Source organism: Anolis carolinensis, chromosome 2 (genome assembly GCF_035594765.1).
Source record: "Anolis carolinensis isolate JA03-04 chromosome 2, rAnoCar3.1.pri, whole genome shotgun sequence".
NCBI classification, from domain to species: domain Eukaryota; kingdom Metazoa; phylum Chordata; class Lepidosauria; order Squamata; family Dactyloidae; genus Anolis; species Anolis carolinensis.
In genome coordinates this window covers 219,150,898-219,420,645 of record NC_085842.1, presented here as the reverse complement: position 1 = coordinate 219,420,645, position 269,748 = coordinate 219,150,898, and the positions used below count along the sequence as shown (strand labels likewise).

Sequence of the window (269,748 nt, the reverse complement as noted above, 5' to 3'; positions counted from 1 at the left end):
GAAAATAATAACTTTATTTTTGTATCCCGCCCCATTTCCCGGAGGGACTTGGGGCGGCTCACATGGGGACGAAGCCTCATAAAATACAGTATCAATAAATTTAAAACAAGAACACATAAAACAAGCATGTAAAATAAGCATAGAAACAAACATAAGTAATCAAACGTTACTTCTTAGCACTTTAATCCCTTCCTACCTTACTTTATCCCATATTATCCCAGTTGACTCTCTGACACTTGTTTATGCACTTCATTAAAGCTTTGGATATTGTGTTTTATATGCCCGACCCCTTTTATCTCCAGTGGCTGATGCTGTATTATTACTCATTTGATATGATTTTATATGTTTTATTGTATTTTTAAAATGTTTAAATTGTTTATTTTATTTGATTTATGTTATTACTGTTTTTGTTTTGATATTCGTTGTAATTGCCTTATTTTGTTTTGTTTTGGGCATCGCCCATGTTAGCAGCCCCGAGTCCCTTCAGGGAGATGGTGGCGGGATACAAAAATAAAGTATTATTATTATTATTATTATTATTATTATTAATGAACAGTAGAAAAGCACTGTTAGAGAATTTGATGGGGTCAGGCAATAAAATATATAATCTATATATATAAAAGAGTGATGGCATCACGGCAATTCACAAAACAACAAAAGTACAGGCCCCCCAACCTCAAAATTTGACAACACAACCCATCATCCACGCCTCAAGGTTGATACAACAAAAAGAAAAGAAAAATAAAGTCCTAATTAGAGGGAGAGCAATAATTTTTTTTTATCCAATTGCTGCCAGCTTAGAGGGCTAATCTCTGCCCACTTGGTTGCCTAGCAACCAAGGGACAGCCAGATTTCAGTTAGGGGACAGGCAGATTTAGGCCTCACTTAGACTTCTTCCACAGATTATCTAATTTGCACTGGATTATATGGCAGTGTAGACTCAAGGCCCTTCTACACAGCTATATAACCCATTTATAATCTTATATTATCTGCTTTGCACTGGATTATCTTGACTCCACACTACCATATAATCCACTTCAGTGTGCATTTTATACAGCTGTGAAGGCGGGAAGGTAACACCGCTCCATGCAGTCATCCCACATGACCTTGGAGGAGTCTACGGACAACGCCGGCTCTTCGGCTTAGAAATGGAGATGAGCACCAACCCCCAGAGTCAGACATGACTGGACTTAATGTCTGGGGAAAACCTTTACCCTTGACCTTAACTACCACCAATTCCTCAATACTTTATTTCCCATACCACCAGACTTCGCCACAGCAACGCGTGGCCGGGCACAGCTAGTCTATATATATAAAAGGGTAATGAAATTTCGGCCTAGGACAAAACAACAAAACTACACATCCCAGAAACACTAAACTTGGCAGCACAACCCCTCATCCATGCCTCTACGTTCATACAACAAAAAGCTCCAGCTACTCCAGAAAACGGCCAGGCTTTGAGACTACAAGGTTATTCACTGCTATTCCACCTGGCCAACATAGGATTCCCATAAGCCACAGCAACGCGTGGCCAGGCAAAGCTAGTATATATATATATATATATATATATATATATAGGAAAAGGTAAAGGTTTCCCCTGATGTTAAGTTCAGTCATGTCCGACTCTGGGGGTTGGTGCTCATCTCCATTTCTAAGCCGAAGAGCCAGCGTTGTCCATAGACACCTCCAAGGTCATGTGGCCGGCATGACTGCATGGAGTGCCGTTACCTTTCCACTGGAGTGGTACCTATTGATCAACTCACATTTGCATGTTTTCAAACTGCTAAGTTGGCAGCTGGAGCTAACAGCGGGCGCTCACGCCACTTCCTGGATTCGAACCTGCAACCTTTCAGTCTGCAAGTTCAGCAGCTCAGCGCTTTTAACACACTGCGCCACCGGCGGCTCAAATAATATATATATGTGCAATCATTTCAATCTCTGGAGCTGAAAATCCCACAATATCTGCTTTGAACTGGAATATATGGTAGTGTGGGCTCGTTACCCCAGTTTAAATTAGATACTGGATTTTCTCCCTTGATATTCTGGGTTATATGGCTGTGTGGAAGGACCCTAAGTCCACACTGCCATGTATTCCCATTCAAAGCAGCAAATGGGATTTTATTCAGCTGTGTGAAAGGGGTCTTGGATTTCGGATTTGGAAGCTCTGGCTTCTTCCACACTACCCCTATGAGCCCTTCCACACAGCCCTATATCCCAGAATATCAGTTTTGTTGACTATTCTAAAGCCTTTGTGTGGTCACGAAGAGTCGGAAGCGACTAAACGAATGAACAACAACAAGGCAGCAAGTCCCTCATTATCGACTCAGATAACCCAGTTCAAAGCAGATATTGTGAGATTTTCTGCCTTGATATTTTGGGTTATATGGCTGTGTGGAAGGGCCTAGGGATATAGGGCCCTTCCATACAGCCCACTGGCCACCCTAAGTGTCGCACTCTGTCTCCCATATCATGGAAGTTTCTGACCGTGAAATGGGTCCTATCTGTCTGCCGTCATATGCAGTGGAGTCCACCAGGGTGGTGGAGTAACGGGAATGGGGAGAGAATCTCACCTCCTGCCTTTTCAAGGCACTCCATCGTCAATGGTGATGGGGTGCCTTGGAAAGGCAGGAGATTCCCCATCATCAATGGTGAACAGATATGAGGGCAGGGGAAAGAGGAACTATTCCCAGAAGTCGTGAAATGGAAATTGGACCTTGGCTAATGCAGGGGAAGCCTGCATTAAGGAAACCTAAAAAAAAAGGTAAAGGTTTCCCCTGATGTTAAGTCCAATTGTATCTGACTCTGGGGGTTGGTGCTCATCTCCATTTCTAAGCCAAAGAGCCAGTGTTGTCCGTAGACACCTCCAAGGTCATGTGGCTGGCATAACTGCATGGGATGCCATTACCTTCCTTGCTGGAGCGGTACCTATTGATCTATTCACATTTGCATGTTTTCGAACTGCTAGGTTGGCAGAAGCTGGAGCTAACAGCGGCCGCTCACTCCGCTCCCAGAATTTGAACCTCGGATCTTTCGGTCTGCAAGTTCAGCAGCTCAGCACTTTAACACACTGAGCCACCAAGCCTTGCATTAAACACAGATTAGCCCCATGCTGTGTCTGTCCACCACAGGGCTGATCCACCTCTATACTGACCCAAGTAATCAGTGTAGATGGGGCCTTTGCTACACGTCAAATAGAACACAGCACATTATATGTAGCTATGCAGCTCTTGGTGGTTTGTTTGGGATGCAGATCAATTCCAAAATGATTACTGCAAAGCAGATAAATTCCTGTTCTTATTTCACTGTTCAGAGTAGCAAAGTTAAATCAAATATTATTTATATTTACATATCTATGTGTCATCGGTGAGTGTAGCACTTTACAAAATGTCAGGTCCTCTATGGGAGTTCCTAGTTAAAATTCAAGGCAAGGAATGCAAGAGGTAAGAGAGGGAATGAAAGCAGGAGTAAATGGGAGTGATGTGTATTTTTTTTCCTATTGTGTATAGTTAAAAAGCCAGCATGGTACAGTGGTGTGAATGTTGGATTAGTACTCTGGGAAATCCAGATTTCAAATCTCTGGTCATCTATTGGGTGGCACAGTTCTTCAGCCTTTGGGGAAGGCAATAGCAGATTGCCTCTGAATAAATGTTATCAAGATATCTGACAGAAGGCATATAGCAACAATAATAACAAAGTGACAAAGGACTCTTGCCACACACCCTGGACTCTCCACAGATATATTTTTTTTTTTCTTTCCTTGCCTAGTTTATCCATGCCTCACAGCCTCTGAGGATGCCTGCCATAGATGTGGGCAAAACGTCAGGAGAGAATACTTCCGGAACATGGCCAGACAGCCCGAAAGACATACAACAACCCTGTGATCCCGGCCATGAAAGCCTTCGACAACACAATAATAATTATATTAATGTGGTGGTGTAAAAACTAGTATGGGGGCTGCAGTCCAGATATTATTGGACTACAACTCCGAACAGCCACAAACAGTGGCATGAAGTTGCAGTTTAACAACATCTGGAGAGACATATGATTCCCACCTCAGTGCTAAATAATAGAGAAATAGAAAATACGTGTTTTTATGGGAAGGCAGCATCATGGAGATAGTCTGCAAAGCAATTCCCAGCCTGAGGCACAACAAAGGCTGAGTTTCGGAAGCAGGAAGTACTACAGTCCTATACATTTTTTTCATATCAAGAGTGACTTGAGAAACTGCAAATCGCTTCTGGTGTGAGAGAATTGGCCGTTTGCAAGGACACCTGGATGTTTTTGATGTTTTTATCATCCTTGTGGGAGGCTTCTCTCATATCCCGGCATGGAACTGGAGCTGATAAAGGGAGCTCATCTGCGCTCTCCCCGGGGATGGATTCGAACCGGCAATCTTAGGTCAGCAACCCAACCTTCAAATCATCAGTCCTGCCGGCACAAGAGTTGAACCCACTGCACCATTGGGGGCTCCAGTCCTGTACATAAAATCATAGGAATAAGCCTCGTTTTATTCAATTAGACTTTCTTCTGAGAAAACATATGATACATAAAATGTGTTATGAAAGATAAAACACTCATAGACTTGCTCCTAAGCAGGGACTGTAGGACTCAATGCGAATAACTGCAGGCTTTGAAGGTAGAAAGTCTTGTCCATTTTAGTTTTACATCTTTCTTCCTCCCCAAACTCCCATCTTTCCAGTTCCCAACTGTCCCTCTCACAATCACGCTTACCAACTTTCAGAAGAACCCACCCAGATTTCTAGTTCTGTGTATTCCAAAACCCTTCCTAGGAATCTATTCATTCTATTCAACAAAACATTCATAAGCCAAAAAAAGGGGCCTTGTGTAGTACATTAACATTACGTGGAGTCACAAATGCATCCATACATGTGCACCTGCAAAGAAAACTAGGCAAATCCTCCTGAATTAAACTTAGGCCCTTTCCACACCACTGAATAAAATCCAACATTATCTGTTTTGAAGTGGAATATCTGGCAGTATGGACTCAAATAACCTAGTTCAAAGCAGATAATGTGGGATTTTCTGCCTTGATATTCTGAGTTATATGGATGCGTGGAAGGGCCCTGGTTTATCTGAGTCCACACTACCATATAATCCAGTTCAATGTGAATTTTATACAGCTGTTTGGAAGGGGCGTGAAATAGAATTGCATGCTACTTTCCCTATCAGTTCTTTATTCTCTCAGATCTCCTTTTATGATTCCCCTTTTATGTGTTTGGGTGTTGATCGAATTCCATGGTTTTCTTTCCCCTCATTCCCTCCAGCTAACATCCTTATGTGCCGGGAAACACCTTGAATCCCTACATCAGGAGGAAAGCAGAATGAAAATAAAGTAAATAAATACTGGGTCACTCATAATTGAGAGCCCCTAGTGGCGCAGTGTGTTAAAGCGCTGAGCTGCTGAACTTGCAGACCGAAAGGTCGTAGGTTTGAATCCAGGGAGCGGAGTGAGCACCCGCTGTTAGCTCCAGCTTCTGCCAACCTAGCAGTTCGAAAACATGCAAATGTGATTAGATCAATAGGTACTGCTCTGGCGGGAAGGTAACGGCGCTCCATGCAGCCATGCCGGCCACATGACCTGGGAGGTGTCTATGGACAACGCCGGCTCTTCAACTTAGAAATGGAGATGAGCACCAACACCCAGAGTCGGACACGACTGGACTTAATGCCAGGGGAAATCTTTACCTTTACATGATTGAGAAGGCACTCCAAAAAGGCTACCACCCAATAACCATGCTCCTACTGGGTTTTTTAATCTAATGATTCTATCTTTATATTGCTGCTACAGTCCCCCCACCTATGAAGTTGACTGAATTTTATTGGTGTTTGTTTGATACTATTACTGTTGTTTTAACTTTTATTTTATTACCTTATTACGTTTTAACCTGTGTATATTATCTTAATTGTATCTGTGTTGTTACTTCTGTAACATTGTGAGCTGCCCCGAGTCCCCGCGGGGAGATGATGGCGGGGTATAAATAAAGTTTTATTATTATTATTACTGATTTTTCCCAATTCCAAGACTGCTGATGCTGGGCAGGAAACAGGGGGAAAATCTTTACCTTCCCTTTTTTATATGCACTGCAAATGCTCTTGCTCCTGTCACTCAAAAACACATGATTTTCCAAAGAGAGGGAGGAAGGTGTTTCGAGAAGGTGTGTGTATCAGAAGTGTAATTTAGGAATCCACATATGTCTTGCATTTCTTGAAAGGCAGGCAGGGAGATGAGTTATTTTTGAAACATTGTTCACACAAAAATAACAAAGATTTCCATTTTTCCATTAATATTTTGACTTATTTTCAAGATGAGCCATCATAAGCCCATGCATATATGTGCACAGAGAGAGACACAGTTTATGCTATTCTATATTATTTTGTTTTCAAGGTGTTGGAGGAGCCGTTTTTGTTCTCATTTTCCATGTTGCTATGGGTTATGCTCTTTACGTTCTCTCATTTTCTGGCCAGAGGGCTTGACCTTTTGTCATTAAAAAGCAAATCAGCATAGATGCATACACATTTTCTGGAACAGAACTGTTCCACCACTGATGTTTCTTTTCCACTACCTCCCAGTAATATAAATCATTTAACCATACAAGACACTATACTAGCTTCTGTTCAAAGCAGTTCCACCAAGCTAATTATATTAGTCAGTGATGCCACAATGTTTGAAAATCCCAAATTCCACACGTATGCAATGCTTTTATTAGGATCAATGACAACTTTCAATCAGGTTAGGTGGTACACACAGCAGGAGAAGAAGCAAAACATCAAAAAATTAAGCCAGATGTTGTTTCCAGGAGGTCTGCATTTTAAACCTGGTTTCTCAAGATGGAGATTGTAAATGGAAAGAATTAAGATGCTTCCAGATGGAGAGCTCATAACACTAGCAATCAGAAGGCAATGTGCAGCTGTTCTATCTTTTCTTCTTTAATGGATTTTCTGTGTTAAGGGGAAAAAAACCCTATGGAAATAATGGGAAAACACAGGAGGTTTACAAATAGAAGAGGGTGATGTCTGTAAATCATCACCACCACCACATTTCAGTGAATGAGGCAGGGAAATGATCGGATAAAAAAGCAACATATTTAGTCATTGTTAGTGCATTTATTCCAAGAGCTCCGAATTAATGAGGTCCAAATAACAAAGTAACCAGCAGTTAATTACTTTTATTACCAATGAGAATGAAGTTACATTTCAGTAGTAATGCAATGAGAGGGAATGAAGTTAATTTTAATGGTGTGTTGAGTAATTGTTTCCATTTTACAATTATTTTAAAGGACATTTTATAGTCATTCTAACAGGAATTTTTAAAGATTTGTGCCATTGTCTTATAATCCCATTTTTAAAAAAATTAAGCATGTAACAAGAAGTTACAAGTTATTTATTTAATGTCAAAAGCACTGCATAATAAATAAGTTTAAAACTGATAAAATAAAGAGATCACAGTTCTCAGTCTCTGAGTCCCCAGATGTTTTGGCCTTCAACTCCCAGAAATCCTAACAGCTGGTAAACTGGCTGAGTTTTCTGGGAGTTGTAGGCAAAACAGCTGGGGACCCACAGGTTGAAAACCACTGAACTAAATACTTTTAGATCAGAAACAGGCAACAGTGACTTCATCGTCTGTAGCTTGAAACAGTTCTTCTATGCATGAGGCAGGGCATTGTGGACAATGCCCAGTGTTGGTTTAAGACATCCTGTCATTAATCTACATTATTAAGTTTCTGCAGGATGTTATTGCATGCAGTTACTTTGTGCTTGGCGTTCGCACAGTGTTTCCTAAATGTTAGTGTTCGATCTAAGGTGACGACGAGATATTAAGGGTAAGAACATGTTCAAACGTTGCTGTACAGTTACAAGTAATGAATAACGTAACAAGTTGGTTTTGTAACAGCATAAGGACCGCCTGTTACTTCCTAGACACCACAACAAATAGAAATGAATTATTTTTCACATATAAATATCCAAGCTCTGACTATACATAAGATTCTGGAACAATTTTTTTAAAAATGCCAGTTCCATATTTCTGGAAGGTTTAAATCCAAGCCTGTTTCTCTCAGCCTGCTTTCAGGGAAAGCACATTATAGGACAACATGAAGAAGATAACTGGCAAACCTATCTGATTTGCACTCAACTGTGTTTGGTAGGGCTTATGCTTAGCTTCCTTCCTGCTTTGTTTTGTTTTACCTCTGAAGGTTCATTGTCTTCAAATGAGATGTTTGAATCTGTAGTTCAAACATAACACCAATCACCCAAATCCATTAAAAAAAACCCAAGCAGAGGCAATAGTGGGTTTAACTTAAAACATCTGGTGATGCTGGAGAGCATGGATTCCAAACCATATACAGTAGAGTCTCACTTATCCAACACTCGCTTATCCAACGTTCTGGATTATCCAACGCATTTTTGTAGTCAATGTTTTCAATATATCGTGATATTTTGGTGCTAAATTAATAAATACAGTAATTACTATGTAGTATTACTGCGTATTGAACTACTTTTTCTGCCAAATTTGTTGTCTAACATGATGTTTTGGTGCTTCATTTGTAAAATTATAACCTATTTTGATGTTTGATAGGCTTTTCCCTAATGCCTCCTTATTATCCAACATATTCACTTATCCAACATTCTGCCGGCCCGTTTATGTTGGATAAGTGAGACTCCACTGTACTTGGAGATGTATATTTACTTTCCACCAGCCTATGACCAAAAGGTTGGGCAGGAATGGGGAATATTTGGTGTTACCAAAATAATTTTTATATCTGTGTTTCCCAAACTTCAGTCTTTCGGATATGTCGAACCTGCCTCCCAATATTTCCATTGGACAAGCTAGCTGGGATTTCTGGGAACTGATGTCCAAAAAAGTCCTCACAAGTCCTTATCATTGGCTGTACTCATCAGTGGGATCTGTTCTACACAGTCCTACCATATTCACTGACATTATCCACCCCCCCCATGATATCCCACTATTAGTAGTTTAGAAAAATTATCTGCCAGAGAGTTCAAATACCTTTCTGCAGAAAAGTCTTAGGCCCCTTCCACACAGCTGAAAAAATCCCACATTTTCTGCTTTGAACAGGAATATATGGCAGTAGGGACTCAGATAACCTAGTTCAAATCAGAACTGGGATTTTCTGCCTTGATATTCTGGGTTATATAGCTGTGTGGAAGATCCCTAAGTCTATCTACAAACTAAAAAAAAATATCCTAGGATTCCATAAGAGAGAATTACATAAGTTAAACTGGTATGGGATGGATGTTACTATACAAGGCAGATATAGATAAAGATTTGGGAAGTCCTAAGTATCCAATCCAATCCAATCATTTTCAAATCATAATGAGACTTGAATACCAATTAGGTAGCCAGCAAAAATTAACTTACCATGTACAGTAGAGTCTCACTTATCCAACATTCACTTATCCAACGTTCTGGATTATCCAACGCAATTTGCCTCCCGCCCTGATCCACAGGTGTTTCTCTAGGCAGCAAGGACTGAACTTTTTATGAATTTAATTTCCGACAATGTTGCTATTGTAAGTTCATTTTATGCAATTCTATCTTTATTTCTAGTCAATTTGTTGGTGGCCAATGTTTTTAAGTCAATATTTTCAAAATATTGCAATGTTTTGGTGCTAAATTCATAAATACAGTAATTACTACATAACATTACCGTGTTTTGGACTGCTTTTTCTGTCGATTTGTTGTCAAACATGATGTTTTGGTGCTTAATTTGTAAAATCATAACATAATTTGACGTTTAATAGGCTTTTCCTTACTCCTTCCTTATTATCCAACATTTTGCCAGCCCGTTTATGTTGGGTAAATGAGACTTTACTGTATATACATGTATAAGTCAAGGGCAGAATTATGGATTTTGCTATAGACCATGAATAAATTCAATGGAGAGGAGAAAATGCTAGTGTCTTCTCGGGAGGAAGCCACCTTTGGCCACCACTGTTTTCCCATGCAGATATTCAGAAAAGCCAGAAGTAGTATCATGGCGGACACACAGTAGTTCTTTTAGGTTCTCCTGGCTCTTGCCTTTGCCTTTCTACTTAGAGAAGGGAGTGGTTCCTTTTTTATAAGGGTTAACATAAAGTAGTCACATACACCCATGGATAAGTCAACCCACTTTTTTGGGTTAATTTTTGTACTAAAAAACATAGACTTATACATGTCTGGAAAGTATTCAAGCAACCTCCCCTTCTTCACTTGGAGTTCATATGGATTTTTCACAGCTTGATCCTGCCCTGTTCCTTTCCACTAACTGGCTTATGGCTTATTAATGGGACTTATGAGTATACAGCCAGGCTGAAACACATTGAGCAAGTGTTTTATCAGGCCATATGGCACAATAACTCAATCAAACCTACCAGAAATGCACCTGAATCATAACAAGAAGACAGAGTGGTATTATTATCGCCATTCTATAAATATAGAGCAGTTGGAAATATATAAAAGCCAGATGATAAGATGACTGAATCTTTTTACACTCATCCTAAATAGAACAGATTTGCATGTGAGGGCTGAATCATGGAGAAGAAGCCTTAAGTGCTAATAGCAAGTGGCTTCATCTCTCCAGAATTAGCTCTAACACCTTTCATAAGACTGAGTGCGTCTTCCCCAAGCATCCTCTTTAAAATATATGCACTTATTTTGTATGCTTGTAATAAATGTAAAGTGTGTAACTAAAGAGGTAGATGTAGGCTGAGACCATATGGGTAAATTAATTCGTCCTTACCTTGATCCCGGCGCAGTTGGAACACACGGTGTTTCGACATTTTAGATGCTTATGCTTCAGTATTTTAAAAGTTTTTTAAAGCTTCATGCTGTTTGTAGATAAAGATGTGCCTTACACCTCAAATCAGGATCAGAGTGCTATGGGAAGGCAGTTGAAGAGTAGGATAGGCTGGTGGATGGTTACCTAAATCCAGCAAGTATGATGTCGCTACTTTTATATATATATTCAATGCTAGGAAGTGGATGTGGGGCAGAGAGAAGGGAGGTCATGCACATTTCCCTCATCAGTCATTCATACCCAGTTGGGACGATGGGAAGGGAATCAGAAATGGGGCAGGAAGAGCATGTATGTTGCTGGCATCAGTCAGTCATACTTGAATGCGAGGAAAGGGGCTTGGATCGCAGAGATGCCAAAGCTGTAAAATGTAAGACATATCTTTTCTGATACAGATAAATCTACAATTTTTTTCCTTTCAAAGTATATCTGTAGTTGACCAGCCAGCCACAGAGGTGATGTCTCAAGGGCACCTGTCAGAGTGCTGTGTAATGTCTGTTTGAATTTTTGAAATCGCATGAGAATCAATGTAGCTAACATTCCTTTTTTTTAAAACAGAGAAGTAAAATGGGTGCTCCTTTAGTGGGTCATTTCCTGGGGCGGGGAGAATCACACTGTGGCACATCTCTGATCCTGTGTTTATGGGAAAGATAAGTACTACCAGTAAAAAACTCCTGCTAAAAAAAGAAACCAAGAAGATTTCTATTTATTTATATTTATTTACTAGCTGTACCTAGCCACGTGTTGCTGTCGCCCAGTCTGGTTCAATAGGAAAGAAAGGATAGATAAAGAGTAGGTTTCAGATATATGTGATTGCACAATGTTTGTGGGTAGACAATATTTATGGTGATCACATTGTCTATGCAGATATGGAGAATGTCTGGTTTGGCGACTCTGGAACACGGAACATATTACTGTTGTACTTGGGCCAGGGGGCAATAATACTACTACTAGTAAAACTGCTAGCAGGAGGAAAAGGGCTAATAGTGAGCAGGTGTTTGATGAGGAACAGCAAGCAAAGCGGGTCCGGGAAATACTTACGGCTCCTTCTGAGGATGTAACGTTTGAAGGGTTCTCTAGTGATGAGGAGTCAATGCTGGGAGAAGATGGGTTAACAGAGAGTAGAGGAACTAAAAGGTCAACTCGGGAGCAAGAGTCAGATGAGGAAGGGAAAGGAAGAAGATCCGGGATCTGCTCACTGCTCCCACAAAAGATGAAACATTTGAAGGTTTTTCTGGGAATGAGATGCAAACTGCTGCAGATTGGACTCAAGTAAATGTGTGTGCAGAGCCAGTTCCTGGGAATGCATCGGGGGATTGGCAAACTACTGATACACCAGGGACATGGGGAGATCTAAGTCTTGAACAAAGAAGGACTGGCGGGATGATGGGCGAGGTTCACGTATGAGATCAAGATCAGCTGCGGATAATGATGGCAGGGCGAAGGCCTCATCATTGTCGGATAACGATGTGTAAGTTAAAAGTGGAGTTGGAAGTACAGACTCCTTGCAGAAAGCAAGGTGTCGTTTGACATTGGGTTGTCACTGCCTGTTCTCCTGTTGGGCTTGGGTCCTGGCTGTACAGCTTCGTGTTCCTGGATTTGGTTTGGCTCTTGACGACGGCTTCGCCAGTTCCTGGCTTGGTGTTTCCTGGCTCCCCCTTCGACTCCTGAATTCGGCATCGCTACTCCCGGTTGGCTCTCCTTCGGTTCCTGAATTCGGCTTGGCTCCTGGCGACGGCATCGCTACTCCCAGTTGGCTCTCCTTCTGGTTCCTGAATTTGGCTTGGCTCCTGGCGACGGCATCGCTACTCCCGGTTGGCTCTCCTTCTGGTTCCTGAATTTGGCTTGGCTCCTGGCGACGGCATCGCTACTCCCGGTTGGCTCTCCTTCTGGTTCCTGAATTTGGCTTGGCTCCTGGTGACGGCATCGCTACTCCCGGTTGGCTCTCCTTTTGGTTCCTGAATTCGGCTTGGCTCCTGGCAACGGCATCGTTACTCCCGGTTGGCTCTTCTTTTAGTTCCTGAATTTGACTTGGCTCTAGGCGACGGCATTGCTACTCCCGGTTGGCTCTCCTTTTGGTTCCTGAATTTGGCTTGGCTCCTGACGATGGCATCGCTACTCCCGGTTGGCTTTCCTTCTGGTTCCTGAATTCGGCTTGGCTTTTGATGGTGACTTCGCTACTCCCGGTTGGCTCTTCTTTGGTTTCTGGATTAGGCTTGGCTTTTGGACAACAGTGTCACCTGCTCTCGCCACGGGTGTGCGTTTGGCCCTCTCCTGGCTTTATGTGCTGTAGTTTGGCGTGACTATAGTTTCAGTGAACTCTTGGCTGGGGTTGAGCTGGATTATCAAGCAGGATAGTCCGGATTATTTTTTGTTCCTGCATTTTTGCCTTTTCTTGAAGCAAAGACATTTACTTTTACCAGGAACACTGAAGTTAAGTGTTCCTAGGTTCAGAATATCATTTAATAAACCTTTGTTATCTTTACTCATTGTGTGTGGCCCTTTAAGAGGAGTCTGTGTCTTGACATTACTGTCCGTGTGATAAGCAATCCGTGTCCTGATGTAAACCGTAGAATTGTAAAGATTGCCTCTGAATGTAAATATAGATATATGGATGGATGGATATACAGTGTTTCCTCACTTATTGCGGGGGTTAGGTTCCAGGACCACCCGCAACAAGTGAAAATACGCGAAGTAGGGATGCTATGTATTTATACATTATTTTAGTAGTTATACACTGTTTTAAGTTTTTATCAACCAATCGTGTGTTGCTAAATTGCCTCCTTCTCCTCCCATTGCCGCTTGGGCTCCTTTTCTCTCTCTTCAGCTTCTCCTTCCTCCTTTCCTTAGGCTGTAAATTGTAATTTTTTTATGACTTATAATAGTCTTCTAGAGTTTATTAAAAAACCGCGAAACAGCGAATCTGCAAAAAGCGAACCGCGAAGTAGTGAGGAACACTGTAGATCTCTTTCTCTGCCCTCCCCTTGGGGAGAATGACAGGGGGTGTGGCTTACTTGTTGGCCACGCCCCCTGTTATTTTCCTGCTGGATCAGAGGCCATAGGCTCCTCCCAGGGAGCGGCCCTAGTGCCTCCTCCTCCCTATTATTGAAAATCTGGCTGCCAGTATTAAAAAACTCTAAAGTCAGGACAGTAAATAAAGAATACCACTCAAAATCAGAGGAAATCCAGACATGAAAAATCAGGGCCAGCTAACACCTCCCAGCAAAGGATTCTCCCAGGCAGGAAGAAGCCAGGCTTTGAAGCTGGCCAATTGCAACATTCACACTTGGCTCAGCAGAAAAAAGTTCTTTCTTCCACAGATATATAAAGGGAAGTCTCCCACAGGATGGTAAAACATCTGGGTGTCCCCTGGGCAATGTCCTTACAGACAGCCAATTCTCTCACACCAGAAGTGACTTGCAGTTTCTCAAGCGCTCCTGAGACAAAAAAAAAATAGACTACTAAAAACCTGTCACAAATCTTACTATCTGGCATTCTGAGATTGACAGGATCCAAAGTTCTAAGAACTAATACAGTATGCTGCTTCTAATTCAATTCAGTCTCTAGCAAAGACATGCCTGTTGGTGACAAGCAAATGCTATTACTTTAATTTATTTGTTATTGCTTAATTTCCTTGTCTTATCTAGGACAACGCCATTTGTTTCAGCCTCGCAAGAGAAAAGTTGCACATAACCCAAATGAGACACCGAAAACCTGAGTGCCATCCTTCTTGCCCAGACAGTATCATCATAATACATTATTAGCCATCGCGAGGTTCTATCATTCCACTCTGGGAGAGTTATGGTTGTGGCACTGAGTGAGGATGTAAGACTACAGGCTGAGCACGACTTGCTACAAATCTCTCACAAAGCCCTTGCAATAAATCTCTGATATAAAAGTCATTTTTTAAAATAAAAAGAGGCGAAAAAGATGACACTAAAGGGAACTGTCATTTGTTTTCTTAGGGAAGAGGGGACAAGCAGCTGCAAAGGGACAGAATGTGCCACTTCATGCTCTTCACGCGGCAGAAGGAAGCATTCATCACCGCAAATACTGCGTTCTCAGTGGAGGCAAAGCAACATCCAGTCTCCTCCTTGCCCACAGACCTGTGAAATAAATGGTTTCCCTCCCCACAATCATTTCTTTTCCTTTTATTAGCTACACCGGAGACCATAAGGGGCATTTCTACTGCTGAGAAGTTACACACACTCTCTCCCTTACGGACTTCATCCAGGAAATTCCTGTCAGTGACACCTCCTTAGAAGTCACTTTGGGGAAGAACTCATCAATCTTTTTCTCCCTCCAACAGGAGAAAGGCAAGCAGGTTCTGCTGTGCTAAGACAACCCCTGGCTATTCTAACACGGTGTTGAGTACAACGATACAAAGAATCTGAGGAGTAATCTGAAGGTGTATTGAGAAGAGCAAAGAAATGGGAGAAAAGCCTCATGGGCACAGCAATGTAACTCCCTGACAGCTCACCCATTATAGAACAATTTATCAGGAAGGCATTATGCCCATACTTAGCGAGACACAACAGACAGACCAATAAGAGAAATGTGGATGGATGGTGCAGGGTGGTTAAGTGCATGCAACTGGCTGCATTTCCTCCCATCTGTTTCCTTAATACAGCCTCCAGCTAAACACTTGACGGAGCATAAAAGAGAAGTGTTTGTTTTTTAATGACTGAATATACTCGAGTATAAGCCTAGCTTTTCAGCCCTTTTTTAAGACTGAAAAATCCCCCCTTGGCTTATACTTGGGTGAGAGTCCTCAGCCTCACCCGAGTATAAGCCAAGGGGTCTTATACTCATCTTATACTCGAGAATATATGGTACATTTATTATTTTTCTCTATTATTATTGGTATTATTACATTTATTATTTTTCTCTATTATTGTTGCTACTATTACATTTATTTTACTCTATTTTATTATTATTAATAATAGATTTATTATTTCACTCTGGTATTATTATTATTATTATTATTATTATTATTTTACTTTATTATTACATGTATTATTTTCCTGTATTTATTATTTTATTGTATGACACAGCAAACAAGATAGATATGCTGGATTTCGTTTCACAAAACCACAAGTCGAACACTTACCAAGGGTATTATTGTATTATTGTATTATTTTACTCTATTATTATTAAAAGGATACATAAGCACATTTACATTGAAGTAGATGAGAATAATGATTTGATCAGAGTTGGACAGTCTTATCTTAAATTTGAGCTTCATGTAAATATTCAAAAACATTTAACCCACTGATGCCTCAATTAATGTAATTTTATTGGTATTTATTTTTTCTGAAATTTACCACCCTTGGCTTATACTGGAGTCAAAATTTCCCATTTTTTGTGGTAAAATTAGGTGCCTCGGCTTATATTCGGGTCGGCTTATACTCGAGTATATACGGTACTATTCTTAGTGACCCTGGTGGCTAGGATATTCTGGTAGTCCAAAAAGTATTGTTTCCATTACTTATTTTTCAGGTATCAAGTCCACCCATATTTGTATTTTAGAACTGTTGGTTCATTTCAATAATATATCTCAAGTTTGGACATAATTTAATTCTATTAGTTCATCCCAACTACAGCAGAATGATTGGATCAATTGCTGAAGCATGAGCCAACACATAGGTAAATCTAATCAATGGATCTGCTGTAATTGGGAGTAATAATAGGATGTCTTTGCGATATGGACAAACTGTCACAATGTTGCATGCCCCTGGGTCCATAAATCTATTGACTTGTTTCAGGATTACTCCTGACATTCCTCTGATAGTTTTATCCAGTGTTGTCCTTTGGTAGCCAACAACACGTAGAATCGTTTTTGGGTTTTTTTCCCCCTTTACTGGTTTCACAAGAAGCCAGCATGATGTAGTGCAGTGTTTCACAAACTGTGTTCCTCCAGGTGTTTTGGACTTCCAGAAATTCCAGTCAGCTTACCAACTGTTAGGAATTGTGGAAGCTGAAGTCCAAAACATTTGGCGGAGCACAGTTTGAGACACACTAGACCTCGTCACATGAGGCTAAAATTGGCAGCATGTGCTGATCTAGCCCTGGTCACCCATGGAACTAACTGACTCCCATCATATGACGTCATGCCAACTCTGTGGGTGAAAGGGGGCGGAGTCGGCATGCTGTCACAGCAACATGTGAGTCTTCCTGCATTGTTATTGACTTTAATGGGGGGAAGCCGCATGCATCCATGTGTGCACCACTCTTCCCCCCATGGGATCTACAGCAGGAGAGCTGGGAGATGTGGGGCATGGGGCGGTGGTTTCCCCATGCCTTACAGTGAAGCGAAGGTGGTTTGATGTAGTGGTTTGAGCATTGAGCTATGATTCTGAAAACCAAGATTCAGTTCTTCGCTCTCCTATTGAAACTCACTATTGCCAGAAGGATGCACTCCACATGGCCAATTACATATATGCCATAATTGATCACATCACCCATTCACACCGCACTACAATGTTCTTTATGAAATATGTATTCTAACAGTTTTTTCTACTTTTAACAGGTCATCCCTCTTTCCCTTTCTACTTTTTCTTACTGTACTTGGATGCTGCAACCAGGTAGTTTACTCTTGGTGTTAAATTCACTGGAGAAGTGAGAAATGATGCAGACCTGAGTTCCTTTCTCTGAGGACTTTCTCCCACACTACTCTCCCACCTCCGTTTCTAAATACAGTAGAGTCTCACTTATCCAAGCTAAACGGGCCGGCAGAAGCTTGGATAAGTGAATATCTTGGATAATAAGGAGGGATTAAGGAAAAGCCTGTTAAACATCAAATTAGGTTATAATTTTACAAATTAAGTACCAAAACATCATGTTATACAACAAATTTGACAGAAAAAGTAGTACATTACGCAGTAATGTTATGTTGTAATTACTGTATTTACGAATTTAGCACCAAAATATCATGATATATTGAAAACATGGACTACAAAAATGGCTTGGATTATCCAGAGGCTCGGATAAGCGAGGCTTGGATGAGTGAGACTCTACTGTACATATGATCTCATCATATGAGCTAATTTTTCTGTGGGACACCACTTGCTCTCCTCTTTTCCACGGAGACCATTACATGACGTACATCAACTTCCAGTGGGGCTCTGTGGCAAAAGGGGAGAGCAAATGGTGTACACCACTGTGGCGGCAACATGGGAGGTTTCCGATGTCGTCTTTCAACAATGGGTGGCGGAAACAGATGGTGAACAATTCCCCCTTGTGGGATAGGGCCAGCAGTAAGTCAGGCAATGCGGGGCAATGGGTTATCCATGCTCCTCACTGGGACCTCACAGATTCACCACGATGCATGTTGAATCCCTACCTTAATGTGATGAGGTCCTTATAATCTCTTACCCAGGGGAAAGCCAAGAATGGGCAACTTGGAAGTCCCTGAACAGATTGAGAAGTGGAGTGGACAGATCAAAAAATAACATGGCAAAATTGCACTCCCTGGAAGAATCCTCCACCTTGTGTGATTGTGGAGCAGAACAAACAACCCAGCACCTGTATGCTTGCCCACAATGCTCTGCCACATGCACAGAGGAAGAACTGCTTAAAGCTACAGACCATGCGGTCGCTGTTGCCCATTTTTGGCCTAAAATTATTTAGGTGCTTGTGTTCCCTCTATTTGTTTGCAATTCTCACACTCCTCCAAACCCTGAATTCCAAACGGGCAGCTCGATCTAAGGAACGTGTTTTGTCAAGGTCAGCCTGCTCGTTAGTTTACTGAGCCTCATTATCAGACTGAGAACTGTCCTCCTTTCCCAAGTCAATTTGCACCTGGCTGGTTTCAGTATCATCAACATCATTTCTTGCTGTGGGAAAATGAATTCGCCCTCTCTGTTCCTCATCTTCTACAACAGGGACATTTTGAACCTGATTTTGAACCTGAATCCCATCATCCTCATCAGAGTCAATCTGAGATTCCAGCTGAGTCACAACAGTCAGAGATCATCTTCTGAACTCGGGAATTGGGGTATAACTGGAAAAAACACCTAAAAACACATGGGATAGGAGCTGTCAAATTAGCCTTGGTTGAATCGCTTCAGTGACGTGGAGTAAGGGGAGTTCCTCTGGGTGGTCCCCTATTGAGCATGGACATTTGTCTCCCCAAATCCAGCTTCATGAGCCTGGCATGATAACTTTTTAAAAATTAATGTATTCATTCAAAACTACTAACTTCTAGGACTTCTGCAATGTAGAGAACTGAGAAGCCCGGTATTCTCAGAGCGCTGTCTCTTTAAATTAGTGTCTCTGTTGATAAATCTGAAAATAGATTGTTTTGGGAGAAAAAGCAAGAAAAAAACAACATGTGATAAGAAATGACTAACGGAACTATGTGCTTTGTAACACTACAGGACTAAACGCTATGGTAACATAATTCCCCCACACACACACACACACACACGGGATAGAGTCCTCAGTCTTCCTCCATCCTTTTTCATTCATTCCTCTTCTCCTCTGACTACAAGAATTGTAGGAGGACAGGCAGAATAGAGAACCAGTAGGAAAACAGTGACTATCTGCCTTCAGCTTGGCAAAAGTTTATTGGTATTTATTTATTTATTTGCAGCATTTATATCCCGCCCTTCTCACCCCGAAGGGGACTCAGGGCGGATCACATTACATATATAGGCAAACATTCAATGCCTTTTTAACATAGAACAAAGACAAGACAAACATAGGCTCCGAGCGGACCTCGAACTCATGACCTCCTGGTCAGAGTGATTCATTGCAGTGATTCATTGCAGCTGCTCTCCAGCCTGCGCCACAGCCCGAGCCTTTAACAGTGTCTGCTCTTCTTGTTGGTTTCTATCAAAAGAAGTGAAACATCCAGAACAAAGTATTGTTCTTGTTCTCTAAATTCAGGAATCAGATGATACTGAATGAAATGATGGGTAATTTTTAATAGACAAGTGTATTTAGCATGCTAAAGATAATGGCAGTGTGAACACCATACTAATGAGACAGTGTGGATTTTGCTGAAAATATAAAAAGGTTCAAAGATAAATCAATATTTATAGATTTTTGAATAGGCGTCACAAATGGTTCAACATGAGAGAGAGGAAAAATTAGTGGTCGGAATCTTACCATGGCTGGGTGACCAGGGCCACAGCTTGGGTCCTTTTTAGTTTTAATTTTATTAAAGAGTATACTGAACTAATGTGATGACTCATGGGCCTTGTAGTCCTGTTCCTAGTACTATTGTGGCAGACGAAGAGGAAAACATGGGGTTTTCGCCGGTTCAGCAAGAGCCGGAGTCTCTTCACCTGCAGGATGTTGATGTTTGCCCTCAAGAATTCAGCCAAACAGGCCTTGGGCAGAACTCCCCCCCGTTTTCCAGGAGGGAAAATTATTCTAAAGACAGGGGAGTCAGGGAGGCTAATCGGAGAAGCCTGAGAATCGCTGCCAAACAAATGGCTGATTAGGTCTGCTTCCCTTGGGAAATTCTAAGGAGTCATGCATCTGGACAGAGTTGGGTTTCGCTTCTTGTTCTCTAGGGAAAGAGTTCTGTTGGCGGGAAAACGAGACCCAATATAGGTGTTTGGCGCGAGGGATTCTTTGCGGAGTCAATTGATCAGCTTGAGGAGAGAGATCGTGTGTGGACTTTGTAATCCCAGTTCCTTGCTTCCCGGATCAAGCTTCAAGCCTTGCCCTGTCTCACGGTTTTACCACGGACTCTGTTTCATGCTTCATGTTTGCCTCGTCTTCAGTCACGGATCTAGCCAAGAATCAAGTTTATTTCCAGCCTTGTTGTCAAGCTTCATTGGACTTTAAAGACTCTGTTATTTCCCCACACTATTGCTTGGCAAAGTGTGTGTTTCGGTCAAGTGGATTAAAACTTTGAACTCTAATATCTTATATTGGACAATACATTTCTGGACTATATTTGACCTCATCTGAAAGGTCTGCTTCTGAACTATATTCTTCACTTGTTTTTATTGATTTTATATATTTCTTAAATAAAGATATTAGATAGAGACTGGCCTCTGTGTAAGGTTATTGGTGCTCTGCAGCCAGGGTCCTGACAACTAAATAGGAAACATATTATATGCAACAGAGAATGCATAAAATACAACACCTATACACAACATGAACAACATAAAAGAAGGCATGATCATCAAGTTTGCAGACGACACCAAACTAGGAAAGATAGCTAATACTCCAGAAAACAGGAGCAGAATTCAAAACTATCTTAACAGATTAGAGAAATGGGACAAAACTAACAAAATGAAGTTCACCAGGGACAAATGCAAGATACTCCACTTAGGCAGAGAAAAGGAAACGCAAAAAATACAGAATGAGAGACACTTGGCTTGACAGCAATACGTGTGAAATAGATCTTCGAGTCCTCGGGGACAGGAAGGTGGACATGACCCAACAATGTCATGCGGCAACTAAAAAAAGCTAATGGATTTCGGCCTGCATAAATAGGAATATGGTGTCTAGATCCACGGAAGTCATGCTTACCTCTATTCTGCCTTGATCAGACCACACCTGGAATACTATGCCCAATTCTGGGTACCACAATTGAAGGGAGATGTTGACAAGCTGGAAGGTGTCCAGAGGAGGGCGACTGAAATGATCAAGGGTCTGGAGAACAAGCCCTATGAGGAGTGGCTTAAAGAGCTGGGCATGTAAAAGAGAAGGCTGAGAGGAGACGTGATGGCCATGTATAAATATGTGAGGGGAAGTCATAGGGAGGAGGGAGCAAGCTTGTTTTCTGCTGCCCTGGAGACTAGGACACGGAACAATGGCTTCAAACTACAGGAAAGGAAATTCCACCTGAACATTAGGAAGAACTTCCTCACTGTGAGGGCTGTTCAGCAGTGGAACTCTGTGCCCCAGAGTGTGGTGGAGGCTCCTTCTTTGGAGGCTTTTAAACAGAGGCTGGATTGCTATCTGTCGGGGTTGCTTTGAATACGATTTCCCTGCTTCTTGGCAGAGGTTCGGACTGGATGGCCCATGAGGTCTCTTTCAGCTCTATGATTCTATTATATTACTTCCAGCTTTTTTCTCGGCAGCTATTAACACATACGAGAATTTAACCTCTCCCTTGATACCTCTACTTCTTACATGTCTCCTGAAATTCAAATACTTAAATTGTCAAATTCTATTATTATCAGTTCACCCTCTTTTGCAGAAAAAAGTCTATAAAAGGTGTCAAAACCTTTAAAAAGAAACTATTGTTTTCCTTGAGTTATCCATCTCAGCCAAGTCCACCAGTTTCCACAAGCATTGTTCTTTTACTGGTATTTTTACATTCTTCCACTTCTGGGCAAATAAACAATAGCCTGGATCCTGATCTATTTTGGACACACACATGCAGAGAATCCCAAATGCAATCCTTGAAATCTCCAGTTAAGTCGGAGTGGGAAATTGCTATTCACACCCTTTCCTCCACTATGCTCCCATTCTTCCCCCTCAACATTTCATGACTTAAAAATATTTTGGTAAAAATATGCTCCCATCGTTATATATAAATGCATACATTTTTACTGGAATCCAAGGTTAAATTCCCATAGAATCATAGAGTTGGAAGTGATCTCGTGGGCCATTCAGTCTAACCCCCTGCCAAGAAGCAGGAAAATTGAATTCAAAGCACCCCCAATAGATGGCCATCCAGCCTCTGTTTTAAGCCTCTGTTTGATTTCAATAAAATGTTGCACACATTCACTCAATGAAAGGAGAACTTCAAGGAATCAGATATGTGGAGGTTAGAATATATACACTGATCCAATATGTCTTTACTAGAACAGGATTAATTCCGATTATGTTTAATGTAATATCTCCACACCTGCAAGCAGAGGGTTGAATATGTGGATGGATGCATACACCCACTGAATGTCCAAGTAAAAATACCAACACTACACTCGCCAGACAAGGATGCCAACAAAATGTCCACCAATCTGTCCTGCCCTCCAACCACTCCTCTCCCAGTTCCACTCTGATCCCAATTACCAAAAATTGTAGAGTTAAAAGGGTTTTCAAAGCCCTCTGGCATCTCCAATAAGTGCTTTCACTTAGCAACTGGAAGAGCAAGTTCAACTAAGACTGGGATCAAGGCAAAGACAAATTATTCTGCAGTGTGCATTCATCGTGAGTTTTACTACAAACGTAGAATTGTCATGCTCCGTGCAGAATTTTGAAGATCTCAGGCATTTAACGTTTTGGTCATTTATTGTTGTTTATGTATATTTCAATTAACGGGCCCCAGATGACACAACGGATTAAACAGCTGAGCTGCTGAACTTGCTGACTGAAAGGATGGTGGTTCGAATGTGGGGGGTGGGGTGAGCTTCCACTGTTAGCCCAGCTTCTGCCAACCTAGCAGTTTGAAAACATCCAGATGTGAGTAGATGAATAGGTACTGCTCCGGCGGGAAGGTAACGCCGCTCCATGCAGTCATGCCGGCCACATGACCTTGGAGGTGTCTTTGGACAACGCTGGCTCTTCGGCTTAGAAATAGAAATGAGCATCAACTCCCAGAGTTGGACACGACTAGACTTCATGTCAGGAGAAACCTTTACTTTTAGTTTGACTATGTTTTAATTAAGTAGAACGTGGTCATTTTTTTTTCATTTTCAAGCAGACCTAACTCTTTTGGGTCATAGCTCTATTTAGTACAAAGCAGGCACAATCCAGGCTAAATTAAGCGTTCTTAGATCTAGTTGTTCTCAATGAGAGAAATGTCAGGATGTGCTTAAGACTACAGTTGCTTAGCTTAATTCAGGAATATTTCATTTATTTCCACAGAGCACACACTTGGGCAGATATTCCTATGGTTTCACAGCATGGCACTGGGAAGCATTCAGACTGGAATGGATTGTACTTCTTGTATTGGTTGAGCATCCTGAATCCAGAATTCCAAAATTCCAAATGTTTTAAAGTCTGAAACCTTTTGCTACCAGTTGCCTGCTTCCAGCTTTGAGGGAGCACCTGCTGGTTCATTCACAATATAGCAGCTGGTGGGCTTCCTTGAGATCTCCTGTAAAATAGTGTATTACCCCACCCCAAAATATAAAGTCTCTTGTATCCACAGGCTCTCAGATATTCAGTCTCTCTCCAGCCTCTTATCTCATACACAACACAAGTACAAAATGAACAATCATGGTGAGGCTGGAGAGAGATGCAAAACTGGGGAGAAAGTGAGGATCTGTGAAATAGCCGGATCCAAGCATAGTGGTCAGTGTGAATCTACACCTCCCACCATTTCACATATCTTTGCATCCCTCTCTAGCTTCATCAGACTTGAGTCCAATCTTCAAGATTGTGTATATGCAAATATTCCAAAATCTGGAGTGGAGGGTGTAGCGGATTGATGATGATAAATGGAAGCTCTTACATGTGCCCACGATCCAGAATCACTCACAGAACAATAACATGCCACCCAGATTTGCAGAACAAAAAAATACAGGAATTTTACTGATTCCAAAAGCTCAAAAAAGTAGTATTTATAATTGTCGTTCTGATCACTTACAGAAGTCTACAGTCATAAATAGTTCTTTCTCAGTCCACAAATCTGCTTCAAAGAAGAATACAGTCCTGGTTCTTCTCCCTCTTTCCTCAGCAGCAAACAGACCTCAAAATAGCAAGGCATCTCTCTGAATACACTGCTCTCTGCACTAGCAGTACTCAGTCAGCAATTGAAAACTTGTTCAAACTGGTTCTACAGCAGCAGAACAGAAACAGTATCAAATCAATCCCCAAGTCTTTGCTGGCTCAGCCAATTGGCTTCATGCACTTCATTTTCTAGTTAACACACACAGCACAGTGCCTTTGCAAACCATGACAGAGGGCATATCAAATCTAAAGCACTTTGGAATTTGGAAACCTGGGCATTTTGGATAAGGAATACTTCAGCTGTAATTTTTGGCCACCTTGTGATAGCACTCCGAATGATATGAAAGAGCACCAGAACCACTGCACAAACAATGACCCTTTATGTTTTGGAGAGATTTATATGTCAATGCCATGCTGCCAGCCATCAATCCAACAAGCTTTCAACAAAATGAAAAGAATGGTTTTGTGCTCCTCGCCACTCTGCTTGGAATGCTTCCAGAAGCATGATTGCAGAAACAAATCATTTTAGCCTAGACATTTGGGTTTCCATAAAGATTTCCAACTGCCACTGTCTTCTTGGTTTCCCTATGACAGCAGGCACAGCTGTGCCCTCTCCACCTTCGTGTTTTTCTCCCCACAGGACTCTCAGTAACGAACAGCAGAAGACAATACAAATGCATTCACAGCACGGGTGTGAGAACCAAAAGGGAGGCAGAGCATAAATTTCCATCAGCTGCAGATGATGTTCATCTAGTGCTCAGCTTGGATGACTTCACTGGCACTTTAATAAATTGTCAGACCGAGGCGGGGTGGCAGCGGCTAGTGAGGAGTTCGGCTTCCAGGAATTGGAGGTTCCTGCCTGGCTCATAATTCTTCTTACTTCTGGAAATCTTGGACACACAACCTCTTATTCTTTAGATCATTTTTAATTCCGAAAATGGCTGTCAGCAATTGATACATTGGTCTTGCTGGGAGTTGAGGAATGTACAGCTACACAGGCACAAACAACTACGTGCCTGCAGGAGAAGCCAGACACAGACCAAAGACAGACAGATTGGAGTTGTCTGATGTGCTCCTTTTTGCATTGTCTGATTTGTTGCCACAGATATGATCAGCGCTGACTTCATTTCCACTTTGCCTCTCCGTTTGACAGTCTTTTGTCTGTAGTTGAGCCAACAGACTCCATCCTTCTCTCAATACCAGACAGGTGGTTTCGGCAATACGTTCCCTTTATTTGAGGCAATATTTGACTCTGACTCCAAGCAGCCTGCTCCTATACAAAGTCAGCAACTCTCCATTTTGAAAGTGCCCTTATGTTCTCCGACAATATACTGTGAGAGGGCCAAAGTTAGCCTGTGTAGTTATGTCCTCATTGTAGCCTGTCTGGTGTCAGGCATCACAAGCAGATGTTGGACAGGCATCACAAGCAAATGTTAGACACAAACCCAAAGCGTGCTCACCAATGCATCTTCTTCATCCTGGGAAAAAAATCACAAGTGGAGTGCTGCAGGGTTCCATCCTGGGCCCGGTTCTGTTCAACATCTTTATTAATGGCTTAGATGAAGGGCTAGAAGGCACGATAATCAAGTTTGCAGATGACCAGGCCTATAGCGGGGGGGGGGGGGGGGGGGGGCGGGTTAGGGGTTCAACCCCCCCCCCCCCGAAATTTTTCAGGTTATAAAAAAAACCCTGGTTTACTCATTAATTTTAACTGGTTAACCAAATCCCCATGCTAAATCTATGAGACGCAAAACATTAAGAGTCCCTCCAGGCACTATCTCGAGCAGATATTGACAGGTTTGTAGTGGGGGTGGGGGGTGCTAGGGGTTCACACCCCCCCCCCCCCCGAAATTTTCAAAAACTCCCCCGAAATTTTTTTCTGGCTACGGCCCTGCAGATGACACCAAACTGGGAGGAATAGCTAACATTTCAGAAGACAGGAGCAGAAGGTAAAATGATCTTGACAGACTAGAGAGATGGGCTGAAACTAACAAAATGAAGTTCAACAGGGACAAATATGAGATATTTCACTTCGGCAGAAAAATGGAATGCAAAGATACAGAATGGGTGATGCCTGGCTTGACAGCAGTACGTGTGAAAAAGACCTTGGAGTCCTGATGGACAACAAGTTAAACATGAGCCAACAATGTGATGCAGCAGCAAAAAAAGCCAATGGGATTTTGGCCTGCATCAATAGGAATATAGTGTCTAGATCCAGGGAAGTCATGCTACCCCTCTATTCTGCCTTGGTCAGACCACATCTGGAATTCGGGGCACCGCAATTGAAAGGAGATGTTGACAAGCTGGATGTTGACAAGTCCAGAGTAGGGCAACTAAAATGATAAAGGGTCTGGAGAACAAGCCCTATGAGAAGCAGCTTAAAGAGCTGGGCACGTTTAACCTGGAGAAGAGAAGGCTGAGAGGAGGCATGATAGCCATGTATAAATATTTGAGGGGAAATGATAGGGAGGAGGGAGACAGCTTGTTTTCTGCTGCCCTGGAGACTAGGACGCAGAACAATGGCTTCAAACTACAGGAAAGGAGATTCCACCTGAACATCAGGAAGAACTTCCTCACTGTGAGAGCTGTTCGGCAGAGGAATTCTCTGCCCCAGAGTGTGGTGGAGGCTCCTTCTTTGGAGGCGTTTAAGCAAAAGCTGGATCTGTTTGGGATGGAAGAAGATCCAACCAGTCCATAGTTCAGGAATAATGCCCGGCTGCTCACTGGAGGGAAGGATATTAGAGGCAAAGATGAAGTACTTTGGTCACATCATGAGAAGATAGGAAAGCTTAGAGAAGAGAATGATGCTGGGGGAAAAGGAAGGAAAAAGGAAGAGGAGCTGACCAAGGGCAAGATGGATGGATGATATACTTGAAGTGACTGGCTTGACCTTGAAGGAACTGGAGGTGGGGACGGCCAAAAGAGAGCTCTGGCGTGGGCTGGTCCATGAGGTCACGAAGAGTCGGAAGCAACTGAATAAATAAACAACAACTATGGAAATATCTTTCTTGAACCAAATTGGAACAGGACATAAACAATAGAACTGGAGAACCACATGTCCATTTTTGTACATTTTGAGAAGGTTTGGAAAAATGATCCTTTTGGGCTGTAATTCTCAAACTTTTCAAGCATCATGGTCAATTGATGGGGTTCTTGGGAAGTGTACTCTTTAGAAGCCCACTTCTTCAAGCTAAGATTCTGAGTACATTCTTATAACTTAGCTAGCATATTGACTTCACTTTTCCATAGCTACTGACATTTGGAGTTCTTTCTGGCACTGCAAATAAACTTCTGCTCTCAGTGGAGTTTCAACCAATCCATACTGATAAAAACATAGCGAACAGCCTTATAACAAGTCCTGTCATTTCTCTGTCTAAATAACGATGATTTACACCAGAGGTAAGCAAGGCAAAGATCAAATATATTGATTAAAACTCCCACAGTTGCAGATCTGTAGGCTGGGACTCTAGAGACTTTTAGTTTGAAACATCTGGTGCAGTCATAGGTTGTGTCCTCCTGGTAAATACTGATTGACAGAAGGTCTCCAGGATTTCACATCAGGGAATTTTATATCCGCAGCCAGGAAACAGAAGGGACTGATCTGAAACTTTTTGCATTCAAAGCCCGTGTTTCACCCTTAAACTACAGACCTTTCCTTGAAGTAATGTATCTCAAAATACTAGGCTTGTACAATCCAGGTAAGCTGTGATTCGTATCAGTACTGGATTTCAATGGGGGTCCTGATCCGTTTTTTGGGAGGCTCCCAAATTTGGGAGGACAGAAATCCGTTTTTGATCTGAAAACTCAAAATATTTGTTTTCTTTCGGGTCCATTGGTGGCAATAGGGGGGACTTCCCACAGGTTCCCCTTCCCATCATCATGTTTGTCCTTCATTAAGTCCTGGATTAAAAGCATTAAAGTTAAGATATCACTCTTTCTGCAATCCTTCTGTTTGTAAAGGAAACTCGGTTTAATGCTTCATTAAAGCCGTTTCAATTCTAGAGGAGACAGGAGCTGCAGGCGGGCACATTCTCGCCCTGCAGCAGGCAGTTTTCCAAGGCATTTTAAGGAGGCTCTCACTTCCCAGGGAAGGAAGAGGGACCGACCTGGAGGTATCCTACCCTGGGCTTCCTTTAAAAAGTGCTCACTTCTCTTTTGATTTGGAGACGCTGAACTGGTGCCTTTTCCCCCCTTGCGCCTTTCCTTCTAGCGGCTACTTCCCTTCTAGCACTCCATATGTAACCGAAAGCAGCCGGTTTTCGACAACCAGTTCTTTTGCGACTGATAAAAAAAATGTTGGTGAAGCCCATGCTGTTACTGGCTTCCAAACCAACCCAACCAAGCGAACAAATCAAAGGTATATGTCCATAACGAATCTGTGCACAAGCCTACAAAATACAGTTCGGCCTGTATTTTAAAAATACATTTTTTATTCAAAAAGCTGACCTTAGTTTTGCTCTTTGATATAAGAGACAGCATTTTTCTATGCCAGTAATGGGGCTTGAGCTTCCACAGATTTTGATAACCATGGTCAATCCTGGAACCAAGCCAAGTCAGATATTAAGAATCTACTGTATACACACCACATTTCCCAAGTCAACCTGGTTTCATTTCTGACAAGGCAAGCATATGGTACAACTACGTATCTATGTTTTTATGGCTGTTACAAATTTTTCTTAAAAGAAAAATTTCAAATCTTCAGCGAACCCCACTTTTCTTTTACTTTGTGCTTGCTTGCTTGCTTGCTTGCCTTCTTCTTCTTCTTCTTCTTCTTCTTCTTCTTCTTCTTCTTCTTCTTCTTCTTCTTCTTCTTCTTCTTTGCTGACAGCTTCTTAAAAGTGTGTCAGCGTTTGGCTCCAGGCATTTTTATCACATGCAAAACAAAAATGGGGCCACACTGGGAAACATGCACAACAGGTGTTCCTTTTCAAAAAGATGATAATTAGCCTCAGCTCAGATCAAAACGCAGCCAACAGTGCCAAGAGCTATGACTATTCTGCTGCTCTAGACACTTTTTCTTTGGTAGCTACATCCACATCCAAGCTTTTCCCACAAGAAGCTACAGTTAGGAATGAAGAAAGTTAAAGAGACAGTAAATCAGGGATGGGAAAACTGGATAGGACTCGATTGCAATCTGGGATATACAGCTGTTTCGACCAAAAAAATAGTCAAAATGACTATATCCCAGGATCTGGCAGTGTGGACTCCTATAATCCAGTTTAAAGCAGAAAATATGGGGTTAGATCCTGGGATATAAGGCCTGTCTGGAAGGGCCCTCAGTAGTTTTAATAGTAACTGTAGCGAATTGATGATGATAAATGGAAGCTCATACGTATGCCCACGATCCAGAGTCACCCAATAACATGCCACTCAGGTTTACAGAACAAAATACAGGAACTTTACTGATTCCAACAGAACAGAAACAGTATAAAATTAATCCCCAGATTTTTGCAGGCTCTGCCAATCGGCTTCATGCACTTCATTTTCCAGTTATCACACACAGCACAGTGCCTTTGCAAACCATGACAGTAATGGCTATGTGAAATTGTTTCTCACAATTTAAACTGGATCTACACTGCCCTATATCCCAGGATTTGATTCCGGATTAACCACTTGTCCCAGATAAGTAGAATAATCATACAGTTCAGTTCAAAGCAGATAATTTGGGAACATATCCTATGCTGGAATATAGGGCAGTGTAGATTCAGCCTTCGTCCCATGAAATCATTTAAATGATTCAGCAACACATTTAATTATAAGACCCACTGTTCTCAGTGGGGCCCATTGCTGATTTTACATGCACTGAACTATAATGTTAATGCCCTATTGTTAAACCAAAGCTTTCCTAACATTTCATGGTGGTGACACACTTTTTAGACGCACATCATTTTGCAAGTACAGTAGAGTCTCGCTTATCCAATTATAGAATAATGGAATAAACGGGCCGGCAGAATCCACACTATATTATTTGAACTGGATTATTTATTTATTTATTTATTTATTTATTTATTTACAGTATTTATATTCCGCCCTTCTCACCCCGAAGGGGACTCAGGGCGGATCACATTATGTACATATAGGGCAAACATTCAATGCCCATAAACACATCGAACCGAGACAGAGACAACAGACAGACAGACGCAGAGGCAATTTAACCTTCTCCTGAGGGGATGTTCGATTCTGGCCACAGGGGGGAGCAGCTGCTTCATCATCCACTCTGATGGCACTTCCTCACTTCCTGATTCCAACGTTGTAAATTAGTTAAACTTGCCTCCCCACTTTTATAAGTGGTACCTTATTACCTACTTGATAGATGCAACTATCTTTTGGGTTGCTACCGTCACGGGCTGGCCTCGAACTCATAACCTCAGGGTCAGAGTGATTTATTGCAGCAGCTGTTTACCAGCCTGCGCCACAGCCCAGCCCGGTCATTATTCTTTCAGGTATGACACCCAGTGTAGACATGAGTCTACACTGCCATATAATTCAGATTATCAAAGAAGATAATGTTGATTTTATATGGCAGTGTAGAAGAGGCCTCAATCATGATGGCAACCATTTTTAATCTGGATAAATTCAGAATTACTGCCACCATGAATAATAGCTGCCTTTTTTGAATTTACACAAATTCAAAAAGCATCTCAGAACAGGGATTTCAGAAGAAAAAATAAACTAGTGGTGACTCCAACCCGCTTCCTCTGCCAAGAAATTTCACTTCACCCTTGGAGTCTAGGCAAAGCAAAGGTGATTTGTTGAGGTTAAGTGGGTGAGAACTAGAATGGTCATAACGCCAAGAACCAGGCATGTGGCCGAGGGGGGGGGGGGGGCTTGAGGGGCTGGTCTGCGAGAAGGCCTTACATTTATTATTTAAACTGTTATGTTTATTCATATCATGATCTGATCACCATGCTCACTATATCCCATATGCATGGGGGCATTGGGATAATGATACAAAAGGTTTGCTAGGGTAGATCCTCCCTCACTCAGACTCAGCCCCCCCCCCCCCCCCCCCCAAAAATCAAAATCCTGGCTACAGGCCTGCCAAGAACCGAATCCACAGTGGCATGTCTTTTCTCTTTTCTAAAACAGTATTCTATACTTTTTGCCAACTGATATGAAATAATAACTCAGCCAGTATAAAGGGTCATCACCTGCCAATTCTGGCATATCAAGCAGATGCTAAAAGTCAATTACACTGGGCTTTGGAAAGCTGGCAATCAACATTGCAGGCATGTCAGAATGAAAAAGGTGAGGGAAGATGTGGTTGATCTATTCCTAAAGCCCTTGTTCGCAGATGAAGCTTTGCTGACAAAAGAATACAGCGCTTCATCCTTGGAAGACATCATTAAGTGCTTTTTGTTTTGTTTTGCTGTCTTCACCACAGTATCTCCATCTGGGCCTTGTATGTGTCAGATCCAGCGTTTCTGTGGTCATTGTTCTTTCAGGTATGACACCTAGGAAATTTTAAAGGGCATCAGAGCCGCAAGCATATCTGCTGCCAAGTCTCACAATATTTATTTTTTCTGACTTGAATGAATTCATGGGAGGGAGGGAAATAATGCAAAGCACGTCCTGCATTCTGCTTGAAATGCATGAGTCAGAGTTCTCTGTGAGGATTCAAAAAGAGGAAAAATTGAGCAAATATCTAAATGTGACAACATCACGGCCCACGTTTGACTTTATTGTCGCTTTCGGTGTCTCTGCATATTATTCCTTCCAGCCCCTTTCCCTAGCGTAAAAGCAACTGAAGATAGTCAACATTTGCTTTGCGGGAGCAAAAAACATGCCCTGCTGCTTGCAGAAGAGTCAACATTAAGGAGATGCAGTTGTGTATGTTTCTTTCCAAATAATATGCAGTGTTTGGCACTGAAGAACCTGTAGAACAGATAATAGAGGAGGTGCAATAACCAGAACTCTAAAACAAGTGGGACTGAGGATGCTACTCATACAGGAGTAGGAATCATGCCACCATTTCAGGCTGCGGGACCCCGTTTTATAGAGGCAAAGTGATCCGTGATCCTGATCCATTGAAAATAGGCTTTTTAAATAGAGTAAATGAAAACATATTGAAAATAAAAATTTCAATATAACATAATTCAAAATAATGTTAACTTAGGGCCCTTCTACACTACCATATAATCTAGATCAGTGGTTCCCAATCTTTTTTTGGCCAGGGACCACTTAAACAAGGACTGCTTTGACCAAGGATCACTCTCCAACATTAGTACCAAAAGGGTTATGAATCGATTTTTGGTCAACTTTAGATTCGGTTTGGTTATTTGGGGTGCTGATTCAGAAAATTGCATTGGATAGACCACATCAGCTCTATTTTCTGATACAGAGCATACGCCATCCAGTAGTCACCATCTGCTCGCCCACAGAAACCTATATTTAATAATCTAGAGCTGATGTGGTTTATCAAATGCAATTTTCTGAATCAGCACCCCCAAATAACCCCAGAAACAGGCCTAAAAACAAAGACACCAAGGTGCCTCCACTTCCAGACGCCACATGGAACAGCTCCACTCAGGCGAAGGGAGGAGGAGGAGAAGCAGCAGTCAGGAGGCTTGTTGTCATGGCTTTTCTTGCGTAGTCAGCCTCTCCCCTCCCGACATCCCCGTTGCCTCGGCACTATAAGAGGGTTTTGCAAGAGCAATAGCTCTCATTGCAACGGTGTAGTAATGGTGAGTCCATGGACCATATTTCAGTTCTTGGGGACCACTGGTGGTCCACAGACCACAGGTTGGAAACCACTGATCTAGAATATCAAGGCAGATAATCCATATTATCACCTTTGAACAGGATTGTGTCTACACTGCCATATAATCCAAAGCAGATAATCTGGTTTTTATTCAGCTGTGTAGAAAGGGCCTTACAACATATTTAATGCAATGATTGAAATTGCCCCTAGTTCCCATGTCTCAGAGTGTTGCTCTGAGACATGGGGCAGTTAACAAAGAATGCCCCCAGGCAGAAAGTAGCTAGTAGATATAGCCATTCAATGCAAATTAGGGTGATTAATTGCAACATTTACGCTGGCCTCCAACTGGCAAGAGTTCTTCCCTCACCCTGGACTTCCCACAGATATATATAAACCTTTCTTGCTTAGTTTCTCCATACCTCACAACCTCTGAGGATGCCTGCCATAGATGTGGGCGAAACGTCAGGAGAGAATACTTCTAGAACATGGCCATACAGCAACCCTGTGATCCCGGCCATGAAAGCCTTCGACAACACATAGTAACAGAGTGGTTATTTTATTTTATTTATCGTGTCAGAAGTGAACTGAGGAGACAGTTGTATTTAAAAACACAAACAAAGTTAAAAACTTGGCATTATACTAGATTTCCTTTGACCAGAAGCTGGCCACTTGGAGTGCCTCTGGTGTTGCTATAAAGAAGGTCCCCATTGTGCATGTGGCAGGGCTCAGACTGCATTGTAGTAGGTGGTCTGTGGTTTGCTCTTTTCCACACTCACATGCTGTGGACTCCACTTTGTGGCCCCATTTCTCAAGATTGACTCTGCATCTCGTGGTACCAGAGCAAAGTCTGTTCAGTGCTTTCCAAGTTGCCCAGTCTTCTGTGTGCCCAGGAGGGAGTTTCTCATCGGGTATCAGTTACTATTTGGTAAAAAGTGTGGTAAAAACAGAATTAAAAATACAATAAATACACTAAAAGTATTTATATTTTATATTTTCACTTTCTCGGGAGGTGGTTGTACCCCCAATCTCTGCAAAAGTTAGGGGCTGGTTATTATATGCATAATGGCATGTCTTGGAGATCTGAGCCATATCTAAATGTTAAATTTATTATATTTCATATGCACCTAATGCAGATAGCCTGAAGGTAATTTAACATAAAAGAAAAGAAGAGGTGCCAATTTTCAAAATGGTTAAAAATCAAAATCATTTTTGTACAATCTACCTTGTTCTGAAGCTTGAATTATTGCAGTTTTTTATTTAGTCCAACCTGGACTGATTCTAGCACAGTGTCCCTCAAACTGTTTTAGATCCCCACCCCCAAAATACATCCTCGGTACTACCTTAAGGTGAAATCAGAATGTTTCCAATAGAAACGAGAGCATATTTATTCTTATTTGTGACTATTTTAAATTGATGTATATGCCAGACAGCAGGCTCCTTGGGTTCTGTCTACAGCAACAATTACAATTCCTCCAGAGTACCCATTTGGTCTCCCAAAATAACTCAACTGATCAAATTACCTGGCTTTTCCCACAAATTATTGTTCAGAATCAAAACTGTCACATACTGAAATGGAACTTAAAAAATAAGTTCAGAGAGATGTTCTGTACTGTGTGATTTATCTTCAATGGGCAATATTAAATGTGTTCCCTGATAAATAATGAGAGTTTCATCACAGCCAGAAAAACAAATTTTGATGATTTGTCCAGGCTTGCGTACAGAAAAGCTTTTATTTTGTGAAGATACCAATAATTGCTTTCTGCTGCATTAGGTGAGCACTGCAACTGTAATGTCACTTTCGGTTTAAGAAGCTGTTATGAAAGAAACGCGATCATTGGTGAAAAACTTTGCAAACAATAACAAAGAGATCATGCACAGAGTGCCTTGGCTGCTGAAAAATGGAGACAAAAATATGTTTACCTCCACATTGTTGACTGCAAGCGGAATATGTAATATGTAATTATGTGAAGCTTTCCAGCTTCTGTTTTGGTCTTAAACTCATCTCTGGCTCGTTCTGTTACTGCCGCAATTATCTTTGTGCAATTATGTAGCATTTTGTCTTTTGGTTATGGTTGATGATAGAAACAAATAATTGCAGAGAACAACTGAAATAAAAATGAAAAATATCAGGGAGTGAGTCCCACTGATCTCAGTAGGGCTTCTGAATCAAATGTGTATATTTTCAGGCTGCAGCTATGCCAAATATATGCATTTGTCATGGAGGTGCAGGCATTTAACATTTGTTTTCCCTTATTAATAATCATAGGAATTAAAGGAAACATATAAAATAATGGTGAAACTACATTTGGGGTAGAGTCCTATGCATGGGAGTTGCCATATGAAAGGCCATAGAATTTGGCACTCATTTCTACCATGTCAGTAGAATCCCATTCATCGTACCAGCTACAAAAATCTCAATAAAATGGCTAAAATGTGGCAAGAGCATTAGACATCAAAAAGGAGCAGTACATTCATACAGTATGCTCTAGTCCTGAAGCACAATTTGGAAAGTTACTACAGGTTGAGCTTTCCTTGTGCAGAAACCTGAAGTTCAAAATACTCCAAAAACAAAAACTTGTTGCCCTCAGATGCCCTTTCCACTTTTTAATGATGCTGCATGTTGGCATGAGTGCCCTGGACACAGACCATCAAGGCACACACAGAGCAACTCCATTATCCAACCCAAAAAGAGTCAAAGAGATGCAAAAGTAATTAAAAATATAGATACAGTGTTCCCTCACTACTTCGTGGTTCACTTTTCGCGGATTCGCTGTTTTTCGGTTTTTCAATAAGCTCTAAAAGGCTATTATAAATCATAAAAAATTACAATTTACAGCCTAAGGAAGGGAGGAGGGAGAAGCCGAAGGGAGAGAAAAGGAGCCCAAGCGGCAACGGGAGGAGAAGGAGGCAATTTATCAACACACGATTGGTTGATAAAGACTTAAAATAGTGTATAACTACTAAAATAATATACAAATATTAAAATAAATATAGTGTCCCTCCTTTGTGGATTTTCACTTATTGCGGGTGGTCCTGAAACCTAACCCCAGCGATAAGTGAGGGAATACTGTATACCCATATTTACTCGGATATAATGTATTATTGAATGAAATAAGCACCTCAGTTTTGAAGGTTGTGCATTACAAAAAAATGATTTGTTGTCAAATGCAATGCGAGGTGGTGATGGCCACAAACAGCTGGCTTTTTTGCACCACCATTAGCTTTCCACCAGCCCAGTGGTTCTCAATCTGGGGTCCCCAGATGTTTTTGGCCTACAACTCCCAGAAATCGCAGCCGGTTTACCAGCTGTTAGGATTTCTGAGAGTTGAAGGCCAAAAACACCTGGGCACCAACCTTTTTGCGGCCACCATCAGCTTCTCGGCAGCATTTTTGTGGCTACCCCCAGCTTCCCACCAGCCTCTTTGTGACCACCACCAGTTTCCCATCAACCTTTTTGCTGCCACTATCAACTTCCACCAGTATTTTTGTGTCCACCAGCAACTTCTTGCCAGCAGCCTCTTCACAGCCACCACCAGCTTCCCACCAGCCTGTTTGTGGCCACCACCAGTTTCCCATCAATTTTTTCGTGGCCACCATCAACTACCCACCAGCCTCTTCGTAGCCACCACCAGCTTCCCACCAGCTTTTTCATGGTCACCATTGCTTCTCCCTCTTCTTTCTTCTGCTGGGATCTAGGTGTGTGATTATAACAGGCCATCGAATCTAAGCACCCCAATTCTAGAGATGTAATTTAGACAAAAAAAAAAAAGACAAGACTCAAATAAATATGGTACTATAAACAGAATCAAGTTATTTCTCATTAAGTTACTGCTGGAAAGTGTCTTAGATATTTGTTGCCAACTGCTGTCAAGTTGATTTCAAATTATAGTGACACCCCACCCCCCTTAACTCCAGACTAATTTATTTGTCTTTTCACAGTATTTGTAGAACTCTCTCCCAGTTCCACATTCAAATGAGTCATTTTCTGCAATCCAACCTTCACAATCATAAATGGGAAACAAGATAGAATGGATAATTGAAACTTTAGTATTCAATATGATATATCTCGTAAGCTTCAGAATTTTGTCTAGTTTTTTCATTGCTGCCCCTTTTTAGTCCTATTCTTCTCATTTCTGGACTACAATCACCATTTTGAGAAAGAACTGAGCCAAACTATGGAAAATCTCAAACTATTTCAACGCCTTCTTGATCTATTTCAGAGTTTCTCAAACTGTGCTCCTCCAGATGTTTTGGACTTCAGCTCCCACCATTCCTAAAAGCTGATAAATTGGCTTAGATTTCTGGGAGCTGAAGTGCAAAACACCCAGAGGAGCAGAGTTTGAGAATTGTTGGGTCTTTTTTATGTAAATAATCTGTGGCCATTATTTTTAAATATTCAACTGTGAACCTGCTTTTGGTGTCATCTACATAACTTTAACTGTTGATGTTTCTTCCCCCAAATTTCACACCTTTTTCCTATGAGCTAATCTTACTTTTTGAGAGTCCCTGGTGGCGCAGTGGGTTAAACTGCTGAGCTGCTGAACTTCCTGACTGAAAGCTTGGCAATTCAAATCCGGAAAACAGGGTGAGCTCCCACTGTTAGCCCCAGCTTCTGCCAACCTACCAGTTCAAAAACATGCAAATATGAGTAGATCAATAGGTACCGCTCCGGCAAGAAGGTAACACCACTCCATGTAGTCATGCCAGCTACATGACCTTGGAGGTGTCTACGGACAACGCCGGCTCTTTGACTTAGAAATTGAGATGAGCACCAACCCCCAGAGTCAGACATGACTTAGACTTAATTTCAGGGGGAAACCTTTACCTTTATCTAATCCTACTTTATATACAATATGATCAGAATAGAGGTTAAACAAGTAGGGTGATATGCTTTACATTAAAAAAAAATACTAATTGCAGTTTACTGATTACTTCCAGGAAGATGAGGAGCATTTATTAGAGCTATCATGGTCTGAAATAAATTCTTCCACTGCAGAGATTTATAGACTGGCATTACTTTGAGATGCAGAGCTCCTGGCACTACCAGTCAAAAGATATTGGACACTTCTTCTATCTCTTTCTCCTTAATAGATGTGCTGAGGTTGCATTTTTAAAAAGCAAGCAATGGCTGTGGGGAAAAGACGTGGGAATAGAAATAGGAGATGACACTACCTGTGAATAAGTAAGTATGGTTGCAAAGAAGCTTCGACTGGAAGCACTTGGATTGAGAATTGCTATTCAAAATGATTTGTGTAAGTCGGACTTCTGCAAAAATGCACTGGATTTAACAAACCTTTCCCTATACACCTGGAGGTTACCTTTGATTTAATTCTTGGAGCTGTTCTGCTTTTTCCATCCGCATCCCACCTCTCTATACCTTTCTTATCTCCATTTTTTAATTTGTTTATTAACGGAGTTATACCCTGACAGATGTTCAGCCAGCTGGTCAGGAAGAGGACTTTCTAAAATCCCTGCAGTTGAGACCCTTGCTGCCAGTTCAGGACTTTCTCACTGTTTTGGAGGAGAGCCTACCTGGCATGTCAGGCTGCTGAGATAAAAACTGTTGCTTCTGATATAATAAGAATGAATCTGCAAATTCTACACGTTTTGGATTGGGTTAGTGACTGTGTGCGCCTAAACTGTAGATTTAATGCAGTTTTACACCACTTTAATTGCCATGGCTAAATGCTATGGAATCCTGGGATTTGTGGCTTTACAAGGTCTTTAGATTTCTCTGCCAAATAGTTCTGGTGCCTCACCAAACTACAACTCCCATGATTCCAGAACATTGAGCCATGGCACATAAAGTGGCATAAGACATCATTAATTTTTCAGTGTAAATGTATCTTCTGATTTTAGTGGGATAGTGATCACTCTGTAAAAGTTAAAAGAGTTGTCCAAGGTGCAGAATTTAGTTCTGGCACAATGTTCAGCACCTTGGATAGTTCTTCTAACATTCCAGCCAGGCCGCAGTGAATTTAACATTCCATAGGTAAAGGTAAAGGTTTTCCCCTGACATTAAGTCCAGTCATGTCTGACTCTGGGGGTTGGTGCTCATCTCCATTTCTTAGCTGAAGAGCCGGTGTTGTCCATAGACACCTCCAAGGTCATGTGGCCAGCATGACTGCATGGAGCGTTGTTACCTTCCTGCTTGAGCGGTACCTATCCATCTATTCACATTTGCATGTTTTCGAACTGCTAGGGTGGCAGAAGCTGGGGCTAACAGCAGGAGCTCACCCCCACTCCCTGGATTTGAACTGCTGACCTTTCGGTCAGCAAGTTCAGCATCTCAGAGGTTTAACCCGTTGCACCACTGAGGGATAATAATAATAATGATGATAATAATTTTTATTTATTACCTGCCTCTCCTGTTGATAAATCTATATATATATAAATGTTCTGACCATTTCTGCCTTAAAGTAAACAGCGAAACTAAACACCCAAAACCCATGAAACCTGGCCACAAAAGACATGGTCATCCCCACTGTGTTTAGACATCAAAAAACCAAGAAAAATAAAGTCCTAATAAAAGGGAAAGGATTAATTGTTTTTTCCCATTGCTGCCTGTTAGAAGGCTAAGCCCACTTTGTCTCCTAGCAACCCACTCAGCCATTTAATGGCGCCCAGGGCCATTTCAATCAGGCCTCTTCCACACTGCCTATAAAATACAGATTATTTGATTTGAACTGGATTATATGGCAGTGTAGACTGAAGGCCCTTCCACACAGCTATATTACCCATTTATAATCTTATATTATCTACTTTGAACTGGATTATCTTGAGTTCACACTGCCATATAATCCACTTCAGTGTACATTTTATACAGCTGTGTAGAAGGAGTCTCATATAATCCAGTTCTAAGCAGATAATATAAGATTATAAATATACAGTAGAGTCTCACTTATCCAACATAAACACCCCGGCAGAACGTTGAATAAGTGAATATGTTGGATAATAAGACAGGATTAAGGAAAAATCTATTAAACGTCAAATTACATTATGATTTTACAAATTAAGCACCAAAACATCATGTTATACAACAAATTTGACAGAAAAGTAGTTCAATTCACGTACAGCCGGCCCGTTTATGTTGGATAAGTGAGGCTCTACTGTAGTTCAATATGCAGTAATGCTACATAGTAATTACTGTATTTACGAATTTAGTACCAAAACATCACAATGTATTGAAAACATTGACTACAGAAACATTGACTACTAAAAGGCAGACTGTGTTGGATAATCCAGAACATTGGATAAGCGAATGTTGGATAAAGGAGACACTACTGTTATATGAAATAATTACTGTGGTATAATAATACAAAATAATATAATCTTTAAAACCAGGAGAGTAAATAAAGAGCAACACTCTGAAAGCAGGGAAATTGGGAATTCCAGAAAGAAAACAATCAGGGCCAACTAACACTTCCCAACAAAGATTCTCCCAGGCAGGAAGCAAACAGGCTTTGAAGTTGCAAGGCCATTAAATGCTAATCAAGGTGGCTAATTGCAGCATTCATACCTGCCACACTGAGACTATTAATTGCTATTCAAACTGGCGAACCAAGGATTCTGAAAGTAGAAAGCGGCCAGGCTTGCAAGCAGCAAGGTTATTCAGTGCTATTCAACCTGGCCAACCAAGATTTCCCCTAGATAGAAAACCTCCAAGCTCTGAAGCCACGAGACTACTTTATTTCATTCAACCTGGCCTAGCAAAGATGTCCTATGTAGAAAGCAGCCAGGCTTTTAAGCTGCAAGATTATTCAGTGCAGTTCAAGCTGGCTAAACAAGGATTCCCCTACTAAGGAAGGAGCCAGGCTTCAAAGTGGTTCTTTGATTGAGGGTACTACTCCAGATACTTCAGAAACTGCCAGGCTTTGAGGTTGCAAGGCTATTCACTGCTATTCCACCTGGCCAACAAATGATTCCCATAAGCCACAGCAACGTGTTGCCGGGCAAAGCTAGTTGCATATAAAACCCCCCACAAAATATTTAAAAACACAGATACAGTAGAGTCTCACTTATCCAAGCTAAACGGGCCGGCAGAAGCTTGGATAAGCGAATATCTTGGATAATAAGGAGGGATTAAGGAAAAGCCTATTAAACATCAAATTAGATTATAATTTTACAAATTAAGCACCAAAACTTCATGTTATACAACAAATTTGACAGAAAAAGCAATCCAATACACAGTAACGTTATATAGTAATTACTGTATTTACGAATTTAGCACCAAAATATCACGATATATTGAAAACATTGACTACAAAAATGGCTTGGATTATCCAGAGGCTTGGAAAAGCCAGGCTTGGATAAGTGAGACTTTACTGTACAAAATTGACATATAGTAGCAATAGAACGTAAATTGCAACTTCTGATTGAAAGTTAGCTGGGTAGGGCTACCAGAAGAGATGGGTTTTCAATTGCATTTAAAATTCCAACAGTTCATTTAGTTGTTGGAGCTCTTCTGGCAGGTCATTCCACAGTCGTGGGGAGGCCCCTGGGTAACTGTTGCCATCAGGTTTGTAGCATGCGTGCACATACAAATAAAATATTGTAGAAGTATTGCAGGAGTATGTTCTACATACATATTTTAAACTTGCATACCTCCATTCCTCTCCTGTGCCCTGGAAAGAAATGCCTATTTCTGTAGCAGATTCAAAGAATCCTGCTGTCCCTAAGACCCAGGAGTTTTGTCACAAACCTGTTTCATGTTTGCTTTGGGTCTGGCACATTTTTAAACTTTGACGCTGACCAGGTGTGACTGCATGGCCACACAAATCATGCCCCTGTTCCTCGCAGCACAGGAGGAATGGCCAGCTCTGTTTAACTACAGACTTGCAAAGCCCACTCCTGGGAATTGAGCTGTCGAGAATCTGAGCCATCCTGACAGAGATCAATGGCAGAGAAAAGCTTCTAAGACAGCATCCATCCTGTTAACATATTGTTGCAGAATGAGAGGAAAGTAAGCCCTTTGGCCTGAATTCCACACGGCTCATACCCTCGAGGGAGGGAAAGGAGGGTATAGCAAACTGGTAAATGGGAATCATGTTCCCCTCCCAAATGCTGTTATATATCAACTTCTGATATTCTCTAACATGCTAGCTAGGGATGTGGGGAGTTCTAGTCCAATAATTTCTGGAGAGGCACAAAACACCTACTCCTGATAAATGGTTCTGCATGTTCACTGCCTAAGATGCAACAATAACCCCTTCCCTCCCTTAAAGCCTTGTTGTTGTTGTTGTTGTTGTTGTTGTTGTTGTTGTTGTTGTTGTTGTTGTGTCATCAAGACATTTCAGACATACGGCATTCCTAAGATGAACTTATCATGGAGTTTCTGGGGCTGAGAGTGTACTCCAGAAGACAGCAGCAGAATTCAAAAAGATCTTAACAGACTAGAGAGATGGGCCAAAACTAACAAAATGAAGTTCAAGAGGGACAAATGCAAAATACTCCACTTCGGCAGAAAAAAATGAAATGCAAAGATACAGAATGGGGGGGGCGCATGACTCGACAACAGTTCGGGTGAAAAAGACCTTGGAGTCCTCATGGACAACAAGTTAAACATGAGCCAATGTGATGCAGCAGCTAAAAAAGCCAATGGGATTTTTGCCTGCATAAATAGGAATATAGTGTCTAGATCCAGGTGAGTCATGCTACCCCTCTATTCTGCCCTGTTCAGACCACACCTGGAATCTCACTGTGCCCAATTCTGAGCACCGCAATTGAAGGGAGATGCCGACAAACTGAAATGCGTCCAGAGAAGGATGACTAAAATGATCAAGGGTCTGGAGAACAAGCCCTATGAGGAGCAGCTTAAAGAACTGGGCATGTTTAGCCTGCAAAAGAGAAGGCTGAGAGGAGACATGATGAGGGCCATGTATAAATATGTGAGGGGAAGTCATAGGGAGGAGGGAGCAAGCTTGTTTTCTGCTGACCTGGAGACTAGGATGCGGAACAATGGCTTCAAACTACAGGAAAGAAAGGAGATTCCACCGGAACATTAGGAAGAAGTTTCTCACTGTGAGAGCTGTTCAGCAGTGGAACTCTCTGCTGTGGAATGTGTTGGAGGCTCCTTCTTTAGAGGCTTTTAAGCAGAGGCTGGATGGCCATCTGTTGCTTTGAATGCGATTTTCCTGCTTCTTGGCAGGGGATTGGGCTGGATGGCCCACGAGGTCTCTTCCAACTTTATGATTCTATGACCCAAGGGGTTTCCAAGGCTGAGCTGGGAATTGAACTCTTGTCTCTGGATTATTAGTTTCAAACTCAAACCACTACATTACATTGCATCACTGACGAAGTAACGGTATTATTGTAGGTTTATTTTACCCTGAAGATAGAGACATGTGACAGCGAGCTTTTTCTTTTTTTCTTGCCTTAGGTGCCAATATCATTTGATTGTTTAGGGGTATTAAATAAAGCCATGGTATACAGAATCCAGGGAGTGGGGCAAGCTCCTGCTGTTAGCCCCAGCTTCTGCCAACCTAGCAGTTTGAAAACATGCCAATGTGAGTAGATCAATAGGTACTGCTCCGGCGGGAAGGTAACAGCACTCCATGCAGTCATGCCGGCCACCTGACCTTGGAGGTGTCTACGGACAATGCTGACTCTTGGGCTTAGAAGTGGAGATGAGCACCAAACCCCAAAGTCAAATACGACTAGACTTAATGTCAGGGGAAAACCTTTACCTATACAGTACCCCAAATTAACCAGGTTATATTGGCACCTGAGGCAGAAATTCCAACAGGCTCCTCTTTCTATCTCCCATGTAGAAAACAACCTACAGTAATAATGAATTAAGACCAAATTATTTGCTACCTTTTCCTGATACACAAAATCTGCCTCACCCTACCTAATGGGTGAGGTTGAATAGCAAGGAAATGTTCTTTCCAGTGTAGAGGTGAAAGGAAGGAGAGCGCAAGTTGTCAAAAGCTTAACGTCTTTTCCCACTTTTTCTCCACCAAGTGAAAACCTCATCTGCTATATTTCTGCCTAGCAAGCTGCTCTTAAAAGAGCCAGGAAAAGAATTGAGGAAAAGAGCGTCAATGCTATTAATAGTCTATATGTTATAAATCTGCTTTCTAATTATAAACTTCAGATGGAAGGAGGAGCTCGGCTCAGATTCAGTATGCACTTTTTTTAAAAGGCAGTAATTTCGCTGTCTGTATCAGATTCACTTCACTTTCTGTCCCTGTGAGAACTGGACTTTGAAAAAAATGGCTTGTTATGGAAACAAGGATTGGTGAGAAACCTCCAGTGGAGACCCCTTTCCCCCATGATAACTCTTTCAGGAGTGAATTTCCCTTCCAAGGAATAGATTTCTCTCACTTTCTGTTGGCTCACCCTTCTGAGTCTGAGAGTGCCTTGGACCGCAAGAAGATCCAACCAGTTCATCCTCCAGGAAATAATGCCCGCCTGCTCACTGGAGTAAAGGATATTAGAGGCAAAGATGAAGTATTTTGGCCACATCATGAGAAGACAGGAAAGCTTGGAAAAGATCATGATGCTGGGGAAATGGAAGGAAAAACGAAGAGGGGCCGAACAAGGGCAAGATGGATGGACGGTATCCTTGAAGTGACTGGTTTGTCCTTGAAGGATCTGGGGGTAGTGACGGCCGACAGGGAGCTCTGGCCTGGACTGGTCCATGAGGTCACGAAGAGTCGGAAGCGACTGAACAAATAAACAACAACAAAGCAGGGCAGTTGATGTCTGGGGCTCTAACAGGTCTCTCATTCAGAGGATTGCCATAAGTTGACATGACAGCACATAAAAACAAACTTCCACATGTATTAATTTATTGTTACATTTCTGTTTCCCAGATCTGGAACTATACAGGATCCTGAACAACTATCTCAACTACATTCAAACAGGGAAACAAAAACTTAAGACCAGATCAATTTGCATTCACCATCTCCTACGTAGGTTCGCTCCTAACTATCTCTACTGTGGGGACAGAGAACCTGTGGCTGATGCTGCAGCAAATAAATAAATATCTTTATTTATAACTCGCCCTGTCTCCCCAGGGGACTCGACAAAGGATGGCAAACATTCAATGCCACAAAACAATATAAAATGAACAAATAGCCCCATGAATAAAACATCTATAACAAATGATAACAACTACTCACAAAGTTTAAATAATTAAATAAAACATATACGTGTATTAAAACTACAAAGTAACAAAACCTAATCAGTTTAAAAACAATTGAAACAGTTAAATTAACCTTTGCTATATACTTTATCTGCCGCCAGCATGCCAGAATAAGGTGCCATGGACCTGAATATACTGCACAAGACTTATCTAACCTGAAATGATTTATTTAATATATTGGGTTTATGGTTCCTGTCCCCTTGATCAGGTTGTGTAAGTATTATTGATTGCTTATTGATTGCTATTTAATTGTACAGTTTTACCTTGTTTAAATGTGTTATTATGCTGTAATGTAATGTATTTGTTGTTTTATGATTGGAAACCGCCCTGACTCCCATTCGGGAGATTTATTTATTTACAGTATTTATATTCCACCCTTCTCATTCCGAAGGGGACTTAGGGCGGATCACATTACACATACAAGGCAAACATTCAATGCCTTAACATAGAACAAAGACAAGAAAAACGCGGGGCTCCGAGCTGGCCTCGAACTCATGACCTCTTGGTCAGAGTGATTTGTTGCAGCTGGCTGCAGCTGGTTGCTCAACAGCCTGTGCCACAGATAGGGCAGTATATAAATAAAGTTTTTTTAAAATTATTATTATTATTATTATTATTATTATTATTATTATTATTATTATTATTATTTTCTATTCAAGGTTGTAAAATATAATATTCCAATCCAATGGTTCTCAACCTGTGGGTCCCCAGATGTTTTGGCCATCAACTCCTAGAAATCCTAATAGCTGGTAAACTGGCTGCAGTTTCTGGAAGTTGTAGACCAAAACACATGGAGACCCACAGGTTGAGAACCACGGTTCTAATCCTTCTCCTCTTCGTAAGCTAAAGAGCAAAAATATGTTTTAAGCGGTTTTTTTTAAATGAGAGAAGGGAAGGGGCTGTTTTTATTTCTTTAGGGAGGGAGTTCCAGAGGCAAGGTGGGGGGATCACAGAAAAGGCTCCCTCTCTCGTTCTCCCCTTGGGTGGGACTGAGAGCAGGGCCTCTTCTGCTGATCTCAGTACCTGGACCAGCTTATATAAGGAGATACGGTTATTCAAACGGTCTGGGTCCAAACCGTTTAGGGCTTTATAGGTAATTGAGGAGAGCCCAATTTTGGGTGGATAACACACACCTGGGATCCTGTATCCCTCCAACCTTGTTTTTGTTGGTTCACAATAGTGATAGGCTCAAAATAATCTTCAGAAAAATCATCGGATAAAATAAATAAACATTGTTTCTCCCTAGGGACTGTTTCAGTACTGCTTAGCAACTTAATATCACTATTAACAGTATTTTCTTTGGGCTCTTTATTCATAAAGAAGGATGTTTTATCTCTTCTTAAAAGAGGACATTGGTATTTTAGATTATCAGACTTCCCACACTGATAGCACCTTGCTTTTACCTCAGGTTTGGTCTGATTAATTACCTCAGGCCTCCTGTAGTCAGTGTTTTCTATGGCAGGCGTCTTTTTGTATTGTGTGTGTGTTTGATAATTATAAAATGGCGGTCTATTCTGCCTTCTCTCCACTAGACCCTCGTCCTTCTTAAATCCTTCCCTCAGAGTGATTAATTGATCTGCTTCATCGGCAGTTGATGGCTTTCTGTCTTGAACTAACCACCGATAATCTGAGGGCACTAATTGAAACAGTTGTTCCAACTTAATTAATTCCCTCAGCTGTTGAAAAGTTTCCACTTCTGAGGTTCTGAGCCAACTATCAAATAATTGGGCTTGTTTTGAGGCTACTTCTGAGAAGCTTTGGTGCTTTTCTTTCCTCAGAGATCTGAATTTTAAACGATAAAACTCAGGTGTGAGTTGCAATTTCTGTTGTACCTGCTTTTTAAAGAAATTATAATCTCGGTGTGACTCTTCAGGTACATTTCCATATATTTCTAACAATTTCCCACAAATCTGGGGTCTTAAATAAAGCATCCATTTTCCCTCATCAATTTCAAAATCTCTGCAGCACCTCTCAAAAGAAATCAAAAACTTTTCCACATCATCATCTTTATTAAACTTTGGGAATCTCTTCAGAAGTAGAACAGACGCTTCAGTCCTACCATTCCCTTCTTGGTTAATAATGTGCAGTTGAGACAGTGCCAATCTCTCTTTTTCCAATTCCAATTCCCTCATTCTCAACTCTCTCTCCTTTTCCTCAGTCTGATTGGCTTTCTGTAATTCCATTCGTTTCAGTTGTATTTCTTTATCCTTCTCTAGTTGCCATCGTTTTTCCTCCCATTCTCTCTCTCTTTGCTTATCCTCCAATTCTAATTTTCTCAATTCAATCTTATATTTAAGGGTTTCCCTTGTCTCAGGGGTTTGCTCAGAGTCCGAACTATCTCCTTGGAATTCACTAGCCTCTCCTGCTAACTTCTTCTGTAGTCTAGTAGCCATTTTTCTTAGATTTTACCTCACGATTTCTTACTATGCGGTCTCAAGGCACTTAGTTTGAGATGTTAAACGTATCCCGCCGCTTGGCACCAATTGAGGAGAGCCCAATTTGTGGTACTCAACTCAGGCAGGGGGAAATCCTTTTTTTATCCTACCACTGCCTCCAATTGAGGAGATGTGCGCACGTGTGAGAGGGAGGGATGGAGGATGTGTGAATGTATGATAGGGAAGATTTAGTGGATAAGGAAGGATAACAGAACTGATGGGTTTAAATGAGTAAAGATGGTAACTTATATAGAAAAGTACGGTAACTTATATAGATAGGTACGGTAACTGCCACCAACGTGAGGTAACAGGCTTACAGAGAGGCAAGGAGACTTATCTTTATGAACAATAACAAAATGCAAGTTTATTTTGGTACATAAGCGTGTGTGGTTTCAATCAGTAAACGTTCCGGATCTTAAGTTACAATGCCGTCTTGTTTGAATGGATATTTCTTAAATAACTTCTCTTAAAACAGTATACTAAACTCCCGGTCAACTTATATTCCCAGCCTTTCCCCTGAGTGACCATAAGCTGCCGTCCTTAGCTGATTTCCCCAGCTCCTAATCTTTCCAAAACCTAACCGCAACTGTCCTTTTTAAACCCTCACAGCAACTGAACTTTTAAAAGGGAAATATGCTCCAACTGTCATCTTAGCCACGCCCCTTTTCTCCCAAGGGAAGCTGTGTTACCATGGCAACCTACCAAATGCTGCTTCCAGCTAGTTTCCATGTTAGGCTTTTCCTTGCTAATAAATAACTCCCTTTTCCCTTAACAAACAAATAAATAAAATCATATCAATAATCTCTGTTTAACACAAAACTTCTCTACAGTAATAATGAGCACGTTGTATTTAGCTCGGAAGCAGACCGGCAGCCAATGGAGCTGCCACAACTTGGGGGTTGTTCTCTTCATGTATGGCGCTACAATTAGTAATATGGCCACCTATCTCTGAAATGAACTATTTTCAAAGGCAGCCCCACGTAGAGAGTGTTGCAGTAGTCCAGACAGATGTAACTACCCTGTTTTCCTCAAAACAAGACAGGGTCTTATATTAATTTTTGCTCCAAAGATGCATTAGGGCTTATTTTTAGAGGCAGTCTTAAAGTTGACTTTTTAAATGAACTACAGTAGAGTCTCACTTATCCAACATTCTGGATTATCCAATGCATTTTTGTAATCAATGTTTTCAATACATTGTGATATTTTGGTGCTAAAGTCGTAAATACAATAATTACTACGTAGCATTACTGCATATTGAACTACTTTTTCTGTCAAATTTGTTGTATAACATGATGTTTTGGTGCTTAATTTGTAAAACCATAACCTAATTTGATGTTTAATAGGCTTCTCCTTAATCTCTCCTTATTATCCAACATATTCACTTATCCAACGTTCTGCCGGCCCGTTTATGTTAGATAAGTGAGACTCTACTGTATATCTAGGGATTATTTTTGAAATAAGTCTTATATTTCAGGCATTCTCAGAAATGCTGAAAAATCATCATAGGTATTATTTTCAGGTTAGGTCTTATTTTGGGGGAAACAGGGTAAGGCATGGACTACTGTGGCTAGATGGGGCTCCTCAAGGTATTGGTGCAGCTAACGCACATTTTAATTGTGCGAAGGTGCTCCTGACCACCTCCGACACCTGAGGTTCCAGGGTCAGCAATGAATCCAGTACCACCCCCAAGCTGCAAACCTGTGTCTTCAGGGGGAGTGTAACTCTATCTAACGCAGGCTGCAACCCTATGCCCTGATCTGGCTTCCGACTGACCAAGAGTACCTCTGTCTTGTCTGGATTTGATTTCAACTTGCTAGCACTCATCCAGTCCATTACTGATGACAGGGCTAACAAATCCCATAACCTCAACCACTGCCGATGCTGGTTGTGGCTGATGGGATCTGGAGCCCAGAGTCATCAAAAGATGATCTTTTGGAGGTGCAAAAGCACTAGTAGGACTGGGAAAACACTAAGAACTGAAACAGCTGAAATTGACAAATGTTATTGGTTCAGCTTGAGACATCTTCTGATGTTTGATGGCTCTTTGTCTACAATCAACCCTCTCTCCATTGGTACTGCCAATGGTGATAAACATAACACTATGTTTAATAACTGTCGCACCACAGGTTAGCTTCACCTTGCTATATACACCAAATTCCACACAGGTTGAAGTCTTTTTAGTTTATTAGAAATTAGAAGATAAAAGGTTCTTTAAAAGCAAAAGTAAAGTTCCAAAAATTGGTTACAAAATAAAGCCATAGAGAATAAATCCAGAAATCACAAGGAAAAAACAAGGTTCCAATAGAGCATGACAAAGTCCCAAAAACATGAACACAAAAGCTTCAAGGTAATCCAGGAAAACGAGAGCTTGCTTCGTGGCTGAACAAAAGTTGCTTTGACAAAGGTTTGTCTCCAAACACATTGCTTTAATACCCTTTGCAAAGCATGAAAGCATTTCTTTGGCCTCTAGCCTCCCTTTTGTTTGCAATTCTCACACTCCTCCGAACCCTGAATTCAAAACCATCAGCTCAATCTAAGGAACCTGTTTCGTCAAGGTCAGCCTGCTCGTTAGTTTTCTGAGCCTTATTATCAGACTGAGAACTGTCCTCCTTATCCAAGTCCATTTGCACCTGGCTAGTTTCAGTATCAACATCATTCCTTGCTGTGGGAAAATGAACTACTTGCACTCCCTGTTCCTCATCTTCTACAACAGGGACATTTTGAACCTGAATCCCATCATCCTCTTCAGAGTCAATCTGAGGTTCTATCTGAGTCACAATAACTAACAACTTAATGATGACACCAATGCCACACACACACACTATTTAATGCCTGGACCCAGCTGTTTTCACACCATCAGTAGCAGAGCTGGAAAAATCTTGTTTTTGGAGACAAGCTCCTAGAATCTCTTTGCCAGTTGGGAAACTGGCCATGCAGGCTCAGGCATTCTGGGAATAGCCCAAAAAACAATGTCCTCTGCTCTGAGCTGTAATGTAGGTAGCCACTGCCAGCCATTGCTCTGATTTCTTTTCAGAAAACACAGAGGTCTGTTGGCTGTGAGATTTTGGTATATTGACACTAGCTCTCGACCGTAATGCTTCTGCAGAAGGACATGCCATGCACCTTTGTTCTTAGACTGTAGGGCTGAGAGAAATCTTGCTTTGTGAAGTCTCCGCTGACATTGAATTGTTCTGGCAAATGTAGTGCTGCTCTTCTGTAAATCGGTAGCAGGCCAGAGTGGCAGTATTTATAACTCTCTTTTGCTTTCCAAACACTCACTGAAACAGCGCTTATTTAAGGTCCTTGTAAATTTGAAGAGACCTGCAGAAAATTACATTAGGCGGTGCTCACCTTGTTCATCTCATTGGGGGGGACGGGAAACCAGTATTTATGTCAGTGTGTGTGTTTTGTATATATATCTTTGATAACTGGGTTGATGTCAATCTTTAAGCAGCTGGAAACATTAGAAACATCCCAGGTGCTCTGCATTTGGACTTCATACCAATTTCTGTTCATAGCTGTTTTGTGTCAGAATCAAAACATGGGAAAGTGACCTCCTCACATTACAACTCCAACTGATCATGTTAATTGGAAATTCTGGAAATCATAAATAAAAAAAGCAAACCTTTGAAAGTGTTAGCCAGCATTGTGTGTCTCCTTCAATGAAATGTTGCCACTTTTGAATTTGACTACTGAAATGTTTTCCAAAATTCATTCCCCCCCCCCCCCCAAGAAAAAATCCAATTTTGAAAACAATTGAAATATATCCCAAGATTTGACTGGAAAAATTGAAATATTTCTCAAAAATTTGATTTTTCTGACCCAAGAGGTTTGGAAGAAACCCACCCCAGTCATTTTTTTTCCCAAAAAACCAAAATATTTCCCAAAATTTGATTTTTCTGACCCAAAAGGTTTGGAAGAAACCAATTTTCTCCCCCCACCCCAGTCATTTTTTTCCCCAAAAAACCAAAATATTTCCCAAAATTTGATTTAAAAAACTAAATATTCCCCAATCGTCCCCCCAAATGCCACCCCCACACCAAAAAAACTGAAATATTTTAAAAAGAATTATTTGTCAGGTTTGGAAAAAACTCATTTTTAACAGAAACCTCCCCCACCCCAATTGTAATCTTTCCCAAAATTGATTTTCAAAACCAAAATATTTCCCAAAATGTGATTTTTCTGACCTGGGTGTGTGTGTGTGTATGTAAAAAAACTCATTTTTAAAAACAAAATGCCCCATTTTTTTCAAAAACAGAAATCTTTCCCAAAATTTGATTTTCAATAAGAGAGAAGAGAGCAAGGCACTAAATAACAATCATTCCTAGAAGAATATTATACACTGAAGGCACTGAATAGAGTTGATAGCTAGAGAAGAGTGTCATGCACTGAAAAGCATTTACTTCTAGAAGAGTATTATGTACTGAATACAGTGAATAGCGGGTCTCAAAACAATTTAAACATTTATTTAGAATGAAAACCAATAATAATAATAATAATAATAATAATAATAATAATAATAATAATAATAATAATACTTTATCCTGCCCTATCTCGAGGGGACTCAAGGCGGGTTACAACAAATATCAGCAAACATTCAATGCCGTAAGAAGCTGAACAAAAACAAAAATAATCAAGCCCCCCAAAATCTCTAAAACAAATCCACATCTACATCAAAAATAATAACACATTATCAAAAATTAAACGGTAAACATAATAAATGTACGATTTCAGAACTAAGAATTAGGGAGACAAAACAGGAATCTAAACAAAACAAGATAAAGTTTAACATTTAAAAAAATAATTTACATAAAAATTTTAAATATTTAAAAAAAATTAAAATAAGTTTAAAATAAAAAGTTTTTTTAGCAAACTTTAAATAAAGTAGGCTAGCCATTTAAATAGGGATGTCTGTCTACTGGTCAGAGCAAATGAGGGAGGAGACCAGCCTGGTCTTCTGTAGTAGGAGGTTCCTGAGGGTGGGAGCAGCCACGGAGGAGGTCTTATTCCTCCTATAGTCACCATACGAGCTTGTGATTGTGGTGCTACCAAAGCATGTTCATATTGGGAGATCCAATCTGGAAAAATATCACTGGCTGTTGAGTTACAGGCACATGCCTGTTTTGCTGTTAGCGCAAAGGCATGGCTGTTCCAGCTACATTGGGAAAACCACTATAAACAATCCTTTGGATTTGTGCTCAGAAATGGTGGACATGGTGTGTCAGGGATTTCCCTCATTACAGGAACTTCAATCCTGAGACTATTTTTTTCCTATTCCAAAACATCCAATTGTCCCTCCTACACCACCTGTTGGCAGATGATGATTATTCATTTTCCAAAAGAGAGGACATGACTGCGTAAGTTCCTTAAAAAAAGGAAAGAATAGAGTGAATAATGCAAAGACAGGAAATTTAGATAGGGTTAAAAAAAGCAGTAATAGATGTCAAGTTTATTATGTTCAAGGAACAGAAAGAACGTTTCTTCTCACTGTATGCGAGGCTCACAAACAAGTGGTGGTTTTGAATTTGCACTACACATTTAGCAATTTATTTATTTCATCACTTTTAAATTTATTTATTATGCAATGCTTTTGACACGAAATAAATAAAGCAATTACTGTGGCAAGATTTTATTCAGAAGGGTTTGCCATTGCCACCTTCTTAGGATGCTGACAGAGTTCATTTGCCCAATATGTTTCCACGGCTGAGCCAAATATGATGCAGAACTTTGTCAGGACTTGAGAAACTGCATGTCGCTTCTGGTGTGAAAAAATTGTAAGGACATTGCCCAGGGGACACCTAGATGTTTTGATGTTTTTACCATCCTTGTGGGATGCTTCTCTCATATCCCTGCATGGAGTTGGAGCTGATAGAGGGAGCTCATTCCAACTGAGCCATCATCTTAAAAAAAGTGGACCCTTCTACACTGTCATTTAAAATCCAGATTATCTACTTTGAACTGGATTATATGGTAATGTAGATTCATATAATCCAGTTCAAAGTAAATAATGTGGAGTATCTGCTTTGATAATCTAGATTATATGGCAGTGTAGGAGCCAGAAAGAGAGACAGAAAGAAAACATATTCATACATTTCTTGCATTGTTTAATTGGATTTGAGGATTGGTACAAAATCACTTACAGGAATGACCTAGCATGGAGTTGGGTGTATAAATCTCTTGCATGTTTCTGGAAAGCTGTAAGAAAGATCTTTTACTCCAAAAAGCCCCACTGGCTCTTGTACTATAAGTTCTTAGAGTCTTTGTTTCATCTAAAATATGCTGGAGATTCAAGCTAACTTTGCTTTCTCGCACTGAGCAGAGCACCAGCTGGAAGTCCTTTTGCTTCATCGACACGGCTCTTGTGAATCTGGAAGGCAGGGGTCACCCAACGGCCACATGAACACTGCTCACCGTGCCAGTGAAAGGACCCTAACTTGGATGTACACTTTGGGCACAGAAGCTGTAAAGGATAAGAATAATTAGGCAAAATCATAATTTCTCATCATTTTGCTGGTTAGTTCAAATCAATACAAAGCCTACAGTTTATTCTTCTGAAACAATTCCATACAAAAATCCGAATACAGTAGAGTCTTGCTTATCCAACATAAACGGGCTGGCAGAACATTGGATAAGCGAAAATGTTGGATAATAAGGAGGGATTAAGTAAAAGCCTATCAAATGTCAAAGTACGTTATGATTTTACAAATTAATACAGAACGTTGGATGAGCGAAGATTGGATAAGTGAGACTCTAGTGTACTTTATATGGGATAAAATAATATTAAGTCATTAAGTTATCAGATTAAAACAGCAAAAAAGCTATAGCAATTGAAACCATGTACTCTTCAAGAACAAATATAACTGGGCTCAAAATTCTTCATTTACTACAAAGGTATGATTTAGCTCCGTTTCTAAGGAAGGCGACTGTTGGCGCCAATTGGGTCTCTATAATTGGAGCTACGACAGAAAAAGCCTACTCCTCTGTCTCGATGTGATGCATAATTCCTACTAGTAAGACATGAAGCAGGGCTTCCTCTGTAGATTTCTTGGGCAGGTATAAATATCACTGTCCCAAACTGTTTAGGGCTTTGAATGTTACCACCAGCCCTTTGAATTCAGACTGGAAGTGAACTAGCAGCCAGTACTTTATACTTTAAGACTAGTGTCATGCATTGTTGATGTCTAATATGTTATTATTTGAGTTATGGTTTGTTTATTTGCTTTTTTGGTCGCTTTTTACGGCATTGAATGTTTGCTTCTGTATGCTCTGAACCGCCCTGAGTCCCCATTGGGGAGATAGGGCAGGATAGAAATAAAGTTTTTATTATTATTATTATTATTACTACTATTATTATTATCATCATCATCATCATCATCATCATTATATAAAACGCAGTCAACCAAATCTGTTGGTGCATTAAACGTAGGTTTTGAGTCACCAACAAAGCCTCCCCCCCCTCCCGCCCAGAGTTGGAAGTTCAAAACACCTGGAGGGCTGAAGTTTGCCCATGCTTGGGCGACATTCTCCATTCTATCTCTGGCCCAACTGAACATACAAACCCTCAAAACTGGTGCTACAGTGGCTGGATCTCTTCAGAGACAAGGAAGGGATTATGACAATCCCTTTTCTTGAGTTCTCGAATTTGGATTGGAATTGCACTGAATACTGGGATGTACAAAGCTGGCTCATGTCAAATCCACCCAGGTCATTCACATATTTAGGAGTGAAGTCAGTTCATCTGCATGCTTTCCAGTAGCTTTTGCTGAACGTGTTGTGAGCAAAGAGGAAACTAATACCACACACATTGTGGAATGTGAGGTCACAGGTATTAAAGGGATGAAGGGCAGAAAAAACTTAACTGATGGAGGCAGAAGGACCTGTAGCTAATGTGTCTGGATATTTATTATTTTGTTGGGAAAAAAATCACTAACTACTCCTTCACCAAGGGCAATTTGTGAATCTCTTCAAAGAGAAGTTCAGGGTACTACAGCTGGGCATTGAGACCATTCAACACATCAGAGAACATAAAGATGTTCTGGATAAAATACAAAGAGAAATCTTTATTTTGTTTAGCAATGGAATCTTACTGGTTCTGCATGATCGCTTTCTATAAATAGCCAAAGGAGTGTAACAAAAATGAGAGTGAACATTTGCTCTTTCCTGGCCCAAGGGGTGGGACCGGGCCCAATGGTTTTAAGTTATAGATAGGAAGATTGCACTTGAACATTAAGAGGAACCTCTTGATACTAAGAGTTGTTCAACAACGGAAACAATTATTTGAAGAGATGGCGGAGTCTCATTTCTCTAGATGTCTCCCAAAAGAGGACATCCAGGAGTGGGACTCAATAGCATATGGGGCATTTCTAATACCAGTAGTGGATTCTGTTATTCCTGTCATTTCAACCCTTTGTTACTATAAGGGGGGCACACTTAGTCTAATCACGTTAGACCAGAAGCTGTGGTCTAACCCTCTATAAAATACATCTTTCTTTACTGTTCAGTCTTCAGCAATGAAATAATACTTTGACACATTCAAAGTATTAAGAACAACTGTTTTCCTCACCTGTCCTTCAATCACTCCTAAAAGCATTGGCTCCATCCATTGTAGAGGTTCAATGAAGTAAGAAGTACAACCGGGTCTGCTGTTACAGTGAAAAGGGGCAGGCTCTGAAAACCTTTTGTGAGCAAAAGCTGCCAGTCCTGTGCCTTCATCATGAGGTAGGATGTTTGAGCTTTGAAAGAGGAGACGCCTATTTTCCAGAAGAAAAGACAAGAAAATGACTTGGATTTTTTTTTAGCAGCATTGCAACAGCAACAATCTCAGCTAACTAAGTTGAGCTGCAAGTTTTCTTGCATTCTTCACAATTAAAAATATACAGTAGAGTCGCACTTATCCAACATAAATGGGCCGGCAGAACATTGGATAGGTGAACATGTTGGATAATAAGGAGGGATTAAGGCAAAGCCTATTAAACATCATATTACATTATGGTTTTACAAATTAAGCACCAAAACTTGTTTTACAACAAATTGACAGAAAAAGCAGTTCAATACATGGTAATGTTATGTAGTACAGTAAAGTCTCGCTTATCCAACGTAAACGGGCCGGCAGAACGTTGGATAAGCGAATATGTTGGATAATAAGGAGAGATTAAGAAAAAGCCTGTTAAACATCAAAATAGGTTATGATTTTACAAATTAAGCACCAAAACATCATGTTATACAACAAATTTGGCAGAAAAAGTAGTTCATTACACATTAATGCTATGTAGTAATTACTGTATTTACGAATTTAGCACCAAAATATCACAACGCATTGAAAACATTGACTACAAAAAAGCGTTGGATAATCCAGAACGTTGGATAAGTGAGACTCTACTGTAATTACTGTATTTACGAATTTAGTACCAAAATATCGCAATGTATTGAATTGACTACAAAAACATTGACTACTAAAAGGCAGACTGCGTTGGATAATACAGAACGTTGGATGAGTGAAGGTTGGATAAGTGAGACTCTACTGTATTAAGATTAATGTTACTACAAAGCAAACACTGCATTTCACTGAATGTAAAGTGCATTTTTTTCCTGTTTAAGGGACTTAAAAAATGGGATGTACTTTAGAGTAAATCAGATTGGTCATTTTTTTTAAACTGCATTACATGCAACAGAGGAGGAAGGGCTAAAGCACCAAACGGCTCCAGGTATTTTTGTTTAAAATACTGTCACCCCTCAGAGAGAGGAGGAAGAAGAGGAGGAAGGGTCACAGAGCCAATAGCCTTTCCAGGCTCCAACCATTTTGTCTCAGTCAGTTTATTGTTTGGGTGAGTGCTGCTTCCTGCTTCCGCTGCCTCTCCAACAGATCCAACTTAGACTTAGTAAAATAGATTCATGAAGACAATATGGCTTCCAGGTTGCTTCACACTCCCTACTCATCCCACAGGAAAGAATGCACTTTAAGACACATTAAAACAAAAACATGATATTTTGCATGCAAAGGAAATTCTAAAAGATATTCATTTTTTTTACAAAATTGAAGCTTCAAAAATTGGGTGTTGCCTTACATTTGATGGTGCTTTAGATTTGGTGAAAAGCAATTTAAGGCATGTTTCTTATCAAAAGCCACCACATAACAAGTGTAGAGTAAACTGAAGTTTTACTATGAGGAACTGATTTTTTTCTGAATTACAAAGCAGAAATTTTTCCTATTTCCTTCTTTTGTAAATAAATTATTTTGCTATGCCACATTCAAAAGTTCTCCAGTGTATGACTACCAATAGAAATAGTTGTTTACAAGTAGCATATGGAGAAAGGCATGCAGCCTGAATGGTCATTTGGACCTTAATTAATTGCAGCTTAGTTAGATGAGATTGCGATGTCAGACTTGTTCTTTTAATACATATAAATACATTTATATCAGATATCAGCCTATCGGCCGCATCAGAACATTTGACAATCACATTTAACACATACAACATACAACCCACATAACAACCAAAGTCAAAATAAACAAGCTGTCAACAAGGGGTCAAGATCCTGAACCATCACCACTACAATTTACACCAATCGACTCCAAATACGCAGTTCTTAGCTGAGTTGCTTTGACTGGTTCTATCCTTGAAGGGTATATTTATCCACATGAACACTATATTATAATTATATTTAAAAACAAACTGTATGCACAATATTATCTGAACACTTATTCCCAAGCCATTTCAATTGTGAATCCCTTGAGAATTTAGAAAAATGCTGCAATGAACTCTGATTGCTCGGGACTAAGCAGAATATAAATCTAATAGATATATTTGAAACTCCATACCGGCACTTCCGACATTTGTAAGTAAGTTCACAATTTGTCGCCTGCTCAATGTTGTTTGGATCAATTGCAAAAATTTCTTTTGGAAGGTCCTGTGATTCTGAAAGGAGAAACAACATTAAATGTATGAAACAGTAAAGAAGCATCATGGCATTTTTAAAACACTGTTTCGCTTAAAATGCAGAATAAATGCAGACACTCTTTTATAATGATCCCAGGAAAGCTTGGAATCAAATTCAGCATTTTTGGAAAGAAAACACAAACTATTTAGCATTTCATAAGATTCTTACTGGAATCTCCAAAATAGAATTGCTAACTTTAAAAAAGATTCTTAAGGAATTCCAATTTTATTTATTAAATATTCAAATTTTATTTTATCCTTTATGGGAATACTGAAAGAGGCATAATTATGTTAAAATGACATCTGTTCATTAGGGGAAAAATCAGGATAGTCATATAATTTCTTTATTAGCATATTATTCCTTTATTTGCTACTTCTCTGCTGTATTGAACACTTATTTATTTACAGCATTTATATTCTGCCCTTCTCACCCCAAGGGGGATTCCAAACATTCAATGCTGTTATACACAGGCAGGACAGTACATTTCCCATCTTCGGCGTCCTGGAGGTTGTGCCCAAGGGGGGGGGGTGTGCTATCGCTCCATCCTCCACGTCGAGAGGCGGGTAAGAAATAAAATTATTATTATTATTTAATAAATTTTTATTTGTAATTTTACCTTTAATAATCTGCAACATGGACTTTGCCCTTTTCACAGCAATGGTACATCATTTGTTTCTTTCCTGGTAAGTCACCACGACTCAGTAGCTATTAACATATGTGAAGATAGGATTTTTGCTCCACTTTACACTCACATACACAGGCTATCATTCACAATCTTAATGCCTATCCCCTCATCTTGGAAGGATTCTTCAGGTGCCCCTCCCTGTCTCTATTTATTATAACCATCCTAAAACAGTTCAAGTTGTGAACAAAACAGATCACTGTGTTGTTGAAGGCTTTCATGGCCGGAATCACTGGGTTGCTGTGAGTTTTCCGGGCTGTATGGCCATGTTCCAGAAGCAGTCTTTCCTGCCGTTTTGCCCACATCTATGGCAGGCATCCTCAGAGGTTATGAGGTCTGTTGCAAACTAGGCAAGTGGGGTTTATCTATCCGTGGAATAATGTCTAGCATGGGAGAAAGAACTCTTGTCTGTTTGAGGCAAGTTTGAATGTTGCAACTGGCCACCTTGATTAGCACTGAATGGCCTTGCAGCTTCAAAGTCTGGCCACTTCCTGCCTGAGGGAATACTTTCTTGGGAGGTGTTAAATGGCCCTGACTGTTTCATGCCTGGAATTCCCCTGTTTTCTGAGTGTTGTTCTTTATTTACTGATAAATAACAGATCACCTTCCTGTTCGCTGCTAAAGTCATGTTTTTAGAGGGTAAGGGAAGAATTATTTACTGGCAAGTTTTTCACTGAAAATTATTTTGTATCACAACTGACAAAACATAGCACAAAACAAAGTACTTTTATTTAATATATTCCAACTTGCTTACCAGAGTATCTTTCCGTAAGGCTCTGCAAATTATACTGTTTGTAAACAGCACTGGTTACATCAACCTCACACCCCATTTTTTCATAGAGTTTCAGTTGCCACTCAAAGCCTTCATTCATTCTGGAAAATAAAAAAAATCAAAGACTCGTTCCTACATCACTTACACTCATTTACTCAGGAAGAAAGAAAGAAATTTAATAAGGGGGAAGAACGCACTTTGCATCAGGTTTGATGGCCCTAATAAAGGTGTAGGCTTCTTCAAAGGGGAGATTATTGGCCTTCATTAAATAGGCAGTCACAACAGCCACACTTCGACTGACTCCAGCATGACTGAAAAAGAAAAGTGGACAGAATGAAATACTGTCACATACAGAAAATGGGGCATCTCATTCTCTTTTTAAAGTAAAGAGTAATAAAGAGTGGGAAAACCACAAATGCATCTTATGTTTCGAATACCTAAGTCCCAATTGATTTGCAGAATTCACTGTTTACAAAAGAAAAGCAAGCCAGGTTTTTTGATTGATACTAAGACACAGATAAGAAAGAAATGAACAAAATCTGGCTAGCAGTATTTAAAAACTCTAAAATCAGAAAAGTAAATAAAGAACAAGATTCAGAAAACGGGGATTCCGGACATGAATCAATCACGGGCAGCTAACCAGCCTGTGCCACAACAGTGAATTCTCTTTTTAAAGTAAAGAGTAATAAAGAGTGGGAAAACCACAAATGCATCTTATGTTTCGAATACCTAAGTCCAAATTGATTTACAGAATTCACTGTTTACAAAAGAAAAGCAAGTCAGGTTTTTTCATGGTACTAAGACACAGATAAGAAAGAAATGAACAAAATCTGGCTAGCAGTATTTAAAAACTCTAAAATCAGAAAAGTAAATAAAGAACAACATTCAGAAAAACAGGAGGATTCCGGACATGAATCAATCACGGGCAGCTAACACCTCAGAACAAAGGATTCCCCCAGGCAGGAATGAAGCTGGCAAAGCCATTAATGCTATTTAAGGTGATTAATTACAAATGAGGGTGTTCAGGGGGAAACTAATAGATCTGATTTTGATTTATACTGGTCAGTTTTTATCAAATATGTTCTAGAAAGTGCAAAAGGAAAACAATACAATCTTACTGGTCAAGAATTTTGGATATGACATTTGTTTAATGGTTGATTTATGAATTCTATGGTAAAGGAAAGGATACCTGTTCAGGCCTTAGTGGTGGGGTTATATGTCCGTAAAATGTTCGTTGTTTTCGTGTTTTGTTTCATTGTATGTTGTTAATGTATGTAAATAAAAATTATTATATTGAGAGAGAGAAAAGGTGATTAATTACAATACTCACACCGCCAAGAGACAAGAGTTCTTTCTCCCAACCCTGGACCTTCCACAGATATATAAACTTCCCTTGATTAGTTTTCCAATAGACCTCACAATCTCTGAGGATGCCTGCCACAGATGTGGGCGAAACGTCAGGAGAGAATGCTTCTGGGACATGGCCATACACCTCGGAAATGCACAACAACCCAGTGACTCCGGCCATGAAAGCCTTCAACAACACAACACAACACATTAGAATGAGTATGAGTGGATCTCATTGCCTTGGAGGGTGGTGGAGGCTTCTAAATAGAGGCTGGATGGCCATCTGTGTGTGTGGATTGTGTGTTCCTGCATGGAAGAGGGCTGGCCCTGGGGGTTCCGTCCAACTCTGTGATTCTAGGGCAGGCATGGGCAAACCTCGGCCCTCCAGGTGTTTTGGCCTTTAACTCCCAGCCGTAGGAGTTAGTCCAAAACACACAGAGGGCCGAGGTTTGGCCCTGCCTGCCCTCGGAGCTGAGCTTCCCCCGCTCCTCACCATTGCTCACCATTGGACCAGAATGGCGCCCTCCTTCGCGCGGATTCTGTCGATGAAGGCGGCGGCCTGGTCCAAGCGGCTCAGCAGGTCGCAGCCGGGCTGGTCGAGGGCCTCCAAATGCAGCACGTCCTCCAGCCCCACTTCCCCGGGGGGCTCCGAGTCCACAGACAAGAGGGCCGTGATCCCCGGAGGCCTCTCCGCCGCCTTCCCACGCCCCGCAGGGCCCAGGTACAGCCCTGGAAGGACCTCCACCGTCGCCATGGCCTACGCTGCCTCCTGCTTCTTTGCCTGAGAATGTGGCAAGGCTTCACTTCCGGGTTTGTCTGCATGACCCCGCCCACTGCCTCTCCCTTAACCCTTTCCTATACTTTGCTATAGGAGCCTGCGGTGCCCTAGGGGATAAAAGCCTTGTGACTTGAAGGTTGGGTTGCTGACCTGAAGCTCTGCCAGCTTCGAATCCCACCCGGGGATGAGCTCCCTCTATCAGCTCCAGCTCCATGCGGGGACACAAGAGAAGCCTCCCATAAGGATGGTAAAACATCAAAACATCCGGGCAGACGGCCAATTCTCTCACTCCAGAAGCAACTCAGGTTGCTCCTGACACGAAAAAAAAAATTCTTTGCTATGGCACATGGCAAACGCAGAGGAATTGATCAGCAACTGAACTTAATTAGGTTTGGGGAGAATTCACTGTTGTGGCGCAGGCTGGTGAGTAGCCTGCTGCAATAAATCACTCTGACCATGAGGTCATGAGTTCGAGGCCAGCCTGTGGCGGGGTGAGCACCCGTCAATTAAAAAATAAATAAATAAATAAATAGCCCCTGCTCGTTGCTGACCTAGCAACCCGAAAGATAGTTGCATCTATCAAGTAGGAAATAAGGTAAGGTAAAGGTAAAGGTTTCCCCTGACATTAAGTCCAGTCGTGTCCGACTCTGGGGGTTGGTGTTCATCTCCATTTCTAAGCCAAAGAGCCGGCGTTGTCCGTAGACACCTCCAAGGTCATGTGGCCGGCATGACTGCATGGAACGCCGTTACCTTCCCGCCTGAGCGGTACCTATTGATCTACTCACATTTGCATGTTTTCGAACTGGTAGGTTGGCAGAAGCTGGGGCTAACAGTGGGAGCTCACCCTGCTTCCCGGGATTCGAATTGCCAACCTTTCGGTCAGGAAGTTCAGCAGCTCAGCGGTTTAACCCACTGCGCCATCAGGGGCCCAAAACAGTATTACAGTATTACAGTAGAGTCTCACTTATCCAACATAAACGGGCTGGCAGAACATTGGATAAGCGAATATATTGGATAATGAGAGATTAAGGAAAAGCCTATTAAACGTCAAATTAACTTATGATTTTACAAATTAAGCACCAAAACATCATGTTTAACAACAAATTAGACAGGAAGAGTACAGTAGAGTCTCACTTACCCAACATTCGCTTATCCAACGTTCTGGATTATTCAACACAGTTTGCCTCCTGCCCTGATCCGCATCTGTTTATGGATTTAATTTCCAACAATGTTTCTATTGTAAGTTCATTTTATGCAATTCTATATTTGTAGTCAATTTGCTAGTAGCCAATTTTTTTTGGTCAATGTTTTCAATATATTTCGATATTTTGGTGCTAAATTCATAAATACAGTAATTACTACATAACATTACTGTGTTTTGGACTGCCTTTTTCTGCTGATTTGTTGTAAAGCATTGTTTTTGGTGCTTAATTTGTAAAATCATAACATAATTTGACGTTTAATAGGCTTTTCCTTAATCCCTCCTTATTATCCAACATTTTCGCTCATCCAGCATTCTGCCGGCCCGTTTTATGTTGGATAAGTGAAACTCTACTGGAGTTCAATATGCAGTAATGCTATGTAGTAATTACTGTATTTACGAATTTAGTACCAAATCATCACAATGTATTGGAAACATTGACTACAGAAACATTGACTACTAAAAGGCAGACTGCGTTGGATAATCCAGAACGTTGGATAAGTGAATATTGGATAAGTGAGACTCTACTGTACATCAGTAAAAACAGTAACACAATAAAATCACTATATAATAATTCATCTTATAAAAATTAAAATAATTTAAAACATAGACAGTAGTCCCAATCACTAGTCAAGCACCATAGGACATGGGCCATTTTAAGTGGAAATGGCAATCTGAAAGTGCATGATTTATAGAAGTTGTAGGTAGTGGGATTTATAGTTCACCTGCAATCTAAGAACACTCTGAACCCCACCAATGATGGATCTGGAGCTAACCTGGCACACAGAACACCTGTGACCAACAAAAAATACTGGAGGGGTTGTTGTTAGCTTTCTGGACTGTATGGCCATGTTCTTCTGGAACATGGCCATACAGCCCAGAAAGTTCACAACAATCCTGTGATTCTGGTCATGAAAACCTTCGACAACACAATACTGGAAGGCTTTGGAGGGATTTATAGAAGTTGTAGTTCACCTACATACAGAGCGCACTATGAACCCAAACCATGATGGATCTGGACAAAACTTGGCATGCATACCCGATATTCCCAAATTTTTATACTGGTGGGTTTTGAGGGGAATTGGCCTGGACATTTTGGAGTTGTAAGTACTGGGATTTATAGTTCACCTGCAATTTTTTTTAGTGAAACTTTTGAGAAACTTCAAGTCACTTCTGGTGTGAGAGAATTAGCTGCCTGCTAGGACATTGCACAGAGGACGCCCAGATGTTTGATGTTTTACCAACTTGTGGGAAGCTTCCCTCATGTCCTCACATGGGAAGCTGGAGCTGACAGATGGGAGCTCACCCCACTCTTCAGATTCGAACCACCAACCTTTGGGTCGGCAGCTCTACCGGCACAAGAGTTTAACCCATTGCACCACCGGGGCTCCTGCCTGCAATAAAAGGGCACTCTGAACTCCACAAAAGATGGAATTGGACCAAATTTGCACGCGGAGCCCCCATGACCAACAAAAAATAGTGGAGGTCTTTGGGGGAGATTCACCTTGATTTGGGGGAATTGTAGTTCACCTATATCCAGAGAGCACTGTGAACCCAAACGCTGATGGATCTGGACCAAGCATGGCACACATACCTGATATGTTGGAATTTGATTACTGGAGGGGTTTGGAGGAAAATGGCCTTTATTTCTGGGAGTTGTACTTCACCTACAGCCAGAGAAACTGTGACCCTGCCTCACCAGTGATGGAACTGGATCAAACTAGGACAAGGCAGTTTGAAACAATAGGTACACCTACACTGTCAAATAGTTTGACACCACTTTAATTTCCATGGCTCAATGCTGTGGAATCTTGGAATATGTAGTTTCATATCATGGACCAGTGGTTGCCAACCTTTGGTTCTCCAGTTGTTTTGGACTTCAACTCCCAAAAATCACAGCAAACTTACCAGCTATTAGGAATTGTGGGAGCTGGTCCAAAACACCTGGAGGACCAAGGGTTGGGAACCACTGTCATAGGTGCTTACTCATGGCTCAGTACGATCATTTTCCAAGAGTAGTGTCTTGGGAGTGTGTCTGAAAGTGTTCTGTATCTGCATGGTCTTTAGCAAAGAGGACATAAATTTCCAGATAGAAGGCGGTTATGATGTTCCTCTCAACAAGTTTCTCCCTTTCTCCCTTTTTGTGCCTCTTCAAAATCCACAGCACTGTTAATAACAGCTGACTTCCAGTTAAAATGCTCCAGGGCCAAGCCTTCCCAATTCCTGTTCATTCCACATTTTTTTAGGTTAGCTTCATGCCCAACTTAAATCTCTTTTGCTATCCACTGACATTCTGTTTTCTGTTCTTAAGTTGAGTGTAAAGTTGGGAGATAGTGATCGGGCATTCAGACAATGTGGCCAGTCCAGCAAAGTTGATGGTGGAGGATCATCACTTCAATGCTGGCTGGGTCTTGGCTTTTTTCAGAATGTTGACATTTGTCCGCCTGCCTTCCCAAGAGATTTACAGGATTTTTCGGAGACAACACAGATGGAATCTTTCCAGATGTTGAGAGTGAGGTTTCTAAATGGCAATGCAATGGGATTGGGTGGTGTCTGCTGGCACTCTGGTTTTCTCGGTGTTATGAGAGAGGATAAGCTTTTCATATGGTTCTGCAAAGGTGTTAAAATGGCTTGCAGGTCTTCCTCTGAATGAGCACATACTACATTATCATCAGCATATTGGAGTTCTCTAACAGACGTTGTTGTAACCTTACTTTTGGCTGTCAGGCTGTTAAAGTTACAAAGCTTGCCATCTATCGGATATGTGATTTCTACACCAGTGGGAAGCTTCCCATCAACAAAGTATAGAATCATAGCGATGAAGATAGAAAATAAGATTGGGGCAACAATGCATCCCTGTTTGACACTTGATTCCACCTTAAATGTGTCAGTTTGATAGCCACTGTTTAATACTGTTGCCATCATGTCATCATGGAGGAGCCACAGGATGTTCACAAACTTATCAGGGCATCCAATTTTCAGGAGGATGGTCCAGAAACCATTACAGTCCATGGTGTCAAAGGTCTTTGAAAGAATCTTAAGAATGGGAAGGGGCTGCAAGGATAATTTAGTCCCACCCAACTTTGCAATATAGCTCCCGAAAGAGTGTTTAAAAGTTCTAATGTTCTGCAAATAAAATTATGAACTCATTTAAGAATAAAGGTGGGCAACTGCGCAAAGGACTGCAACCATTTGTTTTCCGATTAATTATTATTATTAATAATAATAATAATAAATGTATTACCTGCCTCTCCCTGCACAGTGGGTCATAGTATCATGGTGTTCCTGATTTTATACATCATCACTCCCAGCTGCTATGTTGGTCACTTTTCTTTCTTTGCTGTTTTTGGGAATATGGAGGAATAAGGGAAGCAGATCACTGCATTTTTGGAAGTTTTGGGAGAGTTTGACTGAGGTTGGGTAAAAAGACGACCAATGAAAAATGAGGTGGGGACTATGGGATGCTTATTGAGGAACGCGAGGGCTGCGTATGGCCTGCACTTTGCCCATCCCTATTTTAGAACATAAAAATTTGTTTTTTAAAACCAGTATTTCATCAGTTGTTTTCCCTTACCAGCTAGAAATCACGACAAGGTGAAAAGGAAATAAAAACAAGAGACATCAGTGATATTTGCTTCAATTTTACAATTTAGCAGGAAAGCAGCAGCACTCTTGCATCTTTCATCATCCAGCAAAAAAAGGCAGAGCACCACATCCAAAACTAAGGAGAATTTACAAAGCTGACATTTATAGTTGTTTTAGAATTTTAAAGAGTACTTCATCCAATCTGTAGATATTTCTACAGTGAATTCTTCATAATGTAGCAGCAATAGTAAAGGATTCCATGTTTAAATCTGATATAACACTGTTGCATGGAAACCGAATCTTCTTCCAAACTGGTCTAAAGTGGATGGGAGCAGAGGACACTCACGGTCAGATTAAAATATGTCCAATGGGCCTTTTGAAAAAAATAGTTTTAATGTGTGCAATACAAAAATTGCTGTCATATACACCTAGCAAGTTTTCTATGTGATATATCTGAAACAGTTCATTTGGATTTAGTTTACTGATTGCTTATATTCTTCCAGATTTCTCCTTGTAAAAAAATAACAGAGGCAGGATTGCCCACTTTCTGATATCTGAAAATGAATCAGACCACCATGGTGCATATAGGATTGGCATGTAGCATGTCATAGAGAGTTCGGAAACCAAATGGAATGGCAGGGCTGCATAATCAGAGGTCTGGAGAAGATGGGTAAGAGTAGTATGATCCATTTTCCTGCAAAGATACAAAAGATGAATTGATGCAGTATACACACAAAAACAAATAATCCTTTCAATCTTGTTAAATGAAAATCTTTTCCACAGCCACTATTTATGTAACAAAATCTGAATTTTTTCCTGTTCTTAATTTGAAAATGTTATTTCCTGTTTAACTGTGCGGTACTTACTTTGAAAGTAGTTGTTATACTGCAGAAACTTTATTTTTGTGGCTGCCACAAACTATGTTGAATTGGTTGAGTCTATGAGATATTCATTGAAAAACTATAACAACATGTGCTGTAGGATGTCCCATGTTTTTATGTTAGAACCAATTAGGAAATGACAATTATAACCCAGGAACAAAAACTGTGTTACATAGTGATATCTGATTGGTAGGCAAAGCATGGCTGTGAGCTGTGTATGCCTGCCAGAGCTGTTTTTGTGGTACCCTAGAGCCACCAGGGCTCCAAACACATTTTTGAAAAACTCCTCAAAAAGATTATTTCTCCCATAATGACCCACAATGCCCTCGTGGGGGTCAGGAAGGTCCCAAAACATGGTAAGAATGCCATGTCCCCTAGAGCAGGGCTCCTTAAACATTTGCACTCAGGACCCTTCTTGGCCAGATAAAATCTTTATGTGACTCTGGGTGTATATGTATATAAAATAAGTATTAAAAATCATGTTTTTTCTGATAACAAATCAGCATTTGCAAGGCTTGCTAAACAGGCTAATTTTCGTTTTTATGAAGAATAGTTGAAGCATCTTCTGCAGAGTCCACTGTAAACCCTGCACAACAGACTTGCATAAATGTCTAAAACATTTGAGGTGATGTTTAGTTTAAAAACTGAGCTAGGGGGACTCAATTTGGTGTCTGGATACAAAGTTTAAGAACCATTGCATTAGAGGGCATCTGTTGTTGTTGTTATTTTTGTGGGAGTTATTCAGTGGGGGATGTGGCTCTCTAGCCTTCCCCAGTTGCTCACTCAAGCTCTCTCTGCCTGATCCAATAGCAGGACTTTGAATGATAGTGCAATTATGATGGAAAAGAAGTGCCATCCACCTAACCCCATCTCAATGTGTGCTGGAGAACAATGACGTTTTCCATACAGAGCAGTGCAAAAATAATCTTGATCCCAATTCAGATTACAGAGCATGAGAATTGGGATCAAGGTGGCACATTAATCATTGTCCTTGGCCAACGTGTCATCTTGAGTTCAATGACAATGTGAAATTGTGTTTAAATCAGTGATTCTTAAACTATGGCTCACAGATCCCTGGGGACTGTCTGTAATATTCTTACAGGGCTAATGTGTGAAATCAAGGGCACATGGGGCAAATCTGGCCCGCCATGTCATTTTGTGTGGCTCTCGATGCTGGACTACAACTCTTGTACTGATGGACTACAGCAGCCCAGAAACCACACAACATCCCAACTCCTGTATTCCTCATCCTTAGACATCATGGCTACAATGGATGGGAATTGTGATACAGTAACATCTCAAAGGCTGAAGTTTGTTCTGTTAAGTCAGAATAGTGGGATTTGAATTTAGGCTTATGGATATGACGTCAAACTTTAAAATGTTCTTTATCCTTTCCCCAACCTGTTGTGCTGTAATTCCCATTATTCCCAGTCCAGAGGGGGTATATTAAAAAGTGATATGAGTGGCCGGGGAACCCAAACTGGGTTGCCAGTCTGCTGCATCAAAAGATATTTAAAAGATGTCTGTGGTAAACAAAGGTTTAAGAATCACTGGTTTAGATAATGTAGCTTTACTAAGAAAATATGAATACACCCTTTTGGTAAGAAGAAGTACTTTCATACCAACACAAATAGAATCACTTTAAAGCAACTTTCCAATCAAGGCACATTCTATAATAATTCTATAATCTGTCCAAGCAAAGGGAAGGAAAGCCACTTTTATACCTGCTTTATGGAACTAATGAGATACAGTTTAGAAAGAACAGACATTTTTATTTTGAAAGTACCTACCCTGGTATCATATTCAAGAACAAATGGAGGGAAGTCAATCTGTTCAGGGGGAATGGCTGTGAACAACTGTTGCAGGTTTTCCACATGGTGGACTTTGTCTTTTAGACTTGAAATAGTAAATGTTGTAAAAAACCATGTTGAAACCTAACGCAAAAACAAACAGGAAATTAACATTAATACAAAATCTAACTGAAGACATTTGTCCAGAGGACATTCAATTCATTTGCCCGATAATCCATTTAAGAAGTTAAAATTGTACATTCAGAATGTAGACTGCTAGTTTTTAAGTCTGTCTTATGCCCCAAGAATGATGTAATCTATCAGTATTGATGTACATTGTGCTTTATAATTTTGAAGGCAAAAATTGGTATGTGTTTCTCCTCAAAACAAATGTAATTTAAAGTAGATACCAATCTAAAATTGAAATTTAAAAAAACATTTTTATTGAATTTTTTAACATAAAAAGATTAGAAGATTGAAATGTAATAATAAAAGAAAGAAGGGGAAGGGAAAAGGGAAAGAAAGAAGAGAGAGGGAAGGAAAAAGAAGAAAAGTGTACGTATTGAAACAAGAAAAAATAGAGATAAAAATAAAAATTAGAATCATAGAATCATAGAATCATAGAATAGTAGAGTTGGAAGAGACCTCATGGGCCATCTAGTCCAACCCCCCGCTAAGAAGCAGGAAATTGCATTCAAAGCACCCCCGACAGATGGCCATCCAGCCTCTGCTTAAAAGCTTCCAAAGAAGGAGCCTCCACCACAGTCCGGGGGAGAGAGTTCCACTGCCGAACAGCCCTCACAGTGAGGAAGTTCTTCCTGATGTTCAGGTGGAATCTCCTTTCCTGTAGTTTGAAGCCATTGTTCCGTGTCCTAGTCTGCAGGGCAGCAGAAAATAAGCTTGCTCCCTCCTCCCTATGACTTCCCCTCACATATTTGTACATGGCTATCATGTCTCCTCTCAGCCTTCTCTTCTGCAGGCTAAACATGCCCAGCTCTTTAAGCCTCTCCTCATAGGGCTTGTTCTCCAGACCCTTAATCATTTTAGTCGCCCTCCTCTGGACGCTTTCCAGCTTGTCAGCATCTCCCTTCATCTACGGTGCCCAAAATTGGACACAGTATTCCAGGTGTGGTCTGACCAAGGCAGAATAGAGGGGGAGCATGACTTCCCTGGATCTAGACGTTATTCCCCTATTGATGCAGGCCAAAATCCCATTGGCTTTTTTAGCTGCCGCATCACATTGTAGGCTCATGTTTAACTTGTTGTCCACGAGGACTCAAAGATCTTTTTCGCACACACTGCTGTCAAGCCAGGCGTCCCCCATTCTGTATCTTTGATTTCCATTTTTTCTGCCGAAGTGAAGTATCTTGCATTTGTCCCTGTTGAACTTCATTTTGTTAGTTTCGGCCCATCTCTCTAGTTTGTCAAGATCGTTTTGAATTCTGCTCCTGTCAAATTGTTGGATTTCCTTCTAGTCCTTTGTGGTTTAATTCTTTTATTCCTTCCAGACCTTCAAAGAATGTTTATAGTCCCCCTACTCCCTTTCCTTTATCAAATGTTTTTACTGTTAATAATTTCTCTCTTCCATTTTTGAGGTATTCCTCCATTAGTTCCCAGTTTGTTTGTTTTATGGGATTACCCAAATTCTTTGTTATTAAAGAAGTCAATTTATCCATATCTTTAATCTCCATCAATTTATCTCTCCATTGATCTATCTCTGGTGTCTCCTCTGATTTCCAGTATTTTGCATAAATGATCCTGGGAGCAGTAATCATATACATGAATAGAATGTCTTTATTCAGGTCTACGGACAACTCCTTATCAATTATTCCTAATAGGTAATATTTCAGCTTTTTTGGAAATTTCATTTTAAGAATTTTTAGGCATTCTTTGTGTATTATTTTCCAATAACTAGTAGCTTTTTTTCAAGACCACCACATGTGGAAAAAACTCCCGTTGTGGTTATGGCATTTCCAACAATTCTTTTCTACCTTTTTGTACATCCTACCTAATTTCTTTGGCGTCATGTACCAAATTGAAAATTATGGGAGAATAAGGAATGAATTGCAGAAAGGTTGTTATTTTATTCCTATCATAGGATGCACTGTTAAATTAATACCGTTTTGACACTACTTCAACCTTGTTACTGTCTACCCATTACTTAGTATCTTGCTATAGAACTAGCTCACACTATTAAATAAAAATGCACCAGAGTTTAAGTAATGTTTTGCAAAGGTTTTGGGACCCCACATGTTTACTACTACTTCCAAAAATGTAGATTTTCCATCTGTGGATGGCACACTTCACCTTTGAGCGAAATGTTGGATGGACAAAGTACAAGGCCTTCAGATTTCTTTTGTACCTAGGTTAATAAAAATAAATAAAATTTAAAACAATCATTTGCACAAACATATATTAACAATCTTGCACTGTATTCCAGATCAGAAAGTACACTTGTTTCAATATTCAGCTTACCAATGAAAGTGCAGGATTGCCCTGAATAATTTCTCTATGTACACTTTTAACTCAAGCAGTGAATTGTGAAGTCTCATGACTTTTACTAACTTCCAGAATTTCTTCTTAATGTGCTACAAGGGAGTATCACATAGGTAAAATAGGCAAGCTCCCAGTACCATTGATTTTTCCGTTCATTTGTATGATTTCCACAGAGACATCTTCCTGGACTGGTATTCAATCAATGTTAAACCTCATATTTCCTGATTTATTTCATTTAAAAATATATATTCAGAAAAGCGCGCACACACACACACTGAGATATATATAGAGACACACACACAGAGAGAGATACACAAAATAATAGAACATACAAACATGTTCCTTATTTCTTTTAGAAGTGCAGATTCTCTGTGTTTTCCCTACGCACATAGGAAACAGGGGAGAATACTTTAAGATACTCTAAAGAATACTTACTTGAAATCGACAATGTCAAAAAGTTTCTTCAGAAAATCAGAGTCTAAATGATTGTAGGCATTAGTGAGGGTATGGAAATACACAATGACATATTCTTTTACAACGATGTGGTCCATCACATGGATGAAGTATAAGAGAGCCTAAGACAGAAAAGAATCACAATGTCAGATATATTGTTCAGCCAGCAACTGTGTCAATAACTTGTTTTATTCTAGAAGTAAAGAAGTAGGCACTTGATTTCCTTAAGAAAATGTTCAATAGTTTAAGTTTTACCAGAAAAGGTAACAAACTTATTTTCCTTTGTCAATGAAAATAGCAGCAGTCAGTGTGGTATACTGGACAAAAAGAAACGCTTTTGTACAATTAAGAATTTCTGCTGAAAATTTAAATTTGTTTCTCACCTTTTCCATGTCTATAATAGTTACAGGAATATTTCTTCCAACCACTGCCATCACTGTACGGCCACAGTTATCAACACCTATAGACAGAATGAGCAAGGCATTTTATAAGAAACTGTTACCCAGTCTTCAATTTGAATTGCTTGTGAGTTTCAGCTTTTCAACTACATATATTCCCAATATTCAGATTGAGGGAAACATTTTTTAAAGTAGGGAGTAGTGAATAGTTATAAACATGTTTATACACATTGACACCTTAGAATATTTTTAGTAGCCTTCTACCACACAAACATTATCTGGATTAAGAAAAAGTAAATTCTTTTAAACTATGTTCAATCTTAGGAAAAGATTTTAAAAATACATCGCTTCTAAAATTATGACGTGGATTTTTAAATTCCTGTTTTACAGTAAAGGTATGAAAATGGGTGGGAATCATTTGCTCCTCAGATAATGGTGGGCTAAAATTCCAATAGTTGAGAATATATGGATGGCTGAATGATTAACTCTTCTGCATTAAAACAACTACCAACTTGGCAACAGGTAGGGACCACAATTAAAATTGCCAACATTTATTCAGATCGCAGATAGGTTTCCATAGCATTGAGCTACGGGAGTTAGGGTGGTGTCAAATTGCACCTCTCCTACACTGAGAACACACTCTAAGATAGAGAGCAACAGATTCAAAAATGAGATTCCACCTAAATCCTAAATTCCTAAGAGAAACAGCATAGAGTATATTCAAGAAGATATCCAGCATTAGGAATTACATGACCCCAAAACGAATTGCAGAGTATTTTAAATTCCCTAGACATGGCACATCTAGCTAACAGGTAGTGCTTCTTGATGAACAACAACAAACATTATTTCATTAACAGCTACATTTAAAATAAAAAAGAGGAATGCAAAAGTTCATTTTCAGCAAGACTCCTATTTTTTGAACAGTTTTATTCCCCTCAAATATTTATATGAAGAAAATATTTCCCATCAGTGTTCCTTACATGTTAAGTTGGCATAGACTTTTCATCAAAATGTATTTATCAGTAAAGAAGTTAATAGGACTTATTTGAACTTACCCGTTTGGTATAAAGCTTTAAGAGAAGCAATATCAGACAAGTCTTCAGCTCTTGCTCGACAAAGCCAGCGGTTGTAACTAGAAGGTAGTCACATATGGTTTCAGAACTTTCAAATTACTCTAATGCCATGGTTAATAAATATTAGCATCAAAAGCATCCATACATCCAGCTTCATTTCTCACATAACACACATTGTCATCACATAATCAGAAAGGAAAATATAAATGATTCAGAAGTTTAAAAATTCAGTAAAAAAACAACATAGCTTGCTACTCATCCACATGGATTTTTGAAATAAATATTTATATTCCATGTTCTAAAAAATGCTAGCACAAAATGCCATCTTGTTACACTAGATTGAAACCAATGAATTGGAAAATAAAGACCCATTTTGCAATAGCCTCACTTTCTCTGATGCTGTTTTTGTAACGCTGCCTCCGAAAGCTGGCCTTGTAGGATGAGACGTCTTTGTTTATCGACATCTCCCTCCATGCGAGCAAAAGCATGGGAACCAATAAAGGATAAGTCTGCTTCCAGTCCTTCTTCATCTGAATTATCTATTTTTAAAAAGTGGGGGGAAGAGAAAATAAAAAACTGTGAGACTAACGAACTTGCTGCCTTTAAGAAAGACCTGAAAACATGGCTCTTCCATTGTGCCTTTGGAGAGTAATCACTACATAAATCCCTTTGCTGCTCTCCTTCAATATTTGTCCTCCAGATTGCACCGCCACTTTATGACCCTGTCCTCTGTGGTTTTTACTCCTACCTCCTTTCTCATCCCCAGTTTTAACCTAGTGTTCATGTGGCCCGCCCTTGGTTTTATTGTTCTTTTGATCTTGTTTAATGTAGTGTATATTTTCTTTTATTGTGTTGTTTAATGTGTTATGATTTGTTGTTGTATTATATTTTGTTTATATTGTATTGTTCTGGGCATGGCCCCATGTAAGCTGCCCCGAGTCCCCATTGGGGAGATGGTGGCGGGGTATAAATAAAGTTTATTTATTATTATTATTATTATTATTATTATAATATTATTATTAAGAGCCATAAGATTAAATCTAGTATAAGAAAATTATGAGACCTTTACAAAGCAGCTAAGAAGGTACAAATGTAAGTTCAAAAGGAATCTTGGGAAACCTAGCCTATTCTGCCTATGTAGAAATTTTAGATCTAGGTAGTTTCTCTTCTTTCAGGGCCGTAATATATCGTTTCCAAATACACAATCCTCTTATTCATCAGAATTAATCAGTTTTGCATTGTTATAAGAGAGGAGGATTTAAAAAACCAAGAAGTTAGGAGCCCTGCATACAGAGCATCCTCTTCCCTTAATAAAAAGATATTCAGAAACCCAGCTTTTCAGGTAAACCACATTATTTATTTATTTATTTATTTTATTTATGTACCGCTCTTCTCCCCCAAGGGGACCCAGAGCGGTCTTACATAATGGCAAGATTACTGCCACATATAATACAAAATATAGTAAAAACCAACAATCATAAACACTCTTAAAAACCAATATCATACCCAATTAAAGTAGTAAAACACTGTGTGACCGTTACAACAGGGCCAGTAGCATTGGGCCAAACGTCAGAGCCAGTCTGTATTCAACTTCACATTAATCCAGTGAATACATCAGGTTATATCAACTCGTATCCTAGAATGGGCCAAAAGCTTGGGCCCACATCCAGGTCTTCAGCTGCTTCCTAAAAGACATGAGTGAGGGGGCTTCCCTAATTTGAAAGGAATTCCACGTAACAGTGAGAAAATTCAGACCAGCTCTGCACCTATGGGGATGGAGTCTTCCATTCACATGCTACCCTCCTCTACAAGAGGAAATGGCTGGGTCTCTTAGTACTAAAAAATACAATATTATATTGTGTTTTGAAATATGTGCAAATTTGAAAGCTTTTAGATGCCATGTTTCTAAACTTGACATGAATGGCAGACTCACCCTCTGAAACTCCTGGCTTTTCACTAATTCTGATCTGACGTTCTGGCACCACCGGTTCTCCCTGTGCATTGCCAATATCAGCAGGAAGAAAAGCCAATGACTGAATTTCTTCTTCTAGCGACCTTGGAAAATATAGAGGTAGCATCTTCTGATATACAGCCTGTGAAAAAGCAAGAATTTGAGAATAGCTTGCCTACTTTTCAAAGCTTGATAGAAAATGATATGCAAGAAGATATCTGAGTGCATACAGAAAGAAATGAAAAGTGGTTTGACACAGCCCTTGATCTGCTGGATACATGTTTACTAAAAAAAAATTATAGTAGAGACATGTTTTTTTAGCAGTCCTTTTCATCTGTTTTTTAAAATGTTGGGGAAACATAAGATTAGCATAGAAATAAACAGATTTGGAAACAGTAATTTATTCAAAAATTTGCCATTATGATATCTTCATAACTTATGTGGAATGATCTGCCAGAAGAGATTCAACAGCTAAATCAGCTGTCGGAATTTAAGAAACCACTGAAGACCTATTTCCTCCGGCAGTCCTACCCAGTCAATTTTTAACTATGAATTTTGAACTCGTGTCCTGTATTTATTGTATTTTAATCTTTCTTCTATGTTAATATATAAATTTTATAGAAATACATTTTAATATAGGCATTGTACATAATATTTTATAATGAAGTGTTTCAACTATGTTATGTCCTGCCTCAGGACGTGAGGAGAGATCGGTAAAAAATAAAACGATATTAATTAATTAATATAAATAAAAGTGAACACACACACACACATTTGTGCTACAAAGGTTCCTACATGGCTTGATGGATCTGGACAAACTTTGGCCCTCCAGGTGTTTCAGACTTCAACCCCCAGAAAGCTTACCAGCTGTTAGGAATTGTAAGAGTTAAGGTCCAAAAGACCTGGAAGACTGAATTTTGCCCACGCCTGATCTGGACCAAATTTGGTACACATACCCTTCTTTCTCCAAATTGAAATAGTGGATATTTAACCCTTTCGGAGCCAGGGCCCTGATCAAGAAAATCAGGTCAAGCAGGAAAACCCCCCAATTCTCATGAGAAGCCTTCCAGCGCTCCCACATCTCAAATTGCACATGCTCCGGCTCCCCTACAAATCTTGTGATGGCTAGCAGGCTGGATGGCCATCTGTCGGGGGTGCTTTGAATGCAATTTCCTGCTTCTTAGCAGGGGGTTGGACTGGATGGCCCATGAGGTCTCTTCCAACTCTACTATTCTATGATTCTATGATTCTATAAGTTTACTCTGAGAGCTTGCTGTTCGGTTCAGCTGGAATGGAGGAAGACTGGCCACTACACCAGTCCTAATCACAGCTGAGGGAGGGTCCCCATTCCTTCTTTTCTCTTTCTGCATTCTATATTACTATTGATAAAGCAGTGGATCAGTGAAACAAGTGCTTGCAGTGTACTTATTCTTTCCGTGGACAATTACGTTGAATGCTCAAGAGCAGGCCTCCTCAAACTGCGACCCTCCAGCTGTTTGAGCCCCTAGCTCTCAGAATTCCTGACCATTAAAGAAGCTGGTTGTGCTTCTGGGAGTTCCAAACAGCTGGAGGGCTGCAGTTTGAGGAGGCCTGCTCAAGAGGTTTTCAAGAACAGACTGAAAAGTGTAATACGATTTTAAAAGAATATAGTGAGGATATTTTCCTTCCCCTTTCTGACTGGACCATCACAAAAACAATAAAGCTAACACTAAGTGTTACTAACAGATATCATTAGAAAATTCCTAGCTGGGCAATGCCGGATATATACGCTAGAATATTAATATTTTTCACAGGTCTGGAATCCATAGTCTTACACACAGTGTTAAAGTCTACAGTCCTTCCCAGTCTGAAGTATTTCTACTGCATTTTCAAGATAAGTCAACACAACTACAGGGTAATGTAAATTTCTTCATTCTCCTGTTCAAAGGTGCTCCAAACTGGACCTGATTTGTTCTAAAATCATTGCTGGTAATGACATCAAATTGACTAACTACTCAGTAGTTTCTTGACTCACCCTCTCTTTTAGAAGACCTGGGCAACATTCATCCCTTTCAATTTGGTGTACGTTTCCAGTTCTCAAAAATGCTCAACGATTATATAATGCAATTTTGTATAAATCACAGAGCGGCAAAGTCTATGAAAGAATAGCTTGGTTCTTATATTGGTTTTAAGAAACACAACTGAAAAACCTACTGTGCACCTTTAGAAGGAGTCAATAAAACCAATGGAGTAGAGTCCACAACTGCAGGGTGAATGCCTACAGACATGAACATACCTCTTCAACATCAGAAACAGCAAACACCACTTTTTCAAGTGCTTCTCCATGAACTTCAAGAAATCGCCTCACAGTTCCTGTGGGGGAAAAAAAGAAAAATATCCAGTAAGTTGAGATGGAACAGAGACTTAAATCTGCAATAACTGACGCAAAATATAAGCATTCCTTAATTCATATCCTTCCCATTTGAAAACCTTCGACAGGCAAAAGTCTCATCTATGGTGGAAACAATACTCAACAAATACAGCAAGAATAGATGGAAGCATTTTTGACATTACGTTATGGAAACTGGATTAACTTCAATTGTCAGGATGTAGTGTCTTGTAGAAATATCCATTTTTATTTTGCATTTTCAACATTCTGTTGTGCTATAAATTAGGACCGAACTTGATTTAATTAATGTTGCTACCACTTATGCACAAGTTACTCAATACTGGAAGCACAAAATATTTGTACTGAGACACAACTGTCAACTAAACAAAAACAAAGTGGCAAAACAACTGCACTAGAGGCTACCTTGTTAAGAGGTTAGAAAATGAAAGCAGACAAGGAATTCCAAGTAATAGTTTGCCTGTGAACCTGAACATTCAAACAAGAGTGTGGTATGAAGTCTGAACCGAATCTATATGTATATGCAATCCATTTCAAATTGATTATAATAACTGGAATTCAACAATTTACTATTTTTCTCTAATGAAGAATATAGTAGAAGTCCTTCTATGCTTTCTCCAGTTGAGGACCCCTTTTTGAAACAAAAGTTTATTTTGGAGTCCTAAGAAATGTACATCTATATATATAAAATGGTAAAGTTGTTTGCGCTGTGACTGTAACACAACTAAAGGCCGCAGAAATACGAAACTTGGCAACACAATGCAAAAGCCTTGCCTCACGGTTGTTACAAAACAACCACACCACAAAAACACAATCCGGAGCCACAAAACCGAAAAAACCAGCAAAGATGCACAACGCAACTACATGACCCAAACACACGAAACTTGGCAACACAACCCAAAATCCTTGCCCCTAGGTGCTGACAACAAAAAGAAAAGAAAAATAAAGTCCTAATTAGAGGGAGAGGAATAATTGTTTTTATCCAATTGCTGACAGAAGGCTATGCTCCGCCCACTTGGTCTCCTAGCAACCCACTCAGCCCAGGGGACAGGCAGAGTTAGGCCTCACTTAGGCCTCTTCCACAGATTATCTGATTTGAACTGTATTATATGGCAGTATAGACCCAAGGCCCTTCCACACAGCTATATAACCCATTTATAATCTTATATTATCTACTTTGAACTGGATTATCTTGAGTCCACACTGCCATATAATCCACTTCAGTGAATATTTTATATAGCTGTGTAGAAGGGGCCTCATATAATACAGTTCTAAGCAGATAATATAAGATTATAAATATACAGTAGAGTCTCGCTTATCCAACATAAACAGGCCGGCAGAACGTTGGATAAGTGAATATGTTGGATAATAAGAAGGGATTCAGGAAAAGCCTATTAAACATCACATTCCCTCACGAACCTATCTTCTGCCAAACGGCCATCCATGTCTATGCCAGGCATCCTCAGAGATTATGAGATCTGTTTGAAAACAGACAAGTGACTGTTTTATGACTGTTTTATCGTTGTTTGATGTTTTATTGTTGATTGATTTATTGTATTGTTTGCGTTTGCTTTTATATTGTTGTTCCGGGCTTGGCCCCATGTAAACCGCCCCAGTCCCTTCAGGGAGATGGGGCGGGGTATAAGAATAAAGTTATTATTATTATTAAGTGGGATATTTATTTCTATCTCAGCAATGATATCCAGGATGGGACAACTCTTATCTGTCCCAGGCGACTGTGAATGTTCCACTTGGCCACCTTGATTGCCATTGAATGCCCTTGCACCTTCAAGGCCTGCCTACTTCCTGCTTCGGAGAGGAATCCTTTGTTGGGAAATGTTAGCTGGCCCTCAGTACATCACGTCTGGAATTCCCTGATTACTCAGTGCTGTTCTTTAGTTAACTGTCCTGATTTCACAGATTTTTTAATACAGGGAGCCACATTTTGTTCATTCCAGGCAGGCAGAAACCATCCAGGCTTTGAAGCTACAAGGCTATTCTGTGCCAATTCCAACATTCACACTTGCCTAAAGCAGACAACAGTTCTTTCTTCCACCCTGGTCATTCCACAGATAAATAAACCCCACTTGCTTTTGTTACAACACATTTCACAACCTCTGAGGATGCCTGCCATACATGCAGGCGAAACATCAGGAGAGAATACATTTCGAACATGACCAGGCAGACCACAGAACTCAGAGCAACCCAATACAAAGACAAACAAAAATAATAAAATACAAAAAAAAATACATAAAAAATAAAATACAATAATATAATAAAAAAACCATAAATAAAAATAATATTATCAAATAATAAAATATAATACATACAAATAAATAATAATAAAACAATAAAAAATAAAATACACACAGATAATACAATAAAAATAATAAAAAACACTAAAAATAATTTAAAACACTAAAAAATTAATACAATAAAATACAATAACACAAAATAACTAAAAATAATAAAATAAAATATAAGAAATAAAAAGATAAAATTTGACAGACGGGCTGGCCAGTGGCAAATGGATGGAGAGTGTTTGTGTGAACTGAAAAAGACATGAACAAATTCCTATGCACATTGCACAGGGCAAAAAAAAAAGAACTAAAGAATGATACAATATTTAAAATGAAGAACAATTCTAACCAACATAAACTTAACAGTATTTCAGTGGAAGACCCCAGAGGCCATCCAGTCCAACCCCCTTCCGCAACTGATACGAAATCATGTTTCCATACCAGTTGAAACTGGCAGAGGCTCTTTGTGCAGGTGACAAAAGAAAGTGTGTATAATTTAGTAATGGGATGTTAAAAAACTAAATTATGAATGACAACTTCTTACTATGTTTGATTATTAGTGATGAAGCAACAGTTCATCTAAGCGGTAAGGCTAACAGTCACATATGGGGATTATTTTTCCTAATATTGGGGTCAAGCTGCCTGGTCTGCAGTTTCCCAGATATATTTTTGGCCCATTTTAAAGAGAAAGAATTATTTGCTCTTTTCCACTTCTCTGGCCCCTTGTTCGTTCTTCAATATTTCTGTTTCTTTGTAAAGTACAATGATTTATATTCTTTATCATAAATATTAATGACACATTCAAAAGTACGTACGCAGTGCTATGTGTGTGGCATCTGCCAAAGGATAACCTCGTTTCACAGTGTTTATCACACAGAATCCAATTGAGGCAATTGCATGCTCCCTAAAATTAGAAATGTGAAAGTAGTTATAAGCAAACCATGGGCTTAAAATCCTACTTCAAGGTAAAGCACATTCATAATGGTATAAAATATTCATGGAGTAAAAACACGCACAATATAAGAATTTTTGTTGGAACTGAGGACCATTGCTTGAAATCCACCTGGCTTCTGTTCTACTGAAAATCTGTCAAGACCTTTTGCCATTTGCCTTCCATCAGCTACAGATTTATGCCTTATGGACCTTCAGCATTACTGCTGCTTCTTAGCTTGCACTGTGCATGTTTTATATCTAAGCAATGTATGATTTCATTTACTTATTAAAGCTTATAATCTTATAATAAATAAAAATAAAAATTTATTCCACCCTATCTCCCTGGAGGACTCAGGGCGGATCTTGTTAATATTTGTTCAACATATGTATGTGTGTGTGTGTGTGTTCTTATTTATTTCCTAACTCTTTCTTTCCCATTAATTTTTAGTTTACCCTGTTCTCCTTTTGTAAAAAAGAAAAAGAAAAAAAGAAGGGGGATTAACTTTTCATATCTATCTCTCTCTTCACTGAAGACTATAGACTTGAGCGATATGAGGTTGAATTCCCACAAGATTTGCTAGGACCCACACACTTCAGCTAATTGTGGTTGTGCCCACCTTCCCCAAAAGTTTGAGAACCCTGTTTTAAGGTACAATATACATGCTAAATTTTCACAACTACCACAAGTTATACAGAAAATACATTCCAAAATTCTGATTCATTTACACTAGTTACACACCCTTATATTGTACATGCAATTATGAGAAGAACTGCATAACATGCAAGAATTAGAGAAAGAGACCAAGTACACTCCGCACACATACACTTATCTTCACCAACGATTGTCAATCTTACATTGCAAGTTGAAGGATGTTGCGATAACAGCTGTACAAGGAGCTTTCTGCTGCAGTCCGGTATCGACTTTTGTATTTTGGCCCCACCGTGTGAATTATGAAACGAGCAGCAAGATTATATCCCTTTGTCAGCTTTGCCTCCCCTGTCCTACAGCCTTAAACATATCAACCACAAGATAAAATAACTAGTATGAAAGCAATGGAGAATAAATATTTTGTGCTTAAATTACTTTTTACTCTTTGGCATATACCCCTGTATTATATCCCAGATGTTCTCTAATCTTAAGAAATATTAAGAAGCAGTTTTCAGAGCATAGATCTGAAAAAATGCAAATTAAAATGCAAATCCATGGTTTAATGCGGCTTCCCCAATCCTCATCTTTCCAGATGTGTCAGATTATAATTTTCATGCTAATTAAGAATTAACAACAAATATGGAAGGAATGAGGATGGGGAAGCTGGCTTCGCATTATAAAAACAATTCTGTGTTGTGTATGTGGTCACATAATCTCACCTCTTCCTTGGTACAGCTGGAAGGAGAAACTGAGATTATTCACAAACTATGGTTAATCGTAGTTATGCTTTACTAATACAAACAAATATAACAAATCAGGAATGTGAATCATACAGCCGTCTATATGTTTCTAGACTCCTAGCACTTCTTACAACTGGCACAGGCTGATGGACTTTGATTCCAATATGACTGGAAGGCTACAGGACGCCTAACCTTTCACAAAGCAAGATCTGAAGTCAATGTAAACTGCCAAGCTTCTAAACCCAAGACACAGTTTCTTTTGGACAGTCCAGTGGGTCAAAACTGAGATTACCTTTGAGTTTCTGTAGCTCAGCCCTAAGGTCAGGTCCTGCATGCATGTAGATACTCTCAGACACTGGATTCTTATCTGCTAGAGCTTCATTGCTGGTGTTCACTATGGCTGTGCAGTTCAGCAATGCCACATCACCCCGCCTGATGAAAGATCACTACCATTCAGTGAGCAGCACAGAAGAAAACAAGAACAAACAAACAGACAAACATCACATACACAAAAAGGATGTTCTTCACAGGTAGTATGTGTGGGCATAAATGCTGTGTGGCTATAAAAGTATATTATCTTGTTAGTAGAAAAATATAGAAGGCCAAGCAGGAGGAGTTTCACTGCAGCTTTTGATATGATGCCAAACACATAGTCCCCAAAATATACTGTAAGTTGAGTATCCCTTATCTGGAAATCTGAAATGGTTCAAAATAATTCACATCAGTGCCAGAGATAGTACCACTTTTGCTTTCTGATAGTTCAATGTACACAGACCTTGCTTTCTGCACAAAAGTAAAAAAAAATGTATGTAAAATTATTTTCAGGCTATGTATACAAGATATATTTGAAACATAAATGAATTTTGTCTTCAGACCTTGAGCCCCATCTCCAAAATATTATTATGCATATTAATGGGATCTTTTATATGTCTATGCAAATATTCCAAAATCCCAAAAGGAAAAAAAAATCAAAAACTGGAAACACTTCTGGTTCTAAACATTTTGAATAAGGGATACTTAACCTATATAGATATAGCCCTTATAAGTTGCCTTCTTTCTTTACATCTTCTGAGCACTTAGGGGAAACCTTCTTATAAATATAATGATCATTTACTAATGTAGTAATGATAACAAGGAAAAGGGAGATGCCATAAATTGAAACAAAATAGCTTCAAAAAAACACAAAGGCTTTGTGTAACCAGTCCAATTAAAATATTCAAATTAAACCTGTAACACATTTAACAGATAAAACCACATATTATAAAATGTAGCATAGCTGATGACCATCATTCTGCCCCAAGCAGTTGTTAAAAGGGCTAAGTTCCGCTTAAATAAAAAGAGATCTGTCTGCTGATGAAAAGAAAGCAGAAAGGAGACTAATCAAGCCTCTCTTGGGAGGAAGTGTCATAGTCTGTGAGTAGCATGTAAGAATAGAGGAACTGTGAGAAAGATGTGTCTCCTAAAGACTTGAGTTGGACAGGTTTACATCAGGAAGTAGGGCCTCATAGCTCATAACAAACACATTTATATTGAAGCAATAGCCAGTAATGCTGTTTCAATGTAAGTCCTAGTCAGCAATACAGCAGCAACATTTTAGATACGCTGAGCTTTACTAACTTTTTGCAGCTGCACATTAGTAGCATGACTGTATTGCTGGTCTAAGACCTGAGCCTCGAGGTCACATTTCAGTTGTATGCAGAGTGTCTTTGCAGAATTATATTTTACCCTCCAGGCTCAGGGCTTTAGACCAGCAGTACAATCATGCTACAAAACTCAGATTTCAGGGGAAGTGTAAACCCATCCAACACATACTTTTACACTGTTGTATACATTTTTTTTTAGAATCATGAAGTGTAAACTTACCATAATATTATTTTTGCATTGATGTCTTTCCTACATGGAAAAGGTGAATGGACGTCTACTTGCTTTTCTCCAACTGGTTGAGAAGTGACCAATTGGTCAGCCCATACTGGCAAACTATCAATATCTACAAAATGCGAAGGGGCACCCAAAGGATCCATGGAACAATGGGACCGGTGTTTCTTTGGTTCACTTGATGAGCACTCTATTTCTTACTCAGGTACGGGTGGCACTTTGGATAAAAGATACACAAAATGATTTTGTTAATGAAAGAAAAGAGTCCTGAGAAAATGTATTTCATGCAGCCACTGACTTCAATCCTACATCATGTAGGGTGGGCAAGCTGCAGCCTTTTAACATACAAATCTACTAAGAAATAAAGAAACTTTTATTCCATATACTGTATTCCAGTTCAAAGCAGAAAATATGGAATTTTATTCAGCTGTGTGGAAGGGGCCCCAGATTGGTGATAAAGCTTCAGTGGGGACATGCTTTTCCCATGACAACTCTTCCAGGAGTGAAATTCCCTTCCTGGGTTAGATTTCCTCTCACTTCCTGTTCTCTCACCCCCATTCTTAAGTATGAGTTGCATGTAAGTTGGATGACTGTAACTTGGAGACTGCTTGTACATGATCTTACAAATGTTTATTCAAAATAAGCTAAGCCCATATTTTCCCACTGACTCATTTGAATAATTACATGCATAGTTGTTGTTATATGCTTACATGTTTGCCCTGATTTCTGGTAAATAACTCCTAGGGTTTTCCTGGCCATATTTATTCAGTTCTGCCAGTCGCTTTCTCTTGGTTGAGAGAGTAACTTGTTCGGCTGGGCAGGATTCAAGCCCTGGTCTACTAATTTCCCGAGTACAACACTCAAACCACTACATCATGCTTCCACTCAAAATGAAAAGGTACGACTTATAAAAAGCTGCTTCTCTCACCTGATTTGTCAAGCTTTGATTTGTCAAAAGGCTTTGAGTTGATAGACAACATATGTTCATCTCATCTGCAAAATAAAAATCAGAAGTAATGGCACCAAGATGTAAAAACAGTCCTGTAACATTTCAAGGTAAAGTCAGGACTTCAGTAAAACGATAACTTCTAATAATATAACACTATGGAACAAAATTTGAAAAAAATTCTGTTCCTGGTTTGAAAGTGTTATTTCCTGTTTAATCGTGCAGTACTTAATTTGAAAGTAGTTGTTGTACTCCTGAAATTTTGTTGCTTCCATTTTCAACCTTTCAATGCGCCATTTATAACCTTTTGTGCAAATCGCAAAACAAGGTTTTTGCAGTTTAATGAACCTTTTCCATGTTTTTATGATAGAACCAATTAGGAAATTACATTTATAACCCAGGAACTAAAACTGTGTTACATAGTGTAATTTTACTGGCTTCTCTCTACTAATAACTGCTACTAACATTTTTACTATTATTAAATTAAAAAACACATTTTACTAGCTTCTCTGTACACCCAACAACTTCTCAAATAAGGACAGCAGACTGTAATTCATTTAATGGAATTGATTCCATTGACAAAAGACTTATAATAGGAGAAACTTGTAGTAGTGCTAACCAGACACCTGGAGTTGTTTGGTCCCTGCTTCCTTAACCTTTTTAAAAAAAGAAGTTGACTTCCCTTCTACACAAAGCTTTCCAAATGTTTCATGTTGGTGACACACTTTTACAGCATGCAACATAGACCCGTTCTACAATGCCATATAAAATCAAGATTATCTGCTTTGAACCCGATTATATGGCAGTGTGGACTCAGATAACCCAGTTCAAAGCAGATACTGTGAGCTTTTCTGCCTTGATATTCTGGGTCATATGGCTGTGTTGAAGGACCCTCAGATAATCCAGCTCAAAGCAGATAATGTGGATTTTCTGCTTTGATAATCTGGATTATAGGGCAGTGTAGATGGGGCCTTACCCAGAACTGCTATTTTTGAATAGACATGCATATAGCATTGTACACTTAGCCTGTTAATGACATGTACAATGTACATTTAATAACAAAGAAAGTAGCTTTTTTTTTTAAAATCGGTGCAGAACTTTACGAACATTTCATGTTGGTGACACACATTTTAGGCACCTTCCACACAGCTGAATAAAGTCCCATATTTTCTGCTTTGAACTGGAATATAGACTCAGGGCCCTTCCACAGAGCCATATAACCCTGAATATCAAGGTAGAAAATCTGCTTTCAACTGGGCTGTCGGAGTCCACTCTTCCATATAACCCAGTTCAAAGCAGAAAATGTGTGATTTTATTCAGCTGTGTCGAAGAGGCTTCAGATAACCCAGTTCAAAGCTGATATTGTGGGATTTTCTGCCTTGATATTCTAAGTGATAAGGCTGTGTAGAAGGGCCCTTAGACATGCACATTTTGCACCACAGTCATTTAGTTTCACTGCCATAGATTCCAGTTCAAAGCAGAAAATGTGGGATTTTGTGTTGTCGAAAAAAAACAGAGGAGTTGAAGCTTTTTCAATGCTAATTAGGGTGATTAACTGCAACATTCACACTGGCCTACTACTGACAAAGGTTTTTTTTTCTCACACCCTGGACTTTCCAGATAAATAAACCTCACTTGTCTAGTTTCCAACAGACCTCACAACCTCTGAGGATGCCTGCCATAGATGTGGGTGAAACGTCAAGAGAATACTTCTGGAACATGGCCATACAGCCCGAAAAACATACAACAACCATGTGGGATTTTATTCAGCTGTGTGGAAGGAACCAGACTCAGGGCCCTTTCACATAGTCATATAACCCAGAATATCAAGGCAGATAATCCATTTTTGATAATCTCGTTATCTGAGGCCCCTTCAACACAGATGTAAAAAATTCCACATTGAACTGGATTCTACGACAGTGTGGTTTCAGATATCCCAGTTCAAAGCAGATATTGTGGATCATCTGCCTTGATATTCTGAGTTATAGTAGTCTCACTTATCCAAGCCTCGCTTATCCAAGCCTCTGGATTATCCAAGCCATTTTTGTAGTCAATGTTTTTAATATATCGTGATATTTTGGTGCTAAATTCGTAAATACAGTAATTACAACGTAACATTACTGCGTATTGAACTACTTTTTCTGTCAAATTTGTTGTATAACATGATGTTTTGATGCTTAATTTGTAAAATCATAACTTAATTTGATGTTTAATAGGCTTTTCCTTAATCTCTCCTTATTATCCAAGATATTCGCTTATCCAAGCTTCTGCCGGCCCATTTAGCTTGGATAAGTGAGAGTCTACTGTATATGGCTGTGTGCAAAGGCACTCAGGCCCCTTCCACACCGCTCAATAAAATCCCAGATTATCTGCTTTGAACTGGGATATATGGCAGTGTGGACTCAGATAACCTAGTTCAAAGCAAATATTGTGGGATTTTTCTGCCTTAATATCCTGGGTTATATGGTTGTGTGGAAGGGCCCTCAGTCCGCACTCCCATATAATCGAGTTCAATGTGGATTTTATACAGCTGTGTGGAAGGGGCCTGGGAAGCGTCTGGTGACGTTCACGTGACACGCCTGCACGCTGCAGCCGGCACACGGAGGTGTCATGACATCCCCCTCCCTCTTGAACAGCTGCCTGAGAGGCAAGGCCAGAGAGAAAGGCCCCAGCCTCAGCGGGGACTTGAGGCCTGTGGGGATGAGGACAGGAAAAGAGGCGGGAAAGGGATGCGGCGCGCGACCGGAGGAACAAACCAACCTCGCCCGAAGCGGCGCGTGAGGGACAAGCGCCCCAAGGCCCAGCCTCCCCTCCGGCGCAGCCCTCCTTCTCTGGAAAGCACAACACACGGAAGGGTCAGCGAGCGCCTCGATCCTAGACCAGCTTCGGGCACCGCCTGCTCTTCCGGCCTCCGCTCCTCCGACTTCGGCACTCAAACGGCCCCGCCTCCCTCTCCCATAAAGGGCAATTCCTGCGCTCTGTGGCCCGGCCCTCTTGTGCTGTGCTTCCGGTTCTAGTCGTCCCGCCTCTTCCTCTCCGGTGACGCTCTGTGGTTTTCTCCGCCTCGTGGAGAAGACTTCCGGCGGGAGAGGGGACGGGTGAGTGGAAGCGTGATTCTGACAAGAAGAGAAAGTCAGTGCAGTAGAGTCTCACTTATCCAACATAAACGGGCTGGCAGAACGTTGGATAGCCGAATATGTTGGATAATAAGGAGGGATCAAGGAAAAGCCTATTAAACATCAAATTTGGTTATGATTTTACAAATTAAGCACCAAATCATCGTGTTATACAACAAATCTAACAGAAAAAGTAGTTCAATACGCAGTAATGTTATGTAGTAATTACTGTATTTACAAATTTAGCACCAAAATATCACGATATAGTGAAACATTAATGCCTTGGATAATCCAGAATGTTGGATAAGTGAGACTCTACTGTAGCTGCGTTCGCCTGTGGACTTGAGCACAGAAAGACACATGCGAAGGGCATTTCTCCATCCATTAAAGCACTCCAGCCAGATGGCCATCCAGCCTCTGTTTAAAAACCTCCAGAAGCATAGCAATGAGTTGACTAGATTAGTGAGGAAAGTCAAAGGAATTCAAAGTGCAAAGGGAAGCTTGTTGTTGAACATTAAGAAAACAAAAAATAATGACCACTGATGTGTTGTCAAAGGCTTTCATGGCTGGAATCACGGGGTTGCTGTGAGTATTCCAAGCTGTATGGCCATGCTCCAGAAACGTTCTCTCCTGACGTCTTGCCCACATCTATGGCAGGCATGCTCAGAGGTTGTGAGGTCTGTTGGAAACTAGGCAAGGGAGGTTTATATATCTGTTCAAGGTCCAGGATGGGAGAAAGAACTCTTGTCTGCTTGAAGCAAGTGTGAATGTTGCAGTTGGCCAGCTCCTATAAGCAACCTGGCTGCTGATCTTTGAATCGGTTGGAGTTTCCGAACGCTCTTCTGGGGCAGCCCAACGTAGAGCGTGTTACAGTAGTCTACTTTTCTTTTCCGTTGCTCCCTCTAATATCTATCCTCCAGAATACCCCACTCCCTTATGACCCTGTTCGCTGTGGTTTTTATTTTTATGTCTTTCTCACCCCGAGTTTTAACTTAATGTTCATGTGGTCTGCCCTAGTTTTCATTGTCTTCTTGTTTTATTTTGTAATGGATATTATTTATTGTATTGCTTATTGTATTGTGGTGTGCTGTTCTTTTAAATGCTGTTTACATTGTATTGTTTTGGGCATGGCCCCATGTAAGCCGCCCCGAGTCCCCGTTGGGGAGATGGTGGCGGAGTATAAATAAAGTTTTATTATTATATTATTATTACTTGAAATATTTTTCTTACTTTGGTTCAGTCATTATTCAGAATACAGTAGTGCCGTGATGAGAATCTCCATCTACCACAGGTTATGTTAAGGACGGGCTGTTATTTCTCATGTTTCTACCTTTTCTTCTAAATTCCAGTGGGATGCATGTGGTCTCCTCTCATGCGTATATCCTGTCTCCAGAGTCAGCTGTGAGATAGATTAATCTCATAGAGAAAATAAAAAAATAGGTGTCATTGTGGGACCAATTTAGTGTGGAGATAGTGAGAATCCTGGAAAAAGGAGTTTTGTGGCCCCAATTGAACAAAGTGTGTGAAGTGTATAAATATTGTAATATGTTGATAATGTAGTCTTATGCAAAATATTATAGGTTAAAAAATGCATGAGCAATAATGCTGGTTGAGGGTCAGTGATAACGTTTTTACCTAACAGTGTTACAAGTATTGCATTTTTTTTTCTCTCTCTCCAGAGGCTATTGTGTAAAGATCTAGAAAACCTTTTATGGGTCTCACTAAGCAATATCTGCGCTATACTAGCACTGCCCTTTTTGGAGTTGTTGCTAGCCAAAAAGGCAATATTGTCTATGTGAGTCTACGAGGTGAAAAGGGCCGCTATGTGGCAGTGCCAGCCTGTGAACATGTCTTCATTTGGGATACAAGGACAGGAGACAAGGTGAGCTTATTAACTTTTTGTAGCAGTTGATTTAGAAGTCATATGTTTGTTTTGCTGGTTTTCAGTTATGTGGCTATAAAAGGTTTTATGAAATTGTCATGATGCTGGTAGTGAATTTCTAAAACCCTTTGGCCATTCTTAGCTGTCGCAGAATGTGAAAGAGGCAGGGTGTAACAGAGATGGTGCGTGGAAAAGATTCTGTGGAATGTTTCCAGAAAAAAATACAATTTGTTGAAAAATATCCATGCTATTTATTTAATTTGTATCCCTCCTTTCTCGATATAGAAATCTGTGCTAGTGAAAAGGCATATTGCAAATGTATTTGTATCTCTTTTTATCTGTGTAGTCACGTTTATTCATGTTTGTCTATTACACTGTTACCAGTCCTTTAGCAAAATAGAGTGTCCATTGAATTATCTTTAAATGGTAAGTAGTGCAAGAGAGTAAGTGACTAAAGCTGAAGGTATAGGGATTAATTTTCTTTTTTTTTTCCACTGAGAAAACAACACATCCTACTAACTGCAACAAAATTTGAAAACTGATACAGGTTGAGCATCCCTTATCTGGAATTCCAAAATATTCCAAAATTGTCCTCATGGTTGGCTGAGATAGTAGCAGCTTTGCTTTTGATGTACACAAACTTTGTTTCATGCAAAAAAAGGTAAAATATATTGCATGAAATTACCTTCTAGTTATGTGTATAAGTTGCATAATGAGTGAATAGAAATTAATTATATGCTTTGACTTATATGCAAATACAGATATTCCACAATCTGAAAAAAATCCAAAATTTAAAACTCTTAGCATTTCGGATAAGGGTTACTCAACCTGTAGCACCAGTTCATAACAATACTGGCATTTTATTAAGTGAATAGTAATTATGTAATTTATTAGATACGTATACAACTTTAAGTAGCTGAAACCAAAGATGGGATGAGCAACTGCAGCTTTATAAAACCAAGTAAAGGAAAAAAAATTAGAGGAGTGCAGAATGAAACGTGGTGTGGAAGAAGTAGATAGGAAGAAGTTTTCTCTTTCATACTAGAGAGACTAAACGTGAATTGGGGGATATTCTGGATACATAAGCAGAACTGTGATGTACAGTAATTAACACAATGTGTAGTAACACTATGGGATTTTCTACTTCAGGATTCAATAATGGCTGCTCACCTGGACAAAAGGATTTGAAGACGTTAGTGAACAATAAGATTACCTATAGTTATGATGCATAATGAGTATATATCACCTCCTGTACTAAGCACAGTGTCATTTTCTGTGAAAAAGAAGAAAGATATCCTGTTGATGGGCTTTTCATATGTTTGATTTGTCCATGTTAGTGCCACTTGTTAGCCTCCGTTAGAAAGGAATGAAGATCTGAACGAAGAAGTAAATTATGATAGCTGTTAATAGATCTGTATTATGAGCTATGAAGCATATGGCTTGTATTTAATTTTAAAAAGTGTTATTCCAAACTATTCCCATGTGCACTCACATGGTTAAAATACTGTATATTTCACATTGCAGGTTTTGGCACTTCAAGGTCGTAAGAAGGAGGTTACTGCTCTTTGCCCTTCTCCAGATAATCTGCATTTGGCTGTTGGATATGAGGATGGCTCAATTAGTATATTCAGCCTCGTAAGTGGGGAAGAAAACATCACATTCAACGGTCACAAAGCCACAGTTACTTCCCTGAGATATGATGACCTGGGTGGAAAGCTAGCTTCAGGATCAAAGGTGAGATGTGGAGAGTGGGGACAACTGGTCTTAATCAATGCTACTGAGGAATGTCGCATGTACTTTGCGTTGTCTCCCGTTGCGGAGATGGTGGCGGGGTATAAATAAAGTTTATTATTATTACTTTGGAGCTCAATGAAGTAAATGCATGCTGTGGGGTTCTTGGGACATCTCAGTTGATCACAATTGAAGATACAGCATCTCCCGCCGCCTTTAAAAAAAATGTTTGGTTGAGTGTTGCCTGGTTGTCAAGCAGGATAAAAAATACTCTAAATCTAAATTATCTTTGCCACCAGACAGCTCATATTAAGAGGTGCACTTGCCTCTGAATGTCTGTCAACATTGAGATTCAACTCAAATGTCATAATTAATTGGTTGATAAACCCGCTCTTTCACTAAGAATTTGTCTTTGAGAGCTCTACATGTAGGTGGCAATCTACCCATTTTTTTGGGCCCACTTGCTTTTCTGTTTTGAATTTATGACTAGTTAATTTCACTGAAGTTCAGTTATTTTGAGAAGGGAAATAAAACATGTTTTTAATTCAGGTTTGGACAACCTACAGCCCTCCAGATGTTTGGGACTTCAGCTCCCAGAATTCCTGGCCATTGTACAAGATGGGTAGACTTCTGGGAGTTGGAGGCCCAAACGTCTGAAGGGCTGCAGTTTGTGCAGCCCTTCAGGTGTTTTAAATCAGTGATACAGTTAATTAAACAATTAAACAATACATTGTTTAACTTCCGCCAAAAGCGGTAGAAGAGCATTGGGGAAAGGGAGAAGCAGTGGCAACTGAGCTATGGCTCAACATAGAAGGGAGTCTTATTTCCAAATATATGTAGGAAGAATCTTTTGCTTTAAGAGTTTAGTTTATTGTAAACCACTCTGAGGATGACTTGCCATAGAAAGATGGAATATGAATTAAAATTTAACACTAAATCATAAATTCCTTGCCTCTGACCTTCAAGCAATTTCTTAATTAGAAGATTAAGACAATTTCAACTTTTTACTCCATAGTAAATTACCAGTTGGTATTTCAATGTTTTAAATCCTTTTTGTGGTGGGGAGAAGGTGAGAAATAGACTGAATTCCCTGCTAAATTGGAATGCCAGGGCATGTGGCTATTGTAGTAACTGACAGAATTTCCTTTTTTCTTCTAGGACACAGACGTCATTGTTTGGGATGTGATCAATGAGAGTGGTTTGTACCGTCTGAAGGGTCATAAGGATGCCATCACACAGCTGCTTTTCTTTAAGGAAAAGAATATTCTGATATCCAGGTAAAGGTGTTTAAATGTGACTATAGACAAGGTGGGGACCTGACTTAATGAGTTCATTTTAAGTACTTTGTAAATTTAATACAAAAAGAGAGAAAGAGATAAAAGGAACCTGGCATAAGCAGAACATAGTGCAGTGAAGTAGCTATTAATGGAGACAAATACATAATATACATTCCCTCTAATGGAATATGAAAATAAAATTTATTATGATAGTTTCCCATTTCCCATTTTAATTTTACATTGAATTTACTCTCTTACACCTCCGCTACTGAGCTTGCAGTGGTGTTGGAAATGAAAGAAGGATCTCTCCTGATGATCTCAGAGTCTGCACAGGTTCATACCAGGATATACAGTCTGCCAAATAGCCTGGATCTGAACCATATAAGTCATAACCAGTACTTTGATTTGTGCTCAGAAACACAATGGCAGCCAATGGAGTTGTTGCAAGAATGGGATTGTGCTCTCCCTATTGGAAATCTTACGCTGAAAAAAGTAAAACTGGTAGAGCAGTGGTTCTCAACCTGTGGGTCTCCAGGTGTTTTGGCCTAAAACTTCCAGAAATCCCTGCTAATTTACCAGCTGTTAGGCTTTCTGAGAGTTGAAGGCTAATATATGTAGGAACCCACAGGTTGAGAATCATTGTGGTAGAGGGTTGACATGAGCATAAATCCATGGAAGAGATAGAGAAAGCAGTCCCTTTCTCTCAGGTCTTAAAACAACAATTATATGATGTGCTACAGAAGGCCCTTCCCAGATTATCTGGCAATGCAGACTCGTATAATGCCGTTTACATCAGAAAACCTGGAATCAGATCCTGGGATATAGGGCTTTTTTGAAAGGGCCCAAATCTACAGTTCACTCCATTCTATATAAGCATTCATAAGATTGCAACTTTAGAAAGGAACAATGGCTAGGATTATTTATATACTATCATTCCAGATGGATAGCAATTTATTTTTATTTGTCTTCTGTTTGCCTTTTGCTGTAGTTTATTAAGGTCAAATATTTGGTTTGTTTTTGGAGTTAATGTATAACATCAACTTGTACTTTATTTCTTTGCTGAGTTTTGAATCAGTTTCTCAACATAGTCATTTTGTTACAAGTCTTGTATTCTATAGAAACTATTTATGGGTGCTTCCGTGGAAGTCTCAAATTATCAGATTGAGACCTCTGCCCTAAGAAGCTTTTCTGGATAAATTAATGAGGGTATAAATTATCTTCACCAAGAAGATACAGCTGTAATAGTCTCATGTGATGTCAAATATGTAGATTTCAGGTAATGAATATGGTGGATAACTTGCAGGTTTAATAGCAAATGTAAATATATTGTGTTTATTTGGTTGTATGAGGTGTTGTCGTGGGTGTTTGATGGAAATTAAACCAAGTATGACTAAAGGTAATCTAAATAGTTCCTACGTTTGGTAAAAGGTGGGATATAGGTAGAGTGTACCTAATCTGAAATGCTTGAAACCAGAAGTGTTTTGGATTTTTTAAAAGGTTTTGCAATATTTGTATATACATAATAAAGTATTTCGAAGGTGGGACCCAAATCTAAACACAAAATTCATTATATTATATTATTAGTTTTGTGCATGAAACAAAGTTTGTGTACACAGCCCACGAGAAAACAAGGAGCATTTTGGATTTCTAGCTAAGGGATATTCAACATGTATAAATAAATAAACGTTTTAATATAAACAGTTAAATATAGTACAACATCATTGGCCAATGGAACTGAAAAATTAGATCTCTCAGTTTGTATAAATGTGCCTGATATTGGAGACATACCGTAGCCTTTACTGAAAAGTGAAACTTTTATCATGAGTTTTCAATATCGATCTAACATGTATGTTAACTGATATGAGATCCTTGTCATTGTGTAATTGTTTTTTTCCCTTTCCAGTGGAAAAGACACTTTGGTAAAATGGTGGGATCTGGATACTCAGCATTGCTTCAAAACATTGGTTGGGCACCGAAGTGAGGTAAATACAACGAAAAGCTGCAGATGTTGCAGTTATTTTTTGCTTTGGTTTTTAAACCAGCATGACAGACATGATGTGTGATTTCAAGCAGTCATTTTTGTTCAAGCTGAAACTTTCCAGGTTGTTTGGGTTTTTTGAGAGGTGGCTATCATGGATGTTTTAGAGGAAACAAAAAGAGGGGAAAATGCCCTCAGACTCTAAAAGGAAGAATATTTGCCCTCCTCCTATCTATAGAGTTGCGGTGGAAAGTTGCTACCTACCTACCTTTTACGTCCCATTCCTTTAATAAACTGTGATATAAATTTGATGTGCATAGGGCAGTAACATTATCTCAAATGTACAGCAGCCTTTAGGATGTTTAGAGGCTTTGTTCAATTCTTCAATTTTCTAGAATTGAACAGAGTATTTTGCATTTGTGTAATTTACAAGACACAATACTTTACAAAAACAGCCTAATTACTTCCCATTCTGCTATGGTTTAGCCAGTCTGGTGGCACTTAACATATTTCCCAAACTGAAATATGTAAGGCTTCACACCAGGCATTGCAAACTAACACATTCATTTCAGTAGGCAGTTTGTACAGAAGGTTGTTTCCTAGTTTGACCATTAAGACATTATCAGAAGATCCACCCTAATTGATTGACTAATGTAGATAAGTTACATTATCCTTTCGAAAGCCAACTGTAACCAGACATGGAGTGGAAGATGGGCACTGTGAAAATCTGGTAAATCATAGAATCATAGAATAGTAGAGTTGGAAGAGACCACATGGGCCATCTAGTCCAACCCCCTGCTAAGAAGCAGGAAATCGCATTCAAAGCACCCCCGACAGATGGCCATCCAGCCTCTGCTTAAAAGCCTCCAAGGAAGGAGCCTCCACCACGGCCCCGGGGAGAGAGTTCCACTGTCGAACAGCTCTCACAGTGAGGAAGTTCTTCCTGATGTTCAGGTGGAATCTCCTTTCCTGTAGTTTGAAGCCATTGTTCCGTGTCCTAGTCTGCAGGGCAGCAGAAAACAAGCTTGCTCCCTCTTCCCTATGACTTCCCTTCACATATTTGTACATGGCTATCATGTCTCCTCTCAGCCTTCTCTTCTGCAGGCTAAACATGCCCAGCTCTTTAAGCCGCTCCTCATAGGGCTTGTTCTCCAGACCCTTAATCATTTTAGTCGCCCTCCTCTGGACGCTTTCCAGCTTGTCAACATCTCCCTTCAACTGTGGTGCCCAAAATTGGACACAGTATTCCAGGTGTGGTCTGACCAAGGCAGAATAGAGGGGGAGCATAACTTCCCTGGATCTAGACGCTATTCCCCTATTGATGCAGGCCAGAATCCCATTGGCTTTTTTAGCAGCCGCATCACATTGTTGGCTCATGTTTAACTTGTTGTCCACGAGGACTCCAAGGTCTTTTTCGCACACACTGCTGTCAAGCCAGGCGTCCCCCATTCTGTATCTTTGATTTCCATTTTTTCTGCCGAAGTGAAGTATCTTGCATTTGTCCCTGTTGAACTTCATTTTGTTAGTTTTGGCCCATCTCTCTAGTCTGTCAAGATCGTTTTGAATTCTGCTCCTGTCTTCTGGAGTGTTAGCTATCCCTCCCAGTTTGGTGTCGTCTGCAAACTTGATGATTGTGCCTTCTAACCCTTCGTCTAAGTCGTTAATAAAGATGTTGAACAGAACCGGGCCCAGGACGGAGCCCTGCAGCACTCCACTTGTCACTTCTTTCCATGATGAAGACGACGCATTGGTGAGCACCCTTTGGGTTCGTTCGCTTAGCCAATTACAGATCCACCTAACCGTAGTTTTGTCTAGCCCACATTTTACTAGTTTGTTTGCCAGAAGGTCGTGGGGGACTTTGTCGAAGGCCTTACTGAAATCCAGGTACGCTACATCCACAGCATTCCCTGTATTGACCCAACTCGTAACTCTATGGAAAAAAGAGATCAGATTAGTCTGGCATGACTTGTTTTTGGTAAATCCGTGTTGACTGTTAGCAATGACCGCATTTGTTTCTAAGTGTTCGCAGACCACTTCCTTAATGATCTTTTCCAGAATTTTGCCTGGTATTGATGTGAGGCTGACCGGACGGTAATTGTTTGGGTCGTTCTTTTTTCCCTTCTTGAAGATAGGGACCACATTCGCCCTCCTCCAATCTGCTGGGACTTCTCCCGTTCTCCAAGAACTCTCGAAGATAATTGCCAGTGGTTCTGAAATAACTTCCGCTAGTTCCTTCAGTACTCTTGGGTGTAGCTGATCTGGCCCTGGGGACTTGAATTCGTTTAGAGAGGCCAAGTGTTCCTGGACAACTTGTTTCCCAATTTGGGGTTGGATTTCCCCCAATCCTTCGTCCATTCCGTGTTGCTGAGGTTGAAGATGGCTTTCTTTTTCTGAGAAGACCGAGGCAAAGAAGGCATTAAGTAGTTCTGCCTTTTCCCTGTCCCCTGTCGCCATCACCTCATCTTCTCCTTGCAATGGCCCTATCGCCTCCTTTTTCTTCCTTTTTCTACCAACGTAAGCAAAAAAGCCTTTTTTGTTGTTTTTTATGTCCCTGGCAAGCCTGAGCTCATTTTGCGCTTTAGCCTTGCGAACCTTTTCCCTACAGGTGTTGGCTATACGTTTGAATTCTTCTTTGGTGATTTCTCCCCTTTTCCACTTCTTGTGCATGTCACTTTTGAGCTTTAGCTCAGTTAGAAGTTCTTTGGACATCCATTCTGGCTTCTTTGCACTTGTCTTATTTTTCTTCTTTGTTGGCACTGTTTGCATTTGCGCCTTGAGTATTTCACTTTTGAAAAACTCCCATCCATCCTTAACTCCCTTGTTTTTTAATATCGGCGTCCATGGAATGCCGCTCAAAAATAAAGTCTCTTAAGGAATACAGCTTAGCTGAACATAAAGAGTTATCAGAATGCACTTAATGTTTTGTATATTCTTGTTGCCAATTGCACATGGAGTGTGCAGTTCTTTTCTGAAATGACGGGTATCTCATATTCCATCTCTTAGTTATGGATCAATATTTGCTGTCCTTCTTTAGCTCCTTTTTATCTCACTATTGGAGAAACAAATGAAGCCCTTGTCCTCTGTTGCTAGACCAGAAGGTTCCTTGGATAATAGCTACAAAATACAGAAATATGCATCCCACAAAAATGGGAATCTAAATTTTGAGTTGTTTTTGTTATTGTAGTTAGGGAGAGGTCTACTGATATTAAGTAGATATAATCTCTTTGTCATATTCTCCTTTAGGTGTGGGGGTTGGCTTTGGTTTCTCAAGATAGTCTTCTTTTTACTGGTTCTTCTGACAGTGAACTGAGGTGCTGGAACATCAGCTTTTCCCAGGAAGTAAGTGATTAATTTTTAAACAATTTGTTACGTGTTTGTGATCATTTTGTTTACATTTCATCATACTTTAGGCCATTTGTCTAATACTTGAAGACAGGATATAAATATGTTTCTATGACATTTAGTTTAGTCAACAAGGACATAATATCACTCTGTCCTGCTACATTTGCAATTTGTCCCATATCCGATGTGCCGTATTCCTAGCTGTCTTGTGTTAACTCAAATTTAGGGGATGGGGGTATTGATAGCTTACTTAGGATCACTTATGTGCCCTGGTTTAAAAAGCACGTTTGCAAAGCCCATGCTTTACTCTCATTATTAAATCTTTTTGCTCCTGAAATTTATGTATATATACAGTCTAAGAAATCATTTATTTATTAAGATGCCTTCATTCTTTATCAGTAAGTCTAGCAATGCTGAAAGTAAGTTACCAACACCTTTTATTTCCAATTGCCCTGATTAAGCTGTAGGCAGCTTTGTTCTCAGACTTTGGATTGTCTATTTATACCTGATCATCTCTTGTGCATATTGTTGCATATTGTACTGCAATTTGGCTTTATATCTAATCATATCTTGCGCATATTGTCACAGACAGAACGCCACCAAATAAAGTTCAACACAGTTTATTAAAGTAACAGCACTAAAAATGCCCGTAATAAACAAAGGACTAGGCAAACACTTGCCTTCAATGTGAAAAGATACAAGAAAGACTCCGCTGGTACTAAAAATGGTTCAAAAGATAAACCGGATTAAACAGAAGTTTAATCCGGGTTAAACCAAAAATGCTTACTTCAGCCTGGCAATTTTAACAAACAAAAGCTGATAAACAAAGGTTCAATGAAACACAAATAACTGGCAGCAGATTCCTCTCTGCTACTTAAAAGCTACAATTGAGTAACTAAGGTTGTTACTCCTCCGTGCAACGAGCGAAATCCGGATCCAGGCACATCAATCAGGGTAGTAACGGTCAGCAGGGTCCCAATCCGGTCCGAGGTCGAAAGCCAGGTACAGATGTCTTTAGTTCACAAGTTCCACCGATAGCCACAGAAGGGAAGTCCGGGATCGTAGTCAGTCAGTCAGTCCAGCGTCAATCCAGAGTAGGCAATTAATGTCCGTCAAAAAGACGACGGAGGTCCAAGCTATCAAGATTAAACACAAGTTGCACAGGAAAAGCCCACACAGTTCCTCCCGCCGTCTATGCCCAATGTCCTTGGTAACTTACGTATTCAGCAAACGAATCACACCCGTCTTCAGGAATTTCCCAACAAGAGCCCAAGCGTTCGTCCAGATTACCTTGCCCAACGCAATTAGCCATTGATTCTAGACCCCATTTTATGCCAGTTCATAACTCCTCATCGCTGTCAGCTGCTATCCTAATTCCAGGTGCCTCCTCATCATCATCCTCATCAGAGCTAAAACACCTTTGACTACGCCCCACAGCATCCCCAGCTGTGGACCCCGTTCCATCCCTCCAGCCCGTCCACGGGTCCGATCCTGCAACCCGCCAATCGCCTCCCACACTATCATTGCCGGTGACACCCAAGTCCTCCCTCACACGCGTCCATTCCATGTCATCCTCCTCTGAGCTAACCATCTCTTCCTCATTTTCTCGGTAAAACCCTCAAAGGAGTCTTCGTCTGTTGGTTCTGCAAATAAGTCCCGGAGCCGTTTCCTTTCTCGCTCCTCAAGAGAGTCTGACTCCCGAGGAGTCTTACGACCTCGTCTCCCAGTATCGGAGCCATAAGGCTCAACCATAACACATATGATAGTATTTTGTCCTGTTAAGGTGTAAACAAATGCAAAAATGTTGATTACACAGATAGGCGTTAGAAAGTATGTCCCAGTCTTCATTCTATGTTTAATTGACTGTTTTGATTAAATAGGATCAAGATCCAAGTGAGCCTTTATATAAAAGAAGCAAAGAGTCTGCAGAGAGGATGAAAGACCTCACTGAAGAGGATAAGACAGTAGATAACGATGAGATCCTGGAACAGGTATCTTTTTCCAACAGTAAAAGGCTGAACATTCAGTGATGGATTGTTTCTCCCACTCAACACAATAGGTATAACTAGTCCACATCTTTGAGGAGCACTTTTTTAGTGAAAGTCTGTCTCATTCTTGCCTGGTGCATTCCCTCTTTGAGCTTTACAATTTTTCTCCGATAGGTAAAATAAACATGTCAAGTGAATAAAATTATTTTATAATGCTGATTTGCCGTAGTAGCTGGGCCCATAGCTTCAGGCACTTTTCTCAGCCTGCTCTACTTTTTGCTATTGTAATTAGGATAGTAGAAGAGTGCCTTGGAGGACTTCAGATCAGAAGCGAGAAACTTTGGAGCTCTGCTGAGTGAAATATGGCTTTTTGCTGGTCTTAGGGCTCCAAGACCGACTAGAACTTGCTCTGGGTAGAAGGGGAATGAGGGATTCTGGCATGAGAGGCACAAAGAAAGGAAAGAGGGTCAAATGATCATTATTTTGCTCATCCTGAACTCTGTAGCATATAAGATTATAGTGAGCTGGAAAGGGGCCCTGTGAACTTTGGGGAGGGAAAAAAGCCACTGGCAAAGATGCTTGATTTTTTCTTTCTTTTAAAGCTACTTTCAAGTTTTGTAATTAATTGGAATACTATGGGAAGCTCTATCAGATGATTACTTCTCTGAACAAAGGATGATTTGATATAATTTAATTAATCTCGGTGGCACAGGGGGCTAAAGCTGAGCTGCTGAACTTGGACCAAAAGGATGGTAGTTTGAATCCGGGGAGCGGGATGAGCTCCTGCTATTAGCCCCAACTTCTGCCAACCTAGCAGTTTGAAAACATGCAAATGTGAGTAGATCAATAGATACTGTTTTGCAGGAAGGTAACAGCACTCTATGCAGTCATGCCAGCCACATGACCTAGGAGGCGTCTGCAGACAAAGCCGGTTCTTCAGCTTAGATATGGAGATGAGCACCAACCCACAGGGTCAGACACAACTTAATGTCAGGAGAAGACCTTTACCTAATTAGCAAGAACCTTAATTGGAAATTTACAATCTGAAGAACACGAGGATTTGTTTTGGTTTAAATCAGTGATTCCCAACCATTTTTTGGCCATGCACCACCAAAGCATTTCTAATATCCTAAGGCCGTCTCTATCCCTCCTGCTTTCTGGTAACATATAATTCTTATTTTTCAAAAAGTCAACTCCTATTTATTCAAGTGGCAGAATCCTAAACAGCTATTAACTTAGTACTTTTATGTCGGGCATGGCCCCATGTAAGCCGCTCCGAGTCCCTCCGGGGAGATGGGTCGGGTTATAAAAATAAAGTAGTAGTAGTAGTAGTTGTTGTTGTTGTTGTTGTTATTATTATTAAACAGGCTTCCAAACAACATGGCATCCATGTTCTTTCTCTTCTCTTTTTGATGGTGGATACTGGCCAAATGATGACTGAAAGTTAGGGTGACCCAATCTTTGGAAAGATGCCAGGAGCCACAAAGTTTGTTGTCCCCCAAAATAATTATCTGCTGTAGTGGATGCCTCTAGCTTATAACCTAAAAAGATAGGACCTTCTTGTCTCTTAAACGTTTTTGATGGTTTTGTTGAAAATGTTCATTTTATATTTGTATTTCCCTTTGCTCCCCCCCCCCTCTTTTTTAGGACATTCTAAGTTGCAGCAAAGTTGGTTCCATCATGCGTGAAGGAAGGGACAGAGTTGTTAGTCTTGCCACAGACCAGACAAAGAGGATTCTTGCTTGTCATGTAAGTTACTGGTTTTTGGAGCTCATGTGAGACTTAGGCACTTGGCTAGATTTTTTCTAATTCAGAGATTTCTGCAACTTTGTCTCTTCTTTTCTAAGGGAACAGATTCTACTTTGGAAATATTCTATGTCCTTAGCAAGGAAGAGATTGACAAGAAAATAGAGAAGAAGATGAAGAAAGCAAGAAAAAAGGCCAAGTAAATTCAAGTCATTTCTGACCTGTGATGTCCCCAAGGCAACCTTGTCATTGAGTTTTCTTGACTTTTGTTTTTTCCTGAGGCTGTAACTTGTCTAATGTCACCTAGTTTTTATGGCTGAGTGGGTATCCAAACTTTAGCCTCCAGAGTTGCAGTCCAGTTCTCAAATCGCCCTACCACCCTGACAATGCATTTCATTTCTATGTACTGACAACAGATAAAATACTTAATCCATAATAGAGTGTAAGCAGAGAATTTTAAATTCATACTCTATGTTGGTGGCCAATATCAGTTGGAATAAATTATACCCAGTAATAACTGCATAGGAGGCTCATTACTTCTATATAATAGAATTGATAAAAACATTTTATGGAGTCTCAGCGCTCTAATTTCTGCTGGCTTCTTAATAGAACATGTACCTTGGACAAAGCAGAAAATGGTGGAGTGGCATTAGAAGAAGGAAGGAAGGGGAAAACAATCTGTTTTTGTATGAACCTTTGTGGGTTTTAACTCACCTTTTGGACACAGTATAGAGTAGTACTAAGGCCTCAGGTATAGCATCCAGAAAGATGCAAATCATGATCTTTGCTCTAAACTTCTGAATCTTACTACATTCTATTCCATTCCCACAACGGTATAAGTATGATTTCTATCTAAGACCTTAATATCACTTGGTACTGTGCAGAAATAAAAACAAGTTAAGGCTAAAGTGCTACCATATTTCTTTTCTCCCCACCCCTTCTATCCTCCTCCTACTCTCCTTTTTATGCTGCAAGATACAAATATGGCTACTTCTTTGAAAACTAGTGGCATTGGAATTTATAGCAGAGGTGAGAAGATATCATGTGTATTGGAACATGCTTTTAGAAGGGGCTTACAGCAACTAGATGACAGTTTTTACAGACAGCAGAGCAGAATTTGACTTGAGATTCAGACATTTGTTTACCTTGTTTGTATTGTCAAATTCTGAGTCAAATTAAGATTTGGATTTCAGTGTTTTAATTTAGATTTTCTCCCCTCTTTTTGACATAGACAAGCATCAAAACTGGAAGAGGAGCAGCTTGATGCAAGTATAGAGTGTGGTCTTCAAGAAAAGATTCAGCGTCTCATTAACATCAAAGCCTCTTCTAAAATCAAGTGAGCAGAAAGTGTCGACTTGTAATATTAAAATTTAGATCTTACTGGTTCTTTTAAAAGTACTGTACATGCTATCCATGTACATGGTACTTTATAGAATATGTAAACAAAGAGGCAAGTACAATGTAAACATTGTAAGCATGTTAAATGAAAGTGAATTTTGAGCCCATGGGAAAGAGATGAGCTATTATAACTGCATTATCTGTTTTTCTTATTAAATTATTTGTTTCTCTTTAAATTGTTTCAAAAGTGAAAGCCAAATTTATTTTATACTATCTTCATAGAAAGTGCGCTTTTCCAGTACCAATGTTTCACAAGTAGCCCCTTTTGACCATTAAGGAGCACTGGAAAATGTCAATTGATGAGATGTTCAGTGGGAGAGAATGAGATGCAATGTTGTACAGTTCCTGCCTTATCCTGATTTTGATGGCACCTCATTAATTTTCCTGTTTCTTATTGGGTGACCCTAAAATGCAGAAGAGCAGAAGAAAGGGGACAATGCATCTGGTTTTTCACTTTACGCTAATAATATAAGCAAATATGTTGGGCTACTCCTACCATCTTGGTAGAAAACAATACTGAATCTAGAAGAGAAAGGATCTGGCTCTGAAGAGCTTCCCTTTTCTGAGCAGTGCTGGGAATTTCTAATTACTCAAAATCAGAAATCTCATGGAGTACAGGAATCTCCAGTTTATCATCTTCCTGCCTTTTTCAAAGAGGAATGGCTGTCTCAAAGGAAATAAAGTTGAACCTAGACTTCAACTTACAGATACAGTAACTTATTTGGGTGTATTTATTTCCCTGCTCCATCTCTTTCAAGTTATGGAGTATTTTTGTTTAGGTGCCATTGTTCACAGTCTTTTCAACCCTTTTACATGACAATGTTTTTCTAACTAATTAATATTATATTGAAATAGATCTTTTGACTTGATACTCAGTCGAAAAGGAGAGCTGAAAGCCACTGTAATGCTCCAGAACAACATGATTGAATCCTACACCTTGGATCCGTCAGTACAGACAGCCAGAGTTGTGCAGATGTCCAAGATATCTATTGGAGGTCACCGCAGTGACGTCAGAACACTGGCATTTAGCTCTGACAACATTGCAGTTCTTTCTGCAGCTGCTGAATCGGTTAAGATATGGAATAGGTATGAAATATAGAAACATTGTAGAAAAGCTGTAGGCACACAATAAATGCTAAACAACTTTGCATTTGTCCAGTACTGAATCTGCAAAGAGACCCTTTTCTACCATTGATCTCTTGATATCATTATGGAATTTGTGAATAGCCATAGGTTAAGTCAAAAACTTGGAACATTCAGATAGCTAAGCTAACGATACAATGCTTTCTTTCCTGAATCTAAATTACATATTCACTAAAGTATAACACACCATCGAATGTAATGTGTGCCTCAGTTTTGGAGGTGCACATGACAAAAAATGGAGTTTTGAATGTCACGCACCCAACAGTGCTGTTATAGTACGGCAGGCAATATCAATGATACCATTTGGGAGTCGCACCCCTCCATCAGGCTGAAACAGGTGAACTTGCCACCTTGCATGATTCCCAACTACCCTCACTCATAAGGCTTTCAAAACTGAAGGGAGGTTTTGAAGGCCTCATGAATGAGGCTAGTTGGGAACCGTATGGGAATGAGTCGGGGGGGAGAGGGAGGGCAAGAGAGTCCTTTTTTGAAAATTGTGACAATAATGGCATCCTTAAAGCCACACTTTTTCAGTGAGCTAGTGGAGTTGTTGTGCTGGTTAAGGCCTGTCTTCTTTAAAGAAGTCGGTAGAGATCCCATCATGTCTGCTGGCTTTATTGTTTTTTAATTCCATTGTTCCTCAACTTTTTTAGGGCATTTCATAGGTAGATGATCCTTGAGTGTTTGGAGAAGGGCTCATTTAGAAGGTTCTTGAAAGCCTTGTGTTTTTGTTTTACGCCAGATCTTTCTTCCTTGGAGTCTCTGGTTGGGAATGATTGTGGATTGAATTAATCATCGAGTCTGTCCAGCAGCGAGAAGTATATAATGGCAGTCTGTTACATATGTAAAGAAAGCTTTAGGGTTTCAGAATTTTTCTTGAGCTATTTATTGCTGTTTCTATGCAAGTGATTTTCTTTGCCAGTAGGGTGCAGCTTTGTGTACTGTATACCATATTCATTCCACAAATTGACATTTGGTACCTTCAGCTGAGTAAGGTTTTCCTCCCTCATTAAGAAGAGGATTTAATTTATTTGCATTGCTTGTGTCTTTTGGTGAGTCAGAGAAACTAATTCAAAAGTAAGACACTTTTTTTTATCATTTGCATTAAAATGTATGGTAAAGCAACAGATCTTCCATTCTCTCATAGAATTGAAGTTCCACATTGGTATGTTTTTTCTGTCATTTGTATTGGCATTATTGTATCTTATTATATGTAAAATAGGAATTTGTTGTTATTGCTGTTGTTATGATGTGTCATCAAGTCAACTCTCATTTGCTCTTATAGGGTTTTCTTGGCAATATTTATTTAGAGGAAGTTTGTGATTGCCTGCCTCTAAAATAGTTGTGTTATTTTGTACATAGGGCTACCTTGCAGTGCATACGGACCATGGTGTGTGAATATGCACTTTGCTCACTCTTTGTCCCAGGAGACCGACAGGTTATTGTAGGAACCAAGGCAAGTTCCCATTCCTTCTGTTATTGCTGAATATTTGTTGAATGTCTTTTCCGGTGTCAAGGAAAACTGCCCTCATCTAATTCACATTTTCATGTACTTTCTGTTTATGTTCTGTTGCTTGAAGAGTTCTTCAAACTGGTGTGATATCAGTACTTGGTTCTTTTTGAGTTCTTGTGACATATTTTTCTTAGTTTTTACTAGATTTTCACAGCAAAATTTTTCAACACAGACATTGAAATAAAAAACCAAAACAAGACTCCAATACAAAAAATAATCTGGTGAAATAGCACTAAGTAACACGATTTTTGTTCCTAGGTTATAAATATCATTTCCTAATTGATTCTATCATAAAAACATGGAAAAATTTGTTAAATTTGTTAAAAACTTTGTTTTTGTGAGACATCCTGCAGCACATTTTGCTGTAGTTTTCAATGAATATCTCAACCAGTTCAACATAGTTTGTGGCAGCCATAAAAACAAAGTTTCTGGAGCATAGCAACTACTTTCAAAGAAAGCACTGCACAGTTAAACAGGAAATAACACTTTCAAACAAAGAAGAAACTTTTTCAAATTTTGTTTCATAGTGTTATTTATTCAGTTCTAGCCTTCGAATAATACTCGCACCTATAGAGCCACAGGATTTTCTCAGGATGATTTCCTTTCTGTTTCCTTCAATTCAGGATGTGATTACAATGTTTTTCAGTTCACATAAATGAAGACGATCGTGACTGCTTCACTTATACTCCCATGAAAGAATTCCCTAAGGATAGATTGATATTTCTGATACTTTTTTCTTTCTGTTCAAAATCTTGGACTGTTATGATTGAGCCTCATGGCTCTGTTACTGACAGACGTGGGCGTAAGACTCCTCGAGAGTCAGATACTCTCGAGGAGCGAGAAAGAAAAAGACTGCGAGACATTTTTGCAGCACCATCTGACGAAGAGTCTTTTGAGGGGTTTACGGAGAGAATGGAGGAGGGGCTGGTTAGCTCGGAGGAGGATGAGATGGATTGGACTCGGGTGAGGGAGGAATTGGGTGCCACTGGCCATGATGGGATAGAAGATGAATGGGGACCTTCAGGATTAGACCCATGGTCTAGCTGGAGGGATGGGACGGGATCCACAGCTGGAGATGCTGTGGGGCGTAGTCAGAGGTGTTCCAGCTCTGATGAGGAAAGTGATGAGGAAACGCCCGGGTTAAGGAGGACAGCTGACAGTGATGAGGATTTGTAACTGGCATAAAATGGGGCTTGGGAGCAATTGCAAATTGCGTTGGGCAAGGTAATCTGGACGAACGCTTGGGATCTGTGTGGGACGCTTTCCTGAAGACTGGTGTGTTTTCGTGTGCTGATACCTTGACCTTCCGTCGTCTTCTTGACGGACGCCATCTCCTGCTTTGAAATTCGGACTGAACTGACCACGGCTTGACTTCCCCCTTCTTGGACTTGGAAACTACAAACGTCTGCTTCTGGCTTTGATCTACGGAAAGGAACTGGATCTACTCTACTGCTACAATCCTTGGCTGATCTGTTCGTGTTGGAAATCCTGTCTGCTGTGTGTGTGGGAGCGACGCAAGTTACTCTAAGCACAGTGTTGGCAGCAGAGAGGAATCTGCTGCCAATTAGTTGCATTCTTTTGTATCTTTTGTTCCTCGGCTTTTGTTTTGTTTATCCCCAGGCTGAAGCAAGCAGTTTGTTTTTACCCGGATTAAACTCCGGTTTAATCCGGTTTATCTTTTGAACGTTTTTCCTTGTCCCTTTTTGCTCCTAAAGGCTAATACTGCCTGGCCCTTGTATTTTACGGGCATTTTTGAGTTCTGTAATCCAATAAACTCTGTTATCTTGAATCTTGTGGCGTTCTGTCCTTGACATGGACATTCTGAGTTGACCTTGAGGCCATTTCCAATCCTATGATTTTGTTATTAAAGTTGACGGTTTTTGCCACTTACACTGTTCATAGATTCTTGCTCATAGTCAGATTGTCTTTCAATGAACTTCCCAGGGAGGCAAAAAAACCTTTCCCTGGACCTCTGAAATTACCCTGAGGGCAACAGGTTGCCTACCCTAATATATATACAAAATACATATACAAAATGTTGTGGTTGACACTGAGGATGAGATGCCATCCAGTTTCCTTTTGGATAGACATAACTAATTTTTTCCTAAATATCTAAGCATTCCACTTGCTCTTTCCTCCCGTTTCAAGCACTGAATGTCTCATTTCTAAAATTTTAAATACTCTCTGAAGCTAATCTTTCAACTTTATAATTTCTTTAGACTGGGAAGCTACAGATGTTTGATTTGGCTTCTGGGAATATATTGGAGAGCATTGATGCCCATGATGGGGCGCTCTGGTCCATAGTTCTTTCGCCAGATCAGGTATGTCATACCCACTTTCTATCTATTTATTTGAATATCTCTTTGAGCAGTTATAAAAAAAAATCAACCTGCCTTATGGTCAAATGTTTCTCAAGGGGCATATTTACACTGACCATGTAGCACAAATAGCCAGTAGACTAGCTTTGTGGCAGCTGATTTGGGTTAACATGGGTGAAAGCAGATTAAAGTGACCTTGAGTTCTCACCTAGAATCCAGATCACACTGCAACTGTGAGCCCATGTATGTGGCCTGCTTATATGACAATCCCAGGTTCCTTGGGGTTGTTCTGTCCTTGTAGTGATGGTCAGCAGGCAAAATATGGCTTGTGCTGGTTGCTCGTTGTAAAGAAGTGTGATGTTTTAATTTATGGATGACATGTTTGTTTGATTTTGTTTTAGAAGTCATGTTTGGCTATGTTTAAAATGGGTGAGTATTGGAGTTGATAATATGTAGAGGAAGGTAACCATCTTAGCATTCTAAGGCAGGTTACCCTAGCAACAGGGGCGGAGCCAATCGCTGTTTGAAGGAAAAAAGGAGGAAACGTTTTAAAAACCCAGTTAGTCAGTGAGAGTCTGTAATGGTGAAATTACAGTGAGGACTGATTCTCAAGTGGAGGATCAGGGTGGCTCAAATGAGGGAATTTGAGTCAATTCTGAAATAAGGTGACTTATTTTAGGTAGTCTGTGATTCTTAGTCACAGAAGAAAGACTGGTTCCAGATTAGGGAAACTGGGAGACAGACCTCTAATAGGCCAGACTAAGCAAGTTGGGTGACTTGTTTAGGGTTATTTGTAGAGGCTGTGGAGTAAGGGGAATTGATCCCAGTAGATCCAAGTGATCAGTTTATAGTTTGGTTCTGTGAGAAGAAAGTATTTTGGAGTTGGAACACCTCAACATCTATCTGTAACAGTTATTTAAGTGCCTTTAAGAAGTTATTGAACCACTAAGCTCTGTACCTGAATAAACTTGTTTTTGTTCTTTAAACCATCTAAGTCTCTGTCACACTCATATTCTAAGCTAAGCAACATCACCATCAAAAGTGAAATAAATAAAGAAAGCTTAAAAAGAATAAGTATCCTCTGCCTGACATCTCCACAATTGGTGGCCAGAGCTGAATAAAGCATATTTAAATTGGTGGCAGCGAAGATAGTTAAATATATAATAACATAAGTGATCAAAAGGATTCCTCCTCTACCCCACATCTTTACAAATTGGTGGCAGCGGTGAGATTAAAAAGGATTCCTCCCTGCCTCACATCTGTGCACTCGTTGTCTAGGAAGAGGGCACATCTTCATTTCTGCCCTCCTTCCTTGTCACACTGGCACTCCATCTGATGTCACTCAAGGCAGTGAGCCACCAGCATGGCCCATGTCACAGGCTGGTTGGTGTGATTAGGAAAACAGGAGGAGACATTAAGGATGTCTGTCTGGTATGGTCTTGTATGAGAGGCAGATTTTATGTGTGATCTTATTTGTGTTTCTGTGGAAGGAAATGATTTTTATCTGCAGAACATTCTTTTAATTAAATTTAATTGGTTCTCCTTCAGTGTGGTTTCGCAACAGGAGGTGCAGATAAATGTGTCAAGTTCTGGGAATTTCAGCTGGTGAAAGATGAGAACAGTATCCAAAACAGGTGAGGATTTTTTCTCCCTTGGAATAAAACTTCATTTTACTCTCTTCAGAAGTGACTAGGAAAAATGTGGAAAATAGAAAGGAAATGACAGCGTCTTGCCCTCTCTGTAGCATCACAAGTCTGACTGAAGGTCTTCAATGACAATTTAGAAATGAAAGTTAAAAAAATTCTTGAGAGTAGTTTGAGCTCTGCAGATCAAGTTCAGTGCCACAGAACATAATGAATTTCTTCTTGTTAGGCACAAACAAGGAGGAACTGGTCAAGGAAATGGAGTGTTCTGAACCTGTGAATAAAAAGTAGACACCTAAATATGGGAAGCCTTTTGCCTAAGCTTTGCAAGATGATGCTAATTCTATCTTAACTTGCTTGCATACTAGTGCCATTATTGTTTTCCTCATCCCATCTTAGGCTCTCTGTGAAGCAAACACGTGTCTTGCAGCTGGATGAAGACGTTCTCTGTATCCGGTACAGCCCTAGCCAAAAACTGCTAGCTGTTGCCTTACTAGATTGCACAGTGAAAATATTCTACACTGATTCACTCAAGGTAACAAACATGGCTTTTGGCATTTAGATACATAATTCAAAGGAGCAATTTCTAAAGAAATTTATTTCAGGCATAAAAGTTTTTATGCAGATGCAATTTATAATATGGGTAAAGACTTAATAACGTGTGAGCAGCAAGATCTGTCTTAAATTAAAAAACACGCACAAGGTTGTTGTGCATTTTCCAGGCTGTATGGCCATGTTCCAGTAGCATTCTCTCCTGACGTTTTGTCCACATCTATGGCAGGTAACCTCTGAGGATGCCTGCCATAGATGTGGGTGAAACGTCAGGAAAGAATGCTTCTGGAACATGGCCATGCAGCCTGGAAAATGCACAGCAACCCAGTGATTCCAACCATGAAGACCTTTGGCAACAACAACACACACAAGTTTGTATGTAACAGTTAAATAAACAAATGATATATTTGGAAAGGTAACATTTTTAGGCCATGGAAAGATTAGGGTATTTTTGCATACTTCTCTAATGATGCTAGCCAGCATCATAATGAGCAGCCAGCTGCAGCCAGCTGCAACAAATCACTCTGACCAAGAGGTCATGAGTTCGAGGCCAGCTCGGAGCCTGGGTTTGTCTTTGTTCTATGTTAAGGCATTGAATGTTTGCCTTATTTGTGTAATGTAATCCACCCTGAGTCCCCTTCGGGGTGAGAGGGGCGGAATATAAATACGATAAATAAATAAATAATACATTTCTCTTGCCTTCTAGTTTTTTCTCTCTCTGTATGGGCACAAGTTGCCAGTACTGTGCATGGACATCTCTCATGTAAGTATGTTTTTGCCATCGCTCGTTGTTAAGTTGATAAGTAGCTGCTCTGCTCCATAGCAGATCCAGAGAATTTGCTTTTCTGTTTATTTTAATTGAATATGCAAAAATTCGATGTAGAATTAGTTCCCTGTCTGCCTTTGAGCACCAGGAAAGTAGTGTATGTTTGGTTTTTACTTGTACACACAAATGGGAGTTTGGCAAAATAATGTTTTCATGTTAAATTCTGAGATCCCCTTTTCCTCTGCTCTCTTGTAGGATGGGACATTAATTGCAACTGGTTCTGCTGACAGGAATGTGAAAATTTGGGGGTTGGACTTTGGGGATTGTCATAGATCCCTTTTTGCTCACGATGACAGGCGAGTAAATAACTATCAAAGGACATCTAGATCTAAATGATGTAAAATCTTTGCATCACTTCCCTAGCTCAGCTAATAAAGCAGGAGTTTGCTACAATTAGTAAGCCTTGCTTGATTAGTTGTTGCACCTTGCAATAGCTCTTGGGTGTGTGTGTCTATATACAGTAGAGTCTCACTTATCCAACATTCGCTTATCCAATGTTCTGGAATATCCAATGCAGTCTGCCTCCTGTTCGGATCCACATCTGTTTCTCTAGACAGCAAGGACTAAAATTTTTACACATTTAATTTCTGACAGTGTTGTTACTGTAATTTCATTTTATGCAATTCTATCTTTATTTGTAGTCAATATGTTAATAGGCAATGTTTTTGTAGTCATTTTTTTCAATACACTGTGATGTTTTGGTGCTAAATTCATAAATACAGTAATTACTGCATAACATTACTGTGTATTGAACTGCTTTCTCTGTAGATTTCTTGTAAAACACTATGTTTTGGTGCTTAATTTGCAAAATCATAACGTAATTTGACATTTAATAGGCTTTTCTTTAATCTCTCCTTATTATCCAACGTTCTGCCGGCCCATTTATGTAGGATAAGTGAGACTCTGCTGTAGTTATTTCCTCCTTCCCTCCTTACTTTGCTGCTAGGAGTCATGGTATACTCTACTTTGTATTTGCCTTGTGCTAGAAGCAAGTTGACTAAATTGCCATTTACCTGAGTAGGGGAGAAGAAAGAATCTCTTCATTTCACCTTGAGCTAGGAACTGTACATTTACTTGAGTCTTAATTTGCAAACAGCAAAATACATTTTCTTTGGGTTTGAATAATAAGATTGCTTCAAATTACTCCTCCTCCTTTGGAGTCTTTTAAACAGAGGCTAGATAGCCATTTGTCGGGGATGCTTTGTGTTTTACTTGCATGGCAGGAGGTTGAACTGGATGTCCCTTGGACACTCTTCCAGCTATCTGACTCTATGATTACAGCCTAAACATTTTCTCTAAAACAGAATGTATCACTTTCTGTTGATTGGAGTTTGCATTGACAGCAAATGCTGCTAATCATAAATGCTGCTGCCACCCTTCCCTTCTAATATCCCTCAGTGTTGTTGCATGGCTTTGTTTGAGGGATGTATTAGCAGTATATGTAGAGACTTAGGAGATGAAGAATATAGAAAGCAGAATGGAAGTAAATGCCATTTGAATTCTTTGCTGTATAGGAAGTCTGTATTCCCCCCCCCCCCCCTTAGTGAATGTTGGTACTTTTGAGTTGGTATTTTTGATGCTTACTCTTATTTAACAATATTTTTCTCATTCTTTAGTGTTATGTATCTCCAGTTTGTACCCAAGTCCCACCTCTTCTTTACGGCAGGGAAAGATCATAAGATAAAGCAATGGGATGCAGATAACTTTGAGCATATCCAGACCTTGGAGGTAAAATATTAGGAGCATTGGTTTCTCCTGCCGATGGTGGATGCGCTTCAAGGTGGGCTGCTTTTCTCTGCTCACTATCTCTATATCTGATTTGTAGGGACACCATCAGGAAGTCTGGTGTCTGGCACTGAGTCCCAATGGTGACTATCTTGTGTCTTCCTCTCATGACAAATCATTGCGTCTCTGGGAGAGAACAAGGGAACCACTTATTCTGGACGAGGAGAGAGAGATGGTAAGTAGACTTTACTTTTAAAAGTCTTTAACATTTTCTGAGCTATTCAGATTCAAGTTTGTGTGTCCATGTTTTATTTTCAGGTGTTGCTTATTTGATTCTCATTTCTCTGTTTCTTCCTTATTTGTGGTCTTATCAAGTTTTTCAACATAATGGTTTCACATTGTTAAAACTGTCAAAACTATAGATTTGAAATATTTTATTTGTTATAGGTTTCAAAAATATTCTTATCTGTGTGCACAAGAGAACATAGAAAGGGTGTAGAAGGAGGGCTTGATAAAAATGAATTAATTTAGTAAATAGTAGAAAATCTGTTTTGGGAATATTCATTTTTTTTACCGTGTTTGCTAATTCTGAAGCATTGATAAATTCATCTGCAGGAAAGAGAACTGGAGTATGAAGACAATGTAGCCAAGGAAAACCAGCCGGTGGTAAGTAATATTTCTTGCTCCTTGCTCTTGCTTGTGAGAGAGTTTCTAGAAGCCTCAAGATGCGGTTCCCTAATTAAAATAGAAAGTTAGGATTTTTGCATTTGGAGGATGTCAGATATGGTGATTGACTCATCCAAGTATATTTATCCTCCACTCTTGAATTGCCTTGTTTATGGTTAGTCATTTACTGTATATACTCATATAAGTCCAGAAATTTTATGCAAAAATTGACCCAACAACCTTGAGTTGAATTTTTAAAATTGTGTCAGAGGTGACTTAAGAAGCAGTGGCACAGTGGGTTAAACTCTTGTGCTGGCTGGACTGCTGACCTGAAGGTTGGGTTTCTGACCTGAAGGTTGCCGGTTTGAATCCACAAGATGGGGTGAGCTCCCGTCTGTCAGCTTTAGCTTACGGGGACATGAGAGAAGCCTCCCACAAGGATGGTAACACATCTGGGCACCCCCTGGGCAACGTCTTTGTAGACAGCCAATTCTCTCACACCAGAAGCGACTTGGGTTGATTTATCCATAGGTCAATGTAAGTACTATACCTTAACTCTAGGCAAAAAAGGAACCACCTTATTTGACTAAAGGGCTGGAAGGCTAGAGGCTAAAATCTCAGGAGAATCTAAAAGAAGGCCAAACCACCTCCACTCTCTCAGTATTCCTTTGATGAGAAGCATCAAAGAGTTGCCACTGCCATTCTCAGGATGGCCAGGAAGAGCAATCCAAGGATGTTAGAAAGGATAAACAACAAGGTGAAAATTATAGATCTCCTGGTAAGCTGAAACTCAGATTTGAAAGCGAGCTCAGAGACAATGCCTCCAGAGTGGAGAAGATCATTGCAGGAGTAATGATATATCTCCCGAAAGCTACAACTGTCATTTTGAAAACAGCAACCATTTTGAAAATGAGCTCTGAGGAAATGCCTATAAAATAGAGAAAGAACATTGCTATAGCACTGATAGCTCTCTTGGTAACCTGCAACTGTCATTTTGTAAACAGCAGCCATTTTGAAAACTGGAGCTCAGGGATGATACCTCAAAAATGGAGAGAAACATTGCAGTAGCAGTAATAGCTCTCCCAAAAACTGCAGCTGTCATTTTGAAAACAGCAGCCATTAAAAAAAAATAAACAATAGAAATAATTTTGGAGGCTGAAAGATTGAAAGAGGAATGAATATTTTGATCCCTCCAGCTTTCAGCTTCCATAGTTCCTAACAGCCAGTAAACTGGCTGGGATTTCTGGGAGTTGGAAGTTCAAAACACCCGGAAGGACAAAACTTGCCCATGCCTGGGAATGTTTGTAACACCTGGAAGGCCACATGTTTCTGTAGGCCTTTTGTAGAGGGTGCGGCGGTTTCACTTAAAAATGTATTTTTGCTTCTTTCTAGATTGCTGGAGATGCTCAAGGAGAGACTGGATTAGCAGGAAGAAAAAACATTGAGACTATCAAGGCAGTGAGTTTTCCTCCTGGAATGCTTCTTGACAAGTATTCACACTTGTAGAAGGAAGAAAGGACTTAGATAACTTTCTCCTTAAAAAAAATACAAATCACAAACTTTATGTGTGCAATTTCTTTGCAGTACTCCATCCATTCCTCTTACGTAGTGCTTAGAAATTATTTTTATGGAAATGCAAACTTTTAAATCAGTTGAATTAGTCTACATTCTGTTTGCTTCAAGAAGAGATGAAATTCTCTGCAATATGTAATATGTCCTTTGTGCAACTAAGATTCTTTGTTAACATTGACAATAGTCACCTTGAGAATTATCTTCCTGAATTTTTAGCAGTTGTACAGCTAAGAGGGAAATAGCTGAGGGAAATTATATTTTTCTTGTGTCAGAACACATTTACTAAAGGGTGCTGAAACCGAGTTATTACTGAGTACCCCGATTAAAATCACACAGGCACTGTTCATTCTTTCAGCACTAGGTATAATCATTTATGTGCAAATTTCTACTCTACATTAACCAAATAATGTTTCTTTTTCAACTTTTGAAGTTCTATTTTTGTATCTACAGGCTGAACAGATTATGGAAGCCATTGAACTATACAAAGAGGAGACTGTCAAGCTGGAAGAACATAAAGCTATCTGCAGAGCTGCTGGAAAGGAGGCAAGGAAGGATCTATTCTCTCTTATTCGATAGTCAGAGCAGTGTGAACATCCTGTTTTTTTATTTAAAAATTAGAAGAAAAAGAAAAACCAAAAGACAAGGAGGGTCTAGGCAACATCTCAGTTTTTCTTCTGGCTCTGTGCTGTAGTCCACTGCTTCTTAAACTGTGGATCCTGATCCCAATGGAACCCTCTTAGCTAAATATAGGTGTCCCAGTTTTTTTCTGAATGTCACCTAGTGGCTGTTTTAGATCAGTAGTTTCCAACCTTTGGGCCTCCAGGGGTTTTGGACATCAACTCCCAGAACTCCCAGCAAGCTTACCAACTGTTAGGAATTGTGGAAGCTGAAGTCCAAAACACCTGGAGGCCCAAAGGTTGGGAACCACTGTTTTGGATTGTCGCAAATCTGTTGTGTAATGTTTACTGTGGTCTCTGCAGAAGATGCTTCAGGTGTACTTTATAAAAAGGAAAATCAGCCTGTTCAGCAAGCTTTGCAGATGCAGATGTATTATTAGTATATTCTTTATTTTTATTAGTGTATGTGTGATTTTAATTAATGTTTTAATGGATGTTTTAATAATCTAGGTTTTAATTTGTAGGAATGTATAGGGTTTAACTGTTATTGTTTATTTATTATATGTGTATAACATCAAATTGCTGCCTGTTGTGAGACTGCTTTGAGTCCCCCTCAGAGTGATAAAGGTGGGATATAAATGTAAATAAATAAAATAAATACTTTATATACCTATATAACTGGGAACATGTAAATGTTTCTCTGGCCAAAAGGGGTCCCCAAGTAGAAAAGTTTAAAAAGCTCTGCTCTAGTCTTATTTAAACACCACTTACTTTCATAAGTGTAGGACTAGGACCCATATGTATATTGCAAGAATGCAACTAGCATCATTGAAAAATGAAGATTTTTGTTCCCGAGAAAATCTCAGTTCAGAGTTAGAGATTGAATCTGGAATGTCAATTCTGCTAAGGTTATTTCTTTGTGAATACCATTACACCATTTCTAGTTTTTCTTTTCTAAGGTATTTCTATTGCTCAGTATGTGTGTGTTTGCGTGTATTTATACACATAGAAATGCTGCCCCATGGTATCTGCTGGGGTCTGGTTCTAGGATCTCCTTGTGGATACCAAAATCTATGGCTGCCCAAGACCCATTATATACAATAGAATAGTAAAGCGTGTCCCTTATAAGATCATAAAATCAAGGTTTGTTTTAAAAATATTTTCAAATGGATGATTGAACTGGTGAGAAAGGAGGGTCAACTGTATGTATGCATGTCTATATATGTGTATATTTGTGTGTATGTGTATATATACACACACATCAGTGTCAACTTTGATTTATTGCAGCTCCCCAAGTCACCCTATTAACAACAGCCCTGCTCAGACCTTGTTGACTCAGAGCCATAGCTTCCTTGATGGAGCTTATATTTCTGGAATTCAATTTCTGGCATTGAATTTGATGCAAATTCAAACTGTAATAGATAAATAAAATTACTAATCTATCAATTTAACTCGTCTAGGTATTTAATAGCAGTGCTATTAAATACCATGTTTCATTGCATAACAGTCACAGGTAGCTGAGGTTTCACCACATAACAGTCATGCTCCCCTCCTTTTTTAAGGGGGAAAGGGGCTATATTATGTAGCGAAATGCAGCAATTTTGTTGAACCTAGCCAGAACATTTAACATAATTACCTTCTTTGCTGCCAGATTCAAAATTGTCAAGTGGTGCGGAAATGAGTTAGTTTATTCATTAAAAATTATAAAAATAATTATGTGTAACAAGATCATTGTTCCAGGGTTAAAAATGTCATTTCCTAATTGGTTCTATTATAAAAGCAAGGAAAAGGTTTATTAAACTGCAAAACAGTTATTTTTGCGAGGCATCCTGCAGCACCTTTTGCTGTAGTTTTTCAATGAATATCTGAGTCTCAACCAATTCAACATAGTTTGTGGCAGCCACAAAAATGAAGCTTCTGGAGTATAATAACTACTTTCAAAGTAGCGTAATTACCGCACAATTAAACAGGAAATAATACTTTCAAACCAGGAACAGAAACTTTTTCAAACTTCGTTATATAGTGATATAAGAGAAAAAAATGATTTCAGGAAATGAGACTGGCTCAGGGTCACAATAGAAGCAGCCATTTTTGAAAAATGTTATTCTTTTATTGCATTCATCAAACAGAACAATATATGGCAGATGGTGAACTATTGAAGCATCCACTTGTTCATTTCAACTCAGAATACTTTGGAAATTGAAATAAGGAAGTACAATATGTCTAGAGAGAGAAGTGTCCCTGAATTGTAATCTATTTTCTGTTTGTAGGTTCCTCTTGCAGTAAATCCTGTTCTCCGGGCTTATGATAACATTTCAGTAAGTGTGGCTTGCCTTCTGGTTTTGAGACACGAGGGATGGTGTTCTGCTTTTTTGTCTCTGCATAGGAGCAGATCAGATTTTTAGAATTTTAAAGATGTATCCTAAAAATTATGCTTCCTATTTATTGAAGTAGGATAATATTTTCTAGTGGAGATATTTCTATAAGAAATGTGATCTAACATGCCTGAGCTAACCATGAAATCTAACTCATCTCTCTCTTTAGCCTTCTGGTTATGTACTAGAAGTTCTGAAGAAGGTGAGGTCCAGGTGAGTGTCGGAGAGCTTCTTGCTGTTGGGGACCTTTGTATTGGTTTTTAGAACAAATTAAAATCGAATGTCTGCCAGTTTAAGATTAAAACTGTTATGGATGATGCTGTAACCTTTTTGGAAACTCTTGTTTCAATGATGCTGTAACCTTGTTTGGAAACCCTTCTCCTATCCTAAGAGTTCGAAATATTTTAGATAGCTCCCTAGCAATATTGGGAGCCAACAAACATAACAGAAAAGGAATCTTTAGATTCCTGTCTAATCAACTGATGCATGGGAAATAAGCCAAGAGTGGGTGGATTGCTCTCCCTGCAATTCAAGAAGGAACATTCATTTTAAGTATGAACTTCTCCTTTTATACAAGTGGTCCCTGCTTCATTGTGTAATCACACACATTTCTCTTCTAGGAAAGCAGGCAGTAGCAAATGTCATCATTCTTGGCTCAGATGTCTATAATAGTTGATTGCTATTTTAATGCTAAGAGCCATCTGATAGCAGGGGTGCAATTATAGCTTGATTTCTAGAGTGAGAGGGACGTTGAAGCCTTATTATCTTCTCTTTTCTACAGTGAATTGGAAGAAGCTCTATTGGTGCTGCCATTTTCATATGTATTTGACCTGCTTGTGCTCTTCGATCAGTATCTTCAGTTGGGTTCAGATGTAGAGCTGCTTTGTCGGATTCTTCTGTTTTTGCTCAGGTAGACCTCATAGACAGAAAATATGCAGAGAACTATCATAATTCAGAAATAGTTAGTCTCATGGCTAGCTCAATGCCTTGATGTGGATTATTGGTTCTAACCAAAGAGCTAATAGAAAGATTGCCTTTCATAACTACTTACTGTTTTCAGAGACATTCAGTTAATTAATAGGGAAGTGTCTACAAGTAATTACCAAAGTAGTGAGAGTCATTGCTGTCTAAGTAGAACTTCTTACCAGCACTTACTGCAAACATTCTATTTTGGCAAACTGTTTTTAATGTTCCATTCAGACTTTATGATCAGAGAAGAGCCTGTAGACTGCCCAGGCAAATAATAGTTGGATATAATAGTAAGTTGATGTCTCTCATTCATTGTGTTCTCTCAGAACTGATCAGTATCACAGTAGTACTAGATCTTTTAACCCGACAACCAGAAGGCCAGTAAGAAAATAAAACTTTAAAATGATCAACCATTTGAATTTTGAAAGGATTTCTTTGTTGTACCTTTAGGATACATTTTGGACAGATCACAAGTAATCGGCTTCTTGTTAAGGTGATGGAGAATGTGAAAAAAACCATCATTTCTAAAGTCAGTGAAGTGAGGGTAAGTGAACATTTGTGAGTACTTGCTTAGTATAAAAAGTACACAGTTTGAGTGCCAGTCCAGTTTTTGTTAACATTGAAGCTTGAATTAATGTCCTTGATGCCTTCCCAACATAAATAACATTATGTAACAGAATTTGAAAAAAAATCTGTTCCTGGTTGGAAAGTGTTATTTCCTGTTTAATTTTGCAATACTTACTTTGAAAGTAGTTATTATACTCCAGGAACTTTATTTTTGTGGCTACCACAAACTTTGTTGCATTGGTTGAGATATTCATTGAAAAAACTATACCAAAATGTGCTGCAGGATGTCCCACGAAAACACTTTTTCCACGCTTTAATGATAAAACCAATTAGGAAATGGCATTTATAGCCCAGCAATAAAAATTATGTTACATAGTATAATTTATAAGTACACATGATGACACAGACCACATTAGAGGTGTCACCGTTAAACACGTGTTTCACATCCTTGAGGTGTACGAATTGCAGTATAGTAGGGACTGTGGAAATCAATCCCAATTAGAGTAGCTAAAAAGTACTGCAGAACTTAGCAAGTGTTAAAATACCTTTGATGGTGCTTCTAAACAATACATGACCATTTACACATAAAATAATTTGCATTTTCACATACTGTGTTTTAGGTATATCAGGTTATAACATAACAAAATATGGGAAAGTTGTATAAGGAAGGGGGAGATACTGCACTTTTCCTATCTCCTTCTTACATGTACTCTGTCCACAGGATATGCTTGGATTTAATATGGCTGGACTCCAGTTCCTAAAGAGAGAGATAGAGGCAAAAGATGAAGTATCTTTTTTTGCTGACGCCACAGCCCAATTTGAAGAGAAAAAGAGGAAGAGAAAGAAGAAACAGAAGCTGATTCTTGCTATGGTTTAACGGGGCAGACTGCGGGTAGAGGTTTTTGTTTGAAGAAGACTGGACTGCTTTCCAACATGGAGGTGATGGGTGTGGGATGGAGATAAGACATTTTGTGGGAGATTTAGTTATGCCAGGCTAGGTTTTCACAATTAAGTTCACCTTCTATTTTCTGAAGCTTTTTTCTGAATTCTGATTTTGGTACCTACCCAAGAATTACGAAGGCTTTGTGAATTCACATGATTTTCATATCTCATTCCATTAAAAACCCCACAACTAAACAAAAATCCAAAAAGCAAACATTGGTTTGCCATTTTATATTAACGATACTATTTACTATGTCAGTGTATATAATGTAACTTCAGCATCCACAGATTTGGGCAGCAACAAGGGGGTCCTGGAAGCAAACCCTAGCAGATACAAAAAGGCCTACTGTATTTATGCTTTTATGTATGGTTTAGAAATCTGTTCTGACTTAATTTCACTTTTAAAAGTTTTGCAATTAAAAATAAAACCCATTTATTTTTTAAGAGTATGGACATTCTTGCTGTCAGAGTCCGCAAAGCACATAGCCATGACATTTAACATGAGCCTCTCAAAAGTGATAGAAATTGAAAGTGTGGTTCTAGAAATATGGGTTGGAGATAAAACAAACTCTAAGGTGAGATGAGAATCTCCTGCTTGCAAAGATGTCTGGAAGAGCAGTTCTAGTAACGACAATGGTTTCTGACCCTGAGCCACAGAACAGTATCAACAGTATCACGATTCTCAACCCTGGTGTAAAAATGTGTTTTGCCCACAAAAACACAATTAAATGCCATAGCAACTCATGAAAGAGACCTGAATAAAAATGACCAGAACTATATCTAAAGAATCCATTCTTAGTGGAAAGAGCCTATTGATGAAATCCAATGTTGCACAAATGTCCAAAAAGGACCTTCCCTTCTTTAATTCGGCCACTCAATCTTCCACATGCTGCAATTTGCTTCAATGTGTGAAAAGTAGAAATATTGCTTTTACAAATATTGTGTGAAATTGGGGGCACAGAAGACGTTAGACGAGCATGCTCTAGCCATGTGCAGCAGACAGGGAAGGAACAGTAAAGCCAGCGTGATGGAGGCCTCATCGTAGTCCTCATCAAACACAGGATTATCTGCTGGGAGTTCTGGTTGCTTAACTGAGAGACCAGAGGCACCAGCTAGCCTTGACATGGAGTCTGCAAAGGTTCTGATATATTCCGCTGGGGAAGGAGGGTTCAAGTCAGTTACCTCCAGGCCTGGGGAGGAAAAGCACACTGCATCAGTGGAGGAGGTTGGACAGTTGTAGACATTATGATCCTTCATCTCCTGATCCATCTCGGGTTCATGTGCAACAGGTTCTGCAGTTATCCAAGTGTGAGGGTGGGAGTCCATGTATATAATGTCCAGGGCAGCCGTCAAGGGCCTGGAAATTGGGGACCTGGATCAATGTGTGCCTGGCTTCATAGGCACTTCATGGCCGATGTGTCTCATATCAACAGAGACCAATGACCTCAACAGCCAGGAGATGACAGAAGCTCACTAGAACAGCAAGAGCAGGAATGTCTGGACCTTAGTGGGGGGTAAGAGGGGGGGGTCCTCTGCAAGGACTGCCCAGTGGGATGGCACTCTGGAACAATCAAGTCCATTTCGACTTCTGCCGAGGGATAATGGTGGCATCCAACTCCCAAGATTGAGGTTGTGTAGGACCTCCTTAACCATGTAGACCATTTCACCTTACCTATGCCTTGGCATTTGGTTGAATACTAAATAACAGACTTCATCAAGAAAATAATATCTTACCACACATAGGAGTTTGGATTATCAGCAATTGCTTAGCAGCAGAAGTGGAAATAGGACCATTTTTGCCAAGAGCAAAATCTGGTGATTTACTGCTCAAAAGGCTTCTATTTTACATCCTCTTCAGCCTTCATTTAGCCATTCCTCCCCTGCCCTTTCACCCAATCAGAAGAGCAATCTGAAGTAAGATACTACCAGTGTTCTACCTGATTCAGCCAGTGTACATATTAAGTTTTATTTTCCGTCTCCTTTTGTTGTGTGCAGGTGAAAAGGGATTTTCCTAGCATGTGGTCAGTAACCTTGTATTATTAGGGTTGTTATTAGAAGCTAATGATCACCTTCATCTTACAGTATTTTTTGTTTCTATTTAGACTGACTTCTAACAGGCTACTTAAATGAGACAAACAGAAATAAAAATCAGCCCACATGGGGGTGGAGGAGCATTTGGCTCATGACGTTTCAGGTGAGGGCCAGGATTAGCCATTAGACCTTCAGAAGTTGCTTAATTCTGTATTACAAGTTGCATCGGTGCACTAAGTGAAGTTGTTATTTTCTTCAGGTCAATGCTAGATCAGGTGCTTTGCTTTTGGTTTCCTTTTACATGGAAAAAGTATGGCTTGGTTGAGGTCACCCAGTGAGAATTTACACTCCAATTCTCCAAAGTCTGAATACAAGTAAATACTCGAGGACTACTAGTAAAGAAATAATGTTTAATTAAAATTCAAAAATATTGTAATATCTTGCAAGATGATAGGTTTTTCATTGTGTGGCTGTCATAATATCAGAGCCATTATTCCAGGTATGCTGGGCAGTCTGTTTTGCAAAACAAAATCATTGCAAACATAAAATATATCGCAATGTGAGCTTAATTCTATTTAGAACTTTCTCTAGAACAGTTTGTCATATATATAAGAGAATAATCAGCAATTACTCAAATTAATAAGAGTTATGTGAATCCAATAGACAACTTTAGTTCTGTAAGTGCTGGACCCTAGTTTCGGCATCAGGAGATCTCTTGTTCAATTTGGACTAGCTACTGAAGTAATAAAATTCAGAATAGATTTGCTCTCCCTGTAGTTAGCTGCCTCTGCCCTTAAGATGTTGCACCATTAGAACGAATACTGTATTTACTCAAGTCTAATGCACCACTGAATCTAATGTACACCTCAATTTTCAAAACCCTGAAACTATAAAAAGTATTTGCTATTGAATATAATGTAATTTGACCAAAAAAGGTGGATTACAGTTTCTGCTTGTTAAGAATCCCTTAGCAGGCAAAGAAAAGTGTTAGAAGATAAAAGTGGTAGAAAAGTGTTAGAATTCTAAAGTTTCCAGCAATGGAAAGGAAAACCCTGAGGTGCATCTATGCTGGAGAACGAATCCACTTTAATTGCTTTTGTTCAATGTTATGGAATCATGGGGGGCTGTAGTTTTACAAGGTCTTGAGCTTTCTTTGCCGAAGAATGCTGGTGCCTCAAATAGCAGCTCTAGGTGCTGCTGAAACAGCTTCCTCTTTTGCTTTGGCTCAGCACAAAGATGTGATGCAAATCTCATGTGCAGCCTGTTTAATACGTACGTAATACTTAGGTGAGGTCTGACCAAAGCGGAATAGAGTGGCACTACTACCTCCCACCATCTAGACACTGTCTCTATTGATCCAGCCAAGAATTGCATTGGCTGCTGCATCACACTGCTTTCTTTTTTCTTTCTTTCTTTTTTTTTTGGGGGGGGGTCTTTTTAAAGAAAAATTAAGTGAATTAATGGCATACAGAATATGAGAAACATCTAAAGATAATCAAATACACATAATACAGGTATGCCATTCCCCCTCCCACCCATGACTTCCAAATTCTAATAATTTTCTCTACAGTCCTTTAGCATAAGCTGTTTTTCTCCTTTCCAAGATTTAACTATTGTTATTCTCGCTGCAATAAAACTGTATTGACTTATTTCAACTTCTTCTTTACTGATTTTTTTCACCAAATAGCCCTAAGTGGCACATCTCTAGATTTTTCAAAACTGTTTTAGTTATCATATTGTTTCTTTAGTCTCTTTTCTCCAAAATGTTTGTACCAACGTACAGGTCCACCAGGAATGAAAAAGGTATATTTCTGTACTTTACATCTCCAACAATCCCCCCTCTCACGGTACAATTGTCTATTTTAGCTATTATCTCAGGTGTTACATAGCTTCTATAGAGGGCGACTAAAATGATTAAGGGTCTAGAGAACAAGCCCTATGAGGACAGGCTTAAAGAGCTGGGCATGTTTAGCCTCCAGAAGAGAAGGCTGAGAGGAGACATGATAGCCATGTACAAATATGTGAAGGGAAATCATAGGGAGGAGGGAGCAAGCTTGTTTGCTGCTGCCCTGCAGACTAGGACGCAGAACAATGGCTTCAAACTACAGGAAAGGAGATTCCACCTGAACATGAGGAAGAACTTCCTCACTGTGACAGCTGTTCAGCAGCAGAACTCTCTCCCACGGACAGTGGTGAAGGCTCCTTCTTTGGGGGCTTTTAAGCAGAGGCTGGAAGACCATCTGTCGGGGGTACTTTGAATGAGGTTTTCCTGCTTCTTGCAGGGGGTTGGACTGGATGGCCCGTGAGGTCTCTTCCAACTCTACGATTCTATGATTCTATTTTGTACATGCTCTCTCTAATAGATCCTGTTATTAAAATTCTTTCCCATAAATATTCCCTATTATTTAACTCAATATTTTTCTCAAAATCTTTGGCCCACAAGATCATTGCTGTTTGTATTCGATAATCTTCTAGCTTGCATTCTAATATGTACCTTATTCCCTTATTCCTCCTCTCTAAAATATTCTCTTCTGATTTTCTTTTAGTGAATTCTACTTTATTATCTTTTAATATATCATATAATTGATTATAGTGAAACCAATAATTTAATCCCTAACTTTTCTCTTCCTTTTGCATCACACTGCTGACTCATCTTTAGCTTGCAGTCTACTGAAAGTGGATCTACACTAACTCACTGGGGTGGAAGCAGAATTAGCCTTAGGCTAAGTCAGGCAGGTACTCCCCTGGCTACTGCAGAAGCAGGAGGGAATCCTGATCACCCAGCGCTGCTGAGCCTGGTTCAGAGTCATGGGACAGCTACCTTTACTGTCCTCTCCCTTCCCCTCCCATCATCTGTGTCATGGCAGTCTCCAGCCACAGCATTGGTCCTGCTTATCTGCTCTTACCTGGAGTGACATCAGCTGGAGCAACAGAGGGATGAGAGAGTGGAGGAACTGTTCAAACCTCTCTCATCTGTTTTCTGCTTGCCCCACCTTGGTTTTTGTGGGCAACATCCAACTAGTGGGACCCATGTCACCACTGGAGATTACTGCTACGTGGAGGTCAGGACATTAAATGCCATCCCAAGTCCCCAGGTCACCCGGGCCATGAAACATGAGATGGCACTGAGACAACCCAACAGTTCAGACAGGTCCCAAGTCAGCAGATAGTCATAATTCTGGTCCAGAATTAAGACTGATTCCTGAATTTGGTTAATGTGGGGCAAAGCTGCCTTGCCCTGCATTGCTGCAGCTCAGCTCTATGCAGCATTTGGCTTCCATGGAAATTATCCGACCCCATTCTGATCTAAGTAGCCAATGGAGATGTGCCCTCTGATCTCTAGAACCTTTCCACATGTACTCCCTTGGACTACCAAGTTTGTAATTTGATCAAAAAGGAGATAAGATTAATTTAGCATGACTTACTTGGAAAAACCTAGGCTAAAAAAATAAATGCATCTTTTAGTATAATAACACAACAGGTTTCTGACCAATATTATTATAACTGTATTTATACCGTGCATTTCCTTTAAAACCAGGATTTAAGGCAGCTACTACTAATCACAAAATAGCTGCATTTCTAAGTCTTCAATGTGATCTTGAGAATGTAGTTTCCATACTTTGATGTACTGATTCTTCAATGTATTTACTTACATTAACCAGGAATCTTGTGACGTAGCATAGACCTAAAAGGAGATATTGGATTTCCTGAAACCAGGCGGATGGTGGAGGCCTTTCCTGTCTGAGGATAGTTTGGTGGTCTGTGTTCATAAGCATCACATTTCAGAACTGGTAAAGGCATGTTAAGGGTGGATATTTTGCAAAGCGCTTTCAATGTCTTGAGTATTTTGTATGAAAAGTAGGGATTGCTCTGGCCATTCAATTCTAGTTGGCACTTTCACTTTTGGTGATACAGGCACTAAGAAAACTGAAGAATAGAGAGAGAAACACTTCTCTGCAGAAGAAGCAACAAGTTTTCATTTTTCAAAAAAAGGTCAGGCTTATCAGTCTTATACAAGGCAGGATCCCTTATAGCATGTAAGTTTAGTAATCAAAACAGGTAGAGTACCTTCTGTGACAAACAGCTTCTTGAGTTCCTATTAAAAGGTAGGTATTTTAACACACTATTTCTCATTTGTACATGCCCATTTATTTGTACTTGAATATTTTAGTTTTTATGGGACTATGGTATTGTATATTAAGATAATATGTCCCTGCATAACATTTGTTTTAAAATTATTTTAAAATCTTGCCTGTTGTATGGAGTTAAATGCTTTTAATTGTATTTTAGTATTTTATTTTATTTTAAATGGTTGTTTTATTGTGCTCTGTTTTTAAAGGCATTGAATTGTTGCTTATGTTGTGAAGCCACCTTGAGTCCCCTCCGGGGTTGAGAAAGGTGGGGCAAAAGTGCCATAAATAAATAAATACATACATAAATAGGTATTTGGGAATATAACACACTTAACATAATGTGGACTTAGAATATATAAGAGACTGAATGAAGTGATGGGATACTTTTAAGAGAACCTCCAAAAGTTTATTCCAATCTATTACTTCCTATCTTTGCTCTGCATTTCAACTGCCGCATTTTCAATAGTATATTTTGATATGATTTAGTTTAAGATTGTTACTTTATGTTAAGTATTACAGTTATGCCAAATGCTGCCTTATTAAGGCACAATAAATGTCTGTAAAATAAGAGAGCTATAGAAAGATGGATTTGCTTTGTGGTCTCCAGGGAAATTAATATCACACATAGTCCTCTACAAATGGTTAAAGAGAAAAGCAGTCAAGGATATTTGCTTCCACGGGCAGAAAGAGTGTTTCATTTTCTGTGCAAATCTCAATCCGATGAAAAATTTCTCCAGAGCCCTGATCTCCTTCCGCTCCAATAACCATAGCAAAAATCTCAATTTCCAGTTCTGTGTGCAAACCAGCAGCTACCTAGAAAAGATAGAAAAGATAACATAGCATGAGAAAAAGACTTCAAATACCTAATACTCAAAGTAACAGAAAAAATACTTCTGGAGAATCTTGAGCTCATAATCACCTTGAGATTTAAACCATCAACTATTTCTCATTTAATGTTGGATTTTTCAACATGGCTTTTGTCAAATTTGTTGACCCATCAGCCCAGACAATGCCCATTGGAAGTGACTGAGAATGTCCATCACTTCTAGTACATACCAGGAAGGAGAACATCTTTTCTTTTTTTTTCTTTTTTTTAAATTTACCATATTTATATCCAGCCTTTCTCAACCCCTCGGGGGACTCAATACGGCTTACAAATGGCACTACATAGTGCCTACAACATAATACATAAAAAGTTACATTAAGATTAAAATAAGCATACATAAAAACATATTTAAATTATTGAAATTATGACAAGCATGGGCAAACTCCAGGTGTTTTGTATTTCACCTCACACAATTCCTAGCAGCCTGTTAGGCATTGTGGGAATTGAAGTCCAAAACATCTGGAGGACCAAAGTGTATCCATGCCTGAATTAGGAGGAGCAAATCTAGAGCACTTAGATCATATATTTGCATTACATACATAAATACATACATACATGCATACATACACACACCCAGACATCAACATTACCATGGCAGGGATGATTTTGCCTTTGGAGCCATTGAGAAGAACAACTGAACAAGTTCCTGGACCACCTTTACAGCATCCACCCAAACATCCAATTCACCATGAAAAAAGTAAATGAAGGAAAACTGCAATTTCTAGATGTCCTAGTCATCTGCAAACCTAATCAACAACTGGGACACACAGTTTACAGAAAACTTACACACACAGATAGATGCCTACATAAAAACTTCAGCCATCACCCAAGTCAAAGAGAAGCACAACTAAAACCCTGGCAGACCGTGCAAAAGGAATTTGCGAACCTCACCTCCTCCAAGGTGAACTGCACCTAAACTGGGTTCTACAGGCCAATGGAGACTCTACCACAGACATCAGAAGAGCTACAAGGCCAAGAACAAGCCATGAGAGTAAAGACAGATCCACCCAGAGGTGACTCCCTCCTTAGAGGAACGGAAGCCATCATTTCCAGACCGGATGGGATGGCTCGAGAAACATGCTGCCTCCCGGGGGCAAAAATACACCATATCACTCAGGCTCAGCAGGCTCCTAAAGCCCCATCACCCTCCCCACCTTATGTTGATTCATGTAGGTACCAATGACACCGCTAGGCATACTTTTCAAAAGATCACAAATGATTTTCGAGCTCTGGGAACAAAGCTAAAACTGTATAATGTACATGTGATCTTTTCATCCCTCCTCCCCGTTGTAGGACACGGCTCTACAAGGGCCGGAAAAATAGTACAGGTCAATAATTGGTTCAGAAAATGGTGTCAAGAGGAGCATTTTGGCTTCCTTGACCATGGTCTACTCTTCCAAGAGGATGGACTACTGGCAAGTGATGGGGTGCATCTCACACAAGTAGGAAAACATCTTTTTGCACACAGACTCACAAACCTCATCAGGCGCACTTTAAACTAGATCCACTGGGGGATGGGAACAACAGCCTGGCGAACACTATATTACCCACGACCACAGGGAACCGCCAAAAGGCTAAACGGAGGGCTGCACAAACACAGCAAGGACCAAGTACAGAGAGCACAATAATCCCAAATAAACAGCTCGAGGGGAGGTCACAGGGGCTTACATGTCTTTACACTAATGCTCAGAGCATGGGAAATAAGCAAGACGAACTCCAACTCCTAGCACAGCACCACACATACGATGTCATAGGCATCACTGAAACCTGGTGGGATGACTCCCATCACTGGAATTTAACCATTGAGGGCTATAACCTCTTTCACAGAAATAGAACAAAGGGGAGAGGAGGGGGAGTAGCTTTATATGTCAAAAACAGTTATGTTGCAGAAGAAATGCAAGACTGTAATCCGGGAAACCAGCTTGAAAGCATCTGGATAAGAATCAAGGGAACCGGGACTCAAAAAGATCTTGTCGTGGGTGTCTACTACAGACCTCCGAGTCAGGATGAAGGACTTGATGAAGCCTTCTGTCAACAGCTGACCAAACAGGCACAAAGAAGAGATATAGTAGTCATGGGCGATTTCAATTATCCCAATATCTGCTGGAAAACAAACTCAGCCAAGAGTACAAAGTCCAACAAATTCCTCACTTGCCTTGCAGACAATTTTATGGTCCAGAAGGTAGAAGAGGCAACAAGGGGATCAGCAACTCTTGATCTAATCTTAACAAATGTGGAAGACCTGATCAATACAGTTGAAGTGGTTGGATCCTTAGGGGCAAGTGACCATGTGCTCCTGCAGTTTGCAATACAAAGGAATGCTGAAACTAAGACAAGTCAAACACGCATTCTGGACTTTCAGAGAGCTAACTTCCAAAAAATGAAGGAATTACTGAGCGGCATTCCATGGACGCTGATATTAAAAAACAAGGGAGTTAAGGATGGATGGGAGTTTTTCAAAAGTGAAATACTCAAGGCGCAAATGCAAACAGTGCCAACAAAGAAGAAAAATAAGACAAGTGCAAAGAAGCCAGAATGGATGTCCAAAGAACTTCTAACTGAGCTAAAGCTCAAAAGTGATATGCACAAGAAGTGGAAAAGGGGAGAAATCACCAAAGAAGAATTCAAACATATAGCCAACACCTGTAGGGAAAAGGTTCGCAAGGCTAAAGCGCAAAATGAGCTCAGGCTTGCCAGGGACATAAAAAACAACAAAAAAGGCTTTTTTGCTTACGTTGGTAGAAAAAGGAAGAAAAAGGAGGCGATAGGGCCACTGCAAGGAGAAGATGGGGTGATGGCGACAGGGGATAGGGAAAAGGCAGAACTGCTCAATGCCTTCTTTGCCTCGGTCTTCTCACAAAAAGAAAGCCATCTTCAACCTCAGCAACATGGAATGGACGAAGGATTGGGGGAAATCCAACCCCAAATAGGGAAACAAGTTGTCCAGGAACACCTGGCCACTCTAAATGAATTCGAGTCCCCAGGGTCAGATCAGCTACATCCAAAAGTACTGAAGGAACTAGCGGAAGTTATTTCAGAACCACTGGCAATTATCTTCGAGAGTTCTTGGAGAACGGGAGAAGTCCCAGCAGATTGGAGGAGGGCAAATGTGGTCCCTATCTTCAAGAAGGGAAAAAAGAACAACCTAAACAATCACCGTCCGGTCAGCCTCACGTCGATACCAGGCAAGATTCTGGAAAAGATCATTAAGGAAGTGGTCTGCGAACACTTAGAAACAAATGCGGTCATTGCTAATAGTCAACACGGATTTACCAAAAACAAGTCATGCCAGACTAATCTGATCTCTTTTTTCAATAGAATTACGAGTTGGGTTGATACAGGGAATGCTGTGGATGTAGCGTACCTGGATTTCAGTAAGGCCTTCGACAAAATCCCCCACGACCTTCTGGCAAACAAACTAGTAAAATGTGAGCTAGACAAAACTACGGTTAGGTGGATCTGTAATTGGCTAAGCGAACGAATCCAAAGGGTGCTCACCAATGCGTGTAAAGATGTCATGATCATTGTGTTTTATTCATGATTGTTATGTTTAGGTTGAGTGTTTAAAGTTATATATTTCAGCTATTCTTATACAGAAGTTGGGAGCCTCTAAGGCATGGCCAGGAAAAGGGGCGTGGCTTCACCTTGCTGGTGGAAGCCTTAGAATTCAAAATTTAGCAGTTGGAATTCGGCAGTTGGAGTTTGTCGGTTGAGCAGAGCAGTTGGTTCTATTCAGTGGGAAAGGAGTGTGATCGAAATAAAGAGATTGTGGGAGGAAGTTGAGCAGCTAGAGAGTTTTAGCGGAGAAGGGCTAAAATTAAAGTTGCTGAGCCTTTAGTAGGAATAACTAAAGAGCTGAGGTTACATCCCTAAGTCATAGAAGGACTAGGGTTAACCAGTTAAACTCCCCAGTCCAAGTTTGATCGGGTATAGATCAATTAAGTTCAAGAAGGACAGTATTCCTAACTGAAAGAAACAAGTCTAATACCATACTAAGCTAAGCTATAAAGCTAATACCATACTAAGCTCAGTGAAACGATTGAAAAGTCTTGCAACACTTACTGTACAGAAGTAACATCGTTCAACTTAAGTTATAACATTCTTGCAACCATCAAGCTTTGTACTATAAATAAACAAGATACTGTTTCTTCAAATGTTGCTTATTATTTGAGCAAAGCATCTTTCAAAGGTGGTGGCAGCGACAACATAGAAAAGTGAAATACATAGAGGTAGAAGGTGAACCCTTCGCATTTTGGTGGCAACGGTGGGATCCAAAAAGGTTCCATCCCTGTCATCACATCAAGTCTTCACATAATTGGTGGCAGCGGTGGGATCTGAAGGGATTCCATTCTCTGCCACGTCGAGTCTTCACATGCGTCATCTTCATCATGGAAAGAAGTGACAAGTGGAGTGCCGCAGGGCTCCGTCTTGGGCCCGGTTCTGTTTAACATCTTTATTAACGACTTAGACGAAGGGTTAGAAGGCACGATCATCAAGTTTGCAGATGACACAAAACTGGGAGGGATAGCTAACACTCCAGAAGACAGGAGCAGAATTCAAAACGATCTTGACAGACTAGAGAGATGGGCCGAAACTAACAAAATGAAGTTCAACAGGGACAAATGCAAGATACTTCACTTCGGCAGAAAAAATGGAAATCAAAGATACAGAATGGGGGACGCCTGGCTTGACAGCAGTGTGTGCGAAAAAGACCTTGGAGTCCTTGTGGACAACAAGTTAAACATGAGCCAACAATGTGATGCGGCTGCTAAAAAAGCCAATGGGATTCTGGCCTGCATCAATAGGGGAATAGCATCTAGATCCAGGGAAGTCATGCTCCCCCTCTATTCTGCCTTGGTCAGACCACACCTGGAATATTGTGTCCAATTTTGGGCACCGCAGTTGAAGGGAGATGTTGACAAGCTGGAAAGCGTCCAGAGGAGGGCGACTAAAATGATTAAGGGTCTGGAGAACAAGCCCTATGAGGAGCGGCTTAAAGAGCTGGGCATGTTTAGCCTGCAGAAGAGAAGGCTGAGAGGAGACATGATAGCCATGTACAAATACGTGAAGTGAAGTCATAGGGAGGAGGGAGCAAGCTTGTTTTCTGCTGCCCTGCAGACCAGGACACGGAACAATGGCTTCAAACTACAGGAAAGGAGATTCCACCTGAACATCAGGAAGAACTTCCTCACTGTGAGGGCTGTTCGGCAGTGGAACTCTCTCCCCCGGGCCGTGGTGGAGGCTCCTTCTTTGGAGACTTTTAAGCAGAGGCTGGATGGCCATCTGTCGGGGGTGCTTTGAATGCAATTTCCTGCTTCTTAGCAGGGGGTTGGACTGGATGGCCCATGAGGTCTCTTCTAACTCTACTATTCTATGATTCTATGATTCTATGATTCTAAGTGTTTTAACCATACATCAAAGGAACCACTGACCACATAGGGAAGCTGATAAGAAACACAGTCTACAAACTATCTACAGACCCACCAAGAAAATCCAACAAATACTATGTTCAGTGAAAGACAAGAGGGATCCTCTTATCTTTATAGGAGTCTACTGTATACCATGCAATTGTGGACATGTCTACATAGGGACTGCCAAACGCAGCGCCCAAACACAAATCAAGGAACGTGAAAGCCACTGCAAACTAATCCAACCAAAGAAGTCAGCCATAGCAGAGCACTTGATGAACCAACCTGGACACAGCATATGACTTGAGAACGCAGAAATGCTGGACCACTCAAACAACTACCATGTCAGATTACACAGAGAAGCCATAGAAATTCACAAGCATGTGGACAGTTTCAAGAGAAAGGAGGAAACCATGAAAATGAACAAAATTTGACTACCAGTATTTAAAAAAACCCTCTAAAATCAGGACTACATAAAGAACCACATTCATAAACAGCAATTCCAGGCATGAAACAATTAGGGCCAGATAACAATATAAACTATTCAAACTTTTGATCTTGCTCCTCAATGTTGGAATTCCATCACTGGCAACTTGTGCAAATGATGGAGAATTGCAAAGTAAATAACAAAATCCAATTCCATCACTTACAGGCCCTGGGATGTAGCTCACTCGCAATCCAGTACACGGTGGTGGTTGTTTCACTCGAAATCTGCCAAGTAACAGAGTTAGCTTTACTTTTGTGAATGACTGGACCAGGAGATAATATCACAATATCTGTTGCTCTCCTCATTACCAAGAACCTTTCAATGGCACTTTATCATGAGAGCACTTTCTAGGTCCTTTAAGAATCATGTAGAACCAAGGAAAAATACATATTCTGGCTTTTTTTTGTAACTGTTATGTACTCTCTAATTTCTGAAACTCTACAGTACAGTGTTCCCTCACTTATTGCTGGGTTTAGGTTCCAGGACCACCCACAATAAGTGAAAATCCACAAAATAGGGATACTATATATTTATACATTATTTTAGTAGTTATACACTATTTTAAGTCTTTATCAACCAATCGTGTGTTGATAAATCACCTCTTTCTCCTCCCATTGCCGCTTGGGTTCCTTTTCTCTCCCTTCGGCTTCTCCTTCCTCCCTTCCTTAGGCTGTAAATTGTAATGTTTTATGATTTATAATATTCTTATAGAGTTTATTTAAAAACTGCGAAACAGTGGATCCGCAAAAAGCGAACCGCAAAGTAGTGAAAGAATACTCTACAGGCATATCTCAGTTAACGAACTTCTTTTACTGATAGTTTGGTACAGGAGGCACAAATAGCATGGAAAAATACGGCTAGGTTCCAAGAGCAATTCAAATTGTTTCCTGTAAACTTCTTATTAAAAGCTATGGTGAAGTGGTTTGGATATTGGACTCTAGAATCTAGGGTTTGAATTCCTGCTCAGCCATGGAATCGCATTCAGCAAGTCACATTCTCTCAGCATTAAAGGAACAAATCTAGCCAAGAAAACCCAGTGATAGGGCTGGTGACCTGCCACAGAGGTGGCTTAGGACGGCCTTGTGTGGCCTCACCGCAGCTCAGAATCAGCATTTTTCATACCGGTTCCGAGCTGCATTATGTTGCCTGTGTGGAAGGGCTCACAGCCACTGAGGCTATCCAGTTAAGCAAAACTGCTTTACATGATCAGTGTAGACTCAGGCTGGATCTACACTGCCATATAATCTAGTTTCAAAATGCAGATTAACTGTTCAATTCGGTGAATCTGCATTCTGAAACTGGATTACATGACAGTGTAGATCAGCATATCAATTGCATGAGCCTACACTGGCCAGATCATGCGGTTTCAAACTAAGAATAGCTAGCAAGAATTTTGGAATATTGGGACTACATTGTAAATAATGTAATGGAAAAGGAGTTAAGAAAAAAACCCCAAGGCTTTGTTTTATTAGCCATATACGTGTTTGGACTTTTATTCTGGATTTACTGAATATGAAAGCTGTTTTAAAAAGCAACAAAAACTAGACATAACAAAGCAAAATACAGATGACATCATTAAGTGTCATTAATCAATTAAATGTTCCTCTTAAGGTTCTTTTCTCCTCATGTTTCTACTGAAGTAAATGGAAATTAATTCAGATATTTGCAAGATATTAGACACAGAAATCTTCAATGAAGATGCAGCAAAATATTTTGGTGTGTGGTCCTTATGTAAATACAGAGTTTGCCAAGTGACCTTTCAGCTGATCCAACTTCACAATCTGAAAATACATGCATACCTGCAGTAGTCTATTCCAATGTTCTTCAAGGCAACCGAGGCTACGTAAGTGCAGCCCTCCTTGAGAACCCCAAAGCTGACTTTAGGTGGGATGAGAAGGAAACCTGACACTTGCTGGGAAGCTGCTGCAACAGAGCATGTACGCACTCTGCCAGAAACAGGATCTTCACCCTTCATAAATGAGGATTGATTAAATATATTTTGACATTTTCTAAATTTTGAAATTTAATTTATTATTGATATTTATGTTTGTTTCTAGTGTAGCTCCAGTGTAATACAAAAGCAAAAATAAGATAAACATGAAGGCTTTTTAAAGAATAAAATACCAGTCATCAATAAACATTTGAAGACTTGTCTCTTCCTTTGCTTATGTATCCTTATATATGTTTTATTGTACATCTTTGAGGAAAAAGTAAGATGACAAATCTTTTTAAATAGAACTTTGAAGGCAAATCGACAAGAGTAAAATTTGCTTATCCAACATATAGCCCATATTCTCATGTATAAGTCTAGAAATTTTAGTCAAAAAATCAATTCCAAAGTGCTGGTTTGGCTTATCCACAAGTCAACGAGAGTACTGTGTTTTACTTCATATGTATAACCATACTCTTCTTTGAAACTATGTGGGTAGAGTGGGAAAAGGGGAGAGCTTAGTCCATCCTAGGACAACCACTGACCCCCTCTACCAGAGGTGAGTGCCCCCTGAAATGGTTTTCCCTTCTTTACAGAATGTCTCTTGGCTCATTTGCAGTTCAAATCAAAATCCCTAATTTTGACCCCAAAACCTGCCCTCGACTTATATATGAAGGCAACTTATTCATGAACGAATATGATAGCTGCTGTGTTATCAAGCAAACACCCTTTTGCAGCCCAGCTTTTTGATACTATAAGAATGCACATTATTTCAGAACTATCTATCTTTCCCATAAACATTTTTGTGGGTAGAGATGCACACAAATTGAAACATTATTGTGGATAAACATGTGCTAAACTAGTCATGTGGTTGATTCAGCATGTTGATATCACAAAGCAGCATTCTGAATAGATTCTGGGGTGACATTCAGAATTTCTGGCCTAAGATTAGGAAATCGATGGAATCGTTTATAGTTTGAATTTAGGTTTCAAGGTAGGAGTGTTTAGATTATTCTACTTACTTTTTGCTTGGGTATAGATTGTGGCTTGCCTGTCTGTATGAATAGGGGTAATTTCACCTTCTCCTTCCTTGGGGATTCTTGAGCATACACCCGAATAAATTGTTTTGGCTGGATAATGCTCTCTAATCCTTTTTCAGTAACTTCTGCTTCTGTTGAAAAGAGAAGAGTTCCTGGGCTGAATGCAAGTTCTGTTAATTAGTACTGTGAGATCGGAATACAACAGATGAACACACTGGCTAAGTATAAATTGTGGTTCTTCTGAGACATCATTGGTAACATTCTTATTGTGTTCTGAACATACAAAGACTCATTTGGGTATCTTCCAGCATAATTTGGGTGAGGATCTCCTCTCACCAAAAAGGCATGCAAGGAGGCGGGTGGAATGTATGACTTCAGAGATGACAATATAGAGCCACATTTTTTTTAAAGCCATTCTTCTCTATCAACTTTGTGACCTACCGATATGAGAATGTAGCATTTTATGTGTACTACAAATCTGTGCAGTAAGGCTGAAAAACACTGAGGGTTGGGCCAAAATTATTGCTTTACAGTTGTCAAGGTTGGAGGAGGAGCTTACTGCCACTAGCTCTCTTGAGAACTACACCACCAGTTCCTGGAATGAGGTGTACAGAAGCAAGGTGAACAGAAGTGACAGACAGCAGTGGTTTGTGTGGGTGTAGTGAAAGAGACAGCATAAAGTGAGTGTGTCTCTTGGGTCAAATCTCTTCAGTCTTAAGAGCAATTTCAGAGAGCTGGTTGAATTAATTTTCTGCTGTCTGTTGGGGGAAGGCTGTTGGGTTGTATGCATGAAGACTTGCATGAGTTCTTGCTCATTAGGGTTCCATTGTGTGATTACAATCGGGACGGCATGCAGCCACCCTGAAGTCACCTAAATTTCCCCCTAAAAATAAAATAAAACTTACCTGGCTGCCATAACTTTGGTCCTCATGCCAGGAAGAGCAAGGAAATTATGTGCAAGAAGACCTGAGAGAGGGGGAGGAAGGATTTTCCTTCCTCCCCCCCCCCCCCAGTCTCTTGGTCCATCATTTCCTCATGCCAGGAAGACACGAGGAGTAAAACTATGGTAGCTAAGTAAACTTTTTTTTTAGGGGAAATGGAGGGCTGGTTGCCATCTTGGCCCTTTTGGGCACTAGAAGCACAAAAAGGTTCAGGACGGCAAATGGGGAGTCCCCACATTCTCAATACCCCATTAGACCCGGGTCTTTCAGAAAGAATTTTCCATCGGGATGGTGTTTAGAGAGGAAATGGCCTGGGAAGCAAAGCTGGAGTCCTGGATGAAGGAGAAGGATCCTCGGGGAGCTGATTACATGGCATTTCCTCACCCATCATATGTTCATGCTGGATAGCTTTGCGGGTTTGAGTTGAGCCGAGTTTTGTGAGAGAGAGAAAGAGAAAGGAGGGGAATGTGACTGGAGACAATGAAGGTCCCTCTTTTCAAAGTGACTGCTAGAAAGGAACCTGGTGGTGTTTAGGATGAATGTCTAAAAAAGGCATAGGTTGAAATGTTTTTCTCATTTGTTCGCTAATCATTATATATACTGCCACCCAAACTATATAGCTCTAAGAAGAATTTACTCAGAAGTTAAAAAAACTAGATCATGGATAAACTGACCTTTTTGTTAAAATCAGAGTAATGGAAAGGGTATGAGAATGACAGATTGGGCAAATTTTGAGGACTATATAAACAAGAACAAAAATGATATAAATGACAGGACAATAAAATGGAGGAAAAGAACAAGGAATATTTTTCATTCCTGAGACAGATAGGAACATAGGTTTATACCTACTATTCCTACAAAGGGCAAAAGCAAGAACGGAAGTCAACCAACTTTTAATTTTTTTATTTTTTTTACTTTATTTTTTCTCCTTTGTGTTATTAGTTTTCTAACTCTTTACACTTACTTCTCACTTCTATTCTATCTTTTCACTTCTCTATCCTATAAATAAATGTTTTCACATTTTCATTGTATATATGTTTTTTGAAACTTTAATAAAAACTATTTTAAAAAACTAGATCACTAAAATCTATCCCATTAATTCTGATAATGATAGTGATGATCATCGTTCACACAGCAATATAACATCATTTCTTTTTAAATGCATTCTGCTGTTTCTTTATCATGTTGACATGGAGAAATAACCATGGATAAGACTGTGAGTGCAAAATAGTGAAAGGACAGAGGCAACCACCTAAAAAAACAATTTCCACCAATAAAACCCCACTAAATTTAGTAAACAAATTACTAAAGAAAGAAATGCCTAAGAACATGCATAATTACATATTTATAGACATAACTTTAAATGTTATTGTTACACTGAAAAAGGAGTCAAGATATTTCCATTAAACCTTGACTACTGAAAAAGGAACTAATAACAATTATTCTGAAGTGCTTTTACCTGTTGTTGAACTATCTTGGTGAACACACGATGAAGTAAGCAATGAGTTTGGCTGGTTGCTCCTGGTAGACCGGTCTTGAGATTCTAGGAAATAAAACTGTTTATATGGCAAAGAAACAACATAATCCTCTTTATATACATGTAATTAAAATGTATGCAAGTTATGCACATGGCATGGCTCTTCAATAAGTCCTGTTAATTTGTGTACAGAATTACTGGAAATTTTGATCATGACTAGCAGGCGTTCTATTTGCAAGTCATATGTTTTTCAATTAAGTATGCACAGTATATTTTATTCATGGGATTTCCATAGCTCAGTAAAAGAGCACATGTTTTGTATTCATAAGACTTTAGGTTTAATAAAACGCTAAATGGAAAAAAATAAAACACCTAATTTTAGATAATAAATATTATTAGATACCGATGTCCTAAGATTCCTAATGACGACAGATATGAACTTAGAAATCTTGCCCACAACATATTTGGATTATTTTGGATGTGGGAAGCCAGAACAATGAATTATGAAAGGAATAAGTCTGCTGTGTGATCATATGATAAAGAGAGGTTTTGGTAACACAAAAAGAAGAAACAGAGGCCTGTTAGTGTGGGATAGAGAAAAGGAAAACTGAACCTTGAGCATGAGGGAGGGGGACACTATCCTGTTTCTGATTTTTCTGTAGGCACATTAACCATTATGAGGAAATATGGTGGACTTGAAATACAGTCACCATGGAATAAAAAAGGGATGTGCATTTCAGTAAATTTAATAAAGAATCCATGTTACCTAAACTGAATTCAATTATTTCAGTAGATTCTGTAATTGTGCTAAAAAACGGTTCCTTCTTTTCTTTTCTTGAGAATGAAGGCACCATTTTTGAAAGGCGTTCAATTTCAGGAAGCTTTAAAAAGGAAAAAAAAGGAATGAAGAAAATATGAAAATCAAGTCCTCCTTAAAATAAGACAAGATGATTTGCTATGAAACTTACAGTAGATTGAATATGTAGACAAAGAAAAGAAATGAAGACATTAGATAACTTCAATGGGAAATGAACACTTATGACTGCAAGCTATAAAGACTACCATTAAAATATTTCTTTAAATATACTATACCCATATAATCCAAGTCCTTATAATCCAGTGGTTCTCAACCTGTGGATCCCCAAGTGTTTTGGCCTACAACTCCCAGAAATTCCAGCCAGTTTACCAGCTGTTAGGATTTCTGGGAGTTGAAGGCCAAAACATCTGGGGACCCACAGGTTAAAAACCACTGTTATAGTTCATGGAATCAGAGAATCAGGGAATTGAAAGAGCTTCATAGGTCACTGAGTCCAGTTCCCCATGTAACGCATAATCTTCAATTTAGAGCATCTCCAGCACATAAATGCTCATTCTCTCTTTGGAGATGTTCAGAGAGAGATCCCACCACCTCACTCTCTTACTCTTAGCCCCTATGGTTACACATTGTATTGTTGCATTGTCTGCACCTGCAACGGCCTGCCCGAAAGTGGCTGTGAGGAAATTACTGATTCTTGGTGTTTATTCTACATTTTTAAGGTTAGCTTTTAGCCTATCATTAGCTTTAAACATTGTTTTTCATTCTTCTGCTGAAAATAAAGTAACTGCTTTGGAAGACAGTGATGGGACATTTGTACAATGTAGCTAGCTCAGTGAAGTTGATGGCGGAGGATCATCGCTTCAATTCTGGTGGTCTTTGCTTCTTCCAGAACCGACATTGTTTCTCAAGAGTTTTGCAGGATTTTCCGAAGGCAACGCTGATAGAATCTTTCCCAGAAGTAGAGAATGAAGTTTGTAGATGGTCCATATTTCACAGGCGTACAATAAAGTTAGGAGGACAATAGCTTTATAAACAAGCATCTCAGTATCCCTACGAATGTCCTGCGCCTCAAACACTCTCTACTAAAAAAACAGAACTGTAAAAAGTTCCTCCATGCCAGCATCACCATCATCCCCTCCCGTATAGAAAATAAGGTCAAGAGCATGCCCAGCAGCATGAGATGTTCCAGCAACCAAATGCTTACCTCTTTTAGCAGAAAGTTCATGCCAAATTCAGATTTGAAATAAGAAGGGATGATTTTCCTCCTTATATTCATAAGACATGTCTTTCCGGCCATGATTTCCTGCCTAACAAGGTTTTTTTTTTTACAGAGAAGGAACATATTATATACTAATATAATAATTTGACATAATAAGTTCCAGACAACTTATTCAAGAATTCTAACATGCTCAGGATAAAGTTTAAAATGTTTTAAATGAAAAATAGACAAACTGCAATGCATTTATTTATTCATTTATGTATTTGCCATGTTTATATGCCACTTTTTTCACCCTAAAGGTGACTCAAGAGTGGCGCACATAAAGGCACAATTCGATGCCATACAACACATATTCGGCAAGTAAAACATATACATTAAAACACCGCTAAAACATTTCAAGACTAACATTATTAACATCACATTAATTCTACACTGTAGAATTAATGCAGTTTGATATCATTTTAATCACCATGGTTCAATACTATGAAACTATGGGAGTTGCAATTTTATGAGATCTATAGACTTCCTTGTCAAATAGTGCTGGTGCCCCACCAAACTAAAACTTCCAAATTCCACAATATTTTTTATTGCTACCAACATCTTGCTTACACTTAGGTCCTCATACTCAGAAATAAATATTTAATATATGTAATTTTAATTCAATTTATTTTAAGCTTATGTTTTCTATGTGTTTAAGGCATTGAATAATTGCCATATGTAAGCCGCCTTGAGTCACTTTTGGGGTAGAGAAAGGCGGGGTATAAATAGGGTAAATAATAAATAAATAAATACAGACTTATTTTTCATGTAATCTTTTTTGGGTTGCACTTTCTTTTTTTAATACATTCTACTCAATTTTAATAACACCCCTCAACCCCACCCCCATCACCCTTCCCTCCTGACCACATATCTTTATCTTTAACCGTGTGCACAATTTCCTTAATTTCTGTACAATATTTACATTGGCTTCACCTTTTATGTCCATTCTATATATGTCTTCCTTTTATTTTTAATTTCTTCTGATTTATCCTTCTGTGTATCCTCTAAAATTACAAATGCTATAATTTCAGATTGGACCGAATCATAAATATATAACTCCCCAATTCCATAGCATTGAGCCATGGCAGGTAAGTAATGTGAAACTGCATTAATTCTAAAGAATAAATGCACCTTTGGTCTCTTTTCCTGACAGAATGATATCCGCAGTTAATAAAGGAGAAAAGTGAATGAATATACCTATCTATACATTTGGGCTACAAAAAATAGAAGGAATGGGAGGAAGCTATCCTTTCCTTTCTTCACAGAGTACAAGAAAAATTTATTTCAGTCCCTTCCCATGGCTTACTTCACTCTGGACATTGCTAGTACTTTCTGCATGGCTTAACCTCCAGGAAAAACGGGTAGTTTTTCTCTGAAAGATGAGATACTGCAAAAGCAACACAAAACTGCAAGGGTTTGCTACTGCCTCCTGCAAAAAAAAAACTATCAAGAATACTTCTCACAGTCAGTAGACAAAAAAGTATTCTGTCCTTGGCAGATAATTTTTCACTTTTTTTAGCAGTTGGCCAGTTCTGCTGTTTTTTCACATGTTGCACAGTCAGGAAGGAAAGGGAAGAGAAGGAAGAAATCACTTATGTTCTCCTACAAAACCTCTACTGGTGCAATTGTGAGAATCTGATTAAATATGGGCTTGTCTACACTGGATCAAAAACCTCAATTTGCTGTGAATCTACCACTGTCCGTCTCCATGACACATGGTGACTTTTGGTGAGTAGCCTTGTTTTATGAAGGTTTAACCCGACTTTGCCCTACTTCAGGAAAAGTTGAGGAATGCCCTGGAGTTTGCTGGAAATTCTGCAGTATACTAGGTCTTCAAAGTAGTCCAGACACTCTATTGGAGTCAATGCAGCTGGGCACTGGCACTAGATTCAGCATACAAGCAGGACCTGGGGTTGCTTTAAGTCTGATTCACCTACACAATGTAGACATGCAATGCTTTTGTGTGTGTGTGTGTGTATGAATATATATCTATATCAGGAAAGGCTCTATAAATATAATAACAGAATCAAGAGTTTTATTCAGAACCTATAGACATCAGCAAGACATACAGCTGCCCCAATTGCCTTCAATCAATAACTTGTGAATTACACTGTGCAATAAACAACACTGTCATCTAGCAACACTATTACCTGGTTTGCTCTAACTTGATCTGCCAGGGGGATATCTGAGCTGCCTCTTCTTGGCTGCATGAAAAGAAATGAAATAAACATCAAAAGATGTTATCCATTAGAATACATATCGTTTTAAAATACATAATGAAAGATTTTAAACAATGTCACTATTTCATTATTGAAATTATTTATTACTATGAAATAATAAATAATACTAACAATATTTTTATTTTATTTTATTTATATACCACTCATCTCCCCCAGGGGGACCCAGAGCAGTCTAACATAACATCACAATAAAAATGAAACATTTAACAAAGGTACACTTATATCTAATGATTTCAATAATGCTCATTCCATCAATATAACATCCAGACACCTTAAGTGGAATTAAAATTGGCCATGATTTTATCTGCATAAAGCATTACATAGTATGAAGGGCAAGGAATTGAGACCTGTGCCTGAAAAGCTGATTGGTTTTCTAAAAGTGCCATAGATGGAAAATCTTCCTTGTAAATACAGGTGTCACGTCAGTGGAATGTTGTTTCCTCTGTAGTCACGACAAAGACCACAGAGTCTGTGTGTATGGCTAGCAAGAAAGATCTCTGGACCTCTTACTAGTTATAGCAAATTTTGAACTTCTATAAACTGTAAGACTGGATTGTGGTTTCTTTTTCTTTCTTTTTGCTCTCAATCATTTTCTCACCTAGTCTCTCTCTGACTTCTTCTCTTATACACATGTATAGACAGTGATCAAGTCAGTGGTATGGATTATGGTAACCTTTTGTCCCCCTGAACTCTTACCGTAATTTCTGCCAATATTCCTCACTTTTCCTTGCGAGTGCCTCCCCTGATGGATGCTGTGATTGGGAAGTCACAGCCTGCTCATATATTTCAGCAATCTGAGCTGCTTTTTTTTGGTAAAGCCAGAATAGAAAACTAAAATTATTAATCATAAATTAAAAATGGCATGCCTATTAAAAAGTAGAGACGACTAGTATTTTCTGTGAACATATATTTTTCTGGCTGAACGAAGAATCTTTTAACATAGTTTTGATGGCTCTGATTCATTCAGTAATCAAATGGGAACCATGTTTGTCTTCCTTCAGTACACTGGAACATCTCCTGTTAACCAGGAATTCTCAAAGATAATTGCTAGTGGTTCTCAGATCAAGTATGCCAATTCTTTTAATACTCTTGGATGTAGTTGATATGCCACGGCAAACAAATTTGCTTAAAGTGAATAGGCATTACTGTATTACCTGCTTTCCCCCTATTGCATTATCTGCTTCATTTTCCCTAGGTTCAGCACTGATTTTCTTCGTGGATTCTCTGTCCCAGTAGCATTTCACCATTTTCTCCATCCATTCCCCTCTTTTGCTAAGGACTTAACAAAAAAAGCCCTTTAATTTTTTAACTCTTCTAGCAAGCATGAACTGGCTGCTTTAGCTTCTCTGACTGTTTCACTAAACCTGACAGCTATATACCTGAACTCCCCTTTTGTAATTCCCTCTTTTTTCCAACTCTCTTACATGACTCTTTTAAATTTTAACTCAGCTGAAGTTCCTTAGACCGCCATCCCGTTTTCTTTAGACATCTCCATTTTTCTTTCCCATTGAAACTGTATGAAATTGTGCCTTCAATATCTATCTCACTTGAAAGAAACTCTAATTCATCATGTCCCCCTTCATTTTTAGTATTCCTGATCACAGTAGTATTCCACAACATTTATTGAAATATACTTTCTTAAAGTCTAGTTGGCATCCACTTTCTGTTGTATAATAACTCCAGGAGAACATGGTCACTTTTCACCCAAGGATCCTGCCACTTCTACTCTATTAATCAGTCCATCACTGTTGCTTAGGATCAGATCTAAAACTCTGGGCTTTGGGGGACCATAAACTTCATTTTTAGTAAGGAGGGTAGTGGAAGGACAGAGTGAGAGGCAAAGCATCAGCATGGTGGCATGATGTGGCGTGAGTTTGCGGTTAAATCATTGAAAAGCGGTTGGAGGTTAAGTTGCAGTTCCTCAAGTAGGTGGCCCAGCTGGGTAGTTCACCATCATTGCTTGGAGAGACACTATAGGGAAATGAGATCTATTTTGCTGATTATTAGGGCACAACAAGATCACATTTCAGGTACGTTGAGAGGAGCGTCTTTGTGATCATGGCAACAGAGCCACGAATACCAAATAATTATTCAGTGTTCATGGATATGAATACAAAATACCTTGAATGAATCCCAAATGAGAAGTCTACCTTATACATTCATAACTACTCAGCAAGTGTAGTTAATGACTCTTTAAAAGATGAGGTTGTAGATATAAGTTCTGGGCTAATTCTGTAAAACAGAGAGTAAAATGCTCCATCTGACTTGATGAAGGTTAAACTAGAAGAACAGGTGAGCAAAACAGAAAGGGTATATGAAGGCAAATATTACTAATGCCACAAAAATAGAATATAGAAGTTCTTACCTCTAGCACAGAGATCTGAAGGTTCTTCAAGGCTGGGGAAAGACTGCAGCAAGCACAAATAGGCTGTGTCACTTATAAACATATGAATGTGAATCATTTCAGTAATCAAAACTGTATCCCACCCAGGACACTGCTTATTAAATGGCAGTAACGTGCAGTGCTTATAGTGGCCTCTATTTTAAGTGTGTTTATTGTATTTTAATCTGTTTTTACCACACTATTACTATGCAACTTTTGTATTGCGCTTTTTAAACTTGATGAACTGTGGGATTGTTGAGTCCTCATGGGGAAATAGGCAGGGTATAAATAAAGTCAATAATAATCATAATAACAAAAACAACATGCTTCAGCTGTACTTCATAAAAATGAAATCAGTCTGTAAATATTTGATTTGTATATCTATTTTTGGGGGGCCCTGGTGGCACAGTGTGTTAAAGTGCTGAGCTGCTGAACTTGCGGACCAAAAGATCCCAGGTTCAAATCCTGGGAGCGGAATGAGTGCCTGCTATTAGCCCCAGCTCCTGCCAACCTAGCAGTTCGAAAACATGCAAATATGAGTAGATCAATAGGTACCGCTCGGGCGGGAAGGTAGCGACGCTCCATGCACCAACCCTCAAGAGTCGGTCACGACTGGACTTAACGTCAGGGGAAAACCTTTACCTTTACCTATATCTATTTTATATACATATATAAAATATTTCAAGTAAATATTTATTAGGTGGAAAGGAGTCACGAAAAAATGTCTTGGACCTTCACTTTGCCCAATTATTTTTATTACTTTTTATTTTTACTCAGATATATCTCACCCTTTTCCCGATAATAGGGCTCAATGTGGATCTAAGACAAGGCTTCTGCCACAATCTGTTCTACTTATGAGATTATCTATAAATCAGTATTTTCACTCTTCAGTTTCTGCCCTTTAAATTGTTAAAAACCAACAAAACTAAGTGAGGGCAAAATAGTTATTTTTAAAAATTTCATTGCTTGCTGGGGAGCATTGTGCTGAGATCTGGCAGAAAAGGCACCCTGTTTTGGTTTGAACATGGCTGTTACAGGAACAAGCCTCATTGTTGTGTGTATTTCCACCTTTCTATTTTTCTGAAATAGATTGAAGTTCTGTCCAAATGGGAATAGTATGGTTTGCCCACCAAACTGGGATTCAAAACCACAATCAAAGTCTAACTGTTTGTTAAGGTTTGTTTCTCTTTTGACAAGTAAAAATAGTTTGCTGCAAAAGATAAGAAATGTAGGGGAAGATGGAACAGAAGCAAAATTTGGGGTATGTTGGAGGTGAATCATTGTTGCTATTTGTGATAACAATACCTTTTTGTTTTAAACCATTTAAAATGTGTATATTGATCACCATAACTAGCTTGAGGAGATCTGCAGCATGTTCCTTTTCCTCTTCTATTCTTGGATCTTTGATGGTCATTTCATGAATTTCTTCTTCCTGCTTCATTATTTTTTCAATGTACTCCTAACAAAGTGGAAATTAATACAAACAAGTTTTCTTAGGCTGCAATCCTAAACATATTTTGCAGAGATTAATATTTATCACAGTGACAAGAGGGTAAATGTAAAATCTGATAATAGTGTATTTTTACTTTATTACTTTTGCCAGTAATAATGTCACCATATTCTTCCTCCAATTTCTTGAAAGAAGCCTGCTGTCCTCATCCTGCTATCTGAATCCTCCTGTTGAGTTGTGGGCTGTGGCGCAGGCGGGAGAGCAATCCAGCTGCAATTAACTGCAATGAATCACTCTGACCAGGAGGTCATGAGTTTGAGGTCTTGTCTTTGTTCTGTGTTAAAAGGCATTGAATGTGTAAAAAGGCCTATATGTGTAATGTGATCTGCCCTGAGTCCCCTTCGGGGTGAGAAGGGCGGAATATAAATGCTGCAAATAAATAAATAAATAAATAAATATATTATCTATGTTTAGTTATTTATATTTACTGCTGAGAAATACCTGTGGTTTTACCCAGCTAGGGTTTGATTTACCTTGAGAGAAAGTTGCAATTTGAGTCTCAGTTCATCAGTGATTGGCTCATACTGGATCAATTGATGAATCTGAAGTACATCTGGACATTTCAGTATAGGTGCAGGAGAATTTGCCAGCTCTTTGAATTCTATGCATAGACCTTTCCAAGCATGTGTTCCAAATGGAGGGCCTGGAGTTTTTCTCTGAACCCAAATGACAAAAAGAAGACTCAGATATTTCAGCAAAACAACATCTTAGCCATGTTTATCAAAGCTACAGTCTGTTAACAAATCTGCTTTCAGACAGACAGAAGGAATGCTATTGCTCGCAAAACAGGAATCACATTGGGATAAACAAATGTAAAATTCTGAATGAAGATTACTTTTAAATCCAACACAATGTTTTTATAGCTAGATTGATGGACAATAGAAAAACGTTATTAAAAGTAAAATTGGGGTGATGGTGGCTCTGAGAGATGGTGGCATAACTATCACTGTGCTCTTTTCCCTGCTGAATAATGGAAATTTAATATAAACCAGGATAACAGGAAATCAAGAGTTGGAATAATTAGCTGAAAGAAAAGGAAGATGTCAAAGGAAAAATGATGACAAAATGATGAGCTTAAAGACGTTTTGCTACTTAAAGAGAAATTTAAGAATTTTATAGACCTGGATTTGGGGGTTAAAAACTTGGAAGTCAATTATATATATAAATATAGCAGTAGTAGAACAGTTTATAAGTTTATGTTTAGCATTAGTTTTCTTTAGTTGGGCTATTATACTATCTTTGTCTTCAATTAATAGTAATGGTAGTCTTTTCTCTCATTTTTTAAATTTAAGTATGCATTTGTCAAAGTATTTGTCAAGTCAAAGACTGTATGATAAAGTGGGATCAAAATTTTGGATATAATATTCAGATGGAATACTGGGAAAATGTGGTCTAAGGAAATTAAACTACGCTCATGTAATGAACTTTATAAAACGATGTAATGTTGGTTATTTCCAGAAAAATGCCCAAAATACATAAGTAAATTTGTAATGTATGTTGAAAGTGATAACAACAGGTTGGAAAATTTCATCATACATGGTGTATTTATTCTAAGGCTAAGACATTTTGGAGTTTTTTTGTGTGTGTTAGGAGCGACTTGAGAAACTGGAAGTCGCTTCTGGTATGATAGAATTGGCCATGTGCAAGGACATTGCCCAGGGGACGCCCGGATGTTTTGATGTTTTTACCATCCTTGTGGGGGGCTTCTGTCATGTCTCCGCATAGGGAGCTGGAGTTGATAGAGGGAGCTCATCCGCAATCTCCCCAGATTCGAACCAGCAACCTTCAGGTCAGCAACCCAACCTTCAAGTCAGCAGTCCTGCTGGCACAAGGGTTTAATCAATTGTGCCACCAGGGGCTCCTATTTTGTAGTGAAATATATAATTTGATACAGAACATTTAGAATATTAATATTCAATTGAATCCAGAATTGTTTGTATTGGGACTGATTGATGATCAAATAGAGAACATGGATTACTATGCTATATGACGTCAGCAGCAAAATTAGTATGTGCACAGAAATAGAAAAAACATTGTAATTCCAACAAGTGAGGAGTAGCTGTTGAAATCTGACTGACCTAGCTGAAATGGAGAATTGATCAATGACTGATTAGAATAAAGATATTGGCAGCATTCTGAAAAGACTGGAAACCTTTTATTGCAATTTTGAAGAAAAAAGGAAACAATATGTTAACTATAGTTTTTGACACTTAAAAGATTTGGGTGACCTGAATCAGTATACAGTAATTATAGCTGAAGAAGTTATTTTATACTGTAAAATGTAAAACCATAATTAGAAAAATTGTAAGTCAATGTCAATACCTTTCTTTCTTTGTTGTTCTTTCTTTTGTTTTGAGTACTTTTCCTTTTTTGGGAATATGCATATTTTTTCTTATAGAACATAACGAATAAAATATTTTTAAAAAGAAACACTGACAGGGAAAGAGAACTGCTTTGACATAGGAACTCATGTTCTTTATTCTTTCTTTTTTTGGAAGAAAATTATGGACACTTAACAATAATTTAATTTTTATTTATCTATTGAGTTTATATCACACCTTTCTTGCAAAATTAATTTCACACACTTCACACAATTGTTTAGTTTCAGTAGCTTAAGATTATTGAAGATACAAAATTCATATCATATACCATGTGCAGCAAATAAGTTCCTATTATTATGTCACAAAGAAGTGTTAAATAAATTTCTTTTGAAAACCGTATACCTCAACCGGAGGAAATTTTTCCCAGGCTCTTGACTGGAGATTATAAGGGACAACAGTGGTAGGATCTCTCTTCATTACCCATTGAGATGTCACAGTCAGAGGACAGAGGATAGTAATGCTTAAGACTCCTAAATTGAAAGATATATAGAAAAAACATATCATCAATCACTGAGAAGCCATTCAGGACAAATTTCACAAGTGAAAAGTGCATGGCAAAGTACAGTCTAAAAGTATATCATCTGTTGGTAGATACAATAATCCATCTGAACATAGTTAAATTGCTTGTTGTGTGGGATATAGTTTTGCTGCTGCAACCAATTAAATTGTTACTGAAGAGAAATTATACACCACATATATTTCAATACCTATTTAGATATATACTTCCTTAAAAACACTACCCTTCTATTTAAAAAATATGGTCCAGGAAACTCAAGTATAGATCAATTAGTATGACCACAAATAAGTAAAATAATCTCCTTCTCTCTCTTTCTCTATCTTTCTCTCCCCCTTTCTCCAAAATACAATGGAAGAGAATTTAAAAACTTTCAAATAATCCAGTAATAAGGCACAAATCAATGAAATTCAATGAATACAAATGCAAAATGTGATATTTAGCCCAAACCATCAAATGCAGAGATACTGGATATTGGGTAAGGACTACTACATGTAAAAGGACCTTGTGGTTATTGCTATAGATCAATTAGTATAAGCACAAATAAGTAAAAATGTTAGAAAGGATAAGGACTACCACATGTAAACAATAGGACCTTCTTGTTATTGCTGATGATACACTAAAGATGAACCAGCATACTGATGCTATAGCAAAGAAGGCAAATTTTATTTTAGTCTGCATTAGTGTCCAAGTCAATGGAAATAATAGTCACAATGTGCTAGACAGGCCTCATCAATAGTGCTGCATTCAGTTCTGGGGGTCTCATTTTAAAAACGCTGGGGCTGGGTCAGAGAAGGGCGACAAGGATGATAAGAGATATGGCGAACAAAACAAATGAGGAAAAATTGAAGGAGCTAGGCATGTTCAGCCTGGTGAAGAGAGTATCTTAGGGGTTGTCATAAAAAGGATGGGGCAGGTCTATTGTCTGCTGTCCCAAAGGGTAGAACCCCAGGGTAAGGGTTTATGGTTATAGGAGCAGATTTCAATTAAACACTAGCAGGAACATCTTGATAACAAGAGTGGACAACGAAGGAGCCAATTGACTAGAGAGGCAGTGCCATGTAATCATAGTTCCTGCCATGCTTTTTAGCCATGCTTTGTATATCTGTATCCCAGATGAAGGGGTGCCTAGGTGCCTAGTTTCTGAATAAAACTTCTACATTTTTGAGAATTATTGTTTTCTGAACTAGAGTTAGATTGTACCTTACAGATTGTTAGAACTCGCACTATCCTGAATCGCTGCAAGCATGAAGTTGGAGAATGGCAACCACATTTGTGAATTGGGAGTGGAGGCGAAGGAATTATGCTAAAAGAGACTTCAAAAATGCTGACAAGAAACAGGGTCTAAACTAGAACTTAAAGGTGGGACACGCAGTGCATTTTTCTAATAAGTTTCTGAAAGATTAACAATCTTCAAGAGAATTTACTCCGCACGTAGGTGTTTGCTATTAAGAAACTTGTGAATTAAGTAACTGCAAAACTGATTTTATATATATATAAAAAATTCATTTTGTTCACTCCCACAACACTCTCCCAATACATGCATGTCCAAATAACGAAATATGCAAAGCATATATCTAGTATACAAAATATAGAAAAACTCAAGGGGGAAAGCTCTGAAAATTAAGAATATATTATGAATGGAATTATTCATTCTTGCCTGGGCATTCTGGTATTGGTTCTTGCAGAACTACTGTAACTGGATCCCCATATGCCATAGCCAAATATTCTTCCATGTCCTTCGTACGGAGCAGTTCAGTTCCTGAGCCATCAGCATAGACAATGAAGAATCTAAACAGTCAGTCACACAAATCAAATCAGAATGATATATTGATTTATTGTGATCAACCAATTGTATCTTATCCTGTGTCTCAAAATCTCAGGGTGACATACACATAAATCAATTAAAATCATTTGGAGCATTTAAAATGTAATGTTTTTAATGTATGCATTTAAAATATATTCAGCAATTTAATCTTTTACATCGTTAAATATTTTAACAGTCACAATTCACTGAAACACTTTGTAATAGGTACAAATTTTGACAAAATTTTGATCCACAAAGGCTTTATAGAAAGCTATGCTTTAATTTGATGTCAAAAAGAAGCCAGAGATGGCACAACTAGACCTGTAAGGAAAGGGCATAATCAAAGGATGATGGCAAAGAACACTCTCCCCACACCCTTATTCAGTGTGTTGTTCCCAGTAGTGTAACAGAGAGGAGGCCATTCTTTTGTAGTTTTTGAAGTACTGAGATGCCCAGCAAAATATCATCTCAGAGCACCTTGAAATTCAGACCAGAAGTATATTGGTAGCCAGTGCAATAATTTTAAAAATTCTTCAAGACAGTGTAGAATCCATTGCAGAGTGCACTACAGTAGTCTAATTCAGAGGTTACTACGTAGTGCATGAACCATTGTGATTAGCTCTGTACAGGAAAAGCCAAAGTTGGCACCAGACAAACATGGGTGCTCTTGTGAAAGAGACAGAGTTATGACTAATCCCACTGTGTGAACCCGTCCTCTAAGACAGTGGTTCTCAACCCGTGAGTCCCTAGGAGCCTACAACTCCCAGAAATCCCAGCCAGTTTACCAGCTGTTAAGATTTGGGAGCTGAAGGCCAAAACATCTGGGACTCGCAAGCTGAGAACCACTAATCTAAGAGCACAACCCAGTCCAGGACAAAGAAACCACGAATCCACAGAACTTTCATCTTATGAGAAAGAAGAGATATGAAGTGAACGGAATTGAGATTAAGGAACAGTTTATTTAGAGGAAACACCATATACTGATCACATACCTGGGTGCATGCTCCCCATATATGACTGGAGTCTCTGTATACATGGGTTCTGATTTTTTTACACCAGAATCAATGGAAGCAATGTATTCAGATGTGCTGCCATCAGCCATGACCTGCAATAAAAAACAAAATTGCATTTCTGTAACATGCCTCCTGAAACTTTTGTTCTTTCTGGTAGCATTTAAGAAAAGGCCTTTTCCAACTGTAACTACAGAGAGAAGTTGTCAGTGCCAGCATATGACTTTATAAAGCCCATCTGTTGCAATCAACTATAAAATGCAAGGATCCTTTTAACTTTAAAAGGTTGCACTGGAATAGAGTGCCATTTTTTAAACAAATATATGGCAAAAATTTTAAAAATCTTCCATAAAATATTAGAAATTAGATTTATTTAGCCCTCCTTTTGTAATATTTTATGAAAGGTTTTTAATGGGTTAAGAGTTAAAATTGCACAAATCAATCACAAAGAGATATATGTTTCTATGTAATGTTGCAAAATCAGTTTACCCAAAATGTTTGTTACATTAGGAGCAGATACATTAATGATAAAGACAGTTAAGGTATGTTCTATTCATATACAGAAAAACGAACACAGAGACATAAGTCAGCACAGCTGTGTACCTTCAAAGTAGTAGCCAGACCCAAGAATTAGAATAGCTAATGACTGAATGTAAAATGGAGGAAATACAGTAGAGTCTCACTTATCCAACATAAACGAGCCGGCAGAACGTTGGATAAGCGAATATGTTGGATAATAAGGAGAGATTAAGGAGAAGCCTATTAAACATCAAATTAGGTTATGATTTTACAAATTAAGCAGCAAAACTAAAAAATATGTGCCTTTGAGGTCTGTTGTGATGAACCTATTACCATAATAAGAAGAATGTCCAAGGCGTGACCATGATAAACTTATTTGTAAAAATGAAACAGTTTATGTCACTTATATGCCTAAATGAAATCGTTTATATCTGTGTTCTGAACATGGCTTGCAGACTGCTATCCTAAAGTAATGGGAGAAATCAATTTATAGCAGAGGACAACTGGCTTACTGAAACCAAAAACATGTCACTTCATATCAGAAGACTTTCAATGGAGGTATGAAAGAAAATGGAAAAACAGAAACAGAAGGAAATACAAATAGGTTTTTAAATTTTTCTATGGAATCACACAATTTTAAATGTAGAAAGGAGTGTTGATATATACAGGAATTAGAGCACTATTCAAACACCTCCAAAAAAGGAAATACCACTACTCTCTGAGCTAGTCTATTCCACTATCAAAAAGTCCATATAGCAAATAAGTTCTTCTAAATTTGTAGATGGAATCCCTTTCTTTTTTAATTGACTTGTGTTCTAACCTTGGGAGCAACAGAAAACAAGCTGACATCATCTTTGATATTATATCCCTTAAGATATATAAAGATAGTTTTTATGCCACCATTCAATATTTTTTTTTCAAGTAAACATATACATTGCCTCCAAACTGTTAGGATTTCCTCCAGTCCTCAAGAATTCTCCAGGACTAGTGGTAGTGCATCTGAGGCTGCCTCTATACTGTTATTTAATTCAGTGTAGAACTCGCACACAGCACACATAGACTATTGCAATTTTACTCAGAGTAACTTGATAATCCAGCTTGATCTCAGGTTAAAAAACACAGGAAAAGACTGAATCATCCAGGAAGATCTGGACCTTTCACAGTGTTTCAGCAGAGACTGCCATTTTGGATCCCCACGCAGGATCCAAGATTGCGTTCCCACAGCCACCCTGCATTCCCTGAACTCAGGCAACCAGGAAAGGTGGGATGGCATTGCCTTCTTGCCCACAAGCACAGCACCCACATTTTCCCCAAACTTACAGAAAATCATCCCTTACCAGTCTGTAACTCCTGATTCTGAGCCATGCAGGAAGTGGAGAAGTCTTGGAGAAGGAAATTCCTTCTACTCCCGTAATGATCAGTCACTTTCTACATGATGCAGAATCAGGAAATTCTGCAGCAATGGTAAAGGACAAATTTATGTAGGTTTGGATAGGTGGTGTGCAGGGAGGGTAGGAAAGCCAGACCATGACCAGTTATATCGAACCGGCTTCAGAATGGCTGGGCTGTCTGGTCAGTCCCCTGCCATGGAAGTGGCTTAGAGCTGCCTAAAATAGATACAATGTGGCTCAGAATCGATTTTTATGCCAGTTCCAGCCACACTTTGTGCCTGAATGAAATGGCCCTGAAATGAAATCTTCCAAACATCTTTAGTATCTTGAATGCAACTCATCCAGCCCTGGAGAACTGAATTCAGGTATTCCTTTACTACCTCATTCTTTTCTTCTCTACAGTCCTTTTGTTGCATGATTTATTCTAATTTCAGTACTTGAAGCACCTATTTCCTTTTTGGAAAAAAAAACTGAGATAAAGAAGGTATTAAACAGTTTGGTCTCTATTCCCTTTCAGCTATCTTCTTATAGTAAACAGAGCCACAGCATAAGAGCAAAATCCGAACAGACTCATTGAAATAGGGAATACAACCAACAACAATAGCCCAGGGTCAAAACTGCAGATTAGAAGAGTCCTTAGAAAACAGTACAATATCCATAAGTCAGGTCAAGAGCCAGAAACACTCAGATCAAACAAATATGTCAGAAATGGAAGTCAGATTGCTAGGACATAAAACCAGAAGTTCTTGAGTAACAAACTAAAAAGCAACAGATTCAGGTCCCAGAAAGAGCGTAAACAGTTTTGGGGCTCAAGCCAGGTAACAACATTATCTGCTGCAGAGTCTCAACACTGTTGTTGTTTATTCGTTCAGTCACTTCTGACTCTTTGTGACCTCATAGACCAGCCGACACCAGAGCTCCCTGTCAGCCTTGGCCACCTGCAGTTCCTTCAAGGTCAAGCAAGTTACTTGAAGTAACTGGCTTGAAGTAACTCAATACTGAGGAATTATATGTTTTAATATCTCAGTTAGTGCTTTGATTAGCAAGTGTTTCTCAGCTAATCTCTAAGACCTGCAGTACCCTGCCTGTTCTTTCCTGTGCTATAGAGGTGTGGGTAGGTTTAACCCCTGTGTAGCTTATTCAGATGTGGGTCCCCAGGTGTTTGGGCCTACAACTCCCAGAAATCCCAGCCAGTTTACCAGCTGTTAGGCTTTCTGGGAGTTGAAGGCCAAAACAACTGGCGACCTACAGGTTGAGAACCACTTCTCTAGAAGGGCATGCTCATACTGCAGAGGAGTGCTTACTTCTGGTTAAGGCTTGATAACAGAGAACTATAGCTGCTTAAAGTAGAATTTATGTCTCCAGATACCAAGCTTACTACATTTACTGCCCAGCGTTGATTTTGTCTAGATTTAATTTATGAAACCTCTGTAATTATCAGGCTTGGGATTGAGTGATATGACAATTGCAACGACTACAACATGAGTGCTAAAGATCACAAAGAACAATCAAGCCACACAAAACAAGCCTTCAGAATTATTTCAAAAATAAAGTTGTAAATAACTTTTACCTTGAAAATGTTCCCAGCAGGATCCATCACTTCACAGACAATGTGGGAGTTATGCTTCATAATGTATTTCTCCACTTGTTTGTCTTCAACACTGGATATACATTCACAATCATTTTTTGCAAATGCCTCAGGGGAATAAACTGCAGAACAATCTTTATCAATGAAGAGGCAGCCTTTGTTCATGGGTAATATCTACCATGATGAAAAGGAAAGAGATTTAAGTTCTCCTTAAATATACCAATTGTTGTAAATTATATGAAAACTAAGGATAAGTCATAGTATGAAAAGCATCACTTTATTTTTGTGTACTTCCTAGTTATCTTCATTCCATTTGGTGTGTCCTACTGCTGAACTTTAGTGTAATGGCAATGGGAAAACCCTTTTTAAGGCCTCATCTACATTAGATGGTTAATCTGGGGCCAATCCAGAGCAGAAAGGATCTGGACGGGTTTTGGTAACCTGCATAGTTCCAAACCTATGGTGGTGGTGGGTTGGAGTCCAGCTGGTCCAGCCAGCTGAGACCAATTTGGCTCTGTTGAACTGCCACATTACTATTCATGTTGCCTCACCACTTCCAGATGACTGCAGAGCGATGTAAGAGTTCTTGACCAATGCAGGCACCCTATGCTGACATCAGCAGAGGCATCTGCATAACCAAGAGGAAAAATAGGGCGATTCTCACTCTTTCCTAATTGTGCGGGTGCCTCTGCTACTGTTAGCACAAGGCACCTATATCGGTGAGCTCTCACTGAGGCAAACACCAACAGCGAACTCAAACCAAGGTAAATTCCAGAGCATTCCTCAACTTTTCCTTAACTGGGAAACTAAAGTGGATTAACCTGATTAACCTAGTGATATCTGCCAGGAATTGAGGAATGTCATGAAGACAGCCAGGATTGGTTTTGTGCAGATAACACCTAAGAAGATATGCTTCTAGGAGCCCCTCTAAAGCAAAATTCAGCTTGAAAGGAAAGTATGTTCTTGAGACATTCTTTGTTTTAAGGTAAACTGTAGCATGTGTTTGTTGCACCAATGAAATTTGGTGGTGTATTAGTGGCAGTGGAAATTTTGCCAGCAATGATTATGAAGTGGAGTGTAAGATCTAACTAGGGGATGTTGTGTTTTATGTAATGCAACAGGTTTTTTAATGGTTTTATTGCTTTAACCTATGTATTTTTAATATTTCCATGTTTAGTTCAATTTAATATTTATATGCTTAGGTTTTAATTCACACACTATTATATGATTTAGTCTTGGTCATTTTAGTCTTCTTTTGAAGAGGAAAAGTGGAGTGTAAATATAATAATAATAATAATAATAATAATAATAATAATAATAATAATAATAATAATACCAACAACAGCAACAATCCTAATGAGTGGGCAGTAAGTCTGCCCAACTTCCAGAGGTTTTCCATCTGATTTAAAAAAATAACAACTCTTTCAAGATCAGCCTAGGATGCTGAGTGAAAAATAATGACTTTTAATGACTTCATAACATACTTCAAATAATGGGAAATTTGGGGTGTAGAAAAAAATGAAACTATCAGGACACCATAACATAAAAGGCTTGGTCATATGGCCATATACTAAGACTCACTTGGTATGTTCCTTGTGGGTTTGATATAATTGAGGTACCATCAGCAAAAATAGCACAACAGGTGCTGTCCTCACAATTTGTTATGACAGTTGCAAAATCTGGGTGTTCTATACGCATACACTTCACTTTTCTTATGATGTCCTGGGAGGTCATTTCTAGGGATGAAAACAGACCAGCATAACTTCAGAAAAGGAATTATAGTAAATGTGAGAACATCTACATTGAAGAATACAACATTATTATTCATAAGTAGTTTTCCGCAACTGGGTACCTTCCAGATGGTTTAGACTAGGTATGGGCAAACTTTGGCCCTGCAGGTGTTTGGACTTCATTTCCCAGAAATCCCAGCCAACTTACCAGATGTTAGGAATTGTGGAAGTTGAAGTCCAAAACACATGGAGGGTCACAGTTTATCCACACCTGCTTTTGACAGCAACATACAACAGCAACATATTAGCCTATTAGCCAACATGACAATTGTCAGGGATAATAGTATCTGGAGCCTAAAACGTCTGGAAGCTGTTAGGCCAGGGACATCTAATAAGGATGGTTTATTATTATATGCTTCAGAAGTTGGGTGAAACACTACTGAAAAAACATTTATTTAATCTGCCGAGACAAAGGCGACCAAAACAGTAAAAGGTTTAGAAATCAGAACTTATTCAGGGTGGCTTAGGGAGAAGGTTTACATTTAACTTAGAGAAGGTCAAAAGGTGACATGACAGTCATTTTTACATATTTTAAAGGATGTCATTGAAGATGGAGAGAGCTTGTTTTCTGTTAAGGGAATAGGACATGGAGCAATGGATTAAAATGACAGGAAAAAAGATTCCACCTAAATATTAGAAAGCACTTCCTGTTGGTAACAGCTGCTTGATGTTGGAATACACTGACTTAAGAGTGAGGTGCAAAGTAAACACAGAAAATCTGGATAGCAATCTGTCAGAAATACTTTGTGTTCCTGAATGGCCCTTGCAGTCTCTTTCAACTCTGTTTCAAAATGATGGACCTGATTTGAAATGGCTACATCTCTATAACCACAAAACAACCACGTGAAAGGGTAGGGCATAGGGTTTCAAATTATTAGCGCTTGTAGCCTCAGTTATTTGCAAGATGGTGACCCCACAATGTAAGGCAGTTTGTGTTCTGCAGTTCAGCAAATTTGAATCCATAATTGCGGTGCAGCATGCATTTCAATTGAGTTTAGGCAATTGGTATTAATCTACCAGTGCCAAAGAGCATTTATCACTGGTACTGACAATTTGAGGAAACAGGGTGTTTATGTTAGGGGAATAGCATAGGGTGACCAGCACTTCAGAGGAAAACATGAGAAGAATTCAAGAGTTTTTTTTTGTGTGTGGTTGTCAGGTTTCTATGTTGACAAGCTGGAAAGCGTCCAGAGGAGGGCGACTAAAATGATTAAGGGTCTGGAGAACAAGCCCTATGAGAAGCGGCTTAAAGAGCTGGGCATGTTTAGCCTGCAGAAGAGAAGGCTGAGAGGAGACATGATAGCCATGTACAAATATGTGAAGGGAAGTCATAGGGAGGAGGGAGCAAGCTTGTTTTCTGCTGCCCTGCAGACTAGGACACGGAACAATGGCTTCAAACTACAGGAAAGGAGATTCCACCTGAACATCAGGAAGAACTTCCTCACTGTGAGGGCTGTTCGACAGTGGAACTCTCTCCCCCAGACTGTGGTGGAGGCTCCTTCTTTGGAGGCTTTTAAGCAGAGGCTGGATGGCCATCTGTTGGGGTGCTTTGAATGCGATTTCCTGCTTCTTAGCAGGGGGTTGGCCTGGATGGCCCATGAGGTCTCTTCCAACTCTACTATTCTATGATTCTATGATTCTCTCAGGTTGGCTATGTAACAAGCTGCAAACAGACAAGAATAAACCAGAGTCAGTCCAAGGCACCAGTCAATCAGTATACAAGGGATAAACAGTAAAACAAACTGTGAGGACATTTCAAAGTTCCGTAGCCAGGAAATCCATAGCAAACACAGACCAGAGTGTAGTCGACAATCCATAGGCAAAATCTGAGATTCAGTTCTTCATACGATGTTCATGGAAACACAAAAGATCTTGAGGCTACAGCTCCAACAAAGAGGTTGCTATCAGCAACCGGCTGTCGCAACTCAACTTCCAACTATCTATGCTGTTCTTGCAGCTGCTCCCAATTGCCAGCCCTCTTCTCTGCCAAATGACTGGACTCGTGAACTTGAATTCTACTTCTCATCTATTAATTTCTATTAATTTCCTCCCTGAACACCCTCAATTCCATTGATAATTTATCATCCATACCTTCCCATAGCATGAATCAGAATTTCATTCATATTAGCCTGTTTGTATTTAATATATTTTAGAGAGTGATAAAGGAAAACAATACAACCTTGTTGGTCAGGAATTTTGGATATGACATTTGTTTACTGATTGACTCTTAAATGTAAGGCAAAGGAAATGAAGCTTGTTCAGGCCTTGGTGGTGGGGTTATGTGCTTGTAAAATGTTCACTGTTTTGTGTTCTGTTTACACTGTAACTTGTTAAAGTATGTAAATCAAAATTTATGTATTAAAAAAATCAATCTCTCCTCAACTACAGCCAGGCTTCAAGATCAGGGACCTGATCCTGCTCCTGATCTGTAACCTAATCCGTGGCAGGTTCTGCACGGTCCAATTGAAGGTGCTATTGCTCTTGATATATAGCCAGAGAAGAGGTGGGTTCTTCACTGTTTGGCTGACAATGCTGTTGCTGAATGATGGTGGCAGAGCACTGCATTGAGAAGACTGGCTGCCCAACAAAAAAACAGTCCCTTTAAGACCTCTGGTGTAGAGCTGCACCACATCCACTGGAGGACGCGGCAAGGGGGTGTGCGAGGCAAGGCCTCCGCATCAAGCATGAGCCCAGCTGCACGGCATTCACAACAGTCTTGTTAAGGGTTTGGGAAAACTGTAGCCTCCCCTTAGGGACAAATGGGAGTGCATCCGGGAGTCCCGCCATGGTATTGTCAGAACAGCATTTGAGCTGTCTGACACAGTGATCCAGGACCCATGTGTATCTGCCAACCTTATTTTAGTTGTAACAATAAACAATTTGTGGCCTTTGTTATCCCAAACTGTATCACCATGTGTCTTGTTTCTGGGTCCTGGATTGACATTAAAATGACGTGGCTAGTCCAGTAAAGTTAATGTCAGAGAATTATTATTTCAATGCTGGTGGTCTTTATTTCTTCCAGAATTCTGACATTTATCTGCCTGTCTTCCTAAGAGATTTGCAGTATTTTTCAAAGGCTTCACAGTGATGTGGAAATCACATGTTGGACAGATGACAAGCTTTTTAACCTCAGAAGACAAAGCCAAAAATAAAAGTAACAACAACCTGTGTTATAGAATTCTAGGATGCTGATAACAATGTAGTCTGTGCTGAAGCCACTTTAAACACCTTTGAAGAAGTATACGAAAAGCTTGGCCTTTCACTTAACATCATGTTGCATTACATTGTATGAGACAAAAATGTACACAACGATAAAATACAAGATATTTGTTGGGACAATTTTATCAAAGTTATATATATATTTTTCTGTGATAAAGCCTAGAAATATCAGATTACTGAAACTGTGTGGACACTATTTAAGACTCTTAAGGTGACAATGTCATAAAGCGCCTTCCTTGTTATTTCTTTTTTTTCACCTTCCTTCTTAAGACCTCTCATGCTTGGAATGTATTCATGTTCATTCCAGAGAACAGAGGGGTCTATAAGGTAAAGGGGGAGGAAATGGAAATGAAAGTAATCTCCCATCCCTTGCTGCTGCTATCTAAAGAGTGGTAATGGCTACAGCATCTTTTAGAGCTACCAAAGTGAAGGGGAAGAACTGGTAATTATAGGCAGATTTAAAACTCTGGGGTCTTGGGAAAGAGAATATTTCCCCTAAAGTTACCAAAATCACCGACATTTTCCAGTTATAATCTGAATAAAGATGGGTTATTTAATCACCACAAGAAACTTCAGGCAACAAAAAAGCAGCTGTAATTGTAATTCTTGATCTCTTTAATCTGCCCCAAATTTATAACAAAAATTACAAAAAACATATCCCCTCAGCAAGATAAAGTTAATTTTGTTATGTGCCTTCAAGTTAACATGTATCTACGGCTGAGTACACATTGAAGCCTTTGGCTCTCAGAATCTTCATCCAAGTCTCAAACCACAATGATTCTCAATGAAACACTTTGAAAAAATGTTATGTAGAAATTAAACTTGTACCTGTTTCTTCATTATCATTAGATACCACAGTTTCAATACACTCTTGGAAGAAGGTGGTTATTCTGGTGCCATCAGCATGATCTACTATTTTGGAACCATCTCTTTTCTCCACCACAACTACCCTGTCTTCTCTCATAGTCATTACCTGGAACAGTATAACAACAATAATACAATTTCATTTATAATTAATTTTGAACATGGCACATACACACACAAGCAAAGCTAAAATCTAATCTGTCAGAAAAATGTACTAGTGTCATATGATTAACTGTGAAATCACTATGTCACAATGGTTGATAATATAATATTACCATTCCATTAACTGGATCAGTGGCCTGGTAAGCCAAAAGGGGCTTCAGATCAAGTCTCTCAGATCCTTTAGTGCCTATTTGAGTGCCTAATGGGGTAGTAGTAATCCATGTTCCTGCCAAGGCATCAGGGGATTGTTCTGTATCTGACAGATGATCTTGAACAACTGTTTCAGGTGTTTCAACTTTTGGAACAAGTGCATTCTTGGTATTTTTCTCTAGAGAATCAGACAAAGAAAATTAGTTATTCTTATGTGCAACAACAGTATTTTAAATACTAGTAGTATTGTAATCAGGGGCCTCTGGTGGCACAGTGTGTTAAAGCACTGAGCTGCTGAACTTGCGGACCAAAAGGTCCCAGGTTCAAATCCCGGGAGCGGAATGAGTGCCCACTGGTAGCCCCAGCTCCTGCCAACCTAGCAGTTCGAACACATGCAAATGTGAGTAGATTAATAGGTACCGCTCCGGCGGGAAGGTAACGGCGCTCCATGCAGTCAAGCCGGCCACATGACCTTGGAGATGTCTATGGACAATGCCGGCTCTTCGGCTTAGAAATGGAGATGAGCACCAACCCCCAGAGTCGGTCAGGTAAAGGGGAAACCTTTACCTTTTTAGTACTGTAATCATCATCTTATTTGCCGGGAGCCCCCAGTGGCACAGTGGATTAAAGCCTTGTGACTTGAAGATTGAGTTGCTGACCTGAAGGTTGCCAGGTTCGAATCCAACCCAGGGAGAGCATGGATGAGCTACCTCTATCAGCTTCAGCTCCATGCAGGACATGAGAGAAGCCTACCACAAGGATGGTAAAAACATCAAAACATCCGGGTGCCCCCTGGGCAACGTCCTTGCAGACGGCCAATTCTCTCACACCAGAAGCAACTTGCAGTCGCCCAAATCGCTCCTGACATGAAAAAAAAATCTCATTTGCCAACTTTTTCCCACCCACCACCAGTTGTTCTTCACCCTGCACAAAATGAGAATTAAATTGAAGACTTTATATGTTTTTTGCCTTGCTAATTGGTACTACTTGATTGCTTTCTCACAACTTCTATAACCAGTCCTTGGACTAGAAGTGTACCTACTAGTTTTCTTGGTGGTGGTGGTGGTGATAACTTCTGGCATAACTTCTGTATGTGGTGTACTAGGTGGAGGGGGAGGTGGCATTACTGGCCCAGAATCTGGACTCCTAATCACAGTGCCATCAGCAAACAGTATCTTAGGAAGAGCAAAAAATACATCATGTTAAAAAATTTAATCAATAACAAATATTTGGCAGCAAATATAGCTAAAATGTTTAAAGGAAATGTGATAAAATAAGAAAAAGAGATATGGTACTGGAGCAAAGTTCTATGGATACTGTGGGTTGTTAAAAACAACAAGAAATGAATGGGTAATAAAGCAAATCTCTCCAGAAATCTCCATTATCTGAGGGATCAACTGTGTCATTATTGGGTTGCTAGTGAAAAGCAGAAGTCGCACATGCCCACACAAACTTCAATTGATGGAATATTTCTCATGAATAAGCTCTTCGCCAAGGCAAAAAAGACATTTAAAAGGTCCATTTGATAGATCCAATTTTGAAGAGTGCAATAGAGGCCATAGGCAGATGGGGGAGGGCAAGTGACAAAGTAAAATAGCGAAAATAAAGGGGAGTTGGTACAAAGTAAGAAGATGAAATGTATTACAATAATATGATAGAAAGAAGGAGATTAAATGATTAAAGGAGGAAAAATGCTGAAGAGCAAGTGAATGACCAAAGAGAAATTTCTCTTTTGGTAGACAAAGTAAATTAGAAGCTTGGCAGTTGGGACATGTATAATAGGGAGGGTGGGGGATGTACCTGCCAAGCTGCTGAGCTACAAAATTTTCCAAATGGGGCTTCTGCACAAGCACAAATCCATTTGGTTTCCTGCAACATTATGTAACTGTTCTTCTACAGTTACCTCTAATGTCAGCCTAATTATTGAATATTTAAAAGCAAACATTAAAATCTGAAGCAAACAAATTGTGGGAAAAATACTGATGGCCCTTCCGTACAGCTACAAAATGCAAATGAAACTGGCATAAAAAATGCCAGTTCCGAGCCCCATGGAGTTTACAAACAGTTGACCCCAGCCAACTCCAGGGTAGAACAGCAACCATACAGCCCTGCCATGCCAAAGCTGGTTTTGCAGGGCTGAGCATCAATTGGATCTCCCACTGTCTCTACACCCTAATTCCCACAAAAACTACATAAAAGCATGCCTTCTTGAAGTGTCTGTACTTCCTAATTCTGCATTATTCTGGCAGCGACTAAGCCTAGGAGCAGTAAGGAAAGCTCCATTCCTGCCAGAATGATGCAGATTCATGGAGTACTGACCCTGCAGGGGTGGTAAAGGATGGGAATGGGGGTGCTGGGGGACAGGAAGTTACTATCATCTCACCTCCCCAGGCTGCCTAAGCCCGTGAAGTGCAGGATGGCTGTGAGGATGTGATCTTGGATTGAGGATGATGATCTGATACAGCAATGCTTTCTTAAAACACAGAGTCAAGCTGGATTAATTGGATTACCCTGGGTTAAAGAGCATTAACCTGTGAGCACCAGGCTAATGTGTTTCTACACTGGATGAAGTGGGAGTGTAGATGTAGCCTAAATGCCTTGTTGAACAATTAAGTCCAGTAGCAGCAGTCTCATATATAAGTAGGCAGGAAAAACTTTAATGACTAATTTGCTGTAGGTTTACTTACTGGTGCTTTTGTAACACCACAGATGAAACTTGTAGTGGGCTTCTGGATAACACCTATTCTCTTAGTCTACTCTTTTTCTATATAGTGATATTTCCCTTAACATAATTCCAGTTAAGGAGCCCTGGTGGCGAAGTGTGTTAAAGCATTGAGCTGCTGTACTTGCAGACCAAAAGGTCCCAGGTTCAAACCCCGGGAGCGGCATGAGCGGCCACTGTTAGCTCCAGCTTCTGCCAACCTAGCAGTTCAAAAACATGCCAATGTGAGTAGATCAATAGGTACCGCTCCGGCGGGAAGGTAACGGCGCTCCATGCAGTCATGCCGGCCACATGACCTTGGAGTGGTCTACGGACAACGCTGGCTCTTTGGCTTAGAAATTGAGATAAGTACCAACCCCCAGAGTCAGGGGAAACCTTTACCTTTACCTAATTCCAGTTAAGATTCTTAGGAAGCAGTGACATTAACCAAGTATAATAAAGGAAAATCAAGGTTTTTGCTAAACCTGGATTTTGTGTTGCAGGTAGCTAGCCCTCCAATAAACTATAATAAAATTGAATTCAAAGTAATGAAAAGTGAAGAATTATTATATATTTACCTGAGTGGATCCATCTAACATGCTCTTTACAACAGTTCCTTGTCTGGTAATAACTCTGGATACTTCTTGTTCTACTGGTTTCTTAACTGTTTTCAGTAGTTGTGAATGTTTCACTCTTTGTGGATAGCTTTGTCTAATAAGTATTTCAGAGACAGATTCTTTGGTCTTGTGCACATTGTTTTCTTCAGTTTCACCTTCTGCTTTATCTTCACTGGCCTCATTCTTTATGACGCTACCTTCTGCACATACAGTGGCTTTGGTTTCATCTTCCTTGTTGACATCCACTTTGCCCTTGTTTTCTGTGGCCTCATTATCCTGTTCTGATTTGGATTCTTGTTTCTTGACTCCATCCTTCTTGATGTCTTCCAATTTACCATCATTTATTTTGTGTTCTTGCTTATCATTCTTGTCCTTGTCTCCTTTTTCTTCACCTTCCACATAATAAAATATGATTTTAATTAATGAGATATAATTATTTCAACAACAATAATATAGATAATTTTACTGAGATCAATGTTTATCAAGAAAACTAGTGGTAGTTATCTTTGTGTTTATGCGGCCTGCTCTTGTTTGACTGTTTCTTGATTTCTTGATGTGATATTTATTATTATGTATTGTATTACTTTTAATTATGTTATGATATGCTGTTTTATATTTTATTATATTGTATTGCTTTGGGCATGACCCCATGTTAGCCGCCCCGAGTCCCCGCTGGGGAGATGGTGGCGGGGTATAAATAAAGTTTTATTATTATTATTTATTATAGTAAGTGAACAAAAGCAGGTAATGTATCAAAAAGATAGATACAAGTATGTGCATGCCACTGGGAAGATCTAAATTAATCTCATATATTCTAAACATGTTCACGAAGTGAGGACAAAACTTGAGGGATCTAAGGTTCTTTGGTTCTGAAAACAATTTTGGGGCAGCATTCTGCAAGTGTTTTCTGCAAGTCAGGTAGTCAATAGTTATAGCATTGTTGGGTTGCTGGATTCCTGAATATATAAATAGTAACACTATGGTGTTCTCAGACAGCAAGGACACAGGACAAAGGGCTTATATACACCGAACAGAAACCCTGTATCCACCGTAAATGTACCACTGAGATTACATATGGGTACAATAAAGGATCTAAAGGTGCATCGAATTCCGAGCTTTGAGTACAGATAGCTGACAATAAATAGGATAGCATCTGTTTATATATCCAAATAGTAATAATTCACTATTAAAATGATACATTAGTGGCCCTTAAAACTACACACACAAAAATCCACCATTCTGGTTTAACACCCATGCCAAATATATATTATCAACCCACCCCATTTATAATATGTTAATACATTGATTGATGATGAAAACTCCATGAAATAATGTACAGGACCAACCTGTGAATTTTTGACCAAGAAAGGTCAGTGCCAATCCATTGGGACAGGACACATTCAAAGTATTGAAAACATGGATATCTGAAACACCTTGCACGGGGACTGGCTCATCTGCTTCTACCTGCAGAATAAAAAAGATAAAAACCAATAGAAATTAAAAATCTTAAAATTATTTGTACAGATATTTAGCTATCTGTAGTATTGTCTCAACAATGGCACAATGGGTGAACCACTGAACTGCTAATCTAAAGGTTGGCAGTTCGAATCTGAAATGTGGGGTGAGCTCTCATCTATAAGCTCCAGTTCCTGCTAACCTAGCAGTTTGAAAACATGCAAAAGTGATTAGATACATAGGTACTGCTTCGGTGGGGAGGCAAAGAGGCGCTCCAAGCAATCTTGCCAGCCACATGACCAGGAGGTGACAAGACAGGCTCCACAGCTTGAAAATGGAGAAAAGCACATCCCGGAGCCAGAGATGAGCACTGCCTCCAGAAGCTGGAAATAAAAGGAGAAGCCTTTGTCTTTGTTAGTGTTTGTGTGTCTCATTGTATATGATTGTAAAGGCACTGAATGTTTGCTTATGTATGTAGATGCTGTAATCCACGCTGAGTCCCCGAGGGGAGAAGGGCAGAATATAAATAAAGTGTATTATGTTCTCATCATGGCACTTTCTGTGGGATTTCATGCTCTTGTAAGGTTATGCTAGGATCTCCCATGTCAGAAACAATTCTGAGGAGCCAGACTAAATGCATGAAATGGCTACTGGGCAGCAGTGGGGCAATATTGATGAAGGATATCTCACAATATTAGGTAACTTGCTAATATTGTGCAGAAGAAGGCAGGGTAGTGCCCTTTTTAATGTATTTTTTATCAAAATCCTATGATAAACAAGACAAACCAAAAATGAAGCAAGAGATAGTGCCAGAACATGACACTGCCTGGTTGGAAAGGAATCAATAAGCTACTGGGGTAAAGCAAAATATACCAGGCTAACGGTGCAACTGGCCTCAAACTGAAAGGACATTCAAGTGTTGATGTGATGGGAGGTTAAGTCAAAGTCTGGAGCTACACAACATATATTATAGGAACTTGGAAGGCGAAAACCAACAGTTGAAGCTAGACATAGTAAACCAAGAAATGGAAAGCATAAACATTGCAATACTTCATGTGAATGGGCAAAGCGGACAAGAATGGGACATTCGAGTCAAAAAATTACATAGTGATTTGCTCAGGAAATGAAAATCTAAGAAAGAATGGGTGTCAGTAATAATGAGGAAAGTTATAACAAAAGCAGTAAAAATATATAATGCAAAACCTGGCCAAATAATATAAAAAGGATTTAGGTATCACTATAGCCATAATCCAAGTTTATGTTTCAACTACAGAGAGAGAAGAATTAATTGGAAGATTCGATGCTGGAGTCCAGAAAGAAACTGATCCAAACAGGGTTTCATTCATCATAGACAACTGGAATGCATAAGTAGGAAATAGAGCCAAATCAAAGACTGTAGGAAAAATTTGGTCTATGATCAAAAAATGAAGTAGGAATTTTAATGGAATTTTTATTGAATTTTGTAACGTCAGTAGTTTATTCAGTGAAAACACATTTTCCCAAGTAACCCAAAAAGTGACCTGCTGGCCAATACAGAAATCAAATAGGCTACATAATTGGAAGAAGATGAAGAAGTGTCAATCTCTCTGCAAAAACAAGACCAGGAGAAGATTGTGGCACAGACCATGAACTACCAATACAAAAAAAATAGAATAAAGAGAAAACATTAAACAAACCATTGTGCCAAAATACAATCACAAGAACATCACTGCAGGATTTAAGATATGGTAAAAAAAATTGATATGCACAGTTAATCTTAATCGATTAGGAGCCAGGAAAACTCTGGATTGAAGCAAGGGCATTGTCAGGGAGACATGTAAAAAGATACTTTGTGTGTTATGTGCCTTCAAGTTGCCTGTCAATTTATGTCAACCTCATGAATTTCACAAGGTTTTCTAGGTAAGAAAAACCTAGGTGTGGTTCTGCTAGTTTGTTCCTCAGGGTTTGTGATTTTTTTTCTGCTGAGATAAAAGTGGGATGTTGTGAAAACACCATAATCGACAATCTTTACTTCAAATAACCCACATTCACAGTTCCTAACGAGTGCAGGCAGAACTGAAATTTGGTGGAAGCTCCTCTTAATGGTTAAAATACACATTTATGCATTGAAAGTGATAGTAGAATGCTCTCTTCCACTGAAAAGAATGAAAGTGTTGAATATGGAATACTCCAAAAAGGACAAGATTTAAGCCATGTGCCTTACAGTTATCAATGATCAACATTTAGTATGCCATGGAATAACAATGTAAAGGAATATTCCCACACCTTTTTCTCTTCTTGTTTTAAAGATTCTTCTGGTGATGCAGTCACTGTGAGACGAGAGCTTGGTTTGGCAGACTGTAATGATTTGCCTGATTTTTCTTTACCAGGCTTGGCTTTTCCTGAGGTAACGGTACCAGCAGACACAGCCGAGGTAACAAAAGTGGAAGTAGGCACATTTACAGAAGGAATAGACAAAATTGCTGCTAAATCAGGATCTGTTTTGTCTGCAAGGGGAAAATAATTTACACAGATTAAATAAAAGTAGTTTAAAAGTAGTTTCCATCTCCCCAGTCCCTCTGGGGAGATGGAAGCGGGGTATAAAATTATTATTATTATTATTATTATTATTATTATTTTTTTTTTTTTTTATTGTATGACACAGCAAACAAGATAGACATGCTGGATTTCGTATCACAAAATCACAAGTCAAACACTTCCCAAGTGTCTAGGACTGTGCAGTGTATTATTATTATTATTATTATTATTATTATTATTATTATTATTATTATTATTGTATGACACAGCAAACAAGATAGACATGCTGGATTTCGTATCACAAAATCACAAGTCGAACACTTCCCAAGTGTCTAGGACTGTGTGGTGTATTATTATTATTATTATTATTATTATTATTATTATTATTATTATTATTATTATGTACATTTACCAATCCTGCATGCTATGGTGTTTTGTTTGGCGGGTGCCAGGCATGCTTCCAAACAAAATCTTTGCTAGGTCTTACTTTCAGGGGAGGCCTTATATTTAGCAATTCAGCAAAACTTCAACTAGGTCTTATTTTTGGGGATGTCTTATTTTCAGGGAAACAGGGCATTAGCTTGAAAATACTTCAGCAGTGAGAAGAAAATCAAGGAGGAAAGGTTCCAGAAATGGGAGGAAGAACTATTTTTTCAACCATTTAGTACGTATTTCTTCAATTGCACACTTTAACAAAACCCGCTTAAATCACCATGTCACCATTCTTGTGTTGCCAGTGAAAATACTTTTCCTCCATCCTTCATGGGCTTTCGGTTTCTGAACGTGCTTTCAAAGAACTTTAAAACATGGCTTCTACAATGCAGTATGAGAAATCTACTTTAGCCCTGCATTTGGGGGCTGTGACATCCATTGCAGGCTCTCCTGTGATGTCTCATGGGCCTTGTAGTCCCGTTCCTAGTACTATTGTGGCAGATGAGGAGGAAAACATGGGATTTCCACCGGTTCAGCCAGAATCGGAGCCCCTGCTCCTGGAGGATGTTTGCCCTCAAGAAGTCAGCCAAACAAGCTTTGGGCAGAATTCTCCCCCGTTTTCTCGTAGGGACAATTATAATAGAGATAGAGGAACTAGGGAGGCGAATCGCCGGAGCGCCAGAATCGCAGCCAAACAATTAGCTGATTAGGTCTGCTTCCCTTGGGAAATTCTAAGGAGTCATGCGTCTGGACAGAGTTGGGTTTCACTTTTAGTTCTCCAGGGAAAGTGTTCTTTTGGCGGGAAACGAGACCCTATTTAGGTGTTTTGCCGCGAAGGAAACCTTGCGGAGTCAACTCGTCAGCTTGAGGAGTGAGATCGTGTGTGGACTACGCAACTCCAGTTCCTTGTTTCCAAGACCAAGTTCCAAGCCTGCCTTGTTGCCCGGACCTCGCCATGGACCTTGTTCTTGCTTCTTGTTGCCTCGTATCAAGTCTTGTTTGCCAAGAATCTAGTTTGTTTTCCAGCCTTGTTGTCAAGCTCCAATGGACTAAAAGACCTTGTCATTTCCCCACACTTTGCTCGGCAAAGTGTGTGTTTCGGTTATTGGATTACAACTTTGGACCTTAATATCACCTTTTGGACATTATTTTCCTGGACTATATTTGACCTTTCCTGAAAGGTCTATTTCTGAACTTTATTCTTCACTTGTTTTTATTGACTTTATATATTCCTTTAATAAAGATATTAGATAGATTCTGGTCTCTGCGCATGGTTATTGGTGCTCTGCAGCCTGGGTCCTGACACTCCTTTTCAGCTGCAAAGCAAAAACTTAACATTTTCTCTCCTAATTTCCCTGATTGCTTCCTTAAAAAACAAATGAAGGAACTATCATGGTACTTGCTAGCACTAAGACTCTGATATTAATTTCTCCTAATTGAACATTTCCTTTTTTTTTTTTTACAAGACAACATTTTGCAGAACTTCCCACTCATGTATCCTTTTGCTTCATTAAAAAAGCTTTAAAAGCTATTGTATTTATTTGGCAAGTAGGAGAGTACCACATGGCATCAGATTAGCATGATGTCATGTGGTACCCTCCTACTAGCCAAATAAAAACAATAGGAAAAAGTATTTAAACTGCAAAGTGCTTTTTATAATGTATTAAATTATGTATCTGTGGAAAATTGGAAAACATTTCTCAAGAAGTTCTGAATACATTTTGAAATCTGAAATCTAAATCATGTTAGAAAAATAATCTTTACTGCAAAAAAATCCACTAAGAGGTAAATTCTATTTTCAGAATCAGATTCAGCATAACACTGAACAGAACAGAGCCAATGGGACAAAGATCTTTATCATTATTTTCATTTTGCTTGCTTTACCTGCTACTTTTCCTGAAGCTCCATAGCAGCTAATGGATAGATGAATGTCGTTTTCTAAAGTTGCAGAAAATGCTCCAAATCTGCTCACTTCTTGATTTACTGGTTGTTTTACTACAGAATACAAACAAGAACATGTGTTTTTACTTAAATGTTTTAAATAGCTATTTTAACTATTATTTCATTCAAAAATAAATATGATTTCCTTGACTTCTCCTTCAGTGGGATATTTCAGTGTTACTGAAATTAGACAAAATATGAATCCATACCCTTCTGAAAGATATTCAAGAAGAAGCACTATAACAGATACAAAATGTGTGTGCATAGAATTTTTTGTAAGGTGGCTAAGGGCGGTATTCCATAAGCATATACAACCTCATCACACGGCTAATTTTTAACCTCCTAGGATGCTGCCACCCCAATTGAATGACGGAGCTGCATGCTGTCCATCACACGATGTAGCCTTTCGGTGGTGGTGGTTCTGTAGCTCATCTGGAGCAGCAGCATGGTGGGACCCTGCACCGCCTAGATGGGAGTCTCCCCGTGTTTTATTTGGAACAATGGAGCAACCGCGCGGGGACAAACAGTGAGGTGACGCTTCCCTATGTGTGATGGGGAACTGTGACTACCAGCCAACATTTAAACATACACACATACAAATTCTATGTAACTACACTGAATCCACAAACAACCTACGGTTACATTGACTAACAAACAAAAAGGAATTACATTTATACTCAGCATTCACATTACATATAAACATTTATTCAACTTCATTCATACAACATCATTCTTCCACTGTCTCCTGGAGAAGAACACCTCTTAGGCCAGACTGCTTCCTTGCAAATTTACTTTTTCAATACTTCCAAAACGTTTAAAAGGCCAAAATGCATCCTCTTTCCCTAAGAACAATGCCAAGGATCAGAGCTGTGTTTTCCCTACAGCAGAACTGACTCCATGCAAACATATAATGACTCGAAAATTCACATTCCTTTCTCTTCCCTTGAAAAAAGGAGGCAAGTGATCAGACTGCATTCCATTGCAGATCTGCCATTCCCAGGTACACCATCTCTTTTCATAGAGCATTGTGGGTGAACAACGCAGCTGTCTGTCACAATTATGGAATATTAGAAGGTCTCTTATATAGCAATATTTCTGCTGATGTTGTACCAAAGTTGTAAATGAATGATAGATGTTTTTCCAGCCTGAAACATGTTTGGAACATGTTCCTGGACAGATGTTGACTCTTCTCAATTGGTGTTGGTAAACATAAAGAGTCTTGTGTTGACTTCCTTCTTAACAGATATTGGTTTCTGGTCAGTAAATGTTGACAGATGTAAACAGATATCAACATTCCTCTTATCACTATCACAGTTCTTATCACAGTTTACTAAGGCAGGTCAGCCATTTCAGTTCTCATTAGCAGATTTAAATTACAATTCATCAAGCAGATAGTGAATGATTTAGTCATTGAAGGCCTTAAACTTCAGAACGGTGTCTCCAAAATTTAGCTCTCATTCATTCATTCATTCACTCATTCAGTTCCATTCATACCCACACATATTAAATCCACATTTATCAAATCTATACATCATTTTTATCCATGACACAACTTCCTCAGAGCATGTACAGCTGCATGAAGCAAATGTGAATAGATGTTTAAGAGGATTAAAGAGCTAGCTGAGGAGCTGGGTGTTCCATGAATGGAAGCGGCCCAGCTTTATCCAATGTATACCCTAAGATTTAGCTAGACCAGTGGTTATCAACCTGTGGTTCCCCAGATGTTTTGGCCTTCAACTCCCAGAAATCCTAGCAGCTGGTATACTGGCTGGGATTTCTGGCAGTTGTAGACCAAAACAGCTGGAGACCCAAAGGTTGAGAACCACTGAGCTAGACGCAGTTCAGAGGGTGTTGTGCCTGCCCAGTAACAAACTGATTGACCTACGAGAATGGCTTTGGTATTGAAGTCAGGATAAAAAAATGACTTAGGAACATGCAGGCACTTCTGGGCAATTCAATTTCGCATGTAGGGTGATATCCCCAGGCTGAGCTTTTTGGCTAGAGTGGTTAGGGCTGTGGGGCACCCATACACATATCAGGGTGACAAAGGGTTTTATTTATTGATGCAGTTTCAACTAGCTATCCTGGCTGAGCTCATTTTGTCCTATAATACTACTCCAGTACCCTGGCTCTCTCTACAACAGGCATAGGCAAATTTTGGCCCTCCAGATGTTTGGACTTCAACTCCTACAATGCCTAACAGCGTACTGGCTGTTAGGAATTGTGGGAGTTGAAGACCAAAACACGCGGAGGGCCAAAGTTTGCACATGCCTGCTCTACAACATCCAATATTTCATCATTACATCTGAACGAACTCTGGTGAACAACTATAATTGGCAGAATATATATTCAATGTATCACCCTACTCTTCTCATGGCATAGAACTCAAAATGCATAATAAGAAAATAAATAAAAATTGCCACACATTACTTTAGTCACTGACCTGTTTCTGTCTCTTGTTCTTCTGGAGAGCCAGACCCTTCTTCTTTATTTTTACTTTCTTTGTGGATTTTCTTTGGGTCTGTGATATGAACAATGAAGATGTGATTGTCCTTTATCACCTTCACTTTGACTAAGGTTGACCCTGGAAAAAATAAATTAAAAAAATCAGTATACAATCTAGTGTTCTCCTTTCTTCTTATCTAACTTGTAAAAAGTTTCTTCTACTGAAATTGATAATGGGTTTTTGGACATACGGTAGTTAAATTTTGTACTTGTTCCAAATCCTTAGTATGGCTCATCTTATAAAATGGTGATTAAAATCTGCATGTATAAGCATGCCATCCAAAACGTAAATCATGACCTTCTCATTTTAACAGTCTATCATTTCTTAAGGTTAGCTAGTCTTTCATCCAAACTAGTAAGTACAGATTTTAATAATACATGAAAATGATAAATACAGATTTAAAACTGAAGAACTACTGAAGGATGTAGGACTCCACCTACAGTGGTATAGATATAGGCAACTGATAGGAAGATTTGCACTAGACAATAAAAATATGGGAAGAGACCAATCAGAATCTGAAAAGGAACTGTGTACTAATGAAGAACATTTTATTGGAAAAATATATGACGCATTACCGAAGATGGAAATGGAAACAGAATTGATAAAGGATTGTATGATTAAATGGGCACAAAATATCAGGCACAACATAGAACTAGATAAATGTAGATTTCTGCCTTAAAGAAAATTTGGTGCTACGACCATAGATAATTTTTTTATGAAATGATGAACAGGTGATACCTGACCTCAGCAAAACTAGTGAAATTAGCACTTATTCTTGTTTTCAAAGCTCAAATCATTTTCCACACATTATAGTATAAGTAGTGGCCTATACCTTAGGGGCATTAGATTCTGTGTGATCATGGAAGCTAAATAGAGGCAACTCTACTTAGTACTTCGATAGTAAACCACCAACAAATATCAAGTACTGTAACCTAAATTTCAGAGGAAGGAACTGGCACTCTGAAAATCATGGAATCAATGAAAGTCAACAGGTGAATTGAAGGTGTGCACACACGTCACCACAGTAGTGGAGAGGGGGATGTGTGAAGCAGAGGTTGAAAGAGCTCATCTTGGGGTTTTTTAAATATACATTCACCCCATAAAAATCCCACCTATTTCAGCTGGGCTTACTTTTGAGTAGATAGATATGCACAGAACTGTACTATTAGCTACCATGTTGTAATGCACTGTTTTGCAAGCAATTCTAAAAGTCACTGAATAGTCCTGCTAATCTACACCAGAATTTTGTTCCATAAAGATTAACCCCAAAGAGGAAATGATTGAACCATAATATCACCTTCCCACCTACAGTATATTCCCAAGCAATTAGGAATGAAAATACTGTTTTGGCAGTATATAGCCATCATTACTAGTAGGATTTGTTAGATGCATCTTCCATTAATTAGCATAATTCTCTTCAAAGTTATCCAATGTAGTAGCAATCACATCAGTACATATTATAAATGTATCAGCATAGATTAGAAATGTATTTGGGAAATATCAAAAATTAAAAAATCACCTTTTTCAAATGTTATTGTTTCTGCCTGGATCTGCCCTCCATCAGTAGGAAAGAGATATCGAATACAACCAGCAACTATAATGGGATTCTCACACATATTGTATCCAAGGAACTAAAAAGAGTTGTTTTAAAGGGAGAGAAATTTGCAGAGAAGATTCAAATAGCTCAAACTGACAAGCTCAGGTCAAATCAAACAAGTTATCCTCCATGTTTACATTATTTTGTAACCTGCCTCTACCACCCCCTAAAGTGCGTGAATATGTGCATAATTCTTTTTTAAAAAGTGTGCACAACAATAACATAATTTTATAATTAGCAAGAAGACACATATTTGAGGTGCATTAGATGATTTTAGAGATCTGAAATTAATTCATCTGCTATCAGTTTTCATTTTATCTCCTTCAAAGTGAAGAGAAAAAGTAATAATACAGAGTGAATATTACTGTGTAAGATAACATTTTTTCCAAAGGAAAAATAAGCAAAAAAGTAAAAATAAGTAAAGTATGTTTACTTATATCTTTGCTCTCCCAAACTCTTTAGGAGAGTTTGCTGGTGAAGGGCTATTGTGTAGGGATAAGACTGTCTGTGTAAGATGAGTGGAGGCTCATGCACTTTTTTGAGTTCTGTTATGTTCTAGTGAGCTTATGCCTGATGGATTAAGGTTGACTGTGTGTGATCTGAGTCAAGACTTGTTTGAAAACATTACAGTTCATAGTTCTGTTGTGTGTATCCCCTGATCTGCTAAGAACAATAGTTTTATGGTGTTTATGCTCAGAGTTATTCTCGAGTAAATAAGAGGCATGTGGGATGAAGTAATGTTTTGATTAGTTGACCAATGAAAGTAAGGACCACATAAAATTTAACGGATGGGGCCTTTTGAACCAATGGCTTTAATGCATGTAAAAAAAATTAATTGTAAAGCCCATAAATACCCTGTGCTAACTTGCACCAGTTCTGTGTGCATAGTGTGGCTAAAATTGCACTTGGGAAATTGTTGACAAAACTGTCAAAATTCAACAATGTCAACTATTCCCAAACCCCTCCTAATGTCCTTCATTAGGAAGAATGTAATTCTACAAGAGGAAAGCCAACCCTTTCTGGACCAGAGCTCAGTAGCCTTAATTTGTGCAATTGGTACTCCTCTGAAAGAAAGCCAGCTCATAGCCAAAATGTCCTGAACATGGTCCTGAAGTACCATGATGTGCCTATTAACCAGAGGTGGAAAAAACTGTAATACTAAAGGACCATGTAAGCAAATAAAAGCTGCTAAAAAAGAAAAAAAATGTTGGAGAGGGGTGGTCTAGCTTGAGCTGTCAGGACGTTACAGGTTGTGGTGGCCTGGTCACTGGAAACTTCTCTCTCAAAAGTTCTATATTAAAGTTCTGCACAATGTAGAACCCATACATGAACTGCAGAGAAAGCAAGACAGAACATACATGTGGCACAATTTGTTTGATTTGATTGGAAAACCAAATCTTCCTAAAAGTAAGATTCAAATAGTCTTACCTCATAGTCTTTCTCTGGAAACTGAGGAGGAATATTCAATTTACTTTGTTTGTATGACTTTGTGTGATCTTCAGTTTCTGGTGATTTAGCAGACTCCGGTGATTTAGATGGTGACTTAGTTTTATCCTTGGAAAGTTTCTTTTTAGATACCTTTCCTTCATCAGGAGTTGTCTCCTTAGCCTGGCCCTTTTTTTTGCCACTGGGTTTTTCTTTCTTCTCCGCTTTTTTTAATTCTTTCAAACGCTCTTCCTCTAATAGCCTTTCCTGCTCTTCCTTCCAAGCCTGTAATACAAAAATGAGAACTATCGCCAACCTTATTGTAGCTAAGAACAATCTTGATTGTATATTCCAATATATTTTCTTTCAGAGGAAGCAATTTGTATCATGGCCAAAACAACCTTCTAGAATCTAGAAACTTTAGGGAAGAAAGAATACGCACTAAAGTACTTTTATTGACCCATCACTCATTCAATTTTTTGATTCAGCATGTGAGTCAGATTCAAGTTAGGAGCCTTTCCTCTTTCAAAATGGAAGCAGTGCCAGGAGACTAAGGTGAGGCCAAGCTCGGAGGGAGGGGCCTTGGTGTCTGCACTGGCATACTAAGGTGGGTCATGCTCACAGGGAGGGAGGGGCCTTAGTGAGCACGCTGGCATACTAAGGCAGGCCATGATCCCAGGGAGTGAGGGAGGGGCCTTTGCAGTCACACTGGAAAACTGGTGGGCCATGCTCGTAGGGAGGGAGAGAGGGAGAGGCCTTGGTGCAGATGGTGGGGAGGCTGAGAAGGAGTCTCTGAAAGGCGGATGGAGAGGCTGAGAGGGAGCCGTTCAGGGAGGGAGGGCGGGCTGGCTGAAGCCCCTGAGCCCTGCGGGGCCTTGGCAAATGGGTTTAACTTGTTCTGTGATCGGGCTCCAGAATAGATTAATAGCATTTCAATGACAAAATTTGCTTTGACATATCAGCAATTTGGGTTGCAAGCTTAGTCAGAGAACAAATTAAATTAATATGTCAAGGTATCACAATAGTTCTTTTTCATATAGAATAATGAGCATCTTCATCTCATCACATATTATATTATGAATGCCCCAGTTCAGGTAAATGTTGATAATTCCAAGAACATTTTGTAAATATCCTAAAAGTCAGGCATATATGGCAGACAAAAAAAAATGAGCTTACTTGCAAAGTATTATTATTAGTATACCCCACCTCCGATTCCCACTTCCTCATCCCATGCTACCTTGCCAGTCAAAATTTCATTAGTACTGTATGAAACTTTAAGTAACTGCAGTTGTAATATCACCATAAATTAAATTTCCTCATCAAATATTTTAGTTACTTTGACAACAAATCATAGTTAACACAAACAATTGATTACTGTTTCATGTAAACACACCTTTTGCTGAGTATAGAAACACTGGTAACAAATGATATTTACTTTTTTACCTTGAGAGAATCAATTCGAACAAATATATCAGTTTCCTTCTTAACTGGGGGTTCTGGAGATACCTCAGTTTTGCTTTTGGAAGTACCTATGAGAAAACAACAAATAAAGATTGTAGATATAGCATTCAGAAAAGAAGGGGGAAAAGGAAGTAAAGAGATACATGGTTCATTCTCTGTCTTTCCTTAACAAATGTTATCAGGTGAAAAGAAAAAAGAGGGGAAAATAAAAAGGATACATAACATCCAGTAGAAGGGATGTAGAGAAGAGACAAAGTCTCAGGTGTTGAAAAAATTGTTTTGAGAATGTGTCTCCTCTCTGCATCCATTTTGATTACACTATGTAACATGATTTTTGTTCCTGAGTTATACATGTCATTTCCTAATTGGTTCTATCATATAAATCTGGGAAAAGTTTATTAAACTGCAAAAACTTTGTTTTTGGTGGCTATCCTGTAGCACATTTTGCTATAGTTTTTCAATGAACTTCTCATTGAGTTGCAACCAATTCAACATAGTTTGTGGAAGTCACAAAAACAAAGTTTCTGGAATATAACAACTACTTTCAAAGTAAGTATCACACAATTAAACAGCAAATACCACTTTCAAACCAGGAACATTTTTTTTCAAATTTTGTTACATAGTGTTAGTAGTCAGAAAGATGGAAACAGAAGAACTACTCAGCTAAAAACTTAAATTTCAAGATTTTTTTTGCTATTGCAAGAGATTAAAAATAATTGTGGAAAAGTAACCTGATTGCACCTGACCTTACCTGAGCTATCATCTAAACTTTTTTCAGAGTGATTGTGTGCAAGAGCAAATCCATGTGTGAGCCACAGATAATTACATATTCACTTGTACATTGGAATGTGTTCACTTTCCCAGAAAATATGCAAATTCCCTGTAGGACCCTTCATACATGGCTTCAAATCAAGGTAATGACTAAAACTGTTAGGGAGAAAAGATGTGTTTGAAAGGTCCCCAAGGACTTTACTTCATTTGCTTTATTGCTACTCATTAAAGAACAGGATGCTTACCTATAATTTTGGCTCTTCAATGATCATCTGAGTTTTCACAAAGATGGGTTTTTGTGTCTAAGCAGGGAGCTTTTTCAGAAGGTTTTGGAGCTATATAGCCTTGGCCAAACAAAACAAAACAAAAAAACAACAACAATCCCTCCCCACATCACATATGTTCCAGCCCACCAGGCTACTCTCCCCTCAGTTTTGAGTCAACTTGATGGTCAAGACCGGAACCTAAAAGCAAAAATGTACTTTCATGAGGCAAAGTTTTTCACTCATTAGTGAAGACTGGGAATATGGGGGCACAAACATATTTATCCACTTCAATTTCTTCTTAAAGCTCTTGGAAGAAATATAAAAGGATCTCATCCCGCATCTATGAGCCAATGAACCCTCATGCCAGAAAACGGGAAGTTATTTTCCAGGATGATAAAATAAGCAAAGGCATAATCCTATGCCCATTGCTCACCCACTCATTTATGGAGCAAGAACCTTTGGGTTATAGCTGTGCTTGCCATAACATTAAAATTAGAGACAACTAATGTTTTTGCATTTATTTTTCAAATTTTTTCTTTATCTTTATCTCTTTTTTCTTGATGAACAGAAGCTCCTGTGATTGGTTACTCACATTATTAGTAGGATAAGTACTTCTGCTTCTCCCTGTACTAGGAAACCCTGGACAGAACAGGAGGGGGCTGCACTGAGTTATCCCATGTAATCAATGGCTTCACCCACTACCCTCCTGATATGTATTCATTTAAATTCGTTTAATTTAGATCTTGACTTTTCCCTCAGAAGGAACCGAAGATTATTTACAACAACATTATCAAAGAGCAAGGATTAGAACTGTTGTGACTCTTGAGCTGCTCAGCTAGCAGTATTTATTTATTTACAGTATTTATATTATGCCCTTCTCACCCTGAAGGGCGGATCACAGAGCACATATATGGCAAACATTAAATGCCGATTATAACAATGACAAGACAGACAACAGATAGATAGGCTTTCCCATCTTTTAGCATCTTTGGAGGTTGTGCTCGGTTTCGGACACCAGGGGGTGCTGTTGCTCCATTTCTCTGCCGAAGAGCTTTTTCATTTGTAAACTTCCTCCTTTTTTCTGATAGAAAGGCTGAGCCAAAATACCTCCCCGCTTTAATGTGGTTCCTATTTATCTACTCACATTTGTTTTAGAACTGCTAAGTAGGCAGAAGCTGGGCTAAAGGTCAGGAGCTCACCCTGACCCGGGCTTCGAACTCTCAACCTTCCGGTTGGCAAGATTTATTGCAGTTTGGTGATTAACCTGCTAAAGCCAGGCCCAGTCCATGATAAGTGTGGATACTGCAAGTAGCCTGAACAATCTTCTCGCATTGAAACCATTAACTCTAGGAGTTTGTGGTGGAAAGTATACTATTGCACAGTAACAGACTTACTTTTGGATTTCTTTGAGGCAGCACCTTTTTTACCAGGAGGTGGAGACTTAATTTCAACAGGTGGCTTTTCTGCCATCTCTGCAGCTAGCCTAAGTGCTTCTAGTTCCTTAGCCATTTTTAATTCCTGATATTTGGCTTCTTCCCTTACTACCCACTCTTCAATGGAACTGGCCACCAATTCCAGGTAATTTCTGGAAAAACAAATTTTATTAATAAGAAGAGATGAGTCAAAACATTTTTATATCAAAATATTATGCCATTTTGTTAGGTTTTTTATGAGTTTGTACTGTATTACAAAATATGTATGCACTATTAATTTTGTTAAGCATATAAAAAGCAATGAGGATAAAAGTAAAATTTAGAGAAATAGCTACAGTGGCTGATAAAATGATTCACTTTTAGGAATGGCTGCCTACTTCTGCTGAATTTCCAAGTTAATCATCTGATGTGGTGTCTACACAAGACCAGAAACAAAAACTATAATTAATTTTATTGTGATGCTGTATAAACATACAACGTACAACCATTTAACAGTGAAAACACTATTTTAGGCTTTAATGGTTTTTAAAAAAATGTAATTTCTCACCCTCTAGTTTCCAAAAAGAGGGCAAATTGCATACCTATAACTGTAATTCTTCAACTGGTTATCTGTCAGCAAACCTATATGGGTTATCCTGTGCCTGTGCAGCACACCATTCAGAACCTTCTCTAGAGAGTTACATAAAGTTTTTGGCAGTAGCCCCAGTCACCCCTAGCCATCATATATAAAGGGCTTCCCACCAAAACTATAAGTTCTAAGGATGCAGATGCAGCCATAGAAGGACATGCAGGACATGACAAGAGGAAGATGGGCAGGATTATGAGAGTTGCCAATTGAAGAACGACAGTTAATAGATAAACAACCTCTCTTTGTATCTTGCAATATGAGCAGTCACCTTCCATCAAATTAAATAAGACACATTATAAGTTGTAAAGGCACTGGAATGTTAGCAATATGTTCAAGATACAGCAGAACAAAGAAATGATCTCCCTAGAAACAATACCAGCCTAAGATCGGGAGTTCACTTTTAATGAGTAATTTGTCAGTGGCTGAACCAAGCAATTGCTTGACAAATGTCCTCAAGTGGCACCCTAGTTGGGAAAGCAAACAACACAGTCTGTGTGGAATGGGCCAGAATTTGAGCTGGAGAATTCTTTCGGGCCAATTCATGGTTGGTGCTATTTATTTAAGAATGTGCTATAGTGAAACAGATAGTCGTTTTCATCAAGGAGTAGCAACAAAGTCTGAAAGGCAGAAGTCCTGTGGATATTGAATGCCAAGGCTAGTGAACTCGCCATCTTTAGTCTGATGGAGGGGCATGGCTTCCCAACTGGCCTCATTCACAAGGCCTTCAAAATCTTCCTCTCAGGGCTTAGTTGGGAAGCTGACATCCATCCGTCACACTGAGGTTGGTGAGTTCACTAGCTTTGGCCTGATGAAGGGGTACGGCTTCCACCTGCCCATTGGTCATTCTGAGGCAGGCAGCAGAATGGACGACAACAAATCTTTGACAACAATTTTTTTCTGCAAAGCGCATCTTCAAAATCAAGGTGCGCATTACAATCTATGGCATGTTACACTCAAGTAAATATAGCAATTCCAGTGAGAAGCAAAACCAGGCACCATGTGAAAAAACTAGAATGGATATCACAATTGAGTATAGTATTTCATATCTATGCTTCTATAATACCTGTAGATATTGCTAGAGGAATCTTTTACCTGAATCCAACATCAGAATGCAAAGCAACTTCCCAAGACTCCCGGAATTGACAACGCTGGTTCATGGGATTATGAATAACTATCAGCAAAGAATTATCTTGAGTGTGATAGTAAGAATCAATGCACCTATAATTCTGAGTTGCATCGTAAAAAACCTGAATATTGTAAAAAAAAAAAACAAATAAATTCAATGTTTGAAGATACATGGGATGCTTACAAACTAAAACAAATTCTGTAGCTAAACAACTATACTGTCTTTTTTCCTTATGATATTTCTCAGGTCAGAACTGCCCATAAACTTCCATAAATAAAGCAAACCAAATGAATAGTAAAAGAGAATAACAAGCATAGATGTATAGTTTCATTTTTACAATCCACCATATGAATGTAATAATCTGGGCCAGATTATCAACAGTAACATTAGTGCGACTGAAGAAAGGAGCCAATAAAGACTGGGAAAGTATAGTTAGATTTCTCTTTTTTTCAAGTCACTTCTTGAACCTCCTGAACCCTCCATTATTGACCAGTGTCTGTGAATGCTCAAATTTCTTACTTCATGTCTAGTTGACTACTGATCCTTAGTTGACTACTGAGCCTACATTTCCTTAAAAAAAATCCTGATGTATCTTACTGGTAATTTCCTATTTCAAAAGGTTGAGGAAGGAACAAGTGGATCAGCAATCCAGGACTTGATCCTACTATTAGAAAGAAGTTGGAATCAAAATAGTTGATACTTTAGAATCAGACGTTCCCAAATGTATTTGGCCAAATGCTCCCTTTTCAGAAAAAAAAAATTCCCAGACAGCTGGTGCTTGTCTGGGAATTTACCTTCAAGTGAACAAACAGAAAGATGCAGTAACAAGGTTGCATTCTTTTATGTATCTATAGTTATACCTATATATTCTACAACATGGTAAAGAAAGATGCTGCAAATTAGACATCCTGAAGCTTGCAATTATCAAATTATTTATTAAATCAACCATAGTAATATTTGCATTACACACAGAAAATTAAGATAACATAGGATGTTAGAATAAAATAAAAAAATATTACACAACAGATTAAACATGTACAAAGTTTTAAAAAGTTTTCTTCCTCCTTTATGTTTTCCTCTTATTTTTATTCAAGCCCCCTCCATTACATCCTAGGCTAGTTTGTTGTTTGGGGTCTTTGTTTTATATTAAGAAAAATGGCTTTGTTTTATATTAAGAAAAATTTATATTAAGAAAAATGGCTGTTGTATTTTTTAAAGGGTAATATGGTCCTTTTGCTTTGTGAAATCTTTTTTTTTTTTTTTTTGGTGAAATATAGATTTATTTATATATATATATATATACGTACATACAAATAGAGACATACAATCTTGATATTCCACATTTACATTACCTGTAGTTCTCCCCGATCCCGCCACCTCCCCGTTCTCGCCCATAAACTTATTCTTACATAATGTAAGGGTACAGAGATACTATATATATTTATATCCCCTCTCTCCCTCCCCCCCTCCCCCCTGAGAACAGTTTACTACTCTTTACCGTACTAATTATAGTTGTTCAATCATAAGGATAATCTTATTTAATTCCTTGTATTTGTCTTTCCCCTTTATCCTAGAGATAAGGCCCTTCCATTTTGCCTCCCAGGTCATCTTGGTTTGGCCAAACTTATAATAGCTTTTCCTTTCGCTAATATAATCTTGAAGTAGATAATCGGCTAAGTATTTATACCACGTTTTTATATCCCATTTTTTTTGGTCCTTCCATCCTAGGGCAACTGAGGCTTTGATTGCATCTAACATATGTTTTATTATTTCCTCCCATTCTTTAAGTTCCCCATTGCCTTCTAATTTTTGAACAAAAAATTGTGTTTTATTCCATTCTATTGTCGTCCCCAATAGCTCTTTCATTTCCTTCTTAATTATATTATAGAATCTTTGAATTTTTTCGCATTCCCACCACATATGGGTATATGTTCCAATTTTCCCACAATTATGCCAGCATTGTTTTGGGTGGGTTTCGGTTATATAAGCCAATTGTATAGGAGTTCTGTACCATTTTGTAAGTATCTTCAGTTGCATTTTCTTAATCTTTAAATATTTTATTTTATTAATTGATTTTATCCATTTTTCTATTTCTCTCTCATTGCAATTCAAATCCTCCTTCCAGATTTCTATCAGGGTGTATTTTGTGTTATATTGTTTTTCCATAATTATTTTATATATGTATCCCATGATTCCTTTCTCCTTCTCTACTTTCCATTTTATTATTTTATCCAAGTCTGATTCTGGAGTCTCCTTATTCTTCCAATCTGTTATCTTTTTAGACAACCCTCCCCATTGTAGCCAATTGCCCTGTCCACATTTGTCTTTTATCTCCTCCCATTGTATAACTGTTCCGTCGGATTTAAGTAAGTCCTCAATCTTTGTTATTCCATGTTGTTCTAAGTTCTTTATCATATTGCGGTATAGCTGGGGTTTTCTATTTTCTAGGGCTCCTATTGGAAGTTTGTCTATTTTATTTATTGGAAGTTTGTTTTGCCATTTTCTCCAACATTCCATTGTTGAGGTCAATGGGCCTCCTTTTATATTTTTTAGGTCTTTATTGCCGATTTTCCCGATCAAACATGATCCGTATTCCCATCCATTCATTAGTTTCTCTAATCTGACCCATCTTTTGGGCTCACCAATGTCCAATTCAAGTAACCTGGCCAATTGGCAGGCTTCAAAGTAGTTTTGTAGGCAGGGAGCTCCCCAGCCTCCGTTTACTTGTTGCGTAAAGAATACTGTGTTAGCAATTCTATTCTTACTGGCGCCTATTATCCATGTTTTAATCGAATTGTCCCATTTTTTAATTATTTTTGGTGGAATGCTGAAAGGGAGGGTCTGAAATAAGTATAAAAATTTAGGTAATATCATCATTTTGTAAGCCTTCAACCTTGTTGTAATGTTCCAATTCCATTTTTTCCAATCAATAATTTGTTTACTTATTTTTTTCCATAGTGGATTATAATTTATCTGGATTATATTATTTAAATTTTTAGATATGTGAATGCCTAGGTATTTTAACTTCTTTCCCCCCAGTTTCACCCCTAAAGTAGATTGGGCTTCTTTTAATTCCTTCCAGGTCAGATTTTTATGCAAGATTTCTGATTTTTCAATATTAATAACTAGGCCTGAGATCGATTCAAATTTTTTAATTACTTTTTTTACTGCCTTTACTGAGTCATCCATTGTGCCTATCAGGACCATCGCGTCATCTGCATATAAATTAATTTTTATTTCTTCTCTATCTATCCTATACCCTTTAATGCTTTTATCTGATCTAATTAAGTTAGCTAGAGGTTCTATTGCTAGGGCGAAAAGTAGAGGAGAGAGAGGGCAACCTTGTTTGGTTCCACTTTTTATTTCGATAGTTCTGGAATTTGATCCGTTTACTATTATTTCAGCTTGATTTTCTTTGTATAATTCTCTAATTACCCCACAGATATTTTTCCCTAAATTACACTCCTCACACAAATTGGCCAAATAATTGTGATTTATTGTATCAAATGCTTTGTAGACATCTAGTTTTATTAAAAGTAATTTTCTTCTCTCTCTTGTTGCATGGTCGATTACATTTATGATATTTCTAATTGGATCGGCAATCATTCTTTTTTTAATAAACCCGTACTGATCTTCCTCGATTAATGTGGGCATTATCTCTCTCAGTCTGTTTGCTATAATTTTCGTGAATATTTTATAGTCCACATTACTTAGCGTAATAGGCCTATATGAATTAGGGTCAGTTTCCTCTTTATTTGGTTTTAAAATTGTTATAATTTCTGATTTTTTCCATGTCTCTGGAATTATTTTATTTTCCATAATTTTATTATATAAGATTTGTAAATTAGGAATAACTTCCTTTTGAAAGATTTTATAGAAATTTGTAGTGAGCCCGTCGGGTCCTGGTGATGAGTTAATTTTTAGGTTTTTGATTACCTCCTCTATTTCATTGCTAGTTATATTTGAGTCCAATACTGCTTGAGAGAAAGTGTCTAATTTTTTGTTAAGTATTCCTTCCGAACTCACTGTATCCTTGTTCATATAAAGCTTTTCGTAATAATTTGCCATTATTTCCTTTAGGTCTTCCTCTCTTGTTTTTATTTGCCCATTCCTGTCTTTCAATTTGATTATCTTTGCTTTCCCTTGTTTCTTTTTTAAAAGATTTGCTAACTTCTTTGTGTTGTTTATTGAATTTATTTGAAAGTCATTCTTGACCCAGATATATTTTTTTGTAACTTCAATTTCCTCCAAGTTTTCTAGTTGTTTTTTTATCTCTAACCATTTTTCTTTTTTCCCCACCGTTTGATCTTTTTGAAATGCTTGGAATGCTTTTTCTTCTTCAAGTCTTAATTTTCTAAATCTCTCATTTTCTCTTTTGTTTATGCCCCTCTCAATTGTTATACATTTACCTCTAATTACTGCTTTAAAAGCATCCCAAACTATACATTCTTTCATTCCAGGGGATCTATTTAGGTTAAAATATTCAATAATTTGGTCTTTTATCCCTTTTCTATCTGTCTCTTTATAGGCAACTTTTGGATTAAACCGCCATTTTTTCACTGTATTTTTAATATAATTTCCCAATTTTAAATAAAGAGGTGCGTGGTCTCCTGGCCATTGTTTGCCCACCATTATTTCTTTTATTGGCATTACATTATTAATCCCTACTAAAAAGTAATCTATGGTGGTGAATGTTGAATGTCTATGTGAGAAGAAAGTGGGACTGTCAATTCTTTCCCCTATTCTATTATTAGCCTCTATTAGGTTCCACTTTCTAAAATTTATTTTACATTTTGCTTCTTTCCCTGTTCCTTTATTTTTTTTTTCTTCGTATAATTGTAAGTTCAGGTCTCCTCCTACTATTATATCTCCTAACGCTTGTTTCTTTATTTTTGTGCAGATTTTATTTATGAATTTGACCTGTCTCTGATTTGGGGCATACACACTTGCAATAGTTACTTGGCTGTTATTTATTTTGCCTATTATCATTATAAATCGGCCTTCAGTATCTTTAATTACCTTTTCTAACTCAAAATTTAGATTATCCTTTATAAGTATGGCCACCCCTCTAGATTTATTTGAACCCCTCGATTCAAATTGTAGTTCCCAATTTCTCTCATTTATCAATTTGGATTTATCCTTTTTCTTGTGTGTTTCCTGTAGTAATGCTAGATGTACTTGATTTTCTTTTAATAATTTTGATAGTTTGTGTCTCTTAACTGGTGTTGAAAGGCCATTTGTGTTTACTGACATAACATTTAGTTCATCCATCATACTTGGTTTGTTCTTTTAACAGTCTCCTCATGATTTTGTTAACCAATGTTCCCTCTCTATTCTTAACTGTTCCCTCCTGCCCCTCCCATCCTACCCTACCCTCCCGTTTAACCCATAACCCCCATGACTCCCTTCCCCCCCTTCCCCATCTGGCTTCTGCTTCCCACCCCTGTACTAAGGGAGGAATGGCTGAGTAAATTCTCCTCGCCTTCATCCAGATGACTTCCTGGGGATAAGCTTCCCTGCCCCCCTCCCTATCCTCCATTTAGACCCCCCACAAAAATAATAGATTATAACAATTATATCAGTAGTCATTCTGTCATTAAGTGTTCATCAGTTATTCCATAATCCCAATATAAGGTCCAATAAGCCCCCAATTAGGCTTTCCCTTGCCAGGCGTACTGGCATTAGTGTCCAAAATCCCTCCCATCTCATAGGAGGATTTTCATATTCTATTCAGATAAACTGGCAGACTTTATAATTTGAGGTACATCTAGTTAATCAAATTATCTGCACAGTTTATAGATCATTATTTAGACTGTATTTTGTACAATTGTCTTTGTAAAAATAGTCCAGTCTTTATAAGTGTCTATATAGATTACAGTTTATACATGCTGTTTTGGACAGTGAGTAAGATGGTTGTGCTCTTAACTGTCTTATTTATCTTTACTTCTAGTTCCAATTCTATTTGGGTCTATTTGTTTTTCCTTATTCCCTGTTTTTTGTCTCTTCCTTTTCTCAGTATCTCCTTCTGGGGGATTATCTTGGGGGTTATCTTGAATTTCCCCATCCTCTGGAACTGGCCTGTTGTCCTTCTTCTCTGCAGTAATGGTTAAATCGTTTATCATTTTTTCTCCTTCGTCATGAGTTGTTGCTGTAAATTTTCTATTGTCCTTGAACACAATGATTGTGGCAGGAAAGCCCCAAGTGAATCTCTGTCCAGCTGCGACCAATCTTCTTGTTATGTCCCGAAGGGAGTCCCTTGCCATAATTGTTTGTCTGGAGAGATCTGGATAAACCAAAATTTTTTTGCCTTTGTATTGTAGGTTCCTTATTTTCCTTAGACTCCGGAAAACAAAGTCTTTGATTTTCTCAGATGCAAAGGCCACAATTATCTGTTTTAGTTTTGTTTGTTCAGTCTTAGAGCCACTCTGAGGAAAGACTATGTGTGCTCTTTCAATGTCCTGTTCTGTGAGAGGAATTCCAAGGTCACTGAGCCAAGTTGATAAGATTTTACTTAATCCATCATTTTTGGTTTGTTGGGGCCAGCCATAAAACCTCAGGTTACGACGTCTGGCCCTATTTTCCAAATCAACTGTTTTGGCTTTAAGGAATTTAACCTCCCGTTCCAATTCAACAATTCTTTTTTCTTGAGAGTCTGCTGTCATTTTATATTGTAACAATTGAGCCTGTGAATCTTTTACCATGGTAGATAATTCACGGATGGAAGATTCCATTCCCCGCATAATGTCCATTAATAAATCTAACTTCTGTTCGAGATTATCTCCTTTTTGCGGTACCTTATCTGCTGCAGATGCCTCCATGGTTATCAGGAAATGTTGAACTCAGACAGCCTCCGACTCCCGACTCCTCTTTGGCTAGTGGGACAAGATTTGTTTTCCCAGCTCCGGCTTGTTGCTTCGTTTCCTTAAGATTTATCTGCATCCAGGACACTTTCTCATTATTTTTAATGAGCTCTTCTGTTTTGCCAGTCCTTAGCAGATAATCTCTTTGCTTTTATATCCCTGAAAATGTTTTTAGGGAAAGGTTTTTAAATCCATTAAGTTGGAGGATAAGGCAACTGCGTCCGGTTACTCTTGCAGCATGGCTCCTCCCCAAATCTTTTTATGGTATATTTGCAACATGAATTTTGTTGCACTTTGGCCAGTGCAGAAGGGCTCTGAATCAGTCTGTACAGGTCTCTAGTAGAAGTGAATATGTGCATTGAGTGAATGGGGTGACTTTGCAGGCATGCCACACAATGCCCCTCACTGAAATGAGTCTTTGTTATAATCAGTATTTTTTGTGTTGCTAGGAAGAACTGAATACTTGGGACCCGGTGTGCATATGTTTTCTAGTTGCCTGTTTTCTAATGACGACCCCTTGAATTTTCACAAGATTTTCTTAAGCAAGGAATACCAGAGGTTTCCATTGACTAATTTCACCCTCTGAAGCACTGATGATGAAAGTTTCATGCTGCTGTTCTGGTATATGTTTTGTTTTATTTATCATTTATTCATCTGTTTCTTTAATATCTATTCCGCCATTCCAAGATTCAATCACATATGAACGCTGTGGTTTTGGGGCAAGACAGGGCAAGTTCCCAAACACCTTAACCCAACCTTGGAAATGGAAAAATACACCTTAATTGAGTTAAAAGAAATTTAGAATAAAATATCTGACCAACTTGTTTATTTTGAAGAATACACTGTTTAAAACTATGGCAATATGTGGAGAGATAAATTACTCTTGTGTTTTAAATGAAACTTTAAATTTCTAATTTTTTAAAGTGCAGTTATAGTCAATAGTAAAAGCCTGAACACTGGTTAAACACATAAGTATAAAAACAAATGCTATATGTGTGTGTGAAAGTTTGTTTGTTTGTTTGTTTGTACTACAAAGGCTGGGGCTAGGTGAAGTGGCTGTCTGTGATGTCACTGGGTTGCAAGTAGAAAGACACAATCCTCCATAAAAATGTAATCTGTGGTAGTTTTTCAGCTACTCCATTCTGCCATCCAGAATTGTGAAAATAAGTAAGGTCTGAGGAAAGAGGGAGGTGTCTTGAACCTAGGAATCCAAGCGGTAGAGTAGTTGATGCTAGGTGAAGTGGCCTTCTGTGATGCTACTGAGAAAGAAAGGTGACATGTGACAGCGAGCTTTCTTCCCGAGGCGGCTCTCCATCTGGGACTGGGACTGGCCGTTTCCGAAGCCATTAACACCCAATTATCAGTGCTAGCTGCTTCAAAGGCTCAAAGGCTGCAGAGACTTCTACTTCTGCTGCTGCTGTTGTTAGTGACCTTCCCCCCTGGAGGCCTTCTTGTTATTGCAGCTGCTATTCACCATCCGCTGGGGTTTCCTGCATTGCCTATCCTCCTAAAGGACACAGGAAGCAGCGCTGTGGAGTGTACCATCTTGCTCCTTGGGACTTGCCTGGGCTTGGCCGACCTCTCCATCTGCCCCTGCCCTGTTGGAATCAACAGCTAGGGCCAGTGCCGCGTGACGAAGGGTTTTCCTGTACCTGACACCATCAAGCCTTTTCTTTTTCTTTTTTCTTTCTTTCTTTTTTATTTTATTTTATTTTTTATTTTTATTTTTTAATTAGAGAGTTTAATTTTACTGGTTGAGACTGAATCAATGAGGAAGTTCTAGATAGGAATAGCTTGGATCATTTCTTCAGTGCTGCAGCCTGCCATCTATTTTATTTTATTTCTTTTTATTTTATTATTATTATTATTATTATTATTATTTTCCTCTTTTTCTTTTGAGTGTGTATATGTGTGTGTGTCATGCAGCCAGATCCCAGGGCTGAATTTCCAAGCCCTGAATCTGACTTCATAACATAAACATGCGAGCACCTGGCGGGAGAAGATAAAATGAGCCTGGGAACTCAGGGGTGAAAGTATAAACAATTATAATTGCTGTAGTGTGGGGGGGATAGAAACCTTGGTGGAAATGTGATCCAGAAGGTGGGGTTTGATGATGATATTTGCGTGTGATGTTACGTTGCATCAGAAGTGATAAAATTAGATGTATGTAAACATTAGGTCATTCTCGACTTTTCCAAAGTCATGTATTCTTCAATAAAGATTGTGTTTGAGAGCAGCTGTCTTTGATCTGCGTTCAGACTGGTCCTTTGAAGTAAGCCTGACATTAAAGTCGAGAATCCCATTTCTCACCCTCCTGCGGAATTCGCAGTGAAGTGATAATGAGCGAGGAAGAAGATCAAAGCCCAAATGAGGCAGGGAGGCCTTTGCAAGGGGCCCGGCCGAAGAGAGAAGAGACGCTGCAAGCCATAGCTTCCTCTACGGGGTACCCCAAGCCGAACGGCGTGACCCAGAGAATTCCCAGGCTCGGAAGAGGCGTCTCTGCAGCTGCAGAAACCAGTTGGGGATCTGGAGGAAGTATGCCGGAGACCGTGGCCCTGCGGTTATCCATCCTGGAAACTAATTTATCCAGGCTGTCGGAAACCGTGGGGAGATTGGTGCCATTATTGGAAGAGAATCTCCAGAAGGAGGCCAGCCGATATGGCGCCGAGAGAGAACAAAGCAAAGAAGGAGATTGGAGCCAGAGGGGCCAGCGGGCGTCAACGCAGAGCCCCGTGGCGGCAAGGGACGAGGGAGATGAGGAATACTGGCAGGAGCTGCAGTTCCGGGACAGCATGGCGCGAGAAGTGGAGCGTCAGCGAGCCCTGGGGACCCTGAGGCCGCCGTCTCCAACAGAGCTCCCAACCCCCCGAATGGGCGTCGGGGTGGAAAGGCCACTGGGGCCAGGGATCGGGTCCAGTGGATTCGCAGACGAAGGCGGAGAGGAGCGGGGGGTCCAGGAAGAGGAGGAGGATGTGCCGTACGACGAGGAAAGGCGAGATGAGGGGGCTACAGCTAGGCCAGTATGCGGATGGGCGGAAGAGCCAACAGCGGCGGCAGACTTCCAGGAGCCGCGCAGAATGACCACCGGAGTGGGGCGCGGCGTGTTCCAAGGAGCCACCCGAGGAAACCTGATGCAACCCTTCCCCATGCCGCCCAGACAATATCAAAGGGCTGCAGAATGGATGCCTAGAAGGGAAGATCTCAAGCTGGAATACGGAGGGGAATCAGAGGAACTGAACTTTTTTCTAATTAGCATTAGAGGATACATGGAAGACAACGCACACACATTTCCCTCCGAAGCAAGCAGGGTTCGAGCCATCGGCAACACACTAAAGCGAGGAGCAGCCAGCTGGTATGTGCAATTGCATGCCAGACGCGACCCATGCCTGAGGTCAGTGCCCCGCTTCCTCGCTGCACTGGAGAACCGGTTCAGAGACCGGCTAGAGCAATTGAGGGCTCGAGACCAGCTGAAAGGAATAAAACAGAGGGACAAAACGGTGCCCGAGTACGCAGAGGAATTCCTCCACCTCGCGGAAAGGGTACCGGAGTGGTCTGAAGTAACCAAAGTGGAACTATTTAAAGAGGGACTACGCCCCGAGATTTTCAGCTGGGCAGCGCACAGAGACGACCCCGAGACGCTCCAGGGATGGATTCAACTAGCGGGGCGCGTCGAATCTACCCTGGCACAAGTAAAGCGCTTCAGGAGCAGCAGCGGCCAGCAAAGACCGGTGGCGAGAGGTCGAGGAGAAACGAGGAAGCAAGAAAGACCCGGAGGGAGGCCGGGGATTCCCTCCAGAGGAGACGACAACAAACCTAAACCGGGATGCTTTGTATGTGGGAAGACGGGCCACCGAGCAGCGGAATGCTGGGCCCGGAAAGGGGAGCCGCCAAAAGCCCCAAAGCCCAAGCCAGCAACCGGGAGGCGTGCGGAGGAGGAGGTGCAGGTCCCAGAATCTTCGGAAAGATTGGTGAGTCGGGACAAACGCATGATAGTAGTACCAATTTGCCTCTCGGGGCTAGAAAATCGGGCCACCTGCAAGGCGTTTGTAGACTGCGGGTGTTCTAGGAACATTATAACCCCAGAATTAGCAGGAGCGCTGAAATGCCAGCAGATGGCACTTGACTCCCCAATTGCATTTTCGCAGCTAGATGGATCAGTCGCTGCTGGGGAAGTATCTACAAAGGAATTACGGGGAGTTCCATGCAAAATAGGCAAATGGGGAGGAAGAATATCCTTTGTGATAGCCCCTATTGCCACATACCATGTAATATTGGGGATACCATGGCTCGAACAAGCAAATCCTGAAGTAGATTGGAGAGGAAAAAGCTTAGCATTTAAAGAACAGCAGATGCAATGGGAGATAAGCAAAATTGCAGAAGAGGAGGACGAGGAAGACGAAGCAGGGGAAATAGACTCACAGCTATTGCCACCTGAATACAGAGACTTTGCGGATGTTTTCAATCAGAAAGAGGCCAGTAAATTGCCTCCCAAAAGAAATATAGAAGTAGGGATTGAAATAACCCCAGGAGCAGACTTACCAAAACCAAAAGTGTATCCCATGTCTGTGCAAGAGAAGGAGGAATTGAGAAAATACATTGATAAAAACCTGGCTCGAGGCTTCATTAAGCCATCTAATTCTCCTCTCGGGGCTCCAGTGTTATTTAGGAGAAAGAAAGACAATTCCCTAAGATTGTGCATTGATTATCGAAATTTAAACGCAATTACCAAGGACAATAAATACCCTATGCCCTTAGTCAAGGATTTAATTACCGTATTGAAGAAAGGGAGCATATTTACTAAACTGGATTTAATTGAAGCGTATCATAAATTAAGGATCAAACCGGAGGATACTTGGAAAACCGCATTTTCCTGCGCATTCGGCCATTTTGAATACGAAATTTTGCCTTTCGGGTTAAAAAATGGAAGCGGCTGCTTTATGCAGCTTATAAATGAAATACTACACCCGTTATTGTACAGAGGGGTGTTCATATTCCTTGATGATATCTTGATCATTTCTGAAGATAAGGAAAAGCACGTAAAATTGGTCCGGGAAGTTTTGCAGAGACTAAGAGAAGCAAAGCTGTACGCAAAACTGTCCAAATGTGAATTTAATAAAACTCAAATTGACTTTCTGGGATATCGGATGTCTCCAGAAGGGTTAGCTATGGATCCAGCTAAAGTAGCAGATGTGAAAGAATGGGGAGTGCCTCAAACAAGGAGGCAATTACAATCATTTCTGGGGTTTGCAAATTTTTACAGACCCTTCATAAAAGGCTTTGCACAAATAACCGCACCCCTTACAGAACTTTTAAAAACAAAAGGGAAAGGGGAGACAGCAAAAGTGAAAGCTCCCGGCGCCAAACTGAGTTGGACGCCAGAATGCCAAAAGGCATTCGAGACCTTAAAAGAATGCTTCACTGAAGGACCCATCCTAAAACACCCTGATATCAGGAGCCCTTTCATAATCCATTGCGATGCCTCAGACTGTGCGTACGGGGCAGTGCTATTGCAAAAGGATCAAAATGGGAACTTAAAACCCTGTGGATATTTGTCACGGAAGTTCAGCGAAACTGAAAAAAGTTGGCCAATATGGGAAAAAGAGGCATTAGCCATATTAAAAGCCTTAGAATGCTGGCGACACTTCCTCGAAGGAAGCGGAATCCCATTCGAAATTTGGTCTGACCATAAGAATCTCCAGTATTTAAAGTCTCCTAGAAAATTGTCCCCCAAACAAATCAGATGGGCGCAATACTTCAGCAGATTCGATTTTCAATTAAAGTTTTTTCAAGGGAAACAGAATGTCTTGGCAGATGCTCTTTCACGCATGCCTCAACACGAAGGCCTAACCACAGCAAAGGAGGGGACAATATTCTCTGACAAACAATGGGGCTTAGCTGTCAGGACAAGAGCACAAACCCAAAAGGAGGACACGGCTTTTGTCGAACTCGGCGGGGAAGATAACTGGGGAAATGAACTAAAACAGTCTTATAAAGGAGATCAATGGATCGCGTCCAACGCAGAAAAGGGGGACCAGAAGGGGGGATTTTGGTTTGTAAACAAGAAACTGTATATCCCAGCAATATTAAGGATTAAGATTCTGCATCGTTTTCACAACAACCAGAGCGCTGGTCATACAGGAATTACCAAAACAACAAAGGCAATAGCAAAACATTGTTGGTGGCCAGGAATGAGGAAGGACATAAAGAATCATGTTGTCCAATGTGATGATTGTGCCAGAAATAAATCGGGAGGAGGGAAGCCTATGGGATTGTTACAGACAGTAGCGGAACCTACCAGGCCTTGGGAATGTGTAGCTATGGACTTTGTGGGAGAACTGCCAGTCAGCAAAGGACATCGTTATATTTGGACAGTATTAGACCTGTTTTCTAAACAGGCCCACTTTATAGCACTGACGAAGCTACCATCGGCTGAGAAACTAGCTGAATTGTACATAAACCATATTTACAAATTACATGGATGTCCAAGTAGAGTAGTCAGTGACAGAGGAGTACAATTCACAGCAAAATTTTGGGAAAAATTCTTGGAAATGCTAGGAGCAGAAAGGAGTTTAAGTTCTGCTTTTCACCCCATGACAAACGGGGCGGTAGAACGTACTCAGCAAACGCTTGGGCAGTTCCTTCGAATGTACTCTAACATGAGACAAAATGACTGGTCTAGGTGGTTGGCGTTTGCGGAACTAGCCTTTAATTCAACTATACATTCAGCAACAAACAAAACCCCCTTTGAAGTAGTTTACGGGTATGAAATACAACCTTTACCCCAATTGCCGAGGTGGACAGAAAATGAAGGAACAGAGGCAGGGAAATGGAAAACGCAAATGATGGAATGTTGGAATCAAGTGACTGCTTCGTTAAAAGAAGCACACAAAAAGTATAAAACGTTCGCAGACAGAAAGAGGGTGGAAGGCGATAAATTAGATAAAGGAGATCTAGTGTGGTTAAGTACCCAAAACATCAAATTGGGGTTACCTTCAAGAAAACTGGGCCCCAAATATATTGGACCATTCAGAATACAGGGTGTTATCAATGAAGTGACTTTCCAATTGGCATTGCCAAAAAGTTTAGGGAAAATACACCCAGTCTTCCATCGCAGCTTGCTGAAAAAATATATGGGGACTTTAGACAAAATGGACCCATAGAGTTATTGTTTGATTTGTTTCAGGACTATGGTGAAAGAAGAACCGAAGAGGAGGACGAAGAAAACGGGGGCGCCATGTCATGCAGCCAGATCCCAGGGCTGAATTTCCAAGCCCTGAATCTGACTTCATAACATAAACATGCGAGCACCTGGCGGGAGAAGATAAAATGAGCCTGGGAACTCAGGGGTGAAAGTATAAACAATTATAATTGCTGTAGTGTGGGGGGGATAGAAACCTTGGTGGAAATGTGATCCAGAAGGTGGGGTTTGATGATGATATTTGCGTGTGATGTTACGTTGCATCAGAAGTGATAAAATTAGATGTATGTAAACATTAGGTCATTCTCGACTTTTCCAAAGTCATGTATTCTTCAATAAAGATTGTGTTTGAGAGCAGCTGTCTTTGATCTGCGTTCAGACTGGTCCTTTGAAGTAAGCCTGACATGTGTGTGTGTATTATAGATAGGAGTGAGAAAGTTTTTATCTAATTTCAGGGAGACTCTGATAGGAAGCAGGTTTGAGAACCTGGTACTTAGGTCATAGGAAGTGATCACATAGGATTCGAGAGTTCTTGAGTTTTATTGATTGGTAAATTGATGGTCCCAGAATGTGAATGAAGGTATGTGTATGTTGGACGAGATACTGTTGAGCTGAAAGAGATAGTAGAAACGAGGGGTAATTTTGAAAGATTAGAGAGGTATATTATAGGAAGGTTTTTGAAAGGTAATAGGAATGAGTTGGCAGGAAACATCGAGGGAAAACGAACTCTTTTTCCTATGTGATCTACTGGGAAAATCGTTCAGTACTGTTTTACAACAGTTGGAGACACTGAACAAGAAAATTGACCATCTATTCAAAGGAATTTCCCTAATGGTGAAGAATCCTTCTCCTATAGACATTATACAAACTGTACCAACCAGCTTTATTAATATTAATGAGGAATTAAATGCTCTGGAAAGCCAGGGAAGAAAAAAGCTAGAGGAGCAGAAGGAAGGCAATAGGTCAGGCTTGGAAGGGGCCAGGGATGGGGTGGAGTCTTTATCTGGGGAAGAGAGTCAGAGTCAGGGGAGGGACGGCCGGAAGGAAACTAATAGAGTCTCTCAGAGGACAAACAACACGCTGTCCCCAGAACTGTTTGGACACTCCCTGGACACTTACTGCAATTCCCAACATCTGTTGCAAACTAATAAGGTGGCAGTGGAAGTGCAAGACTCACTATTGAACAGAGGAAGATGGACATCTAAGCGAGCGGTCCGGACATCTCTCTCACAAATTCTATCTTTAAGCTGGTCGAAAGTGAAGATCAAGACTATCGACTGGCTCCGTAGAGACTATCAGTCCTGGAACCGCTCCATTTGTCTTCTCATGGGATTGGAAGACAGAACACTGATGGAGGAATTGTTTTTGTATAGGCCCAAACTTCAACAGTGGGGCATTACTCTCAGGAGGGTACTAGTAGACCCATTGATTCGCCCCCTGGACATCAGGCGGAATCTTGGTAGACAAGATCCCCCAGGTTTAGGCCATGTCTATGTTACCTCTCAGTCCCGTTCTCAGACATCATTAGTGCCTAGCCCCCTTCCCACGCTAGATGATGATCTGTTAGATGACTCCTTTCCTCCTACACCAGCGGAGATAGGCCCCTCCTTTAAACAACCAAGTATTGCTGGTGTTTTTCTATCTCAGGACAGCTGACTACCCCCTTCAATGGGCAACCTCAATCAGTCATCTCTCCAGGGGGGAGAGGGTTTCCACGGGCAGGGTCTCATTGAGGTGGTTTGGGGGAGAAGGAAGAACGGTCACTTTCGACCCAGGGAGAAGCGCAACAGAGTTTTTGCGACCCTGGAGAGGAATAGGTGTGGTAGTCTTCAGGACAGACCTCCCAGCCTTAAGGTCCTGCTTTTGAACGCCAGATCCGTCAACGGTAAAACAGCTGTTATCCAGGATTTGATCCTGGATGAGGGGGCGGATCTGGCATGCATCACCGAGACGTGGTTGGACGAGCAGGGTGGTGTGAATCTCACTCAGCTGTGCCCTCCAGGTTTCGGGGTGCATCAGCAGGCCAGGGCTGGGGGGCGGGGAGGAGGAGTCGCGGTGATTGCTCGGCAGTCCATCGCCCTGATCAGATGTGCCGTTCCGCAGTCTTCGAGGTTTGAGTGTGTCTTCCTGAAGGTGGGAGCCCGAGACAGCTTGGGGATTCTGCTGGTGTACCGTCCACCCCGCGACCCAGCAGTCTCTCTGTCCGAGCTAGCAGAAGTGGTCTCCAATTCGGCCCTGGTCTCCCAACAACTCATAGTTTTGGGGGACTTTAATATTCATGCCGAGACCTCTTTGACAGGTGCAGCTCAGGATTTCATGGTTGCCATGACGACCATGGGGCTGACTCAAGTTATATCTGGGCCCACACATCAGGCGGGACACACGCTGGACCTCGTCTTCATTGTGGACGGTGGGACAGTCAGAGTGGAAGAGCAAAATATTCTTCCATTGTCATGGTCTGACCATCATCTGATCTGTTTGAGTTTCGCCGTGTCTTCTAACCTCCGCAGGGGTGGTGGACCCATTAAGATGGTCCGCCCCAGGAGGCTGATGGATCCGGATGGACTCCTGAGGTCTCTTGGGGATCTTCCTGTTCTGGAGACTGGCGATCCTGTCGATGTCCTGGCTGATCGCTATAATAGTGAGCTGACAAGGGCACTTGACACGATCGCTCCCGAACGTCCTCTTTCGCTGCGTAGAGTCATGTCGACTCCTTGGTTCACTGAGGAGCTGGCTGTGATGAAGCGTGCGAGGAGGGGACTAGAGTGCATCTGGAGGAAATCTCGGGATGTGTCTGACCAAGCACGGGCTAAAGCCGCTATTAAGGCTTACTCCGTGGCTCTGCGAGCAGCCAGGAAAGCTTTCACGACTGCCCACATAGCGTCTGCGGCCAACAGGCCATCGGAGTTGTTCCGAGTTGTTGGGGAGCTCCTGCGGCCTCCTGAGACCCAGGGGCTTCCTGATGACTTGGCAACTAGGTGCAGCGATTTTGCGCACCACTTTGCAGGCAAAGTTGCTCAGATACGCCATGAGTTGGACTCCAGCTTAATTGTAGTTCCAGCGGAGGTAACCGAGGCACCTGTCTGTCCGATTTTGTGGGATTCTTTCCGGCTTGTTCTTCCGGATGACGTGGAGGGGGTTCTTGGGTCTGTGAGGGCGACCACTTGTGCTCTGGATCCTTGTCCCTCTTGGCTGGTTAAGCAGGCCAAAGAGGGGTTGTTGGATTGGTTTGTGGCTATAATAAATGCCTCCCTGGGTCAGGGGTCATTTCCATCTTGTTTTAAGCAAGCGGTGGTAAAACCGTTACTAAAAAAGACCTCGCTAGACCCATCTGTATGTAACAACTACAGACCAATTTCCAACCTCCCGTTTTTGGGCAAGGTTCTGGAGCGGGTGGTGGCCACGCAGCTCCAGGAGTTCCTCGATGACACTGATTTTCTGGACCGCTCGCAGTCTGGCTTCAGGCCTGGGCACAGCACTGAGACGGCTTTGGTCGCCTTGGTGGATGACCTCCGCAGGGAACTGGACAGGGGGAGTGTGACCCTGCTGGTTCTCCTGGACATCTCTGCGGCTTTCGATACCATCGACCATGGTATCCTTCTGGGGAGGCTCTCCGGGATGGGACTCGGTGGCACTGTTTTGCAGTGGCTCCAGTCCTTCCTGGAGGGCCGTTCCCAGATGGTGAAGCTGGGGGACACCTGCTCGGACCCCTGGCCTTTGACCTGTGGGGTCCCGCAAGGGTCTATTTTATCCCCCATGCTTTTTAACATCTACATGAAACCGCTGGGAGAGGTCATCCGGAGTTTTGGAGGGTGTTGCCATCTCTACGCAGATGACACACAAATCCACTACTCGTTCCCACCTGACTCCAAGGAAGCCCCTCGGGTGCTGAACCAGTGCCTGGCCGCTGTGGCGGACTGGATGAGGAGGAACAAGCTGAGGATCAATCCTGACAAGACAGAGGCCCTCCTGGTCAGTCGCTCGTCGGATCGGGGTATTGGGTGGCAACCTGTGCTGGACGGGGTTGCACTCCCCCTGAAATCACAGGTCCGCAGTTTGGGGGTCCTCCTGGATTCAGCGCTGACGCTTGAAGCGCAGGTGTCGGCGGTGGCCGGGAGGGCTTTTGCACAACTCAAACTTGTGCGCCAACTGCGACCATACCTCGTGAAGTCTGACTTGACCACGGTGGTGCATGCATTAGTTACCTCTAGACTGGACTACTGTAATGCGCTCTACGTGGGGCTTCCCTTGAAGACGGCCCGGAAGTTACAGCTGGTCCAACGTTCGGCAGCCAGACTAATAACGGGGGCGAGTTACAGGGAGAGATCTACTCCCCTGTTTAAGGAGCTCCACTGGCTGCCGTTCATCTTCCGGTCCCAATTCAAGGTGCAGACCATCATTTATAAAGCCCTAAACGGTTTGGGACCCGCCTACCTTCGTGACCGTATCTCCTATCATAAACCTGCCCGACCTCTCCGATCATCGGGGGAGGCCCTCCTGTCGCAACTACCTATATCTCAGGCTCGCCTTGTAGGAACAAGGGAGAGGGCCTTCTCTGCGGTGGCCCCTCGCTTGTGGAACTCGCTGCCCATTGAAATCAGGCAAGCCCCCACCCTTCTAGCCTTCAGGAAAGATTTAAAAACATGGCTCTTCCGGTGTGCTTTCGGAGAGTAAATGTTCTATGCTACTCCCCCCCGATATTTATCCTCTAGACTGGTTCACTATCTGATGTCCCGTCCCTCGAGGTTTTATTCTGATCCCTTTCTCACCCAGAGTTTTAATTTTTAATCTAGTTTTTAAATGTAGTATTCATGCGGCCCGCTCGTGTTATATTGCTGTTTTGATCTTATGTTGTACTGTTTATTTTATGTAATGTATTATTTAATTGTATTATGTTATGGTTTATTGTATTGTCTTGGGCATGGCCCCATGTAAGCCGCCCCGAGTCCCCGTTGGGGAGATGGTGGCGGGGTATAAATAAAGTTTTATTATTATTATTATTATTATGTGTATAAGGAAAAGAGAGCGAGAGGCCACAAAGAGAGCCATGTTGACATGCAGACATCATGAGTTACTTTTTCTCAGAGCTGCAGAAGGGATGGAGGGGAGGAGGGAAGAAAGCAAAGGAGAAGGGAAGGAGAAGGGAAGGAAAAGGATGGGTCAGGGAGGGAGGGAGGGAGGGAGGGAGGGAGGGCGGGAGGAAGGAAGGAAGGAAGGAGGGGAAGGAGGGGAAGGAGGGGAGGGGAGGGAGGGAGGGAAAGAAGGGATGAAAGCAGGGTATGCAGCAGCCCCTCTGACACCTGGGCAATGTCAGGTGTATATGCTACTTGTCAAAATAAAACTTAGAAATAGTAACCATATGCTTGATACAACCAATGTGTAATTATGGTATGTATTTTTAAATATTTAATTCAGAGAACTGTGTAATTCAGTGACATGCTGATGGTATTGCATTTTAGGATCCAAAGCATGATTGCTGACTTCTTTAGTACACTAAACTCCCGCTTCCAATAGATAGTCACAGAGGATCTCAAAACTCTCTTTATTGAACTACTCATCTCATGTTTCTGCTTTCTACGTCAACATGATGATGGTAAAAGGCGTAATGGGTTGCAAATCCTTTCAACATAGAGCAGCTATGGATATCAATGATGAAGAGAAATCCTGTTAATTTTCTTTTTTGATGTGAAGAAAAAATAAGACTTTAAAGCAACACCTAAGTACAAATAGTTTTGAAATATTACTTAGGTAGCCATCTAAATCAGCAATACAAAGTAACAGACCAAAATACCTTGAAGAGCAGATGTGGTTGAAAATGTTCTGCAAAACTCCATTCTTTCAAACATCGCTGCTGAGTCTTTTGTATGATTGTTAATTCTGCCTCCAGATTTACCTTGTGAAACATTTAGTGGTATATAATATTAATCACATTTAACTCAAGTTTGCCGCATAAAAAGCCAAAGAAAGGGGGTAACAGATCTTTTGGTTAGTTGGAAATCACAATGTTAATTTTAAATTGACCACTACGCATGGCAAGTCATCCTTTACATTTTAATTCCATCTTAGTACTGGGACCTGTAGAAAGTAATTCCAGGAAGAACTTGTAAGGAAGGGAATTTCATTATCTTTCTTAATATATCAACCTTTAATGTTGATATGAAAAAATGTGCTCATTATGCTCAATACATTGGCATGGATGCTAACAATTCTAAAAAAGATGCCAGATTTTTGAGGCGATATACCAGTATGTCTATAATTTGATTTTAAAATTCACTGCCATTATTGGACAGACAGAGGAGAATTCTAGCAGTCAGCTTCTAAGCTATATAATAGTATCCATCTACAAGTGTTTGTATGTGTGTGTATGTGTGTTTGTATTAATGTATATAGCTAAATAATGGCTAATGTAATACACTTGGACAGTTATTTCTTACCTTGTTTTCTAAAGAATTTGTTTGACCATTTCCGTATTTATCAGAAATCCAATCTGGAAAACAAATATTTATATACAAAAACACTTTTCAGACACTTTAAATATCTGCATAAATTGCTTAACTTTGCTGTTTCTAGTCTTTAAGTGCTTCAGAAATACTTCTACTCTGTTCCATCTTTCAGAATAGTCCCTAAATATAATCAAAGCATTGCCTTTTTCTTCTTTTTAACGATGTTACAATAGCCATCTTAATGTTACCACCTTTCAACATTTCAAGTGTGATGTCAGAAAGCAGGAACACCAGCAATTTTGTTGATTCAGTGAAAGGGAAGAAAACAGAATGCAAAGAAGGCCCATGTCTGATTTTTTTAAAAACCACTAGTACAGATGATTCTCTAAAATGTCTTTTTGATCATGTGCTTTCACTGTCCAGGGTGAGTCGCGTTTTCAGTAATAATTCAGAAAACTACATGCTTTAATGCCAACACATATAAAAGTACTTTACCTGATCTGTTCAAAATATTTTGTTCTAAAATCTTTTCTCCAGTTATGTCTTGCCTCAGTTGCTTAGCAAACCTAGCAGGATTATCCCATGGAATATAAGACACCTCATAATCACCACCAAGCATTGTGTGAGGACATTCTAATTGTCCAGAGTCATCTACACTTGACAGCTTCAGACTTTCAAATGTAAACACTTTAAAAGCTCGTTCAACTTCAGCCCAGTTCATGTGTTCTGCAGGAAAAATCAAGGTATAAAATGAAATTCAGCACATGATTAACTTTTCTTGACATTTCTGTCAAAATATCCAAAAATATTCACAAGATAAGGAAAGATACAATGAATGCTGATCCGTTGTCATATACTAATATACTCCTTTATATTTTTTACCATTCTGCTTATCAGTATCTTTTGAACAGCACTGAAAGCTTTCATGTTAGCCCCTCCCCATCAGAGGGAGTCCAATAATATTTATTCTTTCCTAATGGAAAGGTTACCCAGCTCTCCCAGGCTGAACTAGAATGCCTGAGCAATACCGAGTGCCTGTCCCTATGCTTAGCAGTGTTTTGGAACTTGCCAAAAATAATCTACAAAGAAAATTAGGAAGGGAATAAGTTTACCCCTGGTACAATAGTGCATTAGCTCATGGATCCTGGCAAGGCGTTTTGTATTATTTCCAGGTGGTGGTAGAGGAAATTTAAGAAGATCCATCAATGGTAACTTCGCCATCATTTCAGCTTCAATCTTTATTGGGTCTAAACCATCTTGTACCTGAAGTGAAAGGAAGCAAATCAAATACAAGTTTATGTCAATTGTATTATTAAGCTATCCTGTATTTTAAACAAATGTTAGAAAATGACAATTTAACTCAAAATTGGGTCTCTGAACTTTTGAGTGGAACCACACTTCTTTAAAAATGATTCATAGTGCAATTTTTCAAATACTGGTGCTATGGCTCAGGTCCATGCTATTTGGCAAATCAGATCTCCCCGTATGAACCTGCCTAACTCCTGAGATAATCAAGAAAAGCCAATCTCTCAGTTCAAGCACCATCGTAAACACTGTTGATGGGAATGCAACAAAAGGTCTTCTTGGTGGCTGCCCCTCGACTCTGGAATTACCTGCTCAGGGCAACCAGAATGGCCTTCTCTTTGCTGTCCTTCTGGTGGCAGGCTAAAATATTTTTATTCAGGCAGGACTTAAAACAAGAAAGTTTCAAAGAGTGAGCCCATAAGGCCGCTGAACTTCCAATACATCCTACTTCAAATATATCCAACAGCTACATGTTGCCACAAGCTTTAGCAGCAGAATGTATGTTTGTATGGATTTGGCATCAGAGGTATTCCTTACATAAAAGTGAGTAGCAGTTGCTGGTTCTATGAACTTGCTCCCTCAGTATCTGGATCTCAGTTTCTGAAAGTGACAGAGATGAGCTTATATTTTAAAAAATATGACGGATTATGTGGCTGCATTGTTTGGGGGATTACTTCTGTGTTTTGGGCTGTATTCAAACAGACCTACCCCGTCAATTTTAAATTTAAATTTTCTTAGCAATGTGCTTTAATCTTTATACTAAGTATTTTAATATATATATATTTTAGGGCATCTGGGTGTTAAACTGTATGGTACCCTGCCTTGAGCCACGAGGAGAGGTAAGCAAATAATAATAATAATAATAATAATAATAATAATAATAATAATAATAATAATAATGGTGATGATGACTATGCTTTCCCTAAGCATGTTATCTACGGAGGCAGGGCTTCAGCTAAGAACTCAGTAGTCGGTCACTGACTTTCATCAGAAAACATTAGTACATATTCGAACACATTATAAGTTATCAAGAAAAGTCTCAGATTTTATTTAAAATAACCAAAACATCAGATATAGTTTGGAAGATAGCAATCTAAGGGAACAAAAACAAACATCTATGAACATTTATGGTGCAAAACATCACCTCTGTGGCCACTGTGTCTACTGTAGATATATCTCCAAAATGACTGAATTTACCATTTTAACAAACAAAGATGCACTTTGCCCCTTTTATAGCTTTTAATAGAAGTTCTGTCATTTGGAAAGGACACCAAGACCTCCAGAAAAATGCACAGGCCTTTAAATATAAGAACCAATAAAGCAGGTGTGTTATTAAGTAGTCAATTTAGCCATTATCCTACAACAAATGTTTAATTTTGGGCTACAATAATAATAGAAGGAGGAGGAGGAGGAGGAGGAGGAGGAGGAGGAGGAGGAGGAGGAGGAGGAGGAAGAAGAAGAAGAAGAAGAAGAAGAAGAAGATTCTATTTAAAAGAAGCAGATGAGATTGGAATTAAAAATATTTGTTCTTGGAGGACTAATTGAACTTGATCGCTTCCAACTTTTTAAAAATTATTTCAGAATGTTTTCTGCTCCAGTTCCATAAGTCCTTGAAGGCTATTTCACTCTCCCATCTTCCTGATCATTTGGGAACATAAAAAACCCTTGAGCCTAGTTTATTTGTTTCTTTTCTGTCCAGCCAATGGAATGTAATTCTCAGCTCCAGAAATTTTTAGAGTTAGATTTCCTATCTATCTAGGCTTTAAACTATATAGAAATATTAGAATAATCTATCATGTATTATGTATATTATTATACTTCATTAATGGGCAGTTCGTGGTTGCAGAGATGTAGCGATTTCAAATCAGGTCCATCTTTTTGAAACACCCTCTATAATTATGTGTAGGATAGTAGCCTAATGCATTAAAGATATGTACACCTACGAGCCCCCTGGTGGTGCAGCGGGTTAAACTGCTGAACTTGCTGACTAAAAGATCGGCAGTTTGAATCCGGGGAGTGAGGTGAGCTCCTGCTGTTATCCCCAGCTTCTGCCAACCTAGCAGTTTGAAAACATGCAAATGTGAGTAGATCAATAGATACCGCTCCAGCGGGAAGGTAATGGCACTTCATGCAGTCATGCTGGCCACATGACCTTGGAGGTGTCTACGGACAATGCCGGCTCTTCATCTTAGAAATGGAGATGAGTACCAACCCTCAGAGTTGGACACAGCTAGACTTAATATCAGGGGAAAACTTTTACCTTTACACCTGTGAGGGGATCCATCATTTAAAGCACTGAAAGCAAATTCAGTGAATTTCAGAAAAAAATTAAAGGAAACAACAGTGACATAATTGTGGGCATCTCCCATAGACTCCAAGTTAGAGTCAAAGGATCCTTCATCTAGTGCCTCTCTTGACTTTCCTATCAGCAGTGGGAACCAAGGTCTGTGAGGCTAGTATGGGGCAATCAGAATTACATGTGCTTATGCGTATTTTATTTTTATCAGCATTCTTTCAGAATTATTGATTATGGTAGGAAAATGTATATAACAGACTTCTTAGACACACAACTGCTAATGCATCCTGGCTGTCTGCAGTTGGATTTCCATTCATTGAATCATAAAAATGTTCATACATTTTTTACTTTGAAATTTCCACCAAAGACAATCTTGGGAGAATAAAGTGAATTTAAATGCCCTCCACTCGACATTTTTTACTTCTCAGAAGGCAAATAGGAACCCTCAGAAATTTTCTTAATTTCAATCTGCTTTCTTGCCTGACTTTCTACCTCCAAAGCCCTGCTATGTCATCATCACCATCACCAGCATAGAATCATTATTATTACATATATTTATACCCTGCTTTCCTCTCTTAAATTACAGGTTTTGATATGGCCTGTAGATAGGTCGAGGGCCATTTCACAGAGAGGGGAAAGCACCAATGCCACTTCAGGGGCCAGTCACTCCACTGCTACTGCCATTTTCCTGCCCAGGCAATCAAAAAGGCCAGGTGAAGCACCATGGCAAAGAGAATAGAAGGAATCAGTACATCATTTAGATATCCCTCAGATAGACTATAAGCTCTAGCTTTTCACCACCCCACTTGGAAAAAGGAATGGTTGCATTTTAAAGAGTTAAGACATAGTATTCACATTTAAGTTGACACAGTTTCGAGACCTATACAGGTGTATAGGGTAATAATGATCTTAGTAATGGGGAAGGGAGCTAAACAGAATTGTACTGCTTTGTACCTTTAGAAAGTGCAGTTTTTGTGCCAAAGTATCATGATAATTCAGTAGAAGAGGACATCTGAGAGCCATCATTTCTTCATTTTCAGGATATAAAGTATTGTACAGATTCTGTTAATAAAAGGAGAATTCATTTTAAATAGTATAGACTAATTTATTATTAATGAAACAATCATAGTAGGGAATACAAACCATTTTCTCAGTCTCAGGAAGGGCAAGAGAAGGCAAAATTGAAGCAATATGACTTGCAACAGTATGATCCAGCCCATCTTCACGTGGCTCTTGAATCACCAAACTTGGTGGCGTAAGGTTTTCTTCTGATGCAATGATCTAGCACAAGAAAACACACTTCTTTCATTATACCATTTTTCAAGTATAAACACACATTTAATTGGGAAAATTAAATATATTAAAATAAACTCCAGCAGCAATGTCATGTGTTACTTAATAGCATACTGAGATACTATTTTATTGCATTTGCCTTTGTGGAACCTCTTTATAGGAAGGAAAACTGTACATCTATATTCTATACAAACTATTTGTTTTACAGTGGCTGCCTGGCAGATTTTTCCAGTACATTGCTACTGAAAATGAAGGTTTTGCTTACCTGCTGTAGCATGCAATCCAATATCAACGCAACAGAAACAACTTCTTCAGGAACTGGACTCAGAAGATCATTGTAATATCGCATATCCACATCTGTAATTAAAAGGTAATATTTTTATCAAAATAAAACAAACTCCTTAAATAGAAATACTGGTACATGTCAATTTCATATAGTGTTAAATAAAAACCCCTGAACTGTTTTGATCACTAGTACTTGAGGGAGAAGAAGCTGATTTCCATGATGAAGTAATACAATCCTCCCCGCCCAGTTATCACTTAAAAAAATTCTGAAATTTTATTTCAAAATTAACATTTCCCTTGTCTATGTTCAAATTAAGTCTTCCATGATGAATTTGTAAAAGTTTGTGAGTAGTACTCTGGATATATGGGAATTTCATGTATGGCTGAAAGTATTAGTGATCCAGAAGGTCTGTGTATATATATGTACAAGAGCACAATACATATACATCTGTAATTAGAAACCTCAGAATAATGGAAGTTGAAGGCACCTATTAATTTATATGCAATTATTATTAACACCTGCTTTTCCCCCAGGGACACAAAGGGGTTAACAACTTAAAACGAGATACAGTTAAAACATATAAAGGGTAAACATTTAAAAAGAATGAAAGTACATCAATTATCATAACAATTCAATTAAAATACAATTATAAAATATATTAAAAAGCTGATAAAACAATTCAATATATATTTAAAAGAAGTTGGACAGAATTTAAGTTAGTTGTATTAGGCATATAATGTTAAGAGATATAGGTAAAGGTAAAGGTTTAGTAGTGTCTGACTCTGGGAGGTGGTGCTCATCTCCATTTCTAAGCCGAAGAACCGGCGTTGTCCATAGTTTCTAATCCCTCTCCCTCTTTTAATAACATGAACACGGTCATATGGCCGGCATGACTGCATGGAGCATCGTTACTTTCCCGCTGGAGCGGTACCTATTGATCTACTGCCTTGATATTCTGGGTTATATGGCTGTGTGGCAGGGCTATCAGCTTATTTCAACATGAAGATGCCCCCATCCCTAAATTAGGCTGCTCCTTGTGTTCATGTTATTAAAAGAGGGAGAGGGATTAGAAACTGTTCATAATATATGGAAAATAAGAACACATCCCAACCAACATATTCCAGTTTGCCTTCTGCCTAACCTAGGTGCTAAATGCCAAAGTTTATCACATACCACAATCTACATATTATTCTGCCTTGATAAGTGATGTTTACAGTTGCAGAAGCCCCTGCATCCGTGTCAGTAATAACAAATAACTTAAGATAAAAACATAATTAAAACGATAATTATTATAATTAAACAATGTTAGAAGCTGCAATAATTTCTAAATATTTAGAGTAAATTAATGCCCAAATGTTTAAATTCAGATTTTATCAAGGTTATTTTGAATGCTATTCCTGTCTTCCAATGTGTTAGCTACCCATCACACAAGTAAATTTTGCTAGACAATTAGCAGCTTACCTGTAGTTAATACTGGTACTGCAACAGGCTCTTCGACGGCATGTTTTTTCTTTCCAGGAGTAGTTGGAACAACAATTGGTATCTAGTATAAAGAAATCAATGATTAAAATCAGTTCCTCCTATAGATGTCTTCCATGGGCTTGTCATGACTCCTTTTTAAAATAGTTTTTATTGAAAATAAAAGAAATATGACTCTTCAATCAGTGGAATTCTGATATTGCTATCAATGTGGGCAAGCTGTCTCACAAAAGCTTTGTGTTGGGTGCAAAAGTAGATGAAAGCATTTTGCTTTTTATTTCTGAGTTTCTAAGCCATTCTAAACAAACTGATTCCATGAGTTAAATCTCCGAATCCATTTTGAATCTATTTCACTTGATTGTTGATAATTTCAAATAGTGCAAAAGGCCCACTGTGTGCTGCTAGCTGGCATGCCCACTCCCTGACCCACCTAGGTATCATATATAAGTCACATATTTGCAACTTGGAAACAGGCTGTAATGTGTTGTCGAAGGCTTTCATGGCCGGGATCACAGGGTTGTTGTATGTCTTTCGGGCTGTGTGGCCATGTTCCAGAAGTATTCTCTCCTGACGTTTCGCCCACATCTATGGCAGGCATCCTCAGAGGTTGTGAGGGACATACCTCACAACCTCTGAGGATGCCTGCCATAGATGTGGGCGAAACGTCAGGAGAGAATACTTCTGGAACATGGCCACACAGCCCGAAAGACATACAAAAACCCAGGCTGTAATGACTTGCAATGCATGCTCTGAACCATGGCATGGGCCGTACAAAAAGATCCTAACTGATGCAACGAATATAATCTCTGACCTCAGCTGGTAATTTGCCTTTCTTTTCTACTACAGGGACATTAATCAATCGGGTGGATTTCAGGTAGTGCTGATGTTGTCTTTTCCAGTCCAGACAGTCATACATCAAACATGCCACATTTTCAAAGATTTCTGTTCCAAATTCAAGCTACACAAAAAGAAGAATAAAAGCATAAGGTTTATAATATGGAGACCACAGGAAATAATAAATCATTGATTGTATATATAACCTAATAGCATTTCATAAAACTGTGCCCAACATAGTAAAGGTTGACTGATATTAGCAGTAACTCCTCCAGAAACTGTCACAATAGGAACACTGAGTGTGCATCTGAGACCCTATCTACGCTGTCATATGATGCCGTTTCAGAAATCAGATTAACTGCATCGAACTGGATTCTATGGCAGTGCAGCCTAATATGATCCAGTTCAATGCAGTTCAGTCTGCATTATATGAGTCCAAATTGACCATATAATCCAGTTCAAACTGCATTATATGGCAGTGTAGATGGGGCCTGAGTCCTAGTTTCAAAGAAAAGATTGATTAAGAAATACAATATATAAACAATATAAACAAATGATTGCTTTTTCCATAACACAGACTTTACAGAAAAGAAGCGATAACTAACCATCATATCATTATTACTCCAATCTGCAGGGAAGATAGACTCATGGACTGTGTGCTGGAGTCTAGCAATCTGAAAGAGATTTGATCCTGGTTTCCCATTGTTCAAAATTGGTTCCAAGTATTTCCAGAAAATTTCCATGTCCTTAACCACTTTTTCCTTCTTCTTCTTCTTTTCTGTTTCCACAACTAGAATTAAATCACCATTACATTTTTATTTGCATGGCAAATGTGTAACTTTGGAATGCTTTAGCAAAAAGGAAAAAAAAGCATCAGCTTCTCTGCTGCAGACTGCTATCATGAATATATTCTTAAACAGATTTCAATTAAACATTTTGTTTATGATAAAGAAACACAGATGCAGACTCATATAATGTTATGTTTTTTTTCCCTTGGGAACATTATTTCAAAACAAACATTCCAAATATTTGAAGGTCTATTCAGTGAGAGAGAGCAGCGTTTTTTGCTGCCACCATTGTCTTTACAAAGAAACTGGTCCACAAGGAAAAAATTTGGATTAAAATCCCACATTGTCTGCTTTGAACTGGAATATATGGCAGTGTGGACTCAGATAATCTAGTTCAAGGCAGATATTGTGGGATTTTCTGCCTTGATATTCTGGGTTATATGACTATGTGGAAGGGCCCAATGTTTATATTCACTTCAAATGCATGTTACTAGCTCACCTTCTCCTCCAAGGACAAGTTCTTCTTGTTGGGCAGTTGCTCCCAGATGGGTCTTGAGTGGTCCATAATTATCAGAAGATATTTTAATGACACTTCCAATATTGACCCCAAGATCAGATAGTATAGGCAAAAGTTGGGGAGAGTAAAATCCACACACTATGAAATAATACTGAGCACCATCATCCGGTTCATCATCTGCGCAAAATAACATCCAAATGCATGCATTAAAATAGAATTTAGATCAGCAGTTTCAGTTGATGAATAAATATATTCAAAACGGTCTGCGAATCTGTGTAAAATCTGGATTTTCATAACTATGTCCACTGAAACTTCTAGTTTTCTTTTCTTTTCTAAAATTATTGACAAAAAAATCTAGTTCATTATCAAAGTGTTTCATTGAAAAGAAAAAACTGTCACATCTGGCTGAGTGAGGATAATCATTTGACATCTCTTGGAGCAGGAAAAATTTAGGCCCCTTCTACACTGCCATATAATCCAGATTATCAAAGCAGATAATCCATAATATCTGTTTTGAACTGAATTATAAGAGTCTATACTGCCATATAATCCAGATTAAATCAGATAATCTAGAAGGGTTAGGTGTCCATATCACCAGGAAGGAGGCAAGTTCCAACTGGTGAAAGACTCTCTTCAGAAAGTGCATCAGACCATTAGAACATCCTCCAAAATGCTGTTCCTTGATGGAAGACCACAAACATGCCAGCAAACAGAAAGTGGGTGTAGCTGGAGAAAGGCTCAAGATTAATATTTGGCTCATGCCATTAATTTTTAATAAACAATGAACCCTCGTGAATACTCTCACTTTCTTAACCATCCTAAAACACATAACTGAAACTAAAGAGAATTTATCTATGACTGATACTGAGACTAAAGACCTCCTTCTTTTGTAAATAAGAACAGAGAACAATTATTCCACAACATTTAACTTAAAAGGGAATTTCTTCACAAGAATCTGGTCCCACAAAATTTTAAAATGGTTTAAGGGGACAGTAACTTTAAAAGATTCAAGATTTCTTACTTTGATTTTGACGAGTATGTTTCAGAGAAGTTTTAATTTTTGCTAAATAAAGAGACCAGAGATCTGTAGGACTACGATTGTAATTTTACAACTGATAATGTTAAGAACAACTACACAGTGTCTCATGAAAATGGAGAAGACATCAAGGAACAGTGAAGGGGAAAAATAAAATCTGCTGAATGTTATGGTGTAATGCTATCATCTAGTCTAGTGGATGGGAAAAAAGAATGACTGAGCAACAGAACAATCTGAGAGATTGACTTTTTTGTTTTTAACTGTGGAAGTGCTGAATATTTATTTTGGATCTACTGAAAATGGAGCAGTTTCTTTCTCCAGAAGTTCTGTAGAACTGTTGGATAAGATCATAGCTTTGATGAATGAAAACATGGCAAAACTGAAATACCTAAAAAGAAGTGCAAAGAACCAAAGCAAACAGTAAAGCAATTGCAACTGTAAAACAAAATGATGCTAGGAGGAATTTTGGACATTGTATTTGAATTGACAAAGGGATGGAAAAAGATCCAGACATTTAGCAAGCTCCAAAGGCTCTGGCATGCTCCCAGCCTTTATATGAATGAAAATAATGAATATAGAAAATGAATTCAGTTGATGGATGGAATAGCTTCCAAAATAGAGAATAAGAGCAGGGGTATCAAACTTATTTTCATCAAGGGCTATATCAGCCTTATGGTTGTCTTCAAAGAGCCATTGAATCCATGGATGGAGAATCCATAGATAGAAAGAGCCAACTATAATGTTTTCCATAATGGTCAATGCTCTTTAATTTTGCACACTTTGGGCCCCAGATGTTATTGAATAACAACTCCCATCCTTTTTTACTATCCGCCATGTGGGCTGGGGATATTGGGAACTGCAACCCAACAGCCTTCGTGACTTTAGAGATTGGGAAAGGTCAAAGTGACTATAAAGTCAGATATCATATCCACAAGCCTTGTATTTAAATTCAAATCTCATTATCCCGACTAAAGAGAACTGTAGCCTTCCAGATGTATCACAAATCCCAGCAGCTTTAGTCATATTTAATGATGAAAAATACAGGAGCTGCAGTCCAGCATTTGGACGGCCACATGACAGGCCAGATTCAGTCTGCAGGCACTGAGTCATAGAGTCATAGAATAGTAGAGTTGGAAGAGACCTCATGGGCCATCTAGGCCAACCCCCCGCTAAGAAGCAGGAAATCGCATTCAAAGCACCCCAACAGATGGCCATCCAGCCTCTGCTTAAAAGCCTCCAAAGAAGGAGCCTCCACCACAGCCTGGGGGAGAGAGTTCCACTGTCGAACAGCCCTCACAGTGAGGAAGTTCTTCCTGATGTTCAGGTGGAATCTCCTTTCCTGTAGTTTGAAGCCATTGTTCCGTGTCCTGGTCTGCAGGGCAGCAGAAAACAAGCTTGCTCCCTCCTGCCTATGACTTCCCTTCACGTATTTGTACATGGCTATCATGTCTCCTCTCAGCCTTCTCTTCTGCAGGCTAAACATGCCCAGCTCTTTAAGCCACTCCTCATAGGGCTTGTTCTCCAGACCCTTAATCATTTTAGTCGCCCTCCTCTGGACGCTTTCCAGCTTGTCAACATCCCCCTTCATCTGCGGTGCCCAAAATTGGACACAGCATTCCAGGTGTGGTCTGACCAAGGCAGAATAGAGGGAGAGCAGGACTTCCCTGGATCTAGACGCTATTCCTCTATTGATGCAGGCCAAAATCCCATTGGCTTTTTCAGCTGCTGCATCACATTGTAGGCTCATGTTTAACTTGTTGTCCACAAGGACTCCAAGGTCTTTTTCGCACACACTGCTGTCAAGCCAGGCGTCCCCCATTCTGTATCTTTGATTTCCATTTTTTCTGCCGAAGTGAAGTATCTTGCATTTGTCCCTGTTGAACTTCATTTTGTTAGTTTCGGCCCATCTCTCTAGTCTGTCAAGATCGTTTTGAATTCTGCTCCTGTCTTCTGGAGTGTTAGCTATCCCTCCGAGTTTGGTGTCATCTGCAAACTTGATGATCGTGCCTTCCAACCCTTCGTCTAAGTCGTTAATAAAGATGTTGAACAGAACTGGGCCCAGGACGGAGCCCTGTGGCACTCCACTTGTCACTTCTTTCCATGATGAAGACGACGCACTGGTGAGCACCCTTTGGGTTCGTTCGCTTAGCCAATTACAGATCCACCTAACCGTAGTTTTGTCTAGCCCACATTTTACTAGTTTGTTTGCCAGAAGGTCATGGGGGACTTTGTCGAAGGCCTTACTGAAATCCAGGTACAGAGTGTGACACACTGCTCTAGGAAGCTTGAATGAGAGCCATACATAGAGGAGAGGGAGAAGGGCATGATTTCTTATGCATTAGGAAACATTTCTTCACTAACAACCCTTTAATTGTGGAAGAGACTACCTCAGATGGTGGCAGTCTCATTCCTTAGACATTTTTAAACAGAAGTTGGATGAGCCTATTTCCTGTGAGTTCTTAATTAGTGTATTCCTGCATGGTAAGGGGTTGAACTAGATAGCACTTACAAAGCCCGCCAATTCTCAAGATTCCATTAAAATATTTCATTTTAGAATTAGAATTAGTTTAAATGTAGGTTTCCCTTCTGTAAGGTCAAAATAAACCAATACATAAAACAATTCAACTACTTTATTCAACTAATACGATAACGTCAACATGGTCCAATTGAAGGCTGAAGCATGAGGTTTTTAGACAAATGGATCTAATTTACATGTGTTTTAATTGTTACAATGTATTTTAATGATGTATTTTTATAGTTTTAATTGATTATATGTACTGTTTTTGTTTTATTATTATGTTCTTGGCATGAAATGTTGCCAACTGTTGTAAGCCGCCCTAAGTCCCCCCCCCCCCCCCCCCCGGGTGAGAAGGGCGGGGTATAAATGCTGGAAATAAATAAATACTTTTGAGAAAGAATGTGCCAGTAATTTATGATTTACACACCAATATACTTATCAAGATCATCATCTTCTCCACGTCGCTTAAGCTCGGTGTCTTTTTTAACTGTACTTGCAGATATATTTTGTGATTCAGATGCCTTCTTTCCTTTCCCTCCTTTTCCACCAGACTTGGCACTAGGAGGCTTCTCTTTTTTGCTAGGTTTTCCTTTCCCTTTCTCTTCTTTTACCTTGTCTTGGTCTTCACCTATCTACCAAAACATATATATCTTATGTAAAACTTGAAAAACTATATTTAAAGGTCAGCTTTCAAATCACACCATGTTCTGTTGCAGGACTGTACCAAAAATGACAAAACAAATTCTATTTAAATGGGAGAAGTTGGAAGGAATATCGCTTAGGTTTAACCAAGAGATTTAGACTAAACTCAGTGCTAAAACCAACAGAACTCTTGAAATATGGAGAAAGACTGAACACAAACCAAATGGGAAGAGAAGAAGAGGTAGGTCAAACACACAAGGAGGAAATGACAAAGGTCGATTAAACAGAATATTCTAGTCAAGCTCCCTCACTAAATTACTGTTCACTGAGCTCTAGGGACCAAGGGTGCATGTGTGAGTCTCTACCTATTTATCTATCTTTGATTAAATGCATCCTTCTTGCATCCACAACAAACTTGAGAGAAATGACATTGGTTTGCTTTTTAATCAATCTGATATATACATGCATCCATGTAGTTTAGGCTCTGGACTATGATTCTGGAGAAAAGGATTTGCATCCCTGCTCAACCATCAAACTTATAGGATGACCTTGAGCATGTCACACTCTCTTGGGAAGACAAAGGCAAAACATCTTGTGATATTAATGCCATAAGTTGGCAAAGCCTTGAAGGAACATAACAATAAATATCCAACACAAACACATCTTCTGAAAAATAATGGAACACTGTACAAGTTTCAGAAACAACTGCCACTGAACTTAGTGAGAGAGTGTATGGGACTGCAGTCTAAAATACCTTCTTTTCAGCAGCTCTTCTTTGCATGTCTTTTTGCTTGATGCAAAGCATCTGATATTTAATTAACTTTCCAATTAGAGTTATAGGAAGCTGTTCCCCAGAATCTATAATATTTTTTGCTGCTTCTAGTACCTGAAAAGAAAAACAGAAGGATCAAGTTTTAAGTAATGTCTTAAATAAAAGTGCAAAATTATAGAAGTGTATTATTATTGTGTAAGCTTTGTATTACAGGAACGAAGATTGAGCCAGCCCCCCAAGCAATATGCCAGGTAGCAGTAAAAAGTGCTCTCAACCTGTTGATAATGAAAGATCTCTATAAAAGTTGTATGGATCACCTACATCTACAGAATGTTGGGAATCAAACCCATTTGCCATGGGTTTGTCAAGATAGTATGAGAAGCTGCCCTCCACAATATGTGAAGAAGTGAAGCAAAACAAGGTGCTGACTGGGTAGGATGTCCAAGCTGATAGTAATCACGCCTAACTGTTGAGGAGTTGAGGGCAAGTTTTGAGGCCAAAATTATCATTTTTGATATGAACAGTTGATAAATTAAGGATTATTTTGTGGGGAGGGGAAAGTGCCAGTGCAATTAAGGGGGGCAGTAGTCTCCACCACCATTTTCCCATCCAGACATTCAAAAAGGTCAGAAGCAGCACTTCAGCAGATTACTTACTTTACTTACTTAGGCGATCCCTCGTAGTTTGAGGACGATTGTCTTCCATCTTGGGGGTGTGTCCGTAGATGGCTGAAGAGACCTATTCTTGATCTGCATGTTCTCCCGCAGTGAGGACATCGGTTTCCAGATGGAAGGCGGTCTTGGTCAGGGTTGGCTTGATGCTCTTTCCTCTTGGCACGCTTCTCCCTTAAGCCCTCCATTCGTGCCTCTTCGAACTCCGCAGCGCTGCTGGTCACAGCTGACCTCCAATTAGAGCGCTCAAGGGCCAGGGCTTCCCAGTTCTCAGTGTCTATGCCACAGTTTTTAAGGTTGGCTTTAAGCCCATCTTTAAATCTCTTTTCCTGCCCATCAACATTACGTTTCTTGTTCTTGAGTTCGGAGTAGAGCAACTGCTTTGGGAGACGGTGATTGGGCATTCGGACAATGTGGCCAGTCCAGCGGAGTTGATGGCGTAGGAGCATCGCTTCAATACTGGTGGTCTTTGCTTCTTCCAGCATGCTGACATTTGTCCATCTGTCTTCCCAAGAGATTTTCAGGATTTGCACCCTCACACTAATCAAACAAAACTTCCCAGAAGACATCACAGCCCTGTTTCACCATTGCCTCACCACTAGCTACTTTCAGTGGGACACTGGATTCTATGAACAGAAGGATGGAGTGGCCATGGGGAGCCCTCTCAGCCCAGTAGTAGCAAATTTCTATATGGAATACTTTGAAAAACAGGGCCTAGAAACAGCACCAAAAAAGCCAACTGTTTGGTTCAGATACGTAGATGACACCTTCACAATTTGGAGCCATGGAGAGGAAGAACTCAGCAAGTTCCTGGACCATCTTAACAGCATCCACCCAAACATCCAATTCACCATGGAAAAAGAAAAGGAAGGAAAACTGCCATTTCTAGATTTTCTGGTCATCCGCAAACCCAATCAACAATTGGGCCACACAGTTTACAGAAAACCTACGCACACAGATAGATACCTTCATAAAAACTCCAACCACCACCCAAGTCAAAAAAGGAGCACAATCAAAGTCCTGACAGACCGTGCACAAAGAATCTGTGAACCTCACCTCCTCCAAGGTGAACTCAACCACCTAAACTGGGCTCTACAGGCCAATGGATACTCCACCACAGACATCAGAAGAGTTGCAAGGCCATGAGAGTCAAGACAAAATCCACCCAGAGGAAAGGTGTTCTTACCATACATCAAGGGAACCACTGACCGCATAGGCAAACTGATGAAGAAGCACAACCTACAAACTATCTACAGACCCACAAAGACAATCCAACAAATGCTACGGTCAGCGAAGGACAAGAGGGATCCTCTCTCCTCTGCAGGAGTCTACTGGATACCATGCAGCTGTGGACAAGTATACATAGGGACCACCAAACGCAGCGCCCAAACAAAAGTCAAAGAACATGAAAGGCACTGCAGACTAATTCAACCAGAGAAATCAGCCATAGCAGAGCACTTGATGAACCAGCCTGGACACAGTATATTACTTGAGAACACAGAAATGCTGGACCATTCTAACAACTATCATGTCAGACTACACAGAGAAGCCATTGAAATCCCACAAGCATGCGGACAACTTCAACAGAAAGGAAGAAACCATGAAAATGAACAAAATCTGGCTACCAGTATTAAAAAACTCTAAAATCAAAACAGTGGATGGGAAACAACAGTGGATGGGAAACAACAACAACATGGCAGAGCACAGCTAATGAGTAACAAAGGATGCCCCCAGGCAAGAGACAAAAACCTTTCAAATGCTAATTAGGGTGATTAACTGAAACATTAATGCTGGCTTCCCAGTGACAAAGGACTCTTGCCACACCCTGGACTCTACACAGATATATATTCTTTCCTTTCCTTACTTAGTTTATCCATACCTCACAACCTCTGAGGATGCCTGCCATAGATGTGGACGAAACGTCAGGAGAGAATACTTCTGGAACATGGCCACACAGCCCGAAAGACATACAACAACCCTGTGATCCCAGCCATGAAAGCCTTCGACAACACATTGCAGGATTTTTCTGGGGCAACGCTGATGGAAACGCTCCAGAAGTTTGGTGTGATGTCTGTAGACTGTCCACATTTCGCAGGTGTAGAGCAAGGTTGGGAGGACAATGGCTTTATAAACAAGCAGCTTGGTATCTCTATGGATGTCCCAATCATCAAACACTCTCTGCTTCATTCTGAAAAATGCTGTACTCGCAGAGCTCAGGCGGTGTTGTATTTCAGTGTCAATGTTGACTTTTGTGGAGAGGTGGCTGCCAAGGTAGCAGAAATGGTCAACGTTTTCTAATGTGACACCATTAAGCTGTATTCCTGGCATTGCAGAGGGATTAGCTGGTGCCTGTTGGAAGAGCACTTTGGTTTTCTCAATGTTCAATGAGAGGCCGAACTTCTCGTATGCTTCTGCGAAGGTGTTTAGAGTGGCTTGTAGGTCTTCTTCTGAGTGCGCACAGACTACGTTGTCATCGGCATATAGGAGTTCTATAACAGATGTTGTGGTGACCTTGGTTTTGGCTCTCAGTCTGCTGAGGTTAAATAGCTTGCCATCTGTCCGATAGATGATTTCCACTCTGGTGGGAAGCTTCCCATCAACAAGGTGAAGTATCATAGCGATGAAGATGGAAAATAAGGTAGGGGCAATAACACATCCCTGCTTGACACCTGATTCCACCTTAAATGGGTCACTTTGGGAGCCATTGCTGTCCAAGACTGTTGCCATCATGTCATCATGGAGGAGCCACAGGATGTTCACAAATTTGTCAGGACACCTGATTTTTGGAGGATGGTCCAGAGAGCACTGCGATTCACTGTGTCGAATGCCTTTGCAAGGTCAATGAAAGCCATGTACAGAGGTTGGTTTTGTTCCCTGCATTTTTCTTGGAGCTGTCGTGTAGTGAAGATCATGTCGACTGTTCCTCTGGAGGGACGGAAGCCATTCTGGAATTCTGGGAGGGTGTCTTCTGAAACAGGGAGAAGGCGGTTTGCAAGGATTCTTGTGAGGATTTTCCCAGCGGAGGTTAGAAGGGAGATAGTTCCCGCAGTCTGTTCTATCCCCTTTCTTGAAAAGGGTGATGATGGTGGCATCCTTGAAGTCTGCTGGGATTTTCTCGGTCACCCACAACATTTCAATGAGCTGGTGGAGTTGTTGTATCAGCTCAGGTCCACCCGTTTTGAAGATTTCAGCAGGGATCCCATCAGGTCCGCTGGCTTTGTTGTTTTTTTTGTTGGCTGATGGCATTGCTAACTTCTTCCAAACTAGGCAGTGCTGCAAGCTCATCCCTGGTTTGTTGTTGCGGGATTTGTGAGAGGGTCTCTTCGGCCACATTGGAGCTGCGATTCAGCAGGTTCTGGTAGTGCTCTTTCCAACGTAGTGCAATTAATGTTTTGTCCTTCAAAATTTTGGTTCCATCTGATAAGCGTAGGGGCTGTATGCCATGGTTTCTTGGTCCGTAAATGATCTTTGTGGCTTTGAAAAATCCCTGAGCATCATGGGTATCTGCAAAGTGTTGGATTTCTTCAGCCTTCTTTGTCCAACAGATGTTCTTGAGTTCTCTGGTCCTTCTTTGGACCTCAGCTTTTGCACTGGCATAGATATTTTTCTTGGCAGTACAGTTGGTGTCTCTCTGCCATGTTTGGAAGGCTTTCCTTTTGTTATCAATTAGCTGTTGGATCTCTTTGTCATTATCGTCAAACCAGTCTTGATGTTTCTTAGTTTGGTATCCAGTGGTTTCTTCACTGTGATGATGGATGTCTTCAGTTTGTTCCAATGTTCCTCAACATTTTTGGGGTGTTCTGTGGGTAGATGATCTTTGAGTGTTGTTTGGAGAAGGGCTCGTTTGGAGGGCTCCTGAAGGGCTTGGGTGTTCATATTGCGCCTTGTTTTTCTTCCTTGGAGTCTGAGTTTGGGGACGATCTTGATAGCCATCGTGGATTGGATCAGTCAGGTGCTTCACAGGGTCATTTCTGATAGCAAAGCCAACTCCGTGTATTCTTCACTCTTCTTCAGGCAGTCCTTTCCAGAAGAAGGTGTAGCCTCCTTTTTCTTCCTTCAGCTGTCCCTCTCCTGCTCTCCGGGTCTCCTGAAGGGCGATCTTAAAGCGTCCCAGCTCCCTTGCAATGATAGCAGTTCTGCGTTCGGGGCGTTAGCTGTCAGTGTTATCCAACAGTGTCCGTACGTTCCATGTTCCAAAGTTCATTTCTCTTTTTTGGCCACAGAGTGGCGACCCCTCTGGACGCGGCAGTCCCGTCGGGGATAAGAGAAGCAGACTATGTTTAGCGCACCTTTTCTAGCCCCTTTCCCGTGTGGGGTGAGCAGAGCGGATCCTAAAAAGAGCTGCTCAGTCATGGATACAGCTGCCGGACTACTTAACTGCCTTGGTCCTTGAGGTAGAACGACTGAGTCCATATCCACCGCCCATGTGCCAGTCTGTGACCAGGGGCTTCTAGATTTCACAGTCCTGCCCCCGTCGCCACTCGCTGATCACCATGGGACTTTTGTTGGTTTGTTTTTATTTTTCTTGGAAGACGCCTGTGCATGATTTTTTTAATGTGTGGAGGTCGGTGCACGGCCGGTCAACACACAGTCTTCACAGAGTGAGGTTCCAGCAGTGGTGTGGTTAACACAACGGGAGTGGCTTCTCAGTCTGTTGCAGATAAAGGGATTCAGTGCTTCTTTTAGTTTATACATGAGTATATATAGGAAGTCTAATTCCAGCAAAAGCTAAACATTTACACTACTTTGCATAATACAACAGCAAAATAATCACATAAAGGGAAATTAAGGCAAGTTAATTTTCAGCCTATGAATACAAAGCAGAGGGTTAAGTCTTAGTCCAACTGAATATCACCAAAAGGCATCCCCACCTCACCCTATCCTGTCACTGATGCAACCACCCATTCAGCACATCAACATGTCGCACTGACACTTCCATATCTCTCCCAGTCAAAGGAAACAAATGCAGTCAAGAAGGAGATCAAAGGACACATTAAAGTTCACCGAATGACAGCATCCACATCTAGCAAAAGCTGAAATAAACAGTGTGAGGAATGATTATAGAAAATGCTTTCACTCACCTCATAATACAAGGGTGTTTCTTTTTCTTTTTCTTTTTCTTTTGTCTTTTTTACTTTTACTTCTGCAACTGCAGTTTCCATGATCTATAAAAATACAAGGCAACAAACTAATGTAATGGAAATAATTTCCCGGATTTACTCTTTATATTGATTTTGAATATTCAGTTATCTTTCATGTGAAATATATTAGATACCCATATATTTAAATGTTTTTATCCTTGAAAAGCAGGCTCTCATTTCACATGCTACATTGGTTTTGAAATTACCCTGTTTCAGAAGTGGTTTAACAAGTGCATGGTATAGAAAAGGAATGAATAAGTAAGATAAACAGCTTCCTTAAACATCAGAGATTCTTCAATTGGCCATCTGTGCAATCACAAATATGGTATCTGTGCACGATGGTGCCAACAAGATATTCTAGAACTCAGAAAGTTTTGATGGGAGCCTGCTCATTCTCATTGTTTAAGAATATGGCTCACTCCTGAACAACTATTATAGTGGCTGGATTACATCAGAGAAAGAGGGTGGGTTGTATTCAGAGGAAGGGGGGAGGACAAAATTCTTGAGAACTGGGTTAGTTATAACTATAAAGTGGAGCCCATGGTGTCACAATGGGTTAAATCCTTATGCCGGCAGGACTGCTGACTGAATCCGGGGAGAGCAGGTGAGCTCCCTCTGTCAGCTCCAGCTCCCCATGCGGGGACATGAGAGAAGTCTCCCACAAGAATGGTAAAACATCAAACATCTGGGCGTCCCCTGGGCAACATCCTTGCAGATGGCCAATTCTCTCACACCAGAAGCAACTTTCAGTTTCTCTAATTGCTTCTGACACAGGGAAAAAACTTATAAGGTATTCTATTTAGACTCAGTAGAAGGGATTGTAACCTCCATTTTTTAATTCAGGTCTCAGACAGTAGAAAGGCCATATTTTCAGGTTTTATGCTGCTATATTTTCTGGATGGCACCGACAACAGAATAATGTTCCTGGGGCATGGAAGAACATTTTGGGGTTTAAACATTTTTCAGGACTGGAGGATAGTAGTGAGTGAAGTCCCTTGGAGGGCAGTGGCTCCCTAATCCCTGATAATTGCCCATCCCTGCTCTTGCCCTTAAATCCTGCTTCTAAGACAAAGCTTCCATCCTACTTCCTTCCAAGCTCCTTTTTGACAGCATATGACTGGAGCACATATGAAGCTAGAATTCTTTTGATACCACTCTGAGTGACAAACAGAGCAGCTGTCTTCTTAATATTTAGTTCCAACATCATACCTCGATTGTAAATACAAAATACCTGTGATAATATTCCTTCCCATGATACCACACTGAAAAGCCTCCTCTGTGGCACTTTCACAGCAAGAGACAGAGCCTTTATATGGAGTTCATCCTCAGGCTGGCTCCCCAAAACAAAGGCAATACTGGGACTCCAATTTTCCTGTTTGAAAACAAAAAAAGGCATTTCAACTATATTTTTAAAATATAATTATATTTCCTTTGTCTCTTTTAATGTATTTTTTCATGTTCATATTGGTGATATTTGTATCATCTCCCACCAGGTGGCAATATTTTATCATCAGAGAAATTATTTCTTTGGCATTCATGAAGTTAACAAAATTTAGTAACAGTTTTGCTATTCTGGAAAGAGGTAGACACACATCTATTACAGAGCTTTTATATAAAGTTCATCCTCAGCTGGGCTCCCAAAAACAAAGGCAATACTAGGGCTTCAATTTTCCTGTTCCAAAACAAACAAAAAGCATTTTAACTATATTCTTAAAGTATAATTATGTCTCCTTAGTCTCCTTTATTTTTTCATGTTCATAGGGATGATATTTGTATTCCCTCCCACCAGGTGGCAATATTTTACCATCAGAGAAATTATTTTCCCTGGCATTCATGAAGTTAACAAAACTTAGTAACAGTTTTGTTATTCTGGAAAGAGGTAGACACACATATATTACCAAGTAAAAAATAATTAAAAGAAATCAGGCTTTAAATATGACTCTATATAAAATTAAATAGTCTTAGAAATTTACCACAGATCGCAAAATAAACATCTAATAACTACAAGATTGTTGTTGTTGTTGTTGCTGTTGTTATTTTTCTTTTTCTCTTTCTTCACAAATTGAGTTTCTAAGCTCATCTTAAAGATGGCAGTGACAGCAAAATTCAAATCAGAAACCATTACACAAACATTTCCAATAATGACCTTTTTTTGGTTCAGCTCTTTAATCTGTTAAAGTCAAATTGGATGTTGATTCTGTCCTCTGGGGTATTAACTATCCCTCCCAATTTGGTGTCATCTGCAACTCTGATAAACATGACATCTATTTCATCATCCAAGTCACTGCTAAAGATATTGAATAGTACTGGGCAGTGGCTACTTCTCTCCATGACGAGGAGGAGCCATTGGTAAGCACTCTTTAGGTTCGGCCAGTCAACCAATTCCCAACCCACATAAAAGTGGCACATTGTCTAGCCCACATTTTATTAGTTTCTTTGTAAGAATGTCATGGGGAACCTTGTATATCCCATTAACTAACTAACTTACAGTAACTAACTATATATATAAAAGTCCAGTTTGATTGATCTGTAATTGTCTAGTGGACTGAGCCCAGAAAGTTCTAAGCTTTATAAAATGACTCAGATGACTGAATAGAAGGCATGCTTAACAAATCTGGAGATGACACCAATTCAGGGGGTGGTTGACTGCACCACTGGAGATAGGAACAGAATCCAGAAAGAACTTGATCAAAACTAAAAAAAATAATTTCAACATGGATAAATACTATGCCTAGGCAGGAAAAATCATGAAAGCTGTTGTTTGATGAGGCACCAGCACACTTTCAGAGAGACAGCTAAATAATAGAAATTGAAACAGTGAATGTAAAGCACTAATGGAAAGCTTACTTTGTTCAACAGAAAGCAGAAATAAAAAACAAAAAGAGAAAACAATTTCGGAAGATTACAGAAAAGATGCAAAAACAAGAAGAAAAATTGAAAAAGAACCCAAACATTTTTTAAAAAGCCCCAAGAAATTAGAGTTCTACAGACACAAATGTCAATGGTAACAACATCAGAAATGAACAAGAAATTGAAAAGAATGAATTTGAGAAATTATGAAGCAGCTCACAAAACATGTGAATAGCTAGCATAATTTTTAAGGAAAAAAATAATTAGATTAATAGACAACAAAGACAACTTAATTACAAATAATGAAACAATACTGAAATTAAACAAATTGCATTAAGCAAAATCAGATTTAAAATTAAGTGACTGATAGATATATGAAGGAGAATAATCTTCCAAAACTTACAAATGAACAAAAAAGAAGAGATGAATAACCCAATTACAACTAAAGAAATTTCCAAAATGATAGCAAAAGAAAATTTAAACTTCCTGATCCAGGTGGGTTTAACAGCAATCATTAAAAAGTTGAAAATGCATTAATAAGGACCATGCAGAAATTATTTAGCTCAATTCTAGAATTGAATAATATTCTGGATACATGGGAAATGGCCATAGTAGTCACATTTATACAAAGAAGGACAACTAACCCAGGCAACTAATCCAAAAGGGCACAAGACAAGGGTGCCCATTGTTGTCACTGTTATTCATCTTGGCATTCAAAGTATTATTAAGGAAGATAATTGTGGAAGGGGAAAAAAAAATCAAAGGACTGAAAATTGGAAATGAGACATTCAGGCTGAGAGCATATGCATTCGTAATTTAATCTTTATTTGCCTTTTTTTGTATGTAATTTAAAAATAATGAATATTAGACTAGAAGGAAGAATAGGAAAAATATTTCCCTAGGGAGAAAGAATATAATTATATATGATTGTCTTCAACCAAAAGGAAGAGGAGTCAATATACTGCAATAGTGTGGGTGGAGAGAGGAAATCGCGTAATTGGGAACAAACAATGTATAATTTTTTTCCAAAATATTTATATGTTTATATATACATATATATGAATAGATGTTATTTTTATTGTTTGTTGACAAACATGAAAATTTGCAATTGAAATACATATATAATAAATGTATTTAAAAAAAAACCTTGCAAAGCTACTGGCAGTCCCCAAGTTACAGACACCTGACTTACATATAACACCTAGTTAAGAATGGGGCTCAAACAACAGGAAGTGAGAGAAATCTATCCCTCAGAAGGGAAATTCACTCCTGAAAGAGTTATTATCATGGGGAAAGCTCCACTGAAGCTTTATCAGGGGGCCGGGCTGTGGCGCAGGCTGGTGAGCAGCCTGCTGCAATAAATTACTCATGAGGTCATGAGTTTGAGGCCAGCCCGTGGCGGGGTGAACACCCGTCAATTAAAAAATAAAAAAATAGCTCCTGCTCGTTGCAGACCTAGCAACCTGAAAGATAGTTGCATTTATCAAGTAGGAAAAAAGGTACCACTTATAAAGTGGGGTGGCAAATTTAACTAATTTACAACATTGGAATGAGGAAGTGCCGTCACAGTGGATGATGAAGCAGCTGCTCCCCCCTGTGGCCAGAATTGAACATCCCCTCAGGGGAAGGTTAAATTGCCTCTGCGTCTGTCTCTGTCTCGGTTCTATGTGTATATGGGCATTGAATGTTTTCCCTATATGTATATAATGTGATCCGCCCTGAGTCCCCTTTGGGGTGAGAAGGGCGGAATATAAATACTGTAAATAAATAAATAAATAAATCACTAATCCTTGTTTCCATAACAAGCCATTCCTTTTTTTAAAAAATTCAATGATCACAGGGACAAAAAGCGAAGTAAAATCTTCTGAATAGGGGCACAGGCAGCAAAACAAACACCACAGGGGTGTTAATCCTTCCCTATGCTATCCAAAATTTCTGTGTGTCTGTGTGTATATGTGTGTGTGTGTGTGTGTATATATATATATATGGCTAGAGTTCCGACTTACATACAAATTCAGCTTAAGAGCAAACCTACAAAACCTATCTTGTCAGTTACTTGCTAATTGCCTGTACAACCTCCCAAAATTTCATAGCATTGAGCCATTGCAGTTAAAGCAATGTTGAACTGCATTCACTCTACAGCTCAGCCTGGGAAGGAGTGTGTATGGCGTAATTCACTGCATTGTTGTTTGAGGCAGGCCCACCACCCTGTCTAATGCAGTGATGCAGCAGGATAATAATAATAATAATAATAATAATAATAATAATAATAATAATAATAATAGCACCTGAGATTGAGGATATAGAACATATTATTTGACAGTAAATTGTATCAGAAGGTGAGAGACTTCTACCTCAGTCCATATATCAAACCGACAATGTATTGGGAATCTCACATCAGGACAACATATTTTATGTGTGGCCAAGATCCAAAAATAACATATAAAACAGCTCTGTATTTAAGCAAAACAATACATTTGAGAACCACATATGTAAATTGTAGGGGTGCCAGACTAATCTGATCTCTTTTTTCAATAGAGTTACGAGTTGGGTCGATTACAGGGAATGCTGTGGATGTAGCGTACCTGGATTTCAGTAAGGCCTTCGACAAAGTCCCCCACGACCTTCTGGCACACAAACTAGTAAAATGTGGGCTAGACAAAACTATGGTTAGGTGGATCTGTAATTGGCTAAGCAAACGAACCCAAAGGGTGCTCACCAATGCATCGTCTTCATCATGGAAAGAAGTGACAAGTGGAGTGCCGCAGGGCTCCGTCCTGGGCCCGGTTCTGTTCAACATCTTTATTAACGACTTAGAAGAAGGGTTAGAAGGCATGATCATCAAGTTTGCAGATGACACAAAACTGGGAGGGATAGCTAACACTCCAGAAGACAGGAGCAGAATTCAAAACGATCTTGACAGACTAGAGAGATGGGCCGAAACTAACAAAATGAAGTTCAACAGGGACAAATGCAAGATACTTCACTTCGGCAGAAAAAATGGAAATCAAAGATACAGAATGGGGGATGCCTGGCTTGACAGCAGTGTGTGCGAAAAAGACCTTGGAGTCCTCGTGGACAACAAGTTAAACATGAGCCAACAATGTGATGCGGCAGCTAAAAAAACCAACGGGATTCTGGCCTGCATCAATAGAGGTATAGCGTCTAGATCCAGGGAAGTCATGCTCCCCCTCTATTCTGCCTTGGTCAGACCACACCTGGAATACTGCGTCCAATTCTGGGCACCGCAGTTGAAGGGAGATGTTGACAAGCTGGAAAGCGTCCAGAGGAGGGCGACTAAAATGATTAAGGGTCTGGAGAACAAGCCCTATGAGGAGCGGCTTAAAGAGCTGGGCATGTTTAGCCTGCAGAAGAGAAGGCTGAGAGGAGACATGATAGCCATGTACAAATACGTGAAGTGAAGTCATAGGGAGGAGGAAGCAAGCTTGTTTTCTGCTGCCCTGCAGACTAGGACACGGAAAAATGGCTTCAAACTACAGGAAAGGAGATTCCACCTGAACATCAGGAAGAACTTCCTCACTGTGAGAGCTGTTCGACAGTGGAACTCTCTCCCCCGGGCCGTGGTGGAGGCTCCTTCTTTGGAGGCTTTTAAGCAGAGGCTGGATGGCCATCTGTCGGGGGTGCTTTGAATGTGATTTCCTGCTTCTTAGTAGGGGGTTGGACTGGATGGTCCATGAGGTCTCTTCCAACTCTACTATTCTATGATTCTATGATTCTATGATAAGGAAATATGATGTATATATTCAGTTTTATCATATTTATTTACTGTATTGTTATAAGTGTCTTATTTTAACTTACTATACATAGAGTATAATCAAGTCCGATCAAGCCTCGTTGTTTGGTATGGTATTGTGAAACGGCCTAAGGTTTATTAATAAAATGTATTATTATTACGGTTTGATATATGGACCGAGGTAGAAGTCTCTCACCTTCTGATACAATTTACTGTCAAATAATATGTTCTACATCCTCAATTTCAGGTGCTTTATATTATTATTATTATTATTATTATTATTATTATTATTATTATTATTATTATTATTATTATCCTGCTGCATCACTGCATTAAGACAGGGTGGTGGGCCTGCCTCAAACAACAATGCAGTGAATTTCACCATACTCACTCCTTCCCAGGCTGAGCTGTAGAGTGAATGCAGTTCAACATTGCTTTAACTGCCATGGCTCAATGCTATGAAATTTTGGGAGGTTGTACAGGTAATCAGCAAGTAACTGACAAGATAGGTTTTGTAGGTTTGTTCTTAAGCTGAATTTGTATGTAAGTTGGAACTGGACTTTTTAAAGTGTCACTCTAGCCATCTATATATACACATACACACGTACACATATACATACACACACACACACGTTTTGGAGGGATTAACACCCGTGGAGTTTGTTTTGCTGTTTGTGCCCGTTTAGAAGATTTCCCATCACTTTCTGTCCCTGTGAGAATTGGATTTTGAAAAATTGAAAAATAATAATAATACCGTATATAGAACAGGCCTGCACAACCTGTGGACCTCCAGGTGTTTGGGCCTCCAATTCCCAGGAGCCCTAGCCAGCTTGTCCAATGGCCAGGAATGCTGGGAGCTGAAATCCAAAAAACCTGGAGGGCCACTGTTCAAATGAGGCCCCTTCCACACATCTGAATAAAATCCCACATTTTCTGCTTTGAACTGGAATATATGGCAGTGTGGACTCACATAACCCAGTTAAAAACAGATATTGTGGGGTCTTCTGTCTTGATATTCTGGGTTATAGGACTCTGTGGAAGGGCCCTGGGTTATATGACAGTGTGTGAACTCACATAACCCAGTTCAAAACAGATATTGTGGGATTTTCTGCCTTGCTATTCTGGGCTATATGACTCTGTAGAAGGGCCCTGGGTTATATGACAGTGTGAACTCACATAACCCAGTTCAAAACAGATATTGTGAATTATCTTGATATTCTGGGTTATATGGCTGTGTGGAAGGGCCGTGAAGGTCTTGCTGTGATGGGGAGATGAAAGAGAGCAGGAAACAGCATCAGAGAAAGCCCTCCTTCCAGTCAAAAAAGAAAAGAAAGGAAGTGTAAAGATGGACTGAGCCACCTGAAGCCTGCTTGTAACTGCGCCTGTACATTGCCCTTTCAACAGTAGAAGGCCTGCATTTCCAATGGATCTCTAGCAGCTGTTCCTATAGAAAACAGAGCCCGACGCACCTCTTCCAAGCGGGCAGCCACCAGCCCGGCTTCCCAGTTTTTTGAGCCAGTCGTTGGGGTCGCAGGGGTCCCCCCGCCGCCTCCGCTCTTGGGCCGCTTCGGAGCCATGGCCAAAGGGAGAGAGAGGCGCCTGACGAGCAGCCCCTGCGCTGGAACCTCAAGCCTAGGCGTCGCCTTGGCAACCGAGGGCGGCCTACCTTCTTTCGCATGCGCAGACCGGCTCCCGCGCTCTTTAGTGATATGCGTCTCCACGGCAACCGCGGGGCCTGACTTTGCTAAACCACAGGTGAAGCCTCTCTTGCTTATTTTTTTAAAAACTATTTTAATTGCAGTTCACAATCAGCAAAACCGTTGCAAATGTCCAGTTTAATAAAATTTTCCATGTTTTTATGATAGAACCAAGTAGGAAATAACGTTTATAACCCAGGAACAAAAATGATAAAAACACCACAGAGTATTATCAATAGTTCCACTTAGGACTAACAATTTGATTTAGGCCTTAGTTTTTTGTTTTTTTTAAAATGTATTGTGAGGTTAAATTTATATTGGGGAACATATTGCCCTGTACATTTGTGGGAAATATGCAGAGAAGTTACATTTTAATTACATTTTAAATGAAGAGCCAAGAATAGAGTACTTGGTTGTTGTATGTTTTCCGGGCTGTATGACCATGTTCCAGAAGTATTCTCTCCTGACGTTTCGCCCACCTCACAACCTCTGAGGATGCCTGCCATAGATGTGGGCAAAACGTCAGGAGATAATACTTCCGGAACATGGCCATACAGCCCGGAAAACATACAACAACCTTGTGATCCCGGCCATGAAAGCCTTCGACAACAAATAGGGTACAATGTTCCCTCACTACTTCGCAGTTTTTTTTTCTCGTGTCAGGAGCAACTGGAGTTGCTTCTGGAGTGAGAGAATTGGCCATCTTCAAGGACGTTGCCCAGGGGACGTCCGGATATTTTGATGTTTTTACCATCCTTGTGGGAGGCTTCTCTCATGTCCCCGCATGGAGCTGGAGCTGATAGAGGGAGCTCATCCGCGCTCTCCCCGGGTGGGATTTGAACCTGGCAGCCTTGAGGTCAGCAACCCAACTTTCAAATCACAAGGCTTCTATCCCCCTACTACTACTTCGCGGTTCACTTTTCGCGGATTCGCTGTTTTGCGGTTTTTCAATAAACTCTAAAAGACTGTTATGAATCATAAAAAATTACAATTTACAGCCTAAGGAAGAGAGGAAGGAGAAGCCAAAGGGACTGAAAACGAGCCCAAGCGGCAACGGGAGGAAAAGGAGGCGATTTATCAACACACGATTGGTTGATAAAATAGCATATAACTACTCAAATTATGTATAAATATTAAAATAAATATAGTGTCCCTACTTTGCGGATTTTCAGTTATTGCGGGTGGTCCTGGAACCTAACCCCAGCGATAAGTGAGGGAACACTGTACTTGTTTTTGAAATCCACAGAATTGGGCCACCCTGTTTGACCCCATTTTGCCATTCAGGAATACACAATTAAACCACTCTCAACAGATGTCCATCCAGCATCTGTTTTAAAACCTCCAGAGAGGGAGACATTACTACACTCTGAGCCCCCATCTACTCTGCCATGTAAACCAGTTTCTGAATCCAGATTATCTGCGTTGAACTAGTTTATATGGCAGTGTAAACTCATATAATCCAGTTCAACGCAGATAATTTGGATACCGAAACTGGATTATATGGCAGTATAGATTCAGCCTGAGGCAGTATGATTACAACCATGACATTCTTCTTAATGTTTATATAGAATATCTTGCCCTGTAGTTTGAATCCATCTTTGGTGATTTTCCCCTTGCCCCTTTTCCACTTCTTGGATAGGTCCCTCTTAGCTTAGTAGAAAATTCTTCAACCATCCATCCTGCTTTCTTAAGACATATCCTTTTTACCTTCTTGATTGGAATTTTTTAAAATTATGTCTTCAATATCTCATATTTAAGAAACTCTCATCCATCATGAACTTCCTTTATTTTACTGTCTCCTTCTTCATAAGATCATTTATAAAGTGATGAATGATGTCAAGGGTGTTGCATAACCCAAAAGGCATAGCATCCATATCAGCTTTGGAATGCCAGTATATAGTGATACCAAGAGTCCAAATATCCATGTTCACAATTTATTGAATGAGGAACACCAAAACAATCTAGAGACATTTTTGGCATGGTGCTGATAAGTAACTTCTAATTTTATGGTATCAGAAAAATATAGAGAATCTACAGGACTAGAAGAGTGCACAGAGCACCACAAGTGATGTCATCATCAGATTTACAAGATATCCAAAGAAAGTGCAAATTTACCAAGCTCTGACCAAAAATAAAAAATGACTTACAAAGGGAAGACAATAGAGATCTTCCAGGACCTATCACCTGAGACAATATGGAAGAAAATTGAGTGGGAACCCACAACAAGAGCACTCAGAGATTCAAGGTTAGTGTACAGGTGGTATTTCCCCTTCAAAATTGTAGTACAGTTCAAGAATGAGGCATTAGTGACTGCTATGAGAGAATCACACAGCCCTGAGATGCTTCAGAAAAGAGGAGCAGTTGAGTAGGGCTGTACCTGCACACTCACCCCCCTGCCCTGGCAGCACAAGCTTCTACAGAAGCACTGAGGAGAGGGGAATGAATTTTGGTTCCACCAAGTGTGAAGAAAGACTTTCGAGTGTAAAGAAATGAAGATGTCATGTTGTCTGCATGAATCTTTTTCACTGAGTCTATGAGCCCATTGGGGAGACAGAGGAAATTCAAAAAAATATTGTAAGATTGTAAAGAAAATTATTTTTTCTAAAATTGAAGCTTCAAAGGGAAGTCATGTTGCAATCAGTAGTGTCCCAGATTCAGTGAAATATGGTAGAAGGAACATCGTGAGGATAAGAGTAGTTTGTGATGGAACCAATGGATAAGGGACTCCCTTTAGTGGCTGGATCTGTTATCGAGAAATTGGACCCCCAAATTATGCATTATGCAAAATTACATGAAATTTTAACCATGGTTCTGCGAGACCCAGCCGGCTGTGCCTTTTGTTTTTCCTTAACCTCTGCTATGAAACCTACTTTGGACCCCTTTCTCTATTTTCATAATCCCCTTACATTAGACCAGGCGATAGAGGGAAAATCACTCACTGAATGTCCATCAGAGTGTTTCCTACTCTTATTGCCCTCATAAATCCCCTATCTCCATTGACAAGTTTCCTACTTTCATTGATAAAATTGAGACTATCTCTGCACAGGACCTATGCTTCAATTCAGTTTCTCCCATTGACATGGTTACCACCCACAAGTATCCATTGTGTACATTGTACTCATCCTGTTGTGCTCACCAGAACTAAACCATTAAGCCGATCACAAACTCTTTTGCATATTGCCACACGACATTCATTCCCAACCACCTCTCTCACATGCATACCATTAAACAGGTGGACCCTTCAAATCTATGAATTACAATTTATTCAATTTTCTGCTACCGCTTGGAGCCAATCCACAGAGCTACTTCACAGATCTCTCAGCTAACCGGTGCAGAGATCCTAGATGGACATTTTCAACCAATTGAGTGGGCACAGCTCTTCTGAATAGCTGTCAAATGAAGTAAAATGCTCTATATTTTCCATTGCATTATGTCAGTACTTTGAAATGTTTTTCTCCACTGACATCCTTTCTGGCCAAGAAAAATAAAAACCTCTGCTTTTGGCTTCTACTCGTTTGTGTCCTGATTTGGCCTTCTGGAATAGTGAAGCCTACTAGGCTTACGAACCCGCAATTGTACAGTTATTGAAAACACATAATATATCTGCAAGGGATGCCAGCTCAATTTCTAGCAAGAAGTGGAGGATTGGTTTCAGAGACCTAAGGGGCCCCTTTTAGCTCCCATGATTCTAAGAACTTTTTAACTTTAGGAGCTATTTAACAGTCTGGAAATGAAGCCTGATAAGGAATGACTAAGGGAGCTGGTATAACTCGCCTTTGAATGTATATGTATATGAATGTTTTAAGGTAATTAATTTTAATTACTATTATTGTAATTGTAAATGTTTTATATACTTGTTTATATTTGTAAGCCGCCCTGAGTCCCCCCAGTGGGTGAGAAGGGCGGGATAGAAATGTTGTAATAAATAAATTAATAAATAAATATAATGTGTTGTCGAAGGCCTTCATGGCCGGAATGTTTAAAAGCAATGCAATGCTTTTGGGTTGGAAAGATCAGCCGTTTACAAGAAACGTTGCCCAGGGGATGCCCAACTGGATTTACTCAGTCTTCGAGGAGGCTCTTTCCGTGTCCCCCTGCATGACTATCACCCTCCTCCCACCAGACTCAAATCAAGAAAGGGCTTCATGAGAACCACCACTCCTCTTGATGTTCCCCCAGCAACAGCAAGGGTGTCCCTCTGGGCAGCTAAACCAGGCAATTCTAACTGGATGGCCCCCCATGAGGGTCTTCCTCCAGGGGCAAACCAAGAATGGGCAACTTGGAAGTCCCTAAATAGACTGAGAAGTGGAGTGGGCAGATCAAAAGACAACCTGGCAAGATGGCACTACCTGTAGGAATCTTCCACCTTGTGTGACTGTGGAGCTGAACAAACAACTCCTCATATGTATGCTTGCCCACAATGCCCTGCCTCATGCACGGAGGAGGAGTTGTTTAAAGCTACGGACAATGCGATTGCTGTTGCCCGCTTTTGGTCCAAAACTATTTAGCTGTTTGTGATTCCTTTATTTTATCACTTTAAAACTTATTCATTATGCAATGCTTTTGACACGAAATAAATAAATGGCCGGAATTACTGGGTTGTTGTGCATTTTCCGAGCTGTATGGCCGTGTTTCATAAGCATCCTGATGTCCACATCTACGACAAGCATCCCCAGAGGTTCTGAGGTAATGCACAACAACCTGAAGCTGGTATAATTAACTTGGGGAAGAGAAGACTGATAGGTGACAGGACAGTTATCTTAATATCTGAAGGAATGTGATGTGGAAAATTGAACAAAGTTATTCTCTCCTGCTCCAGAGACTGTCACTAGAACATAAACCCGTGGATTCAAATCATACGAAAAGGGATTCCACCTAAAAGTTAGGAATCATTTCTTTAGTGCTAGAGCTATTCAAGATTAGAATGGACTGTCTCAAAGTGTACATCATTAAAGAAGCTGAATGGGCATCTCTCAGGAATGCTGTAGTTATTGGGTTTACTGAATGAACAAACAAAAAAATTGAACTTCAGGTTATTATTATATTACAAGCAGTCCCTGAGTTATAAAAATCCAACTTACACATGACTTCTAGTTACAAATAGGGGTGTGACAATAGGAAGAGAGAGGATTTCTATCCCTAGGAAGGGAAATTCACTCCTGTAAAAGTTATAGGGAAAATTGTCTCCACTAAAGCTTTACTGCCAATCTGTGTTTCTACAACAACATAACATTTTCAAAATCCAATTGTCACAGGGACAGAAAGTGAGGTTACATTTTTTTAACCAGGCTCACGGAGAGAAAAACAGATTTTACAAGGATGTTGATCTTTCCCTATGCTATATCCAAAACTAAAAAAATAAAAATAATGGCTGGAGTTATATTTAACAAAATCTACCTGTTCAGACTTACATACAAATTCAGCTTAAGAACAAACCTTTAAAAAGGAAGGAATGCTTTACTTATATATTACTGCATAGCACTGGTTGAACTGGATGGCCCTTGCCGACACTTCAATTTCTAAGATTCCATGTTTCCATACTATGAAATAACTTCCTGAATTTTTGAAAGCACAATTTCTAATCCACCCTAGAAAAGCCTTTCATGTGTGGCTTTCTTCCTCTTTTGTTATCTCACCACTCCCATATGTTTTTTAACGTTTTTGTTATTATTACATTAACTCCAGAAAAAGCTGCAGGGTTAAGAGCCTCAAATTCAGTTTCCTGGCACCTGTGAGGAAACTTTATATTATGCCTACTATAGAACACGATAAGATCATTTGGATCCAAAGAAGGCCTCTTATTAACTAAAAGCAGTGCTTTGAATGTTGTGAATCATTCTAATAGCAGCCCAGGGTTTCTCAAACTGCTCCTCCAGATGTTTTGGACTTCAGCTCCCACAATTCCTAACAGCTGATAATTTGGCTGGGATTTCTGGGAGCTGAAGTCCAAAATACCTAGAGAAGCACAGTTTGAAAAACACTGTAGTAGCCTAACATTGAGAGACCAGCAGGAAGAAGTAATTTTCCAACATTCAGAAGAACTAGACCTTTGATAAAAGAACCAGATGCAAAATATAAAATTGGTTAGCTTTTTAGTTCTGCTCCTATATCTATTAATAACTTAAATTTAGTGTTAAGTTAATGTTAACATTCAAATATAAGTTAAAGATTTCTTTCAATTAAGTTGACATTTTGTTTGAAAATTCCCAAGTTAATTGATATCTTAATTGATTTTAACTAGGTAATACCTACCTCTAGTGGTAACTCATACTGGAAGTGTGCATATAGTGCTAACAGGAAGAAGAGGGAAATTGATATCTTGCTGGATCTTGTGTGTGCTCACTGACAGAATCTTTGAATGCTTCCCTAATTATTTCATTTCACCTTTGATTAAGTTGCTATGTGTTCTTGCTTTCGGTCATTATGTGTTTCAAATGGCCTGTAATTAGATCTCCGCCCAGAAGTATGGGGAAATGTCACAGCCAGAGCAGATGATTCTCACACAGAGCTAAACATGTCACCTTATACAAGGAGGTAGCCTGAATGTTGGAAAATGTTTACCACAGTTAAGCTGTCATGACCTGCGTTGATCTATATTGGGCATCAGGCAGAGTATAAATCAGTGGGCCTGATTATTTTAAATAGAAAGATTATGCCCAGATGGCATTTGTGGGTTTAAAGCAGCTTCCTTCTTCAGAAATCAAAACTAGTAAAATGAAACTCCAGGTAAACTGACGGGTAGATACTTTTATTAAGACTTTCAGCATGAAACAGATTTCCTATTCATAGTGAGAATTGTAGAACTGGAGGTGGAAAATTCTTAAAGGACATGGGAACATATCCTAGTTCAAATGGTCTGTAATGAAATTAATCTATGATATTTAGAGCAGGGTGGTTTTACTGAATAGTCAGCAATTCTGAAAGACTGTCTACATAGGCCAAGTAACCTGGACATATCATGCTATTGCTCCTGGCTATTTTCAAGACATTTGGCCACTTCTGATTCTTGTCACAGGGTAAACTGGTTTAACTCCACATAGTTTAGGTACAGTGACAACATCAGGAGTGGGTCCGATGCAGCCTGGTCCAGTTCATACATGCCACCCACATCCCCTTTCCCCTGTACTAATCAGCAAAGGCGCCCATGCAACTAGGGAGAAGATCACCCTTTCTTCTCTCTGGTCATTTGGGCACCTCTGCTGATGCACAAGGTGCCCATGGTAGCCAGGAACTGTGATGGAGCTCTATGACCATCTTGAAGTGATGAGAGTAATTGTAAGGTGATAGTGCAGCTGGAAGTTGTCTTGGCCTGGGTAGACTATCCAGATTTAGTCTCTGTGCTGGTACAGGTTAGGAATGAAGTGTTCCTTCAGTCTATTTCTGCCTCTAGACTGGCCCTGCAATAAGTGGCCAGTGTAGTTGAGTCCCAAGTTGTTTCAGTTTATATAATTATGAAAAACTGTAATGAAATCTCAAATAGCATTAATACAATAGAAATACAAATAGAAATAGTAAACTACTAACACATTTATTATGTCAAATGAATTTGTGGATTTCATTTTATCAAAGGAGTTATACTCAGTAGGCAAAAGTTTGTATATTCATTTAAGTACATGTGTGTTTGGCAGACTCAAAACTCGGAAGAAACTATTATTTTAATAATTAATTCTTATTAAATATTTCTTAATTGTTATCCTTGTTTACAGAGTATAGTAGAGAGGGAAGCATGTATTAGCAGGAACCATGAGATATCACACTTAAGGAGCTACAAAAAGCTTTATTCAAAAGAACTACATAACTAATAGGAAAGAAAACTCTGAGGTTCTACTTAAGCTCAATCTTCTGAGAACAAAGGAATGGAAAATTCCAGAAAGGGGTCTGGAAACTTGAGAAAGGAGAGTTGTCCTGAAAATATCAGTCTACACATCAAAGATAGAGGTGGGGCGGATAGAGATAGAGCAGTGATTCCCAAAGTGGGTGCTACTGCCCCCCGGTGGGCGCTGAAGCGATCCAGGGGGGCGGTGATGGCACCTATTAGGACACAGGGGCGGGGCCATAGGAGGGGCGGGGCCTCTTCCCAAGTGCCGGAGACAGGGCTGAGCACCTGAGGCGCCTGTTAGGACACAGGGGGCGGAGCTAGAGGAGTGGGCATGGCTTCTTCCCAAGAGCCCGAGAAAGGGCTGAGAATCTATACCTCTCCTAAGGCTCTTGTTGGGACACAGAGGGCGGAGCTAGGGAAGGGGGTGGGGCCTCCTTCCAAGAGCCTGAGACAGGGCTGAGCCTCTATACCTCTCCTGAGAGGCCTTTTAGGACTAAAGGGCAGAGCTAGGGGTGGGAGCGGGGCCTCTTCCCATGTGCATGAGACAGTTCCTATGCAGAAATGGCTGCAGGTGTCACAGGCAGCCATCCCACACTCCCTAGGTTTAGGTGGCTTATGGGAATCATTTATTGACTAGGTGAAATAGCAGTGAATAGCCATGCAGCCTCAAAGCCTGGCTGTTTTCTGGAGTAGCTGGAGTAGCACTGATGACCGTGGCGCCAGCTTTCAAATTGATTTGAACCCGCAGCGGAGAGTTCCGCAGATCCATCACCAAAGGAACGGAGCGGGACCACAGCAGACTATTATTAAAAGATCTTTTTTTCTTCACTTTCCCCTTCCCTGAACTATGTAACAAATTCCCCCAATAAAAGTAGCATTCATTTTTAACAGTAGCACTCTCTATCTGGTTATTTTGTGTCTTTCCCTGACTCCTTCTTTTGCACGCAATCCCCTCTCTCTCTCTCTCTAACCCGTCCGACCTTCAAACCCTGGCGGAGGCTTCCCCGCCATAGGTTAATACGGCGGACGATACAAATTGGCTCATATCTTTATCAAAATTACCCCTAGCACGCTCCTCTTTTAGTCCTAACCCTTCCTAAGGCTCCTGACCCAAGGACCACCAGCGGAACCAAAATCGGTCCAGTTCTCGGCACCTCATCAGCTGACTGTCAAACGGAACCGACTGCTCTTTTCAAGCCAGACTGCTCTTTTCCAGCCTTATCCCGGACTTTCCTCTCCCCGCGACCCGCGGGATGGTTTTAAGAGAGCACTGGTCCCTTTCTGTGAACTGTGGATGGGGGATCGCTCTCCCGCTGGGGAGACATAGTTCTCCAAGGACCTTCACCCTCTCTACAGCTGCCAGGAGGGTGCCTGGACGGGCGCCCTCCACGTTTCATTCACACCTTCATAATTTTATGAATGAGAAGAACACTCTTCCCCAGACCTATCCCTGAACTTATGAAATCCTATACTTCCAAAGACTGCAACCCACATGTACCTCTTCCCCATGCTATTTCTATGAATTCCTTCCACCACAGATGAACTCTTTTCCTAATGTATCCGTGAATTTTCATATTCTATGTACCTGGACACCCTCATGAAACACTGTTGTATGAATTTCTAATCATTGGGCTAACTTCATGAATTGTAAAATCATGCTGCTAAAACTCCACTTTTATGAATTTCCATATTGGGTTCCCCAGATGTTATGAACTGCGTTCTTATCAAATATTTTCAATTGTTAATATCATTCATGATTCCCCTTTATGCAATGTAGCTCCCTTTTATGGATTCTCCCTTATTTCCATGAAATCTATCTGTCTGCCTATATGTATTTGTACTCTTTGGGATCCCCGGAAAATATGTATTTTTCCCAGCAGGGTTTATATTCCAACTTTATTTTATTTTTCATTTTATTTCATAAAATTGTCAAGTCATGAAATCAAATAGGAAATATTTTGAACTCAACCTGAACCCCAGAACCTATCCCATTTCCTATGACCCAGGCTTCCCTTCCCAAAAACAAAAGGATAATCTGCCACCGCTTAACCCAATCAAATTCAGATTGCATGGACAATATAGGGCTTGAGTTGCCGAATTCGGAGTGTTGTCCTAAAGGTGATTCGCCTCAAGGCAAACATTGTCATATCTCACCCAAAGAAAAAACCAGGACACCTCAGGAAGGCGCCCTGCAGAGCCTGTCAATATGGCTCATCACCACCCATCTCTACTTCCACCTCTGACACCCCAAGGCATATTTAAAATCTGTATACGTGACAGAAACCCAGGACATCCTTGATTGCTGCCATTAATCCCTTTAGAAATCGGTCTAGCAGGAATTAATCCGATATTTCCTGCCCTGTCACTTCATTGTTTCAATAACTCCCGCCTTCTCCTTCCTGATTGGCTCGAGTAGAGACAAAAAGCAGCTCCCTATTGGGCCAACAGAGCAAGGCGGGAAACGAAAGCCCGCCTCGTTCAACCTTCTAGCCTATCAGCGATCAGATGGGCGGGGGAGCGGGGCGGGAAATTCAAAGGGCTGTCAGACTGAAACTTTGTATAAATATGGCTTTATTTTGATTATGTGGTACCCTAGTAGACTGAATGATCACTACTAGAGTCCTTTTCAGCTGAATCGCTCAATAAAGACTCCTTGGCGGATTTTCCTTCAACTTTGGCGGACCTTCTTCATTTCGGCTTCAGGTTGTATTGCGGCTCATATTTTCCTATTGGCTCCGCCAAGGTCCGTTCTCTCAGGACCGGATCGGCTCTCTCCTTAAGGGCCCGATCCCCTAAAACGCTGTCGACAACAGCACCCTCTATCAAAGAGCCGCTGTGAAGCCTGGCTTCTTCCTTTGTAGGGGAATCATTGTTTGGTCAGCTTGAATTGCACTGAATAGTCTTACAGCTTAAAAGCCTGGCCGCTTTCTACATAGGGCATCCTTGCTAGGCCAGTTGAATGGGATGGAGTAGCCTTGTGGCTTCAAAGCCTGGGGGTTTTCCATGTAGGGGAAATCTTGGTTGGCCAAGTTGAATAGCACTGAATAGCCTTGCTGCTGGCAAGCCTGGCCACTTTCTACCTTGCGGAATCCTTGGTTGGCCAGGTTGAATAGCAATTAATAGTCTCGGTGTGGCAGGTACGAAGGCACCTTGATTAGCATTTAATGGCCTTGCAGCTTCAAAGCCTGGCTGCTTCCTGCCTGCAGGAATCCTTTGTTGGGAGGTGTTAGCTGGCCCTGGTTTTTTCCTTTCTGGAATTCCCCTGTTTTCAGGGTGTTGCTCTCTATTTACTGTCCTTATTTTAGAGATTATATTGTTCTGTATTATTATACCACAGCAATTATTATATATTATATTTATAATCTTATATTATCTGCTTAGAACTGGATTATTTGAGACCCCTTCTACACAGCTGTATAAAATCCGCACTTAACTGGATTATATGGCAATATGGACTCAAGATAATCCAGTTCAAAGCAGATACTGTGGATTATCTGCCTTGGCATTCTGGGTAATATAGCTGTGTGGAAGGGCCTTGAGTCTGCATTGCCATATAATCCAGTTCAAATCGGATAATCTGTATTTTATAGGCTGTGTGGATGAGGCCTAAGTGCACTCTGCCTCTGCCCTGAGTGCTATTTTGGCTGAGGGAGTTGCTAGGATACGAAAGGGGCAGGGCCTAAAGGCAGCGGAGCCTACCTTTCTAACTGGCAATTAGTGGGAGAAAGGCTCATCCTCATCCTCTGTAATTTAGACTATTTTTAGGGTTTTTTAATTGAAAGACATACCTTGGATGACTATGACTTTTGTGGCCAAATTTGGTGTGATTCGGTCAGTGGTTTTGCTGTTTACTCCATAATAAAGTACCACATTACATTTTTGTATATATAGATGTAGTTGGGGCCTCATATAGTCCTGTTCAAAACATAATCTGGATTATTTACTTCGATAGTCTGAATTATATAATCCAAATTATCAAAGCAGATAATCCAGACTGCTTTGAACTGGATTATATGAGTCTACATTGCAATATAATCCAGTTCAAAGCAGATAATCTGGATTTTATATGGCAGTGTAGATGGGGCCTGAGAGTCTACTATATTACCAACTGTGATGGAAGAAACCTTTTTGTACCATGCACTAAAACGCATATTGGGTGTATATGTACAAGGATAGTGGGAGAATAAGTAAAAAGTGGAGTCAAATCAGAGTCTCCAATGAGAGGGACTAATCAGATTAATGAAACTGAAATATCTGCTGTATAGAAGTAAACAAGAGTTGTTAAAAAGAATTTGAAGAACCAGGCTAGATTAGATATTACAATGGCATAGAAGGAAAACCAGAAGTCTATAGAGCATTTCTATTTTTTTTAACCACAACAGCAATTTAATTTTCACAGAACAACAGAAAATGGTGATTTGTGGAAAATATGTAGAAGTGAAATTATGTAGAAGAGCAAGGTGATGAAATTAAATGTTCACACATACACACCTTACCCATGACTCTCTAGCATTATCTGCTACTTCCCCAAGTGGGCAAATAAAATTTTTGTCAAGGCAAAAGAAGGGTTAATTCTGAGGCTCGTTCACATAGTTTACTGTACAGCTGGTGAAACAGATCCATCAACACCACTATTACTGTCAGCTCAAGATCAGTGCAATGCCCTTGACCCTGAAGGTCACTTAGGAGACATTGGCTGATCTGTAAACTATTTTTCAGTAATGCACAGAAAGCCCTTAAGACTAGATACTACCACTTTTGATAAGAATCCATCAAAAATCTTATGATGTTAAAGTATTAGATACTTGTTAAGACAACATTATTCTAGGAAACTTGTAACACTTAAAACTAACCTCTGTTCTTAGTATTAATTACTTGTTTTATTGTAGAAAAATCCATAAATGTGTACATTAATATTAATTGAAAACCCACGAAACAGCGAGGGAGTGAAAAGTGAACCGCGAAGTAGTGAGGGAACACTGTATATTATGTTTTTTTTAAGAAAAGAAAAGAATACTTGAGAATTAATTGATGTAATACATATGACTGATCACATGATTTTTTGATCCACTTCTGTCCTCCCTGAAGCCAGCCTGTTTATCATGAATGATGGCATTTTTCCTATTTACTATTAAATCTTGTTCAAAGCTCAAGCTGTAATAATAATATCCACAGCAGTGAACTCAACACCAAAGACACACACTCTCCCTCCAGCTGTCTTTCTATTTCCTGCCAACCAGGGGCCACAGCAACAAGTACAGCTATTTCTTCAGCAATAGAAAATGTCTGTGTGTGTGTAAGTAATAACTGGGAAGAAGGCAGAGAGTTAAGGAAAAGGTGTGCGGGTAGAGAAAAGCTGGAAAATGGAGCTTGGGGATACAGAGCTAGTGTGGGGCTTTTAAGAAGGTAGGTGTGAAGTATAGTATTGCAGATCAAGAGGAAGGTGGAGTGCTCAGAGCTCTGTTTTTGAGGGGTATTACAAGTGTCTGTAGAGGTGGCTATCTGAAGAATGGTGGAGGTATCTCTTTCCCACCTTCCCTTTTTGACCTCTTCTACATTGCCATATAATACAGATTATCAAAGCAGATAACCTACATGATCTGTTTTGAGCTAGATTATCAGAGGGCCCTTCTACACATGCCTAAGAAACTGGAATAAAATGGGGGGTGGCTAAATGGTATTTTGGGAAAGTGTGTGTGGAACCGGGTTAACAGCTGAAAAGAACGTATTTAAAAGTTGCACTTAAAACTCGATTCCTGCCCCCGCAAAATGTGCATCTTTGCATGACTGTATATCCCTGCAGTCATGAAAAACACATGACTTCCTCCTGATCCTCTAATGTACACTTCTCCAGCGCATGTACACATTTTTAAAGCCCGAAACAGCTGATGGGGCTGTCAAAAAATGGAGCCACAGACACACAGGTGGCTAAACAGAAGCACACTTGGAAAGCAATTACAATTAGAAATCTCTGCAACCATTCCTTTTGTTCTCATCTTTATAATATTAAACAGAGCTTGAATTACAGTTGAGTGAGGAGAGAAAATAAGAAATCTTCTTGCGTGTACACTGAGTTATCCGCATGAGCCCATATGAGGTCCAGCACATCTCTGAGAGATTTAAAAAAAAAAAAAAAACTTCCGCCGGATATCCCTCGTCCATCTTGTGGATTTGTAAAATCTGATATAAAGGAATGTATCAGAACGGTGGGGAACCATTTCCTGAGACTGACAGGTTTGTGTCTGGACTTGCTGTCAGGGTCCATGATTTTTAAACCCACTTATTTAACCCACATTTTGATGCTGCCTGGAAGTGCCCTGAGTCTACACTGCCATATAATCCAGTTCAAAGCAGGTAATCTGAATTATATATGGTAGTGTACAAGGGATTCCCCCCTCCCCCAATGCAGATTTGCACATGGGTGGTTAAGGGTGTGCGCGTATGTGATTGGAAGGTGAAGGCCAGCATAGAGAGAATGGCAAGGAAGGCTGAAGTATGGGGCTGAACAGAGGCTTCTGCACCTCAAACTTCCCATGTTTCCAGGGAAACAGGTTTAATAAAATTAATTGTGATTTATGTCTGAGCAAGTGTGATAGAATTGCAAACTAAGGAAATATTAATACTGAGACCTTTATGTCATTCTACGAGAACTTCGAGACCCAATTTGCTCATTTTCAGACTATTGGCAACCACAACACATGGAATTTTCAATAACTGTGATGGACTCTACATCATTTAATCTCTTTTGCTGAATCAATGTGATGCAATCTGTGGAAAGTAGCATCTCTTCGTTTGCCTTGGCATCATGTAAAATGACATTGCATTTCATGAGGCACAATAAACAAAAAGGAACATGCAACAGATTTTCCAATCCATTTTCAGCAGACACTTCCTGAAATGGAGAAAATTTGAAAATAAGTAACTGTTGGTTTAATACAACCAGTATTTCTGATGAGATCTAAGGGATCTTGGTGTCCAAGTTGATATCTCTGTGCTGCCAACCCAATGTGTTATTGCTGTTTTTTTAAAGGCATTCCAAGTTAGAAATATTTAGAAAAGGAATCTGAAATCGAACTTAGAGTATCACACTGCCCCTAATACAAACCCACAAGGTGACCACATCTGGAATGCTTTGTTATAGTTTTACTCACTTCACTTAAAAGGGATATTGTAGAGATGGAACATGTATAGAACTGGACAACCAAAATAACCAAAGGACTGAAGCAACTCACCTCTTGTCATAGCCAGCATATTTCAGCAGTCTGTCTGACCAGAAGCAGACACTCCCACAGCATTTGGAGCAATCTATTGAAGAGTTAAACATACTTCTTCTTCTGGAACAGGAAAGGTATCACAGGTCTGAGAAATTAGCTGTGAAAGTATGATGAAACAAGCTCTATAGCTGAGACCTCAAGATAAAAAGCCTTCAGAGGAGTGGCTTTTGGTAGCAGACAATGTTGTATGCCTGATTTGAACCCTGGCATTGCAGCCCTTTGGTTTATTTTCAAGAACTCATGGTGTTTGACTTTTGGACTCTGACCTTAACTTCATTATATTCTTGCTCTAGGTCCTGGTTCTGCTACCCTTCGATTTGATTTCACTCCTGGCATTTGATTTCTGGAGCCACTTTGGCTTTTTTGTATTTTTGCTCTGGGCCCTGTCTCTGCTGACCCCAAATTTGTTTGCAAGAACTCTTGACATTTGACTTCTGGAATCTGACAAATTATATGTCTAACTTCTGGACTCTAACCTTGGCTTTGTTGTTATCCTCATCTTGAATCCTGATTCTGCTGCTCCTCTGATTCCTGGCACTTCTGTCTCTGGACTGTGACCTTGGCTAATCTCACTATATCTTACCTTGGAACCTGAGTTTGCTACTTTTCAGACTACCAGCATTTCTGATCCTGGGAATGTGGCTTTGGCTTTCATTTGCTCCTAACTTGACTCTTCTCTGGTTTGAATTCAGCTAATTAAACTTTGAATTTTGTTACTGGCTCACACTTCCCTATTTGTTGTTTGGATTTCATGATTCTGACTTTGGACTTGATCTGTGGACATCCCAGATTGACCTTCAAGGACTCCTGTATCCGGTTTCTTTGTTTTGAACTGTTAACTTTGGTCTACTCCATTTTGCTGTTTGTTTTGGACTGAGCTTCTGATAGAGCAGCATATTCATAACAACTCTGAGGGCCAATTGTGTTGGTTGGGGCTTTTTAGCTTGGGAAAAGACAAATAAGGAGAGACATGATCAAAATAAACAAAATTAAGCATTCTCATAATAGTAGAACTCAGGATTATCACATATATTGAATGAAAGAAAGTACACTTCTAATTAATACGTAGCATTCACTGCCACAGAATAGTTCTCATGGCTGCTAGCTTGGATTTTTTTTTAGAAAGAACTGGGTAATTTAAGGGTACAATATTTGGGAGTATCAATGACTACTTGTAAGGATGGCCCCATCTACACTGCTATATAATGCAGTGTAGCTATCGTATTAGCTTGGGGTGTCCAAATGACACATCTAGGCTAATGTGACTTAACCTGGGGTAAACCTTTTACTCTGGTTTACATCTGGGTTAAAAAAAACACCTGAAAATTCCCACATCTTCTGGAATGAATTATCTTAGATGGCATCCTCACAGCCAGCCTGCGCCCAGGAAGGTTGGATGGCAATACCTCCCTTGCCCTGATTTCCCCAAAAAACATTCTCCAGGTGCCCCGGAATGTGAAATCTCTGTTTAGTAATAGAAGTAAGTTATATGCTTTTTATATACTTTTATGGTTTTAACATGGATTGTTTCAATATTGTTGTTTAATACTGTTTTAATATTTGTATATTGTAAGATGTATTGAAATGCTTTTAGTTGTGAGCTGCTTTGAATCTCCGTATGCAAAGAGAAAGTGGGATATAAATAAACATCATCATAATCATAATAATATAGCCCACCATTAACCCACAGTATTGCTATAAGGATTAAAAGTGAATGGGTAACAATGAACACAGAGATGAAGAGACCAGAGATTAGATTTTTGCCAATGTATAGATACTGGACCACACACATTAGAGCACTATTTTCTTTTCTTTCTTATCTTTTTGCTAAGAAGGCAAAAAGCTAAAATCCATGAAGGTATCATCTGAGGGTCCCAGTCACCTGACTCACTGGATAAGATGTAGAGGAAAACAAAGACAGACACTAGTAATTTAAGGGGGAAAGAATAATCTGATTTCCTCCAGAAGGACAGAATTAATATGTTATTATAAGTAAGACACAATATCCTTTAAGTGTATTTCACTCATTTGACTTTTACTCAAAATACATATCAAATGAGGGGATTTCTAGGTTGAAATAGTGCTTCACTGGGAAGACCACTGTTCGATATGAGGATTACATTGCTGAGAACAGCCAATGGATAAAAACGGCTTCCGTGGCATGGGAGAAAAATATCCACCAGTCCAAATCTCATTCCTTACATCCAGGCAATGAGTTGGTGTCACTGAGCTGTGGGTGGAATGGAGGGGACTGGGCAAGGATCATGTCTTAGTCACCAGAGGTTATACCAGTGCTGTTCATCTCTTAAACTCTGTCATGAATTTAAATTAAGAAAGCAATCCAGCTGATGGACTGACTAACGTCTGGCATCAATACCTCTATGTGGCAGAAAAGTGAGTGAAATATTTTAGAATCTAAGACTGCTAAAGATTGTGATGCGGTGGGTTTAATGTAAGCTTTGTGGAACCCATAAAGTATCTACAAATTCTTATTTAATGGGATAAGAATGGATGAATGTAAAACTTCGATTAGAAGTGTGAGAAAATAGGGGGGGGGGAAGCTTTGTTTACACATGGGGTGATAAGGCTAGCAGTGTGGGAAAAGGAAGTGAATTGTGACTGAACTTAGATTGAACTGAGCTTTAGCTTCTGGCAATCAGAGGTCCTGCCATGCTAGCTCGTCATGCTTTTACATATGTTTTGTACCATTGGATAATGCCATGTGCTACACAGCTGGTGGTGTTGGGAAAAGGGATTATTTGTCACTGGAAGTTTGGGATAATGAGCAGGTGTGTGGGTGAAGCAAAATGAGCCCCAAGCTTCCAACGTCATTCCTATGAAAGACCTGGTATGAGAAGAAAGAGCAGTGAGGCCTGGAAAGACAGAATATTTGAATGTTGGCAAATACTCTTTGCTTTAAGTATAGAATGGCATCAGTCTTGACCACATGCTCTAATCTGTTTTCTAATTTAAGCTGTCTGAATCTACTGAAAGGTGGTGTTTTTGAAATGAAGTTCACTTTTACATTACAGATTGTCAGGTCTCGTTCTACGCTATTCTAAATGCTGCTGCCATGCAGCAGGAAAATATGACTGGACCAGTGAAACTGGGGCTGAGGGCAGAGAGCCAGGCACTGTTTATTTAGAGGAGAAACCAGGCTGCAAGATGGGGTCAGTGAAGGCCACCACCAACTGAACTCTCGGGGACACCCCATCAGAGGGCGGCAAAATGCAGTGGTACCCAATGGCACCACCTGTCTTGAAAAAGTAGAGGAAAACCCAGCAGCTGATGGGATGGGTACTATAGGTTGGAGAAACCTTCATTATCAGGCACTCTGAAGCAGAAACTCTGCTTATCCCTGGCTGCTGATTGACTGAAAGTTTAAAGGTCCACGAATCTCAGTTGTTGATTGAGAGAGGTCTTGTGGAAAAGTCAATAAACTGTCATTGGTTGAAGCTGTCTGCCATCTGGTGTGTCTGTCCACCCCTTCAGGAAGTGGGAGGATCTCAGAATGAAATGCACGTTGGGTCTGGGGACAATGAGTTCTTGATGGGATCACTCCCTGGAGACAACAATCCCACAATGTGCCCAGATTTGTGGTGATGGGCTTCCAGGTTTTCTGATGAGTTCAGGGATTTGGGACAACGGGTGTTCAGGTGCTCTGATGGGTTCAGAGGGTAAAAAGGGTAAAAAGTGGGTCAATTGGGTCACTGTGTGTTTTCTGGGCTGTATGGCCATATTCCAAAAGCATTCTCTCCTGGCATTTTGCCCACATCCCTGATAGGCATCCTCAGAGGTTGTGAGATCTGTCGGAAACTAGGCAAGTGGAGTTTATATATCTGTGGAATGTCCAGAGTGGGAGAAAACTCTTGTCTGTTTGGGGCAAGTGCGAATCTTGCAATTAGCCACCTTGATTAGCACTGAATGGCCTTGCAGCTTCAAAGCCTGGTTGCTTCCTTCCTTTGTTGGGAGTTGTTAGTTGGCCCTGATTGTTTCATATCTAGAATTCCCCTTGTGCCGTCGCGCCTGGGGCTGTAAACTCTTAGTGAAAGAGGCATGGACGTGACATCTTTCCCCAGGGGATTGCTTCTTGCCCTCCTTTAGGGAAACTGGAACTCCCAAGGACCAAAACACTGTAGTTAACTCAAAAACTGGGTTTATTCTTCACAAAGGGGGTAAAAGAAAATATACATTACAGTCTTTGATTGTTTAAGTCCATGAAGCTTGTCCAGATCCCTCTTTCTCTGGCTGTGAATGCCGGAGCAAACTCAACCTCAGTCCAATGACCTATATCTGAAGACAAGAGTCTTCCTCTGTTGCCAAAGGACTGATGTGAAGGCGCTTGAGACTCCTCAACGTTGTTCAGGTTGGCCCTGAACATGAAGTGTGAGTCCCAAGGGTAAGAACCTCAGAATTGGTGCTGAGAGGTAACTTTTGAAGGGCTTTTTGAGCCAAGCCTCTCTTTCACGTCCATCCGATACAGAACTTGCTGATGGAATGAAAAGGAGGAAACACAGTCCTACTCCAGGAAGAGGTGGAGCCAAACAGTTTTGCTGAGTGAGCAATGTAACAGGTACAAACAACATTGATTGACAGATATAAATAACCAATCCAACTACATTTACAGGGTAAGGGCAAAATCAGGCATGATACAACAATTCAAATCTTGAAACTTATAGTTTGACATATAGATGGCGCCACTCGCGCCGTCACACCCCTGTTTTATGAATCTTTATTTACTGTCCTGATTTTAGAGTTTTTTTAATACTGGTAGCCAGATTTTGTTCATTTTCATTTCAAAAGGTTTCCTCCTTTTAATTGTCTTGTGGTTTCTGCTGGCCATGGATCTTTTGTGAGACAGGGCAACCAGCTGATGGCCAATCCTTATTTATTGTGATGATATGAGTCAGGGATGTGTGGTGCTTATGCAAACTTGGTGGGTGACTGCTCGCTTGACTTTTCTTGGAATTTTAAAGTGGTGGATGAGGATCTTACCAGGTCGTCCATCTAGGGTCTTTTCAATAACAAGAGCACTTAAAGACTGTGTTTTTTCCTCATGTAAGTGGCTGGTTTAATGACCAAGTGGAAGCCACCTTACTGTCTGACCAAAGTGAGGAGTATTAGAGGAAGGTCATTTTCTTGAATGATCACAGTCATGACTTGGATGGGGAAACCTACCTACTCATCAAGGTGTGGATCTGATTCTGGTAGTCCAAAAAGATTTGAAATGATTGCATAAGGCCTTACTGATCACTACTATCGTCTGCTAGAACTTTCTTGAATGGCATTGCTGACCTGGGGCTGTCCAGCTAGAAAAAGTGAACTTAGCAAGGAGCGGAGTCACCAAGATTCTAGGCAGCCTTATGATATCACTTGTGGGTAGATGGATGCAACACCACAACATCACCTTTTGATTTGATGCTTTATAATCTGTATAATCTGTATGATTTCTTAGAATGGAGCCATGACGAAATCTTCTGGTATGAACTCTAGGTTTGGTTGCATCTACAATAGGCATGATGTGAGATGGAGTGACATGCCTCTTGAAGTGATTTGCCATGGGATCAGATTGGGTTTGAGGAACAGACAAGGCCTGTGTGTCAGTTATATCCTGGTGGGTTTTCCTTAGGGAAGGCATGTCTAAAGTCCGGCCCGGAGGCCAATTGCAACCCCTGTTCAAATTGCCATCGGCCTTCTTTTTCTAGGCCTTTCTCACTCCCTCTCATCTTTCCTTCCTCCTTTCCTCTCTCCCTCCTTTTCTTGACTTCCTTCCTCTCTGTGTTCCTTCATTCTTGGGGATCAGGGCCCCAGAAAAGGCAGGCTCCTTGGGAAGAGAGAAAGAGAGATGGTGGCCTCTTGCGTACTTTCCCCTCAATTAAATGTCACCTTCTCTTTGGGTGGCTCTAACTTCAGGCATCCCGTCCCAGTGGCCCCTTGTCACTCTCTTTCTCTTCCACAACAACTTTTTCTTTATTTCTTTGCAAAGGAAGGTTTCCCAATTGCCCTACTTCCCCCAGGTGCTTGTTGTTGCCACTGCCGCCACCACTGCATGGTCGGGAAGGATGGACCCTGGAGGCCGAGTGCCTGCCTGGCTTTCCTCCCTCCCTCTCTTCTTTGCTCCGCCTATGTCCCATGTCGCTGCCTCGTGTTTTCCAAAAAGACTGCCCTTCGCTGTGGTTCCTCCCTTGGGAAGAAAAGGGGAGAGCCAGGCAGCAACTATAAGCCCCCTGCCACAATCAAAGCCCTCCTGACAGATGGCCATCCTGCCTCTGCTGAAAAACCTCCAGAGAAGAAGACTCCACCAGACTCTGAGGCAGCATATGCCACTGTCTGAAACAACTTGAAGGCACACAATAACAGCAATCCCTAATTAACTTGACTCTCTCATCAGCCAAAAGCAGGCCCACACTTCCCCATAGAAAGACTGGTATGTTTATGTTGATTAAAATTGTTCATCATTTTATATATTTTTGATTGTTTTTGGTTTGGGTTTTTTTTTGCACTACAAACAAGACATATGCAGTGTGCATAAGAATGTGTTCATGGCACTTGGATTGGTAACAAGAGACCCAGTCTCGCTGTTGGTGTGGATCCACATAGAGACATTTGCATATGTGGCATCCCATTTACATCACTTCAGTGGCACCCAGTATGCAGGCTGGGGTAATTACTGGACAACAAGCAGGTCAGCTGATGTGTGCATCTGATCCCATATAGGCCAAGCCTTCTACAGCTATAACCAAATAAAACAATTTTTTACTTCTTTCATTCCAACCTATGGCTGTTCATCAAAAACCAGAAATACTTGCAAAGCTGGCATGCAGGGGAAAATGTGTCTTGTGGATGCTATAGTTCTTAGCCCTCTGAGGTCTCCCCAGTCCCTTCCAATTTTTTTTTCAAGACAACTTTTAGGTGACTTTTCATTTGAAACAGATCCCCAAATCCCTTAGAAATGAGTAGCGTAACACAGTTATTCTCCAAAACTCCCCAGCAATGTGGGCTGAAGGAAATCAGTCAGAAATTCCAGTATGTTGAGGAGCATGGGTGCGGTCTGTGGAGGGGATACAAAAATTCTATCTTCTCCCCTGTAAATGTGCCTACCCTTGTTTTAAAGGAAAGTGCAGTGTGGTTGATACTGAGACAGGAATGTAAGAAGATGCATGTGGGGGTCATTGGGATGAAAGCCTTAGTTGCAATGATCTGATGTTCCATAATTTAAATTCAAATTATCTTTATTTCCAAATTATCTGATTCCCAGTTTACCTCTTCGTGAATTAATTTAGTTCTTTTCAGTCATTATTCTGCTAATAAAATAATCTTTATCACGATTTCCATTGAGGACACATTTTATCTCTACTTTGCATGTGCTATCTCCCTTTCATTAATAAAACAGAGACTTTCATGAGTTTCAGCTTCACATTTCTCCTTACTAAGCAGCAATCGCCATAGTCAAACTTCTATTCTTTCAAGAGGAGCTAAGAATACAAAATCAGTGACATCATTATGGTCAAACCTTTAGGGATATTGCAAGACAGTAAGACTATTCTCAACAAACCAGGTTTGGAATATAGAGTTGTTGAACTAGGTGTGTTTTCAATTAATTTCTAATTAAATAAGGGGAACAATTTAGTGAACTCTGAGAGATCTTCCCACACTAAGTTTATCTCATCAGTCTCAATTTTGCATTCCTTCAGAACAGGATCATTATTTACATCTTACACATGTTATGTGATCTGAACTAGAGGTGTAATTTAATAAAACATCAATATTTTCCTTCACAAAATTACAATAGATGGAGAACGCTGTCACTTACTCCCATTAGATTTTTTTTCTGGCTCCAATTCTTCTATCTCTGTAAAGACCAGGACAGATATCCACATTAAGCAGTAAGCAGCTTGGAGTTCTTGGCCAGAGAGGGGAAAAAACGACTTTATTGGAGAGGATCGAGCTGACTTACCAAGAATGTATTCATGAAAATAGAAAGACAGTCTGAAACATGAACATATTTTATCGAAACTTTACAAAATGTGAACTTACCCATCACAACTTTATGAAAGAACTATATTTGGATAATGTCTTCATCTTATAAAATGCAATTTATAACTAGCCAAGATTTCATGTTATTCATATATTTAAAGTTAAATGCAAGTTTCTAATTAAGTAAAATTGTTCTGACAAATGAACTTGGAACTTGAATGTCCAAATATTTTACTTACAGATGTAATATCACTAACAGTCTATAGTACTCAAGTCATTTTTAAAAAATAAATCCATTCTCCTTGAATGATTATTGTCCTAATCTCTGCTCAACTAATCAAAAGAATAGAGAAAAAAAAGCTAAAAATCTAAAAGAGATAGTGTGGTGTAGAGATTTGAACATTGGACTAGAACTATGGAGACTAGGATTCAACTCCCTACTCAACCACAGAAGCCCACTTGGTGAGCTTGGGCAAGTCATATACCATAAAGGTACCTTGAGAAGCCAGAGCTGGTCCATGCTCTTGTTGCATCCCGAATAGACTACTGCAACACAGTCTACATGCAGTTGCCTTTAAGACTGTTCGGAAGCTTCAGGTGGTCCAACAGACAGCAGCCAGATTTCTCACTGGAGCGTACGGAGAGCATACAACCCCCCTGTTACGTCAGCTCCACTGGCTGCCAGTCTGCTGCTGAGCACAATTCAAAGTGCTAGCTTTAGTCTATAAAGCCCTAAAACAGTGGTTCTCAACCTGTGGGTTCCCAGATGTTTTGGCCTTCAACTCTCAGAAATCCTAACAGCTGGCAAACTGGCTGGAATTTCTGGGAGTTGTAGGTCAAAACACCTGGGGACCCATGGGTTGAGAACCACTGCCCTAAACGGTTCTGGCCCAGCTTACCTGTCCAAATGTATCTCCCTTTATGAACCACCTTGGAGATTAAAATTGTCTGGATAAGCCCTGTTCTTGGTCCCACCTCTTTCGCTGGCATGGTTGGTGGGGATGAGGGACAGGGTCTTCTCAGTGGTGGCCCCTTGGCTATGGAACACGCCCCTCCAACAAAATCAGGTCAGCTCCCTCCCTCCTGGCCTTCAGAAAGCAAGTAAAAACATGGCTCTGGGACCAAGTCTTTGGTCAGTAGTGCAGTACAATAAGTGATGGTGGAAAATGCACAATAACAACTGGAATGGCTTTTAGACTATGATCTTGGATTGCATAGTTTTAATAATTTGTTTTAATTTTTATGTGGCTTTTACATTTATGTTTTAATGTATATGTTTATTTTTATATTTGTTGTTGATACGGCATCAAATTGTTGCCTTTTGAAGGCCGCTTTGAGTCTCCTTCGGGGTGAGAAGGGTGGGATATAAAGACTAAATAAATTGATAAATAAATTTGCACTATGGAATTAATGCGATTTGACACTACTTTGACTACCATGGCTCAAATGCTAGGAAATTTCCAGAGCTGTTGTTTTACTAAGTCTTTAGCCTTCTCTGCCAAAGACTTCTGGTGCCTCATCAAACTACAACTCCCAAGATTCCATAATATTGAGCCATGGGAGTTACAGTGGACTCAAGCTACATTTATTCTACAGCAGTGGTTCTCAACCTGTGGGTCCCCAGGTGTTTTGACCTACAACTCCCAGAAATCCCAGCCAATTTACCAGCTGTTACAATTTCCAGGAGTTGAAGGTCAAAAACATCTGGGGACCCACAGGTTGAGAACCACTGTTCTACAGTATATATGCATCCTCTGTCTCAAGAGAATGGCAATGGCAAACAAATGGGCAAATCTTACAAAGGAAATCCCGTGACAGGTTCACTTTAGGGTTGCCATAAGTTGGAAACCATTTGAACAACAACACATATAAGTAACATTTTAAATGTAAGTCAGTGCAGATAATGTCTTCAGAGTTTTAAAGTTTCTTTCTTAGAAAAACAGCTTAATTAATAAGTATAGAGAATGTGTGGCCAAACAACTGATTAAAAAATATGTGATGGAGATTTGCTGTAATACAAAAGTCTTCATGCAACAGATGGGAACCTATTTATTCAGTGAAGGGTTTCCTAAGACATTTGCTGTAATTACTGGTAATGCCAGTAAAGGCAGCTTTACAACTAGAGACCTAGAAATGTGATACTTGATCATCAGAGATTTGCAGCAAAAATGGAAGATTGATAGGTGACATCAAACAGCTGAAAAAAAGTGCAGGCAGCCAAATGGACAACAGCTGCCCAGAAAAAATTGGGGTGGCTGGGCATCAGAGTGTATGTGTGTGAGAGGAAAAAGAAGAGATGCAGCTGTCAAGGAATGGATTTATTGAAAGAGTAAAACTGAGGTGAGAGAGCCATTTTAACAGTTTCATTTGCTTACTGCATTCCTTAAAATATTTCACATACAACAACTTCTCCCAATAATTCAGGATTTGGAACTGCAGTCGCATTTGGCAGCTGCTACTGGATTCAAACAATCATCAACAAACATTTTTTTAAAAAATACGATATGTGAATGGTTGTATTAATTATTATATACAAAAGCCGTGGGATTTTCTAATCAAAATGTGTAATCGAGAGATACTATTTTTGTTGTCAAAAAATTGCATCCCCCTCCAAATTAGTAATTTAGATTAAGTATAAATTTATAACATTTATACTAACTCATGCAAGCAGATCTTGGCTGGGTTTCAAGCAGCCCAGCCCAGCCCAAGCATTCCTAAGAGGATTAATCTAATCATTTACCAAGCCTAAAAGCTCTAGAGAAACAGAAGGGAAATGTTCCTGAGAGAATGAGATAATCCTCTGCCCCAGGGCGCTTCCAGACAGCCCCAAATTGCGGGTTTTCCATGAGGGGCAAAAAAAACCCTGGGACCTGAGAGCATGTCCACACACAGACCTGTTGGTCCTGGGATTTCTGCCTGCGACGTCCAGACTTGCTGCTTTGTTATGGGATTTCGAAGCCTGCAATATGGCCACTGTGGGATGTTCCTTATTGCTTTTATCATGAAAGGGTGGCAAAAGTTGACAAGAGGGCAAAAACTTTGTCCTGGCAAGAGAAACTTCGTCCTCCACATGTTTAATTGAAATTTGTGGCACACAAACAAAGTTTGCAGTGTAGGACCACTACTTTCAAAGTCAGGACTACACTATTAAACAGGAACTGGCACTTTCAAGCCAGGAACAGAACTGGGTCATTATTTTTAACATTCAGAGGCTGCACAGGCATCTATCCAGACAGGTTTGGTCGTGTACTTGTGCCTGGGAACAGTGGGGTGATGTTCCTTGGTTATATGTGTCTGTTCCTCATTGCTTTTATTATAAAAACATGGTGAAAGATGATTACATGGCAAAACCTTTGTGTGTCATAAACTTCATTAAACATGTGAAGGACAAAGTTTCTCTTGCCAGAATAAAGTTTTTGCCCTCTAGTCAACTGTTGCCATGTTTTTACAATAAAAGCAATGAGGATATGACATTTATAACTCGGGAACAAGCCAACATAAAAAATCCTGTATTTTCTGAGTGTGGGGACATACAGAGATTCAAAGATCCGATTATTCTGTCCAGAACCAGGATATTTTCACACTTTTTGATCTCGTGGTTTTTCTGCTCTGTAGCAATTCGTACAGTGTTTTCAGGGGATGTTGTTTGGCCACCCTTCATTTTGAACATGGAGCTCCTGGGATAAAGGTACTGTGTGGAGGGGCCCCCAGCCTCAACACAGTTAAAATAAGTGACCTTTTGGGCCTTTCCTTATGTATGGATTCAAAGTTATGAGTTATTAGAAATACATATACAAGGGAGAACTCATAAATGTATTAAGTACATTGGTTCTAGGTATCATAGTAGACCACAAGCTGAACATGAGTCAATAGTGTGATGCAGCAGCTTATAAAGCCAATGCAAGTTTTACCACAGCGTGTCTAGATAGAGGAAAGTCACAGTAATTGTGGTGGCCAGGAATGTTTTCACTTGTTTAAAACTTGTGCATCAGTTCTACCCATTCCTTAAAATTTCATATCAGGGCATGGTAGCACATGCCTTCATTATTTATCATGATTAAATCCCATTTTGATTACTGTAAGGTTCTTAACTTGGGGCTGCCTTTGAAGAATGTTTGGAATTCTCAGCTGTTGTAAACTGGGGTTGGCAACGAAGAGCATACAACCCCTTTGCTTTAACTGCTATATTCTCTGCCAGCTTGTTTCCAGATAAAGTATTGGGTGTGGGAAAATAATCAGCTAGGGATGACTGAACCATAAAGCTTTAAATGGTTCAGGTCCAAGCTATTTGGTAAGTCACATCTCTTTGAATGAACCCATCTGGACTTTGAGATGTCAGAATAGCCCTTTTTCTCAGTTCCACCTCCATCACAAGCGTGGTTGTGTAGATGAGAGACTTTTTATTCAGGCAGGCTTTTAAAGCAGAAAGTTTGAAAGAATGGGCCAGAGGACGCTGTATGGTGTTCACATTTTTTGACAGTTTTATACACATTCCTTTTTATGTTATTTTAACTGAATTGTTTTAATAATAGTAATATTTAAATATATTGTAATACTTCTATTGTATAGATTTTAAATTGTATAGTTATTTAAGTTTATGAACCACCAAGGTCTCTAGCAGATTCTTATTCCTGATGGCAAATGCAAGGCCATTGAAATTGCTGGAGGCCTCAAATGCTCATGCCCCCAGCTTGGAAAACCTTGCCATTGGTGTTGTATATGTTGGCCAGCATGAGCAAGGTATCCCATCTAGGCTCACAGGAGGACTGAGAAGTCTCTAGACCTCATCCCACCAGGCTTGCGGGCCAGGGCTTTTCAAGCCTGGAGAAGTTTGTTTCCTGAAGGGGCAGATCCTCTTCCCTTGGCTGGACAATTCCTTGCAAAATGGTCACCATTGCCATAATACAAACACAGTCCATTTCTCCTCCCACACTTTTTTCCCCCTCAAGTGGCAGGCATGGCCGGGTGCTTCTGAGTTACGTAGATTCCTCAGAAGGATTGTGATTGGCAGAATAAAATTCATGGAGCCAAACTGGAGAAGTGATGGATGGCCCTGAAAGTAACTCATCAACAGATCGACTTACAAAATTCCTGGCGTAGGCTAAGTTCAATCAGCTACTCCAAGGTTGCCAGTAGACCCTGCCTAGCTAGCTCTTCCTGAGTCTCATCATAAATGTATTTATCTCTTTCCACTCCATGTCTCTTAGGCCAAGAGTCTAAAAGTCATAGTGTAACTTGCCACATACCCCTTCACCTGTTGCAGCTGCCTGATCTTTCTATTAACCATCTCTACCATCACAAGGTCCTCCCAAGTCTTCCTCATCTGTTACAAAAATGCTGTAAGTTATTCAGTCATCAGTTGTTTCACCAACACAGTGTTTTTATCCTCAGATCACATTGCTAAAGTTAATAATTCACACTCACTACAGTTTTTACTTTTTGACAAGCTTTCACTGCCTATGAATATTCCTGAAATTCGATATTGCTTGTGATTGGCACAAATGTATGCCAATTTTCCCATGAGGGCCTGTTGCAGGTTACTTCAGACTTGGAAATGGCAAAGGAAAAATTAAAAATTAAAAATTAAAAATAGTAGCATCCACCCAAACATCCAATTCACCATGGAAAAAGAAAAGGAAGGAAAACTGCCATTTCTAGATGTTCTGGTCATCCGCAAACCCAATCAACAATTGGGCCACACAGTTTACAGAAAACCTACACATACAGATAGATACCTTCATAAAAACTCCAACCATCACCCAAGTCAAAAAAGGAGCACAATCAAAGCCCTGACAGACCGTGCACAAAGAATCTGCGAACCTCACCTCCTCCAAGGTGAACTCAACCACCTAAACTGGGCTCTACAGGCCAATGGATACTCCACCACAGACATCAGAAGAGCTGCAAGGCCAAGAACAAGCCATGAGAGTCAAGACAAAGATCCACCCAGAGGAAAGGTGTTCTTACCATACATCAAGGGAACTACTGACCGCATAGGGAAGCTGATGAAGAAGCACAACCTACAAACTATCTACAGACCCACGAAGAAAATCCAACAAATGCTACGGTCAGCGAAGGACAAGAGGGATCCTCTCTCTTCTGCAGGAGTCTACCGGATACCATGCAGCTGTGGACAAGTCTACATAGGGACCACCAAACGCAGCGCCCAAACAAGAGTCAAAGAACATGAAAGGCACTGCAGACTAATTCAACCAGAGAAATCAGCCATAGCAGAGCATTTGATGAACCAGCCTGGACACAGAATACTATTTGAGAACACAAAAATGCTGGACCATTCTAACAACTATCATGTCAGACTACACAGAGAAGCCATTGAAATCCACAAGCATGTGGACAACTTCAACAGAAAGGAAGAAACCATGAAAATGAACAAAATCTGGCTACCAGTATTACAAAACTCCAAAATCAAAACAGTAGATGGGAACCAACACAATGAGGACTTGACTGAACAAAGGATGCCCCCAGGCAAGGGACAAAACATTTCCAGTGCCAATTAGGGTGATTAACTGAAACATTAATGCTGGCTCCCAGTGACAAAGAACTCTTGCCACACCTTGGACTCTACACAGATATATATTCTTTCCTTTCCTGACTTAGTTTATCCATACCTCACAACCTCTGAGGATGCCTGCCATAGATGTGGGTGAAACGTCAGGAGAGAATGCTTCTGGAACATGGCCACACAGCCCGAAAGACATACAACAACCAAAAATAGTAGTATTTGGATTATTCTGCTTTGTTTTCTTTGTGATGAGAGCTTTTGCAAGTTAGATGGTCTGGGAGATTCTGCTGCCATCACTTAGTACAGAACTGCTGTTCCTAGAAGTGCCCAGGAACAAGAAGTTGTTAAATTATTTTGCTGTGGGGCAAGTTCAAAAAGATTTATTGTTATTTCTGTTTTATGGCATTCACTTTTTTCCCAGGGATGAAACAGTTGTTTTTAACCTCTAACTAGGCAATCTCTAACTTTGAAAATAAATGTGTGTTTGTGTAAATATGTACATTGATGTATATGTCCAGGTTAGCATGCTATTGCTGGCTTGTGGTGAGTTGTTACACATGACCTTTTGTGAGTTGTTGCATAGTACGGTCTATGTACTTGGAGGTTATATCCTGGAATTTCCTGCAGGGCCCCTCTTTCAACCTTTGACTTCCAGGCCTGCTGCCAACAATTAGCTACAATACCCGTGCTTGTTTTTGACAACGGCAAGTGGATTGTATTACACCAATGGGTATTTTAGTTTTAAAGTTAGGACAGAAATTTCTCTGCACTCTGGGTTAGCATAGAGTCCAGGTAGCAGAGTGGCTCTTAGGCTGAAATCTATGAGTAAATCTCTGTAAATGGAATCAAAGCTAGCTCTGAAAAAAATGTATATTACTGGACGATTCTAACTCAGGGACTTTTTCTCCACATAAATGATTTTGGAGGAATTCCTGCAAAGAACTGCATTTGGGAACCATTTCATCAGAAGTGAATATCCACACTGATTTTCCAGGAAGGATATGTGAACAGGATATTAGATTCCTTTTGGTTCCCACTCAGGCTTTGCATTTCTATTCATCTACAGGAATAATTTAAACAGTTTTCCCAGGGAGAAAATATAATGTATGAATTGGCATAAATCCAGCAGAAGTGAAATTATAGAGTGTCATTTGTTCTTCGCAGTTGAGATTTGTCGCCCAACAACAAGCAGAGCTAAAGGAACAGAAGTGTTATATCTAGACAAGGTAACCATATCTCTTGTTTGGGTGTCAATTGGTTTTGAACTCTCTTCTCTTAGACCAAAACCCAAAGCAGCAGTTGTTACAGTGTTCCAATCGTCACGTCTATGATGATAGATGAGCTTAGCTTTGAAAACACAGGTACTAGACTCAGCAGAATACGAATGTAGCCATAGAAACAAATTTGACTTTAATGTGAATGTGCAAGTTGGATCATAGAATATCTAAAGCCTGCCTCACTGAAAAGCAAATATTAGCAATGCTCAGGTGGGATATTCACAGAATATTCCCTTACTGGCCAATAGGTTGACAATGATGAACATTTTTTCCAAAGGTAACATAGCACTTAGTTAAAAATAACAACAAAATTCCACCTGAAATAATGATTCCTCCAGTTTTGTATTAAAAACACATTTAAAATATTCAGGAGTAACTCTTGTTGAGCCTGTTGAAGAAAGTATGGCAGCCAGCCCACTACTCTTTAAATCCCCTCTAGCTTTCTCTGCTGAGCTAAGTTAAAACAATAAAACTATAAGACAATTTTGTTGTCTTAAGTTATATAGTTATTGGTTGATTTTAACTCTTCTTTACAATCAAAGTAATGTATTGTCAAAGGCTTTTATGGTTGGAATCAAAATAATATGCATTAAGAAAGTAAAGAAATGAAAAAACAAAAGGAGAGAAAAGTGGAGGGCTTTACACTGATTGTATAGCCTACACTGAGTGGGATTATACTTCTGGATGTCATTGTCTACATAAGTGATTCTCAACCTGTGGGTCCCCTGATGTTTTGGCCTTCAACTCCCAGAAATCCAAACAGCTGGTAAACTGGCTGGGATTTCTGGGAGTTGTAGGCCAAAACATCTGGAGACTCACAGATTGAAAACCACTGGTCTACATGGTGCGAGGAACCTGTGGCCCCTATCATGGGGTAAACTGAGTTAAACCATTTTTGACCTCACAATAACTGGCCTGTGTAGATGAGCCAAACTCTACAACAATATAAGGTTCAACAAATTCCTGATCTTCCTTGCAGATGATTTCATTGTTTAGAAAGTAGAAGAAGCAAGAAGTAGAGCACTATTTTAGATCTTAACCAACAGTGATTACCTGGTGTGAAGAAGTGTATAATTATATTCTGTATATAGATGAAATGTGTATTTAATTTTGTTTAAACAGTCAGGTTTGGCTAAGTTTAAAATGGTGAGTATTTCAGTTGACCATATGTATGGGGGAAGGTAGCCATCTTAGAATGCTAGAACAGGTTACCATAGCAACAGGGGCGGAGCCAACCGCCGCTTGGAAAGGAAAAGGGGAATGTTTTAAAACCCAGCAGTTGGTGATTCTCTAGTCATAGAGAAGGATCTGATTCTTGTGTGGAGAATCAGACTGGCTTAAATAGAAAGATTTGAGTCAGATTTAGGTTAGACCAGACTAGGCAAGTTAGGTGATTTGTCTAGGGTCTTTTATAGAGCCTGTGGATTAGGGAGAATTAATCCCAGGGGATCCAGTAGGATCAGGGTTCAGTGTAACTTAAAGAAAGAAGTATTTTGAAAGTTTAACCACCTCATAACCGTTGTAACCATTAAGCGAAGTGCCTTTACCAAGTTATCTGAAACCATCAAGCTCTGTACCTGCAATAAACTTGTTTTGATTTTATGCTAAATAAGCCTCTGTCATACTCTCATATTAAATTAAGCAACATCAACATCTGAAGTGGAACAAATAGAAAAAGCTTAAAGGAACCAGTGCCATCTGCCTGACGTCTCACCATTGGTGGCAGCGAAGAAGATAATCAAACAAATAATTAATTAACATCATCTCTTATAAAACATCTTTATTAGGTGGTGGTATCTGTGTGTGTGTGTGTGGGATTAAAAAGGGTTCCATCTCTGACACACATTCCTGTCAGACACATCACCCTCACCTCTGTACAATATTGGTGGCAAAGCTGAGGGATTCTAAAGGGATTCCATTCCCTGTCACCTCAGCATCTCTACATTAATTGGTGGCAGCGGTGGGATCTGAAGGGATTCCATTCTCTGCCACATCAAGTCTTCACATAAATTGGTGGCAGCGGTGGGATTCAAAGAGGGATTCCATCCTCTGCCACATCAGTTCCTTACATAAATTGGTGGCAGCGGTGGGATTCAAGGGGATTCCATCATCTGCCACATCAGTTCTCCACATTAAATTGGTGGCAAGCGGTGGGATACGTATAACATCCCTAATTTGGTGCCTGAGATCGCTCAATAAAATTTCAGAGGTAAAAGTTGTAGACAATGGCCACCAGAAAGCAGAAAAGAGGAGCAGGAGAGGTAGAAGTGTACCAAGAGGGAGAGAGTTCAGATTCGGAACAACAGACCACCATGTCAGAAGCAATGATGAAATATCAATTAGAGATGAGGAAATTAGAATTAGAAGCACAGGAGAAAGAGAGACAGAGACAGGCAGAAGCACAGGAGAAAGAGAGACAGAGACAGGCAGAAGCACAGGAGAAAGAAAGAGAGAGACAGGCACAGATAGAGCTTAGAAAGATGGAGTTTGAATGGGAAAAACAGAAGCTGACACTGTCTCAGCCTTCTGTGGAGGCACAACCAGGGACTCCCATCATTAATCCTGTTGATTCAGCCTTAAAGAGGTTTCCTAAATACAACAAGGAGGATGATGTGGAGCAGTTTTTAATTTCGTTTGAATGGTGTTGTAAAGATCTGGAAATAGCTGAGGAAAATTGGATGATTTACCTCAGGCCACAGATCTGAAGGGATTCCATTCTCTGCCACATCAAGTCTTCACATAAATTGGTGGCAGCGGTGGGATTCAAAGAGGGATTCCATCCTCTGCCACATCAGTTCCTTATATAAATTGGTGGCAGCGGTGGGATTCAAGGGGATTCCATCATCTGCCACATCAGTTCTCCACACCTGGCAACCCCCATAGTCGGACACGACTAGACTTAACATCAGGGGAAAACCTTTACCTAAGATGTGCTATAGCCAGATGTGTGGTGGAAGTGCTGGTAGCTTCTCAACTATATGCTTATATCCATGTCATTTGAGACCACTAAAGCCTCACAATCCTGACTCCTTTTCATGGTATACACTTTGTTGATTTTTTATTTAAAAATTATATTACATAATTTATTATAATGCATCTACAATAACATATACAAACATACATGAACATGTACACATACACATATGTAGACAGCCCACCACCGACACTGTACCCCTCGTCCCACCCCCTGTGTGCCTACCTGGCTTCCATCACAAATCCTCATGGAGTTTGTTTTTATTTACCCCTCTATACTGTAATTCCAGGTCAATAAATTCCTCTTGTTTTTATTTCTTAAATTCTCCCATCAGATATGCTATAACCAGCTTCCAGTTTCTTCCAAAAACTTCATGGCTTCCATGTTTCAAATTACTAAAAATCTTGGCTATCAGTGTGTAATCCCACAATCTGTCCCTCCAGTTTTTTCAACTTTCCAGTCTTTGGCAATGGTTATATGTGCAGCTGTGACTCTGTACTGGCAGATTTCTCTTTCTGGCTGCTCTATATTGTCTCTGAATAGTCCTAATAGGCACAACCCTGGATATTTTTATTTTGTTGTTGATCATTTTATTTGTTTCCTAAATGATTTTTCCCAAGAAGCCTGCACCAATTCGCAAGACCACTGCACATGGAAGAAGATCCCTTTCTTTATTTTACATCTTCAACAGAATCCTGATTGCAGGTGATCTATTTTAGCTAGGAGAGCTGGGGTTGTATATCACCTGTAGAACATTTTATATGAATTGTCTCTAATTGAAGCCACCACTGTAAATTTGAAACCTTTGTTCCACAGGTATCCCCATTTATCAAGATCTATATTTCTCCCTAGATCTTTTGCCCATGAAATCATGGAGGTTTTTACTTGGTTGTCTTCCAGGTTATGATTTAGACATATGCAATTTTAAATGATGTTTTTATAATTGATGTTTTAATTATCTGTTTTTAATTGTATTGTTTTTATAACTGTTTGTTTTTGGCATCTAATAATTGCCAGTTGTGAAGCCGCCCTGAGTCCTACCCCAGGGGTGAGAAGGATGAGATACAATGTATGAAATAAATAAAATAAATAAAATTATATCATAAGATATTTGTACAATCTAACTGTTAAAACTTTTTCCCTTTTGCTAATACAGTTTCAAGTTCTGATTTTATAAAGGCAAATCCCCCCTTTTTGTCCTTTTTAAACCTTTCATATGATTGGTGAAATCGGAACCAGTCTTTAATGCCAGATCAGCTTTGAATGAAATCTCAGTGTAGATGTGCTATAACACTCTGGAAAATAAATTTTCAAACTCCACATGAAAACCAAATGCCAAGTCACATCCCATCATGCTCAGAGGAAAACAAAGGCAAACCCTTCTGAACAAATCTAGTAAAAAAAAAAACACAGACAGGCTCACCTTAGATAACCCTCACATGACTTGAAAGTGCACAACAATAAAACTACTTCCTGTGGGACAGGATCAAAATTCAAAATGACGTTGACAAATTGGAGATCTGGGTCAAATCGAACAAAAATGATATTAACAGACATAAATGTAAAATATTATATTTGGGCAGTAGAAATAAATTACAGAAATAGACTAGCTGACACCTAGATAAAAAATGGTATGTATTTGAATGATGTAGACATCTTAGTTAGATCACAAACTAAATGTGAAACAAGAGGCCAGAAAAATGAGTGCAGTTGTAGGCTGCATCAATAAAAGTACATTTTCCCGATTAAGAAGGATAATAGTACCAGTCAATTATGCTTTGGAGGTCTAACATGATGTAGTGATTTGAGCATTGGACTTCATCTCTCCAGTGCAAGGATAGATTCCCTTCTCAGCCATGAGAGCCCCCGTGACACAGTGAATTAAATCCTGGTGCCGGCAGGACCGCTGACTTGAAAGTTGGGTTGCTGACCTGAAGGTTGCTGGTTCGAATCCAACCAGGGAGAGAGCAGATGAGCTTCCTCTATCATCTCCAGCTCCATGCGGGGACATGAGAGAAGCCTACCACAAGGATGGTAAAGGGACGGGGGAAGATGGCCTTCTTCGTAGTGGCCCCTCATCTTCGTAGTGGCCCCTCAGGCAAGCACCCACCCTGTCAGCCTTTAAGAAAGATTTAAAAACTTGGATCTTCGGTGTGCCTTCAATAATTGATAACAATAACAACCCCCCTCAGCATTGATAATCACTGTATTGTCTCCTTGCCCTTCAGTGGGTAATAAGTTTCCCTTGCCCCACCTCCAATTCTCCCAGTTAATACTTTATTATCTACCTCATTAGATTTTTAATTATACGCTCCTCGCACATTTGCCCAGTTCTCTTATTATTTTAAATTGCTGTTTCGCTTTTATATGGTAGTTTTTATTTCATTACTACATTATTGCTCAAAATGATGCTTTCTTCTGTTTAAATTTTCTTGTCGATGATGCTTGTTTTGTTCTGTAAGTATTTTATCCTGTTTTATTGTGGTTATCTGGGCTTGGCCACCCCGGGTCCCTGCGGGAAGATGGAGGCGGGGTATAAAAATGAAGTTATTGTTACCGTGTTTCCCCGAAAATAAGACAGTGTCTTATATTAATTTTTGCTCCCAAAGATGTGCTAGGTCTTATTTTCAGGGGATGTCTTATTTTTCCATGAAGAAGAATTCACATTTATTGTTGAACAAAAAAAAGAACATTTATTATATACTGTACAGTAGTTGTCATCACAAACCAGCATAACCATACAAACTGTGAATCCTGTCAATAATTTCTTGTTACTACCATTATTTCCATGTACGTGCATTTATCGATCTTGTATGCTCTGGTGTTCTGTTCGATGGGCATGCTTCCAAACAAAATCTTTGCTAGGTCTTATTTTCGGGGGAGGCCTTATATTTAGCAATTCAGCAAAACCTCTACTAGGTCTTATTTTCTGGGGATGTCTTGTTTTAGGGGAAACAGGGTATTATTATT

At 39.8% G+C, this 269,748-nt stretch overlaps 4 protein-coding genes across 16 annotated transcripts; 1 reads left to right on the top strand and 3 right to left on the bottom strand.

Annotated features, from left to right (window-relative positions):
• Positions 1-53,769: 53,769 nt before the first annotated feature.
• dusp12 (dual specificity phosphatase 12) lies at positions 53,770-62,238 on the bottom strand. The gene is made up of 6 exons (XM_003223763.4): positions 61,925-62,238; positions 60,272-60,385; positions 60,057-60,175; positions 58,502-58,598; positions 56,246-56,432; positions 53,770-54,142 (listed from the first exon to the last, which is right to left on the bottom strand). Exons 1-6 carry the CDS (start codon positions 62,173-62,175, stop codon positions 53,975-53,977), a joined length of 936 nt encoding a protein of 311 aa, XP_003223811.1. The 5' UTR covers positions 62,176-62,238; the 3' UTR covers positions 53,770-53,974.
• A 4,787-nt stretch (positions 62,239-67,025) lies between these two features.
• On the bottom strand, positions 67,026-88,777 carry gdap2 (ganglioside induced differentiation associated protein 2). 2 transcript variants are annotated; one of them, XM_003223750.4, is made up of 15 exons: positions 88,617-88,777; positions 85,839-85,903; positions 84,899-85,127; positions 83,328-83,467; positions 82,502-82,655; positions 81,529-81,617; positions 78,303-78,379; positions 76,010-76,169; positions 74,465-74,615; positions 74,059-74,135; positions 72,989-73,065; positions 72,588-72,727; positions 71,964-72,018; positions 69,657-69,800; positions 67,026-67,679 (listed from the first exon to the last, which is right to left on the bottom strand). In XM_003223750.4, exons 3-15 carry the CDS (start codon positions 85,054-85,056, stop codon positions 67,635-67,637), a joined length of 1,467 nt encoding a protein of 488 aa, XP_003223798.1. In that variant the 5' UTR covers positions 85,057-85,127; positions 85,839-85,903; positions 88,617-88,777; the 3' UTR covers positions 67,026-67,634. The 2 variants fall into 2 exon arrangements, with proteins under 2 accessions (XP_003223798.1, XP_016850813.1); XM_016995324.2 differs by lacking the exons at positions 85,839-85,903; positions 88,617-88,777 and having other exon boundaries at positions 83,328-83,481; positions 84,899-85,038.
• A 40-nt stretch (positions 88,778-88,817) lies between these two features.
• On the top strand, positions 88,818-122,186 carry wdr3 (WD repeat domain 3). The gene is made up of 27 exons (XM_008115273.3): positions 88,818-88,954; positions 90,652-90,854; positions 92,379-92,588; positions 93,744-93,862; positions 95,766-95,844; positions 99,084-99,179; positions 101,063-101,173; positions 102,818-102,919; positions 103,018-103,115; positions 104,148-104,252; positions 105,170-105,400; positions 106,820-106,913; positions 109,190-109,291; positions 110,837-110,922; positions 111,331-111,466; positions 112,190-112,246; positions 112,505-112,605; positions 113,926-114,037; positions 114,135-114,269; positions 114,650-114,700; positions 116,093-116,158; positions 116,723-116,815; positions 119,160-119,207; positions 119,434-119,477; positions 120,046-120,174; positions 120,684-120,777; positions 121,522-122,186. Exons 2-27 carry the CDS (start codon positions 90,684-90,686, stop codon positions 121,675-121,677), a joined length of 2,826 nt encoding a protein of 941 aa, XP_008113480.1. The 5' UTR covers positions 88,818-88,954; positions 90,652-90,683; the 3' UTR covers positions 121,678-122,186.
• Positions 99,787-232,909, bottom strand: spag17 (sperm associated antigen 17). 12 transcript variants are annotated; one of them, XR_010003338.1, is made up of 50 exons: positions 232,707-232,905; positions 225,865-226,005; positions 224,574-224,657; positions 218,804-218,935; positions 217,835-218,039; positions 213,836-214,030; positions 213,154-213,338; positions 212,526-212,672; positions 211,697-211,778; positions 210,215-210,306; positions 209,800-209,937; positions 209,611-209,718; positions 206,168-206,318; positions 205,551-205,781; positions 205,047-205,099; positions 204,404-204,505; positions 184,521-184,675; positions 182,762-182,952; positions 180,313-180,398; positions 178,873-179,154; positions 177,367-177,478; positions 175,785-175,925; positions 173,285-173,395; positions 170,717-170,937; positions 168,343-168,460; positions 166,958-167,388; positions 164,721-164,853; positions 163,642-163,856; positions 163,331-163,475; positions 159,075-159,229; positions 157,476-157,667; positions 153,978-154,090; positions 152,839-152,969; positions 151,007-151,134; positions 148,757-148,939; positions 148,119-148,232; positions 146,756-146,798; positions 145,087-145,192; positions 144,301-144,354; positions 142,097-142,199; positions 140,842-140,956; positions 140,058-140,141; positions 137,640-137,788; positions 136,487-136,656; positions 134,851-134,911; positions 128,575-128,719; positions 127,427-127,564; positions 114,609-114,769; positions 100,402-111,205; positions 99,787-100,318 (listed from the first exon to the last, which is right to left on the bottom strand). XR_010003338.1 is itself a non-coding variant. In XM_008115276.3 (48 exons), the coding sequence occupies exons 1-47, from the start codon at positions 232,812-232,814 to the stop codon at positions 127,428-127,430; spliced, it is 6,678 nt and encodes a 2,225-aa protein (XP_008113483.1). In that variant the 5' UTR covers positions 232,815-232,905; the 3' UTR covers positions 99,787-111,205; position 127,427. The 12 variants fall into 12 exon arrangements, 5 of the variants coding, with proteins under 5 accessions (XP_008113483.1, XP_008113482.1, XP_008113481.1 ...); XR_010003337.1 differs by lacking the exon at positions 114,609-114,769; XR_010003339.1 differs by lacking the exon at positions 114,609-114,769 and having other exon boundaries at positions 145,087-145,189.
• Positions 232,910-269,748: the final 36,839 nt, after the last annotated feature.

Bases quoted from the DNA above. Each gene is read 5' to 3' on its own strand.
- dusp12 (XM_003223763.4), bottom strand. From the start codon at position 62,175: ATGGCGACGGTGGAGGTCCTTCCAGGGCTGTACCTGGGCCCTGCGGGG. The intron at 56,433-58,501 runs GTATGGAGTTTC...TCTGGAAAATAG, and splicing joins TACAAATGTCGGAAGTGCCG to GCGTCTCCTCTTTCAAAGCT. The intron at 54,143-56,245 runs GTGAGGAAAACA...TATCCTTTACAG, and splicing joins TAGGAGTGATTGAAGGACAG to CTTCTGTGCCCAAAGTGTAC.
- gdap2 (XM_003223750.4), bottom strand. From the start codon at position 85,056: ATGGATCCTTTGGGTGCCCCTTCGCATTTTGTAGATATTGATAGTTTG. The intron at 76,170-78,302 runs GTATGTTCATGT...GCTTTTTCACAG, and splicing joins CTGTTTCTGATGTTGAAGAG to GCTGTATATCAGAAGATGCT. The intron at 67,680-69,656 runs GTAGGTACTTTC...GTATCTTTGCAG, and splicing joins TTCTTGAATATGATACCAGG to GAAAATGGATCATACTACTC.
- wdr3 (XM_008115273.3), top strand. From the start codon at position 90,684: ATGGGTCTCACTAAGCAATATCTGCGCTATACTAGCACTGCCCTTTTT. The intron at 119,478-120,045 runs GTGAGTGTCGGA...TCTTTTCTACAG, and splicing joins CTGAAGAAGGTGAGGTCCAG to TGAATTGGAAGAAGCTCTAT. The intron at 120,778-121,521 runs GTAAGTGAACAT...CTCTGTCCACAG, and splicing joins CTAAAGTCAGTGAAGTGAGG to GATATGCTTGGATTTAATAT.
- spag17 (XM_008115276.3), bottom strand. From the start codon at position 232,814: ATGGCTCCGAAGCGGCCCAAGAGCGGAGGCGGCGGGGGGACCCCTGCG. The intron at 218,936-224,573 runs GTGAGTGAAAGC...TTTTCTTTTCAG, and splicing joins AAACACCCTTGTATTATGAG to GTACTAGAAGCAGCAAAAAA. The intron at 136,657-137,639 runs GTAAGTAGAATA...TCATTTATGAAG, and splicing joins AATCTATACCCAAGCAAAAA to GGTGAAGATCCTGTTTCTGG.